This window comes from Tetrao urogallus (assembly GCF_951394365.1).
Source record: "Tetrao urogallus genome assembly, chromosome: 19".
Classification (NCBI taxonomy): Eukaryota; Metazoa; Chordata; class Aves; order Galliformes; family Phasianidae; genus Tetrao; species Tetrao urogallus.
The window spans coordinates 7,989,453-8,272,483 of NC_136832.1; the positions used below are offsets into that span (position 1 = coordinate 7,989,453).

The 283,031-nt window shown below is 48.6% G+C and overlaps 13 protein-coding genes across 13 annotated transcripts in view; 11 read left to right on the forward strand and 2 right to left on the reverse strand.

Moving 5' to 3' along the window:
- Positions 1–1,141: 1,141 nt before the first annotated feature.
- On the forward strand, positions 1,142–23,619 carry SEC16A (SEC16 homolog A, endoplasmic reticulum export factor; the record flags this gene model as incomplete). The annotated part of the gene is made up of 31 exons (XM_079544821.1): positions 1,142–4,906; positions 5,384–5,529; positions 7,580–7,665; positions 8,459–8,594; positions 9,106–9,304; positions 10,340–10,517; positions 11,177–11,319; positions 11,520–11,581; positions 11,792–11,930; positions 12,172–12,414; positions 12,693–12,790; positions 13,260–13,341; positions 13,531–13,648; positions 13,882–13,993; positions 14,264–14,369; positions 14,598–14,738; positions 14,848–14,961; positions 15,574–15,778; positions 16,500–16,748; positions 17,156–17,244; positions 18,188–18,235; positions 18,417–18,575; positions 19,169–19,246; positions 19,408–19,464; positions 19,758–19,869; positions 20,180–20,317; positions 20,891–20,991; positions 21,396–21,470; positions 22,164–22,223; positions 23,078–23,152; positions 23,551–23,619. 31 exons carry the CDS (start codon positions 1,142–1,144, stop codon positions 23,617–23,619), a joined length of 7,383 nt encoding a protein of 2,460 aa, XP_079400947.1.
- Positions 23,620–26,522: 2,903 nt separating this feature from the next.
- Positions 26,523–33,418, forward strand: INPP5E (inositol polyphosphate-5-phosphatase E; the record flags this gene model as incomplete). Its single annotated transcript, XM_079544774.1, has 10 exons — positions 26,523–27,370; positions 28,296–28,419; positions 29,109–29,206; positions 29,832–29,956; positions 30,111–30,230; positions 30,613–30,720; positions 30,996–31,157; positions 31,824–31,939; positions 32,372–32,508; positions 33,286–33,418. 10 exons carry the CDS (start codon positions 26,523–26,525, stop codon positions 33,416–33,418), a joined length of 1,971 nt encoding a protein of 656 aa, XP_079400900.1.
- A 2,943-nt stretch (positions 33,419–36,361) lies between these two features.
- PMPCA (peptidase, mitochondrial processing subunit alpha) lies at positions 36,362–40,936 on the reverse strand (the record flags this gene model as incomplete). Its single annotated transcript, XM_079544901.1, has 13 exons — positions 36,362–36,531; positions 36,856–37,000; positions 37,324–37,386; positions 37,642–37,732; positions 38,194–38,312; positions 38,584–38,676; positions 38,855–39,118; positions 39,480–39,580; positions 39,738–39,832; positions 40,100–40,182; positions 40,443–40,522; positions 40,601–40,803; positions 40,884–40,936. The coding sequence occupies 13 exons, from the start codon at positions 40,934–40,936 to the stop codon at positions 36,362–36,364; spliced, it is 1,560 nt and encodes a 519-aa protein (XP_079401027.1).
- A 139-nt stretch (positions 40,937–41,075) lies between these two features.
- Positions 41,076–43,379, forward strand: ENTR1 (endosome associated trafficking regulator 1; the record flags this gene model as incomplete). The annotated part of the gene is made up of 6 exons (XM_079544712.1): positions 41,076–41,399; positions 41,611–41,684; positions 42,517–42,628; positions 42,752–42,814; positions 42,926–43,065; positions 43,286–43,379. 6 exons carry the CDS (start codon positions 41,076–41,078, stop codon positions 43,377–43,379), a joined length of 807 nt encoding a protein of 268 aa, XP_079400838.1.
- A 482-nt stretch (positions 43,380–43,861) lies between these two features.
- Positions 43,862–59,284, forward strand: SNAPC4 (small nuclear RNA activating complex polypeptide 4; the record flags this gene model as incomplete). Its single annotated transcript, XM_079544599.1, has 22 exons — positions 43,862–44,006; positions 45,321–45,361; positions 45,872–46,030; positions 46,559–46,684; positions 47,119–47,197; positions 47,744–47,825; positions 48,695–48,799; positions 49,412–49,484; positions 49,801–49,965; positions 50,185–50,332; positions 51,054–51,160; positions 51,429–51,523; positions 52,236–52,330; positions 53,532–53,617; positions 54,142–54,534; positions 54,994–55,083; positions 55,285–55,525; positions 55,632–55,702; positions 56,008–56,082; positions 56,332–56,359; positions 56,782–58,802; positions 59,156–59,284. 22 exons carry the CDS (start codon positions 43,862–43,864, stop codon positions 59,282–59,284), a joined length of 4,554 nt encoding a protein of 1,517 aa, XP_079400725.1.
- A 2,905-nt stretch (positions 59,285–62,189) lies between these two features.
- Positions 62,190–68,234, forward strand: CARD9 (caspase recruitment domain family member 9; the record flags this gene model as incomplete). The annotated part of the gene is made up of 11 exons (XM_079544713.1): positions 62,190–62,373; positions 62,509–62,646; positions 62,763–63,088; positions 63,525–63,704; positions 63,891–64,083; positions 64,334–64,452; positions 64,565–64,756; positions 65,266–65,307; positions 65,895–65,940; positions 67,231–67,301; positions 67,971–68,234. 11 exons carry the CDS (start codon positions 62,190–62,192, stop codon positions 68,232–68,234), a joined length of 1,755 nt encoding a protein of 584 aa, XP_079400839.1.
- Positions 68,235–69,327: 1,093 nt separating this feature from the next.
- Positions 69,328–70,335, forward strand: DNLZ (DNL-type zinc finger; the record flags this gene model as incomplete). The annotated part of the gene is made up of 3 exons (XM_079544566.1): positions 69,328–69,483; positions 69,574–69,713; positions 70,164–70,335. The coding sequence occupies 3 exons, from the start codon at positions 69,328–69,330 to the stop codon at positions 70,333–70,335; spliced, it is 468 nt and encodes a 155-aa protein (XP_079400692.1).
- A 6,689-nt stretch (positions 70,336–77,024) lies between these two features.
- GPSM1 (G protein signaling modulator 1) lies at positions 77,025–125,256 on the reverse strand (the record flags this gene model as incomplete). Its single annotated transcript, XM_079544595.1, has 14 exons — positions 77,025–77,213; positions 77,373–77,581; positions 79,054–79,213; positions 91,677–91,856; positions 93,588–93,658; positions 103,238–103,364; positions 105,916–106,024; positions 107,131–107,286; positions 107,505–107,620; positions 108,267–108,390; positions 109,264–109,406; positions 109,690–109,825; positions 110,262–110,483; positions 125,198–125,256. 14 exons carry the CDS (start codon positions 125,254–125,256, stop codon positions 77,025–77,027), a joined length of 2,001 nt encoding a protein of 666 aa, XP_079400721.1.
- Positions 125,257–136,902: 11,646 nt separating this feature from the next.
- On the forward strand, positions 136,903–169,392 carry CCDC187 (coiled-coil domain containing 187; the record flags this gene model as incomplete). The annotated part of the gene is made up of 27 exons (XM_079544714.1): positions 136,903–136,921; positions 137,621–137,664; positions 138,431–138,524; positions 138,964–139,033; positions 139,592–140,118; positions 144,262–144,390; positions 145,051–145,454; positions 145,822–145,913; positions 146,425–147,104; positions 147,489–147,588; positions 150,576–150,677; positions 151,124–151,284; positions 156,361–156,467; positions 156,889–156,999; positions 157,287–157,371; positions 157,844–157,980; positions 158,069–158,256; positions 158,741–158,828; positions 159,052–159,218; positions 161,764–161,948; positions 162,449–162,574; positions 163,403–163,405; positions 163,819–166,658; positions 167,298–167,633; positions 168,286–168,429; positions 168,834–168,959; positions 169,237–169,392. 27 exons carry the CDS (start codon positions 136,903–136,905, stop codon positions 169,390–169,392), a joined length of 7,221 nt encoding a protein of 2,406 aa, XP_079400840.1.
- A 3,099-nt stretch (positions 169,393–172,491) lies between these two features.
- QSOX2 (quiescin sulfhydryl oxidase 2) lies at positions 172,492–191,933 on the forward strand (the record flags this gene model as incomplete). Its single annotated transcript, XM_079544807.1, has 12 exons — positions 172,492–172,723; positions 176,401–176,501; positions 176,788–176,836; positions 177,805–177,910; positions 178,112–178,202; positions 179,687–179,832; positions 180,724–180,867; positions 182,785–182,914; positions 185,099–185,221; positions 186,220–186,370; positions 189,166–189,354; positions 191,383–191,933. 12 exons carry the CDS (start codon positions 172,492–172,494, stop codon positions 191,931–191,933), a joined length of 2,013 nt encoding a protein of 670 aa, XP_079400933.1.
- A 4,945-nt stretch (positions 191,934–196,878) lies between these two features.
- On the forward strand, positions 196,879–202,525 carry LHX3 (LIM homeobox 3; the record flags this gene model as incomplete). The annotated part of the gene is made up of 6 exons (XM_079544852.1): positions 196,879–196,948; positions 199,367–199,538; positions 199,710–199,912; positions 200,066–200,217; positions 200,304–200,475; positions 202,107–202,525. The coding sequence occupies 6 exons, from the start codon at positions 196,879–196,881 to the stop codon at positions 202,523–202,525; spliced, it is 1,188 nt and encodes a 395-aa protein (XP_079400978.1).
- Positions 202,526–244,297: 41,772 nt separating this feature from the next.
- On the forward strand, positions 244,298–244,717 carry TMEM250 (transmembrane protein 250; the record flags this gene model as incomplete). The annotated part of the gene is made up of 1 exon (XM_079544543.1): positions 244,298–244,717. One exon carries the CDS (start codon positions 244,298–244,300, stop codon positions 244,715–244,717), a length of 420 nt encoding a protein of 139 aa, XP_079400669.1.
- Positions 244,718–281,695: 36,978 nt separating this feature from the next.
- The window catches only part of NACC2 (NACC family member 2), a gene marked incomplete at both ends in the record, with an annotated part of 9,240 nt that continues 7,904 nt past the window's right edge, over positions 281,696–283,031 (forward strand). Inside the window, one exon of the mRNA XM_079544773.1 lies at positions 281,696–282,560. Coding sequence (XP_079400899.1) covers positions 281,696–282,560 — 865 coding nt within the window. The remainder of the gene's footprint in view (positions 282,561–283,031) is intronic.

The following is a 283,031-nucleotide window of genomic DNA, read 5'->3' on the forward strand; positions in this document are numbered from 1 at the left end:
GTAGGAGAGGTGTTCCGCAGGGGAAGCTGTGCTGACTCTGATACAGTCTGTACAAATTGTGCTGTCTGTACGGCATGCTTTTTTTCGTAATAAGTTTTCATTATATATCTACGGAATGCATGTAGATAAGCAGCATTCACTCCACTGTCTTTTTGTTAAACCAGAATTATTATTATTTTGCATTTAAACTTTTCTACTGCTGTTAAAATTACACAAGTGTGACTTTTCGATACGAGTTCCTAACCAGCCATCCCTGGAGGTGCCAAGGCTGGGCTGGATGGGGCCCTGGGCTGCCTGATCTCTGGGGAGCAGCTAGCTTGTGGCAGGGGCTGGCTGAGCTTTAAGGTCCCTCCCCACCCAAACCATTCTGTGAAGTTCTTGCTGGCAGAGCCAGAGTGCCTCTGTACCTGTCCTGCAGTGTGACTGTCGCTCTGTGGCGCTGTGCCGAAGTCCTGCTGAGGTGAAAGTGAGAGCATCGATTAATCAGTAGGTGTGGGTGGGAGTGGATTGCGTTTAATGTTTTTAAATGCAGTTCTGCTATTGTGCAGCAGCGTTCATCTATGTGAGAGAATATTTCTGATGAACGCAGTTTTCTTTCTCAACAGCTACTGCTGTCCTGAATGATATTTTATTTATTTAAACAAAAATGGGACACGTGTTCAAGTGAGGAACCTTCGATGAGCTCCTTCTTGAGTGCTTCTCATCTAACCTGTAAAGAGATCTGTTCAGTTGAGCAATAATGCAGCAGAGATTAGGAAGCATTGTTTCTAACAGTAACATTTTCTCAATGCATTTGAATTACGTTCAGCATACCATGGTGCTTGCAGATGCTGTTGCGTTCTGACTGTTGCTTCCTTTTGCCTTTTCAGTGTTTGGTGTTTCACTCAGCGTTAAGCTTCATTAAAACGGTGCTTGGATTTAGAATTACAATGCTGGGTGTGAATTTCTTATATGTTCTAGAGAGCAGAGACATCTTTTGTTTGTTTTGTTTCTAAGGTAGAAGTTGCTGAAGTGGGACATATATTGCAGGAAAGGAAAATGACTTGTCGTGTTTTTGTCCTAACAGAGTGCAAGAAGGAATTTGTCTCCAGCATCCACTACTTGTTTTTCATCTGGCATCTGACCCTGCTGGAAGGCCACCATGCAGCAGCCTCCGCAGACTGTTCCAGCAGGAGCAGCAGCTCCACCTCCTGCAGGCATTGCTCGGAACACGTACTGGAGAAGCACATCGCTCAGTAAACGAGCAAATGCAACAGCTGCCCCGGTGCAGCCTGTGACAGACCCTTTTGCCTTTGGCAGACAGACTCCGCAGGGTTTTACTGCCCCTTTAGATAATCCATCCAAGGGCAACGCACTGGTTATGCAAAGTTCTTCCCCAGCGGCGTTTCCGCAGCCAGCCGTTGTGCATGCTTCGCCAGCTCACGTAGGGGACAATCCTCATGGACTGCATCCGTCACTGCCAGCTTCTGTATCTCAACCAGGAGCAAACAGCAGTACGTTTTCTAATGTTCCACTTCCTGCTCCATCCCCAGGATACGTTACAAACAGCACTGCAGATGTGCATCCAAATGCGGATCTCGGACTCCATGGGTCTGCAGTACCGTCGCATTATAATGCAGGAACAGCACTTGAGAATTCTTTCATTGTGCATCCTGGAATGGTGTCTATGTCAAACAAGCCTGGAGGTAGGCAAGATGTTAGCAGAGATCCGAGTGACATTTCTTCTGGACCCCCTGCAACAGCTCTCTTCCCTCCAGCTCCTCAGCAGCCCGTGTCTCAGTGGAGACCTGTTCAAGGTAACCTGCAGTCTCCTGTTCGAAATTTTGTGCCCTATTCTGAACCACATTCTCAGACTGACATTCATAACGTTTCCCAGTCTTCTGTTAGCACTTCTCATCCTCCTCCGCAGACTAATTTACAGCGTGGTCCTGTGCATCAAGGAGTTCCACAGAATGCTGTGCAAGCGCCTTTAGCTGTTGGTTGTGAAAAAAATGGGAAAAATGGCTCTGCAAATAGTGGTCATCACATGAACAGCTTCCAGCCTGGAAATGTCTTTAGACAGAACACAGAAATGACAAATGCTTGGTTAAATCAATCTTACCAGGAGCAGTTTTACCCACAGCCACCGTTGCAAGACTCCAGCTCTGTCATTCCTACAGCTCAGGAAAATAACCTCCAAAAACAGCCTCCAGGTATGTCTGAAGCATCAAATAGACCTATTCCCACAGACCAAGACTCAGGAACCCTTTCCATGTTTTTCAAAGGGGATGAGGCAGAAAATGAAGAAATACTTTCATCTGAAAAAAATTACATGGTTGAGAAACCTGAGTTTGCTTGTCAACCACATTCATCGCCCTTGTATCACCAGCCAGGGCATCCTCAGCGGGCTCCAGCTAACGTTCTCTCTCAGGCTCAGATGGGTACAGGTTCAGCCAATGAGATGATACAAAAAGGAATGGATGTCCAGTATTTTCCTAAAATTCTAAGTCAGCAGGAGGCACAGGCTGCTAAGCAATCAATGTTTGTTAGTGATGGCAAAGCAAGTGTGGGTGATGCACCTGGGAATGGTGGGTCACAGTATGAAAACGTGGAGAACCTGGAGTGCATACAGAACCAAGAAGTGCTGCCAAGCGAGCCGCGTAACATGAATGCTTCGTCCCCTTCCTCTCATCCTGATCTGTACAGATATGGGTCCTTACCGGGTCAGGTGCTTCCGAAGAACGCTGTTGTGAGCCATGCTGAAGGAGGACCAAATCTGGAGGCACCTGATTCGTTAGCTCATCCTGTACGACCAGATAGTGTGTCTTCAAACTATAGCAACATCAGCCATAGGAGCGCTTCTAGCTCAGCAAGGCCTCAAGAGCAGATTGGTACATTTATTCAGCAAGAAAGCGGGAAGCCCGATGAGGAATCTTCTGCTTGCTTCTTTAAACAGATAGACTCTTCTCCTCTGGGAGATGATTCAAGTGAGATCAATCCAAACAAGAGCTACCACGGTAACCTGTCCCAGCCTCCAACTCCGAGTCCTCCTAAGCCCACAGGAGTATTTCAGACGAGTGCAAATAGTTCTTTTGAGCCCGTGAGGTCCCATGGAGTTGGTATAAAACCTGCAGAGATTGACCAAGCAAAAATGGTGGTTGAATTAAGGGAGAACCACCCGAACCAGAAGAACACCAAGAAGGGTACGGCTATGCCTGCTGCATCACCTGGCAATCTTGAACAGCCACCAGATAATCTGGAAACTATTTTCATGCCTCAGGTATACCCTCTGCCTCTTGCAGTCACTGGTGAAGCTGGAAATACGTTGCACTCTGGACCTGTTACGGAAAACATGCAGTCTTTGTCTGAGAGAAGGTCCTCCACAAGGGCTCAGGGAGCAATTAAGAAGTGTGATAGCCCAGCAACAACTCTGTGGGCTCACAATGAGTTACCTAATTTTGGGGGAAATGTTCTTCTAGCTCCTGCTGCTCCTGCAGTTTATGTACCTGCCAAACAAACTGTAGAAGTAATTCAGCCACCAGAAGAAGGCCTGTCTAATCAGCAGCCAACCAAACCAGGGAGTATTGCTGTGCAGCCTTCCCAAGATGGAAATATATCATCTGAAAATCTTGAGAATCCTCCCAAATTGGGAGAAGAAGAGGCGCTTCAGTCTCAGGCAAGTTCTGGTTATGCAAGTTTGTTGTCTTCTCCACCTACAGAGTCTTTGCAAAATCAGCCTATCCTAATTGCTCAGCCTAATCAAAGTTATAACTTGGCTCAGCCAATTAATTTTTCTATTTCTCTATCTAATCAGCTAAGCAGCAATGAGAACAGTCAGCCAATGAAGGATTCCAGGGCTGGGGACAAGCCTTCAGTTGGTCCCCAAACATCACATGCTGGTGGAATCATCTCTGGGGAAAATGCACTGTTGCCTGTGATGCAAGTTGGATCTCTGTTAGCTAATGCTCCTCCAAATAGTAATCTATTAAAACATAATTTATTACAAAGCCCTGTTAATTCCTCTGATATCGCTTCTAATCAGCCTGCAAACTTGCTCGTGAAAGCACCATCTAATTTAGCTCCTGAAGGGCAAAAGAATGTTAATTTTGAAGGTTTTGCTCCTGAATTTGCTAGCAAGTCAGGGGCTTATTCATCCATCTCTCCTGGGATGAATCTTCCCAGTGGAAACACAAGTGCATTGCTTCCACCTGTTAATTCTGTAGTACAGACCAAAAATTCTGTAAATCGTTCAAATAGCAAAGAAGAAGCTGCTGGAGTGCTTGATTTTCCAGTGTCACGGACGTTGGAGAAAAGCAGTGCAAGTAATTCCGTGCAAGTGCATAATCAGTTGCTTTCTGGTGGTCCTGTGCATCCTCAACAGCCAGCTGGCAGTGCTGGTCAAGCTGGTCCCGAGGTGCGTGACAAACAACATTTCTATCAACAGGTGACAAAAGATGTACAGCATCAGGCTGTGCCAGACAGAGCTGTACAGGGAGCATTGCCATCCCAACCACAAATGCAGGCAGCTCAGATGCCGGCGTCTTCTGGGCAGTCCTCAGCTTCTTCAAACTACCAGGCTGCAGCAGGGCCGAGAGGCACGCAGACGTCCCAGCAGTGTGAGAACCAGGAGCCCAGGAACCAAGAGGCAAGTTCAGCACAGCTGCCCAGCCCCGATAAGCAGCCGGGCTCTGGACAGCCCTCAGCTGCTGTGGCTCCCACAGCTCCTGCCACCACCGGTCAGCCAGCGCTGCCAAGTGCACAGCAAGACCTGCAGCGTCCTCCCCTGCCTCAGACTCCTCAGGATGCCTTCGGTCCACCTCAGAACCCTTATTACTACTACAGGCATCCTTACGATGCTTACCAGCCTCCGTATCCACCACCTTACCCTCCTCCAGATCCCAGAGCAGCAGCTCATCTGTATTACCTGGTAATTTTTCATTTTCTCCTTTCTTCCCCCCTTGATATCAGTCATTTTTATCTTTGAATTACAAGTTTTAATAGTTATATAGGTGTAAACATTCCGTATGGCATTCGTGTCAAGATTTAACTACAGGCAAAATGTAATTGCAGTAATAACTTAAACTATGAAGGTACTTACAAGTTAAAGCAATTGCTAATATTAATTGTAGTTGGCAGAGATGTTCAGATATTGCTCTCATCTGCTGCCTCAGTTATTGGCAGTTTTGCAGCATCACAGTGGTAGAAGTAATGTTTCTTTCTTAAGTTTTGGATATGAATGGACTTGGATATACCTTGCCATGAGGAATACCAAAATCTATCCTGTAGACTACTGGTCTGCATCTCTTTGTCTTGTCACGGCTGGGGTGTTTGTGGCAATTTGCTTATGAAGGTTTATTCTTGAAGCTGGGAGGCCTCTTACCTTACCTGTCAATGTCTCTTCTAGGAGGATAGCTATGGACAGTATGACCCACGGTACAGGTACTACGACAGCAGCAGCACTGCTTATATGGAGCCTGGCAGTTACCGGTATTCTGAGCCTGAACGTCCTAGCTCCAGAGCTAGTCACTGCTCTGATAGGCCCTCTTCTAGGTATGCAATCCCTAAACTGAATGAAGGTCTGGTATGTTCTAAAGCACTGAGTGTAATTGTGCCTCAGAGTTTTACAGCGTAAGTTGCGGCGAGGAAGTTCAAAAACTCCTTCTGCGTTGCCGTAGGGAAGTAGGGTATCAAATGCCACGTCTGAAAAGGCACTGATAGGATTCCAGCTGTCTTTTCTGTTGCTGAGGCTCACTGCTCCTTTCATCCAGCTCTCTAGCTGGTTGTTAGCTTTCCTGCCAGGCAGAAAGTCACTGCAGCAGACTTAGTGCTGAAGTTAGCTCTGTGCACTTGTGCTGTGAAAGAGCAGCGTGTGTAGCTCATGGGTTTGTTAATCAGTGCCAGTTTTTTTTCTTGCTGGCACTTAGAGTGGTTCTCTGGTTCTGTTCATAAATGGCACTTTGGCAAACTTGTGTGGGCTTTGCTTGATAGGCAGAGCAGCACGTGTGGCTCAGTGAGACAGGGATGAATCCAGTGGAAATGTACCTGGTGTTGTGTCAAGTGAATTTGTGTGATTGTTTCAGCTTTGTGAACAAGCTTTTAGTGGAGGTCAGGCATGAAAAAAATGGGAGCTGTAATCTGGTTAGTTGTATGAAATAAGAAATTTCAGAGAGAAGCAGTGTTTAAATGCTGCTTGCAATTACTACATAAAAAGCAGAAATGAAATCCCTAGTATTTCTCAGAAAGCAGCAAATCACCTGCCAGGGATTGCTGGGTCTTGATCATTATTGCACAGGTGATTTGTGTGAATTTCCAATTCATGATGAAATATTACTGCTGTATTGTCTAGTGAGTAAGTTGCAGCTTTCCAAGAGACCCCCAGAGAACACATTCTGGAAATGATGTAGTATCAGTAGTATTTGTTGTTCTTGGTGGATCTCTCATGGGGCAGATCTCAAATTGAAAGCAAAATTCTACTTACTGTAAGATTGTAGAATGCTTTGGCTCTGAGGAATAGAAAATAAAAAGAGAAAAGGCAGAACCACGTGTGCTAACTTCTACTGTTGTCTGAAGTGAATCTCAGTGCATTGTGACCTCTCGCAATGAGATAACATCTAGTAGCACTGAGGTCAACTCCTGCTGATTTGTGCTCTTCTTGGGTATTATTTTTAAGAGGTTAAAATCTTCATGGGGGCTTTGGACAGATCAAATCCTGCTGTCTGTCAGTGTTGGTGTGATGTGATGTGGATGTAGGCTGTAGCATAGCACTGCAGGACAGCAGCACAAAGTGTCCATGTCACACAAGGGTTGTGTCTGAGAATTTCCTGCAGTGTATCAGTGATGCATTGATTTCCATAACAAATTGGTGAAGCAGATTCTTAAATTCAGTTTGGTGAGGTTAAGGGAGCAGCATCTTTCTGAGGGGGGGCTGAGAAGACGGGTTGGGTGGATAAACCTGATCTGATAAGATCAAAACTCCTCTGCAAAGATCTGTGCTGTGCTAGCAAGATTCCCACTGGTTTTTCTGGTGAGGACTTGTTTGGCCACTTGAGAGCTTGCACTGTGCTATGAATGGAGTGTAGGAGAAGAGTGTGAAAGTTCCTGTCGTTGCACACTGTTTTCAGATCCCTTTCCTTCCTGTGCAAAGATGTATCTATGTGTACATAGGAGTCTTTGTGAATGTGTACACATGTGAATGTTTAGATCCACACAAACATGTCTTCATGCACGTGCTTCTGTACATGAATGCGTGTGTGCATGTGTACAAACACACCTGTACACACTGCATTCTGTCTTTTCATCTGACATTGCTCTGCTGGCTTTGTTTCAAGAACTGTGGGGTAGTGTCTCAAAAATGGCATACGGTAAAAGCTTTTAATGGCCACACTTTTCATTTTCCATCAGAAGTGGTGTGACTTACTGATGGTAACTACAGCATTTGTACTTGCATATCAGTGATCTGTTTTGTGTTTTTAGTCAGGTTCTTGTGGTTTTTGTCTTCGTTTGCTCAACCAGCAGTTCTGTAGTTCTTTGTATCTTCTGATGACTTCAGAAGGATTTGAGGAGGAGTAATGACATCTGATGCCTGTGCTCTTTCTTTCAGACAAGGATATCCTGAAGATTATTATGCAAAATCTGGTTGGGCTGATTATTATCCAGGCTATTACCCGAGCACTTATGATTATGGAGGTAAGGTGTCAACATGAGCTCTATTTTTCCATAGAGAGAAATTTGTGGAGAAAATGAATTTCAAGATTGGAGAATTATTGTTGGTTTTGTTTCTTGTCATCACAAAAAGAAGCTGATATCCTTTCCACAATCAGAATAGCTACACTTGTTAGAAGTTGATCTTTGGGCCTGCTTTAGTACTTTAACACCATGCTATCTTTCCTGTACTTCTTTTATTCAGCAGAAGCATTAATAGAAAACAAAGATTTTTCTTCCATCTCAGACTTATCTTTGCCTTGTCATTAAGAAGGCATTCTGTGCTAAGTGTAAAACTGTTTTACTTCAGTGCTTTGCAGACCTGCCATTTGCTGGCACACATCTTTGGTGTTTAACCTGCAGGCAGCGTTCTAGAAAAAACTTAGGTGAAGTGTGAACAGAAATTGAAGTTGGTTTTGTCCATGGTTACCTGGACGCTCACAGGGCCCTTGTGGTGTTGGTGTTCTGAAGGCAATCGCTTATATGGTGCCAGTGAGGATTATAAGCAACATCTGTCCATATGCTGAGGCTCACTGAAGGCTGGTAGCAAATATTCTGTTCCTATTTGCTGTGATGTTATCATGCCGTGGTTAAGTTTGAAAGTTGTTAAAAAAGATCTGTCTGGTGGTAAGCACTGTCCTCTCAAGAATACCTAGCTAACTGTAATAACCAAATCTTTCTGTTTCTGTCCAAATCAGCATGTAATTAAGGAGAAGGGAAAGAGAAGCTGTAGGTAGTGACTTCCAGTATCTAAACCATTTCTTTTCATCTTCCAAAGATCCGAGTCGTTGGGAACGTTACTCATCAGCCTATGACCCCAGATACAGAGATCCTAGAAGTTATGACCAGAGGTATTTGTATGATGGTGAACACAACCCTTACCAGAAGAGAGAAGCATACCCATACAGCAACAGGTCTGTCCATTCAATCTGTGCTCTTTCCAGAGCTAGGGCAGAGAAGGGCCTAGGTGCTAATTATTTGGAGAGCTACCATTTATGTATGAATAAAGGCTCACAGTGTAATGTTATGCATCTCACAGTTATTCTTGTTAGTTTTGCTTTAACATAAATAAATTAGGAACAACTGTCAATATCAGCCTCAAGGATTTAAGGCAAATATGGTTTGTGTTTTTTTTTTTTTCCCAGATAAGCATTCTTTGTTTGCCTAAAACAGCCTTGGAACATGACATTGGTCTTGATTTTGAGTATTCTAGATGAAGTTCTTTAAGCAGTCTCAGTTTGCTTACTGTAATAAATACCTGAATCTAGGAAGTAGTCTAAAAGTCCTTCTGAAGTTAGGTACGGTTTCCTTCTTGAGAGGTGTACAGCAGAGTCACTTTCCTCTGGGTATGGTTGGGTATGTTTATTTTTGTTGTTCTTAGACACGTTGTTGTTCTTAGACGTTATTTTGGTTGCTGTTCTTTAGACATGACCGATATGAGGATCGTTGGAGATACGATCCTCGTTTTACTGGAAGCTTTGATGATGAAACTGAGCCTCCCAGAGATCCTTATGGTGACGAGTTCGACAGGCGCAGCGTTCACAGTGAGCATTCAGGTCACAGCCTGAGGAGCTCCCACAGCGTGCACAGTCACCGGAGCAGCTTCAGCTCTCGTTCCCAACAGGTGAGTTTCAAAGGGTCACGTCAATACTTGGCTCTTTCAGCTTTGCTGGGTCTTTCTCTTAGGAGTGGGTAAGAAGTTAGAGAGAAGTAAATCTTTATTATTTTTTTTTTTTAATCTTGGAAGGATTGCGCTCTGGAAGTTAAGGCTGTGCTGTGATACAGTCGTGAACTTGGTGTTTAGCACAGGTGTCAGGAGATCTTTAACCAAAAGTGTACTCAGCTGTGCAAGTTGCCATGCATGCGTTGCTTTGTGAGAACTTTGCCCTCACTGTGCTTGGCTGTAGTTGATAATGCCTGCCTTTGTGTTATGTCACATTTCTCATAGCAAGCATGGGATCTGTTAAAAGTCTAACCCAGCATTTGTATCGTACTATCTTGGCTTTAAAATCAAAACCAAATCTAGCTGATCTACCTATGCTATAAATACAAATACCTGAAAAAGAGAAGGAATACTCAGGACGTTGTAGTAGAGTCTTTACTAGCAGATCATGTGTTGCATCGTGTTTCCTGTAAGTGTTAGGTTGTTCTCCTGTCTGAATTCCAATGGTTTCAATAGTAGTGGAAGTGGTGTTGGTGGTCATCTAGGCATTAATCTTCAGGCACTGAGTGCCATTTAGATACCCATCACATTTAATCAGGTGAGATTTTCTGTCAAAGATTCACGTTGATTCTGATCCGTAGTTGTTGATCCAGCAACAGCTGAGCCTGGAAGCAAAGCCACAATGGTACTGCTGACACAAACACCTCGATGTTCTGTGGGGAGTGAACTGAACATACTTGAACGTGAACAGATAGTGGTAAAAACACTGAGGCAGGGAGAACACTAGCAGATGCTGTCTTCTATAGCCTATTGCACCAGGTGACTTGCAGGGTAGTGTTACCAAATGAAGTGATGTGGTAAAACTGTTCTAAGAGCCTTCTGAAGAACTGAAGTGGGTGGTGGGTGGGAGGGATGCTTGCTGTCTGGACCCACGCTTGCAGGATTGCTTGCTTTGTGTAACTTTGCTGCTAACAGCCACTAATATCATCTATTTAGAGCCAGCTGTATAGAAGTAACCACGATTTAACGGCTAATGTGTATGAAACTGCTGCACAGGCAGTGCCACTGCACACAGATTACCCGTATGGTGGATATGCTCCTAACTTTGATGGACAACAGCCTTTTACAGATTATGGCTACCCGACTGAAACTGGATGGTCAGCTGTAGATCAAGGTATTGGCACCATTGGGGAGGGAGGGAGGGGACTACGAGGCTGCCTGCTGGTGGTGGTTTGTGCTTTTGTTTGTGGTTGTAGTGTATGATACCATTTTCCTACATCTGTTGAGTCAGTCAGCAGGAAAGTACTGCAGCCTGCTGTGTGTGTACGTGAGCAGAACTGGTCTGTTCTTAGCATAACTAGTTTTCATGGGAGGGCAGTAGTTAGATGGCAGTGTTTAGATGGTGATTAAATCTTTCTTACATCTGTAAACATTGTTTAGATACGTTTTTGAACTTCACTGCTTGTGCTTTCAAGAGGTGATTAAGATTTAAGTTAAACTTCAGATTTATCCACAATTTTATTATTATTTTTTTTTAATCATTTCTCTGGAAGAGGTTTTCCATAGTAGCCTCAGGTGCATCATTGGCTCTTTGAAGATGTCATGCATTTGTACAGAGATCTCACAGACACAACTGAGACAGATCCTGAGTTGAAACAATAAGTGAATCTTAGAGTTCTTTAATTCTTCAATTTTCGGAAGATCTTCAGAAATTGGATGGAGCCAATTCATTTATTTTAATGTTTAGTCAAGTTGAATTTGGTTTTGTTTTTTTACTTCAATTGCAGGTCAGATCATCAGCTTTTCTTATTTTATCTTTTCTCCCTCCTTCAGTGCCCTTAAGGCCCTTAACGCCTGAGAAATTTTCGGTGCCTCATCTGTGTGCCAGGTTTGGCCCTGGGGGCTTCTTAATAAAAGTGCTGCCAAACCTGCCTTCAGAAGGACAGCCAGCCCTGGTTGAAATACACAGCATGGAGGTAATGCTTTAAAGAAAAACATAGGCAGTGAAATATTGACCTTTCTTTTTGTCGGGGTGGTTGGGAAGGGAACTGTGATCTTCAGATTGTTTTTATTATATAGCAGTGCATGTTATCTTTCTGTATTTATCTGTTGTGTTTGATCTGTAGCTGTAAGTGGTAACTTTTAACAAGTCTCATGGTTTGTGTTTGTGTTTTAGACTATGATGCAACATTCTCCAGAGCAAGAAGAAATGAGAGCCTTTCCTGGTCCTCTTGCTAAGTATGTCCTAACAGACCTCAAAAAAACTTCCTCACTTTTTAGATTCCATTTCCTCATCTAATATTTTATTGTCCTACAATTATAAGTTGCAGGGTTTAAATTAACTCAAAATATTTCTTGTTTTTCACTTGTAAGAAACACTTAATTTGTTCCTGATACTAGTCACAATAGTGACATGAATGTTTTACTTGTTTCATTTTTTTTTTCCAGAGATGACACCCATAAAGTGGATGTTATCAATTTTGCACAAAATAAAGCTACACAATGTTTTAAAAACGAAAATTTAATTGACAAAGAATCTGCAAGTCTGCTTTGGGACTTCATTGTACTGCTGTGCAGGCAGAATGGGGTATGTCTTACTGCTCAAGTTCTTATCTAGCCTAAAATACTTCGTGCATGAAGGTGGTATTTATATAAAAGATGGTACTTATACATAGTCACCTATTCTGGAACAGCTGATAGATTGGGGGCAGGTAAAATGCTCATTTGTGCTCAGAGGTTCTGAATTGCTTGCTGAATTGATGAGCAAAACAAAGGCAGTGTTGAAATAACAGTTGTTCTTGTTTGTTTCCCCCTGCCACACACAATAGACTGTTGTGGGAACAGACCTGGCTGAACTTCTGCTCCGAGACCATAAAACAGTATGGCTTCCTGGGAAGTCCCCTAATGAAGCAAATTTAATTGATTTCACTAATGAGGCTTTGGAACAAGTAGAGGAGGAATCTGGTGAAGCCCAGCTCTCCTTTCTCACTGATAGTCTTATAACCACAATTGATAGTCTTGAGAAAGAAACAGAGAGGTTCAGAGAGCTGCTGCTTTATGGACGTAAGAAGGTGAGTGTCCATGCTGTTATTCCAAATGCTATGTGAATGTTTTATTTTTCAAAAATCTGAAAGCTCTCAGTGCATACTATTTTTGCAGCTTGCAGTGCATGCAATAATTCATGATGCTGCAGTGTACTGATGGGAAAATGTTCTGCAGTTCATAAAGTTAAATTCTGGTGTGAGCATGTGGCCCAAGGAAATGTCAGAATACTACAGTAAAATGATTGCTGATTATCTGAGCTAAATAGTAAGCTACCACCAGGAAACTAATCTGTGTATTAACTTAGGATGCTTTGGAGTCAGCCATGAAGCATGGCTTATGGGGTCACGCTCTGCTACTTGCCAGCAAGATGGACAACAGAACACATGCAAGAGTGATGACCAGGTACAGCTTTGCTTGTTGTTTGTTAGTATGGTATGGTTACCTGTGCTGACAACGAGAGATCTGGTGCTTCAGAAATCTTGATGTTAAAATCACGAGTTAGCCATTTAGCTTGTGCAAGATTTATGCTTTAGTTTTATTTGTGTATTCAGTTGATGCATGTAATCTGTTACTTTCACTTGTCTGAGGTCTGGAGGCTGTAAAATTAAATTTGAGAAGTTAATTGAAGGGATATTTTAACCCTATCATCCATGGGCATGGAATTGATATATGTCATATTGGCAGGTCCAAGCAATTAATAATGGTTTTCTCTTAGTTGTTGTCCTTTGGGCAATTGCTTATTCAGTGTAGGATTTTCAAACAGCACTTCCTTTTCTTACACTAAGCAAGATGCACAGTGACCGAATGTTCAGTGCAGTTTAACTCCTTACCCAGTGTTTATTTCTTGTTTTTCTGTATAATGTCTCTCTAGGTTTGCCAACAGTCTCCCAATTAATGACCCTCTGCAGACTGTTTACCAGCTCATGTCTGGAAGGATGCCAGCTGCATCCACGGTAAGGTTCCAGTGTGAGCTGCAATTGAGTCTGAAAGAGATACTGTTATTAATGTTATTAATCATTGCAGTGAACCTTCCATGTGCTTGCTCTAGGTCAGGTAAATTCTCTTAGTCCCTTTTAGGTTTGAACACTTAAACGTGCAGAGTTCCTGCCACTGATTTCTGTAATTAATTCTTCTAATTTTAGTGCTGTGGAGATGAGAAATGGGGAGACTGGAGGCCACATCTAGCAATGGTGTTATCCAACTTGACTAATAACGTGGACTTGGAATCCAGGACCATTGCTACCATGGGAGACACTCTTGGTAACTCTTTAAGAATTAAATGAGGATGACTGAAAAAAAAGCCTTTGGAAAAAAATTAATTACTCAGCTTTTTTTTTTTTTTTTCCTTTTAACAAACAATTGCTTTGTAAAATGTCAAGTGTGACAGTTCTGTATGGGCTTGTCTGTATTGTGAAGCTATTTGAATACAAAGGCAATTCAATGTGTGTCATCAAGACATAATATTTTGAGTTCTATTGCTTATTTTTCTGCAGCTTCTAAAGGCCTGCTGGATGCTGCTCACTTTTGTTACCTTATGGCCCAAGTTGGTTTTGGAGTTTACACGAGGAAGACAACAAAGCTTGTCCTAATTGGATCAAATCACAGGTTTGGATTTCCCTTCTTAAAACAAACTTCTCTGATGCCAAGCAGAAAGGTTTGTGCCTAAAGAGTTGCACTGTGCCCCTCATCATCATCACTTGCAACAGCTGGCTTTGAGAACTGCCTGATGCCCTGTTGCTGTTTGAGGAGCTGAAGTTACTTGCCCTGTGTCTGATGGAGCCATATTTCTGGCTGTATGTCTAATAGACAGATCTGTGTCATTGATAACATATTCTTCAAGTGAAGTAATGTTTTTCTTCTCCCATTCCGCAACAGCTTGCCATTTTTGAAGTTTGCCACCAATGAAGCTATTCAAAGAACGGAAGCCTATGAATATGCACAGTCACTGGGAACCCAGCCTGGCTGCTTGCCCAATTTCCAGGTGAAGACCTGTTCAATCCCTTGTTTTCTCAGACTTTTGTGATGTGTTAATCTCTCATACGTGCTTCATTCAACATACAAAATATTTGCTCTCTCTTGCAATGTGAAATATTCACAAATGAGAGTGCAAGATGGCTTTTCCCTGTCCCATCAATCAGTGTGCTTTTTTTCCCTGTGATGCTTCCAAGAATGTTCTGACCACTTGGTTTATTTTGCTTGCTTTCTGTAGGTTTTCAAATTCATCTATGCTTGCCGCCTAGCTGAAATGGGACTTGCTGCTCAGGCTTTCCACTATTGTGAAGTGATTTCCAGAACTGTCCTTAAAGATCCGCAGTACTATTCACCTGTACTTATTGGCCAGCTAATCCAGGTAACACAGGGAAGATCTGCACGTTAGTAGCTTTGTATTGTAGGTGATAAGCTGTGGGTGAAGTTACCTTTTGTTGGCTGGTTAGCTTTACGGCGCTTCCTTTTTCTAGATGTCATCGCAGCTGCGCCTGTTTGATCCCCAGATAAAAGAGAAACCTGACCAGGAATCCTTTGTTGAACCTTCATGGTTAGTAAGGCTTCGACACGTGGATGGACAGATCAAGGTACTTCAAGAACATGAAATATTCCCTTCTAAGGATTAATGTGAAACCAATTTTAAGTTACTTTGTTTGTGTTGACAGCTACAAAAACTTGATGTTTGTGTGTGATGACCTCGTGAAATACTATGTTGTAAAAGACAAGTATTATAACTGAAACCAAGAGGATTTAATATACTTTGGTGCCTTAAGATTTAGTACTGACTACCTTAAAAGGTAGTAATGTTACATAAAACAGACTTTTTTAGTACTGTAATGCAAGGACAATTGCAAAGTTCATTAGATTGGTTAAAAAAACAACAAAGCAAACATGAACAAAGGTGTTTATTGTGGATTAGTATAGCTAAATTTAAACCAAGTGGAAGACAGTTATGTCAAGAGACCCACTAGCAGTATGAAAATTGACCTAATTAACTGTGCTTCTGTTAGATACAAAAACCTAAGTGTTTTGGTTGAACTTGATTTACAAGTGGATGACAGCTATGTTTTTTTGACTAAACGGTTAAAAGCAACAGTTACACTGTTTTTACTCTTAAGATTTCCTTTGCTGTATGTTCCCTTGATTACGAACTCAACATCAGGTAGAATTAATAAGATCTTATTTTTGTGTGTGTGCAGGAAGGTGCAATAGCTTACAGCACAGACAGATCCACGCCACAGCAGTACCCGTGCAGCACACCAAGCTCTGAATTGGACCATCCCAGTCAATATGATGGAGCAGGAGTTGGCCACGACGTGGGCCCAGGTGCTGAAAATGCCTTGTTAGCATCTTTGTTGCCCAACATGGCTCAGCAGATGCAAAGCGTGCAGCTGATGCCTTCAGGTTAGTTCTTACATCCCTCTGCACGACAAAGAGCGAAATAGATATTTTGGGTTTCTAATATGAGGAACTGAGAAGGACAGTGGAAACAGTGGGACTTCAGTTCTGCATTGTGTGATCTTATTCACGGTTGAAAGGTTCTGTTTAGTTGTAATCCCTCTATTCAGCACTCGTGAGGCCGCACCTCGAGTACTGTGTCCAGTTTTTGGCCCCTCACTGCAAGAAAGATATTGAGGCCCTGGAACTTGTTCAAAGGAGGGCAACAAAGCTGGTGAGGGGTCTGGAACACAGGGCTGATGAGGAGAGGCTGAAGGAGCTGGGAATGTTCAGCCTGGAGAAGAGGAGGCTCAGGGGAGACCTCATTGCTCTCTATAACTTCCTGAAGGGAGGTTGTAGTGAGCTGGGGGTCGGCCTCTGCTCTCGTGTCATCAGTGATAGGAGCAGAGGGAATGGCTTCAAGCTACGGCAGGGGAGATTCAGGCTGGACATGAGGAAGTATTACTGTTCAGAAAGGGTGGTCAGGCACTGGAATGGATGCCAGGGAGGTGGTGGAGTCACCGAGCCTGGGGGTGTTCAAGGAAAGGCTGGATGTTGTGTTGAGGGACATGGTTTAGTGGGAGCTATTGGGAATAGGTGAACGGTTGGACTGGATGATCTCTTAGGTCTTTTCCAACCTTTGTGATTCTATGATTCTATGATAATCCTTGACTTTTTTGTGCCTTAGCTCCTCAGGCTATACTTGATGGGTCAGCTGCTGGGATTCCACCTAGTGACCAGGATGCTGTCCAAAGTGTCCCTTTCTATCCCGTGGCCTCTCAGCCTATTGGGCCAGGACCTGGCTTTGCACCTCCAGGGTTTTCAAATCAGTATGGAGCTGAGCCATCACCACTGTATTTAGGGTCAACGCTGCCACCAGGAGGGCCACCACAAGAAACTGAACCACAAGAAGAGGAGCAGATGAACCTGGAAACAGGTCTGGAATCTTTGTGAATACCTCCCTTTTTTTTTTCTAGGGGGAATGAAATATTGTAGGGTTTAATGCGGAGCATCTCAACGTTTATAAAATAGTAAGAGAGGTCTTGGGTAATTGAGTTAAAAAAGATAATGTAAAGTTACAGAAATATGTGTGGGAAGCTTTAGTATTCATCCTGCTTGTTGGACTTACCTTAAAAGGAAGGTTGGAATCAGCAAATTGCAATTGAGGCATGATGCAGAAAATTGCCTGTTTTATGGAACTGCTGAGTGCAGTGCAGCTGGCTGTTCTGTTTGTAAGGTCTGGAACTTGGAGCATCAGGTCTTCTGTCCTGGTCATCAGCTTCTAAGGATCTTGTTAAACTCTCCACCCCCTCCCCTAGCTAACAGTCTAATTTTGCTTTTAAGGAATGCAGAGAATTGCCTCAGAGTCTCCTTCACGAAACTCTTTCCCTGAACAGAGAGAGGAAGATTTCTACAACAGAATGGCTAGAATGGTATTTTTATTTTATACATTTCTAGCAAAAGTCAGCTGCATTACATGTCTTTGCTAACACAAGGTACTGGGGATTTGTCTTGCACTTCATCTAGATTTTGAAGCTTTTTCTCCTTTGCTCTTAGTTCTTGATTCTTTATTCACTGAAGGGAACGAATATGGTACTCTCAGCCATTTAACTGGATGAGAGTGCCATGCTGTTATCTGAAGAGTTTAGTGTTGGCTTTTTCTGGCCTGTCTTCCCCTGCTACCTCCAAAGCGATTCTTCAAGAACTTGAAGCGTACAAGTGAGACAACCAGTCACAGTTCTGTGAATGAGCTCCAAAAGCACTGTGGTGACCAGCATTTAATCATGACTGGAAATATGCCCAGTGTTTATCAAAATTCCAAACACCTTTTTTACACGAATAGTATTTTTACTGCTTACATGTTTCTGAAGCTGATATTTCCTTGGAAGCTATTTTAGTTTCTTGTTGGAATGAATTAATATAAGCATTTTTAATAGGGATGCATTAATCAACTGATAAAGGTTGTGGAGGATCCTTAGCTATACTTATAAAAGAAATTGGTGTGGTTTTCTTTCGTTTGTTTCTCTTTTAGAGAGTTACTGTATGTAGGGGTTGAAAGTGAGGAAGTTGGGGATGGAAGCACATCAATCACTGTCTGGTGCAGCAGTTCTGTATCTTGCCTCTTGTGGGCTGATTGTCTGCACAGCAGTGACGTGATCTAGCTTTTCAGTGCACTAGCTATATGGCAGTGTAATGACTTGGTCAGACTTCAGCTCTTTTTCTGTGCCTCCTGCATTGCAGAAGGCATAGAAATATCCAAATAACTGGCTTGAACGTATTGAATGCTGTGGGAATTTGTAATGAGAAGTGCATGTTGTACCAGCAGATACTGAGCTGCTTGCTTATTAAGCATGTCCTGGCTTTGTATCTAACCAGGCACCAGAACGAAGATCCAGATCTGCATCTCAGTCTTCAGCATATGTGGTATGCCACAATCAGGGTGTTTGTTCTGCTGATTTCATAACCTTATGTGTATATGCTTTTTACTGATGTATTTATAACCTATTACTAACTTTTCAAACAAAAAAATTTGTGTAGCAAGCTGGACTATTCTGTTCACTCCAGCAGGAACAACTTTGTGCTCTCCTGTATATTTATAATACAGGGCTATGGACAAAGATCCCGGACAACTTCAGAGTCCTCTGCTCATTCTGTGGGACGAGAGAGATCTAACTCTGCAGCAAAGCAGCCACCTCCTTCTCCACCTGTTCCTGTAGGGAAGGAGACTAAGAAAGAAGTGAAAAAAGAGCCAGCATCTAGAAAGGTACACTTGATAAGGAAGGTGGTAGGAGGAGATTCTTGGAATACGTGGTCAGTCTCAGGCCAGGGCACTGATTGCAGAGCACCTGAGTAAAATGCCTCATGGTGTTTTTTGTCTTGACTATTGCAACCTCTAGATGTTACCATGTGCCCATGTTGTAATTTGTGCTACTGCTGCCTACCTTTACAAGCACTTCTGCTTGCACTACTAGCTGCTTGCTTTCATTGGGAATGAATTCAAAGCAACTTCCCTTTATTTATAAACAAACAAAACCCGTTTCTTTCATCCAGCCCTTAGCACCACAATGGATTCACTTCTGTGTTCTCAGTATTTGTTTGTTTTTTCCATCTTATACCCATCCTTTTTTCCTGTTTTCTCAGATTGCTATTTAGGAGCATTAGTTGTCATCTGTGGCCGATCACCTCTGAATTCCTTTTTCCCTATAGCTAGTTTAGCTGAGGACATCTTTCCTTTATTATTTTTTTCAAGTTAGAGTTGAAGTCCCTAACAGAAAATGAGTTACCAGATGAAATTGTCTTTTAAATTCCCTGTAAAGACAGTGCTGGGAGAACTGAATAGGTGTGCTTGTATTTTAGACTGGTGCAAACTGGTTTCGCTGGCTGATGGGAAAAGGAAAGAATGAAGCTCACCTTCCAGACGACAAGAACAAATCAGTAAGGCCTTTAAACCACAAAGCTTTTGTGAATTGTAGGCTGTTCAAAATGGCTTCCTGGGTGTCAGGAAGAAAAAAGTGAAGAAGCGTGCATGAAACTTAAAATTATGTTTATTTCAGCTTAGTTTGAAGGCCTAATCTTTGACTGTGATTTCCTTGCAGATTGTTTGGGATGAAAAGAAGCAACGTTGGGTTAATTTGGATGAGCCAGAAGAAGAGGTAAAAACCTGAACTGTTTGCTTCTCCAAGCTGACAGCTGGCTTACAGTTTTCTTTCACCTATTATTGGGTTTTATGAGCAGCATTTTACTGAATTTGGGTTAAAATGTGCCACATCTTGAAGCTCATAAACAGGTTACGTGTTTGTATAGTCTACCTACTTAGAAAACCATTTGTATCCTCAGATGCTTGTATGGATCCAGAAATGACAGCTGAGCTTAGGAGGGGGTTTATAGTAAACTTAGTTATGATGTGGTTAAGGGTTTTTTTTTTTTTTCCTTGTTCTCCCTGCAGAGTAAGCCTCCACCACCACCTCCAACAGGATTTCCTAAAGTTCCTCAGGCTGCTCCATCTGGGCCTGGAGGCCCACCCAGTGCCCCTGTCAACATGTTCTCTAGAAGAGCAGGTAACTGGCACTTTTATGGTTGAAGTATGGAAGACTTCAGACTTTGTATTGTATAAAATATGAAGATAAGACTCTTGCTCCCAAACACCTCCAGAAAAGACAGCTGGCAACTCAGTGATGTTGTGCAGCTCTTGTGCCTAGCTTCTGCCTTGTGATTGCTGTCACAGTAGCCCTGTGGCTTGGAGATTGTTTGTATCCCTGCAGTATTATTTGCTGATTCTGAAAGACAGTTTAACCAGCAGGCAGTTGAAAACAGGCACAGGGATGAATTGCACAAGGCTTATTTCTGTTATTTCTGAATTTCTCTTAGCAGGAAGCAGAGCCCGTTACGTTGATGTTCTGAATCCAGGTGGAACCAAGGCAGGCGGTGCTGTTCCTGCACCATCAGACCTATTTGCACCTCTGGCACCAATGCCAATTCCTGCCAATGTATTTGTTCCAAACGCAGGTATGTCGTGAGTGGATAATTTGCCAATGTGTCTTAAGTAGCCTCTGAACATTTGATAGAGAAATTGGAAGTGGAGTTGAGCACTTTTAAAGGAAGGTTGATCTGGGATTGCTGTGAAACAAATTAGCAGGGCCTGTCTCTGTACCCTGCCATCAGAGGTGGTCTTTTATTTGCTTTGAGTTTACCAAAAGGCATCAAAACAAAGTAGGATTTTCTGTGCCTTTTTAAGCTTTTTTTAGAGCCATCATAATAGGAAAATGTGAATAGTATAGTGTTCCTGTTCTGCTAAACATAGTGCTCTCATTATTTATGATCTTTTTTCTAATTTCCTACATACTCTGCTGCACCAGGGCTGTTTCTATGAGTTGCGTGCATCTCCTGCTTGTAGGCTTGTAACAAAACTGAGGCATCTAAAAAATACTAATGCTACACTCTTTAAATTACCTCTTTTTTTTTCTGGTAGGAGATTGGTGTTGTAGGAATTCAGTTCTGCTTATGACGCTGCTGCTTCTCTTTCTATGAAGTCAAGCACCCTGAGCTGGTGTGTTTGGCTAAATCTCATTCACTTTATAGTTCCAGGGGACCCTCAGCCAGTGGAAGGCAGTGGTGCAGCAGAGCAAACACCAGCTGCAAACCAAATCAACCCAGACCCATCTGCAGCTGTTGATCAAGAGGTGAGTTAGGTTGAATTGCATGTGCAGGATATTCTAACTTTGTGTAAATAATTCATGGTTCCAATAGAAGCTTCCTAGCTGCAGAATAAATAAAGCATGTTGTTGTTATATGCAAACATTTGCTACATTTAGTTAAGGAATTGGATGAGGGAAGTGAAAGTGGAGGTAGGGAGTGCATGAAGACCTGCATCTCCTAACTTGGCAGAGCTGCAAGGTTGGTGTGTGCAGTGTGTCAGGACATGGACCAGGAATGCAGGAAGTAGCCATGTACTGCAGGTTCCTTCTGACTCAATGGATTGCAATGCTGCTTTGCTTGGATGGGATTGTTACAGTAAAAGTGTGAAATAGGATTGTGATCAGTTAGAGGAATGAAGATTAACAAATAGTGCATTGTTTTTCTTTAGTATTTAAACCCTGCAGTGGTTCCACCTGGATCTGGGCTTCCTGTTTCCAACCCTGATGGCTTCCAACCAGGCGAGGTAAGACTTGATCAATGTAATTAGCTACTGACCTGTGCATTTCAACAGTAGTGGTCTTACAGGGCTGTCTAAAGCAGCAGTTGAATGGAATAGTAGATAATCTCACGTAGATTCCATTTACCTATAGAAGGTTGGACCTGAAATCTTGGTCTCTTCCAACCCGGGCTGTTCTATGATTATGTGGTTGATTCAGTGGCTGGTGACCAGCCAAGCTGAAACCATACGGCTGCTTCCAAAATGGTACAACAGACTCTTAGGTGCACAGGAGAAGTTCAGCCTCTGTGTTTCTGTAGTGTGATCTGTTCTATAAGTAAACTTCTGAGTACCTTTTCAGAGTGAAATAGCAGTAGCACTTGAGGATGTCTGCTTGCCTTCGTGCATGCCTATAATTTCACTAATATTAAATGTGAGAGACAGATGAGAATAGATAGCTGTGTGCCAGGCAGAGTACCCTTACCTTTATTCCTACTAAATGTTTCCTATAACCGTGTAATTTTGTGCTTTAAGAAGTCCATTTGATTTAAACTAACTTCTGGCTTTACATTTTTAATTTTTTTAACGTGAAGTTGGTTTAACCTTTGGCAGAGTGAGACTTTTTATAATTGAGTAAAACAACTGAAAGCTTGGGGCAGTGACATGCATGACTTTTTTATTTGTGTTTTTTTGTATTTGTGTGTTCTTGCTGTTTTGTAGCTTTCGCGCTCTAGTTCAATGAGTTCATTATCACGTGAAGTAAGCCAGCATTTTAATCAGGTACATGTGGCTGGCTATTCTCATTTATGTCAACATATTTACTTTTCCCCTCTTTATTTTGCATTTGCTCATGTACTAATGCTGCTTCTAGCCATTTTTCCCTCTCGTTTCACTGAAATAACAGTCAGTGTCAAAGCGACTAACGATGCGGTGTTCCTTTTAACACTCTTGTGTTAATGAGAATGCACGTAACCTGGGCATGCTTCTTGTTCACCTTCCTAAGAGAATCACTTAATAATGTTCACCAGCTCTTTCCTGGGATACCAACGTAGTCAATCAGTTAATAACAGCAAAACACCACCTCCCTAAATGACCCATGCGAGCAAATCCTTCTCATTCTGTGACTGAGTGTCTCAGGTTGGTAGTGATACCATTCCCTTTTCGTCTACAAAAGCCCCTGTAGGAATTAAATGAATGCTTCCTCTCTGCTGTAAGTTTCAGTCCTGTGGGCTCGCTGTAAAAGGAATGACACAAAGTCTTTCTGATACTTCTTAGTAAAGCAAAACTTGGCGTAAAGCGTTTGTTCTGGGGCAAGTCTTAGGTCTACTAACAAAGCAGGAGGTACTAACTCAGTGAAGTTGCACTGGTGCCTTGTTCTGGTTTGCATGCTGTGGATTCTCAGAGCTGTTTACAGTGGATGCATGTGACATTGTTTTGCCTATTCCTACATCAAGCAAACAACATTAAAGATACACGAGCTGTACCAGCACTTGTTGCAGTTGTTACAATATGCTGCTCCGTTCGTATTGTTGGCATTATTACTGTGAATATTTGCTCTGTGTGACTAAGCAAACCAAGTATGAGAGGCAGTGAAGCTCTGCAGTTTTCTAATTTCAGTCTCATCTCCTCTCTAGCCTGCCCCTGCGCCACCTTCGGGGGAGCCATCAGCAGGAGCAGTACAGTTCTACAATCCTTCTCAATTTGCACAAGTGAGTAAAGGCCTTCTTGCTACTTCAGAATGTTGAACAAAACCATAGGCTTGTTAGTCCTTCGAGTTCTAACAAATAAATGCTGCTTGAGCAAATCAACTGTGCTGGGCAAATCAACTTCTTGCTTAGTAAAGGTAGACGCGGACTGAGGTCACTTAAAACGACTTGGTGTGGCCTTAAATATCAGTACAAATTCCATCATCTTTTGGATAGCTTTTTTTTTTTTTTTTTTTTACTGTTTAATCTGGGCTGCTGCATGTAGGATGTGGACACAGACCAGTCTAGCTCCCTTAAAATAACAATTCTGGGATCAAAGCTTTACTGACAGCATCTGCATTTTGTCTCCAGTACGGCGTATTTTACACAATATTGGTTTTATTCACATCATGTTTTTTCAGTCTCCTGCAGTCACTGGAAGTTCAAGGCCAGGAAGAATTGGGCAGAGGAAGTATCCGACATTGAAGTAGTTTGGTTGGCTTTGTTTGGAGTTCTCATTCACCTCCTGGATATATGAAGAACTGCTCAATCCTACGGCACGTATCAGAGCAGCTGCAGGTGACATGACAGTAATTGAATGATGGATGATTTTTTTTTCCATGGGTCTCCCAGCTTGCACCTCATCTACATAAATCATTACCAAACGTGGAATATATGTAACTCTTCCTTTTAAAGAACTGGCTAGAAATAGCTTCGCTGTGATAAAGAATAGACACGAGAGAGGGAATAGTTGTCTGTTACAAAAACTATTCGTAAATTGCACAGGCAATTTATTCTTTAAAATTACTTTAAACCTTCTAGTGGGACTTTTGGAGATGCAGTTTCAGGGATTCTTTTAATTTCTGAAGGATGCTCCCCTCCCCGTGGGGGAGAACACGTCCACATTGTAACATGGCACTGTGGCCTTAAGAGGACCATGCAATTGTAATGCTTAGAAAACAGGACTTGGTTTATCAGTGTGTGAAATTCAAGTTGCTCATTGGGGAAATGCCTCATGCTAGTTTGTTTTCTGAGGGGGGGGAGGGGGCCACAGCTCATCCAAATAAATTGACCTATATCAAATGAAAACTGTGACTGTAATCTAATACTAATTTGATTTGGATCTTATCTAGTATGTATGTAGTTTGTGGTTTAGACTACTTGTAAAGCAAACTGTATAGTCTGAAAGAAGCTCTCTGTATAATAGCTGATGCTGTACTATTTGATGGTGTTACTGAAGTGCAATACGGTTACTTGCTTTCTCTCAAACTTCTGGCACTGCATCATTGAGGTGGTAACAGCTGGGAAGCTCGCTTTCTCTTCCTCTTCAATGCCAGAATCAGCGTAGTACTGTTCTTGAATTTCCATTACTAAAATAACCAAGGTCTTAAGTAGCTTACAGCTGAGTTTCAGATGTACTAAATGTAGGTGGGTTAGACCTCTGCCGCTGGACTTCACAATCCTTAGGTCTAATGTAGGAAACCTCAACCTATGATATGCAACTTTCGTATCGACTGAAGAATCTGAATCATCTGCAAAGAGAGAAATAAACCTTTAAATATTTATTAAATCCTTAGGCCATATTTTATTTAGAATTTGCCACCAAACTGTTTGGTTTTTGTTTTGTTTTGTTTTTTTTTCTACTTGAATCTCTGCCCAGGAGTAGAAGCGATGTGAATGTGGAATTGCCTGTGTTGGTCCCTGGTTGTTTTCCTGTTCGTGAGATCTCGATAGCCTTACATCCGTTCCAAAGGGGCTATGCAAAACGCTGGTGGGGGGAGCTGCAAACCTTTGCGTGGTGGGCCGGGCGCAGCGTGGTGACTTTTCTATGGCTGAAGCCTCTGGGCTCCCTCTAGCTTTCTCCTTGCAGTAGAGACTGCCAGACCTCTTAATTCAAGAAGGCTTCCTTTGAGCTGGGAGCGGCTATCTTTCCTAAGTGTAAGATTTGACACTGTAAATTCTGAAATAAAATATTTTGCGCTCTGGAGCACTTTCACATTTCGCTCCTCCCTGTGGTTCTTGCTTCAGTCCTCCAGCCGCGAGGGGGCGCTGCAGCGCCGTGCAGCGGGCGGGGCGGGGCGGGCTCGGAGCTACCGCCGCCGTTGCTAGGGCCGGGCCGCGGGGCTGCCGTTCCGCCGGGCCTCGAGCAGCGGCTCCGGAGGGAGCGGGGCGGGGCGGCGGCGGGCCCGCCTGGCAGTGCCGGGGCCCGGGCCTCGCTCGGCTGTGAGTGGAGACAGCGAGAGGATTGCCCCGCGCGGCGGCGAACCCGGCGAGGGAGCGCGGGCCGCGTTCCTGTCAGCGGTGAGCGGGGCGGGCCGGGCCGTGCGGGCCGCGCTGCGTGCGGGATGGGACGGGACGGGACGGGCTGCGTGCGGGGCGGCCGGTCCTGCCGTGCTCCTTCCGGGGTGTCCGTGCAGGTTTCCAAAGGTGTCTCTGCCGATCCATCCCTTCCTGAAGGCGGCTCGCCTCGAACCCGGCGCTGTGTCCCTAAAAGTGGGGGGATGCTTTCTGAGTTTTGGATGTCAGGGGGAAATTCTTCACACAGAGAGCGGTGAGGTGCTGGAACAGCTGCCGGGAGAGGCTGTGGATGCCCCGTCCGTCCCTGGAGGTGTTCGAGGCCAGGTTGGATGGGGCCCTGGGCTGCTATGAAACGTGAAGGTTGGTGGCCCTGCTGTGGTGGGGGGGTTGGAGATCCGTGATCCTTGAGGTCCCTTCCAACCAGGCCATTCTGTGATTCTGTGAGGTTCAGCAGCGGCTCCTGGGGTCGGTGCAGGAGGAATGGCGGCTGTGAGCTCCCTGCTGGTTGCTCCTTGCTCAGAGGCCGCTGGAAATTTCCTGGCCTGTGGCGCTGGCTGGAGGCTGAGCGCCGTGACTCACAGCAGGGCTTTGCAAGAACGTTACGAGAACTGGCAGGGATGGATGGGCAGCTTTCATTTGCCGTCGTGCTGCTGGGGCACGCAGCTCTTTTCTTAAGGAAATAAGTTTGAAGTGACGCTGAATATGCATGAGAGGGCATGTGGGAGGCCAGGACAGCGTCCTGCTCTTGTAAAAATTAGGATAATGTTGGTGCAAGGTCACGTTAAGGTTTGAATTGTTCTATAACGTGGGCCTGCAGGGAGCTTGACTTCCTGAGTACAGAGTTTGCAGCTCAGGAAGCTCTCATTCCTACGTGTTTCTTTTAGGAAAATTCATGTGTTTTACTCCTTGAAATTTGCAGACAATGCAGCTGTCCGCACACGCACCTTCCCTTTGTTCTCAACCAAAGACTGAACTGTCTCCAGGCTCCACATCTTTCTGGTTAAAGATTTGTTAGACACGGAGTAAGTGAAGGAAAAAAAGCTATGCTGTGAGGAAGTGCGTGTGGAGCAGCCCAGAGCTGTAACCCAGGAGGAGAATGAGTTCTCTCAATGGATTTTCACAGCACTCAGGGACGTGCGTTACACAGAAGGCAGAAGGTGGAGCAGTACAGGACCTGCAAGCTAAAAAAGCGGGCAAAGCAGCAAAGAAGGAACCCAGCGGCAACGGCGCCCTGACCTTTGAGTCTCCTCCAGGTGTGGATGCCTTCCTGAATGAAACCTTAAAGCTTCTACCGGACGAACTCAAAGCTAACGTGAAAATTAAATCAATTACCCCAAGGCCTCCGAGGAAACCCCGGCTGGAGCGTGCTGCATCTTTGGATGAGAAGAACTGGAAGAGGTGGAGGAGGTTTAGAACTAGTCAGGAAAGTCTGACCGATCCCAACGAGACGAGTTCCTCCAATGGTTCTCTGCAGGAAGCAGCCCTCACCTCTCCCGTCAGGGGTAGAGGAACCCCCTGTTGTGAACCGAGCTCCTTGCACAGTTCACCAGATGCCTCAGAAGAAAGTCCCGTGGGGAAAAGCAAAGGAAGCACTTCTGACCTGGGGAAACGAGCCTCCGAGATCTCCAGTGCCTTCGGCGGGCTTCTGCGTGGGAAAGCCTTTGTGGGCAGCAAACCCCGGCTGTCCCAGATAACTCCAGCTCGACCTCTGCCGCCCATGGAGCTCAACGTGGCCTCTCATACGCTGAGGACAGCTAATAAGATTGACCCAGATTTAATGGATTATCGACATTATTCTCAGAACAAGTTTGGGAGGGTAAGCAACAGCTTGAGTGACACCGGGCTGCATGGCAACGGGGTGCTCTACGATAATTGCTCCACAGACTCCATGAAATCTACGTTCAGCCTGCTCACTCCCATTCGTTCCAAGGATGTCCGAAGCAGGTACGTCCCCCAGCTGCTGGTGGCAAAGTGTGCTGTGTGCGGTAGGTGCCAGCTGCCTTGTGGAATCCCGATGGTCAGAGGCAGAGAACTTGTGACTGGTCGGTAGATCACCGAAGGTCTCTGTTGTTTAACTTACTGAGGAGGCTGGAAACAGTTTGTAGGTGGAAATACTGCTACAGATACTGGTACAAATACTCTGTCTTCTGCTTTGTGTGGTGTTTTTGTGTGTAAAAGATTTACTGTTGGTTTTCTTGTAAAGTTTAAGTAAGCTGTTTTGAAAGCTAAGGAGCAGTAGCTGTGCATGCTAACAGCTGGGAATTTTTCCACTCTGCCTCAGATTTTGCAGGATTCTTTTGAGGAATAATCTCAAGTCTCAGTACAGCCCTTTGTCCTACTGGGGCCCTGACCTCTTACTCAAGTTGGTTGTCTTCATAGTTAAGCTTAGATCATTGATTGAGGGGGAACTGATTTTGCGTGTGAAGGCGTGCAATCCTCATTCTGCAAAGACCTCCCAGCGCACAGCATAAACACTCTGATGTGGCACAGGTTGGGAAGCGTGCTGAAAGGCAAAGGACATCAAGTACTGAGCTAAAAATGGTGTGCTGTAGGTACACAGTGCTCTGCAGGACCTCAGGGGATAAATCTGATCAATGATCCAAGGAGTGGGTGGCAGTAATGAAAGGGAAAGTAGTTCTGCTTTGAGTTGTTTTGTGTTTCCCTGCACGTCTACTGCTTCTTATCTTTGGGCTTCTAAAAACTGCAGACGTTCTGGTAAACTCTAAGGTAGCAGAATAGTGTATAAAGACATTGTTTTCTTGAGCTGAAGTTTTATTCTTTATTAACTCAAGGTTTGAGTGGTAGAAATCTGTATTCCAGTCACAATGCTGTTTTCTTAGACACTCCTTTGTGGGTCTTCTGTTCACAGAAGCTATTTGGAAGGCAGCCTTCTGGCAAGTGGTGCCTTACTGGGAGCAGAAGAACTCAGCAGATATTTCCCTGATCGGAATATTGGAATTTTTGTGGCCACCTGGAACATGCAAGGCCAGAAGGTATGTGCACACAATTCTCCAGCATGCTTTTGGCAGCAGTAGAATTACCCTGTATTTATCCCAGGGAGCGGGGTGATGGTTTCTTCTTTTCACGACCGCGTTCCTAATCAATCTGATTCGTTGTCTTAGCCAAATGGCAGGGCCTTCCATGATACTCAGCTTAGAGATAAAGCCTCAGTGCTGGAGTTCCTCAGGTACTTGGTGTGGAAACAGCAAGAAGCTTCCTAGCACTTCTCTGGCTTTATGGCAGCTCCTTGACTCTCTATTGCTGGTAGGGTCACGTGAAGAGAGAGGACTGATTGCTCAGTACTTAGAGAATATCCCTGAAGAGTATCATCTGCATCTTTACTTAGCATAGGACTTCATAGTGGATTCAGATAGATGGTGGAGAAGCTGTGCTTGGAAGAACACCATCAGCCCCTGCGGTGTGCAGTAAAAAGCCTGTGAGCTTGGTGAAGAAGTACATCCTGGGAAATGAGAAATGTCACCTTATCAGCCTGTGTTGCTGCAGTAAGCAACTGTGGAGTGCTGGATGCTGCTGGGGTGACAGCACTTGAAATCTACCTTTGGAAGGAGTATTCTTAGTGGTATCCTGTTTTAGAAGCATAGGTTGTTTGTACAGCTTGTAGCTTTATCTGCACTTCTCCTTTTGTAGTAAATCTTCTTATAATTTATTTTGTTAATAACAGGAACTTCCAGAGAATCTGGATGACTTCTTGTTGCCAACAGATCCTGACTATGCCCAGGACATGTATGTCATTGGGGTTCAAGAAGGCTGTCCAGACAGGTAGCAAAAACAATGTAATGAACCATCCTTTTTTCTTGTTAACTAGTCGCTTTGTTTTTAATTAGTCTGGCAATAATCATATTCTTCACAAACCACCTTGTAATGTCTGTGAATTGTATTGCCTGAGCACCATGGGAAATGGTGTGAGAGGAGAATGTCACAAAGATCTATAAAGATCCATACAGGATGTGGCCCATTAGCAGGGCAGCTAACACAACTCCTGTTCAGTAAGAGTGTAATCTGAGCCAGGTGTAGCTGAGCTCACTGACCATTAGTGTTAGCAATTCTGTGCTCATTAGTACAACATCAATCCGAAATTGACTGTGTGAGGCTGACTAGGAGGTCACAGCCCCATGGCAGTCCCTGTTTTTGTTGTTGTTGGCTTTTTTTAGATCACTCTTCCATTGAGAATTGTATTGCCTTGGATTTGAGAGCTCTAAGTCACCAACATGCAGACCCTGCTCCATGGTCGTGGTTTAGACTGAGCAGCCTTTGTTGCACTATTGCTTTGGCAGCAGAGGTCTTGCTTATCCTTCATCAGAGGGACAGCTCTGCTTCCACAGTGCTGGTTGTCTTTCCTGGTTATTGTCTCCTGTGCTGATCCAGCTGTTGTTCTCTCCTGCAGAAGAGAGTGGGAGATCCGCCTCCAAGAGACTCTGGGCCCCCACTACGTCATGCTGTACTCTGCTGCACACGGAGTGCTCTACATGTCGGTCTTCATTCGAAGGGACCTGATCTGGTTCTGCTCAGGTGTGTGATCCAGTATGAGCTGGAGAATGGGGAGGTGAAAGGCCTGCTGCTACCAGGTGTCTTGTCCTTTTCTCCGGGGCTGTTCCTCTCCTCCCTTCCATACCCGTTGCCTCTGAAGCTTTTCTCTAACAGCAGCTTTCCTTTCTCCTTCCAGAAGTGGAATATGCCACAGTGACAACTCGAATCGTATCTCAGATCAAAACCAAAGGAGCTCTGGGAATCTGCTTCACCTTTTTTGGGACCTCCTTTCTCTTCATTACCTCCCATTTCACATGTGAGACACGTATGGTTTTGTTAGAAGTGTCCTGATTGAGGAAGGAGGGGTTGATTTACAAAAGAAAGAAGGCTGCAGGGGGGCAAAAGAGCGGGACAGACTGAAGTCAAAGCTCAGCACTGCTGAGCTGAAGAGGGGAAGGAGGGGAATATGTGTGGTAGCAACTTGAAAAGAAGCTGCTTAGAAAACAAAAATGAGTTCTGTGCATTTGTTTCCCTTTTTCCACTTCCTGCCATTATTTGTAAGTCTGCGTGCTCCCTGGGGCAGTGTTCCTTTTTACAGGAATGTCTGATTCCCATTGAAAAGCTCTTGTTATCATCAAAAAAATAGAGCTGAATGAAAATGATGCATCCTTGCCAGTAGTGGGATTTCTGTATTTCAGCTGGAGACAGTAAGGTGAATGAGAGGAAGCTGGACTACAACAAAACCATTCAAGCACTTACCCTTCCTAAGGTCGTTCCAGACACAAACCCGTATCGATCCAGTTCTGGTAAGTGTGAAACATTCTTCTGTGTGAGCCCATGTGAGCAGGGGTTGTGCAGAATGAAGGGAGTGCACAAAGGAAGAGAAATGGGATGGGTTTTTTTGGATTAGTTGATGTAAAAAGGGGCTGCGTGTCTTTCTCTGTGAGGATGGCTCTTATTCGCACAGTTTCCTTTTTATTTTTCAGTTGAATCGTAATTTGGGGGATGTTTGAGAGAAAAGGTTGAAATGGAGGAGCCATTTGTTTCCTTTTGTACTGATGCCTCTGCCTTGAATCTGCAGGTGATGTTACAACTCGGTTTGATGAAGTATTCTGGTTTGGTGACTTCAACTTCCGACTAAATAAGGACCGTGAAACTGTGGATTCCATCTTGAGCCAGAATCCAGAAACAGGCGTCTCCAAACTGCTGGCCTATGACCAGCTTACCAGCGAAATGGGTAGAGGCAAGTAGCAGCTGTCCTCCCCAGCCTGCAGGAACAAAGGTTCCTACGTACAAAAATGATTACTGCCAACTCCCTATTTTATGAAGATACCCCCTGCTTTTTCTTGTGAAGATCACTAGAAAGGGAACTCAGCAGTTGTTGAATCTAGTGGGAGTCTGTCAAAGAGAATTCAGCATTTTGAATCACAGAATCACAGAGTTAACATAAAGGACTTACAAGATTCTTCTTGGGGGGTTGGACTCGATGATTTCTGGAGGTCCCTTCCAACCCCTACAATTCTGTGATTCTGCATTTTGCTGTGTACTATCATATATTGTGCCAAGCTGCTTGTTGCTCTGTTTCATCCGACTCCTCTGTAAAATGGACCTAATTCTCTCACAGCACCAAGGGCATTTAGGTTGAACAGACAGCAAACACAAAGCATTGTGAGCTTTTAATGGAAGGGGAAGCACATGCACCAAGTGTTGTTTGTTTAAATAGGCACAGACTAGCTATTCATCATCATTTCACATAAGAACCTGAACTTCCTACATTTCCAGAGCCTAGTCTTCCCTAGTCGTGTATGTACACGGTTGCATTAGTTCAACAGTGTTGAATAAGTGCAGAATGAGTGCCAGTGTGCTGGAAGGGGTTTGTTGTTTACATTGCTCTTCCCCTCCCATACAGGGTCTATTTTCAAGGGATTCCAGGAGGCTGACATTCACTTCCGTCCTTCCTACAAGTTTGACATAGGCAAGGACAGCTATGACACCACTTCCAAGCAGAGGACTCCTTCCTACACGGTAAGATTGGATTGCAGAGCAGCACTCTTGGAAGGGCTGCTGAGGCATCTTCCTGTCTCCGAAGGGGATTCTCACCTGCATTAAAAAGCTGCCTTGAATATGTCCCCTCCTGTAGTAGGTCTGCATGACATACAGCCGTGCTGAAATTTGTCAAGGATAGCAGGGCACATGGAACTCAGAAGTAAGGATTGTTGAACGCGTGAGAGTTTGTCACAGACTGCCTGTCTTACTTTTTCCTGCCTCACATCATGTTACAGTGCATTATCTGTGCTCAGAACTGGACACAAAAGTGCTGTTGGGATCAGACAAATTCTTCATGACTGCATCCCTGTCCAAGAATTTCTCTCAGTAGAGTCTAATCAATGAAGGGGTGCTTCTCTCCAGCACAGACATGCAAAGGGAGTTACTGTGAGTTTCCTCTCTGTCTCCCAGGATCGAGTAGTGTTCCGCAGTCGGTACAGAGATGACATCCAAGCTGTTAAATACTCATCTTGTCCTGTGATCAAAACCTCAGACCACCGTCCTGTGTTTGCTTTGTTCCGTGTGAAAGTGAGGCCTGGCAGGGACAAGTAAGTACCTGTGGTGCTGCTCTGTTCAGCTGTACGTGTGTGCAGTGATCCTGAGGATGTGCTGCTCCCTTTCAGCATTTGTCACGCTGGGAGAATCCCTGAAATAAGAGTGAATTCCCTGCACTTCCTTGTGTTTCTTTTTTAGCCTATATTTGTTGCCAGTGGTCAGAGCAGTAATGGTGCTTAAGCCTTGCAGCTGACATCAGAAATCCTGGCTGCCGGGTCTCTTAATCCTCCTGAGGGAGATTAATGGAGCCTGTTGCAGTTGGCTGAGTCTGTGTTCTACCTGAGAATGCAGCTCTCTGGTTTGCCTGTAAGCATGGGCACATTTCATCCTCTGTTTCTCTTTCCCTGTTCTGGGATTGGTGCTGTTTGTCCCAGTGGTGGCTGTGTTCCAACATAGCTGCATGCATATGAATTGTAGATTCTCCAAATTTCTTACTATTCCACTGTCAGCTCTGTGCCAGTGTAACTCCTCAGAAAATGCAGTAAAGTCACCGAAATTTAGCGTGCCACTTTCTTGTAAGCCTGCTGAGGGAGTTTGAAACCCAGGTATTTAGATAAGGATGATTTCTTGGAGCACTCGATCAATTAGAATTGGGATTTGGATGGGGGGGGGGCTTAAAAAAAAAGAAGGTTAAAAAAAAAAAATCTGGGGGGGCTTAAAAAAAAAGAAGGTTAAAAAAAAAAAATCTGGCCCTTTGTTTTATGAATTAGTTGTTAAATGCTGGGCAAACAGGAATACATCTGTGCCCTAATCTTGTTTCTGTATTGCAGTATTCCACTTGCTGCGGGGCAGTTTGACAGAGAACTCTACTTAATTGGAATAAAGAGGCGGATTACAAGGGAACTTCAGAATCGACGACAGCAAAAGGACCAAAAATCCAGCAGCATATGTAGCATTTCCTGAGCTAAGAACTCTGCAACGCTTGTGTTAGAGGTGCCTGGAAAGAGGATTTCAAGCCACGGCAACATCTGCAGGGAATTGTCTGCTTTAGCACCTCTGGCAGTTGCTGGGGCCTGTGAAGAATGTCTTAAACCTCACCCTGGATTCATTTGCATGAGGTAATCCATACAGCTCAAATGCTTTTGCTGAAGCAAAAAGAGTTGGTTATTTAGGGCATCCATTCCAACAGACGCAATATTTTTGACCGTACTGTCTTTGGGAAGACCAGATGCAGGCTGTCTCTTCTAAGGGGACTCCATACAGGGTCCACATCTCTTGGAACTGGCATGGTTGGGGGCAAGGGACCTAAGAAAAACCTGCAGGAGGGTGAAAATGTTGGTTTGTCTGTTTGATTTGGTCAGGTTACCCCTCGTATGTTGTGGGTTTGGGTTTTTATTCCTTACCTGTAGCCAAATGTGCAGTATTCTGTAAAATGCTGAATGGGGACCACTTAGGGAACAGGTCAGTTTTGTCTATGGATGGTTACTCCTGAGTTGGGCTTTTTTGGACCTCTGCAGCAGGATCTGTATGAGCGTACAGTCGTACATTGGAGGTGTACAAACATTGCCTTTCAATGATTATTCTGTAGGCCTTTTTTGTTAGTGGGGAGGTGTGTAAATCTCTCCCACCATGCATTTGTCCGTTGGGATTGCTGGAAGCACCCCCTACTTCAGATCACTCCCCCCTTTCTGCAGCAGGACGCTCAAGTTGGAAACAATCGTCTAAATGCAGCTACTGGGTGATGTTCCACCAAAGCGATTGAGATGTTGAATGGGGACTGAGGAAGGAAGCAGGGAAACTGCAGCAAGTCAGATCATTGCCATTCTGTTACCTCTGATGACAGTTAAATTCCCTTTGTTTTCATTTTCCCAATTCAGTGAACTGTGAATAACTTGCTGTTTGTGATGTGTTGTTCCCCTAGAGATAAACACACACATGAACTGGTGTGGCACTGGTGAAAGGTGAAGTACAGCTAATATTTATAGGCACAGATTGGCTGGGCTATTCATCACCTCAGTACATAACACCATGCAAACAATTTGGAAGTGCTGCTAACTATGCAACCTGTCCAAGACAGGGCTTCTGTTCTGCGGTACAAACATCATGGCACTGAGCTGGCTGTAGCCACCAGCTATTCGGATTTCCTTTCTTTTTAAAGGAATAAAAATAAATTCATATGGTACCATAAATGAGAGCCAGTCTTATTGCAGGGCTGTCAGAACTCCAGCCGTTTGTGATGCCTGCTGGGTGACCTCAGCCATTCTTCTTCAGCTAAAAAGTGAGACAGGCTCCTTTGCTATTACTTGCACTGAACAAATGAAGGGCATTTCAGCTGCCAGCTCAGGAAAGGTAGTGCTTAACTGCTCCATCTCAGAACTCTTGCTACTTGCTTCAGTCATTTAGAGATATCTTTATTGCCTTTAAAAACACGCACAGCAATCGAATGACTTCCATTCTGTGAGTTCTGTAAGAAGCAATGTAACGTGTTTTGTTCCACTTATGTAAGGTATGGTGATAAAGCAGATCGTAGCTGCCTCGTGGCATGCTGCTCCCCACCTGATTGCTCCTTACTACACACAACAAGCCATGACATGCTGCCATGCAGCTGTCTCCACTTCTAAGTCCATACAGCAAGGCATTATTCAAACCAAGGTGCTTTCTCAGCTCTTCTGGGTCCCCATTTTTTCCATATGTTAAACATCTGCCTTTTTTTCTTTTCTTTCTGGAACACGATGGCAGTCCCATGTCTGCCACTTTCAGTATCACCAGCTTTCTAAACATTGTCATTTCATGGAATTTAACTGCTTCCTGAGCTCCACGCCAGTGTAAGGCTGACAGATCTGCCTTCTTTTGTGCCGGGCCTGAAATTAATCTGACTGACACTCTGAAGAAAGGTAGGGTACAAGTTTAAAGTGCAACTCCTTCAAATATTGGTTTGGGAGTAAGAAAAACTTTTATTCTTTAGCATAATTCACTTTCAAATGAGAATCTACCTACTTTCCCTTGGGTTCTAGCATAATTATTAAGTTATTCCCAGACATATGAATTCTAAGAGTATTACAGATGGTAAATTACAGCAGTAAAATAATCCACAATGCTCGGACCAGAACCTGGATTTCAGATTCTGTTTTGCATGGCTATCAACCAATACTTTCCCAAGTCACTTTGACCAAATACTTGTTCACCATGGTGATAGCTGGAATATTCTCTGAAGAGAGAGTATGAAAATATTCTCTTGAGCAGCATTTTCAGCAGTCTTCCTCTACCCATACAGGTCTCACAGGATGTCTCACTGGAGTACAACATGTCAAACTGAACTGTAATCTAAAGCAAATTCATTAAAACAAGTGGGGTGAGCATCCTTGTGAAGGAAAGCTATTAATTAGAGGAACACACCTCTAATTATTAGCCTGAAGCCTTTTGTTTCGTTTCATCCCATCTGGCCTGCTGCCAGGTGTCTGCAGGGGCAGGCAGGCCTCTGCCTTCCCCAGCGCACACAGCGGGGCCTCTGATGTCACATCCACACTGCTGCTGCTGAAAAGGCTGCTCCTGCAATATGGCTTAGAGGTAACACACAGCAGTGACTTCTCAGGTACGTGCTTTCGCTTGCAGTGATGGATGTTTGGGGTTGCTATGCTCTCCCCAGTACCAAGAGAAGGCTGTATACACCCATCTTCTCTCGAGGATCAGAATACTCACCCTGAGCCAGGGTGGGCCTGTAAATCCACCGAGCTCTTTGTAGCCCAATGTTGTGAAGCAGCTTTGCTCAGCTGTAACGTCACTGTGTTTGCACAGCATGCCTGGAAAGATCTGGGAGGGAGTGGAGCTGTCTAGCAGTATTACAAATGCACGGGAACAAAATGAAAGCAGCAGCAAGTCTCTCAGATACGTTCAGGAAGCGCTGCTTTATCGAAAGAGCCGGTAGAGCCGGGGGAGCCGGCCGTCCTTACTGGAAAGGGCTTCTTGGATGTGTTCGTAGGTGGGCAGATCTGTCAAGTCACCCAGTGCAGCCACAGCTGGTTTCTTATGGAGCATCTTAGTGACCACTCTCTTGATGTCAGAGGATTTCACCTTACCTGCAGTGAAAAAAAAAAGCCAGAGCTGTAACAGCCACATTCTGAACAGCACAAACCAGCTTTATCGTGGTACCAACTCAGACCCCATGGTGCTCAGAAAACCAAATCATCACTAGCCATAGACCTTCTCTACCACGACTCAGCTTTCTCCCTTCTTCTAGCAAAGAATACTCGCTTGCAAGCAACTGAGAAGATCAGTTTGAAATCTGTCTTTAATTCCTCATACTAGAGCACTTCATCTATGCTATCAATATACATATTTAAGTTGCCACCCCCGGGTTGTACCCACAAATCCATCCAGGGAAGGAAAACTGGTTTACTCACTGATCAGTGCACAAAGCTCGTGAGGCAGTTTCCTGGTGTTCGTTGCCAGCACTTGCCTTCCCACATCTTCAAAGATTACTGGTCTAGATTCAAGGTTCATCATGAGCATAGACTTGAGTTGTGTTTTTGCTCTCTCAAGTTCCACCTGTAAATGAGCAGCAAATACAAACATCTTCTAAAATAACTGGCCACTGCTCTCTAAAACAAGCTAGCAACATCCTCTGGAAAACACAAGTGGTTGGATTAGTGCCATATTCCAGCCCAAACAGCCTTTCTTTTGCTCTACAAAGATTGGAGAGCTGTGGAGCACTTCGGAGTTGTGCAAGACCTTCCTCTTTTGTGAGCATGCTGCTGAAATGAAGACATTCTTTCATGGAAACACATGAAATACTTCACCCCAGCAAGGCCAATACAATGCAATACTTCAGCTCAAAAACCATCTCACAGCCTGCAAGTTATGTTGCTGACCTCTCCTATCGCTCCTGCCATTAGAATGAATTCTCTTGTGATGATTTCCACCATCTCTCGGACCTAAGAAAAACAGGTATTTGAAACAAAATTACAACAGTGATTAACATTCTGTTAAGACAGTATAACATGCTCAACATTGAATTTAATTTCAGAAGAGTGCTCTGTTGGATTCCAGTAGCTTTGCAATATTACAAGTTTATAGATATCTGCTACCACATTATCATCAAGTACAAAAATCCAATCCTATCCCTGTTTGGTAATCAGTGATGCAATGACTGTTTAAGGACACCTGCCCTTGAGTACAGGACTGAATACCTGTTTGGGATCTGCACTGGCATGTATGCACAGGAGACCTGTGTCCTCGTAACTGTGGTGGTAAGAAGTTGCATTATACATCCAGTGGTGCCTGTGATGCACAAACAGAACGTTAAAGTTTAGACAATAGAATATAAATATCAAATTAAAAAAACCACGGGCAGTGATTCCCCTCCTAACTCATTTTCAGGCTTCTCAGTAGTACCAGAAGCATTGGTCAGTGCCCGCAGCTGACAGTTCTTCCTTCTTACCCTCTGAATCCTTGAGACTAAACAGAAAACAATGGGACAGTACTCCTAGCACCTACAGCCAACTCTGTGCATATTCCCTGCCTGAAGGAATGGATCGGGCTAATGGAAGAAGAAAGGATTCTGGCTCACTTCTGACCCTTCACCCTTTCAAAATGCTCGCTAACAAGCAGATCAGTCTCACGTATTTCCAGCAGAATAAGCTGATGTAAAACCTAGGAGTGCTGGCCTTTCACAGGACGAGGCCTTCCACGACAGCCTGCTGTAGAAGACTGTTTCTGCAATCCATTTAGCAAACACAAACCTGTTGAGCACATTGAGATACAGTCGGGTGAACATGCCCTTGCCAGGCCCTCCAGCTGAAAAAGAGCCACCGCCTCCCATCATCATATTTAATACTGCAAAGGGAATGAAGTCTTCCTCCTGAAAATCAGGAAGAAATTCGGTCACTGAACAGCAGAGACCCAGCAGAGCTCTCAAGGATCAGGGATGAGTAAAGAGAAAAAGAATTCAAAACATGGCACAAGAGGAACGGGAAGATCAGTGCCTTTATCAACTGGTGAGTGAAAAAGCTCTTTCTACATACAGGTTCCATCAGCAGCAAGAGTGCCAGTGCTCACATATTGAGACATAGTAGCTTGAGGTTCTGCAAGTACAGGGCAACCAATACACAGTATCTTAGGTTGATACTTACTAAAAAGGAGCAGCTTTCTAACCCAATCATGATGTGGGTAAGCTCTGGGATTGGAGTGGGGCCCAGGCTCACATCTGACATGTCTTTTTCGACCTGTGTGAAAAGCAGACAAACCATTAGGATTGATTTTCACATCTGTTTTATCCAGCTTGCAAAATTCCTATTAATCAACTCATCAACCAGGTTAGGGCAGATCCCACAGCCAGTTTGGGATCATATTCAAATCAGCAACTCTAACAGAAACGAAAAGGCCGTTCCACCTTCCTTTTACCTTGACAATGCCTCCCGTGTACTGAGCCACAGACCTGTCCACCTCCTTGGTCTGTGCACTACCCCACACTGGCTCCACTCCAAGCAGATATTTCTTTGCACACTCCACCAACTGCTCGTGCTCAATTCCCACCCCTGCCAGCACCATCCTGTCCGGCGTGTAGTAATTGCTCAGGTATGAGTGCAGGACTTTCTGATCAATTTTGTCAGTGTTTTCCACTGGGCAGAACCTCTTCAGTCCAACTGTATTTTCTCTGTAGGCTGCCTAAAAGGAAATAGATACACTGAAGTAGCAAATATTAGTTCACCCCCTCAATCTACACCTTTTGGTTGAGACTTGGGAGAAAGGACAGACTGAGCACTGTTTCAGTAACGTTAGCATAAATCAGCATCTCAACAAAGCTAATGTATGGTCACTAAACTATGAACTCAGATTAAAATCTTTCCTGTATCAAATACAGAGCAGAGGCAGCAAAATTCTCCCTCGTACCACTGAGATCCGAGTAACAGAAAAATCTGTTTTCAAAAGTCTGAAATTAACCCTGCACTCAGGGGAAACTGAGGGAGGGGATGCAGCGTGTCTCACACAGCGCGCTGCACACAGCACAGGCTTCTCAGTGTTTTACCGCGTGGATCATTTCTGTGAGGAGAGGCTCTGGATCAGGTCTCATATTCAAGTCCTCGAGCTCAAACCGCACAGCCATTCGAGTCATCTCAATTTCTTCATCTGTAATAAGAGAGAAAGTGACAGATGACAGCCGCCAGGCGAGATCCTCATGTGCTGAAGGAGAACTCTCAAGCTTCTTGGTGAGCACGATCCAATGGAGAATTCTCCAGTCGTGCTTTGGGATTCCTGTTCTGAGGCAGATATTACGTTCCCAAACCTGATAACCTGGGCTGCAGGGCTACGTCAGCCAGCAAGTTGACCACCGTGTCCAAGCCTTTGGCATCAGCAGAAACAGCATACATGATGGTGTCCCTGCAAGGCAAGCAGAGGGTGCTGCTCTGAGAATCACATTCGCTCAGTAACGGTGCTTTAGGGCATCACGGCTACAGATGCTTGCCCATAACTCAATAAATGCTTTGAAAAGGCAACTCTATTGGCTTTTATTATCCCGCCAGTTCACTTTTGGGATTTCTTAGCAGATGCCACAAGCAGGATTCTGCTGCTCAGAAGAATAACGCAACTTCTACTGTCACAGTGACTGTCAGTCACCTCAAAGAGAACAGAGGAAATCCCTCGTACCTTGAAGCCTGGCAGTCACAGATGCCTCCGTGCTTTTCTAAGGTGAGAAGAATTTCATCTTTGCTGCTAAACTGCGCTGTGGACTAAGAATGAAGATCGTCAGTGTCACAAAGCAGCAGAGTGACAACAATTTATAACCCTTCCCTGCAGCCCAGAACGGGCACCTCCTGCTCCAGCACAGCACCGCAGCCTCCCTTTTAAGTTCTGTAAGTCAAACCGTTCCCTAAATTCAGAGATGGGAGCACCGCAGGCTTCAGAGAGCGCCGGGATCCATTCGTACAGACCGACCTCACTCCGCCGCCGTCCCCAGCCCTGCACACAGCGCGGACCCCGCGCTACTCACGGAGAACGCCAGCTTCTCCAGGAAGTGCGCGATGCCGCTCAGGTACTTCGCTTCGTGCCGCGATCCGGAGTTGATGAGGACTGGCGGCAGAAAGCACGAGATCAGCGCGCCGCCGGCCCAGCCTGAGGCTCGGCGCCCCGCCCGCTCCCAGCACTCACGGCCCACGGTGCAGAACTGCCCGAATTTGTTCTGAGAGGCGACGCGCAGCCCGTTCTCCAGCACCGTCACCCGCGTCTCGAAGCGCTCCCGGCCCTCGGCCGCCGCGAACACGGCTTTGGGCACGCCGGGCAGCGGGCACGTCAGCGACACGTTGGGGTAGGAACCGCCTCCGCTGTAGCTCCGGGCGGCCGCCAGCCCGCACCTACGAGACATCCGCAGCCGCCGTTAGGGGAGGGGCCGCCGTTACCGAGAATAACGAGCTCCTCCCCCGCCGAGGCTCACCGCCGGACCGGGCCCCACGCTCCGCGCCTCAGCCACGCCGCGGCGGCCGCCATCTTGCCGTGCCCCCGAGTCTCGCTTCCGGCCGGCGCCGGGTCACGTGAGCGCCGCGCGGCGTGCGGTCGGGAAAGGGGCGGGTCGGTCTGCCCGGATTGGCGGAGCGCCGCGGGGGGGCGGGGCGAGGAGCGCCGAGCGATGGCGGCGGCGGAGCCTCCCGCGGCCGAGCCCAACCCGTTCTCCTTCCGTGAGTTCGTGCGGAGCAAAGCCCGGAGCGCCGAGGAGCCCGTCCAACTCAGCCCCCGCTCCGCTTCCCCTCCTCGGGCGGCTCTGCCCGGCCCCCTTCTCGGCTCCTTGCCACTGCCCGGCCCGGCGCCTCCCGCCGAGGCGGAGGAGGACGGAGATGAGGCGGGGTGGAGCGGCAGTTACCGGCCTGCGGCTGCCGAGCGAGAGCACCGCGCTGTGAGCCGCCGTGAGGGCGGCGGGGCGGGCGCTGCTCCGAGAGAGCGCTGCTACGAGGAGGTGAGCGGGGACGGACGGATGGGAAGCTGCTGCGCTGGGATGCGGCGCTGTGGGAGGGAAAGGCTGCCCCCAAACCGGGCCGTTGAACAAAGCTGCTCGGCAGCAGATGTAATTCTGCCCTCTCGTGTCTCGCGGTCCCGCCCTCGGGGTGTTTGGGGGCCGTTAAACCGCTCCTCGCCTCTAAGAAGGATTTATTTCTTTTCTCTTTTAGCTGAAAGCAGAGAATGCCGCGTTGAGGAGGAGGATCCGTGAGCTGCAGGAGATCTCTGGAACTCAAGCAGACGTGTGAGTGAGGCACAGCGTGGGGAAGGAGTAAATGAATTGTCTTAGGGTGCCCCCTGGAAAGAGAGAAAAGCTTCCTAGAAGTGAACTCTGTTCTGTTTGTTAAAAAGCTTTACCACAGAATCACAGAAGCCAAGGTTGGGAAAGACCTACAAGATCATCCAGCCCACCCATCACCAATAGCTCTCACCCAACGTGTCCCTCAACACAACATGCAAACGTTCCTTGAACACCTCCAGGGTCACTGAATCCACCAGCTCCCTGGGCAGCCCATTCCAGGGGGCTCTTCCAGAGAAGGATGTGATTCTGATTTATCAGATCCATTTTTCTTATGCACGGTGAGGTAAAGTTTTGTGCGTGCATTTAGGCTTCACACAGCTTAAGTTGTGAAAGTAATGGCAAGATTCCACAGGGGGCAATTTCTCTCCTTTAAAGCAAGAAGAGCATTTTAATTTTGGCAGGTGATTAACTCAGTGTTGGGAGACATTAACATCCTGAGGTTGAACAACTGACTGATCCATGGTAGTGATTTCTCTTTGCTGTGCTGCTCCTCGCCATGAGGCAGCTGCTGCTCCCATGGTGATGGGGTGACTGTTACAGAATGCTCCACACTGACTGTGAACACACACGTTTTCTGTACAGTTATGCTGTGTTCAGCTGTTTCTATTGGTGCTGGTGGATGACGAATGCAGAAATCCCTTGAGCTGCAGCCTATAAAGGCAGTTCTGTGAGATGCCTTACTTTTTTGTTATGTGAAGAACAGAGTTTCTCAGTTCTTCCCCTGGAATTTTCATGTGGTTATTTTACCAAATGCTATTTTCTATCTTATTTTAAGGCTGAGGAAGCTTGAAAGAAAGCTCGAGGAAAACAAAATTAAAGAAGAGAAGGAAGCTCAGGACTTGGAAGCAATGGTGCAGCACGTGGAACAGAATCTCCAGCTGATGACTGTAAGTGCTGCCACCCCCATCTCATAGCATTCAGAGCAAAGGTGCTACAACACAAACCAAATCACTTCCAGTGATACCAGCGAGCCTTCCAACATCTCACACTCATCCTCCTTTCTCTTTCAGAAACGGGCTATAAAGGCAGAAAACACCGCTACAAAACTGAAACAGGAGAATGCATTACTTCAGGTACAAAGCAATAATGTTCTAAAGGCCTCCACTGGCTGCTGCTGCACCTCACTCAGTGCTGTGAGTTCTGTGTTATATTTTTGTTATCAAGGGTTTTATTTCCCTTCCAAGGTTCAGCTGAAGAATTACAAGATGGAGAATGAAGCTCTGAGGTCGGGGCAGTCGGCAAGCCTGGCTGTGGTGAGGCAAAACGCAGACACAGCCTTACAGAACCTTCTGACTGTTATCACAAACTCTCGATCTTCAATAAAGTAAGTTGTTTCCAAGCGCTCTGCTAGCTCTATCTCAGGTGCTAAATGCTGACAGCAGCCAGAGAATAAGCATCCCCACTAGGGGGAGTGAAACTTGGGTTCTTTATTATGCACTGCAGGTCAGTCCCTGTTCTCGCTTAGTTGCAATGTGTTTTCTTCCAGAAAACAGTGCCTGTGTGCTTTATCCTCTCCAGTCTAACGCTGTGTTTCTCTCACCCAGGCAGCTGGTCTCTGGAGCAGAATCACTGCAGCTCGTCGCCGATCTCCTTAAATCCATAGACAGAATTTCTGAGGTGTCTGAAGATGGACAATGAAACCAACCAGGGACTCAGAGCTCAGCGCAGAACTCCTTACTGAGCGCTGCTGCAGCAGCAGCTCCTCCATCCCTGCGGATGGCTGAGGTTGGAGCCGACACGGGGCGGGACCGATCCCACAAAGGGCAGCGCTCAGCCAACAGCGAGCGGGACCGCAGCGCCCTGCCCTGCTCCGGAGGGCGCCAACAGGGCTGGCAGGAAGGCCCGGCCTCGCCCCGGGAACGGGCTGCCGCGCTGCTCGCAGGAACGGCTCGGTGCGGCCGCAGGGCCGGGCGCTGCCCGCCGTGTAACGGAGCGATTAAAGGCGGAGGCGACTCGCGGGTCGCGGTCTTGGCGAAGCTGTGCTCCTATTGGCCGTCTCATGTCACGTGCTCTGGGCTCAGCTGACCGATGCGCCCCGCGGCGATTGGTCGACGGGCGGAGGGGGGCGGTGCCGCGGCGGCACGGTTCGCGTCGTGCCCTGGGGCTGCGGCGGTGCCGCCATGTCCCGGCGGAACGGCCCGGCCGGGGCCGAGCTGAACGCGGAGCGGGAGAAAATCCGCCGCGAGATCGAGGAGCTGGAGCGCAGCCTGCGGCTCGACGTGACCGGCGGAGATGTGGCCGTGTCGGACTCCAGCCTCAGCTCGGGTACTCGGGGCGCGGCCCTCCTTGCGGGCCCGGCGGGGGGGCGGGGCTCCATTGGCCCCTTCGGCGCCTCGCGTCGGCGGGCGCTGCTCCTCTGTAGGGCTTGAGCCCGGTGTTGCCGCAGGGCTGCTCGCAGGGCGTGGTTTACACCGAGCTGAGCGGTGCGGTTGACGCGGTAGAAGGAAGGGAGGCCGTTCAGAGGGACCTCGGCGGGCTGGAAAGGTGGGCCGGGTGAACCTGATAAGGTTCAGCACGGCGAAGTGCAGAGTTTTGCACTTGGGCCGGAGGAATCCCAGGCACCCATACAGACTGGAAGGAGCGGTCCTTGAGAGCAGCCCTGTGGAGAAGGACCTGCGGGTCCTGATGGATGAGAAGCTGAACGTGAGCCAGCAGTGTGCGCTTGTAGCTCAGAAGGCAAATGGTGTCCTGGGCTCCATCAGAAGAGGGGTGGCAGCAGGGACAGGGAAGTGATCGTCCCCCTCTACTCTGCTCTTGTGAGGCCCCATCTGCAGCACTGCATCCAGGTCTGGAACCTCCAGTACAAAAAAGACAGAGCTGTTGGAGCTGTTGGGTCCAGAGGAGCCACAAAGATGAGCAGGGGGCTGCAGCACCTTCCCTACGAAGCCATGCTGAGGGAGCTGGGCTTGTTTAGCCTGGAGCAAAGAAGGCTGTGGGGTGACCTCATGGCAGCCTTCAGTAGCTAAAGGGAGCCTACAAACAGGAGGGGAATCAACTCTTTGAAAGGGTTGATAACAGCATGACAAAGGGAAATGGTTTTAAGTTGAGGGAGAGGAGGTTTAGGTTGGATGTCAGGGAGAAGATCTTTACAGAGAGAGTGGTGAGGTGCTGGAACAGCTGCCCAGAGAGGCTGTGGATGCCCCGTCCGTCCCTGGAGGTGTTCAGAACCGGGTTGGGTGGGACCCTGGGCAGCCTGGTGTGGTATTAAATGTGGAGGTTGGTGGTCCTGCATGTGGCAGGGGGGTTGGAGATTCCTGATCCTTGAGGTCCCTTCCCACCCTGGCCATTCTGTGATTCTGTTTGCTCAGATACTCACTTGGCTGTGCGCTCAGCGCCGCCAGACCGAGGTGCAGCTCTTTTGTTATCTGGAGCTGTTTTACTTTAAAATGAAAACCAAGAGTGTGTCTGGTGTAAAACTGAACGTTCTTACTCGGCAGTAACAGCAGTACCCAAAACCCCTCGCAGCTGTGTGTGAGATGCCCTGCGGTGCTTTGCTCTGCGTCTTTCAATTGGAAAGTCCTCGGTTTGAAGCTTTCTCTTCGCTGCCATTGATGTCTTTGTATTTTTGTGCTCCAACAGACGATGCTGAAGGTGACAGCTCGGATGTCCAAGCAGAAATGGTAACTGTTTAAGCAAATCTTTGTGTTTGCCTGGTGAAGGGAGCGGGAGGAAAGGGGAAATCTCACATCATTCTCAGGAATTTTGGGGCAGCTGTCTTGTCTCCACCACTGATGTGGAGAATTGCTTCAGTAGGACTAATAAAGTAGAAATCTGAAGGGATAGTCCTGAGCTGTGTACTTAGCAAGCAAGAGGACTCCAATGTAAATGTAAGTGTTCTGCAGTTTACTTGCAGCCCTGCAGCTGCTGGCACCAGAATGGGTTTCACCAGGGCTGGCAGTCAGATGTGGTGTCAGACAGCAGGCTGAGCTGACGGGCAGGAAGGGAGCTGGGCAGGGCTGGTAGCTGTAACCGCCTTTGGGAGCACTCAGAGCAGCTGTCAGGAAGGGAGATCTGTGCTTCCAGCTCTCCTGGAAATCACTTTTCAACACAATGCCAGTTCTTGCTTTTAAAAGCAAGCATTCCCTCTCCTGTACCCTTAATCCCTAAAGTGGAGTTTTGTTTTCCTCAAGGAAGTGGGAAGAGAAGAGGACAGTAGCGACGATGATCTTGAAAGCAGTCTGCTGGAAGATCCAGAAACGTGTCTGCAGATGAATTACGTGTATCAGGAAGTTATCCAGGAAAAGATTGAGGAAGTAGAGCTTCTGATTGCACAAAACAAAGAGCAGCAGGTGAGCAAAACAGATGTGGAACAATCCTGTGCTTTTCAGAGTTACCTTTTGCTTTCATCCTTTGCCTGTCAACCACAGTGAAACATTCTTAATGTACAAAGTGCAGGGATCAGCTGCAGCAGTAATGGCCCTTAGCTGTGTGCTGGTGTAGCATTGGTCTTGCTTGTGTGGGAACCAGGATACAGAGGTTCATGTGTCAGTTCAAACCAGTGTCACCTGAATGCTGGCCTTGGAAGGGCTTATTTTCATGCAGTTTCCATCATTTCCTATCACCAGAATTGCTGTCACTGAGTGTACAATAGCTTGTGCTTTAGCTTATTGTAGCAAGTCGGTGTGTGGGAGTATTTATGTTTTTGCATTTCTCATCTCCATTGTACTACACAAATGTGTGAGGTTCCAAACCTTACCTTTCATACATGCACTGATGTGCAGTTTGGTGCAGCCAATGGTTTGAATGACTCATCTGCTGTTTCCTGAAATTAGGCAGTTCACAGGAGGTGCTGACATTGTTTCATTCTTCTGTTGCAGAAGGAAATCTTGTGGGAGCTCGATGGCAGAAAAACAGCGAGGACAGGAGATGGTAGAAATTTACCATCAAACATATTTCTGGGCCATTTTATGAAGCCATACTTTAAGGACAAGACAACAGGAATAGTAAGTAAATAGGACTGGCTTACATATTGATTTTTTTCCAGTGATACATTGAATTGTAACTGCACTATGGCTGTGTTCCATTCTAACTGTGGGTGTCACTCCTGAGTTTGCAGTCTCTTATTTTCTTTCCTCACACGTTGCTTGCTTACCCTCTTTTGGAAGCACTTGTCCAACCTCAGTCTGGCTGTGACACCTGAGAGTTCTGAACAGGGGCAGATTCCAACATTCTTTTTATTTTCAGCTTAATTTTGATCATGCTTCTTCATCTCCACAATCCAGTTCCACTTCGTTTAAAGCTCTTGCTGTCTTTGTTTTCTGATGTGAAGGTGACTGAGCAGTTCTAGTTGAGTTATCAGTCTTTTTGGTGGCAGCTCATGATGGAGTCCTAGGGAGAATAAACAAGTTTTCCATGTATCCATTCTCATCTTTATTAGGGCCCTCCTTCCAATGAAGATGCCAAGGAAAAGGCAGCTCAGGGCATAAAATCCTTTGAACAACTGCTGTCAACAAAATGTAAGTAGCTGTATGCGATGCTCAGTGTTCTACAGGAAATATAATGTATATAACCATCCATTTCCCCCATGTCTGTATTCAAACATCAATACTTACAGTACTGCATACTGGAATTCACAGGAAGAGTACTTCAGAGTAAATGGGAATGTATGCATTTATTCACTGAAGGATTCATGACTTCCTTCCTTCTTTCATTCGCGTTTGTTTTGATGCATCATTCCACATCTCTGAATCCTCCAAAACCAGGTGGGGTTGTGCAAGGGGAGTCCCCAGGTGAGAGGAGAGCTGCTTAGAGCTCCAGGGAGTTACGTGCACCTGTGGTGGTTTCATTGAGGTTTCTTTGGAGGTAGAACTGAGCAGAGGCTGCAGGCTGCACAGCTCAGGCACAACATCAGTGGTTCGGGTGGGCAGCAGAATCCATTTACCTGGTTTCTTATAGGCCCTCTGCAGGACAAAGTTGTGTAGGTAATGGTAAAGATGTGGAGAATGCTCTGGCAGTGGTTTTGCACTGATGACTGAATGCTTGATTATTTTTGTTTTGCCCAGGGAAAAGCAAAGAGAAGGTGTTACTGCAGAAGTCAGTTGTGAGTGACCGCTTGCAGCGCCTGCTACAGCCCAAGCTACTGAAGTACGTAGTGTGCAGACTTGTGAGAGCATGGCAGCTGAAGGGAGGAGGGAAAACAAGTGGAGCTTCCATCTTCCTGCAGCGAGTTCCCGTGTTAATTGACTGCAATGTCAGTAAGGTTACAAAGCACAGCACGGGTGCTTTAGAATCGTAGAATGGCTCTGCTTGGAAATGACCTTCCTTTGTCACTGTTGGGCCTGGGAGACCTGTTTAGTGTCCCCAAGTCCCCTGTCCTGTGGGCAGCAGTGCAGGCAGTGACTGTTGCAGGCAGCAGCGTTTCCATTCTTTATTGACATCTCTATCTTGTGTGTGTGATGTTGAAGGGCAGGGCTTTAATCTTCTGACTGTAAGCAAGAGGTTACAGCCTTCAGGTTGCACTGCAAAGGCTTGGTGATTATTTTGCAGATAACCAACAAGGGAAGAGGTTTTGTATTGAAGATGCTGTGGCATTTTGTAGCCCTCTGTTTCCTCCTGCTCACACAATGGTGTAACTTCAAGCAGCCTCGGGGCTTGAAGCTGAAACTGTGCCATGTTGCAGTGAGTCATAGCAGCGTGTCCTTGGGGAGATGTATGTGCCTGTAACTGGTGCACACTTAATTTGTTGCTGTTGCAGCTATGGCTGAATCTCTCTGTAAATACCAAAATGATTAATCTGAGAGCTGTTCTGGGTCAGCTGTTGGCACTGAAGCAGCAAAATAGGATGAGTTTGGTACGTGGGAGAACCTGGAAGAACAGTCTTGCTTACTGTGGGAAATAAGCTGAAGGAAAGAAGGGTGCTTGTGGGGAAGCCTCTTTTGCCACGTGTCTTCTGCTGCCATCGACCTTCTTCCCATGTAGTCTTATTAAGTAATGTTGAAAATGTCTTTGAACAGGTTGAGTTATTCGAATCAGAAACTGGAAAATGTCAAGACTGAAATGGAGAAACAGATCTTGGAAAAGCAAATCAAAGAAGTGGAACGGGAAATAGAGGCGATTAAGTGAGAAATCTTCTTTATAAGTTCTTGATGAAAATGCAAAAGGGTTTTGGGAGGCTGACTTCTGTAGTGCCCTCCTTTCTTGGGCGCTTCTGGTTGTGGCATTTGGAAAAGATTTTGTGCAAGCCAACACAAATAAAGCCATGAGGTGCTGTTGGGCTTTACAGAGCTCATATCCGCAGCTGTTTGCTCAGAGTCCTGCTTTGTGCATTCATATGCAAATGCACCTAATGGCCAGGATAGAGATACTGGTGGAAATGGTTCTTGCTTCAGCAGGAGGGGTGCTCTGAACGCCTTACTAATTCTGAGCTTTTGTCTGTTAACACATCTGGAGTAATCTGCTCTGATATTGCATTGAGCTGTTCCCCTTGCTAAACAACATCACCTTGCAGGGGGCTGTTTTCCAGCAGTACACTCATTATATTCAAGTAAAATTAGTAAGTCCAGAAAGGAAGAAATCTTGTTTGTGAGTGAAGTTATTGATGTTAAAGCTTTGAAGTAGTAAAGTTTTGGTGGGAGCAGGTGAGAAGAATATGATGAAGAAAGATCAGGCTGAGAAAGTGACTGTTTAATTAACTGTTTAATGTGGAGGTTTCTTTCTATCTTCTGCTCTAGCCAACTTCCAGAAGGTGACTTGTTAGGAGACAGGTTTGATGAGCACGACTGGGAGAAGATTTCAAACATTCATGTGAGTTGGGACATGAGCTGTTGTCTTACTTCTCACATCAGGCCCCTTTCTCATGAGAATTACCTGACCTGCTGTCATTTCCATCCACTGATCCCCTCATGCCCTTCTTTAAGTTGACTGTCGTGTGATCTCAATATGGTAAGCATGTAGGCACTTACAGTTTGATGTCACTGTTTAAATCTGATGGTTTGATTTTGAAAAATCAGCACTAAGACATGCATGGAACACAAACTGTACTGCATGAAGCTGGGACAAACATCTGGGCAGAAACGAACGCTGACACAAGACAAAGTAGATTTGTCTCTCTCTGTTTTAGTTTGATGGACGGCGCAGCTCAGAAGAACTGAAGAAGTTTTGGCAAAACTGGGAGCATCCAAGCATCAACAAAAATGAATGGACAGAGGAGGAAACGGAGAGGCTGAAGGATATTGCTGCTAAACACGGTTACTTGGACTGGCAGACTGTAGCCCAGGAACTGGGGGTGAGTAGTTCTGAGGTCAGAAACGTGAGCTGGAAAGTCAGGTAACTCTGATGGTGCCTCTTAAAAGTGTTGGAAAGCAGTCAATAGTAATTCATTGTTAGTTCATGCTTTTGTGAGGAGTATTCATGAACGGTACAAAAACAAATGGAACTTTGCCCTCTTGCTTTTTTCCTCCCGAATGTCCAGCTATCTAAGCAGCTGTGTTTTCTTTCCATGAAGACAAACAGGACGGCTTTTCAGTGCTTGCAGAAATACCAAGCCTACAACAAAGACTTGAAAAGGAAAGAATGGACCAGAGATGAAGATAAGATGCTTTTAGAGCTTGTTCAAGAGATGAGAGTGGGAAGCCACATCCCTTACAAGAAAAGTAAGCAACCTGCAAAGGAAATTGTTTTCCATTCACATATGATGGTTTCTTGATTTCCTGGGTTACATGTATTAATACTTCTGCATGCTGGAGCACCTGGCCTGCTCTGCTTGAAGGAGTTACTGGTGTTTTATCTGCTGTGAGTGTTTCCATTTCCACGGTGGTTCTGTGCTTTATACCTAGATGAGATGCAGCAGTGCTATGGCCCAGTAGGTGTCAGTGTGTCAGTATGTGTGTGAGGTACAGCAGTGCTGTGGTCCAGAATCATAGAGTCACGAGGTTGGAAAGGACCTACAGGATCATTTAGGATGATCATCAGGGTGCGTGTGCACACATTACTGTGCCTATACTGGTTTCTAGAAGAGCTCTCTGTGGGATTACAGTGTGAGCAGTGAGGACTGAAGGTTAAAGTAGTAACAAAGTGTTTTCTGGAGTCCTAAATCCCAGCCTTTGTGTGACAACATCTGCTGCCTTGAATTTGTTGGGTGTGTGTTAGAGCTGAAACGTGTCTCTGTGAGTCCTGTTGCAGTATGAATTGTTGGGGTGCTGTGTGTCTGTGTTGGTAGTGCCATTGTAAATGGTAGCAGTTCGTGTGTGCTGTGCTCTTTCAGTTCTCGTTGTGACAATCTACTGTTTGTTTGAAAAGGTGACAGTCCCAAATGTTAATAAGTGAAGAAATATTGCTTGCAGCAGAGGATAAAATACACCTTTCCATTTCTAGTTGCCTATTACATGGAAGGAAGAGATTCTGCCCAGCTGATTTATCGATGGACAAAGAGTGTGGATCCCAGCTTGAAGAAAGGGCCCTGGACACCAGAGGAGGATGCTGTGAGTTCTGCTCTCTAATTCCCTAGAATGATGTGTGTGGAAGGTTAGATTTGCAGCATTGCATGGTTATGTGCACGTGAGCTTTAATGTTGCACAAAGGAATGTAGAATGCTCTGAGGTCAGTTTACAGGTTGGGAGGTCTTAACTCCCAAAAACCTTTGAGCCGAGACTTATAATTCTGTGGAAACATGCAGCTGCTTCTGTTTCAGGCTGGTTAGAAGCATTACTGACCAGGAGTTGTAACTCTTCCTTTCTATGATTGGCACAGATGCTGTTGGCTGCAGTTGAGAAGTATGGAGAGCGTGACTGGTATAAAATTCGGACAGAAGTACCAGGGAGGAGTGATGCTCAGTGCAGTGACAGGTGAGAACAGCATGGAACAGCTGTGCCTTCAGGCCTGTTGTCCAGAGCCAAGTGCAGCTCATTTTACAAACGTTTGCTTTGCTTACAACTCTTGAAGACTGTTGTGAACGTGGTTATGGTCTGAATACAGTCTTCACCGGTCCCTAAAGGTGAGCACAGCCTTTGTGGTGCTTTGTTGCCTCTGTAGTTAGAGAAGGTCGAGCTGATATTGGAGTCCAGCAGGGAGAAAGATGCTCTGTTGCCTGTGGCACATCATTCCCTTGGTGTAGCTGCTGGTGGTGTCGCAGAAGTTGGAGGGGCTGTTGTCCAAAGCACAGCAAAGGGATCCTGAAGTGTGAGTGCATGTAGGGAGAAAAGGTGGTCACTCATGTATGGGCTGCACAAACAGCCTGGTCAGTCACTTCCTGCAGCTGACATCAGTGTTGTAGAGGTGCTGAGCCATCTTCAGCATTGAATCCAGCTTCAGGAGACCAAGTGCAGTGTGTTCTGATGTCAGCAATCCATTTTACTGCGGCTTATTATAGGTTTTTAACCACGTAGTCTGATATTAGTGAGATCAAAGAGGTGGCAACTGTGCTGTGTTACAGCAGTATTGATGGGTGCCTTAGAGAAAGGAAAGATCTGGTTGTGTTCAGCCTCAGAGCATGGAGCACTGATCAGAACCGTGTGAATGAAGTGAAACATTCCTTGCTTAAATGGTTTTTATTTGAAGGTACTTAAAAGCATTGCACCGTGATGTAAAGAAAGGCAAATGGAGTTTAAAGGAAGAAGAGCAACTGATTGATCTGGTGCAGAAGCACGGCCTGGGTGAGTGTTCCTGTGGCTTAATTTCTAGCTCAGAAAAGTATTATTTACCAATTTCTTATATGAGAGTCTTCCTCTCTTGTTTTTAGCGGTGGCAGGCTCTGTTTCCAGCTGATGGTTTTGAGCCTCCTCACACAGAGCAGCCTGTTCCTGGAAGCTCACTTGTTAATGAGTTGTGTAGCAAAGGGCTGCATAGCTGTGCTTGTCACGGCTCCACAGAGCTCACAGTCTGTGGAAGAGTTCTCTTACTTTCTCCAATGCTATTTTTCAGCATTAGGCTTTAACCTTTCAGCCTCCATCTGAGCATGCTGTTACTGCTGTGAGGACGGAGGGATGTGATGCTGCCAGGGTTTTGGTCCCTGGTGCCTCTTCGTTTTAGTTTCTGATGTTGGCTGAGTGTATGATGGAGCAAAGTCCAAAGAAATCTTTGAAAAATCAAAGACAAGGATCAGGATTTCACCATCCATTTATAATGCATTTCCCTGTATGAGTCAGTTACTGTGTGCATGGTGTTCTGCCCTGAAAAGGAAATCTCCTTTCCCATTCCCTGCTCTTTTACACTCTGGTTGTCACAGCACTCCTCTCTGTGTATGATGAGCTTATCAGGGTGGGTGAACCTGCTGGATCTTCTTAGGTGCAATCTAAAGCAAGGCAGACACCTTCCCAGTCTCACTAACAGCTCTAAAATAGCAGAAGGCTCGTTAGGTTATGAACTGCTCCCAGCCTTTTTAGGGATGACGCTCTCTTATGTAAATGTCACACTTGCACTGCCTCCATCAGGCTGTACTGCCTCTGCTTACAGGTTGTGGTGCTACTGAAGCACAGAACTCTTGTCAAGTGCTTTCATGAACATATGTATGTATCAGTTTTACTGTGTTTCAGTCAAATATATTTATTTCCTGAAGTGAGATGTCTTGGATTCCATGCAAACATACAGCGCTGCAACTTGGTGCTGGTCTGAGGAAGTCTCACACTGTTATTGAAGGAGGTGCAACGTTTCTCTGAGTAACATCAAGGGGGCTTCATGTGATTTGAACATCTTTTAAAAGATAATGAAAGCAGCCCTCTGCTCCAACAGATAAATAAACCCATGTAACAACCCTCGTTTTAATCTGAGTGCTGACATCTGACTGGTTTTGTGAAAGAGAAATGCTGTTCCTTCAGTTTGCTGCATCGATAGCTGTGCTCTCCTCTTCCTTTTCAGGTCACTGGAGTAAAATAGCTGCTGAGCTGCCACATCGGACTCGCTCGCAGTGCCTGAGCAAATGGAAGATCATGATTGGGTCGAAGGTACTGTGCAGAGCCCTCCTGTGTCACAGCCCCATCTCTTTAGATAAGATTCTCTAACCTGAAAGTGAAATCCTATGAAATCAGTGCCACAATTGCCCTCCGTTTTGCGTGGTGTTTTGTCGTGGATGTTTGTGGTCTAATTAGTACTGTGCTAAAGCAGCCTTTTTTGTCCTGGAGGAATGAAGTGTTATATATTTGTATGTTATATAATTTCCTCATTGCCTTGAAAGGCCCTTAAGGATGTTATACAAGCACATGCTTATGTTTTCCTGTATGTACCTCTTGAGCTGCCAGTTGTGGTACAAGCTACTCCATAAATTCTGGCTGCTTAAGACCACCTTAAAAGCACTGTGGTTGTTCCATTGGTGAAGCACGAGCAGGTGCTGCTGCACCATCCATTCTGAAACCACTTTTCACTGGTAGAATACTGCCCCACAAGATTCTTTAACTTACTGGTCTGAGAGATTTGCAGGTCAAGGGTGAGTGCTGCCTGAAGCTTATCTGTGCTCTTTTTGGCTAAAAAGAAACGGTCCAGGTCAGTGAAACGTCAGCATAGAGAGGAGAGCTCCAGCTGTTCAGAGAGCAGCAGTGAAGATGTAGAACTGGACTTATCAGACACTTCTGAGGAGGAGAAGACGAGTAAGGAGGAATGCACCTTTCCCAGCATTGATCTGTGGATCCCAACACAGGCAGATGTGCTGGAGTCGTGCCAAGGAAGGCACCAAAATTCATCTCCTTTCTCTTTTGGGAGTGCTAATGCAAGGACCAGCAGCAGTAAAATTCCACATGCAAGGTGTGAAGGAGGTGAGGAAGGAGTTACTAATAAAGCAACAGAACTGAGCACCATCCTGAGGGGGTTGGCACGGCCCCATTCCACGGACATCACTGTGAAGAATCCCATAGAAGAGATTAACAAGGTGAGTCCTGGGTTTCTCGATCTGTTTTGGATGGAATTCGAGCTTAGACTAGGAACTGCCAGGAGGAGCATTTGCTGCAGTAAAGAGAGCAATTGATGAGATGAGTAGATGATGATTTTTCACACCTGTTAGCTGCTTTCTCACTGTACCACTGTGGGGTGCTGTTGGAAATGGAGCTGTGTGAATAAACAGGAATTGCTGGCACTGCCCCTCCCCGCCACGTAATACCTAGAAAATAACTCTTCTACCCACAGTGTCACTGACACACAACTGTTTTCATATCTTCATAAAGCAGGATTGGCTGCTGAAATAAATGCCCTTACTCCAATGGCCAGGGTGTGTGGATAATCCCAGTAACAGGACTGTTGAGAGCTTTTGCACCCTCTGAGAATAGCATCAGCACCAGTAACTTTCTGTGGTGTGCTTTTCCTTACACCTTCCCTTGTGATTTCTTTTAAGGCTTCCAGGTGTGGGAAGCAAGTGCTGCGGGTTACCCTGGAGGATGTGAGAAGAGTGCTGAGAGAAAACACGTGCTTCCAGAGGAGACTTGTAAGCACCTCGTTTGTCTCACCTGCTTTTGTGGTATGGGCACAAACTATATTTAGTGGAAAGCAAACATGGAATCATGAATCTTATTTTACTGTTGTTCCGAGAGGAAAAGATCACAGGGCAATTATGAAAATAAATAGGGACTAACTTTGTTAGAACCCTCCTCATTGGAGCTCTAATTATGTGTTCGCTCACGCGCAGCAATCGAAGCTCACAATGTCTGCTGCTGCTTTGACAAAGACGTCTGGGGTTGGTGCATCTGCTGCTGAGAAGCACAGGGGGCTGTGGAACACGGTGGGGAAAACTCGTTGTCAAGAGAGAGCACGATGGAGGAAAATGAACCTTGACAGGAAGCTCCTCATGGCCGTGACACCTTGGGTGGGCGACGTGCTGCTGCCTTGCACCTTGCGAACTGGGAAGATGGCTTTTGATCAAACAAAAGGTAGTGCTAACCCATCAGAGATGGTGCTCCTTTATGTCCCTGTTTTCTGGCACCTTACAAGTGAATATTCAGCTGATTTTTTTTGATGGTGGGCCTTTTTTTCTAGCTTATTCTATTCAACAGAAGCTCAAGTCGGTCAGTCTCTCCAGCACTCCTCTGTTCACACTTTTCATTCAGGTAGGTTTTTCTGTCTTAATAGCATTATCTGCTTTACAGGAGTGATAATCTTCATACTTGATGCTTAAAAACAATTATAAATCTTTCACTTGAATTAATCTAATTACTAGATTAATCTGTTCTCTTGGCTTGCATGTTATATTTAGTAAACCCTGCATCCATCCTAATGCTGTCACAGTTTTCTGCGAGTGTGAATGTGTACCAGAGTCTTTCATGTGAAGCCTCTCCCATCCGCCTTGTCGTGTTGCTGGCTCTACCAACATTCCTTTTCTGAACCAACTTGTAACAAAATGCTGATCTTGCAGCTCTTTCGGATTGACACCAATGGCTGCATGAAGATCATTCGGGAGAGAAGGGCTGATGCAGTCAGGCCTCAGCAGGTACTGTGCACCAACTATTTCTAAGCTTTTCCCTGCAGTCTTGTCTAAAACAGAGGCTTTTCAGTGAGTGTGGTGAGTTGGTATCGTCTGTGTGTTACCAGTTAGTTTGAAGCAGAGTAAAGTGCTGCCTGTGTGGCCATTTACATAGGAGGCTGACAGATGATGCTTTGATTGACATCTGTGCTGTTTTAATGATCTTTATATGTCTCAAGTATAATTTAATTTATTTATTTATTATTTTTTTTGCAGGCTTCCCAAAACTCGGAGTCTTCTTCAGGTACCTCTCAGAGCATTTGGTTTTATGATGCACAGGAACTTTCACTTAGTTCATCACCACTGTGTTAATAACCAGTGGAACTGAAGGAGAGCTTTGAAACGAAACGCACTGCCTTGCTCCTTTCTCGTAGCTCTTGGCTCTTTCAGTTGTTGGCTTAATGCATTCATTTTGGTAAGGACTGGCGAAAATACTGAAGGGCTGTGGGCATGGTGTCAGCGTGCCTGCCTGATGGTCTGTAGGCTGTCACTGTTAGACTTCTCTCAAGCATGTACTCACAACAATACAGTGTTGTAAGAATTGCCAGTCAGGAGTTTTCCTACTTCCTATGCAGGGTAATTGACATCTAATAGCTACAAAATAGCATCTAAAGTCTTTCTTCCTTTCTGAAGACTTGTTTTTCTTCCCCCTTATTCACCTTATAGGCGATGCATCGCAGCCTGCTCCCAAGAGGCAGACAGCTCCTCCAGTTGTCCCATCTCTTCCAGCTCCTCTAGCCCAAGCTCAAAGGCAGAAGCCTAAAACTGTCTCAGAATTGCTGAGAGAGAAGCGGCAGATGGAGAAGCAGCTAAAAGAGAAAGCTGTGCAGACAAAAGTATTTGTTGCCCCGCAGGTGATGCTTTCAGGGCCTTTGATAATCCAGCACCCACCACAGCAAATGATTCCTTCTGCACAAGTGGAGAGCAAACCTGGAGCAGTTGGCTCTACAGCCAGCCACGTACAACGTGTGCCAGCTGCCCCGCCAGCGTTCACTTCTGTTGCTGGTTCTGCTTTTACCCCTGTCGTGCTTGAAAACCATTCTCCATCAGTGTCAAAAGCTGGGGAGAGCCCTCATTCCTCACAAGAGACAAAAGTACAATCTAGTAAGGAACTAAACGAGCAAGCTCCACAAAATACCCCTGAAGGAGGAGTTTTTCCAAGCCTGAATCCAGGTGCAGCAGGAAATGCCCCAGATCAGGGAGGGTGCAGCGGTCAGGTCCTAGCTGGTAGCTCAGCTCCAGTAGTGTTGCAAAATCAAGCTTTTGTGCCACATCGAGTTACAGTGGTGCCTTTTGGCATAGAGTCTGGCAACAGCAAACTGTCTCTTCCCACACCTGTTACCTATGAACTGAATCGTCCTGGGCCAGTCAATCTATTGCCTGCTCTTATAGCTCCACAGCCTGGCTCCCGTTTGACACCTGACAGCGTGCTGCCTCTCACATGGATTGTAACGCAGCAGGCTTTGCTCTCCAGTGCTGTGCAGGCTGTTGTGGGTGTTCCCCAAGGTCTGCAAGCTGCTATTGTGAGGAGTCAAAGTCAGGCAAGTGTGACATCCAGTGGCAATGTCTGTGGTTTAGGAGCGCCTCCTGCATCCTCTGGAGTAAATATGCCTCAGCCAAGCCATGCAGAGACAAAAACAAATCCCCAGTTAGCTTCAGGGAGCCCAGCAGGAAAGACAGCTGGTGTAAGCCATTCTGCAAGTGTCTTCCCCGTGAGCTCGGCCAGTCCTGCGTGCAGCATATCTGGCATTTCTTCTGCTACATCTGCACATTCAGACAGTTCCTCTAAGGCTGTTGATCCTTCTGCAGCTCAGAATGCTCTTCCAGGTGGTGCACCAACCCCACATGCTCAGCTGCTGCCCCAGATGCAGCCACCTGCAAGCACTCAGGGGTCTGATTCGCACTGTGTGACAGGTGCTGTTAGCTTGGGAGAAAACCAGGACTCATCTACAAATGGATCATCTTCCAACTCGAATGTCCTTAACAAAGGGGTTGTGCTCCAGCCAGGAGCTTCAATTCCTCATGACAGTGTTGCAGGAACTTCTGAAGGCTCAGCTGAGCAGGCATTGAAGTACAGACCTATTGCCTCCAAACCGCCCCCTGCACAGGCTGCGAGTGCTCCACCCCAGCCAACCACTTCTAGTGCTGAAAAGACTCTTCTGGACTATAGCCTGATTTCCTTTGAAGATGAGGAGCTGGTGAAGGAATGGCTGAGTGGGAAGCAAGGTGTCCAGGTACCACCACTGCAAACCAGGTTGCCTTATTTCCCACCTTTTTTGTGCAACTTAAAAACTCTTTCAAAGCTACTTCTGCAAAAGGCAGCTCTGGAAAAACAAGCAGCACGTCTTCTGTCCCCTGATGGCAGTCAGACTGAGGGTGAGGTTGACTTGAATGCTATCACGGAACTGGTGCATGAGAAACTCGGTGATGACCCTGCTTTTCTCCTGCTGAAAGCCCGCTTTCTAGCAGCCTTTACGCTCCCTGCTGTACTAGCAACTCTGCCTCCTCCAAAAGTGGCAACAACTCTGTCAGCCAGCAGGAGGGAATATGGAGAGAGTGATGAAGAGGAGTGGCAGAGCGAGGAGGAGGCGTCTGAGGATGAGAGCGGTGGGGATGAATTGGATGCACGGTCGGATGGAGCAGGTGGTGATGAGCCTGGAGACCGAGATGCTGATTTTCCAGATAAGGTAAAGGAAAGCTGCAGTCTCACTTGTGGGAGACACAGCCTCTCTAGCAAAGAGTTGTGTCCAGGCAAAGAGAAACCACATCAGGTGTGTTCTGGCTGGAGAGCAGTGACAGAATCATACTCTGTAGGAAGAAGTGCTGGTGTTGGCTGAAAATTGTATGTGTTTGGGATGTTTTGTTTGCTAGGATTGTGGTAATACAGTGTTGTGTCCCGTGCTTAATTTTGAGTGTAAATGGAGTATTGTTCTAAATCTTGCCGTGCTAACTAAAATAAAAGATGGCTGAAAGGGTTTTCTTGCAAATCCTCCTAGGTTTTGTGCTGCCGTGCAAATAGTCTGTTCCCCTTGTGTTGCAGGGCATGGAAACCGAAGAGATTGCTGCACAGTCCATCGTGGGCACCTGCACTGATGGGACTGCCAGCGTTCCTCAAATCAGGAGAAGTTTGCGCATCAGGAAAAGGTTCAGGAAAAGGAGGAGGCTGTGAGGAGGTAACGTCAGCAGCTGTTCTGTGAACCTTGCGTTTTTAGAGAGAGAACCTGAAATGCTTTTGCCTGTGGTGCAGCCCAAAGAATGAATCATGACCATAGGAGAAGCTTGAAATGGTTTTGACTTCTGTTCCCTTAGGGCACAGAGTCTGCACTCGCCCTGTTAGTCATACATTAAGAGTAACGCAGGTTGAGGAGGAGGGGAAGTTGGTGTTTACATTATAAAATTACCTATAAAGCTATGAGATTTAAGGATTTGGCAGCCTTTCAGACCCTGCTGCTGCCTATTAGCATTATAGCTAGCTGGTTTAATGAAGCCCTGGATGGTTTCCTTTCTGTGTGTAACTGTGCAGCTTCTGAGGTGTACAAGTGCAGGATCTCAATGTGTTGAGGCCTGTAGAGAAATGGACCAAGTGAGTGTGACTGCCATTTGATTTGCTTGCTTGCTGAATTAGATTCTGTTTTTATTTTGTTTTCTCCTTTAAAACTGATCTTAGAAACTCAAAAATGTTTGCTTCCCTATTTAAAAGTCCTGCAGCTAAGAGCTGTTTGTGCTGTGTTACAGGAGCCACTTGAAGGAGGTCTGCCCTGCAGCAGGAGATGCTCTTTGCACTGCTCACTTCTCACACTTGCAACAAGCTGACCAGGCAGAGCTGAGGGGCAGAGGGAAACATCCAGGCTGGTTTCCCCACCACCAAAAAACAAGTCTGCTCATTTAGACAAGCTGCAAGTAATGAAACAAAACTGCTGGAGGGGTGTTTTTTAGGCACAGAGCAATTCTGTTCTCTTTCAGCCTAGCATTTGCCACGAGTGCTGCGGGGTAACAATTGTTGGGGACCTGGGGAAGCCAGCACTGATGGTTATTTCCTTGCTGTGCTCCCCCCTGTTTATGTGAATGTTTATCTGTGTTCAGAATATGTGGTTCATTGAATGTTTTTTTTAATGCTGTAATGATGTTTTGTTTGACAGCTGACTGAATGCTGCTCAGTAAGAAGCAGGTTAATATTTTATCAAATGAGTCTCGAGTACTGGTTGAAATACAGATGTTTATTTTTCTCATTTATTTGTGCCTTCTGTGTTTTTGTGGTAAATATTGCTTGTAGCAATATGTGGATGAGTGTGATTGCTAATGAGAGAAACGAAGCTTGCAGGCTACATGAAAGCAAGCCAGAGAGAATGCGGAGAATGAATATGCAGGCAGCTACAAAGGCAGAACTGAACAGGTTTGATTCTTCCCTAATTCTTCCACAGCCTTCCCATACAGCCATCAGCAAATCACAATAAAAGCTCGTTTCCTCATTCACAAAACAGCAGTTTGTCTTACAGAGAGGTGTAGGGCTAGCTGAGTCAAAGCTGGTAAAAATCAGTGGGAAGGTGCTGTAGGAAGCTTCACCCCCACTGCATTGCCCAGCCTCCCCAAGTCACAGCAGTACATTCAGTGTGCAATTCTGTGAGGCCCCTTTAGGCAGAGCTGCAAAAGAGGGGCAGTGGGACATAAAAATCACTCTAATTGGGTACTAAGCAATTAGTGGGGCAGGAAGAAGTACCTTGACATGGCTTTCCTCTTGCAGTGTGCTCTGTCTTCCACAAACTGCTACAGCTAATGCTCGTTTCCAAGAAGTGCACACAGCAGAAGCTCTGCCCGCTGTTCTGTGTGCCATTCACTGCAGGGCTGCTGCTGCCGGGTGCTGGTGGTACGTGTGATCTGTGCTGGCTTTGTGCTCTGAAGTAAGCTGGACGGATCTGTCCCTGGTTGTTTTTTTTATTTTTCACTCTTGGTCTACACAAAGAAGCTTTCCTGACTGTAGCTTGTAGCAGTGGTAAAGATTGAGCATCCAAGGCACAGTGAGTGTAAGAGAAGCAATGCTGGTGATTTGCAGCGTCATCGGCTTTCATCCTCCTCCCCCATCATCCCTTCTGACTTCCTTTTTTCTTCTTTCTCTTATTTCAGAGGGTAGCTGAGTAGTTTCCTCTTTTTTCACAGATTGGTTCCTGGAATGACCTGTATAAAGGAAAGCTGCAGCCCAGGCAGGTTTCTGCAGAGGCAGAGCAGACAGACCAGGAGAAGAGCAGTGAAGGCCGTTGTCTGCAGAGGCCCAGGTTGGTCCATGTAATGCAGAATGATTTATCTTGATCAGATTTTTTATTGTTACAGTTCTGAGGGGAGGGTGTGCTTCTCATCAACAGGGGAATGCTTTTCTGCTCGTGATCTGTTGGGGCTGCTTTGATGTCAGGCAGAGTGAGGTGGGCTTTTTGGGTTTTTTTCTCCATAATAATTACTGACCTGTTAGTCTTGTGTCAGTCCTGTTCCATGAAGGAGCAGAGAAATGAGTGCTTGGAGAGGTGCAGTAAGATCTGTGTGCAATCTCAGCCCCTGCGTAGTCAGAACTCTTCCCCTTCTGCTCCCAGTCCTACAAACCAACTGAAAACATGAATGCTGAGGTTGCTGGCAGATGCTGGAAATGACACAGCTACTGCAGCCAGTTTGTACCTGTGACGTGAGCATAGTAATTAATGAGCAGGATTTCAGGAGGTGCTCAGTGTGGAATTGTCTTGTCACATAGGGGTAAAGAGGTACAAATAATGCCAGTTTCTTATTTGAATTGATAAAACTGACTTCAGATAGAAGTCTAGACACAGAAATGTTGGGTTTTGTTTACCTGCCTGTTTCCTACCTGTGGAGGCGCAGTAGCTGAAGCTGTGCTGAGGCTGTACAGATGAGATCTTGAGGTGGCCGTGAGTGGCAGCAGAACTCATGGAATTAAATTCAAGACTGTGTACTTGATTTCAACACCACCACCCACACTTTCCCCCGAGGCTTAGAGTCTGCTTTTTTTTCTGGTTTCCTGTCTTCATTTTTTAAGGAAGGGCGAAGCAGCTCACTGGCACTTCTCGCTCACCGCCATGCTGGAAGAAGATAACGATGAGACATGTTGGAATAGCCTGGAAAACTTTCGGGTGAAGCTGATCTCTGTGATAGATCCTTCCCGTATAACACCTTATCTTCGCCAGTGCCAGGTGATAAACCATGATGATGAGGAACAGGTTCTCAATGACCCCAGCCTGGTCATGCGCAAACGCAAAGCAGGTGGGTGAAACGCAGCCTTGGCTCTTCCAGCTCAGACCACAGAAACACCATTTGGGGAGATTGGGGCAATTCTTTGCTCTGATAGAAATGGGTAAAGAGAGGAATAAATTAATGGAACCGTTGCTGTTGTTTCAGGTGTTCTTTTGGACATTCTTCAGCGAACAGGGCGCAAGGGCTTTGAGGCTTTCATGGAGAGCCTCGAGCTTTATTATCCACAGCTGTATAAGAAAATAACTGGGAAGGAGCCAAGCAGGGTTTTCTCTTTGATTATAGGTAATGTTTGAGTTCTGAAATGAAACTTTTTAGTGATACGTGGGTGGAAATCTGGTGTGTGTGTGTTTGTGGGAGCAGACAGGGCAGCGGTTTACTGATACTTGTCCACCCAACAGACACAGCTGGGGAATCTGGCCTGAGCCAGCTCCTGATGAACGAGATTACAAAGCTGCAGAGAACGGTGCAGGAGGAGCGGCAGAAGGCCCAGGAGCTCACCGTGTGGCTGCACACCAAAGAGAACATGATCAGAGAGATGTGGGTGAGGGACAGCCTGCTCCGCAAGCACCAAGAGCGGGTGCAGAAGATGAAGGAGGAGAGGGACAGTCTGAGCAGGGAGCTGCGGAAGTGCAAGGATGAGAACTACAGCCTGGCAATGAGCTACGCCAGACAGAGCGAGGAGAAGAGCAGCGCCCTCATGAAGAACAGGGACCTGCTGCTAGAGGTGAGTGACCCCGTTCTTAAGCTTCCTTCTTTACTTGATCCCTGAGGGGCTGAGCTGTGTGTCAGATGTGTCTGGGGTGGCGTGGCCTAGTCTGTTACGAGGTTTTGTGCATATTCCTTGGCAGGTGGTATGTTGTAGTGGTCCCTGGCTCAGCCCTGTAGGCCCATGTATTACAAGCTGTGCTCTGAAGAGTTAAGTCTTCCCCTCGTTTGAGACTGGGCCCTCTCACAGGGGCAGTGTAGAACCAGCATGTTGTACCCATTTAGCACAAAGGCAAGTCTCAGCTCCCCAGAACACCAAGCTTCCTGAGGAAGATAGAATTGGGGAAAAGCTTGCACTGTGCTTGTCTGAGGAATGGGGAACTCTGCCACGAGAGAACTGCTTTTGCAACCAGACTTTTGTGTCTGTTACTGATGAGCTCTGAACTGCCTTGTAGATTGATAGCTTGAGGCATAGCCTCATGAAGGCTGAGGACGACTGCAAACTAGAGCGTAAGCACTCGATGAAACTGAAGCATGCCATAGAGCAACGTCCGAGCCACGAAGTGATGTGGGAGATCCAGCAGGAGAAGGAGTTGCTTTTGGCCAAGAATCAGGAGCTGGAGAACACTCTCCAGGTTGGTGAGGTGACTGGGTGAGGAATCTTCAGAAATGATTAATTATTTTTTTGCAGCCAGCACAGCAATGGGGCTGTGCTGAATATTTGGTGGGTCGGCTATGGGCTTGTTCTCCCAAGTCGTACAGAGAGCACGTCGGACTTTGGAGTTTGATGGCTGCTGTATCTCACGTTCTTTTTTGTCCAGCAGGTTGCCAGGGAGCAGAATTTGGAGAAGAAGCTCTCTTGTGAGACTGTGCAGAAAGATACAGCCAGCCAGATACCAGAGCGCCGGGACCTGCTGAACACCATTTACCACCTTCGCAAGGAGCTGCGCCAAGCCGAGGTGCTCCGAGACAAAGTGTGTGGTGCAGTACGAATCCCTGCTGGGGGTCAGCGGGGTGAGATGGGCAGATAAAGGCTGCAGGGTGATGGGAGCTTTTATCATGATTGGCAGCTCAGGTACACGTAAATGTGACGTGTCAGTAGGCTTCTTAGTCATACTGCCTGGTCTTCTGGTTGGCTTTGCTCCAAAAGGGCAGTCTGAGTTTCGTGTTGCAGGGAAGTCTGGCTGTAGCAATCTGTGGTATAGAGCAGAAGTGGTGAGATTCTAGCTTAGAATCCCACAGGCCATGTCTCAACAGTGTGCAGAGGAAAAAGAGATACTTGAACTACAGTGCACGTCTCTGAGGAAGGACTCCCAGATGTATAAAAGACGGATGGAAGCTGTCTTACAGCAGATGGAGGAAGTGGCCTCAGAAAGAGACCAGGTGATAAAACGTTCCTTTAGAAGCTGCTGCTAATCCCTGGCTTGCTGCTTGAAGCAGACAGATATCATAACCCTGAATGTGGTGTTGTGTGATGTGTTGCCTCTTACACCAGGCACTGCTGACCAGGGAACAGTTCTACGCACAGTACTCCAAGAACCTGATGGAGAGGGACGCCTATCGGAAGCAGATTCGGGAGCTGGGGGAGCGATGCGATGAGCTGCAGCTGCAGCTCTTCCAAAAGGAGAGTCAGCTACTGGCTACTGAAGCCAAGCTGAAAAGGCTGCAACTGGAGCTACCTGCACTGGTATGCCTGTGGGGGTTGTCATGTGTATGATGAGTTGAAAAGTTGAGTCTAGGACCCAACTAAAACTGTTTTGAGACCTTGAGACCTAACCAGTCTGATTTCAGCAAGCAGTGGCCACCTGCTTGGGTAACCATTCCTGTGCACGTACTGTTTAGAAAAAAGGAAGACACGGTGGTTTTTATGAGCTCACCCTGGTTTGCTGAGGCCTTACATGTTTGGAGTGCTTCTGGAGGTCGTTGGCATTGGCAGCTACTCACAAGTGAACTCCAGAGCCTGCACAAGCCGTTTGGGTGAAACAGGAGCAGGGTATGAGAGTTCATGGAATTAAATTAGACGTCTGAGGACTTTTACTTAGTGTGGCATCTTATGTACTTTCTCCAAATGGTCAGATGAGTGTAGGAGGAAGGAAGTCCACGTTGCCATTTTCTGGATCTTCTGGTCTCCTGTATATTCCAATGCTGTCATTTACTTGCTCATGAGGAATGACGAACTTAATGGTTTTATTTCAGACTTCTGACCTGGATGACACCTCCTCCAGAGATTCCCAGGATGTGAGTAGGGTGCCTTGTTTACATTTTATTTTCTCCTGGGATGGTTTGCAATTCCTCAGTTGTCTTAATGCCCAAAGTAACAGCACTCTGCTCTCTGGGGTCAGGCTTATGGCAGTGGCATCAAGTCCAAAGGTAGCAAAGCAGGCTAATGGCTAAAGGCAGCTTCTTCTTGTGTCCTGAGACTTCTAAGCACCTGGGGATGCACCTGTGATAAGATTTATTGAGTCCAAGCAGACCAGAAGATTCAAATCATTTTGTGTTGCTTCTAATGTCTCCCTGAGAGGACAGGCAAAAATGAGTATTATCTTGTGTAGTAAAGGGTGTTGGTTTTTTTCCAATTCAGTTCAAACCTGATTGTGGTAGATATTGTCATGTCATCTAGAGACAAAATGTTTGAGGCTGTAGTCATGGAGGATAAGTCTGTGTGTGGATATGCAGCTTCAAGTTCAGAATGTTTCCTATTTTGCTTACAGCAAGATACAGTGGGGAAAGGTTGGCTATGTACCTTCCTGCATTTGTTCCTAGCTACTATTTGAGAAAGAATAAGGAGTGCTTCTCATGATCTTGATCTGTTTGTGTCCCAATAGCTCACTCTTCATGGTCGTCTAGATGAAGATACGCACCTGCCTAAAAGTAAGGCTTTTGTTGGGGAGAACATCCAGTACAGCTCTTGATGGGGTTGCCCAGAGGGACAGGAGTAGGAATGCTTTTTATGTTAGTGCAGAAGAGGTACCCTGACTGATGAGGACTCAGTTTGTGAGTGATGCTGCTCAGCAGGGCATGCTTGGCACCTCCTTGAGATGACTCAGAATAGGTGCATGTAAATCTAGGCTTCTGGAACCCCGAGGCATTCTGCTATCCTTCTCACCTACAAAAAAGGAGATCGTGTTCCCGGCATCTGGGAACAGTGAATGCTTGTGCAGCTTTTTGGAGGGAAAAATCTCCACGTGTTATTTACTTTGTGGTCAAAAGATGACTTTTTTCAGTCATCTGCCTTCTGAATTTGTCTGGCAAAAATCACCCGGGTACACAATGCCTTTGAGAAACAGCTCCTGTTGTGTTTGTGGCTGAGCTGAGAATGGAACAAGCCTCCTTCCACTCCAGCTGAACCATGTGTCCTTCTGCAGAGACATTTATTTCTTCTCTTTTACGTTGCAGGCTATTTTCACAAAAGCAGAACCACATAATTAATACTGTCACTGGTTCTGCAGCCCCAATGGAAACGATTCAGCAGTGCAGAGAATAAACAGGGTCCTTCAAAACTTGACATTTGCTTTCGAAACGTTGCAAAATGAAGGAAAGGAAGGTCCTCTCCTGAAAGATTTAAATGATCATTCAATGAGATGGCAGATTTTTCACAGGAGCTACCACATTGAAACAGAAAGCCTTTTCTTGCTCTACTTCACTCAAATCAAAATTGCACACCACGTTGTCTGATCACTGCATTAGGAGTTTTGCTACAATACGACCTGTTGAGTATCTTGATATGCACATCTTAGCTGCTGGGGAGCAGGGACAAATTGTGATTAATGTTTAGTGTGGTTTGTTTTTTTTTTTTTTATTGTTCTGTCCATTATTATTCTTTTAGTGATGTTAGACAGAGGTGCTGCTCTGCACTGGTTCATTTTGCTCCTCCACAAGCAGAAATTAGACAGATGGTGTCTCTGGTGATCCTGTGGGGAATTCCATCACCCTAAGCAAGACTCAGAGGTCAAGTAAAATGAGCCAGGTCTTGTGCAGTGATCACGAGATTGAATACTGAATGTTTTGAGGCCTGGGTTCAGCTTGCTGTTGATGCTGTGTACTGTTGGGCAGCTCTTACACTGTACAGCTATTACTGTTAGGTGAGCTGGTGGAAGGAGAAGTTACTTCAACATGGCAACTATGATTGAAACTGTGATTTGCTTTTTTATTCTCCTTTAGAAGACTGCTGTGAAGAACAAAACCAGCAATTCAGCATTCGAGAAAGCAATCTGCCTGCAGAATCACCCTCTGTAAGAGCCCACAGCGATTCTCTTTAGTCAGACTGGGGTCTGTAACTTTTCATGTTCTTGTTGATGATGGATTTACCAGGAATGAGGGACACAGAGGCAGCTGCTGCTTTTCCAGAAAGCATTTTGTGCAAGAGGATGAACTCTGAACAGCAGAGCACTCATCTGCTGGGTATTTCTCAACTTTGCTTAGAAATTTCTAATTATTTCTGGCCTTTTTCTCTGGATGTGGACGTTTTTCAGTTTGTCTGCAAGTACCACTGTTGATACAGGAAACAGAATTTCAAATTTATAACTGAAAGAGAATAGTAAGCATGGTAAAACTGTGTTTGCATCCTGGACACAAGAGCAGACAGCCCAGGAATGAGCGCGCTGCACTGCAGGCCCAAGCAGATAGAAAAGCTGGCTCTACACACTGGAGTACTTCCCAAACAATGGGCTGTGGTAGCAACCAGCTCTTCTTTGTCATTTTAAGGCACAAGTTTCCATTTTCTCCCCTTCTTTTCCAAGTGAAATGATTCGGGGCACAAACAAATCCAAGAGGGGCTCAGCAGGTAGAGCACCTCAGCCTTAAAAGAGGTCATCTTTACGCAGCAGCTGTGCCCAACGTGATAAAAATATCGATCCAAGCTTCAGCGCGACCTCGTTCATCTCTTTGCCTTTTTTTTCCAGTTGGAGGAGTGCAGCTCAGCCCACGAGGAGCTGTCGGAGAAGGAGCGGAGGAGGATGAAGGACTGCTTTGAGCGGTACCGCAGGTCGGGCCCCATCCCACCCCATCCCACGGCTCTCCCCTCCCACACTTGGTTCCCTCAGGGCTCAGTTTCACACAGTCCCATTTCCAGGAAGCGTGCCCTGCGCAGGGTGCCTGGCAGCCGCCCTGAGGCCGACTGGGAGCCCAGCACAGGCAGCGACAACACGGACACTGAGGGCAGCTAGGGGCCGGCTGAGGCTCCGGTTTGCATCTGGACAGCATTTCGGATCCCTCAATAAACAGCACGGTGTTTGGTGATTAATGGTTCTATGTCCAGATGGAGGCTGGTAATGAGCGGCGTCCCCCAGGGCTCTGTCTTGGAACTGATGCTCTTTAACATGACATCAATGACAGAATTGAGTGCACCCTCAGCGAGTTGGCTGATGACACCACGCTGAGTGGTGCGGTTCACATGGTAGAAGGAAGGGATGCCATTCACAGAGACCTCAAGAGCCCTGAAAGGTGGACCTGGGTGAACCTGATGAGGTTCAACACAGCAAAGTGCAAGGTTTTGCACTTGGGCCAGAGGAATCCCAGGCACCCATACAGACTGGAAGGAGCGGTCCTTGAGAGCAGCCCTGTGGAGAAGGACCTGCTCTTCCTGATGGATGAGAAGCTGAACGTGAGCCAGCAGTGTGTGCTTGTAGCTCAGAAGGCAAATGGTGTCCTGGGCTCCATCAGAAGAGGGGTGGCAGCAGGGGCAGGGAGGTGGTTGTCCCTCTCTGCTCTTGGGTGTACAGAGTCCAGGTGTGGAGGGCCACAAAGATGATGAGGGGGCTGCAGCACCTCCCCTACGAAGCCATGCTGAGGAGCTGGGCTTGTTTAGCCTGGAACAAAGAAGGCTGTGGGGTGACCTCATGGCAGCCTTCAGTAGCTAAAAGGAGCCTACAACGAGGAGGGGGGGGATGAGCTCTTTGATAAGGTAGGTAACAGCAGGACAAGAAGAAATGGCTTTAAGTTGAGGGCGGTCAGATTGAGGTTGGATGTTGGGGAAGTTCTTTGCTCTGAGAGTGCTGGGAACAGCTGCCCAGAGAGGCTGTGGATGCCCCGTCCATCCCTGGAGGTGTTCAAGGCCAGGTTGGATGGGGAACGGGGCAGCCTGGTCTGATATTAAGTGTGAGGATTGGAGATTCATGATCCTTGTGGACCCTTCCCACCCGGGCCATTCTGTGATTCTGTGTTTAAAGTACTGCCGTTAACGTACGGACGCGGAAGGCGGTCTCTGTAGGAGCGACCGCGCCGCCTCAGCGCCGCCCCTTCTGCGCCTGCGCGGTCGCCATGTTGCGCCGCTTTTGGCGGGCGGCCGCTCGCGCCGCGCTCAGCGCCTCAGCGCCTCCACGGCACCGTCCGGCACCGCGCCATGCGTGCACCGCGCCGCCGGACAGCGTGGGGCGGCTGCAGGCATCGCACTACCGCCTGGTGTACACCTGCAAGGTGCGGGGTTGGGGCGGCGGGCGGGAGGGGGAGCGGCCCCGCGGATCGGTGCCGCGCTGCTGACGGGAGCCGCCGCTCTGCGCTTCGCAGGTTTGTCGGCGCCGCTCGGCGCAGAACATTTCCCGCCTGGCCTACAGCCGCGGCGTCGTCATCGTCACGTGTCCCGGCTGCCACAGCCATCACGTGATCGCCGACAACCTGGGCTGGTTCTCCGACCTGCAGGGCAAGAGGTGCGGGCGGGGCGGGGCTGCGTGCCACGCGGCTCCTCACGGCGTCGCGCCGCGGAGCAGGCTGGGATGCGGGCTGGGAGGCGGGCATCGCGCGCGCCGCTGCGTGTGCTGCTCGGTGCTCCCTCAGGCTCCGTTCGGTCGCTGCTGGGTTCCCCCACCTGTGAGCATCTCAGAGATGCTGTCAGCTCGTTGAACCTCGTTGGTTTCTCACTCCCTTTAAAAACGAGGTTTGCAGTAATTGCTGAATTATTGATCCTAAGGGGTAAGAACAGCCCTAGGAGGTTTGGATAGTTCTGTCTGCTTCCCAGACGGCTTATAGAAGGATTTCTTGTCGGTACTCGTGTGTCAGCTCACTGTGTGATGTTAATGACCGAGAGCAAAGCCCCGCACCAGGCTCTTCCCTCTGGCCTTTGCTGTAGCATCACTGTTGGCTCTCACATTGCTGTTAAGGAATATCGAGGAGATCCTGGCAGCCAAAGGGGAGAAGGTGAGGCGTGTGCTTGCTGAGGAAGCCCTGGAGCTGCTTCCAGAAGACGTGGCAGATGCTGGCCCTCAGAGCCGTCCTACAGAGGGAGAAAGTGGGGACCCCCCCCCAGAGACTGACAGCAAGGAACGGACGTGACGAGTGGGATTGGTGCCATTGTGCTGATGGCAAGAGAGACTTTCATGTTTCCTCCTTGATTTCAGTGGACTGTGCTTAGAATAAATGTGTCTCCTCTCTCTGTCGTGTTTTTGGTTGGTGTAGTTTTGCCTTTGCCCAAGCTAATAATGACAGAGTTGGGCTCTGGATATTTTTCCTGGCACTTTTGCTGTTGTTAAAGCAGTTGTAGGTGCTTCAGAGGCATTGGGAAGCTTGCTTTGTTCTCAGGTGAGAATGGAGCAAATAATTTCTGACCGTGTGCTTTGGCTCAAGCAGGTGTAGCACTAACTGGAGGTTCTAGCAGTGTCCTCTGGCCTTGTCCAGGTGTTGCACAGCAGCAGCTGATTGCAGTGCTCCTGGAGCTGTGTCACATGGCAGCTGAGCAGAAGAGGCAATTGGGACCACCTGAGGACATGGCCCTGACCACAGGTGAGTTTGCAAAGCCCAATGAGCCTGCAGGAGCATTGGACTGCTCATACTGCACTCACTTCAGTGCTGCCTTTTTCTTTCCTGTGGTATCTTCCAGAGTTAAGGTTCTGTGCCCCACATGTCGTGGGGTTGAAGGTCTTTATTTGGGCTTACACCACTTCTGCTCTGCCCCATGGCTGCCCCTGCTCGGAAATTCCTCGTGGGGTGGTGATGCTGTGAGCAGCCCTGTGGTTGGGGTTATGCAACTTCCTTACTGGTGAGGGGGAGGATGGGCGTGAAGGAACAATTAGTATTTGTAAAGCACGTTGGAGATAAGTGGAGCACCTAGAAATGTGTCTTATTTGACAGACATTGAGGTGCTTATTAATGCCACTGCTGCATGTTAAGATCAGCTAGAAGAGAAAATAATAACTTAATAAATGAAAAATGTAGGTGTTTACCCGAGTGCTCTGTGCTGGTAGTGATGAATCAGGCAGTAAGGTGATCATACTGCAGTTTCTTTGGGCTCCTTTTGCTTGCATAATTTTTATGGGTTTGAGGTTTGTTAACTTCTTAGTACAACAAAGTATCTGCTTTCTTGTGTTTTTAAACTCGGTATCAGAGAGTAATTGAGGTTGCAGAAACCCTACCACCATGCTTAAAGGAGGTTCAATTTGGTAAGGACATTCAGGGTCTTGGCTTGAGTTTCTCTGAGGATGGAAGCCCCATAGCCTCTTTAGGTCTGGTATTTGACCTATCCTATGATATAAGAATAAAATAAGTCCCAGTACCTAACAGAAATTTCCTATGTTTCATCCTGTGCACATTACCTTCTTTCTAAACACTGGATTTATGAAGAGAGCCTTCTCTATTATCACTCTTCCATTAAAGAGCAATAAAAATTCCTTTCCAAAGCTGAGCAAACCCAGTTCTTTCAGTCAAGCATGCTGCTCATGGATTCATCATTCAAGTAGTCAGTGAGTGCATTGCATGCATTAGCGAGTGTAGCTCATTCATCTGAAGTGTTCTACATATGTTGCATTATTAGTATGGGTCAGAGTGACAAGGAAACAATCACATTTCTCTGGTGATAGATTAAGTTCAGTGTGATGAGACAGCATTGAAGGGCATCCATCAGCTGGGTTTTGTGTGTGTTCACATCCTCATGAAACACGGTTCTCTCTGAGCCAATTAGAGGGGGGAGCAATCCATGTATTTATGAAGAAATAGGAGTGGAACGTTGCGGTGTGCTCACCCTGTTGTGAGCTGCTGGCTCCTGTTAGCTCTGCTGGAAAAGTGGTTCTGGTGTTGTACCTGAAAACAGCACTGTGCTGCCGTTGCTCACATGGCTTTGATGGGGTGGAATGGAGCTGCTGTTACAGGATCTGCATTGTCTTGGAAACAGTTCGTTTATAACCTAACTTTTGTAATAGTGTTTTCCTTACCTTTCTGTGCCCCTGGCTACACACAGGCTGTTCTAGCTTCTGCTCTCACAGTAGGAATTGTAGCTAAATGTCTTTGCAGTATTTCTGGTCCCTGGAGCTCGGTGCTGCTCACCCATGGGCACCTGTCTGTGAGTTCTGAGGATGGGGAGAGGCTGCTTTACTGCTGCTCCTGCTGCTGGACGCAGCTCTGAAGGCTTAGGCCAGCAGCTTGGGCAGAGCACGAAGCAGCAGGCTGCACAGAGAGGGTGATTCTATAGGGCAGAGTCCTGGAATAGGACACAGGAAGCTCAGAGTGCTGTGAAACAGCTGCAGCAGGCAGGGTGCAGCCCATGGGACTCCTCAGAACCAAATACAGACTGTGCTGTGCAACAGGACAGGAAGCTGGTGCTTTTAAAGACATTCTGGGACCTTCAGCTGGAAGGGGAGAGGGTTGAACATCTCTGATGGGCTTTGATAACAAAACAGGAGGGTTCGTTGCTAATGGCTTGCATTTAAAAGAATGTCGTGCTTTATTTTGAAGAAGTTTGGGGTTTTTTAATCTCTTTTTTTTTCTTTCTGAAAAAGGGGAGGCATATCGTTCTGGAAGAAGGGAAAAAGCCTGCTGGAGCTGCGGTGTGATGGGGACCAGCGATGCCCAAGCCTGGAGCAGCAGAGCACGGTGAGTGACGGTGCACTGATGGGTGCCTGAGGCAGAGGAGTGATTTTGAGGCAGACAGAGCAGCATTCACAGGATGCACTGCTGCCATAAACCTTTGCTGTGTTCCTTGAAGCATTTCACTGCGGCTGATGAGAGCTGCATTCTTTTCCTCCATCCTATCCTGCAGGAGCTTTGCTGTGAAATAGGAAATACTTTGCCTCTGGCTTTCTGCCTCTCCTGCTTTATTACATTCAAATTCCAGAGTTCATCCAGCTGCTGGGGGACACTGAGGGGTTGCAGCTGTTGGCTGCAGCAGATGCTGGTGTTCTTATGGTCCGCCCAGCAGTGGTGCAGGAGCATTTGGTAGAGTGCGTAGAAATGGGAGCCCTATGGGGAGAGGCAGTGAGTGTGTGTGCAAGGGAGCTGGGGGGGCTGTGAAGTGTGCTGCTTCCACGGGGTCTCACGTAATGCAGCCCTGCTGCAGTGGGGGCAGAGAGGTGGAGCAAGGTGAGAGCCCTCTGCCCAGCCCCTGCAGGTGTGTGGCTGATACCTCTGTGCATGTCCCTGGGCTGTGATCTTCAGTGCTGCAGATCCTGAGCTTGTCGCTGCAAAACCATGCAGGAGTTAACCCTCACTGTGTCCTGGCCTATCAGCAGCTGGGGAGATTGCTGTGGAGAGCCTCTGGAAGCTGGCTGGCTCCAGACTGGAATTCACAGTGCTGGGCTGCTAAGAGCCAGCAGCTCCCTCCCCGTGGGCTGCGTGCCCTTCCAGCCTGCTGGAGATCATGGCTGGGACAGGAGCAGCACGAGGCTCAGGAGAGGGTTGAGGTAAGTGCTGAGACTCAGACCTGATGTGACTTGGCAGATGAGTTTGCAATGCACAAACTCCCACCAGGCACACATTCAGCACGAGCTCTCAAGTGTCTCTCAGGATGCTTAGAAAGTGAGGTAGGAAGGAGCAGTATTTTGTGTTTCTGATGTTTTTTATAGATTTCCTCCCCATGACAGCCCTGCACTGGGGCCAGCACCCTGCTCTGTATTTCACAGCTGCTGCAGCAGCTGCCCTTTGCAATCCAAGGCCAAGTTAGCCCCAGCAATCCCTCCTTTATCCGATGGGTGCCAGCAGTGAGCTGCTCCCTCCACAAAATCAAGATCTTCTTGTTCTCTGCACGCTGTGACTGCTATTGGCGGATGCTGTGTTGTTCTCTTTTACAGGAGAACACATAGTCCCTTCTGCAGCTGCTCAGGACAGTGAGACAGCAGGTGAGATAGGCTCTCATCACTTAGTTATAGGAATCATCACCTGTTTAGATTCCTGAGAATCTAAATCTCAAAATTTGGCATAGTTGGGGGCACAGTTCCGTCCTTAAGTCACACACAAAGCCTTTGGCAGTACAGAGTTTCATGTGTCTGGGTAGGGAGAAGCTTAAGAATGCCTGATGAGAGCAAGCTGGTGGTTCTTTGTTTAGCTTTGACTGGGACTGGCAGTAGCCTACACAAGGTAACCAGGCATAGGAAGACCAACTGGGACTTGGCTTTATTCTCACAAGCCTCAGGATCCAAAATCTGCTGCTCTCTGGCTCCCTCTCTAGCAAAGTCTAATGGCCTGCTCACTCCTGCTGTGTTGGAATGAGCTTGCACTGCTGCCTGCTGCTTTTTGAGTATCTTCACTAAGGGCTTACGGCAGGGCATTGAGCAGAAATTCCTGCCCTTTTCTTCCAGCTGCCACCAGGGAAACAAGATCTGTTTTTTGAGGCAGGTACCAAAGCACCTAGCCTGAGAGGAAGGGTTCATCCCTATACCTAGAGGAGGGCTTGAGCTCACTGGGAGAAGCAAATCCTTGACAATCACAGGCTGCTCTGAATGCCCTGTTGTTCCTGTACTCTTGAGTTTTGACTGGTGTTTAGGGGTAGGGAGTGCTCAGGGCTTTGGAACTTTCTCTGCAGCAGCTGAAGGGAGTTAAGGCAGACAGAGCTGTGTGCTGGTAAGGTAAAGGGATAGGTATGTGCACATATGCACCCTTTTCTTAACACATACATGTGGTAACAGCTGCCCCAAGAACACACCCTGTACCCCTTTTCCCATCCCCAAGAGCCACCATCAGCTCTGCTGCCAGCAAAGCAGGAGAGGTGGCCAAAAAATAAGGAAAATGAGTTTTTGCCACTGAAGCTTAGACACAAATATTTATTAAGCACAATCCTCCCTTACCCATGAGCTGCATTTGTTTCTAATATATTAATTCATTTGGCAGATTATTTTTTTTTTTTTTTTTTAGAAAAAAGTACCTGTGGGGTGGAAATCCCCCATTAAAATGACATTAGCAAATGCACATGTAAAAAATAAATAAGCTCATACATTCAAGTATATGGCAAATAATTAACACCTCTGAAAGCTTAATGGTCAGATTCCAGTTCACCACCTGGCTGAGAGCTGCCCAGGGCCAAGCCTGGAGCTGGTCAAGTTGTCCTCATCTCCAATGTTGTCCTCTTTACAGGTACAAGCTAGGTGGGTATATATGTGGCTGTGCACATTCTCCTGCCTGATCTCAGCTGTCTGACCTGTCCCAGGAAGGAGGCAGAGGCTCAGCCCAGCACTCTGGGCAGCAGGTGAGTGCTCCCTGGCAGCAGCTGAAATGCAGCCACCCCTCCCATGGTCAGTATAGGCAGGTTAAATGCCTGGTGAGCAGCATCACTGGTCTGAAGATCTTACTGCTGGTAGGAAATGTCTCTGTCAAATGCATTTTGATTAGAAAGTGCTGATTTGTTCCCTATAGGAAACATCTGCTTTGGCAGAACTCATTACTGGAGTTTCTCAAGTCCAGGATAGCCTCTCTGGTCAAGCATTCCACCTCCTGAAGTTCGATCTCTGCTGCCCTTCTTCTCTGGGCTTGCATTTCCAACTTTACCAAAAGGGATGAAAGTAAATGTAGACCCTTGCATTTGCATACAGGGTGAAACTGTGACTTCCCAGTAACAATCCCAACCTGAAGCTGTCACCAAGGCTCCATTTCTTGCTAGTGTGAGACGAGACAGTGTGCAGAATAAGGGCTGCCTTGCTGAGAGCAGGTCTGCTGGGGCACAGAGCAGCACAGCACTGGTTTCTTTCAGGAGAAACGAGGGGAGTGCTACTGTCCTCCACTGCCAGCTGCAGGGGATAGTTCTGCTTGCTCTCCTGACAAGCCACGGCCAGAAAACATTGCTGGCTTACAAAGCAGGTGAGTGCCAGATGCAGGTTTCTGCCTTAGGCACACTGGACAGTCCCGTGTGAGGCTTGTGGCTCAGCTGCACCAGAAACAATGAGTTCAGCTAAGTTTGATTTCTGTGCTGAATAGATGGGCAGAAGACTTTCTTCCTTCTTTCCAAAGTACCAGCTCTGGTCTTGTGGCTGCAATGCAGGCTGCATAGCTGGCACTTACCTTTCAGGCTTTGTCCCATGCTTGTTCTCTGGAGGTCTCCAGATCCCACTAAAGGTAAAAGTGGGAGAGCCCCAGCTCCTGCTTGGGAGCTTCTGGCACAAATCTGTACAGGAGCAGCTGAGGAAGCAGAGGGGACAGCATACAGCTCTCACTGCAGAGTTCATTGCAACCCCAGAACAAACTTCAAAGCATGGGGGACCGTAGCTGCAGCCAGGGGTGGGGTGAGCTTTAAAAGGTCCTTTGCAGCTTCTGATTTGGGCCCATTTCCTTCTGCAGAAAGAACAAAACTGATGAAGATGTTCCAGGAAAGGATCCAGAACAACTTGTGTCGTCTCATGACGCAGATGTGACTGCAAAATGGAAAAGGTGCTCTTCCCTTCCCCTATTAAAAGTATTTTAGAAATAAAGAAGATCGAGACTGCATTTCAGTACCTGCTCCTCCTTCAGCTTCCAGTGTGAGTTCCTGGAGCTTTAGGTGACAAGCAGAGGGGCTGCCAAGGTGGTCTTCCCTTGAGCTTGGCACAGAAGCCAACACCCTTGGCTGTTACAGAAGCCACATCTCCTAAAAAAACCCTTGTTTAAAAACAGTCCCTTCCTGTGAACAAGTGCAGTGCAGTTGAGGTGCAGATCCTGGAAGAAGTCTGGTGGTGCAGGAGCACTCCGGTTTGAAACCACCTACACTTAAGTTCTTTTTGAAAAACAAAACAAACAAAAAAAAACCCAAACAAATGAAACTAAAACAAACCCCCCAGATTTAACCCCAGTTCTTAGCTGGAACCAGGCCTTTGCTGCTCCTCTTCTGCCTCCTCTTGTGCTGAGGCCAGATCTACCCTCTGCTCATCCATGCGTTTGGCCTGGACCCGCTGGATGAGGCTGAAGAAATCCTCATCTGGCATGGTGGGACCACGGGGGATGGAGTCTGGTGGTGCACAGCGCTGGTCGTCTATCCTGGAGGACTACAGGGGAAGAACAGGGGTTGGGGCTGCATGCTGACAGCCTGCAGGTGGGCAGCTGCTGCCCACAGCCCCCAGCCAGCCTGGTGAGAGCAGGGGGGCACTGCTTGTTGATGGTGAAGAAAGTAGCCCGCCCCTCCTTCCCGCTCAGCCCTGCTGTACCTGACACTTCATCAGCATGTTGAAGAACTCATCCCCTGGCTCCTGGGCGTCCCCCTCCATGCACAGGTGCCCCAGGTTGTTGTGTGTTATCCGGAGGCCTGGCAGGTTGCCCACGTTGGCACGCTGGTCATCCAGCCGTCTGCTCTGCGAGCTGGCAATGAGATCGAAGAACTCCTCTGTCTGCGGGGATGCCATCAGGGAGGAGTGTGCTGGGAGGGGGAGAGGAGCACACCAGGGTCACATCTCTGCTTACCACAGAGGCCCAGTTCTCACCAAAACGCTGTTCAACCAACTGACTTAAGCCCCTGTTTAAGAAGCCTCCCAGGGCTGAGCTGGGTAGGACACCAGCTTCTGTGACCAGCGCCATTCCCTTCCACCCTGCGTGGTAAGCAGGAACAATCCCACTGCCAACAAGGCAAGCAAGCAAAAACCTACCATCAAAGCAGGGATCAAAGCCCACGGCCCAGTCGTGCAACCACTCACACCCTTTCTGGATGCCAGTGTTGGGGCACAGCCCTACCTGCAGGTACATGGCAGCCACCTCCCAAAAACCTGCAGTCTGCATCTGCTGCATTGCCTAGCACGTAGGGTAAGGCACAGATTTTGGCTGGATGCTGCTGCCACTTTGATTTCCACCATGGTGCAGACACCAGCAGTTGCAAGTGACTGTACAGTTCCTGTGCACTGCTTACTGGGCACTGCAGAGGTCCCAAAGGTGTAACTGCAGGCAGGTAATGTGCAAAGTCAAGGCCTGGCTAAGCCACACAGCAGAGCAATGCCCCCAACCAGGGCAGCACACAATGCATGAGTTCTGCTGGCACCTCACAGCTGCTGGGCAGCAAAACACTCACAGAACAGGAACTGCACTTGGGATGGGGACAAGCAAATGGAGCTGTAAGAAATCCAGCCTGGTAGGCATTGCCTCCAGGAGCACAAAGCACTTGAGGTTGTCCCAAGATTCTGACACTGCTGCTCCAATGGCCCCAGCTCTTGGAGTTGTAGGAATGCACAGTAACTGCAGCACTGACGCCCTTCAGCTCACAAAGAAACTTCAAGCAACGTGTCCAAAAAGCTCAGAGACCAAGTGATGGATGAACAGAAAGTATGCCTACTTGAACGCTCTTAATAAAGCTTCATGCTCATAAGGTACACAGCTGTTCCAGCCAAATGCACTTCTGCATCAGAAACACATCTTGAAAAAGTGATGTTCACTTCCACCTTATTTTTAGCACAGAAGAAACCGCTCACCTGGGAGCGACCCGCATCCCTGCGAGCAACAGAGGGACCTGCACACCCTGTTTGCTTTAATCAAAGCACCTCACCACGCTGTCATAAAAAAGACACAAACCCAGAGCGCAAACACAGCCCTGGCCTGCCTTTCCCATCCTATTTGTCAGATGGTTTCCTCCATTTATCCGTGTTCTTCCTACGAGCGAAGCTCTCTGCCTGCGCACCCAGAGCTTCCTCTTGTTTATCCATCCTGCTGCCCTTCTCCATCCTTACGCAACACCTATCATCACAGCATCCAACAGCTGTACAAAACCCAGAACTTTTTCCACTGTGCTCACGCTCAGAACACCCAGCAGCATCTTCCCCTCCTGCCAGAGCCCACCCAGTCCATCGCACAGCAACACCACACAGCCAGCCATGCCACGGGACCTATCAACACCTCCATGCTTACGTATCCGTTCTTCCAGGGCTGGGACTGGTGTGGCTGCTGCCTCCGCAGCCTCTGACGGGCATTCCTCCAGCGGGCAGCGCTGATCGTCCATCCGGTTGCTCTGGAACTTGCTCAGCAGGTCAAAGAAGCATTCCTCATCCGAAGGGGTCCGGTTGATCTTCTGCAAAGACAATAAAACAGTCAGCACTCCCCAACCGCCTCTCACCGCGTAGCCTTGGCGATGCTTCCACCCTGCCCTGCCCAGAGCTGGACTCCACGCTATGCCCGTCCTTCTCCATGCGCTGCACCTGCCCAGGGTCACTGCCTCTTAAACTCTGTGCTCCTAGCTCAGAAACAGCCTCTCCTTTTCCTCTTTCCTCACCACCCACTGGTCTGGACGATCCAAAGAAAACCAACCTCTGAGAAGAGGCCATGAACAGAGTGGTGGGGAGTGGAAGGGGTGCCCCCCTGCAGTGCTGCCATGTGCCAGGCTCAGGCACACTGAGCACCCCTCTTTCCTGAGCTGCTAAATGTAACCTCTGCACATCACAGCCCCCACTTCCTTCCGACGTGCCATAGCACCCTGCTTGCTCCAGCCATCACCAGGCTGCAAATGCCACAAAATTACAGTTCTTCAGGAAAATGGTTCTTGCATGAGAGCCCCAAATAAGAACCTTGCACCAGACAGTGATATATTTAAGTTGTGTTGCTGAAGATTTAGCACTCACAGCAGCCTCTAGTTGCTGTGCCATACCGGAGATGGGCAGGGTGCTGCGCCAGGAGGGTGAGCCCAGGTCCTGCGCTCCCTGCTGCACAGCAGAGCTCTGCAGAGGGCCTTTGGTGAGGGTGTGCAGTGCTGATCCCAGCACAGGGCTGCTCCCTGGGCATGCAGAATGCTACCAGGGAGCCCTGTGCTGGGGAGAGCTGAGGGTTGACAGGGTTAAAGCTGTGAGCCAAAGTCAGTAAACGAAGGAAAACAATTTTCCTGTATGCTAAGCAAAGCAGATGAGATGCACTCAGCTTCTATTTAGGGCAGCGTCAAAATTAGCAGCGGGCCATAGAGGAACATTGGCAATGTGGGAGCAGAGAGGGGAGGGAGAATCCCCTCTTACCTCCTCCCAGGTGCTGACCCACAAATGGAGCAGCAGCACGGACGGACCCTCTGCACCATCAGCCTCTGAAACCACAACCTGAACGAGCTTCAGCCAAGGATGAACAGCTTCTACCACAGCCCTGCCATGCTGGCTCACATGACCCACACTTGAAGGTGGAAGAGGAAGCCTGCTCATTCACACCACAGCTCCCTGGGGTGGCACAGAGTCAGTGGGGGCAGTGGCACAACCCATGGAGGAGTTCCACCTCATAGGGAACGCAACAGACAGAGCTCAACAGGGAGACCACGTTCCCCACAGCACATCCCACAAGGGGTCCATTTACAGTATCAGGACCTTTGCTCCAAACGCACCCAAGAGAGGGAAGGATGCTCTGCCTGGCACCCCCTCAGAGCCCCACACCTCTCTAATTAAAACACCCCAGTGTGACACTGCACAGAGCCCTGCCTTCTGCCAGCCCTGAGGAAGGAGCTGTGCAGGCAGATGGACGGGCTGTGCCCTGGGGTGCACCGTCTGCTGCCGAGCTGTGGCTTCCTGAGAGCCTGGGCATCCCTGAACGGCACCGAGCACCAGTCCTACAACAGCACAACCACCACCACAGTGTTGCCACAGGCCCCAGCCCCACAGCTCACCCCACACCCTGTACAAAGCCTCAGCTCCCTACCCACAGAAAGGCCATGTACACAGCACTGCAGTTTTGCTCCTGTTCTCTACAAGAGAGCAGAGCAGCCAGCAGCCTGGCTAACGACAGCCTGGCAGCCCCACTTGCTTACCTGAAACACACCTCCCTCCCTGGAAGGCAGCAGGGATGCTGTGTGCTGGTGCAAGCAGCAGGCTGTTCAGCCTGCCAGGTGGGATCCAGGATGTGTCAAACACAGCTGCAGTGCTGGGAACACAGGGAGCAACAGTACCAGCACTGGGCTGCCCTGAGCTCCTCAACCTGCAGGTTATTACTGCCTGGTGAAGCACAGGTGCGTGCTCACCAGTGCTAAATAGAACCTCTCAGCCTCAGCCCAGCTCTGTCCCCTGGGCACAAAGCAGCCGTAGGGGCCAAACCCCACTGCTCTGCCAGACTGGCTTCTCCTCTGTGTCCCCATGCAGCAGGGCCAGGGGATAACACAGCAGGTTTCAGTGCTACTCCCACAGCCATTCCTTGGAGAGCGCTTCCTCAGCAACCTGTCCAGCAACAGTTCCTCCTCATCCCATTTTAGTGATTAGACAACGCAGAGATGAAGGGATTCACCGAGTGGCAGAGAAGGGACAGGACTCTGCACCCCATTCCCAGAGCTGACCTTTTGACTGCAGACACTTCCCAGACAAACTGTGCTCTGGACCCAGCAGATATTCGCCCCGACACATCTGTGCCCGTGTGTCATCTCCTATCTGTCTCTCCCCTACCAACCAGATGCATCCCAAGCACTTACCCACTCTCTTTTCAGGCAGCTGACCCAAAATCACCGAGCAGGAGCAGCACCACTTCACGCAATACACACAGCACTGCCATCTGCTCCATCACCCCAGCACCCCATGGAGGAGCCAACAGCAGTGCTGCTGTGCACCCCAAAGCCTGGCATTAGGTCCAACCTCATTGCTCCAGCTGCGCAGGGTGGGCACCTGAAGGGGTGCTGGGATGAGCATCCAGAAGGCAAAGGAGTGGTAGGAGGAGGAGGCAGGAGGAAACCCAGGTTGGATGCCTCAGTTTGATGCAGAGGCGAAGCACCCTCCGCCTCTGCTCCCAGCACAGCAGCGGGGCTGCTCCAGTCCCAGCAGTTGGCTGCTGCCTTGGCTGCTCGTTGGCTCAGAGCTGTCAAACTCGCACAGCCTGTGCCCAGGGCAGCGCTCCACCCACCCCGAAGAGCTCCCCCAGCACCATTCCTGCAAGGCATCCACACGGCACCAGTTGCTTCGCAGGTTGCTGCACCCGCTTCCCAGGGAGTAGCACGGACATTGGTAACACAAAGTTCAAAATGAATCCAGCAGCCAACTTTAAAAGCAGCCTCACTTTTCCAGCATCCACAAGCTCTATCCAAGCCACGACCCGAGGAAACCCCCCTTCTGTCTCTATACGCATCCTCCCCACGCTCTAGAAACAAAAAAGCAGAGCCCACAGAAAGCCGCGCTGCGCTCACCGACCTGGGCAGCCGCTCTCCCAGCTCCGCTCGCAGGCGGCTCTGTTTGCCGTGCGCTCCCCAGCGGCTCCGCTCAGCACCGGAGCACAGATTTACACAGAGCAGAGGACCGCCAGCCCCGGCATGAAGCCCCAGCCCCACCGCCGTGCCGTTCTCCCCCCGCAGCCGCATCCCCGCTCTCGCTTCGCCCTCACCTCGCTGCCACGATCCCGGCGCTGTTCGCCGATGCTCTCCGACGCAGCGCGGAGCTATGTGAATATTTAGCTTTCCCTCCACCTCCTCGCCTCCCACCCGCCGCGCACACTTCGCCTTAAAAATAGATCGGGATCGATTTTGCCGAACGACATCTGCAAAAGCGCTCAGCTCCGCGGGCAGCGGACGCACCGTGCGCGCCTGCAGGCACGATCTGATGGCTCAGATTTAAAGCACTGAAATACCCAGGGACCCGAGTCGGCTCCCGAGAGCCCTCCTGCTCCACGTGCTGTCAGGGATGCGATTTTTTTTTGGCCCTGCTGCAGAAGATACACAGCCACGAATTGAATCTGAATTTAAACGCAGCCCTGGTTAACAGAGGGAACGTTGTGATCGTAATGAGATTCTAAGCACAGAAGGGATGGGAATACCGTGCAACAGCCCGGGGACAGGTTTTACATTTGTGAAATGCAAACAAACGTGGGTTTGGACTGTGGGATGGGTCACCAGGAAGAGAAACAGCAACAAAACAGTGCAGTGCCCCATCAGCTCTCCATCCACGCTGCCCTCTGACCCTCCTGCCCACCTTTTTTGCAGAAGTGGGGAATGTCATTACGCTGAACTAAAACAGGTTTTCCATCACCCTGCACAGCCTAGGCTTCAGGACAGAGCAGGCAAAAACCAATTAGTGTATGGGTCTGGTGCCATGGGCTGTGGAAGAGAGAAGATTGGGAATCTGTCTAAAGTGAAGCTGCTGCCTGCAGAGCTCACTACTAAGCTACCACTCTGTTCATGATTTAATTGTAAGTAATGCTGCAGCAAATGAAGAAAGAAGGGGGCAGGGATGAGAAATGGGCCACTGCCATGCTCCGTGCAGGACACTGCTGCACACCAGCACAGGCACTGCCACACCTCTTGTGAGCTGCACATCTGCACCATGGTTGTTGCCTCTGCACCACTGTGCTGAGCTGAGGGGATGCTTTAGGGCAGAGAGAAGTGGGGTTGTGAGCCACAGCTGAGCCCCTGCCCTGTATCTGAAGAGCCAAAGATGGAGACAGCCCCATCAGAGCACATGGAGCAGGCACAGAGGGTGACATGCAGAAGATGGGGCTGGCCCAGCCTGGGCACTGGATGCAGTGAAGGAGAGCAAGCAGAGCATCCCTGACCTGCAGAGTCACCACCTGAACCCCCCCCTGCACCCCCTGTGTGCCCTGGCCTCTGTGGTCCCACCAGCCCCGTACACACACACTGCAAACACAGACATGCCCAACCCTTTTCCCTTCCAGTATGAAATTATCACCCTTCCTTGGACTGTTTTCAAAGATTTTTTTTTTTTTTTTTCCCCTTTAAACAACTCGCCCACTCATCCCTATAAACGCCGGTGCTAAAAGCTGGTTCTGTTGTTAGGATTGCAAATAGCTCGGGCTTTATTGTTTCAAACAAAATCAAAATAGCTCACCCACACTCCCTCCTTCCCTAATGCCTCAACTGCTGACCTGCTGGGAGCGTGCCCTGCTGCTGTACATGGTGCAAACCCACACCTTGAGAGCAGCAGCTCAGCACAGCCCCATCTCTGCCTTCCCTTGGAGCGCAGTGCCCATGGCAGTGTCCCCAACACCTCTGCTGCTCACCATGCCAGCATGCTCAGATGCAGCCACTTTGTGCCATGGCCTCATTAATCCCAGGGTTACATTTCCTCCCTCTGCTGGACACAGCCCTGGTGCATGCAGACAGTCCTACAACAACGCTCTGCAGTTAAGGCCGTGAGTTTTCCCTGTAGGTTTTGACCACTCTTACAGTACCAGGTTGGGTTCCCGTTACCACCGAGGCCCAGATTCAGCCCTCACATTTTTAACTACAACCCAAGGACGCAAATCAGAAGCACTGTCACTCCAGATCAGCCCCTTCAGGCTGGGTAGGGGGATGGCCAACTCCAGAGGATCAATTAACCACCAGGAGCAGTCCAAGCCTCCTTGCCCCAAGCCATCAGGGCCATGGGCTGATGCCAGAGATCAGTGAGTTCTCAACATGTGATCAGCAGAGCTTTCCCCACACAGCCAAGCAGCAAAGCCAAGCAGAGCTCATTGCAGCAACACACACTCCATTGCTTTAAATGATATAACCCACGTTCCCGACTCAGGAAGGCAGAAGTAAGGTTACCAAACAGTGCTCACACCCACAGTGCACACCTCACCTCCTACAAACGCCCCTCGCCGCAGCAAACGCCTGACTCCTAATTATTATTTACACATATCCAGCAGTGCCTGAAGGCCTCCTCCAACATCAAGGGCTCTCACCATGCACGGAGCCCACGGAACATGAAATCCCAGCCCCACTGCAGGCAGGGTGAGTCCTGGGGTGGCTCCGTGGCTTTGCAGCACATCCCAATAAGCAAATCCATAGGGAGCGCTGCAGAGACCTGCTCCCCCACCCCAGTGCAGGATGCACAGATACCATGAGCTGGGGTGGGCAGGTGAGGGTCATGAGGACCCTTGGGGTCCCCCCTCCAATTGTACGTGGGGCCCTGCTCCAGGCTCACTCCCTGCAGGAGCAAACTGCAGCCTTCTGGGGCTGCACGTGGAATGGGATGAAGCCAGGTGTGCTGGAAAAAGAAAAAAAAAAACACACATTGTTTGGCCTTTTTTAGATTAATTGGTGTTAATTGCCTCGGGGAGGTTTGAAAATAGCACTGCTAATGGGAAACATGGATGAAGGTGAGCAGAGCCTCGTGACTGCCACATTAACCCCAGACTGGGGCTACTGGGGCTGCCCAGCTGGCAGCTCACATTGGGGCACACACAGGCAAAACCCCATAGCAGCCACTCTCAGCTCTGTGTGAGGGCACAGAGCCCCAGGGAACAGCATCCAGACCTCCCTGCTCTCCTCTTTGCAGTCTGCAAAGCACATCCACAGCCTCACTGCTTCTTGCGCTCCCACCTGCCTCAACCAACAATATTTGTGCATGACAAGCAAACCAAATCCCCCCTGACTGGAGGTGCCTCTGTGTCATCCGCTGTCGCTGCCCAGTGATCTCAGGGTTACATTGATTTACACCCAAACAGAACCCAGACTCTGACGTTTTAAGCTCTTTTGGCACATGCAGTTGATTTCACGCAAGGAGGTGAAACTGCAGACGCACCAAGTGCCCCGGGCACAGCACAGCCCCCAGGAATGAGAGAGGAGTTCCAGATTCAGAGAGAAGTCAAACATTCCGAGTTTTATGGCTCTGTGTCTGGCTGCAATTCGTTCCTCTTTGTCAGTATTGTTCTGTTTAAAGTGACAGTTTCTAGGAAATGCTCAGCTCATCGTCCCTCTCCCTGCCCTGTACCGCTCACTCAGGGCTGACAATTTGCTGGGAGAAAAGGCTGCACAAGGAGCAAAGCAGACCTCAATTACAGCTTCAAAGTGCCAGTAACTGACAACCCGGTTAGGGTGAGCCAGGGGAAAAAGAAATGTGTTTCAGGAGCTGGGTCAGCCAGCTCCAGCATGGCCAGGCTGCAGAGCTCCTGTCCTCACCTCCAGTAAATGGCTGTGGTGGGACCTGGGACAACAATTTCAGGTTACTTCCCTCTGGTTGGAGTCTCTTTTCCAGTGTTTTCAGCTCCAAGGCCACACTCCAGCTACAGCTGGGATACAAGGGCTCAGATATGCCTTCTTTCAGTCCCCAGCACTTGTGCCAAGACACTGAGAAGCATCCAGGCCTGGGGTCCACAGTGTGACCTCTGCACAGCTGAGGGCTTGCACAGCCCTCCTGCACTTGGGTGTGCTCTCCTCTCTGCTCACAAGCACAGGCTTGCTTCAAATCCACAAACCCACCTCCAAAACCTGCCCTTCTGCACGGGAGGCAGAGGCAAGGTAAGGTCCCGTGCAGAGGCAAGGTAAGGAAAAACATTACAGCCATGCACCCCACAGCACTGCCTGCCCCAAGGAGCAGCCCAGCCCCGCTGCATTCCCCAGGCACAGCAAAGGGCTGCAGAGTTGCCAGTCCTACCCAGCCTCCCTCGTGCTCACGTGGTCTCATTGGATAATTACAGAGAAAAGCAAGGCAATTCCCAATTTTAGTGCCATTATAAAACAGAGAGGGGGAATTCATTACCTGGCAGCTGTTAATATTTAAGGAAGAAGCTGATAATTTACCACTGAGGCAACGAGTGCAGCAGAGGCAGCGCATGCCAGAAAACACTGCTGCCTCCCCCCTCCGCCCCATGCAGTTCCTCTGCAGTGATTCTCTACCTCCCCACTCATTTCCCTGCATAAAGTCCCAGCGAGGAGCAGCACCTCAGGACTCTGCATTGGAAAACACACACTGTTCCAGCTCTGCTGTCCCTGCTGCAGCCCTTGATGTAGGAAGGCACTTTGGGCTCATGTGTGCAACCATGCCACGAAAGGAGCCAAAAAGAAGGGCCTCAGTGCTTAACAAAGAGTCTCAGACAGACATGTGGTCAGAAGGGTTGGATGCATGTTTTAAGATGATGCAACCAGTTTGCTGCTGCTTCTCAGAGCAGCCTGCATCCTGGAATTCTCTCAATGTCCACCAGGCCACAGCCCTGCAGACACATCTCCAAGGTCTGCACCCACACCAAGTGCTTCTGGACATCTCACTAAGCAAAGAGGAAAGAACAGCCTGATGGTGACACAGCTTGGTAGGCTCCAGCAGGACTGACTCCAGCACAGCAGTCTTGGAGTGCCACAGGAACAGCCTTACCCATCACAGCAGCCACCCACCCCTCCAGCTCCAGCTTTCTTGGAGCATGTTCACACCAGAAAGTCCGACCAGCCATAATGGCATAATTATACCACGCAGCTAAACAAAAGGCTGGGAGATAAAGGAGGGCGTGCGTTGGCATGGAGGGAGTTCACACATCAATCAGATCATTACATCATCTTAAAAGAGAGGGAAGATGCAGAAAGCCACAGAGCAGCCAAGCATAGGGCATCCACATCAAGCTCTGGATGGACAGCATAGGGACTGAGCTTTCATGGGCCACACAGAGGATCAACCCACCAGGACATCAGAGAGAGAGACAACAACATGGAAGAACTCTGGCACCCCACCTGCAGGGGTGTCAACTACAACATTCTCCCTTCTTTTATGGTCGCTTCCCACTGTAAGCACAAAGCAGGTCTTATAAAAGCATTTGTCCCAGGGAATGTTTGGAGATACAGCACGCTGTGCGTGTGTTCTGTGTCTAAACACATCAGCCCATCCCTGCAAGTCCTCATTGCATACAGCTCCTCTATCATGAACTACAAATGGTCCCCACAAGGGCTGGGGTGGTTTAGGAGCCAGGAAGGGCTCCTGGAACTGATGCTCTCCACTGGGGAGATTGGGGTCCAGATGAGCAGCACCATTTCTGAACCACTGACCCCCCCAAGGAGGGTAGTGGGTGAGGGGTGGTCCTTTCCTCTGTGCTTTTTCCCAGCAGCCCAGTAAGCACCGTGCAGCCCCTAAAGCCAGGCTCACACAGTCCCACAGATCCCAGTGCCTTCAGCTCAGTGCTGCCCTCAGAAGCCATGCCCAGCAGTAGGACAAATCCCCAGGCAGATTTTTTCAAGAATACAGAGCATTTTTGTTCCCCCGGCCCTCTCCTGCCTTCTCAGAGATGTTGCTTTCTCAGACAGGGGAGTGAAGGACACAACCACACCAACCTGTGCTCACCTGATGCTTCTGAAGCATTAGAAGTCCCCTCCATGGGGCAGCCCTCTGCAAAATGCAGTTGCTGCCAGTCCTCTAGGAGCCTGTGCATTAGGACCTTCTCCCCCAAGGAGGAAAGGGTTACATTATGACCGAGCCTTTGATGTCTGCAAGCTTCACATGGTGCAAAACCCCCTGCTTTGATGTTGTTTTAAACACAGCAAAACCCAACAGAAAATCTCAGGCCTGGCCACCCAGCTATAGGCACAAGGACCGAGCCCTGATACACAGACTGCTGCTACAACAGGGGGAAAACACGACCACATGTGGCTCACCCCACAGCTGCTCCCACACCACAGCCTGCAGTGACCCACAGCTCTGGGCATCCCATCAGATCCCACACCAGCCCCAATGCAGACAGGCAAGCAGGACCCTTGCGTCGTGTCCCAGTGATGAAGCCCCTCTGTGCCCAAGACCCTCCCACCCCCAACAGAAAGCTGTGAGCCCACAGAGGGGCCTCCATCCACATCCTACCTTACGCAGAGCCTGAGCCATGGCTTCTCCCACCCATCCCAGCATCGCCACAGCTTTGCCAACAGACTGAGCCCTGTTCCCAGAGCCCGGCAGCGCTGCCAGCAGGGCCAGGCTCCTCTCCATCCCCAGTGCCTCACCTCCCCTTCCACTTTTCCCTGCCTCCTCCCATGGGGAGTTTCCCAGCAGTTCAGTAATTAGCATCATCATCACTGATGCTAATAACAACACCACAGCTCTGCCATCCAAAGCTCAAACAACTTTACAGCCACCATCACGCCTCTGTAAGCTCCTGGGGTTGGCAGGGGAGCAGCAGTGCCTCTCCCCAGGTGGGGAGGAGACGGTGAACAGACATAGAGAGACCTGTTCAGGGCCTGGGAGGTTTGTTCTGAGCTCGTGTCTTCTGAGTGCAGGTATGGTGACATCCCATACACTCACCCAGATCAGCCATTGGGGCACACTGCTAATGAAGTACTTGCTGTTAACGGATGGATTAAAGATTTTTTGCTTTGAGCATTCGCAAGATGAGGAATAGGAGGGGGCTGCGGTCTGAACAGCCTGACCAAAGCCAGCTCTGTGGGAGGGAGAGCAAGAGAAAGGGTCTGAGCTGGGCTCTGGCCTCTCTTTGCTCTTGGGTGGGGTTTGCTACATCTCATTTAAAAAGGCACAGATGGAAACAGAGCTTTTCAACAAAGCCCACCCACACTCCCATCCAACAGAGCAATGGGACAAAAGCCAAATGCAAGATGTTGACTTGAAAGGTTCGGAGGTCTGGGCTTCACTACAAAGCCAGGCTGGCATCACTGTCAGCTGGGAGCACGGAAACCAGACAGGATTCACCTGAAGTAACCCGGAGCACACTGCACAGCCACTGCCCGGGCAGCAGAGCCCTTCGTGTAGGGCACTGTGTGTGTGGCAGGGCAGGGTCTGAGGCACAAGCTGTGTCCCAGTGGGGCTCTGCACATCAAAGCCTTTGTAGGGCTGGGCACATAGCACAGACACGGTGCTGGTGAGTCCAAAACCCAAACACCCAAAGTGAGGTGAAGACCTCCAGCAGCAGGCTCAGCCCTGCAGTCTGGTCTCCAGGGCTGTGCACAGGCATGGATGCAGCATTCTTCCCTCCCTCATCCCCATGCAGAGCTCCTGGATGTCCAAAGGTATTTCAAAAGCTTTTAGGAAAAAGGTTGTGCACACCTCCACCTTCCTTCGGTACAGCTACCTCTGAGAACAAGCCCCATCTAACACATCACACTTATTATGGGACACAGGCTACAGTCTGTTAGCTACCAAGACGGGCATTCTCCAAAACATAAGACAGACAGTTGCCCTTCTCCTCAAGCCAAGTGCATGGCTGAGTGCATCATCTATTCTCTCCTGGGACAAAATGGGTATGTTTAGTGTCTGTGACTGTGAGGAGGGAGATGCTCTGTTTCCCTGCTACTCTGCCTGTCTCAAGTTCACTCTCTCTGTTGTTTACCCACCAGGTGCACCAGGAATGCTTAGGGGCTGAACTTAAAATGAACTCTCCCACAAATCCAGAGTGAGCAGGTAGAGTCAAGGCACTACAAAGCCTGGGCACCTCGGTGAGCCTTTCCCTGCCTCCTCACCATTCAATAAACCCCTGCATGTACAGTGACAACTTACTGGTGGCTGGCAGCATCCCAGGGGCCCTTCCCACACACTGAGCCCTGTGTGCTCACACACACTTCAGGAACACTCTTTGCCTTACTCTTGCTGGAGCACAGCTTTTGTTTGTTTTCTGGCTGAGTGTCCGAGTTAAAAATACAAGGCTATTTCTGGCAGAAGCGGGCTGGTTTTTTTTCTGCCTTTGTATTCCCTCGGATGCCCCCATGCTGCTGTCTCCTTTCTGGCTGATGAGCTCTGTTTTCCTTCCCAACGATCATGTTTGCACCGGTGAGCAGCAGGAAATGCTTTTCCTATTAGGCCATTTCCACCGACACCATTGGGAATGAAACAGCAGCTCAGAGAAGTCTAAAAGAAACAATTGTTGTAGAAATCCTGTCTGCAGCGGTCAGACAACGGAACAGAAAACCAGGACTGTCTGTGGCCAGAAGGGGATGTGCATGGCTACGCAGATCAGGATGTGTTCTACCTGCAGCCTGCAGTATGGGAGCAAGGAACCACGTTCAAATATCCCCTTTCTACAGGCAGGCTTCATCCCAAGCTCTGAAGCTCAGACCCTTTCTTACCTAACATAAAAAATATTGTATTGTGTTCTTTTCTTAAGCACCAAGGAAAAACAGGTGTCTGTCTCCTGGCTTGGATTGATTCCACCTGGATTCAAGTGAGTGATCACAGAACTGCATACACTGAGGCTGTAATGCACCACTAAAGCAGGAGCACCCATGCTATCAGGAAGTTGCGTGTTACAACACACCCCAGCAGCAGCAAGCTGAGGATTCGGGGCTTCTCGCCAAGTCTGAACATCTCTGAGCCTCCTCCCAGGTCTTAGAAATGTGCCATGGTTTGTGGGTGCAATTCCCATCTTCAAAACTGAGAACGAAACCAACGCAGCTGCAGGAAACCTCCCCAGTGCATCATGTTTGCCAGTGTCACAGCATGAGCATCAACTCAACCAGAACACAGCAGCCCAACAAACAACTCAGTTGTTTGGGCTAAAGACATCAAAAAAAGACACAGTAAGAGCTTTCCAGAGGACTCAGATGCCCATCAGCTTTGGGGAACCAAGCACAGCCTGAGTCAGAGATGCTCAGCACCAACCAAGGAACGCACCACACACCCATAACCCGTAAATCACCAACATCATGGCCAGCTCCTGCCCTTTTGCAAGCACGCTTCATCTGATTTCCTTCCAGAGAGAAGCTCCTAGGCAAGGATTTGCCATCATCTCATCCCAATAACCGACTTATTAAAGCACGCTCTGCACACTGAGCACGTAGGCTCTGCTTCCCATCCAACAGCCACACCACTACCCTTCCCCCAGAGCTTGGAAAGGAGGAAGGAACGATGATATCCTAAGAAGCTCCCAGATGAGCACTAGAGGAGAAAACCACTTCTTCCTACCGACTGTGGCACTTGCACTCGGACCTGGCTGCTATCCAGGGGCGATGCGCACAGCCCTTGGGGCCTCCTCTCCAAACCCAGTTGGTGCTCTCGGTATTTCTTCGACCTCACAGGTAAAGACAAGAACTCTTTTCCCGAGATCTTCAGGTCTCCCACGTGATGGCTGTCCCCGTTCTGGTCCTTGGGAAAGCAAGAAATAGTTCTTGTACAAATTGCTTGTATTCGAGACCTGCTGCCTTAAGATTCAGAGTACAGCAGATGCACAGAAAAAAGAAGTTAATGTGGCTTTTAGGCTGCGTGAGCTGATATATTTTGTGTATCGTTACAGAGGATGATTTTAACAAGTGGCAGGGAAGCATCACCCAAACAACACACAATTGTCAACTCCTCTACTCTTCTCTCTCTAGAGGTGAGAGAGAAGGAGCATCCCCTCAAAAAGAAACAAAAAACAGGGATGGGGGGGGTAAGGGCATGGCTGGCTTATTTACAGACACAGGAAGCGATGGCTGAAAGGTGCCTCCACCAGGAGGGCTGACCCTACCCCAGCAGCTCAGCAGGAAAGGCAGGAGCCCCATCCAGCCCCTTCACCAAGCCCCGTGTTACAGCAGTGCATGGGGACTGCAGGGGGACACAACAACTGCAGCAGGTGGCTACAGGCAGTCCCCTGCTCCCTCACTGCTCTCCTCCTTTGCTCTCTTCAATGCCTGCACAGGAGTTTTCCACCCCTTACAGTACAAACAGGAATAGTGAGAATGAATAAGTTTCAATTCTTTAGATGTTATCAGCAGGACCGACTGCAGCCTGGCTGGTGTCCACACCTCAAAAAGCAGGCAGTTAAGTGGCAGCACAGAAGCTGCTTTGCTGCTGTGGGTAGAGGCTTCAAACTGCTTCTTTCGTGCCAAAAGGATGGATGACTCAATTACAGCATGTAAGCACCTTCGGGGTGAAAGCCAGTGTGTGATAAAGAATTTTTAGTCTGGTGGAAAGAAGAATAAATAAAGACTGACAGCTGGGAGCCAAAAGCAAAGATCAAAACTAGGAGCAGGGCCGGTGATAGCAGGGCACGCTGCTGCCCACTGGACTCCAGGGTCCTGTGCCCCAACCACAGCTCCTATTTGCTCCCGCCAGAACCCCTGAAGCTCACCCATCCCTCCGCCTTGAAGGAGGCTCAGCTGTTACAGCATTAGCAGCGAACCAGCAAACCACACATCAGCAAAACTAAGCACTGGGTTGGGACGTGCAGCCGAGCATCCTGCTGGCACTGCTGTCCCCGTGATGCTCTCCAGCCCAAAGGCCCAGCACAGAGCCCACCCAGACCCCTCCCCTAAGGTGAGCTTGATGAAGCCCTACAGCAAACCAACAGCCGCCCCTGGGCAGACCAGCAATTCTGTGCAGGATTTTCTGAGGGATGTAAATAAGCCCCATAGGTGGGAAGGCTCAGTGCCTGCAGCTGTCTGTAGCAGCAGCCTTTGCCCTGGGGAGAGATGGAGTGCTGCTCTGCTCAGATCTGACATTTCCAGCAGTGCACTGGAGCAGAAGTCTTCAGAGCCTCTTGAAACAAAACCCTCCACCTCCTGCAAGGCACAGCTCCCACTTCGGACCTCTTCTTCCTCCCCGCACTGAGCAAAGCACTCTGCTGGGTTAAAAACCACACTGAGATGTGCCACCAGCCACTAAAGGGGCTAAACCACTCCCCTTATCCTCTTTGATAGAGAACTTTAAAAAAAAAAAAAAAGTTCAGAATAGCCTTTTTCAGCTTTCAGTTAAATGTCTCTCCTCCAAGCTCTCTAGAAACCCTCTTTGGTTAATCCCACTGACTCCAATGACACCAATTGCGTCCTTCCCTCAGTGAGCCACCACAGATTGCTACCCACACTCAGTCCCCAGGGCCAGGCAGGCTGCTTTGCTTACCTTTTCAGAAGGGAACTTCAGGAGGTCTAAGCTGTCCATGCTGTTCCTTTGGACTCTCTTGGGCCTGGCTCCTGCAAAACAACACACTTTTGCATCAGGAGGTGTCAGAGCAGGACAGCCCCTCCGCTCCCATTGCTGCAAAGTCAGACAGATGGGATGCTGCAGCTGCACTCTGTCCTTGAGGTTCAGATGTGTTTTCTCTCTGTTGTTTTGAATCTTTTTTAAAGTGCTATCACAGCACAGTCAGCAACAGCCAGAGCTGCACAAACCAGCAGCAGGGCCGCACCGTGACCATGGGTCTCATCTCTGGAATTTCAGAGTTGCTGCCCCCATCTCAAGCATGAGAAGCCAGGGGGCTGGCATTGAGAAAAATGATAACAAAAACATAACATGTGGGATTGTTGCTTTATCTTCTTTTTTTTTTAGCTTAAAGAACATGTCTGGGATGCAGCTCAGAGCCTCTCTATAGTCACAAGGGCTAGAAAACTAAGCAAAAGAGCAAACTTTCACGGCTTTCATGGGTCTAGCATCAAGAAGATGGAAACTTTGCCTTCAGAGGTCATAAAATTTGAAAGCACATGTGATATGTTGTATTTCATATAAGCTGAAGGTTTTATTTAGCTGAGAGCCAGGCAATGCCCCACATCAGCAAAGCCAAGCAAGGCAGAAAGAGACTCGAGGTCCCATGACAACAACTCCCAAGCTTGGGGGGATGTCCTGCAGGAGGATGAGGAGTGCATGTGAGTTGAAAGCCATCCTCGTGCAGAGCCCTGAGAACGGAAACCACCGAGCTGCAAGCAGTTCCTGCAGCAGCAAACTCATCGAGCACGAGGGTCCCTCGGTTTCCCACCAGCATCTAAACAGCACTGCTGCTTATCCCACAGCCTTGCCTGCCCTCATTAAAGAGCACAGATCTTACCGGTTTTATTTTAGCCCTTGGCTTATGTTAACTAAGCTGCCTTAACTAAGCTACCACATCTTTGCTGGCTGCCTGTGGGCACCAGCACGACGGAGGGGTCTCCTCCCACATCGCCAGGAGAGCAAAGTAAGATAAATCAGATGGCACACGTGGGTTTGGCAGCGATGCCCAAGAGGTGAGCTCGGCACCTGGAAGCCAGCGTACGTCACAGCAGCTTCTAATGACTGCTTCCAGGAAAGCCCTGAAGAAGCAGCGTGTGCCTGATTAGATAAACACACGTCACTTCTAACGGCCTGAAGAGTTGTTAATTACACACCTCTGTCCTCAGGTGCTTTGGTGCATTCACAACAGCATTAAACCACGGGCCAGCGACCATCAATCTCTGATCTGAGAAAACTTGCCTTCCTCCTTTGTTAATTAAATATATGTAGTCAGATTGCCCCAGCAATTAGGGCACACAAAACAATTAATCTTTTCCAGCTATTTTGGTGATGTTCCTCTGCTAGCTCACAGACCTCGCACTCAGGTGAGCCAAGAGAGGACCTACAAACCCAACTCCAAGCATTCCAACACAGCTATCTGCCTCCAGAGCAAAACACAACCAGCTACAAGGCCAAGAGGGGCCCCAAATGCACCCAGTTCCATTCTCCCAATCACTCCAGAGTCCACACATGCCCATCTTCCAGCAGAGCAGAGAGATACTCACAAGCACACTGCAACAGGAGTCCCATCAGCTCGCTGTCCCCAGGCAGGATGGTCCCCCAGACAGCTCCAGACTGTGTGTGCTGCCCCAAGCTCCTCCAAAGTCCCTTTTCCCAGCAGCAAGCACAGCCCTAATGCCATACAGACATCCCCATCCTCCTCCTCCTCCCCAGCACCAACCGACAGTGGTGGAGGCAGCAGACTGAGCAGCTGAAAACCCGTGTCTGTTCCTCTGTAAGCTTTTCTCTTCTCTCTCCAGTATTTATTGGCATGTTTACCAAGCCAACTGCAGAGTAACCAAAAACCTCAGGGGCATTTCTAAATGCTCTCTCTGTCTTTAAGGTTTGCTGAGGTCTCTAATAAGAGCGAGCTGAAACCTTCTTGTGAACATCAGCTGAGCACAGCTGCTGACTGCCTGCATTCATGGCTTGTTTTCCTGCAGCTCCTCAGATGTTGTCCTTCTCAGCACTCAGGGGGTGTTGTTGCTTTTTAAAATTTTACCCCCCCTCCCAAAACTCCCCCCCCCCCCCCCCCCGTATGAACTCAACATTGAAGCAAGGAGGGTTGTTTTCTTTAAATGTTTGGTTTTTGCTCTTGCAGTTTGGTTCCTGGGGTGCTCAACGGTTTCCACATTCCTCTGTTTTAAAACTGGAAGCAGCCCCTCCCCACCTAGGAGGGAGAAATGAATCCCAGGGAAAGCTGACAGGAAGACAGCAATGGGGAGTAAGTGAGACATCCTTGCTTCTCCTGGCTCCCGCATCCCTCATCTCAAGTTACTCCCTGCTTTTCTGTCCTTGGAACACTAACCCAATTTATGCACCTCCAGACACTTCTCTCTCACACCCATGCTCTGCAGAGATACAGAGACCTCCATCCTTGTGCTACCTATGATGACACAGACAGCATGCTTTATTCCCAACCTTTTTTCTCAGCCAGAAGTTGGGCAGTGCACAGCCCTTGCTGTCCTTGTGCTGTTCAGGCTGAATGATGTAGGGCAACTCTGCTTCTCACCTTTAGGGAAAAGATCACACCAGCCTCTTCTGCAAAAGCCTCTGATAGCACCTGCTCAGCACATCACTGTGTGGGGTTCCAGTCCCTGCTGGGCAATGAGGCACTGGGACCAGCTGTGTTCCTCCCAGAAGACACACTCACACAGCAAGAATTCTCTCTCAGTACCTTGCTACCATACAAGATGTAGCCGCAGAGAACTCAAGGAAGTGTTTTATCACAGAACAGCCATGGACTACGCCACGCAGATCTGCAGTAGGGTAAAACTGGGCAGGCAGAGGGGGCAGTTCTGATCCTGCATCCTGCTGGCACTCTTGGGATCTCAGCATTGACAAGATCGAGCACAGCATGTGCAGCAGCAGCTCAGGGAGCCCTGCCAGGAGCTCTCATCAAGTTGACATGTGCTATGAGGACTCCTAGGAGGAGGACTTCTCCATAGACAGAGCAAGCTCCCAAGCACAGAGCACCCGACAGTTCTATTTGCAGGCCTGGAACAAGCTGTCTCCCTCTGGGTGGCTGTACCTGAATTAAAGCTGACAGTGAACTCCACAGAAAACTGCTGGGGAAAGGTTACATGGCCAACACTGCTCCTGTCCTCCCTCCAGCTCTCACGGCTGAGCAGCACACGCAGCAGCTCAGGGGCAGCAGTTACCCCACAGAGCACAAATCTCAGCACAAGCACTTGAAAAGGCCATTTCTCTCTACACTCAAATCAACTGAAATACCAACTTGTCTTCTGGACCAGACCGTTGCCCTCTCACATTTGCACAGACCCCAGCATTTCAGATCCTTGGTTCTGGCAGACAGCTCCAAATATTGTTAAATCTGATTCAATTAGAGCAGCCGAGCAGTCGGCTGGGGAGAAAGACAGCTCTGTCAACCCCAGCCACAACTACAGAGATACAACCCAGCAATCTCAATGGGCACAGAGCATCTCAAATCTCACACTGCTGACACCTAATCAGGACATCTCCGCTGAGCTAGTGCTCCATTATTACAGCCAGTGCTCTTCAGAGAGGAAAGGAGGAGGATAAAAAACCACAGCAGCAAGGAAAATAATAGAATCCAGCAAAACAGGCGTCTCATTTAAGGCTTTAATTAGTCTTCAAACACATAATGGGTTCTGGCACTATAAATCCACTCGACCTCTATTAGTGCCAGCACTTGCATGATAAATGATAAATGCTGGCATTTGTTTTCCCAGTTGATGTTACTGGGATAGAGCAATGCTTTCTTCTAAATAGAGAAAGCAAATAGTATCAGTTATTTATGATGACTGAGCCATAAAAATGCTGGCACTGAGCTTTTGTGTGTCCATCTATGGGAAGGAGCATCTGCTCATCCAGCCACCTACTGGATTGGAAAGGACCAGGAAAATCCCAACATTTCTGGCCTCTACTATGGCTGAAGACACGGTGAGATGGCTAAAACAACCTTTCTCTCCCTGCCAACTACGTGAAAGCTCCGTGGTTCAGACAAAAGCTATTGAACTATGAAAAGCTTGGAAGAGAAAGGACACAAAAAGGACAAAGCCAACCCACAGCTAAGGGCCAGGGAGAGCAGCAGGAAGGTCACTTCCAGCACATTGTCACATCAAACTTCCTCAGAAATGCTTTGCACCCACACAAGGTCCTGCATTCTCAGCCTTCTGTAGCAAAGCTGGAAGCCAAAGGACAGGAACAAAACCTCTTCTGCTGGGAAGATTGGGCTCCGGTGTTTGCTCTGCAGTGCTGTATTCATTGGCACACAGACCAGCACGCAGCTGAGCAAATATCAACCCTCCAGACAAGATCCTGAGCACTACAAAAACCTTCTCCAGAATAACAGTTTTACAGTGGCTTCCCCCCCCTTCCACCCCTCCCCCCCCCCCCGAAGGCAAAACCATCCCATCATAAAAATGCATATGTACAAACAATAGGCATGAACAAGAAGTTACTTTTGAATCAGGATTCTCATCTGCCTGGTTTGGCAGAAGACGTTTTACGTACTTGGCACCCAAAGCTTACATCCTCCAGGATCCCACCTGACAACTGAACCCTGCACGGCAGCAGCACTGCACATCTACGTTGCACCCAGGAGCTCCACAGAGTGCAGTCAGGTTGGGCACAGCCAGCACAGCTCAGGAGAGCTGCAGGCTCTGGGTAGAAGGTGATCCTACCTCTCACAGCCTTACAAACTCTTACTGACTGCTGTCACATTGATCACATCTTTGAGTCCAGCTCCCCCCCTTACACCCATCCATAATCGTTATCCTCTAGGTGAGGCTGGAATGGGAATTTCTGCAAAGAAAGCATTGGCAATTCAGGCCCAATAATGAAGCATCTGCCTGTATATGCAGGATACAGAACACACAGCGCACCTAATGACACAGCACCCAACAAAGTCAAATACAAGCCTTGGGAAAGCTTAGAGCTGTGCCAGGGGTGGCCTCGTGTGACCATGGCCTCCCCCAGGCAAGGCTTCATAGATTAAACATTGTGGGGACAAGAGGATTTTCTAGGAGATAAACTGAACCCAGTAGAGCAAGCTGGGAGGGGGCATAGAACCTTGGGGCCAATTCAAGACCAGCCAGGATAGGCTTGGCAAGAACACCTGGTTTTTCTTCTATGAGCAAAACTTTCTCTGCCAGCATGTAGCAGAGCCTCATGTCCTCTGATCTTCTGTTGCCAGCTCACACTGAACAAGCAGGGATCAGAAAGGAACCGAGTGAGCTAGAAAGTGACATGCATTAGCACAGGCAACACCTCCAGCAGCCAAACAAACCCAATTACAACAGCTGTGTCCTACAGGGCAAAAGAATGATACATAGTGAAGATACACAGTGGTCAAAGGCCACAAAATCCTACAGAAAAAGGAGCAATATCCTTCATCCCTCCCCTCCTGTTTGATCTCATGCATCAGCCACCAGCCTGCAGGGCTTTCCATCTCCTGGAACACATTCAGCCACACAGGAATTTACATTTCTGAGCTCTGGTTGTCCCTACAAGCTCCCAGGTCTCTGTGCTAAGCAAAACTCTGCTGCCTGAGGGGCCAAAGGCTCTGTCCTTGCCCTGACCAGTGAAGTGCTAAAGCAGACCACAGTCAAGCATGCAAAGACATTTAAAAGATGAGAAGTAATTCTAGTTGGGTGAGGAAGAACTTGTTTGGTTCTACTTGCAGCACTGCAAACAGGAGCATCTCGATGCTAAAGGTAACACTGCACTATTAGACAAAATTCTCATAACCATAGCTATTTCCTATGTGTTGGCTACCGAAGACAACTGCCTGGGGAACTGTGCTGCTGAAAGCAGGGCTGGAACAGCAGCCAGAGGGGATGTCAGGTTCCCAGCTTCCATCTGGGCTGCTGGAAGGAGTTAACTGCTCCTATGAAGTCGCTTTCCCACAACAAGAGGTCCCTTGATTTAATGGGTGGCTTTGCCAAGGGCCACGTTGTACCTTTTCTGCCAAAGGAATCAAGCACAGGCTCCTTCCCTGCTCCTCCTTCCCTGGCACCAACATGAAACATGCACCTGAGTTCCATTAGCACAACATCCTTTCCTCCAGGCCTGAAGCATTTCCTCTGCTCTGAGCTGAGAAGCTTGAGCTTAACACCAAAGCTGCACTTCACACTGACACTGGGAAGGAGGCTCATGTACAAAGCAAAATGAGAGAACTAAACACTGCTCAAACTTTGGGAAGAATATTTTTTTAAGCCCCATGAAGTCAATGCTGACTTTGATGAATGAAGACTGCTGGGACAGTCTGAGTTGAGCGCTAAATAAATTGATTCAATTCCAAATGACTCAGAGGTTCATCACCCCCCATCAGTGCTGCTGGAGTGATTTAGCAGCTGTAACAGCAGAGGTTACTCAGAGAAATTAGAAAAGACTCATCACAAAGATAATGCAGGGGCAGCCTTCAGATGCCTTGAGTCTCCATCCAAGAGCTCCCTTCCCTGATCAGGCAGCACTCTTGTTGTCCCTTCTCCCTTAAACATCTCCCCCAGGGACCAGTGCAGCACCCAGAGCCCTCTGGACACCATCCTGCAGTTGCCTTGGTGGGAGTGAGCATCCACACCCTGGAGCAGACCAAGCACAGACCTGAGCTCATCACCAGAGCAGCTAGCTCTCTGAGCACAAAACAAACATCTTCCAGGCCACCCTGCATTCTGCTTCAGAGGGCCACAGCTGGCTGTCCCCCAGCACAGTGCCTGACAGCACAACATAAAGGGAAGGCTGTGGCACAGCATCCCAGCCTGAGGCACAGGAGAACAGTGCTGCCTCCTTCCTGCTCTGCACCAGCACAAGGCTGGGCTAACCAACCCATCCCAGCAGCCCTAAATGCTGCTTAGATACTTCAAAGATATTTAAAGCAAACAAGCAAACAAACAAACAAGACTGGGGAAACATAAAAGCAGATTTTTTTTTTCCTATCCCCAATTTATCTGAGGGTTCAAAGATTCCTGTGAAGAAGCTCAAAAATCGCACTGAGGATGAAAAGATTCACATTCAGAGCCACACAGATCTGGTCGCTGCCCAGGAAAGAGATGGTTTGTGCCACCCAGGGATGAGCAGAGCCCATCACAGAACCCCTCCTGAAACCCAAGTGCAACCCAGCCTTACGCCCACCTTTCTTTCAGCAGGGGATGTGCAGAGCAGGGGAAGCCTGGCTCACAGCAGGGCCCTTCCCTGCCCTCAGAGCTCACTGAGCACAGCTGGACAACAGCAGCAGCTGCATACTGCAAACAGCACAGAAACCATGCCAGGAACTCTGAAAGCAGCTACATGCCAACACCTCCTGGAACACCCGCATCCTCCCACCCACACCAGCTGCCAGCAGAGGTGTTGCTCAGTGTCTCCTAGCACTGCAGCTGCCATGAGATGACAGCTGATGCTGACACACTGCTGAGCATGGAGGGAAAATGGTCCAGAGTTAGTTTTCCCTTCAGAACAGCACTGAGAACCCTCCTGCACTCACTGCCTGGCCAGGTCTGCTGTCACCCCTTCTGCAGCAGCAAGTCCCTTCCCTACAGCCAGCAGACAGCCTGCAGCAGGTGCCAGCCTCCAGAGCAGGGAGCTGCCAAGGAACACTGCCAGGTCATGTTCAGTGCAATGCACACAGGTGGCACTGCCAGCAGGATGCCCGAGGAAGGGGTTGGGTGGAGGGCTCCTGGTTCACCAGGCACAGCTCATGCCCTTCAGAGCAGCAGCGTATGGGGCAGAGCAGGCAGCCAACCCCACAGGGCACCTCCCAGCACCAGGCAGCACTTCTCACTCTTCATACTGGCCTTGACCTCTAACAACAAACATCCCCCACAGACACAGCAAGTTCCCTTCTCTGCAACAGCAAAATCCTATCAGGACTCAATTCTTTACTTGCAGTATGTGAAAGAGGGCAAGAGCATTTCTCAGGGCCACATATTTGGCATTTAGAGAAGCAGAGACAACCCCTGTTTGCTTGCTACTCCCCAGCTCCATCCATTTGTTGCTCTAAGCTCTGCGTGTTTGCATTTCTTCACAAGGTCAGTGCTTTCACAAGACTTTAGTAGCACTGTCCCACTTCCCTGGTCTCCAGCTTTGTCTTCTGACATCCAATTGCTCTCAGAGCATTAATTAAAATCACAAAGAGCTCAGCAAGGAGCCAGAAAATACCAAACACTCCTTTCTCCCCCCATGCCCTCAGTGAAGGGCAGACACAAGGCTTGGAAGCAATCAACCCATGATGGACATGGCAACCCGATGGTTTGGCTCAGGGCTTCTCAGCTGCACAGATTTCCCCAGAACTGAGATTTGCTGTGAAACTTTATCCTACCTGTTTGATGGTATTTGTGCACTTTACAGCATGCCTGCCCTACCCAACCAACTTAGCATCCTTATGAATATGCAGTCATGCTATAGACTTAAGCTGTGAAAATAACAGGAAGGAAAAAAACAAAAATCAGGCTCTCCTTTCTGCAACACCAAAAGACAGAGATTGCTCAGAAGCCAACCTGAAGCTTGGCTCCACCTCACCTGGGCTGGAGCACACAGCTTTCCCTACCTCTGACTCCAGCCTTGCACTGCTGGGCATGCTCCCTTGCAGCTCCATTTCTCAGGAAAAGCTTTAGCACTGACGTAGCAGCTACACCTTCAAGATCAATACACAGAGCAAACACTCGCAGGCAGCATCCCATCACCTTCCCTGAGCCAGCTCTCCCACCAGGAAAAAGAACACATTGCCTCAGAAAGCAACTGCACTAACAAGGTCATATTTAATCAGCCTGCACCTCCCAGGATGCGACTTCATTTGTCTGAAATAATAAACCTGTCCACAGCTACAGAGCAACCAGCTTTCATGCCAGGCACATCCAGACACCTATGGTGGCAGCTGCAGGACAGACAGAAGGTCCCCAAGCTGGAGATGTGTCAGGCTGACAGTGAGGACTCATCCACACTGGGCAGCAGGACAGCCCAGAGCAGTAAATGGAACCATTTTGTGTGCCATCAAGTCCTGTAGCTTCCAGCTTCAGCCTCCCCATAGGTGGGAGCAGCACCCAGCATAGCGATGCTCACAACCTGCCTTCAGCTCCTGCTGTAGTCTGATTCCTTAGGTGCTAATCAGGATGACAGCAGCCAAAAATCCCTGCCAGTCACCTTTTGAAAGCTTGTTCTATCAGTCACATCAGCTAAAAGGGTGCTCTACAAGAGACAAAAGCTGGCTTGCTGCTTGGCATGTGGAAGTTCATTCCCAATGCAGATTAATTCCGTTAACTCGCTCTGTGCCCAATTTGGGGTGGATCCTTCCCTGTCCTCACAGCTTATGGCAAGCACAGTGCAGGAGGAGGGAATAAGATGCTGCCCACAGGCCTTGGTCAGAGCAAGGATTTCACACCATCCATATGCAATAATGAATGATTCTGCTGAGAAACAACATGCTCTTCACTCTCTTCTTCCTGCAAACATACTGCAGACTCTTTCCTGGTGTTCATATTTCCCTTTATGTCACGCACTTGCACACATCCCCAGCTCCCCATTCCCACACCTCACATGGCCCAGATGCTCACCTTGTGCCTCATAGCCAGAGTAAGGACAAGCCATGCCCACATCCTCATCACCAGGGCCCAAGCCGAGGGCTGTCCTGAGCTGGGCCATGTTCACCTGTGCTGTCAGCTCTCCAGTCCGGTCCCCAATCTGTGGGTGAAACCAACCAGGCATTGGTTAAAAGGCAGCATGCTGTAAGCCAGCAGCCCCTAGCAGAGTGCTGCCTGACCCACACCACAGCAAACAAAGAGAGGCATCCTGGAGCACCATCCCGGCCAACTTTTCAACCCCAGACACTCAGGGGTTGGGTGTCCACTGAGGTGTTACAGAACCCCTCCACTCAGAGCCCTGTAGATGTGAATCCAGGAGGGACCCAACCCACACAGAGCTCCAGGACATGGATGTGTTCACGCAGTGCCACGCTGCTTGTGCCCTTCTGAATTGACTGAGCATGCTTCACCTGCTGGGATGGAGAGAGGGAAAAACCTGAGATTCCCATTCTACTCCTGGCTTAGAGCTAAAATGGAGACAAAATTCCCATCTCTTAGCAGCATGAGGAGCTGATGTTGGATATTCAGGAATAGCTCTTTCCAGTGGCTCTTGCTACTTAATGGAGACGCACAGGACAAGCAGCTGAGCGTGCCTCAAAGGTTAACCAGGCATGAAAATGACTGTGCTGCGTATCACCAGCCAACACAGAGAGGTCACTCAGAAGCAGCTGCTAATCTTTAGAGAAACAGCTGCCTCTGTTACAGAGAGCCCTTAGCTGCTCCCTTGGAGAAGCCTGAGTCCCCATTAAATGCCTTGCAACGGCTCTTTTGTGGTCCTCTGAGATAGACTGCAGCATGAATCGTCCTAGAACAGAACCATAAATCCCCACATTATTTATGACAAAGCCCTGAGCGCCAGTAAAGGGAGGCAGATCAAATAGCTTATCATCAGGCATAAATCCCCTGCCAATTACAAGAGATTTGCTGTTGACATCATCTCCAGAGAAATTACCACGTCCTGGTTAGGTCACACAGTCCTTGATGCTCTATTAAGTACTTCCCTGATTTCCACTCACTCCAAATTCTCTCCAGGGCCCCATCACTGTCAGGGCAGATAACAGTCTGGGCAGCTGCCCCACATGCCATAGCAGAGGCTCTCTGCCCTCAGCTTGGCTGCCTTTGCTCCCCCATCATCCCCACCACACACAGGTGCAAGGAAGGCACTGCTGAGCAGCACTTGAGAGCCTCCAGGACTTACAGACAGTACCTTCCCTCCCTCCAGAAGGAATTCTGCACAACCTCAGATCACCTTGCAGCAGCCTATGTGGTTGTTCAGAACAGATTTCAAATGTCACCATCAGATGGATGTCAGGGCAGGAGAGGGAAATGGTGACAGGAAATGGGCTTTAAATATTAGTGAGCAGAGGTATAATCTGAATAAGCTTCTCTATGGGCAAAGTGCTGATGCTCACCACAGCAGCACAAGCGTCTAACTTGGCTCTCAAGGCAAAATTAATCAGCTTTACAAGAGCATCACTCACTGCTAGAAGCTAATGCAGACCCTCCCCACAAACAGACATGGCCTCTGCACTACTCCATAATTATAGCTGGAGGAGGGGGGGTTACTGCCACCTGCCATGAGTAACCTATTCCTGACATGCTGCTATCACAGCCATTACACCAGGATGAGAGCATCACCACCAGCCCTCCTACCCTCTCAGGACCCCTATTCCCTTCCTCCCTCCCACCACCCCCTGCCGGGCACACAGCCTCCACTGCCTGTCCTGGCAGGCTGGAGCTGGAAAAGCTCATTTGTCCTAAGACGTTCAGGGCCAAAGAACAGTATTTCTCCTGCAGGTCTGATAAGTATAATTAAGTACTTGATTAGGTTGGTATGTCAGCCCTACCCCACCATTCAGCCAATCTCACAGACAGGAGAGCACATAGAGCACTTACATACAGCAATTTCAATTAGTGCTCCAAAAGGTCAATTTCTTCATCTGGAGAACACTAAAGAGGCTGCAGCTGACTTCCACATAACACACTGGAAAGCAAACAATGCCTTCTTGTACATCTGAACCTGTGCAGAAAGGCTCCTGCAAGCACTTTCTGGTTTTGTACCAGGAAAGCTGCAGCCAGGCAGGCACTTCAGTGGAAGTCAGCTGCGTGCCAGAGTACGGCATTGGTGCAGGGTTAGCATAAGGCTGCACTAATCCTGCATTAGCAATCAGTTGTATTTGCACAACACTCGAGTTCACCATGTGGAGCTGGCACCCCCCACATGCTGCAGCCACTGGAGGGATGCAGGCATCACTTGGCCAGGTAGGAATCCACTAGGAAAGCAGAACACAGCTGCAACCACAGGGTGCCTGGCAGTCAGGATCTCACAACTTGCTGCTCAGGCCAGAGGTCCTACCAGCAGGCTGGGTGTGCAGGCTGGAGAGCTGCTCCCCAGGTCCTTCCTTGCTTAGGAGGATCAGGTGAGAGCAGGGAGTGGCAGATGTACCAGCACTAACAAGGCAGAAGCCTGGGAGCCTCCTATGACAAGAATATTTTCCAGCCAAGCTCTGCAGGCAGCACTGAAGCAGTAGACAGACAGGAAATTTACAGGAGCCCTAGCTAGAAAAGTACTCCAAAATCAGTTTAGATAGGAAAAAAGTCTTCCCACTAGAGAGGACTGGTTCCCTCTGACCTGAGCTACCTTCTCTTACCTCTTGGGAGATTTCAAGATGCTTCCTTGCAAAGTGCAAAGCTTGTTCATGGCTCCCCAGGGAGACGTAGGCATTTCCGAGACTCCAGCAGGCCCTTCCCTCTCCCACCCTGCAAGACAGGAAGCTGTTGACCACAGAAATCCTGGGCAGAGCCCAGCCCAGCACAGCAACCCTTTCACAGCTTCTTCAGGGGCACCTTGAGCCAGCTCTGCTTTCACCCACAGAATATCCTCCTAAAAAACTGAAACACTGTGCAGCTTAATCCCTTACACTAAAGGCAGTGAGGTCAGAGGATAAGCAATGGTTTCAGAAATGAGGCTGTACCCATAGCAGCCAAAAGCTAGGTGGTGTAGCAAGGACCCAGAACAGCTTGACGTCACACATGAGCATCAATCAGAGCAGAAGTGAGAGCTCCCATCTGCTCTGCACGGATTCCTCTCTAGGGATACACAAGGCATCAACAGGACAGCTATCATCCAGCAAGGGGGAAAACACCGCAGGGATGCAGTGTCCCCCTGCTGGATACCAGCACGTCTCTGGGAAGCCCCTCACCCTGCCCACAGGTGCCTTTGTTTCCAGCACCTGCTTGCACCAACATGCACAGCCCAACTGCTCAGCACAGCCTGCTCAGCTCTGCCAACGTGCAGATGTGGGGGGTGAAGGAATAAAAAAAGCACATGGGGGCGCAGGGGGAGGTTCAGCGTGACTGCAACTCCCTCCTCAGAGGTTGGGGCGGGTTGATCAGCATTTAAACATTTTTCTTGTCACCCAGTTCAATGCCTTCTGCTCACGGGGCGTGTTCCCAGAAATGAAGGAGCCCACAGGATGCACCCCCACAGCATGATTCACCCTTGGGTGGGATTAGATCTTCCCCGAGCAGATATTGCCCTGACGGTACTCCCATTTGTGTGTCTCTGCTCCATCTAGTGGAGGACACCCAGCTTCCCAGAGCTGCTGGCAGCGATGCTGAACAAGAAGGCACAGCCGTAAGGACACGATCTCTGGGTTTCAGTGGGATAAAGGTCTCATTCACATCATTTTTACTCCTCTGACAAACAATAGGACCAAAGATCACATCCTGAGAGACTGCTAAAGACCTTCAGTATTACGCATTGCTACTCCTCATCTCCAGCAGTGCACAGCAATAGATGACCAAGACAGGACAGTGCTCAGAGCCCAAAAACAGAGAAGCCACCCCTGGAGGCATTCCCTTACCTGTCTCCCAGCTCCTGAGCTATCACCAAGTGTTTTAGATGGTATTCAATTGCTTTCTCATAGTCTTGAAGCAGTGTGTATGTGTTTCCAAGACTGTAGCATGCCTGGGCTTCTACTGCTTGGTCTTTGAGTTGTCTGGAGAGTTGGAGTGTCTTCCTGGATGGGTGGAGACAAGAGAGCTGGTCATTGCAAGGCAGCAGAACATCCACATGTACACGGCATTGGAGCTGGAAGGTGGTGGCACTGCTTGCTGCTGCCAGGCACCACACAGGCAGTTGGCCACCAAGTCCCATCATCTCCCCTTAGGCCTATGAATCCACTGGGGTTTTGCAGGGAACATCTGCCCCAAGTCTGCCTCAATTCCTGGCACTTACTTGTAGTATTCAGCAGAGATGTCAAATCTCCCAAGGAAGATGTGTGCATTGCCCAGGTTGCTGTATGCTCTCCTCTCGGCTGCTTTGTCCCCAAACTCCTTGGCAATAGCCAGGCGCTGCAGCAGACACAGATCAGTGAGTACAGCTGGCACTACCAGGCTTGTGTTACACAGCAACCCTGCTGGGAGATTAGCTTCTTTTGTTTTGCAACATTTCACACCCAGAAATGCAGTGGTGCATGTGCATATCAGGGCTGCATCCAGAGCAGCTCTGGCAGGGTCCGACTGCCCAACATGCTCAGCACCCTTTGCTTTGAAAGAAGCAGTGTCAGCTCTCAACATGAAACTTCTAATTGCATTTGAATTGGGGCAGGGATTGTCTCCTCTCACCCCTCCTAAAAGCTTCACAGAAAGTAGCTGTGCTCTACAAACAACAATTATTCCTGATCAACAGCTCTTTCAGCGGCTTAATTAAATTCATGGCTTGCATTTATTAAAATATAGACTGGCACAAATTAAGCACAGAAAAGCCCTTCGTAGGCCCAGCTGCAAATTGCCCTTAGAAATCTCCTTGGTTTCCAAGCCAACAGCACCCTTCCCTTGCGCTGCTCATCAGGTGCTGATGAGAAATGCAGAAAGGCAGCACTGCACATCAGGGCAGGGGCTGACACACATGGGGGTCCGTGCCCCCCAGGGCTGAGCAGAAACCCTGCTCCCTATCAGCCCTCCCAGCCCCCAGGATGATCCCCATGTGCTTTCCCACCTCCTTGTGGAAGGCAATGGCTTCGCTGAAGTTGCCCAGCAAGTACTGCGTGTTGCCAAGGTTGCCATAAGCACGGCCCTGTGCAGCCCTGTCCCCCAGCTCCTTCACCAGGGACAGGTTCCTCCTGCAAGGAAGCAGAGCAATATTTGTCCTCCTGCAGCCACCCCACAGCACAAGGGTTGCTATGAGCATCAGAGAAGAGATATTACCCCCAACAGGGCAGGAATGAACCTGGGGATAAGGGAAGATCCATATTGCCTTGTTATGGTTCTTCCCAGCACACACAGCTCCTGGCTGGCACAAATCTAATCACTGTCTGTGCAACATGCATCACTCACTGGGGAAGGGCCAGTGAGCCATACATCAGCACTAACACATCCTCAGATAGGAGACAACCAATGCAAGATCTTGGTGTTCTCTTCATATAAAAAGGCTGTTTAAAGAACACCTGTGTTATTGAAACAAAGCTGAGATAGTAGGAGAAAACCACTGGCCTAAAAGCAAGTCGGACAATAACCTTCCTGTGCTGGACATCAGAGTGAACTTTACAACTGCTTATGAAAGAGAAGGATGCTACAGCAGCATGAACTACAGATCCCTTAAAAGGGAAACGTGGCTTCAAAGGAAAAGCCTCATCCTTTGGGAGAAGCAACTCTGTGGCCACAGCAAGAAGTGCACAGGGATCCATTCCCACCAAGGCCAGCAGAGAGCAGCAGGGGCTGCAGGAGCTCTCCTCCCAGGCTGAGGAGCTGACTATTGAACTTTAGTGCATGCAAAGCCAAGCTGCAAAGGCTTTTACTGAGGCAGTAGTAGGAAAAGTATTAGCTTGAGCTCTATAAAAGCATGCAGCCCTTCCCTCGCCTTCCTTAGGATGAATTCATTAGTGTACCTTGGCACCTCACAGCTAGAGGAATATTCTTACTTGGTAACAGCATTTTATCAGTGACTGATGCCAGTTCCCTGCAGCACAGAGGGGTGTCCACACTTAAATACTCACTCATAGTATTCTGAAGCTTTCTGTAGCGTCTCCTTGACTTCCTGAGGCAGGTAGCCCGGGTCCTGGGCCATGTTCCAAGACAAATGCTTTCCCTTGGCGTGGTAAACATTTCCTATGTTATAGAGTGCTCTGGCTTCACCTATCTAAAAGGAAGAAGAGCAAGGTGCAGCAAGGCATTACTCTCCCCATTCCAACATGGCCTTTTCCTCCATCGCTGGGCAAAGTTGCTCAGCCAAAACCAGGGAGCCCACCTTCTCCTTTACCACCCTCACTGCCATGCCAGCTTTTCCTATCAGATGCAGTCAGAAGGAAGTCTGACATCCCAGCTCCTGCCACGGCTCACCTCCACCACGTCGGCATCTGCTTGAAAGTGAATTAATTTTCAAGATAGGAAGTGTTTCCTGCTGGATGCTATGAAGCAGTTACCTTGTCTCCTTGCTCCTGAGAAATGTCCAGGTGTCTCTGGCAACAAACAACAGCTTCATCAAACTGCCCAAGTATTTTCAATGTATTCCCAAGGTTGCCGCTTGCCTTGGCTTCTCCAATGCGGTCCCCAATGGTCCTACAAACGACCCAAAGAAGGGAAAAGTTTTATAGAGCTGATAGTCATTTTATTCACCAGCTGTTGTGGGCAAAACTCAAGTTACAGCAAGCAAAGTTGTAGCAAACACCACATGGTGTCCTCATGACGCAGTGTTCTGATGACACTCTTGTTCACTGTTCTACTTAGTTGGAGAGTTCTAATGACCTCAGGTGTGCTTCCCATGACTGCCTGGGGAGGGAGAAATCAGGCACTGCCCTGCTCTTGCTCCAGCCGCCCTCCTCCATATCCCTTCCTCTGCCTCCTGAGTTCTTTACACAACAGTGAATTCCACACCTCAGAGCTAGCTTGGATTCTCCTTTCTAAAGCAGATTCCCTCAGGCTGTTAGGCTCAGATGCCACAGAAATTTCCTTTGCTCAAATTCTGATTAGGATGAAGAATGGCCAACATGCTTACCTGGCCAGTGTGAGGTCATGCTTATGGTACTCCAGGGCCTTGGAGTACTCCTTCAGGTAGAAATAGGCATTGCCCAGCTGGCTGTAGATGGCACTGAGAGTCTTCAGGTCCTCTGTCCCCACCTGCACGGCTGCTTCGAAGAAGGCTGCCCCAGCTTTGAAGTCCCCTGCCTTACACAGACGCTCTCCTTCCAGGGCCAGCTCCAGGCACGATGCTTCCATTCTGCCAAAAGCAAGATACTCACCTTCAGAGATTTTAGACCCAGTGTGCCCATGTCACCATGTGGTATTAAAAAGCCAACTCAGCTCACTGCATCAAGAAAAACTCCTGCATGTGAGACAGAAGCACCCAGAGCTACAAACTGCACCTGTGAGCAGCCACAAGCAGCCCTTGAGTTCATGGTAGGAAGCAGGACAAGGAACTCGTGCCACCCAGCACCCGCATTGCGTGCTGGCATCCTGAGCATAGCATGGCATCTGCTCTTCTTCCAGGGGGTGCCAAAGCCTCACACCCAGGCTGCTTGTGTCTATGCTGCTTCCTCAGGGGAACAGAGAGGGCAGCCAAAGCCCAACATCTCCTCACTGGATACCAGAGCAACACTGGGCTGCACAGAACTCCCTGGCTGAGCAGCAGGGCTGCTTTCCATTAGCTCTGCCTGTCACTTTTTCCACAGGCACTCTGCATGTCAGCCTCCAGGAGAGCTGCTCTCCCTCCTGTTTCTCAACACCTTTGGCAGCAGTGCAAGCTGGGCTGCGAGCACAGAGGAGCAAAGCTGCTGCCACTGACTCAAGGGAAGGGAATGCCCTCCTCCCCACTGAGTCCTACATCACAGCCATTCCCAGGAGCTCAGAGCAGCCTCACACCCACCAGAACAGGGCACACTTATGAGAGCTTATGTTTGAAAACTCAGCCCCTGCACAAGGGGGGGATGAATGCAGCGTGTTCCTGCATCTCTGCTCAGAGCCTTCTCTTTGCTCTTTTTGGCTTTTTTCCTTTCTGCTTCATGTATTTTAAAAACCCAAAGCCACATAGGTCAAAGGCAGACATCCGCTCCGAAAAATTACAGCTCACTCATCCTGAGTCAGAAAAGCAAGAGTCAGACTAAAGATGATAAACACTCAAAGGAGGTTTTAGTTCTATTCTCAGTAAAACAGTGCTGCAGGGGGCTTGGCTGTGCTACGCAGATTGAGAACACACTCACTCACATGGGTGGCCACAGCCCCACTGCTGCCCCCTATACAGGCACATGTGGAGCACTGGGAGATGCCTCCCCCAAAAATCACCCTCACGACACATCCAGGCCCAGCCCTGCAACCTCCCCCATCTCACTGCTCTTTGGCCCCCAAAGCCACCAAATAACAGCAGGGAGAAAGGAGCTGTTTCACAACCCCTGAGAGCTCCCACCTCAACCCAGAGAGCTCCTCCACAGCCCCCACCCAAGGGGCTATTTTGCATGTGCAGGAAGGCTCCTTGCAGTGCCAGTACATCTTTGCTCCATGCCTGAATCCCTGTTTGATACAGGAAAAAGGAAAATGTTTGACTGTTGGTACTAAAAATGTTTAACTCCTCTCCACAGATCATTGAGCCAAGCCACAAGAAAATTAGTAAGAATGAGCTTCTGCTGCAGTGTGTTGAGTTCAAGGGGCCCATTGCAGGATCATGGCAAGCTGTGTGGTTTGCAGATAACTAGAGCAGGCATCTGGTGCCCCTGTCTGGCATTGACAGGCATCTGCCAACAGTCCCTAAGAAGGTTGGGGACTGGAGAGAGAAAAAGAGCACCTAAGTGAGCAAAAATAAATTCAGGCAACTTAGCAGAGAAGAAACTTGAAAGAACTCAAAACGGGGGGGATGGAGCCACTGTCACAGAAACTGAGTTCCAGCTGGGAGGCTGCAGACAGAAACACACTCTGCATTATTTCATTTCACATTTCAACAACCAAAGCTCATCCCGCTAACCAGGCTCTCTTTAGCAGCCTGAGTTCACCCGACACAGAGTCTAAGAACTGAGCTGGAGAACAGCTTGCCTAATTCATGGCATTGCAGTCATGGACTGACCACAACTGTTGTGCGATCTGAACAGTGATGGTTCCCCACCCTGCAATAGCAGAGCCCAGATGAGTATTCCAAGGGCAGCATCCTCCTCAGCCTCCATTTGCAGGTGGAAGCATTGCCAGAAGCACTGGCACAGCATGCTTCAGCTCTGCCCTGGCACACACACACACACACACACCTGTGCACACTCACACTCCCCAGGAGCTTTCCTGGTGCTTGGGCACACAGCAGTGACACAGCCCTCCAGTGCACGCAGCCTAATGGAAATCTGTTTGCCCTTGAACAGGCTGCTCAGCAGCATATCTGCCTTATCTAATTAGCATCACTGCTCAGTTCGGGACCTCAGCACACCAGGGAGGGAGGGGAGACCGTTCCACGCTCAGCCAAGCCTCTGCTGCCATGTGAAGGGACAGGAGCTGAAGACAGCAATGCTAAACAGAAGCACAACCCACTCCTGCAACTCGCCTGCCCTTCCCACAGCCAGGGCTAATTCCAGGAAGCAACACAGCATGTAATTCAGTCACCACAGGCTTTAAAAGCATTCAGAAACACAACACAAAGAGCACAGGAAGCAACTAAATGTTCAGCAACAAACAGCCTCACACACCCCACTGCTACATGCCCAGCAGCTTCCATTGGCCAAAGCTGAACTGTGAGAAACAAGGAGGCGGATTTCAGCAGACGAGGGGCATCTGCCATTCAAGTGAGCCAATCTGAACCAGCCTTGAATAAACTGAGTCAGACAGACAAATGGGAGCCCCGTTTCTTCCCACAAAGCCCCTGAGCCCCTTCCTACCTCTTCTTCTGCAGCTTGCGCATTTTCTGGACGTAAACCCAGAGCTCCAAACCCACGGGCAGGAGGAGGGAACAAGGCTGAGGACCACCAGGCACAGTCCTGCAGACAGCTCTCACTGCAGAGCTCACCAGGGGGAGCTGGGGTTTGGAAGATGTTGATGGCATCTTCCAATTCACACAACCCGCACTGCACTCCAGTTTTCACTCCATCCACTTGGGCAGTGTTACCAGCAAGCTGCTGGAGTCCAGAGCTTCACTAATGCTTCACTTCTTCCCTCTCCTGTATGCTGTCATCAGGAGAGGGGAAAAGAAGTGCTGCTTGTGCTTTGAAAGACCTAGAGAAAGTAAAATCCTCTTCCCTCTAAGTAGAACATCCTTTGTCATCTGCTGGTTTCACGTGTAAGAGAGGTGAGTCCACAGCTAAAATCCAGAAACAAAAGACTCCTGGCTCATTCACATGTTCAGCGCTGCCCAAAGAAGAAGGGCTCTGGATGAACCCAAGAGACGATCAGATCCAAGGCAAGCACTCATCTCCTTTCAGAATTGGTTTCTTCCCACTGCACCTTGCCTCTGTGACTGCATCAGCTGCCCCTGCCCATTTCACTGCTGCAGCCAGAGCTGCTGGTGCTGCATATCTCTTCTTGTCAGGAGAGGAGCTCAGAACTGCTCCAGAACAGAAGACATCTCCAGGCAGAATCACACAGCAGCTCAACGGTCTCTGAAGAGGCCTCGTCCGTCAGCTCCAGGAATGGAACGAGAAGCTTCCAGAGGCTGGGACCAAGCAGAAGGCAGATCCCATACACACACACCTGCCCCGTTAGTTGGCCTCCTAAACATCCCTGTGTGAGAAGGCACAGCCCTCTATACCCTCACCCTGTGCTGACACCCAGGCAGAGTGCCTGGGCTCAATTCTACCTCAGCAAGCACCTACTGCTCATCCTTAATTCCAGAAAAGAAGATTCACTCCTTCCTGAGCCAGCAAATTGCTGCTGAGAAGCTGAAGGTGTCGGGCCATATGGTGTGGTTCAGAGGTGACTCTGCAGAACACGAGCTGCTTTTCTTCCTTCCACAGCTAAGACGTCAAAGCCTGTAAATGCAATTCCAGTGCATGCAGCCTCTTTGCTAATAGCACAGTATGGGGAAGAAAAACAGAAGGACGATGGAGTCCAAAGGAGCAGCCTTGCCCCTGCCCTAAGTGCAAACCACATGCAGAGATCTGCACCTTCTTCCAGACAGTCAGGACTTCCAAGTGGCAGAAAACATCCCAAATCACAGGCATTCAGGAGAGCCTGGTGGCCTTCCCAGCTCACAGCAAGAGCACAAGCACAGCAAAATGATTTTCCCTGAATGCATGGAGTTGACTGAGCATGTCAAATCCAGACAAGTCAGGATAGGGTTTTAAAGACCCCTGCTGTAATGTAGGAATCAGAACACCACTGTGTGTATTGGGGAGGGTCCCAGCAACAGCTCCCAGTGGGAGCACCAAGCAGGTCCTGTCGCTGCTCTGCATGTGAGCTATGCACACAGCCACAGGGCTGCAGCCAGGGCAGCTCTGGGAGCACTTGGCTCCTTATGCAAGAGATACCTCACATGGGGCGATGCAGGCATTTAAGAAACAACAGCAAAAAGACCACATTTATCAGAAGCAATCGGAGGCCAAGCATAAAGCAGTTTGGCCACAGATGAGCTCTGCAATCTGCACTGTATTCTATTGGGAGACACACAAATGAAACAGCACCACGCACTGCTCAGCCCCATCACTGCAACAACAGGAGCGTGCATCACTGCTGGCACACAGCAGGCAGAAGGAACCCCTTCCCTCTGCCTTAACTTCTGCTCAGGAGGATGGCTGTAATCTGAAGGCAGGAAGAGCTGAGAAGAACAGGAAGGGCTGATATTGCCGTTAACAACAAGATCTCACAGGGTCATCCATCACTGTCAGACAGCAGCTAATGACAGCACAGCACAGACTGTCTTTTGGCTGCCTGGCAAGGTACTGAAAGAACAGAGAGCAAAAGATGTTCCTTCACAGGGGGTGCGCAGGCAAGGCACGAGGATTCATAGAGCAACACCTTCAGCACAGAGAAGGCAGCGAAGGGCCCAGGAATGCTGAGAACACTGCCAGGCAAGAAGCAAAGCAGAACAGCACCAGGTGCTACTGGTGCCATTAACACTTATCGCCTTTGCTGTCAAAACAGCTCTATCTCTAGGATTTCTGTGATGATCCATGTCCTCATATGGGGGAACACTACTCTTGGAGCTACACTGCAGCACCCCAACCACCCGCTCTTCCCAAATCTTCGCTTTTCCCTTGCCAAACACTGCATGGCTAACTCCTACTTGTCCTCTCCCTGCTCACTCACAGAACAGCACAGACCCACGCTACCTGTGGCAGAAGCAGGCAGCCTGAGGCACACAAGAAGCTATTTTCACTGCGGTCTCGATAAAGGGAATCCAAAGGGGAAAACAACAAGGTGTTCTGGAAGCTGCTGGGGCCACGTGCTGGCTCCTCTTCCACTCACTGATGGTAGCATCCGTGCTCAACAGTACTCATTTCAGTTAATTGCCACCTACTGTTAGCTGCAAAGTACTTACAAGGAATTCAATTCCACTGCATATTTGCCAATAAATACCAAATGACAGCGAGGAAGACAGCTGTATTTAGCTGCATTCACTCTCTGATTAGTAGAGCTGAATAAAACACCATTTCAACTCTTAGTGGCTCCAACAAGCCGCGTCATCATCAGCAATTTGAATCCACCCCCCTCAATGTCTGCTCGGAAACCCAAGGCACCCAGTGCTCCCTGCTGCAAGCACCTCCCAGCCTCAGCAGTGCCCATCCAACAGCAAACCCATGAGGATGGGCAGGAGAGAAGAATGCAAGGTCCAGAGCCCAAGGCTCAATGCAGCAGAGTGAGGGATTCGCAGGAGGTGACTACATGGAATCACCCAGCACAGCACCTCCTGCAGCAGGAGCAGAATGAAGTGCAATTGTGCCTATTGCTTGTTAGAGATTTCACTTCCCAGGTGCCATGCAACAAGTTTAAACTATGGTACTCCAAAATTACTCAAACATTAAAAGGATCATGATGGGATCTAATTAACTGGCAGCACTGGAGATGGCTCAGTTGGGATTAAGGTGCAAATGTGAATTTCTGTTGATCCTGGTTAACTCTTTCACTCTCTACCCATGCTCAACACACTTAGATGTAAAAACTTCACAGTGACTAAGAGAATTCATGATGAAGGAGGTTCCAATTTGGACATCAGCCCACCAAGAAACATTCTGACTCCCAAACTGAACAGATCCGTGGAAAGGTACAGATCAAGCAAAGTGTCTTGGAAGAGGGACAGTGCAGGAGAGCTCCCTCTCAGGAAAAGCCCTGCTGCAACAGGATGTGCAGTGTGGTCACTGTGTGTATCAGACCAGCTCACTGCTCTGAGCACAACCAGGAAATCTTCCTGAGCTCCCCACAACTTGCAGCTCTCTTGCACAGCGCTGATGCCATCAATGAAATTAATCCATCACGCAGCAACAAAACAACACTCAGGGGATGATTTCTCCAGAAGCAGAGCGCTATTTCCTTCAGTCACTTCCAGAAACCAGAGGGCAACAGAGGACGTGCAGTCTGAATGGCTTTTCATTATAACATTGCTTTGGCAGTTGGGTCAGCGCTTCCTCTCACTGCGATTTAAATCAGCACGCTGCCCCTGCTACAAAACACAGAGTTCCAATTACAGCATACATCAAAACCAGCTATGTTTACAAGCAGTTGACTCACCAGCAGCGATACAATGAGGACAGCTGACCCGCTTACTCTGTTCTTCCTGTGCTGCTCAGCTTCTTTCACCCACTGACACACAAGGCTGCGTTCACACCAAGTTTGGCACTGAAAATGGCTTCTCCTTCCTCTCAGCTGCCAGCTGCTCCTGCCTTGGAGCACAGACCCAGGAAAACCACCGCAAAGTGAAGAGATGCTGCCAAGTGCCAGCAAGGACAGGGGTCACCACGTGGCTAACCCCTGCCTGCAGCCCACAGCCCCCACATACAGGCAGCCTCAGCCTGCCTACACCTGCCCAGCTCCAACAGCTGCCTCTTTCCTGCCCACAGACCCATGTGAATGGAGCATCGTGGTGCAGGTAATGATAGCAAAGTTCACAGTGTGCTTCTTCCACTGAATCCTCAGCAACCTACAGCCAACTGGTTCTGTTCCCTTCCTGTCTCTCCTGCTCCTCTCAGCCCCCTACCAAGCACTGTGCACCAGGAGAGGCCTTTGGGATCCTTCTGAAAGCATCCCTTGAGTCACCAGGCAGCAAGCCAGGGGAGCAATCAGAGCTCACCCAGATACCTCTGAAGCACCAGCACTTCCATTGGAAGGAGTTTAATGTGTCCTTAATGGTAGGAACAGCACAGACTCAGCCACCCTCCGTAGGACCCACCAAAAACAATCAGCAACTGAGTGTGGTGCATCCAAAGAGGCAGCAACCCCAACACTGCTGCTCCCCATGTCTGTTTCACAGCCACAGGGCACCTCCTGGGTTTCCTAAACACAACATCCACATGTCTGAAAAGAAAGCAGTTCCCCTGAGAGCTCCACCAGGGAGCCCCACAGCCCCCACCAACATCCCTAAACAGCTTATGCAGCCTCCCTGTACAAACCCAGACTCAGCAGAACCACAGCAAAAGTGCTTTTGGGTTCTTGGTGACATTATGGAAATCCCCACATGCACCATCAGCTTTAATCTGCATGCTCATAAGGCAAAGTATGGCAGCACTCCCAGCCAGCCAGGCCTCACAGCAGCACAGCTCACATGCAAGGTGAGAATTACGCTCTGCTTTGGCAACCTGAGCAGAACAGACCCAGTGTCTAGCACTGTGCATTGGTGTCTGTTGGCTCTGTGGGATAACCTGGAGCTCCAGCACTCTGCAAGCTGCTGTTCGTCCTTCCAGAGCATCGTTCAGCATCGCTCTCTGCTGCATTCCCCAGAATTTTTAGCACTTCTGTCCTAACATATCTTCACAGACAGCATCTGCCCTGGAAACACTTGGCAGCACTGCAATGAACAGCTGTATGGAACAAGAGCTTGGAGGCAAATCCCTGCTCATGGCCAGACACTGCATTGCATGAGATTCTGCTCCAACCAGCCAGTACCAATGCCAACCCAATAACCCCGTGTTAAAGCATGCAGGCACATAATGCTGGGAGTTTGCTTCACAGATCAAAGCGTGGCTCATCTTTGCAGCTGGGGTATAGACCCTGGTACTGCTCTTCTATAGCAGGGATTTGTATAAACACATTGTTTCTTGGATATGGCAAGCCCATTAGTAATTTCCCTAATAATTTCCTCCTCACTATCACAAAACAATCGCACACCTTGCCCAAGGCAGCAAGATGGGATGCTGCTTTGGGTTCAGCACAGCCAGAACCCCAGGCAAGGCGCTGCCAGCAGCTGGAGAATCCAAATTAGAGGAACAGTGTTTTGAAAGGTCAATTACCAGTGATGTTCTTCAGAGAAACAGCAGCTGATCTTCTTACTGTGCTGTTTTGCTGTGCACCTCTCCTACAGCCATGCCTGCTGGGAGGGAGGCAGAATCCCATTTCAGTAGGAAAGCGTCCCCTTTCCAAACCAACCTTCCTAAAGCTGTGCTCCTCATCCCTTTAACATTCAATTCCATTTTATCCCTCTCTCCCATATTTCTTCCCTGCTGCTGCACATCACAGTGCATGGCAAGCATCTGCTACCATGCACATAGAAAGGAAGAAGCCATAGGTTGAATATTCTACCATTTATTACCTGCATGATAGAAGAACACAGCTGAGGAGCAGGCAGCAGAGACCCCTCCACAGACCCATTTTGGGTTAAGCCTTTGTTTGCAACCTGCCAGGTATTGCAATGACTCTGTGCAGCACACAGTCTGCTCTGTAGCACTGAGGAACTCACTGCTCTTCTCTGCCTTTATGCTGCTGAAGAGGGGAGGAAATAACACCAGGGTTACACACACGTCCAAAACAAGGGAGCTCATTTTATACTGGCTCCTCAATAATGCATGCTCTCAGCAAAATCTGCTCCTGCAGAGATGTCTTCATCTGGCAGAGAGACGAAGACAAGGCACAGCAGCAGGCAGTGCAAAGAAATGCACCCCAGGAGCACAGGTAGAGTGACAGGATGACAGAGGGGTGACAAGAGCTTCTCACCTCACTGCATCAGGGGCACATGTAGGAACACCACCAGGTCCGAGCAGCTTCCAGGAGCCTTCAGGAGCAGCCACGGCCTCCAGCACACATGGTTTTACTCAGTAATATTTCCAATTTTAAATTCCAATCCCATTTCGAGCTGTTACTTTTCTCTCCCATGCAGGCAAGTGTGTGTATGTGCATATTTACATCTCCTGTCACTGTGCCATGTTCGCCTCAGGCAACCAGCAAAGGGAGAGCTGGCAGCCCTGGTGGATGACTCAGTTGTCTGGAGCTGAGGCTGCACACACTCACTGCCCTTCCCAAAGCTGCAGAAGCACAGCTCCACACGAGGGCAGGACATCAGGGCTCGGTGTCACAGCTGAGGACAATTTCCCACCCAAGGACATAATTATGGAAGGAAGCACACATTCTGCAGCAGTGCACACAAAAGGGATGGGTGCAGATGACACAACAGCCACTGTTTCTCCAGCAGAGACAAAAATCAGTCTCCAATCACCCACCTCCTCACGCTTGCCCTGGATCACAGCCCTGATGGAAGCAGTCAGTATGAACACTGGCCAAGGGTTGCAGCCTTAAAATCCTGGGCATGTTACTGTGAGCTCATATGGTTTATTATTTAGATCAGAGCAAGAGCTCGGGCACCCAGAGGGACAAACAGGCCAGGAAATGCCACAAGGCTCACATGGCCTCTCACAGTTCCAGGACATCCATCTGCACTTTAAGATGTGCAATTTCCAATTCATTTGCCATGAGAAGCCAACCCAAGGACTGCCCTAAGCACACTGCTCCTCCCTGAATCCAGGAGCACCTATTTGCCAGAAAAGAGAGAAATACACTTGAAGAGATTTTCATCTGTTTAGTCAGTGAGGGTTGTATTTCTGCCTTCAAACTGCAGAAGGGTTGGCCATAAACAAGGCAGGTCTGATGGTATCCACATCTTGCAGCAAGACACGGCCCCCAGTGCCATTTGCACAGTACAACTCCCACAGAAAATAGCTGCTTTGGAAGGGGTTGAATGCTGGTACAGCATCAGCTGTGATAACTTCACAAGAGCTCAGCAGAAACTGGGTCCTCCCTAAAGTGTTGAGGACACAATTTCCCTCCATCTCCCACAGCAGCCAAGAGACACTCCATCAGCCAGGGCCACCAGACCCCACCCTGCTGCTCCTTCCCTGCATCACAGCCCATAGGGTGCAGCACTCCCAGCACATTTGCTAGGCAATCTTGCAGGCAGGCAGAGCCTGGTGTTTAGTGCTCCAGGCACACAACCTCCCGTCCCCCCTCCACGTTAAGCAGAACAGCAGCCCCATTGTCACACTGCACAGCACAAGGCTGCATTGCACAGCTTGCTCAGACACCAACCCAGTGCTTCCAACCCACAATTAACCCCACTGATGTGGGTGAGGAAGCACTGGAGGGGAGGAGTGAGAGTCAGGACACTCAGCTCCCAGCTTTGCCACCCTCATTCTCTTTCACCCTGAAGGATGTGCAGATTCTCACCCTTGCAAACAGCAGCCGAACTTCCTAGGAAGGCTGCAATGAAATGCTCATGTTTGTTAAGCACTGCAGAAGCCTGGGACGAATGCAGTCCCCCAGAGCCCACTCACTCCCGTACAGCAGCAGCACAGGACACTGACCACTACTATAGAACAAACCACAGATGACAGTAATTAACAGATAGTCCCAGAGAGATGAACATTAATTGGCATTTCCCAGCTCTCCTCAGGCACAAATGGATACTCACAGACGAGGCTGTTCTTTGTGTTCCCAGCACTGCAGCATGGATCACAGGAGAGCTGCTGGGCACCAAGCAGGGGCAGCCCTGTGGTCAGCAAAGCACAAACACACAGCACTCACCTGCCCCAGCTGTGAGCCACAGCTTCCCTTTGGGAGCACAGCACCACAGCTCCCTGTACTGGCACAAGACTCAGAAACCCCACAGCCAAGTCCATCCCACTGCCCTGAATCTGCTGCAATCCAACCCCACTGCAAGAGAAATCCCTTTGCAGGCTGACCAGGGCACATGGCACAAGCAAGGCTGCAAATGAACAAACTGCCCCAGCTCCCCTTGTGGCTCAACAGCAGAACTCTGTATGGCTGGAGGCAATGTTTGCTCCCACAGGAGCAGCCTGTGTGTGCAGCACTGCACATCTCCCATGGGCACAGCACAGCCAGCCCTCGCAGCAGCTCAGGGAGCAAACTGTGCACATCCACTGACAGCACTGCATTTCATCCATACATTTTTAAAAGCAGTTTCCAAGTAAGAACATCTGCTCTCGTGTGCAGCCAGGGCTCAACGTGAAATGGCTCCTATATGGAGTTATGTTATTTGTATGAATGTAGGCTTAAAAAAATGGGGAAATGCCTATTTCCTTTATCTTTCCCCTTCAGCACTCAGAGCTGATGCATCAGCCCCAAACCCCCGGAGGGATACAAGGGGTAGAGAGGAGCAGGAAGGGAGATGAGACCGTCAGCTGTCAGACATTCCAGCAGCTCTTGCAGCTGCACAGACATCCCAGCAGAGGAAACTTCTTGAGCTGCATCCTTCCTACTCTTAGCAGGGGGAGGCCTATGGCTGCACTGCCCATCATTCCTGGACAAAGTGCTCTCACTGGAGGAAAACTGGGAGTAGAAGACTAAGCTATGGATTTCCACCCTGAAGGTGATGGTCAGATAGCAGCACTGCCTTCCAAGTAGCTAATTCAGGGTTTGTGCAACTGCTCCAACACCTGTGGCCTTGCAGAGGGGTCTTATCATTTTCTCCAAAATACGTAAAAGCTATCAGGTACCAATGAGATACTTCAGCACTTCCCATCCCCAGGTTTCCATGAGGCAGGGAGCAGCCAGGCACACGTGGGATGGGGACATGACACAGCCTTGGGGTTTGGGTACCCACTTTGGGGCTCAATGCCTCAACAAAGCTGCTCTAAGATCTCACCCCACTCCTGGGGGTGAGCCAAGGCTGCAGCTGCTGCCAGGCCTTGCTGCCCTGCCACTCCACCCCAGGACAAGCCAGCTAAGCACAAGGCAGAGCTACAACTTTGCTCATTTAATAGTGCCCTTGAAACTGCATCGTAATGATAATTGTTCACTTCCTTCCCTTAAGTGGTTGCACAACATGGCTGGGCATTGTTAGAGCAGCTGCAGTGCCTTTCCCTGTTCCCTTACCCACAGCAGCACTGGGGGGGTGGGGGTACCTGCCAGGCTGAGTGTTTGTTACATACAGGTTCACTGCATTTGACAACAGGCAGAGCTGCCTCTGGATGCCAGCATCCTTCCTGCAAGATCCCACCTGCTTATTTTGCAGGAAGGAAAGAAGATCCCACACACATCACTTTGTTGCTGAGCCTGCTCTGAAAATCAGCTCATTGGGGAACATTTAACTAAAAGTATCCTAAAAGAGAAAGAAGCTCAGCAAGTGGGAAAGCTTTCCCACTTAATATGTATCAATAGCCGGGGACCCAGCAGCCCTACTTTGTGGCCAGGTCCTGCAGCCCACACAGGAGGCATTTTTGTTTCAGTGCTTCGGTTGGTGTGTTTTTGTCGCAGGGATGTTGCTTGGAGCTGGTCAGTGGCACACGGGAGGGGGGAACAAAGTACAGCAAAGAAGCAGCTTGGAGATAAAACGGTTCCTAAAGCAAAACAGCATCAAGAGTTAAATAAGAAATCCCTCCACCCAAAGGAACTTGCTGCCAAGGGCTTCTGGCTGTGTAAGACCCGAGTTCAAACTTGTTCTTCAGGAAAGCAGAATGCAAGTTGGGACATTACTAAAGTGCAAAAAAATACAGAACAGAAAAAACACCTCAGCCACACCAGAACAAAACTTGTATATGCATTTTCTATTCTCTGGTGGCAGAGAGCTGGATCTGCTGGAGAGCGGAGGGCAGCAGGGCTGGGAAGCCAGAATACAAGGAGACAAGGCCTGAGATGTGCCTGCATGTGTTCCAGGGGTAGCACGAACAGCACGTAGCTGCAGCACACTGACAGTGCTGTTTTATGCTACATCAGGAGCAAACCCAACATCTGGGATGTTCCCATTGCTGGCCTTGAGAAAGGGAATGCAAGCTGAGCTGTGGAGCCAGCTCCCATCTCCTTCTCCTGAGTACTTCCATCTCCAGCTGCCCCAAGACAACACCTGCCCAACTCACAGCAGCACATAGAGGCCAGAATAAAAGGAAGATCACACCATGCTGCATGGACAGAAGGCACATCCTCCTCCCAGAGCTCACACACGTAGCACCAGAAGGAGCTCCCCTCCCTGAGCCCCACAAGCTGAGTGGCAGCAGAATCAATAGGATGCCCAAGGTCCTGCAGGAGCACACATTAAACCCCAGCCACAACTCCCTGCCCAAGGCTGGGGCAGCAATGACCCCCCCTGCAGCAGAGAATGAACTTTCTGCTCAGATCCAATTCGGGATGACAGCACCACTCACAAACAGTGAAGCTACCAGTTGCTCAGTGCCCCCAAGCAGACATCAACAAAACACCACCACGTGTCAAGCTATCACATGGGTTTTTTTACTCAGGTCACCCATTATGCAGCACAACTATTTCAGAAATGTTATCCTGCTCTTTTTGGGGGGGTCATCTTCTGAGACTGACTGCATAGGCTGACAAAAGAAAACCAGCATTTCCAATGCTGCCATTTCTGACACCTGTGACTGCAGGGCCTGCAGGCAGTCGTGCAGCAGTGCCTCCAATTGTAACTTTAAGAAAGCCCACTTTCTTATTGCTTTCTTTTACGTGAACAGAACACAGCCTTCCTGCCAACACTACAGAAGAACAAACTTCACAAAGTTTTCACAACTTTACACATTCCAGCACCCAGAAAACAATGGGAATATTTGATGCAATTCTTTAGACACCTGTGCAAAATGAACAGGAGCCATTCCAGAGCAAAGTCCATCCCACAGGTGAAATTCTTCCCCCCAATTTGCCTTGCAAACTCAAGCTTACCCTGTTGTAACCCCCTCCCCTCCACATCAGGAAACCAACAATCTTTCCACCTCTGAGAACATCATCTTCTCCAGAAGGATCCCTGGTGCTCTGGAAGAGCACTCTAATTGCCCACTGCACATTCAGGTCAGGTACAGTTGTAGTGACATTAATGAGTGAGATGGAGACTGTTTACAACACAATCAAGAGAAGTTAGTAAACACTGCAGAAACCAACAGTTGTGCTGAAAATTACTGCAAAGCAAGGAAAAGAGCTGACGACATGCTGGCATGCTGCATGCAGCCCAAGAGATCTTCCCTCCCCCCTGTATCCAGATATTGTATTGCCCCCACTTCTGACTACTAGAGGAGAAACAAAACACAGTGAGGACAAGCAGGGTAAGTGATGTTGCAGGCAATGCTGGGAGGCCTCCAACCGACCCCCATTCAGACTTTTTGATTTTTGAACCGGATGAAAAGAACAGGCAACATACGGCCTTTGCACGAGCAGCAGACAGCCCGGAGCTGTGTGAATTCAGGCAGCACCCAAAGTGCTGGAAGCCAAATCCCCGTAGCGTAACCGAGAGCCTGCAGTGCAAACGCCCACCGCGGGCACGGTCTGAGCATCGCTGCCCTTAGCGCAGAGCACGGCGCGTCTGTGCCATGGGGACCCGCAGCCCCAGCCCCCACCACGCCCCACACCGAGCGACCCCCACACCCCAAAGCGGCTTTTCTCCCTCAAGTCTCTCGCTCTGTTCCTCCTCAAACATGCAACAGCTTCCCGCAGCCGGGGCTCCTTCCCCTCCCTCACCCAGCGCCCTGGAACACCCACTGCCGCCTTCCCGTCCTCCCCCCATCTCCGCTCCGGTCCCTGCGGCCGCGGAGCTCCGGGCGGGGGCTGAAGGCTGCCGGGGCCACGCTCCCTTCCCCGAACCCCGCACCCCGCCCCGCTCACCTCGAATAGAGCCGGCGGGCGGCAGAGCCCGGGCTGTCCCCTCCGGGCGCACCCGCCATGGGCGCCGGCCCCGCCGAGCCGCAGCCCGGCACCGGGCACCGGAGTATGGCAGCAGCGGGAAGTGATGCGCCGAGCCAAGAAACTCGCGGGCAGGCCCCTCCTCCGGCTGATGTCAGCCCGCGGCGAGCAGCGGCTCGGCCGCCTCCTCCCCTTCCTCCGGCCCGCGGGCTCCGCGCTGCCCCGGGAGCGGAGCGAGCAGCGCAGCGTGCGGGGCTGCCCTCCGCTAACGGGTGCGGTGCCCGGGGGCGCAACCAGCCCAGCTCGGTGGGCAGAGCGCTGCTGAAGATCTACCCCGTGTGCAGCCACTTAATTCCTTAATGAGGTGAGTCTGGGCTTGCTCAGCTTAAGAGCTTTTGCCCTGTAAGTGCCCACACCTGGAGGTCGTTAGGCTGAGAAGCAGCACCTGGGGGTGGTTGGGCTGAGCCCCACACTGAAGCCAGCAGGCAGGACAGGCACAGCTGCCTTCTCTCAGTGAGCCTTCAGCTGGTGCTGCCCTGTGCTGCTGATGGCAGAAATCTGGGAGCAACAGTTGTGGAGCAAGGAGCTGGATTCATCTGCAGCAGCTCTGTCCTGCTGAACGATGGAGCCTTTGCTGGTTACGGTCACTCAGGTGCCTGGAGAAGGATGCAGGTCACCTTCAAACACTGCATCCAGCTTCCTCTTTTTTGAGGCCTGCAATGCTCCCATAAAACTTAGTGAGTGGATCACTCAGCAGGAGCCAGCTTGCAAATTAGTGCTGCTTATCCAGCAACACCAAATTAAATATCATTATCATTGTGGACTCCCCAAAGAAGTGCAGGCACACATTATGGCTTTGGCTGCTCCCAGTTGCTTATTGTCCATTCCCAGCAGCCCCACCACCAGCCCTGTGGTCAGAGGAAAGCCAGAGCCACATCCTGAGTGCTGGGGTTCCTCCCCAGGGACCTGCACAAAAGCCCCTCTGAGAGCACACAAAGATTCTGCTTGGGGCACAACGCGATCAATAACACCCTGCTAGCAAACCACAAGAGTTAATTGATAGGGCATTTAAATCCAAAACAATCCTCGTAAACAAGCCTGCATCTGCCTCAATTTTGAGATGGTCTTCACTCTGCAGACCAACCAGAGCAGTGGGGGTTGCAAGCATCCTGCTGAGAGTGCTCTCCTCACTCAGGGAGGTGCACAGCTGTCCTGATGCACACCTTTCCCCACAGCAAAAAGGGAGCAAGCAGCTAAAATACACCTTGCTGGAGGGACCACAGGCAAACCTACCGGCCAGGCTGGGGTTCTGTGCCACACACCAGTTCTTACCCAGGGTTATGGTTTCTCTGAGGAGAACACGCAGCTGCTCACGAGCCCATGAACATGAACAGCCCTGTGAGACTTTGGTATTTCACAGAATCATAGAATGGCCTGGGTTGAAAAGGACCACCATGATCATCTAGTTTCAACCCCTCTGCTATGTGCAGGGTCGCCAACCACCAGGCCAAGCTGCCCAGAAAATTTGGGCAGCACCAGAGGGGTGTTTGTGCCTCCCCACGTGCCTCTCTTCCAGCAAAGAGTACCAATGCAAAAGATGAAAACCAAAGGCAGCTGTTGTTGCCTCTGGCTGCAGTGCAGGAGACAGGGGGTGCTTTGTTGCACGGCCTCAGCGCTGCTCAGTCAGTGGCTGTGGGCAGATGGAGCAATTGCCCTTGTGAGAAACAATGCTGGAGAGGGGAGAGAAAGAAAGGAGGGTGGAGGTCAGCTTGCAGTTTGGGCTGCAGCCAGATGTACCGTATTCTGCAGAGCTCTGAGCAAACACGCACATGTTAATGGCACAGGAATCACTGGGGCAGATTCCACAGCCTGGGTCAGGATGGAGGTCAGGCTGAGATGAGCATAAGGGTCCCCTTTGGCCTCAGCATTCATGGCTTTGTGATGGATAATTCATCATCTGACGCACTCTGCTTCTTTTTCTTCTAGTAGGAGCAGCAAACGGGTCACCATAGGCTTGAATTCATTTGATGAAACAAATCAATCACTTTGCTGTGGGTTGGGTTTGGTTAACCAGATGTGGCCTTGCCAAGAAGCTCACTGTGGGTTCTTGGGCCTAAGGCACAACACGGCTTACCTGTGTGCAGATAGAAGGAAAGCCCAGTGCTTTAAAAATACCTGTAATTCATCTGGTGAATGGCATCCTCATGGCATCATGTGTTGGGAATGACACATGTGACCTATAAGAAAAAGGTGAAGGAAATGGGTTTGTTCAGTCTGGATGAGATGGAGAGGAAGCAAAGTGATGATATTTAAACATAAAACAGAGCTTCTGCAAACAGCAGCAAAAAGGAGGAACAGATCCTGGGGAAGATCATTAATATCCAAAGCTATACCAGTACTGAGGAGCTCTAACTTCTGTTCTGCTGCTTGGCAGGGACAGCCATGCCACAGAAAGCAGAGGGAATGGCAGCGGGATGGCACTGAGCAGAGCATATATGATCACTAGGAACATCCCCCCACTGCCTTGATGTCTTCATCACTCGCTCAGCCAGCCTTCCTCCGAGGCTCTCACATCGCCGTTAATTAGCTGGCAGCTTTCCTGCGGCTCAGGAAGCAGCTTGCTGGTGGCCTCTGCTGGGGTTTATGTGCAAGAAGTGATTCAGACTCCCAACACAGACAGACCCGAGCTGAAGTCACTGCTGAACTGGTGCAATCTCATCGCCAACTCTTGTTAGCAACAGCTGTAATTAAATGCCATCACCTCACAATGCCTTCAATCCTTTTTAATTCAGGCAGGTACGTCCTGGGAGCGCTTTGCTGTTACTCAGCTTTTTCCAGAAAAAGTTTGTCATTTTCTCAGTTCCTTTAAAGGCTGCCTCTAAAGAAGAGCAGGCTGTGCTCTCTGTTTCTCACACCCTTTTTTGGGATGGCTCCTTGTGGAGGAAGCACAGGTGATCACAGACTATGGGCATTTTCTGCCTCTTTCCCCATGGCCAGTCTGTTAACACCTAAATCCACTTCAACAGGTTTGGCAGCAAGGCAGCAGTTCTGAAAATGTAGGGTCTCAATGAGAAAAGCACTGGGAGCAAAGAGACCCAATCATCCCAAACAAGAGGAGGGGCATCAATGACTCAAAAGTTAATAAGCAGCACCTTTAATACCACTGTACCCCACATGGTGCCCTTCTGTGAGCAGGCTCCTAATGCAAGCAGAATTTAGGGAGAGGTGAGAGAGGGAAATTTGTAATTACCAGGATTCCATTAAGAACAGCACTCGTATCTGCAGCACCAGGTGGACGTGGGGCTGGAAGCTGAGGGGTTGTGCAATGCTGGGCAGTTCCAGTGCAGCATCGTCCCTGGTGCTGCTGTGTGCAATGGAATTAATGGGATTAATGGAAACACCTGCCCAGCTATCCCTCTGGGGGGAGAGAAAAGAAATAATAGCTGACCTGGGAAAGAGTTCTGGTTTTTAAGGGTCTTTGTACTCCTTTCTTCCTCTGAATCTGATCTTGAGGCAACAGAAGCCGAACAACAGCAGCAGGAGGCTTTTCTTGGAGGCATTGGATCAGAGGTGCATGGCTTGGGCTCGTAACCCAGGGCTCCTACTGCCATCAGCTGGTGGTCACAGTGATCCAAAGGAATTGTCTTATCAATTCCAATTGCCAGTTTCCAGTTGTCAACAGGCAAATAGTTTCTCCTGCTGGAATGCTGGGAAGTAATTCCAAATCAGAAGTAATCTTTTGTTCTGCTTGAAAGCCAAGGGGATTACACATAGTTTCACATGAGAGCTTTCTTTCCTTTTTGCATGATAACAGTTGGCAGTGGCATCGAATGCGAGTGTGTTTGGGTTTGTTTTTAAAACACATTGTCAATATTTGTGCTTCAGTTGCATTGCTTGGCCAAACTTCCAAACCTTCTCATGTAACTGACAGCGCTTCTTTCTGCTTAAGCAGCCAATGAGTGAGAACAAGGGGTGGAAGCAGAGGAAGGGGGTGGCTCCCAATGCTGTGTCACCAACCACTGCAGCCCCCGAGCAGCTCCAACGGCAGGAAGCACGCTGTGCTCAGAGCTGAAGCCACAGCCTGAATGCTGCTGTTAAAGAAAGAATTTGTTGGAGTAATAATTCCCATTTTAGGAATGATAGCACAGCATGCTCTCTGCACCAGTGATGCTGATTTCTGTGCAAATAACAGAGCAAGAGAGAGGTTTCAAAGGCCTGAAAGGAGGCTAAAAGTGAACTGAAGTATTCTAGAAGAGCAACAGAGATGACCCACGTATGGAAACGTGCAATCACCAAGGTTGGAAAAGCCTTCCCCAGCCATCCATCCACTGCCAGTATTTCCCCACTAAACCTCTTAGTCTGATACTGACACCATAGGATCACAGAATCATTAAGGTTGGAAAAGACCTCTGAGGTCATTGAGTCCAACCATCCACCTACCACCATTATTTTTGCCCACTGTTAGGCTGATACTGATCCATTCAGACAGGAACAGGTTGCCCAAGGTTGTGAATGCCCCATCCCTGCAGACATTCAAGGCCAGGCTGGATGTGGCTTTGGGCAGCCTGGTCTGCTGGTTGGTGACCCTGCACACAGCAGGAGGGTTGAAATGAGATGATCATTGTGGTCTTTTTCAACCCAGTCCATTCTATGATACGATAGAGGACACAGTGGGAAGGGCCATGGAACATCAATCCATCGCTCCACGGAACTGCTCATCAAGCAAGCAAGAAGGGTTATGAATTCAGTTCAGAAAGGTAATTTGGCTGAAATAATAAACGTAGACTTCTGCAAGGAAGTTGACTTAATCTTGCATGACATTCTGTTAAAAATAGTGCTTAACAAAATCAATGTAGCTTGTATTAAATGGATGGAACATTGGGTAGCATGCATCCAAAAGTAAATATCTAGTGGAGGGATCTCTGGTGTGTCCTAAAAGATTTATGCTCAGTGTGACGTTAGCCGGTGCTTGTGTCAATTAGCTGGAGAAATTCTGAATGACAATAAGAACCAATGGGAGAGATGGCAGTGGTTTGCTCTGTAGTGGGGGACACTTTGGAGCACGCAGCCATGCATCTCCACACGGACAGCTCAGATGGAGAAAGACAAGAATTCATGTGCTAACATGAAGGAGCAGTCAGAAGGCTCTCGGTATTGGGAATGCCACTACAGACTAGCAATAAGGTATAATGCTGGAATGTAGGTAATTAAGCAACAAAACATTATTAGGAACCTAGTGCATTCTCCATTAGCTGGTATCTGAACAAGAGTTCAGATATGCTGCAGTGTGGACACGAGTTCTGGGTCTGATGCAGCATTCGCTGGGTGAGAGCATTTTCTTCATGTCAGGTTGTAATTGGACAGCCTGGCTCTTCATCTGTAAAGTCTCTCTTTTTATCTGACATATCAGTTAGTTCTACCTATTGATATCTGATATTTTTTCCCAGGCTGGCAAATCTCAGCCCTGCGGCTGAACGCTGCTCGTGTTTTTATTGTGGCTTGCACTGAAGTATTGATCACACAGTGTGATTAGCAGCCTGCGTGGCCTAAGGGACCGAACGAATACCAATGTCTGTTCAAGCTGTCCACTGAGACCAAACATGTGTGTCCTCTGCGGGGTGCAGCCTGAGGGCTGTGGTGGCTGCCAGGAAAGGAGCAGAGCAGTGGTTCTGAGTGAGGGAATGGGAGTGGTGGAGAGCAGTGCCAGCCCTTTCCTTATCTGTGCTCAGAGAAGCAATGGGAGCCAAGGCAGTGGTGTTGCTCCTTGGGACGGCTGTCCATCTCCTGGCTGCTGCTTTTGGCTTTCACACAAGAGCTGCTAAAAGGTGTTGTCATAGAAACACGCACATCACATCCAGGAGCTCTTCCAGTCCAAGCTACATGCAGGACAGCATATTTCACCTGCATGAGGTTTGGTCTCTAGAAACACATCACCTTTCTACCAGGCAGCACAGTGAGACAAGTCCAGGTGTTCCCACCAACCCCCTGCACAGTGATGGTGCTCCTTGGTCTCACTGGCTCAGCAGAACAAATCCATCCAGGAGTTCAGCGTTGGTTCATTCTCTCGGTGAAGGCAATCAGAGAATCATAAAGGTTGGAAAACACCTCCAAGATCACCAAGTCTAAACCTCAGCCCATCACCAATGGCAACATGCCCACTAACTTTGCTGCTAACAGTAATCCCTTGGGGTCAGCTTGTCCACCTGCACAAAGAGATCTATTACTGTAACATAGCTGCATCAGCAGTGAATTTAGCCTTCAAATATGCCATGTTTGTTTTCCATTGGAGATGAGTATGCAGCTAGTATCTATTTTTCCTTGCACTTATCTCTGTATAGATTAGTCTTACCAATAATAACGCTGTATTTTTGTTGATTTACATTATTTACCAAAGAGAGAGGACAAAAAATGCCCTAACACCGATCACAGTCACAAAGGATGTTGGGTTAAAGGACTGTGCCAACCCCAGGGATAGCAGCAATGAAGCAGTGGCAAATCTGAGAGCAACCTGGCTTGGCAAAGCAAAAGGCAGTCTGTTATGTTAGCTTATCCCACTGCTCACTTCCCTGCTGGCAATATTTTGGATTGCCATTTAGCAGTAAACCAAACGTAATGAAAGGGAAATCTGGTGAATTTATGAGCAGAGTCAGTGACCTCAGGGGTTGTAATAAATGGGATATATAAAGCTCTTCTGCTTTCTCAGCTTCCTGCACTCCACTGTCGTGGGATCCCAATGGCAGATGAGCTGTGCTGCACGGCAGCAGCTGTACAACAGGGACATGGAAAGCACTGGAGAGAGGAAATCCTGCAAAAGGGAAACAGGAGCTCTGGTTGGCAGTGCCTGCTGTGTGGGCAGCACTCTCACAAAGACTCAGGCAGTGACAAATGTGGGACAGGAGGACCCAGATGCCAGCTTTGTGTTTTGCTTGGACCGTTGGGGTTTTCAACACGAAGCATCTCCCGAAGGAGGAAGCTGAAATCTTGCTGCTGCTGGTGGCTCTTCGATGCTTTGCTGAAAGGCTGAAGCAGAACAAAGTAACTTTAGAACAAAAAGTGGAGCTCAGTGAGGCACAGTTACAGAGCATACAGCCTTGGTACGTTATGTTTAATCCACAAATAGACCCGGCTGCATACTGAACTGCGTACTTAAATCCAATCACCCTGAACCCAGTGAGTCAGAAGATTAGGAATGTCATCACTGGAGTTGGTAATAAGGCACATTGCTTACATCTGTGCAGTTCTGTAGCAGCTGGATAGCCCAACAGCCCCAGCTGGCTCCAGGTGAGTTGTGTTTCACCATTGCCCTCCGGTGGGAGCAGGACCAGAAGGTGAGCAGTGTCTGATTCAGAGACACAGGTCTGCAGCATCCTTGCACCAATTGCTCCTCTTCACTGCACAGAGAATACATGCCTGCTCCCTGCTTGCCAGGATCAGCCCCCGCCCCAAACCACGAGAATCTCTGCATCAGCTTCTGTGGGTTTTTCTAACTTCGTAATCCTGCAATTCTCCCCTACCACCCATCCTTCATTTTTCCTTTTACAGTGCATGGAGACAACGATGTGCAGAGAAATGTGCCAATTTACCTGCGGATGGCTGACTTAAACTGCGTGCTCCCAGCCCGGTGGTGTAAATCCTCCCCTGCAGCTGAGGAGCTCCATTTACTATAGCTGGTTTCCAGGGCAATCGTGTGCTCTCCCACATTCCGCTGCACAGTGCAGGCAGCCTTCCCACCCTCTGCTTCTGATTCCATTCACATCTCCTAAGGATAGAAGAAAAAATAGTCCACGAATACCTATTTCTACCTCAGAACACTTTTCACTGATAACTGCATTATATATATATATATTTTTATATAATCACATCAAGAGCACCTGCCCCTTTCTGGGCATCATTTGACATGCAACATAAAACCCAGATTTTCTGAAGATACAGTTCTTGGCTGACATGTTTTATACTTATTATTTCAGGGCATCAGTAGGAAAACACAAGGTTGACGTTCCCTTGTGTTTCTGGCTGTAATCACTGCAAAGAAAGTCAGAGTCTCTATTGCAGCGCATCCCTCTCCAGGCTTGTCCCCAGGCTTGTCCCCAGGCAGCCCCATGGTGACCTTCCACTGCATCTGGCACTTCACTGCACAGCACTCAGTGCTCAATGCGTGGCACAGACCATGGGAATCCAATCTGCTTATTGCTAACAGGATGAGAAACAGAACGAGCTGCGAGGGTTGGAGGAGGTGGTTCAGTGGCATCAGCAGAAATTCTGCAGCCAGGTTTGGGCTCATCCCCACATATCTCTGAGCACTGAGCATGAATGCTGCTATTCCACAGCATCACCTGCTGAAGAAGCAAGGTGTGCCTTATCTCAGGAGCCAGTGTGGCATCATCGGAGGGGCAGCCCGCTTATCTCAGTCTTGTTTTCCTGCTGGTTTGAGAAATAACACCTTCACAAATGACTTCAGTATGCAGTAATAAGGCCTGAGTTCTTTGCAGCTTCAAATCAGACCCCTATCCATTAAGTGTCTGTATCTACGTCCCTTTTAAATCCAGCCACTGTTTTGTCATGGATTTCAATGGGTGCAGCCCATAGCTGTCAGATTCAGGATGGTGCACAGTTTTTTCATCAGCTGCCTCTTCCCACCATATGCTTACTGCAACATTCATGTCACATCAGCTTGCAATCGAAGCCCACATTTGTGCCGTGATTGTTTGCTAACTGAGAATGTCAGTGAGAAGTGGCTGACAGTACAGCTCTTCAGTCAGGCGCCAGGAAAAAAGAAAAGAGGTTCAGTTTTCTTTCCTCTTCTCTGGATGAAGTTATGGGACCTGTGGGGTGTATTTGGTAGACAGATCTGTATCTGTGTGATATGCAGCAGTTTCAAACCACGGAGACTTGGGAGGAATTTCTGGTTTTGGTTCACAGAAATGCTCACTTCCTGAATTCTGCTTGTGGGTTATTGGTTTATATATTTCCTGAACGGTGACAGTGCGTGTCAGTGTACCTGTCGAGAGCAGGCATGAGCTGTGATGGGGAAAATGCAGAGACTGCCGTCTGTGGGATAACACCATGCAGGAGGAATTCAGCATCTCTCTTGGTAGGTTCCTACTGACATGAAATGTCCCCGTATCCCATCCTGCAAAACCCTCCCCTGACCTCTGGAGGAGTCCCTCCAGACTCACGATAGTCCACTGCAACTGGTGGTGACAGTCTGAGAGCACCTGCAAGAGAAGTTTGGTGTCTGAGGGCTGATGCTTCATAAATGCCACATGAGAGAAAACGCAGGGCCTGATTCTGCCTTCGCTGCATGTGACAGCAGCTGTGCAATCCTCAGGACAGAGCCATAGAGGACTGATTCATCTTGCTCATACACACCTGGGATACAAACCCAAGAAGTTCTGCTCCTCTCCACCTGGGCTCCCACTTGGCTCCTGCCCCAGAGTTTCACACTCTGCAGAAGTGGGATTTGGCCCAAGGGTAAATAGGTTTCGGTTCCTCAGCTCTCAGCAGATTTGTGGTCTGACACTCCAAGATGTGCAGCTCAACACGCCGGCAATCTGTCTTCTCCTGGCTCCTGTCAGCTCCAACAGCTTGCTGAGAAGAAGCAGTGCCAGCAGCGATGCCAGCCTGACCTGAGCAAACTCAGACACAGGACTGCACGGCACAGTGCCTGTGCTGCTGCCCCACATAGGGCCCCCAGCCCGAGTAGATCCAGGGCTTTCCTATTTACTGCCAGCTTCCCCGCTTCCCAAACCTCTGCTGAAAGCTGCCCTCCTGCTGCCAAGGTTTCACATTGCTGTTCTCCCTGCACACATGTACTCAGCAGGACGGCTGCCCATGGACCCTGCAATTACAGCTCTTATCGGCGCACCCGAGTAGCTGTGGCTCCCTGTTGGACAAGCTCTGCATTCCTAGCACTGCAACCTCTAATCAGGCCAAAACATTGGTTTGGAACGGCTCAAAGTGGGAGCTTTGTGACTCCAGTCTGCAGCTCAGGAATTCCTTGTTTGGTTAGACTTGAAAAGCTGAAATGCCGGTAATATCTGAGCACAGACTGCAGTGACATTCATTACATAAGCAGCTGAAGTCTGCTTCTTCAAGAGAACTTCTCTAGAGACCACAGGGATCCACGCAGATGAAAGGATGTGGTGTCAGTATCTTGCCTCGCCATCTGAGCACTTTCCAGTAATAGCGAACCCTCACAAAACGACATTGCTGCTTCAAGCAAATCTGCACGATTATAAAGCACGGGCATTGAGGACATTACCCAGAAACAAGAGTTGCATTCAATACAAACCAACATGCTGATGGAACAGAACATTACCGTGCTTTGCTCTGCAGTGAGGTGGGACCCAAAGATACGACTTCTTTCCTCAGAGTACTGATGGAAACTCAACCCCTGACAGCAGCAATTGATGGTTACTGCTGTAGAGGAACAAGAAACGATTTTACCCTCCTTTGCTTGTCTTTATTATCACATCCGTGTGCCCTCCATCACTGCACCAACAGCACGTAGATCCAGGAGCTGCCCATTGTCAGCTTATGGGAGAGGATAACTGTGGGAAGGAAATCCCCAGCTTGGAGAAATAAGAATCACACAGGAAACAAATGTCTATGGATCATCTGAGGAGCAGCACTGAGTCAGCAGCCTCGTCTTAGCTGTTATAACCTGATTGTAGTGATTTGGGGTGTAACCATGGAACTGTGACTATGGGGCACGCAGCTGCAGGACCCCCTCCACATAACCTAAATGTCAACAGCAGCACACAGCATATTGCCAACAGAGGAGAGATGTGAGGGTGGTCACAGCCATCTGCAGCCACAGCCATGGTGGGGCTCAGGCAGCGAGGGACACTGCTGCCCATCTGAAAGATGCTGTGCATAAAGGCCGAGTACAGAAGGGAGAGCAGAGTGATCACTGCAGGAGCAAAGGGCGTTCCTGCTGCCACCCGCTCCGGGTTGGCTTTGCTCAGGTGTCAGCGCTGCTCTCCTGGGTTGTCCTGGCCTAACCCCCCCCCCCAACAGCATCCCTACGCTGAGCTCTTCGTCCCCTTTCTGCGGTCGGAGTTTGCCCTCTGCTGCTTGCTGCACGAACTGAAACGTGAGGAGCGAGCAGCGCCGACCGCAACGCTTGCCCTCGGATTCCAAGCGCTGCAACTTAACAACAGTGACACTAAAGAAGCAGTCGCACCCGCAGCCCGACCTTATCCGTCACAGAGCCCTGGGGAGCCCGCAGGGCTGTGTCAAGAAAGCTGCTGGCTTCTTTCCACAAATTTGCCTGCTGAAATCAGTTCTGGGCTCCTCTCGTTGCTGTTTGTTTTCCCCATCGTTCCCAGCCGTCTCTCCGCCGCTGTGGCCGTGAGCCCAGAGCCCAAAGAAAGGTGCGGCGGTGGCGGCGGGGTGCGGGGCTCCTGAGCACGGCCCTGTGCCTCCCAGAGCTCGTGGGCAGGGCAGGCAGGCCTGGCACCGCTGTCAGAGCAGGGTCTGGTGCCGGGGAGCTGCCCGCGTGTGGTTCAGCTCCGGGAAGCAGCCGAGGATGGGATGTTTGGTGCTGAGCTCTTTCTCGCAGCTCTCTTTGGAAGCGGCTGCGGGGATTTGGTGCTGCAGAGCAGCTCCAGCTCTTCCACAGATCCCAGTCTGATGTGCTCCTCTAGGTGCATTTCTACAGCTCCTAAGGGGACGGTGTTCCGTGCATGGATGAGGCTACAAAAGGTAAGTGTTAAGCAGGATGAGTGAAAATACACACGGGTGTAATGAAGACCTCAAAGGAAAGCAATGACTTTTTGGGCAATTATTGCAGGCGTGGATCTCAAGGAAGCAGGACTGTAGCACAGCTGAGGGATGGACGGCAGCTCTGCATCCGGAGGCTCCATTCCTCTGGCTGGTACGTGGGTAATGTGCTTCTGCTTTCCTCTCTGCAGTCATCGTCACAGTCTTGGATAACTTTATTTCATACCAAGGATTTCTTGCTTATTGAAAGGTTTTCTTTTAATCTGCATGTCTGGACACACAAGGGAGCAATGCTTTGCAGTTTGCAAGCATTGGACGGTTGTAAATCTGTGCTTCTAGCTCTTGGAACAACGTGCAGCTCCCCATTTCCTGCTGCTTTCTACCAGTGAGAGCTGCTCTGGGAGTTTCCTCAGCTCAAAGACAAGAACTACCAGCAAAAATCAATGGGGGCTTTGCTGAACAAGGTCTAGCATGGCTTCAAGAGCATCAGCTCCGACAGCACTCAGCACACACTGAAAACATGACATACAGACACAGCCAACACAGTGCTCCAGGAGCAGTTCAGCAGTTCAGCCCCCAGCTCTGCGATCCGCTCAGAGCTGAGCACACGGTAAAGTTGTCTGTAGTGAAGACAGATGCAAAGGGATGCTAAAAAATGTGTTTTATCTCTTGTTTCCACAGATGTGACCCAGGCTTGGAACAGTCTTCAGAAAGCCAAAGCAGTGGTACGTGTGGGGCAGGGAACGTTAGCTGTCACACGTAGTGCTCTGCCACATCCCTGTGCATCTCCTCTGCAGGGTTCTCTCCTAGAGTAATTGAAAGCAGTGCAAATGTGCTGTTTGGTTTGTTGCTTTGCAATGAGTGCACAACCTCTTCCATCACCCACTGTGTGACTGGAAGGGGATAAGGAGCAAAGCAAGGCATCTTACCAAACTTCCCAGAGCTCTTTCACAGGGATGGCAAGCACAAAGAAAGGTTTGCCTTGCTTATGGTGCAGCCCTGAGCAGAGCAACAGCTGATACCCGCTGAGCTGCGACATCCTCTGAGTTCTCCCTGTCCTACTGTCCTCTCAGTAAGGAACACCATAACATTTCCATCGGGTGCAACCAGCTGCAGTCATGGAGTGGATGAGCAGATAGCATTATCCCAGCACAGTGCAGACTGATGCTGGGATTGTGCTGTTGAATTCACTGTTAGCAGCAGTGACTCGGAGCTTAAGCTGCTTTTTAAAATCATCTCTGGTGAAGCTGTGAGGCAGCCATACAGGCAGAGTGCAGATAATGGAGAGAAAGGTGATTTCACCTCTTACCTTCCCCATGGGTCGCATTCTTTCCAACTGCAGGAAGCACCACCTGGAACGTGCTCAGGCATGCCAGAGCTTACCAGTAACCAGGAGCTGCAAAATTAATCAGAGGATTGTATGCCAGCAAAAGGCTCCCGTGAACAAAAACATATGCTTCCTTTCAAAAGAGAAAATCTGTCTTTTCACAGCTACAAAGGATCGAAAACAAATTTTGTCATCGGACGCGGAGCTGTGCCAACTCGCAGGCAGCCAGGGGGAAGCTTTGGCTTGGAGAAAGCTTTGGTGAGTTCTGAGTTACTGGGAGAGTGGAGAGCATTGGTGCTGGAGGAAGGGATCGTGGCTGAGGGAAGGGTGCCTTCTCTGCTGTCTGCTAGAGCTGCATAGGGCATGAGCAGCCCCACTTTGCTGGGCAAACGATGCAGTGCTGCTGCCCACCAGCTGCAGCAAAGCAAAAGCTGCTTGTGCTTTGTCTCCAAGGCTTTTTCCTGTTGACAAAATAAGACAAAAAAGCAGGCAGTTTACCCAAATTCCACAAGACTCTTAAAAACTCAATGATGGGCTGATCCACTCTGAGCTTGGCTGGGGCTTGTGGGTTTTCACATGGATCCTTTTTCTTCCTTTGAAGCTGTTTGAGTGAGAGAAGGTGTCCAAAGGGAGAAGCCTCCCAGGAAAGTGAACTGTTTCAATTTCCTAATATTGACATAACTTTGTTACACTGTAGATGGAGAGAGAAATAGAGATGAAACAGCTCTGAAGGAGAAAAAGAGCAGTGAGGTTCCTGTATCCTGCAGGTGAGTGACCTCAGTGCGCAGCACCTGGGGATGGGATGACAGAGGCACACAGAAATGGGTTTAAAATTCCAGGGTGCAGGACTTGTTTAGCACCTTACAATTTATTATTAAAGAAATAAAAATGTCACCAGATCATCCACCTCCAGAAATGCTGAGCACTCCGCCAGTGGAAGCAGCCCTTCCATCAGCTCCCTGCATTAGTCTGTCTGCCTTTGTCCCTGCAAGCTCATAGCAGCTTGTCAGACCACAGTTCCCTTTGCACTTCCCAATTTTATCTTTATTTGCCAAATTTCTGGTAGCAGACAAAATGCTGCTCCTATGAACAAACCAACAACACCAGCACAGTGTGTTCTGGGAGCTCAACTACCACCCATGTAATAATGCCCCGCGTTTAGACGCTGCGTTAAGGGTCATGGTTTAGTGGGGAGATATCACTGGTAGGTGGATGGTTGGACTTGGTGATCCTGTGATTCTGTGTGATTCTGTGTGATTCTGTGCCTGTTCAGGCTTGTTCTTTTCTTTAAGAAAGAGTAACTGTGCCTCTCTGTCCCCTGCCAGGTCCCAGCCCAGCTTCCATGGGAGTCGTGCTGCCAGCCCCAGCCCACCCATGGCCCCGCTGTCCCCTGGGGGATGCCCACCTACAGCACCAGCCAGGATGGGGGCTGCAGATGGGTCACAGCTCATTGCGCAGAGCCTGAGGGAAGATTTTGGAGAGTGGGCAGATGCAGGAGGTCATGAGGTACAGAAGGGAAAACATCGCTGCTCCCCTCATCGCACGCATTGCCCCCTGGCAGGGAGCAGTCAGATCTCAGCCCCCGTGTCTGTGGCTGTCCTGCTCCCTGTGCACTACCTGCCATCAGCCAGGAGCCTCAGCGACCAGAAGCTGGAGGAGCTGCAGAGAAAATCATCCTGGAAGAAGTTAGAGCAGCTCAGGAGGAAAATCCAGGAGCAGAAGAGAAACCAGCAAGCAGCTTCTCAGGAGCAGAAGTGCCTGATTGCATCCTATGCTCGAGAGCTGCTTCAGGACAGACCCCTGAAGAGAAAGGTGTGCAGGATGCCTGCCCCTTCTGCTCCGTGTCCCAGAGGTCAGTGGCACAAGGCACCGGGCAGCACAGCCTTTGCAGCAAAGCTCTGCAGGAGAAGCTGAGTGAGCATGGTGGGGATGGGTTGGTGGTGGGACTTAAAGGGCTTAGAGCTCTTTTCCAACCTTTGATGATTCTCAGACCGTGGAAGGCTGTGCTCCCATCCTAACTGGTTGCATGGAGCTTCCCATCTCCCATGCCTTTTTGCCAGGCAGAAAGCACAACATGAGTGGCATAAGCACATGGGAAATAATAGCACAGCAGTGCGGAGAGGCATCACAGGTACTTAAGGCAGGAATCGTGTAGCTCAGAGGCATTACTGAGGATTTAGTAGTTCATTCAGTGGAACTAGCGTGGATCTAAAAGCAGATATAATTAAAATTTTAATCCTGCTTTGCTGCTAAGTTTGGGCCTGATGTACCACTCACCTGCAGCTGTCTCATTGGGTTAGTGTGAGTGTAGCTCTCAGGGTGCTGTGTGGAGAGATGGGATCCAGCATGGTCCTGTGAGGAGTCCATCCCATTGCACACAGAATCACAGAATTGTAGGGGTTGGAAGGGACCTCTAGAGATCATCGAGACCAACCCCCCTGCCAAAGCAGGTAACACCCACTCAGCAAGCTTCAGGCAGTGGGATTACTGAGGCTCTGCCGGACTAGGGAAGAGGAGCTGAGAAGCTATCCATAATAAATCTTATTGCTGTAATAGCATTAGTGTTAATTCATTGGGCGCTGCCATCCCTGTCACACACCACCAGCTTCCAGGGGTGTTTCCCTCAGATCTGTTCCATCACACTTTTCCTGGTGATGGATGGGAGCATTCAGCAGAGCTCACTTCTGCGAGCACAGCCTCGTGCTGTGCTGCCTCCCAGCTGATACAGGCAGTGCTTTGAGCCCTGCTCAGCCTCTGGCGGGTGCTCAGCAGGAAGGCAGATTTGTTTTGTTTTCAACCAAATCCCTGAATGTAACTGTCAGAGAACTACCAGGGGAGTGTTAAACATATCCAACCTTTTACTGACTTCTAATTTAAGCTTCACATGAATTCTTGTCTCCATTTTTACCTCTTGGTTGTAGACCAAAGAAAGAGTGGCTCAGCGCGGGGGACTCAAACACAGAGCCAGAAGCAGCCCTTGCCTTTGCCCAGGTCCTCTTCTCCAGGGAGAGCAGCAATAGGTGAAGGTAAGAATGAAATTCATGGGAGATAACACAGATTGATGGAGCAGAGATAACAACACCTGCATGCACACCTGCCAAAATCTGGATCTGGTTATTAAAATGATGCCAAATCCTGGGAGCCGCAGCCAAGGAACGGAGCCTGGTTAAATAAAGCAAGAAAGAAAGAAGAGGGAACAGACAGAAGTGAGCATTTGTCCAAGGAGGCAGAAGGTGATCAGAGGCAGCACAGGGATGCAGGGCTTTGTTTGTGGGTTGGATGCAGGTGAAGCATGCTGAGGCCCTGGGGGGTCATGCAGGGCTGCCTGCTGCCCCGTTCTGTCATTGGCTTTTGGGTAAGGTTTGGCAGTCACTGCCACGTGCCTCCCCCAGGCTCTCTGTTGGTCTCACCGATGCTCACAGGTGTCATCTAAGAACAGTCTTAGTGACCTTCAAGCGTCTGTCACACCATTGCCTGTGGCAGCTGAATTCCAGGCCTGCCAGGATTAAAAATAACCAGAAATAGAAAATAAGCTTCATGTCCTTGGTGGGAAGAACAGTCTGTCAGCCACTGAGCTCCCAGCTGAACTCAGAGTGTCTCTAAAAGGCACATTCTGCAGCACAGGGGCTGGGAGAACACAGGGAATGCAGCCTTCCTACAACAGCAGCAGGAGTGAGGTTCCCACGTGCTCCTTCGTGGAGCTTTGAAGGGAGTTCCCTTGCTTTGAAGGGTGTTTCCAACGCAGATCTGAACTATCGGAGCGATGCTCCCTCCTTAGTGCCATCATTCTGCAGCAGGAATGGCTGCATTCCAACTGGGTGGGCAAACAGTGGAAGCGCCGCGGGTGCTGCTCAAAGTGGACAAATGTATAACTGCTGGCAAACAGGAGGCCAAAAAATCCAAGTTATCCCATGCCATGCAGATGAAATGACGAGTACGGCTGCATCATGCACTCTGCTGCCACAGCCCTACTTAAAATGCATGAAATATATAATAATTTCCTCCTCCCTCCTTTTTCTTTTTTTTTGTTTTAATGGATTGTTTGAAAAATGGCTCGGTCTTCCTCTGAGAGTGGGTCATAATAAGGCCGTGCCACATGAAACATTCATCATTGTAACTGCCAGTGTCACGGTGCCTTTATTGGCTATTAGTTTCTGTCAGTGGAAGAGCTGAGGCAGAGCGACGGGAGATGAATGAGGGGTCGGAGGTCAGAGCCAAAGTACTCTGGAATTTGATGAATTATAAATTTGCTGTAGTTAACAAAAAATTAAGTCACAGCAGCTATAAAATATTCATCTGTTCGTAGGTAGGGAAAAAAAAAAAAGCCAACACTGGGGAATATTTAAATCAAAAGGTTTCCTTCTGTAAGTGATTTCATCAGCAAGTCGGACTGTTCTCAAACTTCGGTGTGAGTTTTTGTGAAATGCTGCATAGATAAAGAAGATCTCCGAGGAAGCAGGCTGTGGGGCAGTGCAGGTTGTTAATTGCAACGTGTGTTGTTAGAGCTACAGATGCATTTGTCTGTGGCATTTGGAGGAAGTGGGCAACTTGATTGAACTGTGCATGTGCGGCTGTTTGTGAGGGTGGATGGTGACAGGACAAGGGGAATGGTTTTAAAGTGGGACAGGGGAGGTTTAGGTTGGATATGAGGAGGAAGTTTTTCCCCCAGAGGGTGGTGAGGCACTGGCACAGGTTGCCCAAGGAGGCTGTGGATGCCCCCATCCCTGCAGGCATTCAAGGCCAGGCTGGATGTGGCTCTGGGCAGCCTGGGCTGCTGGTTGGTGACCCTGCACACAGCAGGGGGTTGAAATGAGATGATCACTGCAGTCCTTTTCAATCCAGGCCATTCTGTGATTCTATGTCCCTGTTCATTGCAGGGGAGTGGGATTTTTAAAGATCCCTTCCAACTCTGAGGATTCTATGATTCTATGAACCATGATGATGTAACAAATAAACGCCTCTCCTGCATTTTAACACTGCTGAACAAGAAAGTAAAGTAATACAGTGAGGTGTTTCTTTAAAAATGCAAGCTCTTTAAAAACTCCGAGCCCATCAGATTCTGTCAGTTCCCCCCATGCTTTGTGCCTTCAGAACTTCACAGATCTGCTGGGTAATCCCCCTAGGAGGCTCCATGCATTTGTAGGAAATGCCTCCAGCCCTGCAGAAGGGATGGCAAACATCATCCCTGTGCCTCGGGCTGCACTCCCAGGCTGCAGAGCTGAGGTGAGCTCCAGTGGGAACCTGCTGTGCCCACAGCACCGAGCCCAGCGCTGTCGCTGCAGCCATGTGCCCAGCTGGCAGCTGCAGGGAAGGACAGCCCTGCTAAGCAGTCAGCCTCCAAGAGTGCCTCCTGTCTGAGAAATGGCTCTCAGAGGTGCTCTGCTCTGACAGCTAGAGACATGGATGTGTGCGTCCAGGAAAGCAGACTCAGTCAATTGATTTTATGGCTCCTGCTGAGCACTGTTCCGCAGCTTTGAACTGAGGCTGGTAACTGTTTCAGTGTAAAATCTTTCCTTTGCAAAGAAGCTTGAATATTTTTGCAGGGTAGAATTTGCAGGGGGAGGGAGCTTCCATGCAGATATCAAATAACTTTCCATTTAGTCCCTTTCTGCTTGAGGAGCATTTGCAATAAATACATAATTATGGCAGTGCGAGTGTTGGCGTGCTGTGAATGCAATCTGAAATTATGAAGTAAAACGGTGATAAATGTTGCCTATTATGTGACACCACCTATTAGGCAAGAATAATTTGTTTGTGCTGCTTGCTGCATCATTTATTTTTGCATTATATATACATGGTCCCTTGTCCCGTATCATTCATTGATTCTCCACGCTGCATCCTGCTGATTCTCACCAGTTTAAAAACAAATCTGTTTGCTCCAGTGATTTTGATGTAATTACAGAGAATTCCAGCTCTCAGGTCCACCAGAATCCCAGCAGGCTACCTGCAGCCACCAGCACAGAAGGATGCTCCCTAACGCTCATGTCTGTTTCAGGTTCAAAGCTCTCTGGTGCTTCTGCATGGAGGGAAGGGCAGATGTTAGCCAGGAAGCTGCTTGGTCCACCGCCTGCATTTCCGAAGCTGAGAAGCAGAGCTGAAGAGCAGAGCACTGGAAATGCCTATGGTACAGTTGTCCTCTCTGCTACACTGCTTGTTTCTGGCACACAAACAAAAATGTGGTTGGCCGTTTGTGGAATGAATGGCTTCAAGGTCTTTCTAAGCAAGTGTAAGAGGTTTAAGAGAGAGTTTCATTGCCCTTGTATGTTACATTCTATACACAGTCCAAGGGCCACTAGCTACATCATTTGTACAGTTGGACACTGCCAAAATTAGCAGAGATTTGTCTTCTCTCTGCAGCACTGAGGATTTTACAGCAGTCCTCAGCCCCGTGGTAGGAGATGTGCTGTGAGATGCACACAGATACAGGAGCTGTCTCACCACCAAAGGAATAACACCACTGCTCTTTCCAAATCTTCCACAGGGCCCAACACTGCAGTGTCAGCAATGGAGAACAGCTCCAGAGAAAATAGAAAAGAACCAGTGGGGAAAAGCCCTGAAATCCAAAGCTGTGCAGCTCCTCACCACGGCCCTGCTGGAAGGACCAGCAGTGCACCAACCAAAGGTGCAAAGCAAACACTCAGGAGCCTCCATTTACAGAGCCAGTGCCACGATGTCCACAGGCAGAGCAGGCTCCTGGGAGATACCACGAAAGGAAAGGTTCTGCAGCAGCACCATCTGCCTTCACCTGGACCTCAGGACGTGACTCCCTCTGCCTTTAGTGCAGGAAAGAGAAGGGCTGCATCAATAACAGCTGGAGCCAAGACCAACAGCTCTGGAAGCTGCGGGAAAAGCACATCTCCTCAGAGGTGGACCCCTGTGCAGAAAGGGTCTGAGAAAGAAAACCTGAAACAGCCTCCAAAGAGGAGGGTAAACCTTAGAAAACCTCACCCCTACAGCCGTGATGTCGTTCAGGAGTTTATGTGTCAGAAGAATGAAGAGAGAAAGAAAAAAATGCTGGAAGAGAAGAAGTCTGTAATGCAGGCGGTGGAAATGAGGAATAAGAGACTGCAAGAAGTATACAGGAAACAGAGAGAAGCTCTTGGAAAGAGAAAGTGCTCTGAGCAGACGTGCGAGCTCATCAGGGGAGCAGCTGCTGCCAAAGGAAGTCCTCAGCGCGCACTTGAGCAAGTAAGTCATGGAGGAGGGCTGGATTGAAAGCCCTTCAGTCCTGATCACTGCAGCACCTTGCAGGAGGTGAAGCACTTCATGCACGTGATTTGAAGTGTTAGGGAGGTAAAATTTTATCTGGAAAAACAGAGCAATTAACTTTTAATTCTGGCAAGAGCTGTTGTGCTCATTAGCAAGGCTGGAACCCGTGACTTTGGGGTCAAAAGCCTGGAAATCTCTATTGCTGCAGTAAAAGGAGCAGGTTTGTTGTTTGACTTGTGTGCTTTTCTGGTTAAATGAACCTATTATTAAGTGGAACAAAAGCCAACCACTGCTCTTGTGTTGCCTAGCTATGTAGTGCTTACAGGAATGGTCACTCTCATTTCAGGAACAAACCAGTGGTGAAACCCTGAAGCACAGTTTCACGGCCTGGGTGGAAAAAGCATCCCCTACTGCAGTGCATCGAGATCCCAGGGACAGGTACTCAGCACTGACTGCACTCCAGAAAGCATTCCCACCAAGCTCTGTGTACTTTCCATAGTGTTGTGCTGCAAACTATAAAACCAGAGCAATGGACGAGTCCCCTGTCGTATCTCACCTCTCCCTCACTGCTCCAAATCCAAAGTGGTCACAGAGCTCTGTGTGCTCAGCTTTATCAGCAGTGTTTGAGCAATGCACAGCCCACTTCTGTCATCCTGAAGTGCTTCTGGGCACCAGGGCTCTGCAGACTCAGGATAACATTGCAGTCTGCTCTTATGCTCTTACATTGCTATTCCTTGTCAGCCCCAGGCAGGACTCCAACTCGTCCCCTATTCGTCAGCACTTTGTGCTCTGCTCTCAATCTGTCATTTGACAAATGTATCTATAGACAAATTTGTCTCTTTTTCTTTTTTGAAGCTGGGGATACTGCTTAGTGCAAAAAGCTGATGTTTCTATTCGGGTTTTGGGGGGATTTTGATTTATTTTTTCTGACATTTTTCTATTTAAACAGGAATCAGCTTCTAGAAACTGTTCAATCACTTACAAACACAGAGGCATTACCTTCTGCAACACTACTGACATCTGAATCCTGGCTTCCCAGTCCTCTGAAATGTCAGGACTTGAGGGACTGCTCCCCCCCAGCTCCAGATACTCCTCCTCTGAGCTTTTCTCCTCCTCAGAAAGATACAAAACCAGACTACTCAACTTCTGGCCTTTCTCCATATAGAAATAAATGGGAAAATCAATGGGACCGAGTGAAAGCCATACACAACCTATCCAAGGAGCTCGCAGAAAAGATTGAGATGGCAACTAAGAGGCTGAGTGCAACAAGCAGTGGTAAAGATTCTGCTGGTAAAATATCAGCAGGGATAAACTGGGACCTCTGCAATGAATCTTCCATCCCTGAGCCAGAGGCACCCAAAGATGAGCAGGACGGGACAATGACTGCACAGATGCTGCTGGGAGCCCCAGGCCTTGATGAGTTACATGTGCCATCAGACAGGGGATGTGACGGACCAGGCAGGATTAGCCTTGTGGATGGCACTGAGGGAACAGCAGACCTGGACAGAGAGAAGAAAACAGCTTCTTTGTCTGGTGGGAGTGCTGTGAGCAAAGAGTGGCCGTGGATCACCCACAGGATAAGGCAGAGACATCCCAGTGCTGGGGAGAGCTTGAGCGGCACGTTGGAAGGTAAATAATGTCAGTAAGATGAGACAGGGAGACTCTTGGTACCATAGCCCAGGGCTTTCCTAGCTGTGAATCTTCATCATAGTGTTGTGTCTTGGACCCCTGGGACCCCTGGGAGGTGGGTCTTCATAGCTTCTCCTGTATGGCCATCTTGTTATATTATCTGGTTTTGCCACTGATTTTGGGCACGTCACTTCGTCTCCTGGTGCCTGGCTTTCCCAGCACTAAGAACTGGAAGCCTAACTCATGTGCTTAGAAATCGGTGGATAAGAAAAGCTATATGGAAGTGCTCCCACATAAACGGGCAGAGAATTGATGCCAAAGCGTAGACATTTCATTTCGACAAAGAGCATGTTTATTAAATGCTTTCATTTGTCTTTTTAAAAGGTTTTCCAGTGAATAAAGGCTCCGAAGTGGACATGAGCCTATTGCATGAAAAGCCAATATCCAGCCCAGCCTTTCCATCTCACGGATTCCTTGCTAGAAGGTAAACAAATTTGGATGTATTATTCTCTGCTAAATGCACCACGCGCACGCACAGCTAAAATGAATGGCACCAATTCAGCCTGGAGCCAGACTGCTCCTTCCTCCTCACCCAGAGAATTGCCAAGTAGGCAGATTTTGACACAACAACAAGATATACTGAAAGAGGGACCCACCTATTTTTAGAGGGCTGGAAGATTGATAGGAAGGTTTCAGTCTCCTAGAGATGGATTTCCCCTACACAAGTTTTCCCCCTGATGCAGGCTCCCAGCTGTGCAGCAGTGTTGGGCACCAGATTTCACCTTGTGTGCTTACCTGCCTCTCTATGACACTGAAGGTGAAGCTGCCAGAAGTGCAGCAGTGCAGGACTTGAGGCTTGCATCTCCTGGCAGCACAGACCAGGCTCTGCCAGCACTGCAGGAGCTCCATCAGCACTGTGCTCCTGAATTATTACAGCCAGCAAAGCTGGCTGAGCTCAGCAGAGCCCCTACCTCAACCAACTGGTACATCAGCACAGAGGAACACCTCAGAAAGATCCCTGTGATGCTATAAAACGCCTCTGGAGAGCTGATGCAGAGGGTGATGCTTGAAGTAGGTTAACTACGTTCTGTCTGTTTTGCACTGTCTCAAAACATCAGAGCCCTAGAGAGCACACAGAGCGCACAGCACAGTTCTGCTCTGTTTCTGAGTAATAACAAAGGATTTGTAACAGAAACGTTTCTGAAAAGCAACACGTAGATCTCACCTCCCTCCACAGCCTGGTAAAAACCTCCCTCTTTCACCATATGGCATTGACAGAATAATAAATTGATTATCTTTACGCGTACCTAGTTAAATCTGCACTGATCTCCTTCTTGCAGGGGATTAAAGACTGATTTAATCAACTGAATACTATAAAGTCATTTACAGTAATTGTTTTCCCTCACTTTGCTCCAAAAGTGGGCGAAACAATCTGGTTGCAGCAGCTCCACAGCCTGTGTGTGTGTGCAGCAACACCTCCTCACAGGCGCCCGATTTCCTCAAGCAGAGCTCGAGGCAGAGCACAGCAATTATGGAAAATGTGTTTCAAAGCAGGAAGTTTGGAGGAAGGACTGCATGGACTCGGGCTATTTTTAGTCACCCAACGTTAATTCAATGGTTAGTGTAAATGGCAGTAGACAGAGAACGCTTTGCTGAGATGTATTAGGTATTTTTAGGTAGGGAAGTGCTGTGTGTGTGGCTGCTCCAGGTGGGATGTCCCTGGTTGCAGGGATGCATTAGCTCATAGGGATCGCTATCCACAGGTCAGACCGTGCCCTGTCCTGCTGATAGAGAATGGCAGAGACCCAGCAGGGCCACGCAGCCCCTGCAGAGAGGTCTCCCTTTGAGAATAAATCCTCCAAACCCTCAGAGATTAAATATGACCTGGACAGGCATTACCCAAAAGGACATCTGTGCAGCAGACCGGCCTCTGCGTCCCCATCTTCCCATTGGGAGAGGAGGAGGAGGTGCTGTGCTGGGGGGATGGCCCAGCTCTGCCCAGCACCCTGCAGGTGGGACTGAGCCAACTGCAGCAGTCCGTGGCTGGGTCTGAACCCCTCTGTATGACGATGTGAGGTTCTGGGGAGAGGAGCAGTGGGACACCAGCAGGTGACTCACAGTGCTCCTCGCTCAGCTGGTGTTTCCTTAACCACTGGTAAATCCGTGTGTGTACATCACCAGCGTAGCCAAGGGCAAGGTTAGAAACGTGATGGTAACAGCAGTTGAGTTGGATCTGAGTTGTGCTGCTGCTAGCTGCCATATTGCTGTGTGCCTGCCATTGGTTGGCATGCATATTCCCTTCAAGAGTTCATTTAAACAAAGCCACCTGCTCAAAACTGTTTGCCAGCCTCATTCACGAATACAAAACATCCAGCATTACAAAATCACCGCTCCTGAACATGACCTTACCATGGCTGCTTACAACAGCACGGTTTTGTGTTTACATGTTTCATTAGAGCTGTGAAAACAGCGATTCATATTCATGCGAGCAGTCCCACAGGTGCATCTTTCCATAAGAAATGCTCCCATTTCATGCACGGCTGCTCTGCAGTCTGCAGAGGCGGCTGACGGAGATTTGTTGCTGATGCAAATGACTCACTGATGGGAATTCTCCAAACCGCCACGAAATGCTGATGCGATTTCATCCTTATTTGGATTCGGTTGCCTATCGGAGTGGCTCTCTGTTTCTTTCCACATCTCCGGGGAGTCAAACAGATCATAGCACTTTTGCTGTACGTTCATTTAATGAAGTGCCCTGGGCAGCCTTATGGCCCAAGGCAGAGCAGGCAGGGAGCAGGTGGAGGTGCTGTGTCCTGGGGCTGCCAGGTGCCGGCTCCTCCTGCATTGCTTTGGGTGGTGTTGATCCAAAGAACCTCGCCTGGCAACTGGGGTGATTTAGGGATGATTTATGCCCTCTGCAGAGCTGGTTGTGTTTAGAGGAGAGGGACTGTTGGTTGTGCGGTGTCTTCTCGTACAAAGTGTTGACTCCCAGTGATGTTCACAGCCTTCCCAAACAGAAGCAGACATTTATCAACAGCCAAAGGAAAAAGTGGCATTGACTGAAAAGCTAACGCAACAAAGAGGCAGAAACGCTACTCAGCGTTTTGCCCAACCAATGCTAGAACTGCTTTGTAAGAAATCCCTTTTGCCCCTTTTCTTTCTCCCCACCCCCCTCTGCTCCCAGTGCTTGAAGACCACATCCAAGGCGCGCTAGCGGAGGCTGCGCTAATCGTTTCAGCTGTTTCTGGGTCATGACAAACAAAGAAAAGCTTATTAACAAGAAAAATGAAATGAGATTTCCCTAAGCTGATTGCTGATTAAAAAAAAAAATAAAATTCCACAATCATTTTTTTCTGTATCAAAAAGAAAACATCTGTCATCATTCTGATGTGTCCCCCACCTGCATTTCAAGCTGGGGCTGGATCAATAAATGCCCATTTTCACACCTTTGCTCCTTCCTCATCTTTTCAGTTCAGCTCAGACAGTTATGGATAAAAACAAAGTCAGGCAGTTACCTGAGAGTGTGGTCAGGACAACCGTGCTGAAATATGGAAATACACTGACAGATCTCAGGTGGGCCATGGCCATGCTCAGCACGGTCCCAGGCAGACTGGAACTGAGATCATTACGTTGGGTTTCTAAAGAGATTTTGGAAACGTCTGCCAAGTTTCAGAGCCGGACTGTGCAACCAGGTGCCAACAATGGCATGTGATGTACAGTGCAACCCTAATAAATAAAGCTTAGGAACAGCAAAGTTGGTTTTGAAAAAGGCATCTCTTGCAGAGCAGTCCCAGAGCAGGCAATGAGCGTTCCTGGCTTTCCTGACAATACTGAGGTGCAAGAAGGGCAGCTGTGTACATGGGCAGCCGTGACTTTTCTGTGGGTCTTTTGTTTCTGTTTAACAAAATGAGGGAAATGGGAGTTTTGCTAAAATGAAATAAACCGTTCTTGAGTTCAGCAGATGCTTATACCCGTGCCTGACCTCAAAAACTCTCTCAGTAACTGTTACCTCCACACAGCCTGCAGACAGACCCTGCAGCTCAGAGGTGTGGGGCAGTTCCAGCGCTGCAGGATCGAGGGGCAGCTGCCCAACGCCATCCCTGCATGGAGAGCCTGAGGACAGCAGGCAGCCGCACACTGCAGCCCTGCAGAGCTCGAGGCAGCACTGAGCAGCACTGCGGTAAGGGGATGCTTCCATGGGGTGGGTGTGTGGTTATTCTGTGCCTCCCCCCCCTGCTGCCTGTGCTACTGGGAGAGAATCAGCAGCTAGCATTACCCCCCAAATGTCACGTCCAATTTCACTGATACACTCTGCTAAAGATGCAACAGGAGTGCTTTGGCTTTTTCTTCAGTGCTTCACTGTCTCACAGAGGTGAACTCAGCAGAATGTCACCTCGATGATGGTGGCAGCCACAGACTGCCCTGATGGAACAAACCTCCCTCAGATCTGAGCCATCTCCATCCCCTTGTGGCTGCATCTGAAGGATGCTTTGCAATTAACGCCCCATGATTAATACATTGGGTAAGCGTGGGGTGTTATCCGCCTTGTGCAGCACAGAGCACTCACAGGGGGTGACAAAGGATGCAGGCTGGATGAGGCTCAAGCCAAGGGAAGGCCAAGGGAAGGCTGGGTGCAAAGTGCCACTTCTGCTCACAGCAGATATTTGCATAGAAACAAGGGGAAGTTTGTTGCTGAAAGGGTTAAGCAGCAAACAGCAGCACGCAGGCCTGCTCTGGCTGGAGAGATCGCTGCTTGCTTGCAACAAACAGCAGCAGATGGTGCATTGTTTTAAGGGCTTTTCTGAGACAAAAGAACAAGATCAGATAACCTTTCCTCAAAGAGGGTACTTACAAAAAGCCTTTGCTCTTATTAAGGATTCTTCATTGTTTTCCCCACAACATTTTATAAGTAATATTGGATTTTGAGATTGGTGGGGAAGCCAGCATTGTTTGCTGCGCTTCTCTCCGGTTCCCGGGGGACCACACGGGTTCCTCTCAGGGTTGGACAGAAGTCCATTGTCCAAAGTGTTTACCATCAACGAAAGACATTGTATTTATTTACTATTAATATGGAAAGGCCCGGTTCTGGAAGCTATGGCAGACAGACAGCCCTCTGCCCGCTGCTGCCCCTGCACAATGGGAGCAGCTGCCTGCTGCCTGCGCCAGGAGACACCTCCACCTTCCCTGGGTGTCCATAGGAGCTGACAGTGAGCTCAGCCCAAGCTCTGACCACGAGCCCACAGCCCCACAACAGCCGTGTTGCTGCAGATGAGGCACACAACTGTCATCCTGCACACAATGTCCTCCTGAAATATGGGTCACCGGTGGATCTGTTCCCCACTCGTATCTGGAAAAGGGCATTCAGACGCAGGGCTGCATTGTCTGCTGTCATGCATGGCACAGCAGTTGCTTCTGTTCTCTTTCACAGGACACAGAAGTTGCCGTGCACACGCAGCGTAATGATGTGTAATTATAGAGCCAGGGCAAAGTATAAATATTTACACGTAGAAGGCACAGGCATCACCTAGCTACTAATTGCTGTGCCAAAGAAATTACTTCTTCTCTGTTGTAAACACGTTCGGCAAAAGGACAACTGGCATTTTCACATATAATAGAATACACGAAACTGATGTTCACAAGCTATTTGTAACTGCTCACTGCTTGAGTGGAGATAGTGAGCCTGTCCTGAGCTCTTGAATTTTGTTTTTGAACACAACCAATGTGAAACCCAGAACTGTAAATGCCATCTGCACATGGACTGCGAGTGGGAAAGCCCACTTCAGTATGCCAGGCCCTCATTTCTTCCTGTTATGTATCCGAGAGACAAGATGTAAGCTGAGAATTGCCATTAAACAAGTCTTTTGTGAGTGCTTCATCTTCCACACAGCTACTGATTGAGAGCTGTGGCATTGGGAACCCAATGGAATGCTGCCCATCGTTCTTAAAATGCATAATCTTAACCTGGATCACAAAAGGTGTATGTTCATCTCTACGATGTATCCGCTTAGCTGCTGATCCAGTGCTGTCTCACATCACTAGAGGGAGCTGCCTTCTTGTTTGTGGGAGAGGGAGGCACGATGAAGTTAACGCCATCAGCACAGAAGTGCAGCAGCCAATGGTCCTCCGACTGATGGCTCAGAGATAAGAGAGCTCTTCGTGTTTTGCCACAAAATAGGCACCGCTTTTTGTAGTTCACAAAGCTTGGGTGAGCTCCACCTGTAAAGTCACCTGTAAAACGTTGCCACAAAGCATGTGGATACGTGTATTTCTTGCTCTGTGGGTCCAGTGTTGCTTTGCCACACAGAGCGGGGCTTTGTTACCCATGCTGGGCATGCAATAGGCTGAGGGAATTTAATATAACAGATAAGACACAGAAGGAACATTTCACAGAAAGTCAGTGTGCTGGTTAGGTCCAGGTGCAGGCCCATCTCTTGCTAGCCTGTGGCAAGAGCTGCTGACTTGCTGTGTGTGAGATGTCACACAGGGATGGGTCAATAGCAGGGTGACGTATGGCCATGTGCTGCAACATCTGGCTGGAAGCTGAACTCTGGCCAACCCCATGCACCAGAGGATTTAAATATAAGCACAAAACGTGCAGAGGACAGGAGTGGCACCGGCCACATTAATCCCTTAGTCCAGCAAGCAGCTACCCCTCAGTGACAAGTGGCATGCCAGACATAGTTATAGAAGAGAGAAGAAACTGCAGATGTGGAAATACAGATTCTCCAAGGTACTCAAGGATGCAGATGAGGGCATTGATTTTCCTGGGTAAATAAGTGTAGCTCTCAAGATTAGAGTCTCTTACTTAGGGATTGCTCTTGGCTCGGGTCTTGTTAAAGGAAGGACGAACAGCTGTCCTACTTGGTGCTGCATGTCTCAGTTTGATCTGGAGTCTGCAAACCTTTGTATCTCTGCTCACCTGTCATCACTACAACTCAGTTCCTGCACACCAACAAAGTGTTGAAACGCCTGGCTGGGATTTCACCCACCCCATGCCTGAAGAGCTCATCAAATAATAGGTCAGTGCAGTGATGACTGAGAGAGAGAAAGACTGCCTTGCCTTGGGCAGCAAGTGGTCTCTTAGTGCTGGGTCTGTGTCTCCATTACAGGAGACCTTTCTGTACCACTGTCACCCCACCTCCATTGACATCCAGGGAACGATGCAGTAAAAGTTGTGCTTCCATCTGAAGCAGCATGGAAGTAGTTTGGTAATCACTGCTTTGGACTGATTGCTGACACGGGCAGAAAGAGGAAAAGCTGTCCTTGAGTAGCGCAGCAGTAAGTGCTTCTGCCTAGCTTCAAGTGATTAGAAAAATGAGACTTTTAGCCCAGCTTTTTTAATTACATGTCACAGAGATTCTACAGGGCTTTGCTGAGATTCTGCAGGTGCAGCGGAAATTGATTTAATAAATAGCTTTTTTTTTTTTAAAGACAGAGTGTATGTACATTGAAGCTATCTGGATATGCAGTAAAATGCCATTCATCATACGTGAATTCCAGCCAGATGGTATTTTCCTTAACGCAGGATGTTGTAACACAATGAATGCATCTGGCAACAGCCTCTGTTAGGAAAATGATGTCCAAGAGGAGTGAAAACATCTCAGAAAAAAACTTTGTGTTCACCTTGAGATCAATCCTGGTGGTCAATCTCTGAATGGAACACCAATAACATCATTCATGAGGCACAAATGGAAAATACTTCCCAGTTGTAAACAGTGCCCTAATAGATTCCCATCGTTCACACGTTGGTATTGAAATCTACTCAGACAAGTTAGCACCAATAGATCTGCTCCATACCTTCCCTTTATTTATTTGGTTTGCTGTGACATCATCTTATTTCTCTGCGCTGAAGAGGCCACCCTCACGTTGAGCTTTGGTAGCTGTGAGCATTGGATAATCTGAGTCAGACCCCCAGAGTGGGAAGCGTGAGGTAAAACCAACAGTTGTTGAAAGCAAAGCTCCTGTAGGCCGTGTGATGGCTGAACCATTCTGTGTGATTTTGCCTTTTCAAACAACCACCCAGAACTGGGAGATTCACATAAGCAAAACTGAACCCTGCGTGTTGTGGGTTTACCCTGGGATGTGGGGTCATTTGGATTGAGGCAATCTGAACGTGGATACAGATTATATCTGATGTTACCAAGTCAAACCTATTTCTATTTATGACCCACACTTCATTTATGACTCTGGTTGCTGTGACAGTGGCACAGCTCAGAGTAAACACTCAACCTGTTTGCATAAGCTTAGCAATTCATCTGAGAAGCCTAAGGCAGTCAAGAATATATCACTGGTAAACATTACATCACCTATACTGTAAAAGGCAGATGAGAGAGTCACAATAAGGAAGTAGCAGGGAAACAGGCGCACCTGGAACAAGGGTTGTTTTCCCCACATAGAAGCAAAGGCTTTTCTCCCCCGTGACAAAACAGAGACATCAAGGCTGCAGCCCTGCACAGAGACAGGATGGAGGGCACATGTGATGCTGTTAGGGCTCCCCTAGAGATCACCAGGTTGGGAAGCTTTTCTTCTTTTGTAACCAGTGGATCTGATTCTGTTCACGCAGTGAAGGAGCAGAGTGACAAAAACACACCCTCTGGACTTCAGACCAGAGAACAGTTGGAGCTCCTCAGTCCTGCTTCCTGGCACAACCCCCCCCGAATCCTACCCCCTTCCCTCTCCCCACTGCTTGCAGGACTGCCTGCTAACAGATTTCTTGACAGGATGGAGGTAGGGACGATTTCCTTCTTAAATACATGCAGAAAAGCTGGTCTGAGAATAAAGGCAGATGTGAGATTTAGGAGTCTTCCAATTATAGGTCCAGGAAGGATTCAAAAGGAAAACGCAGGTACAAAAATGTATGTATCACCCTCTCGCTTTCAACAGCCCTGTTTATGTCCGTGTGTTACAACTTCAGAATGCTTTGAGAAGCACAGCCAGGCCTGAAACGCAGCAGAGCTGGGAGTTGGACGCCTTGGGACCCTGCTGAAAATATCCTGACTGCTCACAAGGTGTTGTGTGCCCAGCTGGGACCCAGCAAGCCACCCCTCCTGGCAAATCCCTAAATCCCCATGGACTTTGACAGCATAGGAATGCATTTTCAGGGTAGCATCCCACTGGAATCCGAAACAATCTCCTTCTGCTGCCTCCCTCTCCTAAATTCTGATACTTTCTTCTGCTGGCACCTATTAAATACAGCATGGATTCTTTTTATTTTTTTCAGTTAAAATATGGTGACTGTTAACATTCACTTCGTAAGTTTCTGCAGGTGAGGCAGACCCTAGCTGTGCACAACTGAAAGAGAAACACAGGAACCATCTGCACAACTTAAAACTAACTTCCCTCCTGCTGGCTCACAAACTGAAGGTACAGTAAGCAATCCAGACAAAAAGCAATTTCAGTGCTGCTATCAGAGGTTAAAAAATAAAATGAAATAAAAATTGCTGGCTAGCCAAGGACACAGGTGTGTTCAGGCCATAATTGGCATCAGCTGGTTCTGCAGCAGGTTTATAAAATCCATGTGGCTGCAAGGGAGAGCTGCAAAGCTTTATTTACTGTTTGTTAATGCTATATTAGTGCAGGTGGCTACGAATGCCTTGTTTTGTGCTAGCTGAGGCAAAGGGAAGTGTTTGAGCTGCCTTCCAGAGGGTATGCAGGATACAGCAGGGGTTGGTGGCACAGTACCTGTGCTGCTCTCTCAGGGTTTGCTGCCCTTTGGCACCCAGCTCTGAGGAGCCATGTGACTCAGTTAAAAATACCATATGCAGTGTGTCATTTCCTACCATAGGCATATCAGCTCCAGCAGAAGCAGTGGCTGGCAGTGCTGAGTGAGAAAGCCAAGCTAGAGCTTCAGGAAAGCCAGAGGTCTTTGAGTGACCTGCTTCAGAACGATTTAAAGGTGAGTGATTCCAGTTCCTGTGCTGCTGCTTCTGGATTGAGCCAAGCATCCTCTGTGCTATTTTTTTTTCCCCTATGTTTTATACACCCTAAGGATGAGTGATGCTCCCTGCCCTCCGTACCCAGTTACTTCACTGTCAGTAGTACCCATCTCATCGGTCCTTGAGCTCACAAGGAATAACTGTTAAAATAAACATATCTGTACCCAACAGGGTAAGGGGAGAAGGACTGAAAGTTCTGCCTTCCAAATAGATCGCTCACATCTATGGACCATTTCTGTTTCTGCAGCTGCGCAGCACTTCTAAGGGCAGCGATTCCCCTGTGCTGAAGCTGGACCATGCAGAGCAAACATGGGCAGGACAGCAGTCTGCAGGTGACAGCACAGCTGGCAGGTATGGGACACAGTGTGCAGTGCAGCCTGCAGCGGTGCCATCAGATGCCTCCTCTGAGGGTTTTTCAAAGAAAGATGGGGATTTAAATTTTCTCTCTAATTGCAACAAGAAAAAAATGTCCTTCCTCTCGTACCTTCAGTAATGAAGAGATGCGTTCCCTGAAACAATTTCCATTGAATGTGGAGAGAGATCAGAGCCCGGTGGACTCCAAAGCTGTGGGACAAAGGAAATCTCTGGGAGGAAGGAGTTCATTTGGCTCAGCCCTTCATGAAGGTGAGCTCTGAGTTAAAGGATTTGGTGGCACAGTGTAAACAGTGGTGCTTTCTAGCATGGCTCACGATATACTGTAAAATTCAAGAGTTGGAACCATTAATCACAAATTTCAGTCATTTCTCTGTTTCTCTATTTGTTAGATATTCTATTTATGATGACTTGAAACCTTCCCATCCTCAGGATCTCTGCCAGCAGAGGACAGGGAGCCATTGCATGGCCACCAAGGGCTGAACCTGCTGTCAGCTCCAACAGAGCTGCCCCACGGGGATCCCTGCACAGCAGATGTCTCCAGGGACAGCAGTGACCAGGACAGCCAGGTAACATCAGCTCTGCTTCCACCCTACTGGGCTTGGATCTTGTTGTATTTTCGGTCCCTGTGTGAAACTCGCTCTGCTCTGTCCCCAGTGGAGTGATGCTGGCCGGCACTATGGACGTTCCAGCTCCTTCTGCTGCTTCAGCCTGGCCATGGCAGAGCAGTGCCTGAGGGGAGAGGAGCTGCGTGCCCACCACCAGGCCGCCCTCCTGGAGCTGCGCAGGGGAGCTGTGCGGGATAAAGCCAGAGCTGAGCTGGCCTGGCTGGGCCACCAGAGGCGGTGAGGGAAGCTGGGCAGGTGGACCTGCCCTGGGGAGGGTTCTGTGATGGAGGGGTGCAGCTTTTGCTCTGTCAGAATGCTTCCTCCTTTAGGGGAAAGAGAGCAAATATAAAACCCAATTTGTATGGAGTGTGTGCTGGTAAAAAAGCAGGAGAGGACCTGCTGGTTTTCTTCTCTTCAGAGCACGGCAGAAGGGGCAGCTGCAGCATCCCAGCAGTGTGAGGTGTCCCTTCCTCTGACCCTCAGGGTGGTCTGGTCTCCTCGTGTGGGTCGGCCTTCCGTGGTGATGTGCCCTCACAGCCCAGCAGGACCTTCTGCAGCGCCTGCCATGGCTACTGCAGCTCCACAGCTCTTTGGAGAGAAGCTTTGCTCCTGTGCATTATAGCTGCTTTCCCCCACTCTTCCCCCTCCCCCTCGAAACTATTGCATTCATGGCATTAAATTATCCACCTGACTATGGTACCTGTCCTTCTCTGGTTCTCAGCTGTCTGGAACTCCTGCAAGACACCAAGGGAGCCTCTGCCACGGCTGAGAAGCAGCGCAGAGTCCTAACAGAGCTGAAACAAGAGCAGGTAATGCTGCAAGAGCATCTGGGGCTCATTGCATCCCCCCCTGCTTCATGCAGCACTGGGAGGTGGTTGGAGCAAGATTTTGTATCCCGTTTTTGTATTTTTAAAGGGAAAAGTTTACTGGTGTTATTTCATGTGCACTGTTCCGTTTGTTTCCTACCTTCTGGTGTTTTTTAAAATTTATTCTTAGCTCTCTCCTACTGTTTTCTTTCTCTGCTTTATGCAGGTAGAAATACAGCACCTGCAAAATATCTACAGGGCGGCCCATCAAGAGAGGAAACTCTTAATAAAGCAACAAAGAGAAATCTTAATGATACAGCAATCAACAGCGAAACTCCGGGAAGAACTGCATCATCTAACTGGGAAGAAAAAGGTTATCAAGTCACTTAATGAGTGATAGCTTTTAATTGTGTGGGTGCAGGTCGTGCTAGGCTTGGACTTGTGTGCTGGACATCTGCTTATTCTCTTAATAAACAGGTGTTCTTCGTTATTAGAATTGAATCTAGGGTAAAGATTCTCATAAAAGCTGGATCTGAACAGGACTTCAGCATCTCAGACCATTCAATTTTTACATGAGATTGTTTCCATTAAACTAATTCTTAGCCTGTTGATTACTTTTGCAGTCCTAATGAGGCTGTTAGTAGAAGTCTCAATGCTTTTTTTGGTTGTTTATGTGGATAGATAATAACAAAGTCAGAGCTGGCACTGCAGCTAATACCCAGGTGAAAACTTACGCAGTCCTTTTCCTTTCAGCTTACCAGGAGCCCAGCAACCGAAGAAGTAATTAAACCAAAGATGAGACAGATTTCTAATGCTATGTTAGGTTCCCCCTTGGCAGAATCTTCAGGGCCTGATGCATGTGGGGATAAACAGAATTATGTCCAGCTAAAGAACAAACAAAACAGAAAATATGATGGGTAAGTAAAACCCATTCCGCAGTGATAGCTGAAGACAAAAACCAATCCGGTGGGGAAGGCAGGAGCAGTTATAGCCCAGATAATTGTGTGAGGTTTAAATGCTCCCAAGAGGGCGTTTTATAATGATAAGTTTTGAAAACCTCCGTGGTCAAGCAGTTGATGCATCAATATCCCTGCTTAACATTCTGACCGATATTGCCTCATCGATTATTTCGTGTGTCCTCTGTTTGTTCAGTCTGCCATCTCGTATCTAAAATGGTAAGCTCACTGGGGCAAGTACCAGCTTATTGCCAGGTATATGAGCAGTTCCAAGTAAATTGAGGTATAGATCCATATCTGGAGATATATAAAGGTTACATACTACTTGCTAAACTCTTCAAGTAGAATACGTTTACCAGCGTATGCCATTTCCCTAGGATTATCTGTATTATGAACTGTTAAGCAGTTCTGTGGGACTGAAGCCCATCTCTGTAATGTTAGGAACAACTGTAGTTTTGACAGCAGACCTATGCCAGTCAATTTCCATAGCATTAATAACCTGGATATTTTTTAATGATGCCATACAATGTCTGATGATAACGCACATTGTCATGATGACTTCTAACTACAAGCTCAGAGCACTTTGCAACTATATATTAATTAAACTTCAAAATACCCAGGTGAAGTGAGTAGAAACGTATTGATTTAATTGGTGAAAATCACTCCTTTGTCATCCACTCTAAGGTTATGTATCACTTAACCCCTCAGAGCAGGTTTGTCTTTCGCTTGGGATTTAACTACAGAAGGCTTTTGTGCTACATGGGGCTTCATGTTATGCATAAACTGATGCTTAGAAGTGTCAGTAAAATACCCACAGTCACGTGCAATGTGGGAGTTCAGGGAGAACTGTTTTGAGAAAGCACTGACCTCCCATTGCCCACATGCCATCACCCCAACACCCCCATTTGCTTTGCCCTGAGCAGGAGGTGCTGAGCAGTGCAGGTGAGGACTCGCAGTGTTCGTGCTGCTCAGTGTGGCTGTTGTCCAAATGGTTCAGGTGAACAAATGTCCAGTTTGCTTCAGGAGAAGCGACTGAAGACAACAGGAGAAGCTCCCTCATGTGGTGTTCCCCAGACCCTGTGCAGACTGGCCACTACACTGCCCACAGGGAAAGGCTTTCAAATAAATCCCGTCATGGAATTGATCCATAACTCATGGTGTTATTGATTACAAGTCACAGAGATCTTTAAAAGGTTTCTTGGCTGTGCTTTTGCTTCTTATTACTGACAAGCCTGCTCATAGGAGAGCAGCATTAGCATAAGTCTGGGGCAGACGGGGCCTGGTGGATCTCAATGCACCCAAACTCTGTCTGCTGCATTACTGTGTATGGATCTGTTTCCCATATAAGTGTGGAGTGGTAATGATGCCGTTCACCCCCCGTGCAGGTATGTTAATATTTCATCCTGACCAGGAAGATCAAGTTAATAAGCAGGGCTGTCAGGGAATGGAAGGGATTGGGAAATGCTATTTAAAAAATAAAGTGAAGTAATAAATAAATTGCTAACCTGCAGAAAAAGCTGCTGGTTTGGGGTTTCAACAGTAGATGTGAAATACAAGAAACAAGGAACATGGAGCTTATAGTTATGAATTCTTGTAAGCAGACAAGTATTTGGCTGAGGATTGAGAATGAATCTGCCAAATTGGGATACTTGGTTTCATGTCCTTAAATACTTTGTAGTCATGGGGTTGGTTTTGTGGGGGTTTTTTTGTTTGTTTGTTTGCATTTTCAGAGCTGATGACTTATTTTCTAATCTTCTGTTCTAGTATGCCTGTATAAAATACAGTCCTGTGAGTGGAAGGGAGAGAGAGAAATAACCGGCTTTTATAAGCATGTGCGTGCAAGCACCTGCTACTAGTATAGGTACCAGCATGGGCTACCAGAAACTCTTACTTCATGTCTTCATTGACTTTGCAGATGCATGTTGTGACTTGGGAACACAAAGAAACTCCCAGTCATGAATTCCTTGTCTGACTGTTTTCAGCTTTTCTACCAAGAATAAGAAAGCACTGCTACAGTACCAGCAACAGACAGAGGAGCCATTGAGTTTGCAGCAGTCCCTGGGAGCACGAGGTCCTGATGTGTTTGGAACAGTGGCCAAGAAAGCGTGTGATGCTACCAGTCAAACCACAGGCATGGTCTTAGTGATCAAACATGCCACAAACGCAGGTACACAATTCAAAAAGGACTTCTGTAGCCAACTGTGAACACCTAGTCAAATTAAATTACTGGAGGTGAGAGTTGAAACCTCAGCAGTGCTCTGGAGCAGTTCAAATGATCTTTTAGAAGAGGACTGTAAAGCTGAGTAGCCTATGGGAGAGAACTTGTGATGCTTATCTATTCCTTGTTTGTCTGCAATGTGGGATTTGGTACGAGGATCTGTTCAGGATTAGCAAGAAGAAAGTGTAACAAGCTGTAAGTGGTCTTGTTGGGGTGGCGTTTGTGCATAGGAAGAGAGACTGCATAGAAACTTCTGGAAGTGAGAATTACAGTTTCTGCTCCATAACTGGAAGATAAATAAGGGGGTGGTTGGATGAATAAGGTCAGTGCCCCTTCAGCTTCTGTTGGGGTGACAAGGAGTAGGAGCAAAATAAAAACAGGGAAACAATCAGTTTAGGGTGGAAGGCTTTCGCATCTTCCTTCTGTGCTGAGTAATCTGTACATTTCAGGTAATGACACCTCATTCTTACAAGATCAAGAGAATGACCCTGTGACAGTGGAGAAAGCACCCAGGGAGCAGAGAAATGGCAGGACTTGTAGAGAAGAACAGGACCCGTGTGGTCCATTTCAGGCACGTGCCAAGCTTATGGTTTTTCTTACCTGTTTTTTATCTTTGCATAAAATTTTCAAGGGAGGAAATGCACAGTATTGTCTGTCATGGAGATATCACACTTGGAACTCAGCTTGTACATAATGAAGTTGACACTGCGTTGAAGTTGTTGTGCTGTATTGCCTTAAGCCTGGAGAAATTTCAATGGCAATTCACCGGCATTCTTCAGTTTTCTTGTTTATTCAGTGCTTTTTATTTTTTTTTATCATTGCCTCTTCAGGCTGGGACAAGGAAGAAAGATCTTTCTCTTGATGGCCAAGACAGTGAAAAAAGGTCAGCACTGATGTCAAGTGAATCTACAGTAATGGAAACTCATTTAAGGAAAGAAAGTTCATTAGCTGAGCTAAGGTACCGTCCCTGTCAAGATCAAGACCTCCTGTCCTACCTTCTGCTGCTTATTCATGTGTCAAATGTTGCCTTGCTTGAGCTTGGTGCTCATAGTTGGTTCTGTTCTTTGAACATCTAATTCTTTTTGAGTCAACTGAATGAATGTTGAAATCAACTTCAGAAAATGTATCTACAGAGTGCTTTGGTCTTAATAGAGAGCATCTGAAGTTACAGTTGAGAACAAGGTGCCGTGTTCAGCATTGTGCTGTGTATGGGTAGCAGATACACCTAGAAAAACATAATGTAATGCACCAACATTTTTGAGCGCTTCTGAGTGCTGTGCACTTCATGATTTCAGTTTTAATCCAATTACAATGCTGTATTTTCAGGGTTAGCCCAGATTCTGAAAGAGAATCGCAGATCATGCGTGTAGCTGAAAAAGCACCTTCCGAAATCCTTTTTTCAGAAGGTAAGTGCCTTTTCCCCATAGGGCTTCTGTGGTTATTTATCATAATCTCAGTAATAGCTCTTCCTGGAGAACTCTCTGTCCATAGAGAATAATGGTCTACTTGTATCAGGCAGTGAAGTTCCTCTTGGGGCTGAAATAATAGAGATCTTAATGAAAACTTTGCCTTTGACTCTTCTGATCGACTACCTTGGCACTATTGTATTTGCTTGTTTGCTACAACACTCATTTCTTCATCTTTATTTGATAAGCCTGACTTGTTTTTATGATATCCAAATACTTTCCAACTTGATAGTGAATTTAATGCTGCAGACTTTTCAAATGCAATTTACTGCTGAGTATCCAATAGATTTGAATCCAGTTACCTCTCAGCAACTTCTACAAAATAAAAACATTTTCTTGAATTTGTTCTTTAGATGTTCCACATGAAGTGGAAACGTCTGCCCCTTCTGAGATCCACCAGGAGGATGGCAGCCAGTCTCTGAAGCCTTTGGGCCATAATTCTCGAGAAACTTCTGCTGAAGAACTACAGAGGAAAGCTTTTTCTGAAGGATTAGGTCCCACTGAATCATTGTGCGAGTCAAACAGCTTCTCTCCAAGCTCTGAAAGTGCCAGATCTGACTGTTCTCTCCCAGATTTTCAGAAAGTGTCTGCAGTTTGGATTGATGTTTCAGAATGCTCTATTTCAGATGTTGAATTAGAGGTGCAATGTGGAAAGGACGCTGATGTCACTATTCCAGAAGAATTAGTCTATGATGCTTCTCCTAATGTTCCGAAAGAGGCACCGATAGCAATAAATTCTGGGAGGAAAGCATTACAAAGTGACAAACACAATGAATTTGAAATGTCCAAGGATGACAGCAGCACAGAGATTTCATCATGCTCTCAGAACTTCCAGAAATGCCCTGGAGAGGCTTCAGCTCATGGGTGCACTGGTCATTTGCTTTCTTTCCTTTCAGCAGGCAAAGCAAATACCTCCAAAACAACACCACTGGATTCCTCTCAGTTTGGTAAACCCACTGAGGGAATGGATAAGCCATACTTGGAAGCCTCAGGGAACTCAAAAAATGCAGCTGCCAGCTCTTTGTGCAGTGATGGCATTTACCTCCTTCAGAACTACGAGCAGCACGCTCCTGATTCTATCACTAACAAATCAAAGAGGAATGACGGAATTAGCAGCTTATTAGGGGATCAAAGTCTTCTGCTGATGGATTCTTTGAAACCTTCAGATGTGGCTGATAACCAATTTAGTAGTATTGTCTCTTTTCCACCTGACAAAGATATTGCAAATGGCAAATCAGTAGCGTGTTCACTGTCCAGAAATGCAACAGTGCAAAATGATCATGCACAGCTTTTGAATGAGAAAAGCATATCTGGAGAACTCGATCAGATTGTATCTCTGCCCTTGTCCACACAGGGAATTTCTGGGGAAGTCCATACAGAAACCACCTCCATTGGGTCTTTGCAGAGGTTGGCCCCAGGAACTCATAAGAACTCAAAAACTGACAGGCAAGCCACAAAGGAACTGGGGAATGGACAGTTTTCTTCCTCAAAAAAGCAACTGTTTCACTCTGAGAACTCTTTCAGAAGTGAAGATTATACAATTTTTATTAGTGATGAGGGCCTTCCTCTGGCTGATGAGGCTACCTTGTCAGAAATACTGTCTCCTGTTGATGAAGTGTTGTCCTATGCAAGTGCTGACTTGCCATCCTCTAATAAAAAGGATTTGCCATTTCCAAGGGAAGATCTCCCTCCTCCCCCTTTGGGTGTAGATACAATGAAAAATGATGATTCTAGCTTCAGTACAGATGATTTCCCATCTCCACCAGAACAAATGACAGCCCCAGAGACTGGACAGTGTATGAATGAAGATGTATCCCTGAAAATGGATGCTTTTCCCCCATTACCTGATGACGCTGTGTCTGAAGAATATCCCTCGTTCAATCGAGAGCCAGTTGATATCTTTTCAACTCAGGAAGGTAACCTCTCAGAACAGTATTTAGTTGAAGATATTTCCTGTGCAAAGGAGCACTTGTCAGAATACCAGGAAGGAGAACAGGAGATGCCTTCACAGTCTTTGGAGCTTCTGCCTGTGTCAGATCCTATTTCTTCTAGTCAGGCCAGTAAAAATCCTGCTTCCATGATGAAACAATGCAAAACATACGTAACGCTGCCATTAGCTGGGGAGGATAGTGATGACCCATTGTCAGCATTTGAAATTGGAGACAGAGTATTAGTAAAGCAGACCCAACCTGGAACCCTGATGTTCAAAGGACAGACTCGCTTTGATAGCGGCCACTGGGCTGGTGTCGCACTGGACAAAGCTGAAGGTGATCATGCTGGAACTTACAAAGGGGTGAAGTATTTTGAATGTGCACAGCACTGTGGTGTCTTTGTCAGACCTGGTGAGATTTCACACCTGTTGGAGGACAACAAAAATGGTTCCAGTTCCACTGGGGATGAAGACTCAGACTCTTTCTATGATGATGAATCCTTCAGAAGAGACTGCAGATACCCTGAAGTTGGTGAGCAGGGTGCAGGGGTAACAGAGCAGAAAGCTGAAGATACAAAAAGTCCAGGAGGATCAGAAGTGTCAGAAAAGAATTCTAGGCTGTATGTTGCCTTGCAGTGTGGAAGAAGTCAAACACTTCCACATTCTGACCACTGTAAATGTGATGAATGTCATCGTCAAAACAATTTAATGTGCTGGGGATCAGATAAAGAAAAAACAGATTTGATACAAATAAAACAAGGGGTGCTCGCAGGTGTGCCTCCAAAGGAAAGTGAGGCTAGCCATGCGGATGGCATGAACACAAACAAAAATGTTTGTTGCTTGGTAGAGGATCAGAAAAGAAATAAACTCACTGATGATATCACAGCTGAACTCAGTAAGAAACTTCTATTTGATGCGTTGATTGCATTCTCTGAAACAGCTCAACACAAATACAAAGGTGCCTTTGAAGAAAATGTGGCGAGTTATATCAAAGGCCTAAAACAAGGGGACAGTCAGAAACAATTTCTTATCAAAGAAAATGCACTTGCTAGCTTAACTGAGCAATCAGCAAAGGTTGCTGATCTTTTACTGCATGATTTCAATATGCTTAGCATTCATGGTTGTCACACGATAGCAGAAAGAATTGTGGCTAAATTTGTAGGGGATGCAGTTAAGGAATATAAGAAGATTAAAAGAAAACAAGGAGTAAAAACAGACAAGAGGTTTCCTTCATCTTCAGAGACTTCTCCAACTACTTTGCCTGTAAGTACACTCAGAAAAGTTTGTCACCTTAAGTGTTGGATCTGAAATTGGGTCTATGCTGTAAGCATTTCTGTTGCCCAGTTGTTTTTCCATCAAAATTGCATTGTGTCGACATATGGAGCTGAACTACTAAACCATCATTTAAAGAACTTTGCAGCTGGTGGATGACATGTGTGCAGTGTTCTCTCAATTCTCCTTCAGCCTACTGGGGAGCCTGGAACTCCAATGAAACGGCACTTTTGATGCCTGCTGCTTCCATTTCCAGCCTGTTCATTTTTCGCTTCCAAAGTAGTTCATGGGGAAGCACTATAAAAGAAAGCTTTAAAAAACAATTGAGACTTGGTTTGAAGAGTGGGTAGGAAAAGCAATCCCAAATCAGAACAAAAAATGTAGAAATAGCAAAAACTTTCATAGAATTCAAATAGGTAAATCTAATTCTGAATTCTAGTAAATACAATTAAAATGCATATTTCTTTCTGATGCGTCAGTAAGCCTTTATTTGAGCCCCTGAGTGAGAGCATATGATTCCTGATTTCTAAGTGTAGCCCTAAATCACTTGCTAATGATTTCAATACCTCTAAAAAACAGTGGAAAAATATGGGGTACATCACCTTGTTTTTCTTTCTCTCCCCACTGAAGTTCCTTTTAAAAATCCTCGACGCTGGTGTTTTTGGAAGCTCTAAAGACTTTGATCAGCCTAACTCTAATGAACGCGCTCTGGAAAGGCAAACACAAAAGCAATACTTGTTGGATCACTGGCACTCAGCTCCTTGGAAGAAAACTGTAGAGGTTCCCCTTGTGGTACCACACTACACTTCATATGTAAAGAACTTGTCTGCATATGCTGTAGAAGAATTATGGACTCCAGAAAACATTTATTCGAATTTCACAAGAACCAGTGTGCCAAAGCAGGCTGAGTGTAATGACTTCCCAGGGAGTGATTTGGAAACAGAAAGCAAAAGGATGTATAATCAGGTATTTTTTCTAAGTGTTTGGTTGTCGTTTGATGTTTTTTTTTTTTAGTGTTCTGTAGGATGAATTGCAGTAGCTGGTACCTACTGTTATGCCTGCTGCTGATATTGAATAAAGCAGAGGAACGCTGACAAAGCTATTGCAAAATATTGCTTCTGTTAATGAACTGCAAAATAATTCTTCTAGGATAGGCATCCTTGCTGTGATACGAGCCCTTTGCTACAGCTCTTCTGTTAAGACCCTGGGTAAGATTTGGGTCTGTCAGGACAAAACAAACTGTCTGGAAAGCTACAATCTAGAGTCCAAGTGCACTGCCTCTGAGTTTGGACAGATCTTCATGGAATTACTGAATTTTGTGGACCTCTGTCTGCATGGGAGATTTGAGTCCCACCAGGGCCTTGTGCATAACCTGTACTTAGTGAATGATCACACATTACTGCCTGAGACCTGCTGCTGTACAGGCTGACGTACTCGTTAGGTGACGATCATCACAACAGCTAGAGGAAAATGTGTGATGTAAGCTATGATCACAAATTCTGCACTGAGACGCAAGGCCCTGCTGTCAGCAGCCTGGTATCTTTTGTCAAACACTAAGAGAACTTTGGAAAGAGCATCATGTGGTACTCAGTTTGGTTCTGTGTTTTTGATGTTGCAGGTTATATTCGATTTGACTCACGAGCTTCTACGTGCGGAGTATCAAGTGACTGCACATCCAAAAACATTTCCGTGGTTGAAAGAAAACTTGAGATCTTGCTGTTGTAGGTGTCGCTGCAGAAGCACAGATGTCGATGAGGTTAAGGTAAATTCTGGAAATGTAAATTGTAGAACAATGAGAGTAAAGGGAGCAGGCACTGCAGTGACACAGTGGTAAAGTTGGAAGGGTTGGGGCAGTGCAACTGAGATATCTCAGTAAATACAGACTGTCCCAGTATTCCAAGTGCAGAGGGCTTTCAAGAGGAACGACAGGCTTCTGAATGTCCATGGTTACGGTAATCTTGGGTGCTACCCCTGAAGTGATCTCACATTGAAAATGTGTTCTTTGGTCGGTATCAATCAGCTGCTTCTAAACCAGCCCCCTAAAATGTGGGGCATTTCTAGATTTGATGCTGGATCTCCACACTGGCCCTTTTCACACATTTCCAATGCTTCACAATGATAGATCTCTCATGAGAACAATTCTTTTCACCCTTTCTTATTTTTTAGACATTTGTTCAGGGGGAAATGATTAAAATAATGAACCTGGAAAGGAATGACTTAGAAGGGAAAAGAAAATTCCTTAATATGACTAAGTATGGAAACTGTGAGAGAGACAGAGTGGATCTCATCCTGGTAAGCAGACCTCTCAACAAAGACCTGTTTACTTTCTCTACACTGAAACCAGAAATGCTCACGTTGTTTCATCGTGTTTACTTAAAGTAACTCTGGAACTTGCAGGGGTCATGGGCATCCTTTTCACTGCACCTGCAATAATTATTCAGTATTTTAATTTCTTATGACTGTTTGAAGTGAATATTGCATACGTAAAATCATTAGGTTAGGCTCCTTGGTGCCTCCCAGAACTGACCATGCTCTCGCAGTAAACATTCATATCTGTGTTATATTTTAGATTCAGGAGCTCCACAAAGAAGAATCTCAGTGGACTTACTACGGTGATGATGAATTAACTGTGAAGATGAGCGTGACTGAAGACATATTTGACAGCTTGATCCTTGATACAGTCAGAGTTCTCAACAAGATTTATTTGAGAAAAGCCAGTGATTAGAAGTTTGCCCTCACGGTGGAGTTTTAATCCCTGACTTCTAAGGCAAGAGATGCACGATTAATAATCTTAACTTTGAGCTTTACCCAACACAGGTGTGGCCTAAGTTACATGTTCATATTTACAATGAAAGGATGCAAGTAACAAAAATGCTACCTGAAACTTTCTTCTTCAGTTTTGAACTTTGGAAACGCTGATTAAGCTCAGTACTCTAAGAAGAGTGGTTTTACACATGATTTAAGTAGTGACAATTTTATTCTTCTGTTTGTTTGGTTGTTTTTTTTTATCAAGATAGCACTTTATTCACCTATGCATTTTAAGAGCTCCTTGTGGGTTTAAAATTGTATAGGAGTCTATGATTATACAGACAGGGTTCAAAAGCAATTTATGTGTAAATGATCTTATTCTTCATTATCACACTCTGGTTGTGAATGATGATGGATGAATCACATTTTAAGAAAAATGTTCAGGAAATCAATGCTGTCTGTCTTCAGAAAATCAGGGCGCAGATGGAATTAAATCTTACAGAACGTAAATCGTTGTTGATCTCTTGGAATAAACTCTTCTAATGGGAACAAGTCTAAAACTTCTCCTGAGGGGCTCTGCACCATTACAGAGGTGATGGTGCACCAGTTTTTACATCCTGTGTTTGTATTTAAAATCATATTTACAGACTAATGAAATGCACTTTGTTTGTTTTCAAGCACTGATGGTTTAGCTGTTTTCATACTGAATTGCTTTCTGAATAAACAAAATAAATCGAATGTATCTCATTCTTATTTTTACAGACATTCTACTTGATGTCAGATTTTGTAGTATACGCTGCTACTCTCCTTAGCGAACGGGAGTAGTTCTGTTGTTTTGCAAATAGCTCTTAGGACACTTCAAAGCACAGTAATGGCAGCTGCCTTGTGAAAAGAAAAGGATTATTTCTGTCCCAAGCACGTTAACTTCTGTATTTACCCTGTAAACTATCTTTATGTTCCCTGGGGTACATTTTCCTAAAAGTCTGCTACAACTTCATTCCAAACCAACCGCCTGATACAGCCTGCAGTACTTGGTGATGATAAAGAGTTGGCCACAGCACCCCTTAATTAGTCGTGGCTCTCTGGCTGGGCTTTCGACTTTCCTGCTTTGCAATCCTAGGGCTGATGGCGCTGCTGAGATGCAGCACTAAATGAGCTCTTCCTTCCTGGGTGAGAATTTCCCCAGCCCCCCCGTCCTCCTGACCCTTATCCTCATTGATTAATTAATCCAGTAATCCAGATAAGTTATTTGTTCTAAGATTAGTGTTTTCTTCTTGTCAGCTTATTATTAGAATTTAATTCAATGGTGGCTTTTTTTTTTTTTCCCCCTGGACTCACAGGCAAATTATTGGATACAATGACAAATCTATATATTGAAGCACTACAGTTTTCCAGTTTATTTTCACTATAGTTTTGCAGCAGCAGCAGGATCACTTGTTGTGTGTTGGGAATGAAAGCTATTAAAAAATATCATCTATATATGTGAATGAATAGATGAAGAACTTGTTTAATTTCAGACAGCTATGTGTTACACGGGAGAAAGATAACAGTTATGTTTGCAATTAGGTTTGTGAGTGAAGCCTGAACCCTTGCAAGATAGCTATATACAGAAGGACATAGCCATAAAGTAACTACTGCTGATGAGAATAAAAAGTGTACACACAGAACATGTCAGACATATTTAATATCCCCTGCCATTATCTGTTCCAAGCCTTAGATTCTGGCACCCAGATATATTGACCTGTTCAGTCAGTGGCAAGACTTCAATATCAAGATGACTCTACTTCAAGGTCTAATATTTTGTTTGCCTTGGTTTTGATCAATATTAACCTCCCGGGTCAATAAATCTCGATACTAGCCTCAAGAGGAGTCATTATCTTTCATAGAAAATGATTATTTCTCAGTTAAACCCCACATTTAATTTTCCCGTAATCCATCTCTTTCATCTTTGCACTTTTAGCAGTTCTTCTGAACAAAATGTGCTCTGAAATACCTGAAGATTTTAAAATCCTAATTAGCACCTACAAGAAGGTTTTCCTTTTATATCATTGGATTGCACTGCTGTAACCACCTCCTGTTACTGCTTGGAGACAAAAAGCTCCAATAGAGCGTGGTGCAAGTAAAGCAATGACTCAGGGCAGTGCACATGGATGGAAGGATGTGACTGAACTTCAGATGGTGATGGCAAAAAACAGAGAAGTGGGCAAAAATAGGGAAATGTGGCAGAGTCTGCTGGTTCTCATATGATTTGCAGTCTGTGGGATTCCTGCACAGTCAGCCACAGAATGGCCTGGGTTGGAAAGGACCTCAAAGATCATCTCGTTTCAACCCGATTCTGAAAGCATCAAAACAAAACTGCAAACAAAGCATGCTCTGTTCCTGAGTTTCAGAAGCATCATCTTTAAGCTTGCAGTCAAGTTGCCAAGGTTGAACAGATGAGAAATGGAATAGCTCTCAGATGAAGCTACCCATGGAAAGCATGAGCATTCTTAGTCTTCCACTACAACCCATCCATTCCCATTCTGAAGTGGAAACGTTCTGCTGCCCAATAACACCAGACACCCACTTGCATTTGCTGATATGGCCAACATCCACACACCCCAAAATCCACTTTTTCAATGCAAGTCTTTCTGAAGACTTAGACCACACTTTATTGGTCCTTCAGGGGTTACAGCAGTACAGTGCACATCATCGGAACTGCAGATAAGTAAGAGAACAAGGACCTGAAGCCATTAAGAATTATCATGATTGCCTACAAAGATATCACACCGCTGCAGCCAGCCTGCCGTAACGATCCTAGCCTACATTTTAACCCCTGAAATTGCACCGGAGCGCCTGAAACGCGAGGATTTGGATCAATTTCTTTTCGTCTTCGGTCCTTAAGTGATCACAAGGAGCAGTTGCAAGCACTGCCAGCCACAACCCGCTTTCGGGCACTCTAAGCCTCCCCCCCCGGTGCCCGCAGGCAGGCGGGCTGAGCGCCGCGCTCTCCGCTAGGCCGCGTCCCCGCGCCCGGCCGTTGTTATGGCACCGCCCCGCGCCGCGCCGCCCCGCCCCGAGCGCCCGGCGTCCCAACATGGCGGCGGGCGGCGGCGGGCCGCTGGTTTTGCTGGCGCTGCTGGCGGCGGGGGTGGCGGCGCGGCTGTACCGGGCCGGGGAGGATCCGCTGAGCGTGTTGGCGGCCGGCACGGTGCGGCGAGCGCTGCTCAACTCCTCGGCCGCCTGGGTGGTGCAGTTCTACAGCTCGTCCTGCGGACACTGCATCGCCTTCGCCCCCACCTGGCGAGCCCTGGCGGGGGACGTCAAAGGTGAGGGGGCCCGGCCCGGGGTCTGCCCGCGGACCGCCGTTGCGAGGCCAGGCTGCCGGGGTCTCCGCCGGTGTGGGCCGCGGGGCCTGGGCTGGGCTGCGGGGCCTCCGCACGTGGGGCGCTGCGGGGCCGTGGGCGCTGCCCGGACCGCGTCCTGCTTGGGAGCTGAGCTGTGAGCGGCTGTGGGGAGCAGCGGTGAGCCTCCAGGTTGAATGACTTTGGAGAGCCGAGCACCGAAATGCCGCCGTGTGTGTGATGGATGGGCTGTGCGGCCCTTCCGACCCGCAGCCTTCCTCGGTTGTCCAGGTGGCACTGCAGGCTGATGCACCTAGATGCCTTCCGACTGTCAGCTCTCTGAGATCTTCATCCTCTGGTTGCTTGAAAGGAATCATCCCGTTCTGAGCAGAAAGCACGTGAATACTGCAGTGCTGGAGATGCCGCGTGTGTTTGGTGTTGGATCGTGCAAAACCAACAGAGCAGGAGTGGGTTGGAAGGGAAAAAAGAATGGCCAGGTGATAATGCAAAGAGGGACACACATTTTTGTGGTTATCACACCGTTCTTTTAAATGGGTCGTTGGCCTCTGTGCCTCAACAGAGGGATGCTCACACTGCTGCATCTCAATCAGCTCGTGGGTTTATTGGCACGTGCTGCAGTGTTCTGCTCTGTTTGTAGAGCTGATGCAAGGAACCTGCAGGGCTTGGAGGTGTTTGGAGGTGTGGTGGGGAGCTGAACTGAGACAGAATCTTGGGAGAAATTGCTCTTAACGTGGGTGTGTTAAAGGCTTGCAAACTCTACTGTGTTTTTTTACCCAAGAGATGATACCACGGCGGAGGCAGCAGTTCTGGTGCATGGATGTGGTTTCTATTTGAGGCAGTGAGGAGCTCTGGCTTCTCTGGCAGCCTTGGATGTGAGAAGCAATGATGATGAACACACAGCGTAGATCAGTGTTAGATATGCTTTTAGATGTGGTTTTAGAGGCACAGAAATGGACCTGCCCAGAGTAAGGCCCTGGGTGTTTGTCATGTGCTGGACCGAGCAGAAACTCAAAGAGCAAAAAACAGAGCAGTACTGGTTTCATAGCTTTTCAGGCACTTGTTATTTTCATGGCTTTTCTTGTTTGTATAAGCTGCAGCTCTTTTTTTTGTTTCTTTACATAAGCTTGCATAACATTTTCACCTTGTAATTGGATTGCCTTGTGGCCAAAATAGTATTAGACCTTTTTTTAAAGATGTGAAAGAGCCAGGAGGTGTGTGAGCATTGCAATGGAGATCAGGAAGAGCTGAAAGTGAGCAGAGCTCTTCTCAAAATAAAATGTTTGTTTTTACTGCAGCGGTGTGATATCTTTGTAGGCAATCATGATAATTCTTAATGGCTTCAGGTCCTTGTTCTCTTACTTATCTGCAGTTCCGATGATGTGCACTGTACTGCTGTAACCCCTGAAGGACCAATAAAGTGTGGTCTAAGTCTTCAGAAAGACTTGCATTGAAAAAGTGGATTTTGGGGTTTGTGGATGTTGGCCATATCAGCAAATGCAAGTGGGTGCCTGGTGTTATTGGGCAGCAGAACGTTTCCATTTCAGAATGGGAACGGATGGGTTGTAGTGGAAGACTAAGAATGCTCATGCTTTCCATGGGTAGCTTCATCTGAGAGCTATTCCATTTCTCATCTGTTCAACCTTGGCAACTTGACTGCAAGCTTAAAGATGATGCTTCTGAAACTCAGGAACAGAGCATGCTTTGTTTGCAGTTTTCGTTTTGATGCTTTCTCTCAGAATAGGTGTAGAGTTGTCACTGCTGCATCCCTAACCACACATTTAGCTGTATTACAGTTCACTTCTGGTAACTTAAAAGGTGGTTGAATGTACCCACCAGAATGTCTGTGGGCTGTAATTACACGTAGTGGTTTTCTGTGCGGAAGTGACAAACTCGTAGAGATCCCACATACAACCCTTGAATTATATGCAGAAATAATCCACTTCTCTGCACAGTTGTCCCAAATCCAGCAACATTTTCCTTCCAGAAATTGTTCTGGGGAACTACAGAAACGTTGCTGTTACGTTGGAAGCAGCCTAGATGTGCAATGATAGTGCTATTTAAAAGTGCTGTTTAAAAATCAGCAGTGTTTTCTTTGAAACAAATCTACACTGTGTTGCCAATATAGGCCGTGTGCTGCAGCAGTTTTCACGTCTCTTAGAAACAAGGAGCTCCTCACTAAGCAGAAGCAAATGCTGAGCAGCACACCCCCAGCTGGTGCTCTTTAACCCAAGTGTTTAGCCAGAGATGCATTTTCATTGTTATAAGTGAGCGATTTGCATTGGCTTCATAGTGCTCCTATTCATGGTGTGGAGGAGGATATGAAGGCAGGTGGAAAAAGGAGGAGTGGTGAAAGTTGGATGGGTTGGATACCCAGAAGCCAAACTTTTGTTGTTGTTTGTTTTGCATTTAGTTTGATAAAATGGACTGTTGTATCTTTTGTGTTGGTGTGAATGTGTGTCCATCTGCTCCAGGATGCTTGTAGTTACTGCTGTGCCTTTTGGGCTGTTGGCATGTTCTGAAATTTCCACTCAGCTGCCCCATCCTCCTTCAAAGACAAGGAAAGGTCAAGCTAAATTTCAGCAGCAGCCAGGCATCCAATCAGATCTTGAACTTGATGAAGCTTTCGGGCTCTTTGCTATAAAAGCAAATTTAATTTTAGTGCTTATTTTATATTTTATTGATCCTTGGGAGTTACGGTGCGTCTTCAAATTCTGCCCACAGCTGTTTTGATTCAGCTCAGCCGTAAAAAGTAACTGCATAAGGAGTCTCTTGGAGCAGTTCTTCCTTAAAGTGATTGCTGCAGCAGAGCAGGGCTGGCGAAAGGAGAAGGAAAAAGCTATGAATGAATTGAAAGCTTTTATTGAAGTTATGTAGGTGCATTTATGGAAATACTTCAACTCTTGTGGTTACTCCTATGAAACATTTATAAAGGAAATTAGGAAATTTAGTGATGTGGGGACCCAACTCTGTAGCACTCCAGTTAAAACTCGGGTATTTTAGAAGCATATCCTGAGCGTGCCTGAGGAGCACTAAAAAGTAAAGACAGCTTTCAGTGGGCAAAATGTAAGCGTTGGGCTGAATGCAGATCTGGAGGCCTCTGAGGACGTTGTGAGCTCAGTAAGCAGTGAGCCTGTGTGAGAATTAGCTGTGATGCCTGGTGCAGCAAATGTGGCACTTGGTGATTGTCAGCCACGTGGATGAGAAACTATTGGATTTGTTTTGTTCATTTGAATATGCTCCACGTGTTCAGTTTATGGGCTTAGCTGACTGCGGAACTGATTTGGTACCTTCTGTTGGGTTGGACCCTATTTCATCTTCTTGGACTCGATTAGAAAAAAATCTGCAGTCCTATCATTGTCACATTGTATGTTGAGATTGTTCTTATTTAGATGTCTTGGGAATACTGCTGCAGCTTCAAACAAACAGAAGCCCAACCAGCCAGGGAGCTTTTAGATGTTCAACGACCTTCATTCATCTTGAGGGTGGAAATGGCCTGTGAACAAGGGCCAACCTAAGGCTTGGTTTCTGTGCTACTGGAATCTGTCAGAGTTGTGGAGTTGATTTCCTTGGGAACCAGGCCAGTCTGCAGCTGGGATCTGAGGTCGCTTCTGCTGAAAATGGAAATATATTTTTGTTTTCAGACTGGGAGTCTGCAATTAGAATTGGTGTGCTGGATTGCGGGGAAGAAGAGAACTATGAGACGTGTAAGGAGTATGGGATCCACTTCTATCCAACTGTAAGGGTACGTGCCATGATGTGTTTATTGCCTTAGGTAGATGATGTGTGTTGTATGATAACTAAAACTTACAAATCAACCTATGTGCAGAGAGTATTTACTAGAAATTCTGATGCTCTAGCCAGGGCTTTGGAGCTATAAGCTAGGAGTAAAAACTATTTCGTGAATGGAAAGATAGAAATGTTTTGTAATACAGCTGTAAAAACTAAAAACGACTGTGTGAAACCAGAGCTTCTGTCTTTAAAAGTGACTTTTTAAAATCAGTAATACTTTTCTTTTTCTTCCCCTGTAGTTCTTCAGAGCATTTACAAAGCAGTTTACGACTGGAGAAAATTACAAAGGTAGGAATATCCTGCTGTAAGTGTGAGTTGCCCTCATTTGGAGGGGGGTGGAAGTCCCAGAGGACAAAACCAGCCCACATCTCTGCAGCCTGAGATGCAGTTTGCTCAGTCGTGGCTCTGGTGCCTTTTGAACTGTCAGTCAGTTTCCAGGCATCCTGAATTTCATTGGGGAACCCCCACTCAGATGTTGACTAACTGAAAGCAGGCTTATCCCCTGTGTTTGACAGGATCACAGCTTGAGGTGGTTTGTGTGGGGACAAAAGTAATGTTGTCTTTTCTAATGGATTACCATTTAAAAGGCCAAAGGTCAGAAGAAGGACCACCTGCACCATTAACCCTTTGTGTAGAATTAGACTGTAGCTGTACCTGTTACTTCTGGTATTTGTGAGAGCTCCTGCGTTTTGATTTATTCCTTTTAAAGCTGATAAAATGATCTCACAGGTCAGTTATTCCTTTATGTTATGTGGCTTTGTAAGGTCACCTGTCACATTTGGTATGAGTGCCACACGTCTGCAGTTTTTAATCCATCATGAATATCCTTATCAAAAAAAGGCTACTAGAATCTGCAACTGCTGTGGAAACAAACACACATTTGGAATGAAGCGTTGTTTTGAGAGAGAACCAGCAAGGCAGGCAGATAGATTTGTAAATATATATTTACAAATCTATTTGTATATAGATTTATAAAATATCAAGATATCTATATTGATATTTTGTAAATTTTGGGATGGGTTGATAGTTCTTAAGTTCTCATTCCAACCTTAAATTGCAATCTTACAATTAAATCCTTGGTACCTGTTCGTCAGACAGAAAACAGTGCCTCTTTTTCCCAGTCTGAATGTGAAACAAAAAACAAAAATGCTGCAGGAAAGGATGAGAATGTGTGAAAACCTGCACCTGAAGTGTTTGCCACAGCTGTGTGTCAGTTGTCTGAAGCACTGCATGTTTTTGTGCCTTGGACTCAGCAGGAGCAGATCGTGAGCTGCAAACAGTTCGCCAGGTGATGGTTGACTTCTTGCAGAACCATTCTCAGGAGTCAAGACCTCCTGCTTGCCCACCATTGGATCCAGTTTCGTAAGTGCCTTGTTTAAAGTGCAGCTAATGTACGTCTGCTGTGTTAATTAAACATAATATAGGTAGTTTTATTAAAGATAAAGTAAGCTTTTTATTGTTGTTGTTATCAATACTACTATGAGATAGTAAAAGGCAGTTCTGTTGATTTACAGTGAGCTTATTGCATTCTCCTGTGCTAAAAGCTTTATCTTTTCATAAAAGGTCCAGTGAAGTTACTTCTCTCTTCGACAAGAAAACCCCTCATTACACTGCTGTTGTGGTTGAAAGTAATAACTCCTACATTGGCCGAGAGGTAAAGCATGATTTGTGACATCGTGAGTATGAAAGGGTGTAATTATGAAACAGCTGAGTTTTATGTTGGTCGAGCAAGAGAACTTGTGATTCTAGGACTGGATTGAAGCATCCTTCAAAGTCAGGTCGTGTTTTTTGAGATATCATAAAGTCAGGTGGTTACATAAGGCTGTTGTATTTAATTATGCAGAAGAACTTGCTTACAGCTGTATGCCATGTTATGTTAACTTCTTCTGTTCCCACTTGAGAGGAAGATTAATTTAGCTGTTTCATTGTTAGCACAATTCTTTTGTTTCAAGAGCAGGAAAATCCCAACAAAAACATTGTCAGATGTTTTGTGACTGCTAGAGAAACATTCATAATATTAGTGGTTCTAATTTAAATGATAGCATGCGATTGTTTCCACTCTGAGCCACTGAGGAAGTGAAAGTCTTTGATCTTTCCTTCCCCCCCAATAAAATATTTGATTTGGCTTCATTTCACCACTTAACAAGCCTGCTGTTCGCCTAGAGCTGTTACTTTTCTCTTGCTGCCAAGATCTGGAATAAGTAAAGTAAATAAAGTGCACAATTATCTAGGTATAATCTGTGCAGAAACATCCTGTGTCTGTGAAATGTTTCTAATTAGATTTGATGCCAAGATGACTGAGTTGTACAAGAGGAGGAGGGTGTGCTGCCAAAAACAAGAATCACTTTGAGAGGCAGACTGCTTCCAGACATTTGGTTTCTGGAAGCTGCTGTTTTGGTCCTTGTAGGCAGTACCAAAAAGGAGGTGATGATTATCAAGTTCTCTAGCATTTTGTCACTGATTTTAACACTGTTTCCCCTCTGCAGGGAAAGCAGATTGTCATCTGAGTAAGAAGAATAGAATCTGCTTTCAGAAGGCTAAATATTTGCTAATGTTGTAGAGAATTCTGTATTTATGAAGCAGCTTGATAAAATAGAAACAACATTACTTTCAGTTTTTCAGCGTTAGACAGTATAGACAAACCTAATAGAAGTCACAACAGCTGAAGAAATGAAGTCCGTGCTTTTATTACTGATTAAAAGAGGGGTCTTTTAAATTACAAGTTGGAAAATGAAGTGAAACATAATAAAGATAATATGCACCCAGGAAGGAAAAATGTAGTGGAAACTTACCTTGCACATGTAGCACAAAACATATCTGCTGTTGCTTATGGAATATTCCCTGCTCTATTTTGAGGTTTGAGGACATTTCCTCATTCATTCTCCTGTTTTCTTCAGATGTTATTCTGATATTTTTCTTTTCCAGTCTAGAACAAAGAAAGAATTGAAGGTAGGAGTAAATAACTTGCAGAGTAAATCTTCATCTGATGTTATTGGTGTCCACAGGATGCTCACAGATGCACTTTCTTGGTGAACAGTTTAAGGGTTGATGCACTTTGCTTACTTACCTGTCTTGTCCTGCAAGACTGGATATGCCACCAGCAATGTATTTAATTTGTGTTTCCTTTTTGTTACTCAGGTTATCTTGGATTTGATCCAGTATGAAAACATTGTTGTAAAGAGAGCAGTGAATTTTGATAAGTCTTTCCTGGAGAAACTTGGGATTACCTCAGTCCCTTCGTGCTACCTGATGCATCCTAATGGGTCACACGGGTTGGTTAACAGGTGAGCACTTGAAGTGAGAACATAGGGGGATTCACCCAAGCTATAGCAACTGTTTTTTATAGCTTCCTTTTATACAAAGTAAGTTATTTTATAGTCATTTTTGCACATGTATGATGACATTGTGTCTTAGTGTGTACTCAGTGCACTGTGTTTGAGAATTGTCTGTCTTGAGCACTCTTCAGCTGTTATTAATTGTATTCAGTGGTCTCATTATACAGTTTGCTCTTTATGAATGCTTATAATACGTAGAGATGGATTATGCCAGTAGAAAGAGTTAGTATGAAAGAGTCCTGTGGCCTCATAACCTCATAACCCTTGGCTTGCTGCACTGCACTGACAAGATTATTTACTGTAAAACTTTCTTTGTAGTAGCCACTTTTGTAGTGCTTCTGTCTGGGAATAGGTGGCTGCTGGTTATTTGGAGTTGCATATGCTGATAGCTGTGTGCTGTTCCTAATGAAGCATTTAATATTGTTATATATATATCTTTTTTAATAAGTGACTTGATATTAGCTTGCTTGCCATTATTGCCTACTTACAGTCTTTGTGCCTGTTGCTGTGATGTATCTGAAAGGAAAACACTTTGGAATGAAAATGAAAAAAATTAGCAATGCATCCAAGGTCTGTCAAGCTTGCTTCTAAGTCAGAATACTTCTCCATGTGGACACTGCCTGTGTAATCAAGCTGATATTTTGATGAACGTGATGTTTTTAATTCATGTGGAATTTCGACTACTAATTGCATTTATTTTTGTTACTATTCCTAAAATCATCACCATTTATCAAAATAGAAGCGGAGAACAAAGTGAGTGTGATAAATATGCTGGTTTGCTTTGGATGTTTTATTAATCCAAGATGAAAAATAATCTGAATTTTGTCAATTTGCACCCAGTCTGAAGCCCCTGCGGTCGGTCTTTTCTTCATATCTGAAGTCGCTGCCAGGTGTAAGAAGGAAACTTCTTGCACCACTTGAGCTGCCTGCTAAAGGAAACAAGGAGGAGAGCGCAGAGATGAAGCCGTGGAAGGAATTTGATAAGTAGGCAATTCTGATTTTCAGATCAATGCTTGATTATTAAAATTCACATGCGGTTTCTTTTTGCCACGTAGGAGGCTGCCCTGTCATTGTAAAGTTCTGGTGCAGATGAAAATGGTATTTCTGTCTATCCCATCTGATGTAGCTTCATTTGAATAGGTTGATTGGACTTTCTGATCTTCATTCTTCTGCAGAATAAAGTTTAAGGCATTTATGCTTATTGCTGGAGAAATTACAGCACCAAAGCTGGAAGCAGTGCTTCAGCTGTTGCTTCAGCTTGATCTGTTTCTCAGTATGTTGAGATGGCACTGAATTAGTTCATTTCCAGCACCAAGGTTACAGCTTCTGCCAAATGCAGGTAACGTTTCTGTGTTTGTGAGCAGTGTTTCAATCAATTCCCTGAAAAAATAAGCAGTAAAGCAACGAGCTGTAGCACATTTCTGTAGAAAATGATTATCTTTGTGTGTATTGGAAAGTAAGCAGTGCCCACTAAAAATGCTCAAAAATGCAAATGCAGTTGAAAATGCTGAAGTCTCTGTGAAAGATGTTTGCCAAACCAAATCTGATGAGGTTTATCTTTACCCTCTTTTCCCCATTCTCTGTTTGAGAGAAGGATGCAAAGGCTTTGCAGAGAGATAATCCCTCAGCATCTTTAGATGGAAAAGATACAGGACTGAGTGCTTTCATTTTGTACTTATTTTCCTTTTTTGGAGACTATTAGTGTCATCTTCTTTCAATGACTATTGTAAAATACTGTACATAAAGCATTGTATTATTAAAACAGCTTAGTTAAATGTAGCTGCTTCCCAGCAAGCCAAAATCTTGTTGATATGAATCTCCAGTCCAAGTATCTTCCAAATGGGCTTTTTCTGGGAGACCCTTATGCACATGTATGGATCTATGTTCAAGAAACTTGAAGCCAGCAGAGTTTTTCTTTTTTTTTTCCTCTCAATTTAAGTGAGTACATTATTAACTGAGGAGATATGTCAAAGTAAGTTTGTAGTTTGAGTTGTTAAAAATGTAGATTATCTTGCATTTTAATATATGTTAATTCGTGCATGTGATTTTAGAGGTGGAGGCAGCTGAATGATTGTTTTTGTTTGGTTTGGAAACCATGATCTTGTTGAGCTCTTACAAAAGAATACTGTGTGAACTTCTGTTTGTTCAGTTACATGCATGATGCAGTGTGAAGGTTGGACTCTGAGAACATTGAAAGATAGGATGTTTTACCTGATGGATTCTATCTGAAGTAGCTCTTGTTGTAAAGACATTTAGTTGTGGGAATGTTAAAATATTTAATTTGCTTTAGTTGTTTTACTTGTACCTGTCATAAGGTGTGTAAGAGCAGCTGTGAATAAAATTGTTTGCACAGGACTCTGTATCCAAGGAGCCTGCAGCAATACTGCTGCATCTGGCAGAGGATTGCTAGGTTCAGTCCTTTCCAATAATGATTTTTGCCAGTCTTGCTTGCACCTCTGCTCTGTGCATCATCTCTGTATGTTAAGCAGGAGTCTCCCTTTTCTGGTAGCATGTAATTTTACTGTTTGTGTCAGATTCTGGAGAGAAGCTGTAATTTCTACTTCCTTGCTGACAGTGGTTTGTGACTTCATTGCGAGGTGCAGCTGGCTGGGAAACAAAAAGCTGAAGTGTGGTCTTGCTTCACATGTCTGAGCTCAGAGCTGAGTGATACAGAACTTGTTCAGGAGGTGCAGTGGGTCTCAATGAACTTTACACCACTCCCAGCACCTGAAGCAACTGCTGTATTCCCTGTGCCTGCTGCAGCCTATGCTGCAATCACTGTGGAGTGGCAAATGTAGAGGCTTTAATGGCACCTACTATATATCAATTTTACCTTCGTGACTGATGAGAAAATGAGTGAAAGAGCCCTGTCACGATGTTATTTATGTGTGTGTGTTTCAGATCGAAGTTGTACATGGCTGACCTTGAATCTGGATTGCATTACCTGTTCCGGGTGGAGCTTGCTACACACAGGATGCTTGAGGGAGCTGAGCTGAAGACCTTCAAGGATTTTGTTACCATTTCTGCCAAGGTGTGTGCTTCCACTCCTTGATTATTTTAAGGAGAAAAAAAATGACTGTAACATAAAATTTATTGTGCTGTAAGCTTCTCGAAATGCCTTTCAGAATGTATTTAAGTGTGTGCTTTCCCAATAGCTTAAAAACAGTTTTGTGAATTTCTTTAAATGTTGTTTTTGAGTTACTTTGTGCCGTTCTGATATCCTTAAAGAGCTGAAAGGCATTTTAATTTCATCTTAGACAGATCAAATTTGAATAAAGGCTAAGCAGCCTGCAGCATATTGAATGAATGCTCTTAATACAGTCCATTTATCAGATCTTTGGGGTAAATAGCTATTTTAACTCAGTAAGTAAAAGTATTCTTTTCACTGTTTAATTTTGGATTGTGCATGCTTGACAAGTAGTGTTCTATTTAGAAATTTCTAACTTCAGTCTGAATCTTGAATCTTGAGGTTGAGTATTCCAGAAATGAAGATGCAGGCACTTCTCCTGTAATACCAGCAACACGTGCCATCTAACTTGGAAAAAAAATGAAATTGCACCTTGTCACATCAGCATTGTGAAACAGGCAGACTCTAGATGTACTTACTGACTGCTAACACTTGGCTTTATTTAAAATACCTTAACCAGTTCCTGTTTAAGGGAATAACAGGGGCTGTATGATCTGTTCCCAGCTATCTGGGTGTATCAGTCGGTTTCTTGCCCCCCTGCGGCCATCAGAGGTCAGAAATCTCTAGCTGGCCTCATTTCTTTAAGAAAGTGTGGTGGTAATCTTTCCATCATATTATCCCTAAAACATCCTCTGTTCTTCCTGATGGCTCCTGGCCAGCTTATGTCATTTGCTTCCCTGGCTATTAGTGCGTAAGTGGGGAATGCTGTTGCACGCTCATCTCCAGATTGCCATTGTACGTGGGGACTCCTGTCCTTCATTTGCATTCTTTTGTTTTGAACAGCTTTTCTCTTGGTTCTCACTCCCAATTCCCACTTACTGACATGTGCACTGCTTGCATTTGAGGCAGTCAGAATGCTGAGTTTGCAGTGCTGGTACTGTCATTACGTGCATCGTCCTGCAGGCTCACGCACTGGATTTCAAAGTTAAACCCTGTCTCTTGCTTTCCTTTTTAACAAAGTTCCCAGCATTCAATCCATAACAACAGCTTTGTAAATCAGGACTTCCAGCACTTTTTTTCCTATCTTCCAGTTTAACAGCATTTAAAATGATGCTCAATTCTAAACCCAGAGGTCTGATCTCTGCCCCCCTACTAGGGAAATCTTCATTATTGTAGAATTAGATTTTACTTTTTTCTTCCATGAAATGTATCTACCAGAGACACTCTGCTACTATTATTTTTTTTAGATAGTAACATATGGTATTTTGGGATTCCTACAGGATTATAGATGCTGGCTGTAGTACAGAAGTAAGCTGTTTTAGTTGTATAGTTGGACAGTGGCTGTGAAGGGACTTGTATTGCAGAGCATCTCCTGACATCTATTAAATACATGGGATGTGTTTAAGACAGCAGGTACAGGGGCTTTGTTTCTCCTTCCTCTGGAAGGGTGCTTAGAAAATGTTGTGTACTCAATTCCATAGTAAATACAACAATCAGTCAAGCATTTCTAGTGTATAATAATGATATGACCCCTGACTTACAGCTCCTTGTGCTTGTCTGACAGAGCTCGACTGCTTTAACTTGCAAGTTACTGTAATCACCATTTGCAAACCACTTTGGGAATCACACGTATGAAAAGGAAAGTTATTTTTCTAGGTAACTGCCATCATCAACCAGAATAAAAATACTATAAGAACCATTGCTGTGGTTTATATTCAAAGAGTGAGAAAGGATTTCAGCCTTTCTTAGGTCTTATGCTCCTCGAGCTGTGTGCTTAGCTGAATTACCTTCACAGAAAATTCTGTGTCATCTGCCCAAGGTTGTTCTGCTTGAGATTGAGCATCTTCGTGCTGGTTAACATTTTACAAATGCAGTGTGTTAAATTTTGTGAGTTACTGTGAGATAACTGATAAACTGCTTTACTGACAAACAGAACAAGCACACAACAAAAGAAAATCTTGTCTATTAAACTGAGCTAATGCATTTCAGAGATGAGAAAACACATTTAGGTAAACATCAAACTGTCATGCTGCTGCTGGAAGTTGTGCTTTAAAATATTATATTCTTTTTTCTTTTTAATATCCTCAGCTTTTTCCTGGCCGTCAGCCTGTGGTGAAGTTGTTAGAGACCCTGCAGGAGTGGCTGGTGAGCCTTCCATTAGACAAAATCCCTTATGATGCTATTCTAGATCTGGTCAACAACAAAATGCGGGTAAGCTGTTACCAGTTTCCAGTGTAAAATACAGCATTAGTAAAGGATAAGATTCTGTATAAATCTAAGGCATCACTGACTGATGGTCCCTCAGCCGTAATGGAGTTATAAGAAGGTTAAAATGAAAATAAAGTGAAATCATTGCAAAAAAAAAAATCCATATGAAGAAATTGGAATGAGAGAATTGCAGCAGACAATCCTGGCGTGGTTTTATCAGCAAGCATTGCTGCCTTCCTTAATGTCAGCTTCAAACCATGGGAGAGCGGAGATGTTAGAATTGGCTTTATTTGCTATGCCTGCTATCAGCAGAATTCTCTTAAGTTCAGAGTGTAAAAGGTGGGAAATTTGCCCGTTGAAGGGTAAATTATTCTTCGTTATTCCTACTTAATTTCCTGACTTCGGTCGTTGCCAGGAATCCCATCTCGGTTTGGTAATGAAAAGCACTGTGATGGAGCTGTCTTTGCACAGAAGTTAATGTGAGTCTTTCTCCCCATGAAGTGGGATTGCTGTCTGGGATTTGGAAAGCAGACGTGTGTGTTTTAGGAATCAGAGATGAATCATTGGAAAGAAATCCCATGCAAGATTTTCATTTGCAGTAGTAGTTTTAAGAAGAAATAAACATTAATTTTACATCTGATCCTCTTAAGATGTTACTGCTGTAAATTCCATAGATGTTGCTGAGTGATGCACAATTTTTATTGTGCCCACGGAAGCTGTAACACAGCTTACAGCAGCGTGTGTGTCTTGTTTTCATACTGTGCTGAAAAAAAAAGTCTCTGGAAGTTAAGCTGCTTAAGGTATCCTGGCAGACTAATCAGGCATCCCTGATGTGCATCTTGGCAGGTTTAACATCACTGGCTGTTACTGCATGTCATGTAATGTGTTTGCAAGACGGGTGAGTTTAGCAATGGGCTTTGGAGAGAAATAGCATGTCTACAAATGTTGAAGCTAATCTCGGTCCCAGGGCTGCATGTATCTGAAACATGTATTCTTTTCAGATTTCTGGGATATTTCTCACTAAGAGAATGGAGTGGGTTGGCTGTCAGGGCAGCAGGCCGGAGCTCAGAGGCTATACTTGCTCCCTTTGGAAGCTGTTTCATACCCTAACTGTGCAAGCTGCGCTGCGACCGACAGCTTTGATAAATACGGGTAAGTAGCAGTTATGTGAGGGTCTGGAAGGCAAAAACACACAGCTGATCTGCTAGGCAACAAAATAGGTAATGGATTCAAGCTATCTTTTTCCTGTTAATTCTTGGCTAATACATTCATGGGCAGTGTCTTTCCAGGCTCAGTTTGCAGGCTGTTGCCAGCAGGGGTCAGAGCGTAGCTTCCCTGCGGTGGGAAGGCTTTAAAAGAAAGTGTGTCAGTTTGTCCTTGCTTAGAACCGTGGTAAATGGAGAAGGAAAGTACGTGACCCTGGGGAAGTGAGCAGTAAGACAGGAAGGAGGGGGAGAATTTCAAAGGAAGAAATTCTGAACCACCTGAAAAAGGAGGAAGCCTGTTGAGGCTGTGAGGTCGCGCTGTTTATTTGAGAAGAATGAGATGAAACCACGGGGTTTGGCAGCAATAAAAGCTGGACAGCCATTAGCCAGTCCCCTTCTGTAATGAAATTCTGTATTGCTGAAATTTAAAGACAGATCTGTTTTCAGCTGAGTCCCCATTAATTGTTGCAGTGCGAGGCATTCACTCCTTTGCAAACGCTTGGTAAAATCCCTTGTTTTTAGACTTGCAGTATCTTTGAAAGAGTGTTAGTGTTCTGATGTTGGTTCCTATTTAAGAAATGTTCTGCATAGGTAGATGGAAAGAAAATTGATGCTGAAATATTGCTCTTCATCTGATTTTGTTCTTGTCAGGGCAGTGCATTGTTTGCTTATTGTTCCATTTCGTTTTTGTTTTTTAATTTCAGGCTTTTAATGTTTTCTGCAAAGAATTCTAGATAGAGTGCTACCAGCCCATGGTAACAGTAGTTTGCAGTTTTCCAGTTGTCAATTATACATTAAATACAAATATAGTTCAAATCCTGGATACATTTATCTGTCCAGCATAGTTTGCAGTCGCAGTGAAAAACTCAATTCATAATGTTGAATGCCCTGCAAATAGGCATACTTTGAGTAGCTAATCTCATCATGCTGTAGGGCTTTTTCCTCTCATTTTGCCTTGTTTTGTTTGTTATTTGTGGGACAATAGGCTGAATCCCTTTGTTGTGCTGCATGCTGTAGTAGCTGTGCAGCAGCATCGTGCAGGAGTTGAATGGCTTTTTTTTTTGCCCCTTTTCTGGGGCAAAGTGCTGGAACTGAATCGAATTGAAAAGCATTCTGAATATCTAGGTGTACAACATCACAGCTGGCATTGCTCCCATCTTCCAAGCTGTAGTCAGTCTGAAGTTAAAAATACACTGCAGAACCTGAGAACTCTTCGGCACACTTTACCCCTCGATTTAAATCGGGGCAGATATGTGATGATCACTTCTTATGGCAAAAGAATTGGGTCAGTCTGAGACTGTCGGATTATGTCTTGGGAGGTTTTCCTCTCCTTATTGCTTGTTTAAATCCCATCTACTAAAAAGCATGATGTACTCCCTAATCCTTCCCACCACAGGTAGGGTTTTATGGTTCTTGTCCACTTTAAAGATTAGGGTTACCCTGAATTGCTGTAGTTTGGGAGGAAAGAGAAAAGGAGGATTACACGATGATACATGGCAGATGTTAATAGAAGATTCATCGCTGGGCTGATAAAAGAAAAACAAACAAAATGAGCCATTTTGCAATTGTTTGTTTCCTTTTTAAACCAGCCGGATTTTTCTTGATAGTTTCCACTCCTTGCAGAGTCTGGCAGCAGCCAGCATAAACTTACCATGATTTTCTTGATTGAATGTTTTTATTGCTTTAAATTTGACGTGTTTTAATGTGGAGCTGTGTCACTTGAAGCTGCAATGAGATGAACATCGGGGACCCCAAAGGAGCTCTGAGCACAGAATTGTTCACTTCAGAAGGCAGATAAAAATCGCTGCAGAAATCTCATCCTGGGCATCCTTCGTTTGTATGGAGGAGTTCTCAATGAATGGGATCTGTTGGTGTGGATAAGACTTGCTTGTGGATTTTTAACTCCATATCTGAATCTTTTAATCCGTTGCTAAATTTGAAAGCCCTCTCTAGAAAATGAATTTTGAAGGAGACTTCAAGAATGTAACATTACACAGGAGAACAGCTACAGTTAAATTTGTTCTGCATGAAGAGATTGTTTGCTAGTAGTTATTTCTTACTGATTTTATTCCTAAATTCGTAGTCAGTTTATGTGATGAAACTCTTTTGTCTGAAATTCATTTCAACTTTCCAGAACACTTTTTAGCCTTTCTTGTAAGATGGTAATTCAATCTGCTGTAATCTCCTCGCTTTTATTTATACGTGCCTATTCAATCACAGATATGGAACGTCTGAGCAGAGATTGTTTGCTTTTCATTGGCTTTAATAACATCTCTGCTCTGAGTGAAGGTGTGCTGTGGAGCCTCCATGCGTCTCTTCCACAGGCAGCAGGCAAATACTCTGGCAGTTTTGAATAGGTTTTGCTAAGGATTTTTTTTCTGAGCATGGACATAGAGCACATGTGCTCCCAGCCTCTGTTTTTCACTGCCAGAACGGGACAGAAGCTCTGGAACTCTTTACCACGAAATCTGCAAGCCCTGTGCTGTGGGTTCCTCCCAGGTGAGGCACTGCATCGTGAGCTGTTTAATTTGGCAAGCATTTGGTTTTGGTGCTGATGACTACACGTGTGCTAGTCAATGGGAAAGGGGGCAGGTTCTGTGCCTCTGGAGGTGTTCTTATCCATGGGATGAGAAGAGAACAAGGTTTCCCTTCTTTGGTTCGCTGCCAGGTGTGTTATGCAGAGCACACACTGAAGCTGTGTTTGTCCCAATGGTGCTGAATGCATCTCACCTGCCTTTCTAGGTCTCGAAGACAATCCCAGAATAGTGCTTGAGGTCATGCAGAGATACGTCCATCACTTCTTTGGATGCAAGGCTTGTGCTCAGCACTTTGAGGAGATGGCGAAGGAATCCATGGACTCGGTGCAAACCTGGGACAGGGCTGTTCTCTGGCTCTGGGAGAAACACAATGTAGTCAATAGCAGACTTGCAGGTAAGAAGGAAAACACACACAGGGTAGCTGTGCTGAAAGGCTCTGGCATTTTATACAGTGTAGTTTGTCTTGGAACAAACAGGCGTGCAGGCAGTGCTTTGTGACATGGGTTCAAACCAACAGCAGCTGTTGTCTCAGCTTAATGTCCCCTATGAAATACTGGCTTAAGACCAGCTCCGTAATTCTATTGGTGTGCAAGGTTAACAGCCTTAAGGGTGTTTGTATGCACAGCAAGACTTACAGCATCTCAGTCAGCTTTAACTCTAAAGACCAGCCTGGTAGCTTTTTCTTGACTGAGGAATATCCACACTTGATACACACTCCAGTAGAACAGTTTATCTCTTATGACACGCAGTGAAAAAGCTTCTCGGAGGTAATGCTCCTTCTGAGATGTCACCTGTTGCTTGATGAGATGCTTTTCCAAAAGGAGCAATGCAGTTCAGCTACTTAGTGGATAAAAATAATTAATTTTCTTTCCGTTACAATCGAAGCAGATGTTAAAACTCATCTTCATTTTGTTCTGGAAAGAAAGATGCTTTAGTGGAGAGGGTGATAATTGAAGAGGAGGCTTTCTCAGGATAAAAGAGCCTGAACTACTACCAGATCAACAACCAAATAAAACAGAATTGCCATATGAGGAATATCTGTTTTCCCCCACTGCCTCGATTGCTGTGTTTTCAGTTGGACTAAAAATACAGCTAAAATACTGGGTTGTATTTAATCTGTTCTGTTATGGGGATATCAAATAGCTAAAGCACTAAAGAAAATTGGTTTCTCTTTGCACTTAATCCTCGCCTCCTGTTATGGATCTGTGTAATGTAGCATTAGTTACAATTTAAATATGCTGCACTGTGTTTATATCGTGGTTAGGCTGAATTCCCAAGATTTATGAAGAATTAAATACTGTTGTGAGTAGAAGCAGTTGGTTTCCTTTCTGCAAGAAGAAGCCTATGAGGAGGTATTGCAAAAACTCATCCCTGAATGTTTGCTACTGTTGCCAGACTGAACACAGGGAGTCACATCCTGCTGGCGTGGAGTTCCTACAGTGGAGCAATGTGCTGCTTTAGAGCATTCAGCCACTGGGAAACCCACGTGGATATTGATTGAAATGATGCAGCAGCTGGCTGAAACACTGTTAGTCAGAAGTGTAACTGGAATGAAGAACAGTGTCAAACAGTGCATTTTAAGTTTGCTAAAATTTCTCTTTGGGACAGCAACTTCTTGTAATCCCTAAAAGCTGCAGCTGTATTTCTGGCAACATAGATAGCTTTCATGAGAAACAATGTTTGAGTGGTCAATGAAAGCACCTTGGCACAGACCTCAGGAGTGGTTTATGAGGTTGCTGTCTGTAGCTCTGCCCTACTCAATTCCTGATACAAAATGTGTGCATTCTTTTTGGCAGGGGAACACAAGGTGCAGTAAGTTTTCTGTTGCTAATCTTAACGTGAGTTGTCTTTCTTCTGTTTTCTCTGGTGAAACAAAGTGATTACAGAGTGATTTTTATTGTAAGACATCTGAAAGGCAGACCTGTGCTCTGCCATTTGAATAGCAGAGACAAATATTTGTAACAGCTTACTGCAGACCAGGCTGGAAGATTAAAGAGCATCCAGTGCAAAAGAGCATTTGTTTCAAAGCATGACTGCAGTTAACCCTGAAAGGCCCAGCTGGTGATGTTCTCATGCCTTCCAGCACCACAGCACTTGTGGATCCTGTTGTATTGGAATTTGAATGCTGCATCTTTTAGTGAGAGAAGAGGAAAATAACTGATAGTGTTTGTGCCTTAGAGGAGGAAGCAGTGCTTTGGGACAGAGCAAGCACCCGTCAGGGAAGTCACAGACGGCTTAATTTGTGATTGCCTTCGGTTTAATACAAACATTACTGTGCTGTGGTGGGTTTTTTGGTGTTTGTTTGTTTTCCAGCCTCCCTATTTATAAGTGAAATAGGCACTGCCGTTTCTGCTGAGGTGTCTGACAGTTCAGCTGCCTCACTCATTCATTCCTGATGTATTTTTGTCCTTCTCTCAAACAGGTGATCTGACAGAAGACCCAAAATTTCCCAAAGTTCAGTGGCCAACTCCAGACCTCTGTCCTGCGTGTCACGAGGAAGTGAAAGGGTTACACAGCTGGAACGAGGCCCAAGTTCTGCAGTTCATGAAGCATCACTACGGCAGTGGAAATATTCTTAATAAATACGCTGAGAGCCAGGCTGACCCCAGTGATACTGAACTAAAAGATGCAAGGGAGGAGAAAGACAAAAGCCTGCAGGAGAAACCAGGTGGAAATAGAGAAAACGTGGTCGTGAACCAAGAACTCATAAGAGATTCAGAGTCTAAGCTGTTCAATAAGCTCACAGGGAACCACGGACCTGTCAGAGACAGCAGTAAGGGTGCATTTGAGGCCGTTCACCATCAGGAGAGCAGGCAGTCTGTCATTTTCTTAGGGATTGGATTTTCCAACATAGACATGAGTCTGTGTGTCGTCCTGTATGTGGCATCATCCTTATTTCTGATGATCATGTACTTTTTTTTCCGAATGAGATCTAAAAGGTGGAAGGTGAAGTACTATCGCCCGTCTGTGTAACAGCTCACGGTGGAGCCAGGTTGTTTCTGTTGGACGTGGCTGTTCAGTACCAGATAGGACTTTAATATTAATGATCAGGGATTTTATATGCAGTATTCCTTGTTTTAAAACCCTTTCTCCCCAAGTCATTTCACAAGTGTTCTAGCTTAATGTAAGGCGCCTGCTGTAAGAACCCCAGCCTTTCTCTCTGAGGCACACGGTGCTGTCACAAAATACCCAGTGAGGGAAGTGTTGCGTTTTTCAGTGAGGATTTTTCCCTGGCTTACATCATTTACTCACTTGCAGAGTAAGCATGACTTTATGCAATCAGCATTGGTACCAGTGTAGGTTATGAGGTCTGCTTTAAATCGATTCTAAGCCTCTGTGACTTTCTCAAGTATTGCTCACACTGCATACATAGAGTAGAAAGCATCTTCAAGCACTTCTTCCATTCCCTCGTGTTGCAGCCAAGGATGTGTGTGCCTCTGCAAGGACAGGAGGCCTGGGCTGGTGTGCATCTCTGCAAGCAGCCTGATTGTGTTTGCTGATGCCATCATCCGTTTAATGGAGTTCAGGTGTAAGCAACAACCGACTCAGACCCGACGCTTTGTGTGCACCACTGTTGGCTGTATTAACAGAGCATTCGATGGCTCATTTGTGAGCTGGAGGAGCAGCTCAGTACTGAATGTGGTCTTAGCCAAGTGCCAATTCTGGTGGACTGCAGGGAAGAGAAACACCATTTGTAGTGAAGGAAACTGAGGCTGTTTGCATCAGCGTGCCAGAGCAGATGCTCAGGTGTAGAAATACTACATTCCTTAAATGCTGAATGTCTCCGTTGTGTCACAGTCATTGCTCTTCTGGAAGTCAGCAGAAATGCTTTGTTTGGTATGGGAATGTCCAGTGATGGGAATGTCACCTGCTGGTGTGAGCTCTGTGCAGGCTCAGAAGCAGCCAGCTTGTGTTGGTGATGTGCTGAGAGCTCTGCTGTGTGGGTCAGGGAGGGTTTTAACTGTAGGTGGGTCCAAGAGCTCTTCCATTGCATGTGGCAGCAGTGGAGAGAATGACCAATGGCTCTGCAGATCTGACAGGGATCCTGGCTGGCAGCTATTAGAAGGAGGCATGAAAACAGTTATAAAATTACCATTCAGAATAGGAGTTCCTTTCTGATCTGTGAGGATAATTCATGTTCTGGGTAGTGAAGTTTATAATCCTATCCAATGTAATTGAGCGTGTTCTAGTTATCCATTACCTAATCTTTAGTTAATCCTAATAGGTTTTGGCCTCAATGTTTTCTCGTGGCAGTGAGTTCTACAGATTAATTATGTTATATAAAAAGGGTTTTCCTTTCAATTCTGCATTTCCAACTTGTAATTTAATTGAATGTTCAGTAGCTCTTCTGTTACACGAGGGGTGAGCAGTCCCTGGCCGATTCATTCTGTTATTTGTACTGCGTCTGTCAGCCTCTTTCCATTGCACATCCCAGCATCGAAAGCTTCAAGCTCAGCACGAAAACTCAGCAAAGATGTTTTTTCATCACTAAATGGGTTTCTTTACAAAATGGATTTTTTTTTTCAGACAGCTTTTTCTGCAGCTTCAAACTCCAGTAATGGAATTGAGGCGGATGAACGGTTCCTTCAAGTGTCAAAACAACCTACAGATAAGGTAACAACCCCGTGTCGTTGTTGTAAACACGTCAGGAAAAGCTCTCCATTCACATGGTGCTGTTACTCTGTGCACATAAGGCTTGTTTTACCTGCAGCCCTGCACAGCCATCTGTGTGCTGTGAACTCTGTGCCTGCAGCTGAGCACCTTCCCTGGCCGTGCTCTGTGTTGGAGAGCTCTGGTGCAAGGAGCCCTTGTGGGTTTCTTTTCTTTAGGAATTTGTAGGAGTCCCTATGATTGTAGTGCCTGGATTTGAACATGAAAACAACTTGTAAGCAGGTAGAAGGGTGGCTGACCTGTGGTGGCTGATCTGTGCCACCGTGCTGTGAGCTGGCATCTTGTGAGAGCTCCCAGGGGAAGCTGAGCTGGTGGGAAAGCCCAGACCTGTGAAGCTTAAGCTTGAAAATTGGTTCACTTCTGACTGACGGATCTGGGGAGATCCTGGTATCAGCCAATCAAAACTGTTTTTTGCTTCTCAGAACAAACCAACCAAAAAACTGAACTACATCCAGAGGAACAGCAAAAGGCAGCACAGGGCTCTGGGAGATGTGGCAGTTTCCCTGGGACTGCTGGGCTTCCTGCTACCAGCAGTGTTTTGAAGCAGAAGAACAGTCATCACTGCTTTAAGCTTCCTTTGTGCTTTACAGACCCCAGTTGGTTTGACTCTTGATTGTATTTTCATCTCCAAAGGAAAACGAAAGGCTTCGAAGGTTTGTAGAGGCGATTCTGCCATCAGAACAGCAGCAAATGTGCTGCTGGAATAAGGTTGCTTTGGTACATACCAGTAACTTCCGTGACAAAATGACCAGACACGTGGAACTGCAGTGGTGTTCTTTGTTTCTTAGCATAGAAGCACGACACGAAGGTGTGGGTTTGTGCTGATGCTCCCATGGTGTTAGCAGTAAGCTGGCGCAGGTTTTCACTTGAACTGCTTTTACTGCCCTCATCTGGAAAGGTTTTCTTGACTTTGGACTCAGTTGTGCCAACCTTGGTTTACTTGTTCTTATTTGGTATCTTTGTCGTGACGGATGTCATCCCCTCGTGCCCTTTGGTTGTATGCATGTTGTACATCTGCTGGGAGATGCGTGGTGCTGCCGCTGTGCTGGCAGGTGTCACACAGCATCTCCTTGCAGTGCTTTGCAGTCCCCTTCCTCCTGGGACTTCTGTTTCTGTGCCGTGCACCAACTTTCTGCGATGCCATTCCCATCTGTGGCTCCCACCATCCTTGGAGCAGCCGTTTCCCGTCAGGATTTCTGGGCCTTGGTAATTCGTGGAGCCTTCTTTGCTCTTCAGATGTTTGTGAAGAGGAAATACTGGACCTGCGTAGAGAGAAAAGGAGAAGGTTGAGTGCTGAAGAGCCCCGCTGGCATCCTTTGTGATGCCTCTGGTTTACGATTCCCAGCACTGTTATCCGTCCTGCTGCTGCTCAGAGCTGACTGCGATCTATGAGTGGAACCAAAGCTTTGGGGTGTGTTTTCTCCATCTGTGCACTGCGTATCAGATGTTGGGGACATTGGATGTAACAGCTCCGTTATTTAAATGTTTTATTTATTTAGATTCAGTAATTGATGTTTTCGTGTCTGTTCTGTCAGGGGTGTTTTTAAACTCCAGGAAGGAAAAGTGAATATTTTGTACTGAACTGTAAGCTGATGTGCTTGTTAAAAATACAAACATTTGGGCAAAGTGGTGCAGCTGAAGTTTTTAATCTGTGTTTTCGGGATCTTTTTAGTTGAATTCCAGTGCAGGCACAGCTTGTATAAACATCCATTTCAAATCATACCCGTTGTTTTCTGTAGGTAATGAATTTGGAAAATCTTACTCCATTTTTTTTCCCACTGTTACAGCCCAAATACCGTGAGGAGAAATGCAGACGTTCACCTCTGGGGCTGGGTAGGGATGACCCACCCTCACTGTCTGAAGTTAATGGGCGTGCTGCCTTGTTTCACATGGGTGCTGAAGGTTACCTGGCTGAGACTTGGGCTGCCGCCCTGCCCAGCTGCTCCCGGGGAGCGGCTGCCGCGCAGCGCCCGCAAGCACGCAGGCTTTTAAACTGCTTCCTTAGAGGATCAGACATGAAATCCACTTAGAAACCCAAGCTTAAGAGAGGCTGCGTGGGTCACTGCCTGCCCCAGGAGCTGCCCGTGGCCCTGGGGACAGCCGAAGTGTTCCGGTGCTGGGGGCGCTGCTGTAACCCCGTGCGAGGAGCTCCATCCCTCTCCCTGTGCCATCGCCCTGCAGCTCAGAGCCGTCCCTGGGCTGGGATCCATCCTCACCCACCCATCCACTGGCCGTGGCACCCAGCAGAGCTCGGTGTTGCTGTGAGGCTGAGCCCGGTGGGCAGGTGAAAGTCGTCGTGCCGCCCTCCGCCAGGAACATATGTGTGTTTGGAGGCTCCTGCCCCTAAGCTGCTTTTATTAATTTGTAATCCCCTGCGAGCAGGAGGTAAAGGGATTCGGGGGATTAGTGGTCTCACAGTAACAACCACAATTATCAGCTCCGGCTGCTGGGACAAGCGGTGTGCATGCAGTTATGGGGCTGTACACCATGGGACGTGGACAGACAGACAGAATGTGCACACACACAACACCTGCACACACAGGAGTTAGCAGAATGCAGCACAGACACACAGATGCAGATGCACACCCAAAGCACACAGGCTGACGTGGACGCATGCACTGCATACAACTGCATGTATCCACAGCTGCACTCACAGCCACGTAGCTCAGCCCCACTGTGCACATCCCCACACTCCTATGTGCGCCCCTTGCACACTCTCGGACGCTCAATTAACACAATTAACCTCTGCCAGCTTCAGGGCACTGATTGCCGTGGGTCAGATACTCTCCCCGCTACTTCTTCACGCTCATTAACTAATTAACGGAGAGTGACGGCTCCCCGCTCCCCACGGGCAGCGTCGGTGGCCCCGCGCCGCTGGAACGAACGCAATCGGAGCTGTGGGGGCCGGACCTCCATCCGACGGCGCTTCCCCTGACCTCCGCCCGCAGCGCGGTGCCCCCGCGGGATCTTCATGGGGCCCCGGGGCACGCGTGGGACGTGGGGAACGATCCTTACCCCCCTCGCCCTTGCGCTTTTGTGATGCTAAATCGTCCCTCGGTGAACCGCGGCCCAGCTGCGGCCCGGCCCGACGGCTCGGTGCCGCCCCCGGCCCGCCCTCCCGCCGGCCCCGCTCCGCCCCGGGCGCGGTCCGGCCCCGCGCCGCTCCCCGCCGCTCCCCGCAGCCCTCCGCCACTCCTCCGCAGCCACCCGCGCATCTCGGACATCCCGTGCACCCGGCGCGTCCGCGATGCTGCTGGAGAGGGTCCGCGCCGGCTCGGAGAAGGCAGCGGAGCTCTGCCCCTTCCCGCGGAGCCCAGGTGAGAGGGCGCAGAGCCCCGCGTCCCCTCGCGGAGACACCGCCGATGGGTCCGGGTGCCCCGTGGCATCGCGCTCGGGGTCGGCCGAGGGAAGGTCGAGCGGCCCGACGGCCTGTGACTCCTTTCACCCCCGTCCGACGTGTCCCGATCCCGGCTGCGCCCTGTGCCTGCTCCCGGTGCCCGTTTCGGTCCGTCCGTGCCGTCTGTGTAGCCAGAAACTCTCCGCCTCTGCCGAGCGGGAAACGCAGCGTCTGTGCCGGGCTGAGCGCACGGCCCGGACCCGGAGGGCTCTGCTCGGCCCCGCGGAGCTGCGAATTCTGTCCCGTGACGGCTGCAGCTCCGCGCACAACGACGGCGGGGCGAGATGAGGAGCTGCTGCCCGGGGTCGGACACCCCCTGAGCGACCCCCGTTGGCTCCGACCCTTTCCGTTCCCACTCTGGAAAATCTCCCCGTAATTCCTCTTTTTAATTTTTAATTTTTTTTTTTTTTCCCCCAATTTAACGAATGGCGAAAATGCCGGCGCTGACGATGCGGGCGAGAACCGTCGGTGCGCGGGTTTTAAACGAAAACGAGGAGGGGACGAGGCGGAGAGGGACGGGGTCGCGGTGCCGGAGCTGCCGGAGCTCCCCGCCGTCGGTCCGCTGCCCTCGTTCCGTTCCGAGCCCCGCGTGTCTCTGCACCTCTCCCCGGCTTCTCTCCGCGCTGTGCTCACTGCGGGAATTGCGCGGTTGACCCCCAGCGTCGGGAGGTGGTTCCTCTTAGCGGCGGGGAGGGAACCGAAACAGCCCGGAGCGAATTCACGGCGGGAGGAACGAGACAAAAACGCCGAGTCCCCGCAGGACGCGACGCCCGCAAAAAGCCCTGCGGCCCGGGGAAGAGAGGGGCACCGGGAGGCAGTGCGGGGCGCTGCGGGCTGAGTTCGTCGTGCTTTTATTATTGAGTAATTGTTTTCATTTTTGTTTTCACTTTCGTTTTCTTTTTCGTTTTTTGTTTTTTTTTTTTTTGTTTGTTTTGTTTTGTTTTTTAATCCTTTGGTCAATCCCTTTTCTCAGCAGCGCACAACGAATTCCGGGCACCGACCGCCGTTTTCCCCCCCGTTTCGGTCCTCCCCCGATGCGGCCCCAGGGCCCAGCACGGCCCCCGCCATCCCCCAGCCCCGTCGGGGCGGCCCCGCCCGGATTTCGTTTCCGGGCACCGCGGTACCGTCTCCCTCCCGCAGAGCGCAGCCGAGAAGGGGATTAAATACAGCGCAGTACGGAGCTGCGGGCGGGAACGGCCGACGGCTGCAAATCACCATCCGGGGGGGGTTCGATCCCGGGGCGGCAGCGGGATAACGGAGAGCTGAGGGCGCGGGGAGGGTCGTTGGAGGGAGCGCCCCGTTGAGTCCCCGGAGCGGTGCGTCCCGCCTGAGCGAGCGGAGCGCGATGCAGCGTAAGAGCCGCCGGCCCCTTCCAGCCCCGTGTCTGCCTCCGGGCCGCGATGCCGGTGCCGCTGCTCGGCTGTCCGGCAGCTCGGGGTCGGCTGTCGCCGTTGCCGTTATCGCTACCGCTGCGGGTGTCGTTTGTTCGGACGCCGATAAGAGTAGAGCAGACGATTATAGCGATAACGGCATCACCTGAACCTCTTCTTCTACCCACAGCCGTACATCTCTGTATGTCTCCACACGGTTACCTTTGCATACAGATACCCATATGTCTGTTGTTTATCTGTATCCACGCAGCTGTGTCTGTATATTTCTTTATCTGTATCTGTGCTGATAAATCCGTATTTCTGTGTCTCTGCATCTACATTTCTATCTCTCTCTCTGTACCTGCCAATATCTGTGTATTTATGTCCATATATCTGTAGGTTTTCTCTTTCTAACCTACTCACCTTTTCATTTTTCTCTCTCTCTGTTTCTATATCTTTGTATCGTCTCTTTCCAGAGATCACTTCTTCTGATACCTGCAGGGTGACAGAACACTCCTGCTGTGTTTTGTTTTCAGTAGAATTTTCATTATTTTGGGCAGTTTGTTCGCCCCCTTCCCAGGCCAGGCTGCCCCGCCGTTATTCACTGGTGAATATTTGAAGTGTCGGAAAAGCGAAAAGGGATGGAATAACTATGAGAGGTGGTGCGGGCGGCTCAGCTGGGGCTGAAGTCCATTCCCAACGTCTCCGTTTGTGTTTTCCTGGGATGTGAGCGGTTCGGGGGGTTGGGGAGGGGGGTGTCTCTGCGCTCCGTGCTGCGGGGAGAGGCTCTCACAACACCGCACCAACAAATTTGAATGAAAAAGAATGTTTTCCACGCCGTTCCCGGGGCCAGCCACGGGGTTTCAGACGGGGGCAGCTCCGGGAATGCCGGGCCGGGGGGGATCGGGCGGCGGTGGGTGGCAGTGGGACCGTCAGAGCGGCAGCTGATGGGGGGCTGCTTCCCGCAGAGATCCCGCTGTGTGCCGGCTGCAATCAACACATCGTGGACAGGTTCATCCTCAAGGTCCTGGACCGGCACTGGCACAGCAAGTGCTTGAAATGTTCCGACTGCCAGACACAGCTGGCCGAGAAGTGCTTCAGCCGCGGGGACGGCGTGTACTGCAAGGAGGATTTCTTCAAGTGCGTGGGTCGGGGGGCGGCGGAGGGGAACGGGGGGCGGAGGGGAAGGGGGGCGTTCAGCACCGCGGACAGCGGCTCCGTCCCGGGGTTCAGCACCGCGGACAGCGGCAGCTCTCGGCTCGGCCCGCGGGATCCCCGCGCTCAGCGGCCGCCGCCTGTCGCCCCATCCAGGCGCTTCGGGACGAAGTGTGCCGCCTGCCAGCAGGGCATCCCCCCGACCCAGGTGGTGCGCCGGGCCCAGGACTTCGTGTACCACCTGCACTGCTTCGCCTGCATCGTCTGCAAGCGGCAGCTGGCCACCGGAGACGAGTTCTACCTGATGGAGGACAGCAGGCTGGTGTGCAAGGCTGACTACGAGACGGCCAAGCAGAGAGGTACCGCGTGCCCTTCGCCCCCGCGGAAGAGAGAGGCGGCTCCGGGCCGCTCTGCCCTCGGGGCTCCACTCGTACTTAGGGTTGGGCAAGAGGGAGGGCGGGGGTCCCGGGTCCCCACGGGGAGCTCCGAGCTAACCCTCAGCGTGCCGGCAGAGGCCGAGTCCACGGCCAAGAGGCCCCGCACCACCATCACGGCCAAGCAGCTGGAGACCCTCAAAAACGCCTACAACAACTCGCCCAAGCCGGCGCGGCACGTCCGGGAGCAGCTCTCGTCGGAGACGGGGTTGGACATGCGGGTGGTGCAGGTGAGACTGCGCGGTTCCCACCCCGGGAGGCGGCTGGGGTCGGGTCGGCCCCGCGCACAGCGAGCTGCCCCGTGCTCTGCTCGCAGGTCTGGTTCCAGAACCGCAGGGCCAAGGAGAAGCGATTGAAGAAGGACGCGGGGAGGCAGCGCTGGGGGCAGTACTTCAGGAACATGAAGCGGTCCCGGGGGAGCTCCAAGTCCGACAAGGACAGCATCCAGGAGGAGGGGCCCGACAGCGACGCCGAGGTCTCCTTCACAGGTCGGTGCCCGGCGGGGCTGTGCCGAACGCTGCCTGCTGAGCCGCGGCCCGGGCAGGGCTCGCTTCACCCCATCGGGGCCACATTAATAATTTTTAGCTGTAATATAATGAGGGAAAACAAGCGCGGGAGGAGGAAGGCGGACTGGAGGGATCGCCCTGGCAGAGCCGGAGCCGCTTCGGCCGGGGACAGCCGTGAGCTGAGAAATGGTACGGGAAAACCCCGTGATCCCAGACGGAGCAGGGAGAGTTCTCTGGGCAGCGCTGGGCTGTTGGAGCAGCCCCTGCATGCAGCCTTCTCAAGGGACTGTTAGAAACACAAAACTCAGAATTCAGAATTACTGCGCTGAACTATGAGAGGCGCATATGTCCCTCTCAGTTTGGCTGCTGTTTTTGCATTACCCCATTTAAAATCGTTTTATTTGCGTAGTTCCTGGTTAAATACTTCCCAGTCTTGTGGAAGCCGTTACCTCCCTGCTGTAAAAAAGGAATTTGCTTCGTGTTGGAAGATTTCTGCGTTACAGGGTCCCGTTTTTGGGGCAGCCACCTCTGCAGGTAAACCCCGGAGCTCACAGCTCTGTGCTCCTCAGCCCGGCGGCCGCTCGTTGCCGGCCCTGCGCTGGGGTGGCTGCACAGGAACGGCAGCGCCAAACCATCCCCACTGACAGCACCTGCACTGCATCCCCGCGGGGCTCAGCTGTGTGGGCACGGACATCGTTTGCAGGGGCACGGGAGAGAAGCTGAAATGCAAAGCTGTGCCGAAGTTGAAATGGAAAACTGTGCCGACAAAGACACCGCGATGCACGGATGTTTATACGCACCCAGCTTCGTGTTTCTGCTCTCTCCCGTGTTCCTAAAAACTGTTTGATTTTCCAGCCTGTGTGTACACACACACTGTGCCTCGGTGTCATTAATTATGGATGTGCTATAAATAATAACTAAAATTGTTGAACAATTATCGATAGTTGGGTGCCAAGGCAGATTTGTATCCAAGGCAACAGAACGGCTCTCACTGTCCATAAAGCCCCAAACGAAAGCAAGCAATTTTTGCTGGCAATTTACAAAATATTTTCATTTTTCAGAAATGTTTTTAAGCCTTCCGTCTCCTGATTGCAATCCTGAGAAAACAAACGCTGCTGAGATTTAATACGTTTTCTTCTGAGCAATGCACAGTTTTTCATGGATTGAATGCTTGGGTAGTTCCTAAAAATGAGACTGAAATTCAAAGTAAACCTCAAAGCCAAATAGAAATGAGAGACCGAAAAAAAAAAAAAAAAAGGGTAGAAAGAACTTGAACTCACGTTCCTCTTTAAAGGATTATTTTAAAACCACAGTCTTATATTTTAATGTGTGCTTTTCATGCCTGTGTTTCAGATCCAAAATGTATTACACGTTTGTAGTCAGAAAAAATAATCCCATGGCTTTCTTTGGAGACTCATCAGCAAGGGCAGGAATAATAAGGAATGATAAGGAATAATAAGGAATGATAAGGAATAATAAGGAATACAAGTATCGAGTGCATGGCTGCTCAGTTCCCACCCATCCATTTGTACCCAGGGCTCTCAGGAGCTCCTGTCTGTGCTGCCGGCCGCGGCCATCGCCCTCCCAGTAAATGCACTCCGCTTCCCTTTCAGATGAGCCCTCCATGTCCGAGATGAGCCACTCCAATGGGATTTACAGCAATCTCAGCGAGGCGTCCCCGGCCCTGGGGAGGCAGGCTGGGACAAATGGGGGCTTCGCTCTGGATCACAGCGGCATCCCAGCTCAGGACCAGTACCACGACCTGCGATCCAACAGCCCCTACGGGATTCCCCAGTCACCGGCTTCGTTGCAAGCTCTGCCAGGCCACCAGCCCTTAATCTCCAGCTTGGTTTACCCCGACAGCAGTTTGGGCATCATGGGACAAGGTGGACAGGGGGTGCCCCAGTCCATGCGGGTCCTGGCCGGGAATGGGCCCAGCTCCGACCTCTCCACCGGCAGCAGTGGGGGATACCCGGATTTCCCCGCCAGCCCGGCCTCCTGGCTGGATGAAGTCGACCACGCTCAGTTTTGATAGAGGATCCGCCGCCGTGCAGTGGGAAGGGAAAGGACTCATTGCTGTCAAACGTCATCTGCCCATGGGGAAAGAAGGAGGGACGTGCTGAGTGCAGGACGGCACGGCTGCCTGCAGAGCGTGGATGTGCTTGCGGAGGGCGAGCAGGTGGTGGGTCTGCGGTGGACGGTGGGCAAAGGGAGACGTGGCACAGCGGTGAGCGTGAGGAGCGTCCCACGAACCTGGGCGTCGTGTCCTTACTGAACACCGACAGTTGCGCTTTACAGATTTGATAGGACGTATTTTGCTTTCTGCTGTCAGTTCATTCTCCAAAGCGAGGACTTCTTCCATCACCCACCCGCACCGAAAACCTTCTGAAGAGAAAATAAAGTCCTCATCCGCGGTGCAAGGTGTGACCGTGTCTGTATTTCTGTAGGAGAAATGTTAATAGTGGATCACTTCAGAACCCCATGGTAGCGAACATCTCTGTTCTTCCAGCAGATTTTTGAGGCGGTACGTTCTGCTTTCTTCTGAATTTACCTTCACTCTTCTAAATCCAGACGCTCTTTCGTATGCCAATCACTCACCATCGACCCTTTTCCTTTGTAAAGTGAAGACCACCCGTTGATTCCGCTTCGCATCTTTTTGATTTGTAGGCTGCTAGTTTCATTCCTCCATATAAGCGTTGAACCATGAATAGATGTATTTATTCCCAAATAACTCCACCTTCATCACGATGGCGAGAGGTGGTTTTCCTGGCCCTGGAACACCGGCGGCTCAGAGCCGTGAATCTTTTGCTGTTCTTTAAGATCCCTTTGCAGCCGTTTTCCGCAGTGGCTCCGCTCCCCCCACTGTTGCCAAACGCCCTCTGGGTCTCTCTGTGGTCGCATCGCTGGCTCCAGCTGTGCTTTGCAGTGAGCGCTCGCCTTCCCAGCAGCTCTTCTCTGTTGGAGGCATTTGTGCATCTCTGCAGAGCGCGAGCGGACGGTGAGGAAAGGCAAAGCAATGTGTGTATCGTTACCTGTACAAATGATGGAATTATCTGTAGATGATGTGACTGTCCCGTGTCTTTTATTTATATTCTCGCATTCTCTCTGATGATCGAATACTCCAAGGCTGCAAATAAATTTGTCAGCTGAACTTTAAATTGTCTTTTGCTAAATTCACATCGAACACATCTATATAAATAAATGCAATACCTGAAAATAAAAGTAAAAGCTCTCTAAACTTGAAGTCTTGATTCACAAAAGCACCAAAGCGCGCTCTCCTCTCTCAGCACAGCTGCAATACAACTGATGTAAAAATGATCTGAGAGGCAGAAACAGAACTGGGAGCTTTGGGGCTGCAGCGCTTGGGAGATCCGAGCAGAGCTGCTCAGTGCATGCCCAGCCCTTGGTTGTGGTCAGGCTGGTTTTAATGGCTCGTTGTTATCTTCCAGCATTCATTGCACAGGTGGAAATGTGTAAGGCAGGGGCAGATTTGTCCCAGGTTGCAGCATCACGAGGTCCCCAAGCAGCTGAATTTCAGCTCATTGTGCCAAACCCGTGTGCCTCAGCTCCTGGGGCGTTTCAGGTGTTGGGAGCAGTGCCTCCCATGGCCCGTTGGGCTCCAGTAGGGTCTGGGCCCAGGAGCTTCTCCCCTTCCTGCGCCAGAACTGAGTAACAGGCAGACAACTGTTGCTGCTGACTCGCAGTGCCACCGTGGGGCCACAGCTCATTGAAACTCATGGATTAATTAGAAAATGGAGGAGCTTTGGAAATCAGAAGACAACACCTCACCCACACAGAGAAGAGTTCTTATTTTCAAGAACTCTTTGCTTTCTGTTCCATTGCTCCATGGTTCAGAGACAGGCCTTCCAACCCGGGCTGGTTGTTTCACAGCAGTACATTTTGGCCGTTATTCATAATTAATTCCTATTAAGAGTGATTTTTGAAAGAAGGAAATGAGAACAAAGGCAGAAAAGGAGTTTAGGGGAACGGTGCTACTATAGGACCACTGTCTGGAAGCAGACCCAAGTGTTTGGTAGATTTTGCTCGTAGTTTCCCTCACAGCAAATGCAGAGCTGAGCTGCTGCTCCCCGTGCATGTCTGCATTGAGGAAGGGAAGCGATGCAAACTCTGCCCATTGCTTTGTGCAGTGCTGTGCTGGCAGGACGGCGGTGCTCTGGCACCTGCTGTATCTCAGCTGTGCATCTCCGGGCTGAGACTCAGAGATCCCATTAACAGAAATGCTTTCTTCTCGTTAAAAAGAAAACCAATTTGGAAGGAGGAAATAAAACCAACAGCACGAATGGAGTGACAGCTCATAAAACCCGACTGGAATTAGGAAGAGTGGCTCGCATCGCTCACTTTGCAGGTGAGCTCCATCAGCTCTGCTGATCAGTGTGAGTGCATTGAGGAGGAGCGGTTTGTGTGCTGGCGGGGAGGAAAATCTAATGCATGACTTTTTGGTTTTGAATGGCAGATCCACCTTTGATGAGTCCTTGTGTCCCAAACCCATGCTCCCTACAGGTGCAGGAAGCGCTCAGACCTGCAGGATTTACACCCCGAAACAACATTACAGCACAAATGGCTTTGTTAAAAGCTGACAGGAAAACCAAGCGAGCACAAATACGCTGGGAAAAAATAAGCAAAGATGTTTAAATTATTATCAGCTTTTTCTTTCTGACATCTTTATTATCTCTCCATGCAGAAGTGCATTTTGTGCTGAGCCTCACATACGGGTGTGTGCGCCTGCAGGGCTGCAGGGCACGGGGAGGTGTTGATTTGGGGTGCAGAAGGGCACAGTGCTTTTGTGCACAGCATTTTGCAGCCTGGTGGTGGAAAATAATTCGACACCCAAACACACGAGGCTTCTGGGTTTAAATGGACTTCTGCACGACAGAGCACAACAGCTTTTGTACCTTCTTTCTCTTTCCATTTTGAATGATGAGTTGGGTCACTTCCAACTGAGGGGCAGAGGGGGAGCAGCCCCATAGGTCTTCGGTGCTGTGGGGATGGACAGCGTGGGGCTTCCCCACACAGTGTGTGTGCTGGGTGTGAAGTGCTGGGATTTTTGCTCTGAGCCCAGGGAAAGCGTGGCAGAACGCAGACACACGGCTCCCTCTTAATCCTGACCAACCAGGGAGACTTTCTGACACTTATGCACCATCCATCCCTCGGGCGGCGGTGGCAGAGCTGGGAGCAGCGATCACTGAGCTCTGACTCAGCTGTGACACACTGGTGTCCATAAAGACTCTGTGGTTGAGCACTCAGCTCCGGCTGCCAGCAGCTCCAGACCTTCCTGATTTTTTTCCCACTGCGGTGTGAGCGTCTCTGTCCCCCCAGGGATGCTGCAGGCGCTGCTATCCCTGCCTGGCTGCACGCCGTCCCGCTGCTGCTCAGCTCCTGCCTTCCTCCCGTTCCTCTGTTGGAGCTTGTGAAAAGTCCCCAAGTCAGCTGGAGGCAAGTAAATCATTCCTGACAGCTACATCTCTACAGGGCAGTTAGAATTAATGTAACAATTTGGCATTTAATGAAGCAACAACACGCCGGGCTGTAGAGAATAGCCGGGACCTGCTGCAGTCACATTAGCATCCCTTGGGGACCCAACGATCTGACACCATCAGACGCCGGCTGCTGGGCTGAGCATGCGGCCCCGGCTGGGACACAGCCAGCACAGCTCCATCCCCATCACTGCATCCTTGTGCCTGGGAGGGGCGCAGAGAAAGGACAGAGCCCAGGGACACGCAGGGAGTGACGGGGACCCTCGTGGGAGGGATGAGTGTCGTTGGGGTGCTCATCCCCGAGGGCTGAACTGATGCTGGCGGTGCAAAAAATATCTTCAGAAACGTGTGGGAAAAGTAGGAAAAATAATTCAGCTTTGGGTGAGTTGGTGGGGAGAAGGACTGGCAGAGCAGCACATTTTGCAAAGGGAACCCAGCTGGATCAGGTGTGCTGCACCAGAAGGCTCTGATTTGCACAGAGCTGCAGGTACTCCAGCTGTCTCCAGGATGAGTCCTTTGAACAACAGTGCACGAGGGAGGGAGGGCAGCAAATGCAAATAGCTCTGGGGCCAATCTCCTCTTTCCCATGTATATACATATGCTCTCAAAGCACCACAGTTTGCAGCAGCTTGGATGCTCCGAAACAAATCATGCATTGCATATTATTCTTCTTCTTGCTCTTCAACCAAAGCATGGCACATAAGTGCATCCCCTCACTCACAGACCATCCGTGCTGCTTCCCCTCTGCAGGGTGGGCTGGTGCTGGTACAGACCCACACCTCACTGCGTTGTGCTGCAGAGCCTCACGGCCGTCGGCTTTAAGAGCTTGACAGGTTTATAAAGTGCTGAGTGTCCCATAGGGACAGAGGCACTGTTTGCAGAGGAGATGAAGCGTGCCGTATCCAGCTGGCCTAACAAGGCAGCGGGAAATCTAAATTAATTCAGGAATGCCTTCTGTTTGGCTGGAGGAGGATGCTGCTCTCAATCAATGGAAATGACACACTGAGAGAATGCTCACCAGCAGTGCCAGGCTCCGTTCTGCAGATCAGGGGCACAGAGGCACAAGGCAGCCCACGTCCTGCTCAGGGTGTGTGGCTTATTGCCACCTGGGAGGGCTGAGAAGGAGGGAACAGCCTCAACCAGAGCACCTGTGCTCCCAGGAGGGGTCTGAGGGAGTATTTACTGGCTCCTGCTATAGGGCTGCAGGCTCTCTTTTTCTAGGGCTGTGTCCTTGCTGCTCCCAGGTACTCTTCCTGTTCCCCTAGGCTCACCCTTGGCTGTCTTGGACTCAGGGCTGAGCTCTCTGCTGTGCTGCAGGTCAGTGCTGTGGGGCTGGTTTGGGTTTGTCCCAAATCCTTGGGATAGGGCTGATGTCACCTCCAAAGCTCAGTGCTTGGGCTCCCTCAGAGGCTGCCCTGGTGTTTGTGTGGGCCAGGGATTGAACTGCACGTGGCCTTTGTCTGTGGGGATGTATAAAGGGGATGGATGGGGCTGAGTTCCAACATGCAACTTTTCTTAACTGAAACCCAACCAACTGAAGCTCGGGTGACCCCAGGGCTGGTGGTAGGGCAGCAGCTGTTGAGTTTATCATCTACAATTGGCCCAATATTTAATGCGGCCAGCTCCTTCTCTGTTCCTTGCTGCTCAGCCTTCTCCGTTTTGTTTTCTGCATGTAACCTCCTCGCTGCGTTCTGTTCCTGCCATGAACTTCAAAATTAATTTTCCTGGCCTACCCTGATCATTCCAGCTGAAGCATCCCCTCGTCGTGTTCTTGCTGGGACTTGGCTCTGGGGAGTGAGGGCATTTTGATGAAGCTGAGCAATATGGCAAAATTAAAACTTACTCTGGTTTTAATTTGTACTAATCATACACTCAGAAATAAAGAATTGGTCCCCCAAGTGTTTTTCTGGACTGGAGGACCAAGCTCATTTATTTGCACAGATTAATATGCTGCATGCTAATTGTGGGATGCCAATATTAGCAGTGCTGCAGCACCAGAGCCAGCATTGCCATAGTGAGGTGGTCTGGAGAGGCAGCAGTAGCCCAGATGCATTGAAACAGATCAGTGCAGGGTTTTGTTGATAGATCTGCCAGCAGGAAAATCATAATTTCCAGGGAAAATAATCCCTTATGTTCGTTGAAGCATCTCATTAACACAGAGGAGCACTAATTGGATACACTGTGATCAGATGGGGTATTTCTATCACCCTTCCGTGCAGAAGGCAGAGGCCAGGTGTGAGTGCTGCTGCATCCCTGCGTGCTCGTGGGGCTTTGTGGCACTGCAGTCGTGCTGAGGCTGCATTGCCCTGCAGGCACAGCACAGCTGGAAGGCGATAGCTCCTGTGCTGCACGCTTCTCACCATGAATATTGCATGGAGGCAAGCAGAGATCACATTGCAGTGCCTCCACGGGGCCGTGCTTCCTCTGCTGAGGAAGAGGGGCAGGAAGGTGTCTGGGGCACAGTGGTCATGAGATCCTGACGGATGAGGATGGCTGTGCCTGTCCAGTGCTACCTGTGCTACCTGTGTGCCACCGTGCCTCTGTGCAGCATCACTTAGAAAGGTTCCTCTGCTGCAGGTGTTACACGGCCACGGTTCTGCGTGTGTGAGAGTGCTCTAAGCACAGCGTGCTGTGGTACCACGTGTGATGCTCGTGCCCCAGCAGGGGCTGGCAGGGGTGCGTGCTTCAGCTGCAAAGCAAAGCTGGGGTTTTTTTCTCAGCTCTCCCAGACAAACCTGCAGTGCAACGGTGATTGAAAGCCTGGGGGTCAAATCCAGCACCGAGAAGCGGGGCTGAAAGCACGCGTGCGGTTGATGCGGGAAGGTGCTGAGATGTGCTGCAGGCTGCATTAGCGGTGTTTTGGGGAGCTGTGTCACTTATCAGCCATCAGCGCCGCGCTAACGAGGAGCCGCGCTCTGAAGTCACCTCTCCTTCATTAATTAAGGCTGTTTTTGCACGAGGCAGGGAAGAGGAATTGAGGAAGGGCTCTCGATGCTGTTACGCTTTCCATAGATGGTTCAGAGGATCCATTACGGCCCGTGAAAGCCCTGTCAACATTTTTCCAAGGAAGAATGAAAATGTAAATAACTTTAAAATGATTCAATGTCACCGTGGTATGGAAAAAGGTCACGCTGCTGGCGACCATTTATCTTTGTGCCCATTTAAAGAGCTTTTTTCCTATTACATTTTTTGAAATTAATGTTTTTAAACATTACCCAAAGTAATGTTAACAATCATGGGGTTTATGGGATTGATCGCTCTGCGGGCTGGGATTTAGATTGGAAAAGATTTGTTTTAGGCTGTTGTTGTTGGGAGGTGGCTAACAGACTTTGTGATTTACTGCTTACAAAAAGGTTGGGGTGATTTAACAAAAAGGCAAAAACAGCTCTTGAGCTCCCAAGTAAATACAAGGGGAGACTGATCCCTGGGAGGGAGTTTGGGTTGATGGAAGCAGAGCTGTGTGTGTCAGTGGGACGGTGCATCAGAGCAAGGTGAGCCCACACGGATGGGCTGTTTGTCTGCAGTTCTCCTGCTGGGAGGAAGATGAGCTGGACCCCAAGTTTGGCTTATTGAAGGCTTTCTGCTCTTCTGCACAGGAAGAATTTCAGCAGCACTGAACTGTTTGGGGACAGGGAAAAATAGCTGTGCTCTTAATAGAAACACTTGGCCTGCAGAGATGTGCTTGCATTTTTCACCTCTGTTGCCCCTGCTACATCAAGTGTGAGGGAGCAGGGGATGCCACAGCTGGTGCTTTGCATGTAATTTTCACCCTCTTGTTAATGACCTTGCAGGGATTAGCATGGCCTTCTCCATATGCCAGTAGATTATGTCTGTTGGCAGCTGCTACTACTGGAGCAAAATGGGATAGTTTTCATTAGGAGTGCTTGACACTGGGTTGCCCTGGGTGTCGTCAATCCTAAACTGTCAGTGCCTTTGAATAAAGCAGCGTGCAGATGTGATTTATTAGGTGTGCTGCTGCTTTGCTGAAAATGTGGCGTTTTGGAGTCAGCAAGGTCTTGCAGGAGAAGTGTGAGGGGGATCTTCTTGCTCCTCCTCACCCACCCTGCCCATGGGCACTGTGGGGCTCTCTGCTGGTGCTGGGTGGAAAATCTGCCCTGAAATAAGTGAGCAATGTGGGGACTTGCATTGAATGACCCCCTTGTGCTGTGCTGTGCGATGTGGTTACTCACTAGCAAACACCCGTGTGCTTGTTTAGTGGGTGAAATGATGCAATTAATGACTGTGTGACTGAATTAATGACAGTGACTGAACTCACAAGTGTGTTCTGGACCAGCATTTCTATCCAACTTGAATGGGAGCACAGGAAGCAAACTCTTCCTCCCTCTGTGTTGAAGCAGGACCTGACTTTGAAATGATTTATTTTGAAAGTTCATAAAATATTCAGGTTGGTTCCCCCAAATCTCACACCAAAATTCCTGCAGTCAGCTGTCAGTGCTGCTCTGTCCTGTAGGGCGTATCCTGAGCATGAAGAATATATGGAGGTCCGAGGGGGACACAGATCATTGGAGATGGGCATGCAGGGCACCAGGGCTGGGGCAAAGCCCTCACCCAGCTGTGGGATGGATGTGGGGATGCTGCAGAGGCTTCCCTGCTCCCTTTGCCCTGGGGGGAACCAGACTCTCCGTGTTCTACAAGGTTATTAATCCTCTGTTTATCCTGTTTTAGAATAAGCAGTTTAAAGGAGGCAGCCAAAGATGATAGGCCACAAATCCATGTCATTCTTTTGATTTGTAACAGCAAAGCCAAACCCTCCCTGCTGCGGAGCGTGTGCGTGTGGTCCCACAGGCTGCAGTGGTGACCCAGGCTGCCCTAGCCACAAAGACCCACAGCTCCTATGGGACGTTGTGGGGAGCCTGCAGGCAGTGAGCTCAGAGCTGTGTTGAGGGCAGCCCTGCCTGGTGCTGCTGTGCTTTTGTTGAGACGTGGCAAGGAGCAGCTGCTGAGAGTCCTGGAGCTCTGTGCTTTGCTTGGCTTCAATGCATTTCCTCCTGAGAGCAACCCTGCAGCCCAACTCCTTGCTGCCTCTTTGCAATAACCACCAACTAATTATTTAAAGCCTGCCAGATGAGGATTAACAGCCATGTAATACACTAGGTATGATTTATCTTCAATAAATATGTCCCTTATAATCAATGGGTAATTATTTCACATGCAATAGTTCTGATTAAATATAAATTAATAGTGCACGTGGGAGATTGGATTTAAAAGTGGTAAAATAATGCAAAGTGAGTTTTGCTTATTGCTGATTGCAATACAAAAGGTGGTGTTGGTAACAAAGCTAGAACATCCCCCCCCAAAAATTCAAACTGATTTATTGGCCCATTGCAAACAATCGTTGTATGGGCAAAGCTCCCATTCCCTGGGCTGGTCTTTGTGCAAGCCCCTGTGGGCTCGTGCCCTGCTCTGAGGGGGTTCTGCTTGGAGGAAGGGTGCAGGCAGGGGATGATAAATGAGGAGGAGGGGGGAAAGGAGGAAGAATAGAGGATGTGAAAAGAAGTGCTCGATCTCCGGCTGCGGCAGTGTGAGTCCCCAGATGGGGCTGACTTCTGTATTCAGGAGAAGGAATAAAGCATCACCCTTAGCAGTTGGGGGCAGGAGCAGCAATGCCAGCCCTTAGGGGAGGAACAAGATGGGTGGGTAAACAACGATGGCTCTGGGAAGCCCAGGAGGTTACAGCAGCATCTTTCTGATAGATAAAAACAGGATGGTGATGGGTAAAACAAAAAGTAAAAGTCACTATTTCCTTCTCATTACTGCACACATGTAACTATCTGGTAATGATGGTAAGGAGGATGGGAACAAGCAGGCAGCTATGGTGTTTGTCAGCTGTGAATTCCATACACTTCTGCTTTTTCTGTTCTGTGCCTGTATGCTTGGGCTGCTGGGATGGTTCTGAACTGGCGTGGGGTGACAGAACTCTCAGTCCATGTCTGAGATGTGACCTCACAAAAACAAGCAGAGATGCTCTCAGTACCGGCTTCTCCCTTGCTGCAGGTCCCACAGAGCTGTAAGGGCCCAAGAGTCTGCTCCCCTGCCTGTGGCACATGGGAGCACGGAGAGGATGGAGGATTTCTCTCTGCCTGATGTCCTGTAGGCTCAGGTGCATCCATGTGTGCTTCTGCAGCAAGTAGGCTGCGCCTGAGGGAACAGGAGGTGCAATGAGGTGCTGCTGCTTGCCCATGGGGCTGCTCTGCTCCTTTCAGGCAGGAAGGCTTGTCTGCTTTCTCCTCCAAAAACTGAGTGAGGAAGATGGGAACTGCTGTATGAGTGTAAGGAATTGTAAGCCTGCTTTCTTAGAGCAAGGGTATAAACTTCTGTTGAATCTCTTCCTGAAAGATCATTGGGATTTCCAGCAAAAGGTGACACTGAGGGGACTGAGGGATGCAGGACTTAATGAAGTAACTTCTGTTACGCCACTCACTTTCTGTTTTTTCATTGAACGAGGTCTTCTACTGGTTGAAATGAAGAGATGCATGAATCTCCTGGTATTTGCAGTAGGAACATTAATGGCAATGGTAGGAAAGCCCTGGATTTTGTCCCCACTTTTGTGGATGATGCTCCACACGCTCCTGTCCCAGAAGTTAGGACGTGGTATTGGTATTCACCAGTTAAAATTCAAAGGTGCACAGTTGCTGGAGCTGGGTTTTATCAGAAATGAAAACTCTTTGGTAGTGTAGGGAACACCAGAGCTTCCCAACCTGGGGCACAACCCAGCCAAGGCAACGGTGGTGCATGCAGGCGCAGGGGGCTTGCTTTCAGGCACTGATCGACTGCAGTGCCCTCTGGATTCAGATTAGCCACAGGCACCCTGAGGTTTGGGTATCTCCATGTGAGAGCAGAGCTGGGGCTGCTTCTTGAAGCAGCGAAGGACCTGAAGGCAGCAGCGATGCCTGATTCTTGACTGGATGTTTTTAATGAGCTGCGAGCCCGTGACCAGGAGACACTAAAAAGCAATTGCATTAAATCACGATCTGCATTTGACTTTATGGATTGTTTATGGGATCTTTCTTTTATTAATTCTTTATCCTTTAATATTATAGAGGATTTGCATCCACAATAAATAATGCAAAGTTAAATTACATCCTCTTTGGCTTAAAATTTTAATATTCCTATTGCCCATCTCCATAAAGAAATTGTATCTGAGGTCGTTGCATATGTACAGCTGCAGTCATAACCCTAATGGAATTACTATTCAAGCACAGGCAAGATTAGTATGAATGCCAAGAAACTACCCGTCTGTCAGGGGAAAAGGTAAAAGTTCAGAGTTCAGCTTGCATCCAAATTATTTATCTCCCTAATAACTTAATAGATTGAATATATTACTTGTCAGTGACCTTGATGTACAACAATAAAGACCCCTTGGTTGTGTCAGAAAATATATGAGACTATAATAAGTAGTACTTATGTAGTGGAATAAAAACATATTCCTTATGGTAATGAAGTCTCTCTGCACAAGGACACAGCAAGGACACAAAGCCACGTCAACACAAACACTGGGATGCCTTTGGCTGGGGGCAGGCGGTGGCTTCCCTCCTAAAGCTGGCTGAGGAGGCGCCGATGGAGGATGCTGTGCCCTGCAGAGGAGTGCAGTGGTTCCTCCCTATGCCTGCACTCCCTCCTTCTCCAATCGGTTCCCCTTGACTCCATGCCAAGCTTAGGGCTGTCTCCATTCTGGATCTCCCAGGCATATAAAAAGAATCCTATAAATTAGAGTTTAGGATCAAAGGTAATGCTGCAAATAGGCGTGTTGTAAACATGCCTAAAAATAGGAAGGTAATTTCCCTGAGTGCCATGGTCTCCAGCAGTGTAACACAGTGTCTCTATTTCTTTCTATTTCTATGTCTATTTTTCAAGGCTTTACATTATCTAAAGAGGAAAACAAAAAGCCCTCAAAGGATATTGTTCTTTAATAAGGCTTATGATTATGGATTTTTTTTTTCTGCCTCAGCCAGCGCAGAATCACCACCAATATACTGAAATGGAATGACTCTCTCCTCCTTAATAGGTCATTTTAATCATATATTTAAAGTTCTGTTGGGTGGACGAGGAGGGTGGGAGGGAAGATGTAGGGAAAGAGGAGCTCATTCTGACCACCTGATGGTTTCCACCCGATTCCCCACGTGTGCCCATCCCTATGGCTGGGGCTGGCTTGGCACTGCTGGCTGTGGGCTTTGTGGAAGCTCTGCTTGCCCACACCTGAACGCCAGTCTTGGAAAGCACTGAGGCACCCCAGCAGGTCTGAGGTCCCAGAGGTGCCAAATCCTCCTTCATGGGCAGTGCTGAGCCTCCTGCTCCCCCAACACAGCACCCATTGAAGCCAATGGAGCTGACACCTGTGCTGCTGCACTCCCATTCCCCAGGCGCTTTTCCCAGCAGCCTCACGTTTTTGATTGTATTTATGGCCACTTAATCTGTGCTAGCAGCCAGGATCAAATATATCTCCAAGTATTGATCAGCTTTAGGCTGATAGAAGTTCAAGCTCATGAGGTCTCGGTCTTTGACCCTCAAATAGGATATGAATCTCAATCCAATAGACTGATATTCACACACAGTCGCTGCCCAGGGTTGCAGGCTGCAAGGGAAAAATCAATGAAGAGTGCTAATGATTCACAATTTATAGAGCAGCTGCCATTTTAATATTAGAATAAATGTTATATTGCAAAGGGATGGGAACATAGGTGGTGGCACGGAAAATATTTCTTTGGAGCCTTTTCTGTGGGAAAATGATGTGCACAGAATTTTATGAAGTATAATTTATTGGCCTCATTTAGACTTATAATTTAGAACTCCTTATGAAAAAGGTATTAACTAGAGTGCAGTGGTAAGGAAACGGCAAGGACAGAGCAGGCTGGCTTAGAGTGCTTTGAGCACTGGGGAGGAAAGGGAAGCAATGTTGTAAGACGTGGGAGCAGGGTGGAGAGTTCTCCTTCTGCTTAAACAGCCCTGCAGCATCTGGGAACCAAGAGGACCCATCCTGTGAGCTGTGGCTCTTGTGAGCACGCTTGTGAATGGGGAAAAAAGTGATATGTTGAACGTGCTGTTGAGGCATATGGGGTGCATGAAGGTGAAACCGTGGATTGTGTCAGAGCGGGGCGGTAGGGCAGAAAACTCTGCTGAGCCGGTGTGTGAGGGCTGGAGAGGATTGCTGGGACCAAAAAGGAAGACAGACTTCCAATGAAGGCAGCCTAGGAGCTGCCATGATGTGTGCCGTCCATATACACAGGTTTTATTTTATCCTCCAATAATTTATTTCTATTTGCCATGAATTACAGTTTCCTCTGCGGAGGATTCTTTACAGTAGCTCATGGGGACAGGTGATCTCCAGCCAGAGGTGGCAGAGGTGCGGGACTGACGGGGGAGCTGCCAAGAAAAAGCAGACTTTCAGTTCTGCCCTTTTGCCTTTTCCCTGCCTGTGGTACCCAGGCAGCACAGCTGTGAGGCTTGCAGGGGGGAGCAAGAGGCAGGAAATGAGATGTAAGGAACTGAGAACATCTCCAGAGAGCAGCGTGCCCATGTTGGCATGGGAGACAACCCTGCTGGGCAAGAAGAGGTTTTGATAAGAGAAGCCCACACCTTTCCTTCCAAAATCCGGTCTTTTTCCTCTTAATTCCTGTATGTGGTAAATATTCACCTGTAAGCCCAGACCAAGGGACCCTATTTCAGTGATAATAATGGATTTCTCTGCACGGATGCAAATGGCAAAAGGGTTTCAGTGCAAAGAGCCCTTTAGAACAGACAAGAAGAGATGGAAATCCGAGATCAGAAACGCAATTTATGGCATCTGTTTCGGCCATCCCTGTATTTATTTTTTATAGAAGTAAAAAGAACTTTAATAATTCATCCGCCTGAGAGCTCATAACTCTCTGGCCTGCATAGAATATCTTTCATATATCTCATAACCCAGAGCCTATTGACAAACCGTATGAAAAATAACAGCCCTTTCACTTGCAAAAGCAAAATCCAATTTATTGATTGTGATGGCCTAAATAATGGCATTTCTATTAACCAAAAGGTATTGCCCAAACAGGTTAGAGTTTGCTTAACTCAGGGTATGAGATGTCCCATGCATGCAGTCATAAAACCAAAACGTGCTCAATCCTTTTCCTTCCTTGGTTATGCTGTCACTGTGACCAAACTGTTTTACAAAAAACTTGTGGCAGGTGCTTGATGAAATTTAGCATGAGACCTTTTTATTTTACTTTTGGAGGGTGGCAGGGGAAAGAGCTGATTCTATTTCGTACACAGTGTAGGTATGCAGCCGGTGCATCAAGTTAGATGCTCTGAATGTACAGATTAGAGCTGCAGGGCGCTGCCATCAGCCTCAGGAGCCAGCTGGATGTGCCTGGCAGCGCCCTTATGTTTCCTCCCACGTGTTCCAAGATGATGAGTTTGTGTCACCTGCTCCTCTGTGGTTCCAGGGAGGGAGACAGAGGGCTCTGGTGTCTGCAGCACGCTCCGAAGTGGCACTGATGACAGAGCAGTGAAAGGAAGAGCCTGTTGTTGTGCTTCTCCTAGGGTGACAGGCACAGGTTAGCACACAGATCTAACCCTACAGGTATCTGAAGCTCAGGGTGTGTTTGCATTACGTTTTGCTTTCTCCTCACTTTGACAGATTTCTCCTGTTTTTTTTTCCCACCCCTAATTGGGCAACACAGACTATTACAGCCTCAAGTACTGAAACCACTCGCCTATCAATTCTGCCTATTGCAAAATGATGTTGTCCAATCCTGGTCTTGCATTCCTTCCATTATTTAATTCACAAATGTTTAAATAGGAGCCTAAGAGATCCCAACTGTGTCTTTTTACATAATGAAATTACAAGGAGTCATATGTTGCTACCATCCATAATCTTATTGCCCACTTTACATAAAATTCAGATTGGGTGGCTCTGCATGCATGCATATTTTACATTTTCAACTTTATTAAAGAAATGAATAGAGTGCTGGAAAGGCTGCTTTCTCTACAGTCAATTCAGATGCTGGGGTCCATAAATCTGAAAGCCTATGATTTGTTGTTCTTCACCCACAATAAATCCAGCCTTTCTTGATGGAAGGGTTGGCTCCATTTGTTGCAGTTTAGGTCACAGTGTTTGGATAAAGATGCAGCTGGACTTGCCGGGAAGAGAGTTTGGGCTGGGTTCAGTGAGGCAGAATACCTTCATTTTTTCCAGCTACAGGAGCTGGAATCCACAGCCATTCTGTGACACAGGTTTTCAACTCGGAGATTTGAGCAGAGATGATGAATTTCTGCTGAGGAATGATTGCATTTTAGAGGCACTCGATGCGTTTCTTGGAGTGAGTCTGCATGGATGAAGCAGTGCTTTACCCAGCATGGATTCCCCACCTGAAACACCCTTCCCAAAGGCTCAAGGCCTTGGCCAAGTGTTTCCCAGCCGTGGCTGTGAGATGGCAAAGCTGCTTTGTGTCCCAGTTCTGGCTAGAGAATTAGCACTTTACTTGTCAGGTAGCCATGGCCTGCTAGGTGCTGAGGGACCTGGTGGTACTGTTAACAGCACACACACAAAGGAAAATGGGAAACTCGAGCTGGGAAATGCTTGTTAACTTCTTGCATCCCCAGCACCAAGGGAAGGCTGCTCTGCCCTCAGCAAAGCAGCAGACCTCCAGCACCCACATGAAGCACCTGGCAAACTCTCCCAAACACCAGCCTGAACTTGAGGCGAATTGCTTTTGCAGAATAGCGATTATAATTCCTGCTGTAGATCCAGATTTTGACAAGAAAATCTCATATTTTAAACACAGGATTAAAAAAATTTATTACTACAGTGGGGATTAAGTTGTAAAGCCTCAGAATGTAAGTCTGCAAAGTAGGAAACACAGAAAAATCAAGTGAAATCTATTGTTCAAAATAACTCAGGCTTAACCCTTTGCCACCTGGTGCAGACCCCGATTGCAGTTGGAACAGCCCTGTTAACATCATCCTCAGGTCTCTTGTAACATTTCACTAAGGCAGGTAGGGGATATGGAATTTCTTCCTGTTGTTTGTCAAATCCCTCCATTTCCAGACTTGGCTGCACCTTCATGCTCAGAAATAACAGTGGCATTGAATAGCATCCGAATGGGAAACTCGAGCCAGCCGGTCTTGTTTGTGGCATCAACTCGTCTGATTGCTCTGCAGTTCATTTCCGTTCATTTTAAGAGGAAAGTCTCCTTATTAAGAACTGCATTGTGAAAGTGCAGTAAATGTAATCATTCCCCAGCTGAGTTTTCACGCCTTTGTACTGAACTCCAAGGCAAAGCCCCAGTGCCATGGGAGCCAGCAGATGCCTGCCTTCCTTCTATAGCAAGCCATGATTTTATCTGATGTGTTTGGTTTTGAACCTGCAGCCCACAAGTGTGACCTTAGGGTGAGGCAGAGGGCTGAGCCGAAAAGCACGGGTTGTTTCCCAGATGTGTGCTGCCCAACAACCTCTTTGCCACCATTAGGATAACAATTCTGTACTGCCACAAGGAAGTTTAGTTCACCCGTGGCTGGAAGGTGGTGTGAAGCCCTCAGCTGAAAGCTGGATGGAAACGGAAATGATAATGGTGATTCTTTCAGGATTATTTGAATGCAGAAATTAGAGGCTGCCACCTCACAGCTCCAGCAGGTGGGCACACAGGAGACACTGCTGTCACCTCTCTCTAATTTCCCCCCTGATGTCACCATCCAGAACAGTGAGATATGAGAGCAGCAAACTTCATCACAGGCAAAGCTGCAGCTGGAATAGGCACCGAGAGCCTAACAGGAATCAGATCCTATTTGGGGATGAATAGAGATACTGCTTTCTGTTTACCGTGTCTCTTCTCTCCCCATGCTCACGCACTTGATGAACTGCATTTTGCCCAGAAGCACCACATAGCAGCAGCTGCTGGGCCCTGGATGCTGTGGAATTCAGAGCCTGATGCTGTGATATATTACGTGAAACTCTATCAAACCAACGGCCCAGTGTTCTTAGGATTCAGCTGTTCTCAACCAATATTGCTTTTCTAAACAGATAATGAACATCTAGCGCCCAATTAGCTGTCTGCTCCTCCAAATACTGTTTGGGAAGCTAATAAAATCACGGGCACAGTCATGAATATCATACATCTGAAATCCTTATTCTCAGTTCTTCCGCACAGTGAGAACTGTGGTGAGTTCTGTGTGATTAATTCCAAATGTTCATTCCTTTCCCATACAGGCTTTTGGCTCGTTAGGATGGGCAGTGAAACGGTTGATAAATGTAAGCCCTCAGAGATTCCCCTGCTTTTCTAAGGGAGGTAAATCTATCTCATCATAGGTTAATTATCAGCTATTTTCACACCGCTAGAACATTCTTAAAAAGCAAATCGATATCTAATAAATGATTTGTGTGTATCCAATAATTAAAACCCTAATGCACAGCACTCCCCTTTTTTACCATGCTAGAGCAGTCACAAGATGCTATTTCTTTCTGGTGGTATCAGCAGCACGATCCTTTCCTGTAACCCATGAGCCTTGCATAGGGAATTAAAAGTGTACATGAGATTTAAACCTTCTCTGTGCTGAGGAGTGGTAACAATTGCTGGCACACTGAATGAATACAGAGCTACTTTGCTTACTGGCACTATCAGTTATGTCTTTGCTTGGAGAAATGGGAGCATGAAGAGATTTGGCCTTCAGTATAAAGAGAAAGCTGAGGATAGAGGAGTAGAGGTCATTCTGGGGCCAGAGAAATGTAAAGTTTTTCTTTCCAAGTAATTTTAGCCTTCTTTTGATATGGTTCTTAATTAACCAGCAAGCTTGTCTTTTCCTTTCCAATTAAATATATTGACAGTGCATTCCAACTTGGCTGGTAATCTGCTGTTTTTCTCCTTGGTGTAATCAATACAGAGATGTCACAAAGCTACAGGTGGCATTAAGAAGAACTTTTCTTTTTTTCCACATAATTAATTGTCTCTGTGTCTCCATTCCATTCTATAACCAGTGTAACAGAATAGCCTGCATTATGGGAGGGTGGGCCCCACTTGTGAGCACCAGGCTTCCTTGGTCAAAGCAGAGCTGAAGAGAAGTCCTTCAGCTCGAAAAGCAATCTTTATTACATGGTATTTCAGATGGGCTGTTAAGAGAAATGCAAAATCCTCCATCCTTTCCCACCCTGCAGCTTTTGCACTAATGAAATGTCTCCTCAGATCTTCAAAGGCGATGCTAAGTGTGTGGACAGGGCCTGGCAGTTCAAGTCAAGGGATGCATCAAAGGAGAAGGAGGTAGGGAAGACAGCAGCAGCTCTGTCCCAAGATCAGAGAATCCGAATGCGGTGAGGAGCCCAGGTTTGCAAGTTAGGCATGCAGCAGGTAGATGTAATTTAAGCTCAGTGCCCTCAATCAGAGTCTTACCAGCACCTCATTTCTGTGTGCTCTGCTAAGCCCAATTGCCCCAGAGGAAGGCCTGCCACGCAGTGTCAGAGCCCATTGCGAGGGGGACACGCGCTGCAGTCCTCGTAATTAGTTTCAGAGCCTCCATTACTCAGAGGAGCTCCGCAATTCCGGGAGAGGGACTTTGTGTGTGTGCACAGCATGGTTATGGGACTGCGGCATCCTCCGTGCTGCACCCAGCTGCAGGCTCACACGGCGTCCTGTGCTTCTCCAAGAGGCCTACAGAGCTCGTGGCAGCTTCATGGGGGTGAGGTGGGGCTGAGGTGAACGGCAGAGGATGGCTGGGGTGGCTCTTCTGGATGAGGGATTTGGCTTTGCTTGCAGCTTGCTCCAGCAGACCGAGCAGCGGTGGCTCTGGGTGACACCGCTGGAGGTGAAGCCCAGCTTAGCTGGAGCTGAAGGATCACTGGGGAAAAAAACATCCAAATGCAGGCAAATCAACCTTTTACAAGGGCAGACCGTGACAGGGCAAGGGGAATGGTTTAAAACCAAAGGAAAGGAGGTTCGGAGGAGATGTCAGGGGGAAGTTTTTTGCTGAGAGGGCTGAGGTGTCGTAACGTGTCACCTAAAGGGGCTGGGGATGCTCCATCCGTGCCTGGCAGTGCTTGAGGGCGGGTTGGACGGAGCCCTGTGTGCAAACCGCCTGTGAGGGTCGGAACCTGGTGACCCTCGGGGTCCCTTCTGTGGCTCCTGGTGTGCGGGGTGACCGGGTGCTGCGAGGTGAAGGCACAGCCCGCTGGGTCTGGGTTCGTGCCGTGGAGCCGTTCGGTTGCATTCGGCTCCAGCAGCGCTCGCTGGTCAATAAGAGATGAACGCTGCAGACGGCGCTGCTCCGCTGCCACAAATCGCACCGCGCTCTTATCATCTAACGGCAGGCGGGCATCGCCTGGGTAAAAAGCTCGGGGATTTGGCACGGCAGAAGGACAGAACAAAAGCTGACAGAGAAAGGAGTTTTCTCTTAATGAACTTCCTCCTCCGCCCGCGCTTTCGCCGTTGCCGACGAGGCTTTGTGAGCGACGAACCCAGAGCGCGGGGCGCCCAACGGCTCTAACGGCCCTAACGGTGGCGGAGCGTGCCGCGGGCTTTGGCGCCCCCTGCCGGCCGAGCGCTGCTCCGCCCCACCGCTGAGCGCCGGACCTCGGGCTGCTGGAACCAAATCGTCGCTTAAGTGCAAATCAATCCTCGGCCATTTATCACGGCGTTCATCCGTCTGCTCGGTCCGAGGTGGGAAAAAATAAAAATAAAAAATAAAAATAAAAAATAAAGAAATCGATCGGCTCGCTGTCGCTGGGGACCGATCGGGGAGAGCTTGGAGACCGACATCTGCTGCATCAGGGCAAGCGCTGAAATTTATCATCGGGGAGAAAAATTGCCGCTCGTCCAGAGGAGGCTGGGGAAATTATGGGGAAGGGACGGCGGCTGTGGGGGACTGCAGGCCTTGGAGCTGCTGGGAGCAGAGGTCACCTGCGGGAAGCCAGGCGGTGCAGCCATTCCGAGGAATGGGTCCCATTTCCAAATGCAGGTGTAATGATGGAGGTGCCTTTTTCTGTAGAATACATGGGTTGTCTTTCTCGGACTGCTGTAAGTGCTGTCGGGGATGTCCAGCAATGCAGGCAGTTTATGTGGTGTGCTCAAAAGCACAGCACCGTGTGACAGAACCTGGGGACACCTGCAGCCAGCCCCAGCCCAGCTGCATGGTCAGCCCAGTGCATCACAGCAGCACCCTGCAGCACAGAACGGCCACTGATGGCTGCGGGTCAGTGCCAGCATTGTCCTGCAGACACTTTGTGTGTGTGAGTGAGTTTTCCTCTCTAGGCACCGTCAGAAAGAAGAGAGGAACAGCCAGAAAAGAAGGGCTGGTGGAGGTGGCCATGTCTGTGTCACAAGTCTTGCCTTAGAAGCCCAGCAAATGACCTCCAGTCGTGTGGGAAGGAAATTGGGTAAATGCTGAGACCTGTGAGAAATGAAGTGAGCTCAGAAAGATGTGTGAGCTCAAAGGCAGCACTTGGAGCTGTAAAGAAGTCAGCACAGAAAGGGGGTTAATTTCCTCAGGCCTTCGATATCTCAATATCAAATCATAAGCACAAGCTAAGAGCTGGGGAAGTAAAATGGCCAAGTGGTTACTGGCTTAAAGAAGTGAGCACAGTACTTGTATGTGTATGTATCTATCTCAGTAAATGTTCACAGCTGTAATCTCTCAGTGTTTCAACACAAACTGAATTGAAAGCTATCATGTGTTTTTTCCCTTGCCAGAGTCATAATTAGTTAAGAGCAGTTTTCTTGCAGAAAGGAAATCTATGTCTAATCAGGCTTTGGTTTGTCACTGTGTTGTGGTTTTTTGGTGATGTCAGCAATCTGACTGTAGTTGAGAGAGGCAGCTGAACGTATTTGGAACTTTTCAGAAGCCATCCTATTTCAAATGAAGAAGGTCCTGCTACCTCCTGCTGTCATTCAGATGCTATTAATCTTTGATCTGTGCAGTTATTGGGATCAATGGGATGAAGGGGGGTCGCGTGGGTCTCCTTTACCTCCAGCAACTTTTATTAGAATGCAGGAAAACAGAGAGAAGAAATAACCCCCTGTTGGGGGTGGTGATGGCGGGGTGCTTTCCTTGTCAAATCTGGTGAAATATCACTCAGAATCAGGGTGGTTGGTCTTGGTTCCCAGATTAAGGAATTAAAGATCAACTGAAGTCTTCTCAAGTATTTAAGAAATGAACCATCTGTATAAGAATCTAGGACAGATTACACTTAACCTTATTCTCAAGCGAGAGATTAAGATGAGAACAGCTACTGTAATTAAGATGCTGCAGATGCTGTTCACTAAATATGCAGCACAGGAGATCCCAGGCTCTCGTACTGAGAGAGAGCAAAAAATTACACAAGGCCTCTTCAGAAAGAGTCCTTGGAACGGAGATGGGAGGAGGTTTCCTTCAGCTTTTTTGTTCATTTGGTTTTGTATTCGAAGGTTACAGCAATAAAAGGATTGTCCTGAAACCCTTCTGGAAAGTAACTAATCAAGAGTCAGTATGAAATATTGAAGGTTGTGTATAGAATCTGCCTTGCATTTTGCTGGACTGAAGGATTCCTTGCTGATGCTTGCAAGATGTCCTGGTTTCCACAGAGCTGCAGCGTCTCAGGTTGGGAGCAGACAAATATTGCTGATTCAGGGATTTGTCATAGATGCACAGGAAAGTCGTTTTCTATGTGACCTTTTTATCTGGCAGCTCAGGAAAGATTTTTGGCTACCGTGACTCCTGGGTATAAGGTAAAATACCACAGCATCAATCTAACTGGCCTTGAGAAAACTGCAGCAGCACTCCGGCTCCCATTGGGAAGCCCAGGCCTGGAACAGAGCATTTTCAAGCAGTCATCCGTTAATCTTGTCATCATGCATCAGCCTCATACCTCTCACACAGCAGGTTTCCAAATTGTATTGATGAGAGAGAACTGAACCCCCAGCAGCGTGGGCTCCTAACGAAGCAGGAAGAAATAAAACAAACCCAAGGCTTTAAGAATTCATTTAACCACTATTGGCGCCGAGGTTTCTCTGTTAGCAATGATGATTTCCTTTCCCCGTTGAGAGGATTTCTCAACAGAAAAAGCACTGGGTGTTCCTTGCAGAAATTGAAGTTATTTGTCACAATGTGGGTGAAATTCAGAGGCATCCACTGCACACTCCTGAAATTGATGTGGGAAATGACCACGGGCTCATGGTCGTTCCGGTGAAGCTATCCACTCAGCTCTTCCACAACAGGAGAGCTTTTCTTCATTATCACACCTGGTCAGCTTGCACATTGACTGGAAGTGAATATTTTCCTCATCCTTTCCCTGTCTGACAGCAGCTGTTGCTCTTTTAGGCTAACCCAGCACCCTGCAATAGAGCTGCCCCCACACCTGGTTCTCCCCGCTGCCTTTATGCCCAGCCTGGAGCTCTGCAGCCCTGCTGTGCTGCTCAGTGTTTGCCCATCCAGGCAGTGCCCTGTGCTGCACCAAGCAGCCCCAATTCTTCTGCTTCATTATTCCCAATGTCTCACCTGAAAGCATGGGGGAAACATCTTCAGAATATTATCTGAGCTTAATAGAAAGCAACATGTTTGAAACTGCTCCAGAAATGAGTTGTGCATTATTTAAAAAGGGAAGAGCATTATTACCTTCTTGCCTATCAGATATTTTTTTTCCCCAGGATGGCAGGGAGTTGCTTAAAATGAAAAATTGATCGCAGCAAACAGCTAAAAACTGGTTTGCATAAGTCACAGTTATTATTCAGATATTACAGTGCAAGGCAGTGAGACCTGTGAATACTCGCATGGAAGCATTTAAATATAAAGCTGAGTACTTCCAGCCCCAAACAATCCCTGCAGCCTGCCAACAAGCAAGAATCTTACTGGAATACACATAAATCATCGTGTTTCTGACAAATCCTGAAGAAGCAGGGGGAGGGGGGAACAGAATCCCTTGCTAATTCTCCTAGGCTGCTGTTTATTGAAATTAGGCAGCAAGGATAAACTATAGCTGGATCAATAATTATCTGTCTAATATAATCAAGTGCCTCCGATGAGAGCCTGCCGTTAAGCACAACTTCCTGCCAAAGGCCCGGACAGTGCTTGGTGCAGTGAGCTGTCTGGAGATTCAGATGTCAGAAGGCCAAGTGAGACGTGTCCTGCTGGGTGCTGCACTGCTGCAGGGAGCTCTGGTCAGCCCCAGGCTGCTCACTTTGTGCTCTATGGATGCGCTGTGGGAGGCAGGGGGGCTCGTGGCTGTGAATCACCTTGGCTCTGCCATGGGCGTGGAGTTGGGCTGATGCACGGACAGGAACCCCCTCACATAAAGGCTGTGATGTTTATTTTGTTGTCTGTCCTGCAGTTCTTCCGTTCTCCTTCATTCATCAAGGAGTTCTTCATATTTCTCTGATTTTTAAGCTTCCCACTGGAAGCTTCACATCTGAGAGTTACGCTGACAGACAGCCCAGTTAAGCTGGGAATGAGCCATTTCCACAACTTTCTTTTGTTTCCACAGCTACAGAACATTACAGGGTTGTAGGTGTTACTGATAGCTGCACATTGCAGCAGGGATGTGTCCTACTCTGCTCTGTGCTTCTGTGAGCATCGCTGCAGGATGCATCAGTGCCATGAAGAACAGATCCAAGTGCACACGTGTGTAAGTTCACTGCGGTGCTCGTGCTTGGGCTGTGCCAGCGCTGCCAACAGCAGCAGACATGGATCATGTTGTGATACTGCTGGGTGCCTCGTTGAAATGGAATTCACAAGACCCTCCCAGCAGCCCACAGGTACATCTGATCCTAGAGCCACTTCATGTGCATCATGTGTGTCTTAAATATCTTCTCTGTAAGATAAAATCCTTCTATGATGTCACCAGAGCATTTGTAAGCTTTCTTTTATCGTTTAGCTTTAGTTGACCTGCTCCATATTGCCAGAGCTGTTGTTAGTTCTTGTTAGATACCTGCTGGTTAAAAGAGAAATGAAAATGCTGTTTATTCTAGAGGGAGAAAAATAAGCCTTGATGTCTGCAACAGAACAGAAGTGTGGCTACCCAGATACAAAGGAAGCAGCTTCAAAACTGCTGTAATTCTTTGATCTGATATGAGTAAGTGTGAAGTCAAACCTGCACATGAATATTTCCAGGGCTGAGCCCCTCTCCAAATATCCTCCCCAGCGAATGCAGTGGTTGAGGCCATGAATAAAAGATCTCCACTGGGCTCAGTGCTCTGCCCAGGCTCAGTTCATTTCTACTTGCTGATTATTGCTCACTGAATGTAAAGTCTGTAGAAATCTAACTAATTGGTGACCACGTTCTGGTGGCTGCACCCTGTGGAGGATCGATTGCTGGAGCTCAGGGTTTGTGTGTTCCTGCAGCAGGATGCTGAGCTGCTGAGCTGCTGCCTGTCCATTCCACACTTCTCTGGAGCCGAAGATTTCTGACAAGAGATTTCCAGGCACTGGGAGGTCGCAGCTATTTCTCTATGTATTTTCTTCTTAGTGTGTTGAACTCAGAGAAAAAACTCTTGTAATTATTGCCAGAACATTTCTCATGACTAGCAATAAAATGGGTAGTTGATTAAATTAAAAAAAAAGAAAAAGTGAGATCAGGAGAAGTTCCATTTCTGAAAGCAAGTGCTGAACAGTGTTTAACAGCTGTCCTTATGTGCTGTTCAGCAGCCCCTAAGCCAGGGAGGCGAGATGCCCTTCTGACCAGAGAGCAGGAGCAGCAAATAAAAGCTTGCTTTTGGCTTCAGCTGGCCCTGCCATCGCAGAGCTGATCCCAAGCGTGGTATTTCCCAATGCCTCGGTCTCCCTGTCCCCACGTGGGGTTGGTGCCACAGCCAGCTCACTGTTCAGAGATGCAAAGCGCTGCGACTTGAAGGGAATTAGCAAAAATCACCCTGCTGCTGTTCTGCCCCACAGTTCTGTACCTGCAGGCAGGCTCCGGTAGCCAGGAAATATTCAGAAAATGAGCGTGTGTGAAACACCTGCATGCACCAGCTGGCTGCAGGGCTCTGTGGGATCACAGCTGGAGATCCTTGTGCTTGACATGTAGGCACTCGTGTTCCATGATGTGCTTGACTTTTCTTTCTATGGTTGGTGGAGTGCTTCCTCTTGCAGGGATGCAACATCTCCTCTGGAGTAAGTGACAAAGAGGGGTGAGGGCTTTATAGCTGCAAGCATCACCTGGTGTTTGTCAGCATGGCTAATCCCTCGCCTGTTTCATCACCGATTCTCCCAGCTGAGCAACAAGACCTGCAAGGAACCAACTTAAAAAATATATATATAATAATGCCTGAAACTAAAGGAAATCAAAAGCAAATTATTTCCCAGATTATAGCCCTCCAGAGCTGCTGAGATATTGCCTATTTTTCACAGCAGACAAAAACATTTTCCTGGGGATCAATTTAGCTTCCAGAAGTCGGCTCCTTTCAACCCATAATCCATCATATTTCCCCATTTGCAATCTCTCTGTGTCTGAGTGTTTTAAGTTTCCTATGAATTATTTTATAAAGAGTATAAAGAGGCCTTTCTTTCTGCTGAAATGAGGGAGTTGCCTTGCTGCCCTATCAGGTCAGATACCATTAGACTGTTGTACAAGGGGGCCCTGCCATCCATACCTCCATATTGGCAACTACCTTAGTAGGCTCATCTGTCAAAGAGATCCAGTAATCAATCACTGCGGTGATCAATATGCAGCTTATGCATTCATCATTCCTTTGAGGAGACTATTAGGATGAAGTTGTCAGTGAAACAGGAACAAAGGGAGAAATATACTGAGATGGCTGAGGGGTGCGGATGTGCGCTGGGGCAAGAAGAGGAGCTTAAAGAGAGGAAATACAGCCCTGCTGAAAAAAAGGGAAGGAATTTTGCACCTTGAGGGAAGGAGAAGTTTGTGACAGATTTATCTGGGTGCCCGTGAGCACAGTGCAGGAGGTGACTCATCTTTCAAGAGACGGAGCAGCGTAAAAATTTCCAGATCTCTTGATTGGTGTGTCAGCATGATTTGTGGCTGCTCTGCCAAGGTAAATGGGTACGGCGAGGAGCCGGGCACCGGCAAACCGAGCAGCAGCACGGGGTGGGACTGCTTAGGGATGAAGCCATGGGAAGCACGCTGAGGCAGGGAGCGGACTACTTATTTATTGCCTTGATCTCATGCCTTTATTCCATTTAATCTGAACCCGGGAATTATTGCAAACATCCATGATCACTTCTGCCCAGAAAAACACAGCGGGGTCCCTCCTGGTCGTGCAGCACAGCACCTGGAGGCAGTGCTGATGAGCACAAGCTCCCTGCCTGGGGCAGTGCCAGCCGGCTGTGCTCCCTGCAAGAGGAGCGGGGAGAAGGGCGTCCATCACCTGGTGACGGAAGGACAGACAGATACCGTGGGTGCAGGGAGGCAGTTGCTTACTGCCATCACCCTGCTGATGCCCAGGCCTTTGTGCCTCGGGCACTGGGCCAGATGGGTTTCTGCCACGGGAGGAGTGGGGCTGGTACCCAGCTCTGTAAGTGCAGTGGAGTTACAGGGAAAGAGTTAATTCAGCTGGGCCCTCGGAAAGTTGCGGGCTCACTTCTGATTATTCCCCTGTCCGGATGGCAGAGCCATTATTTAGTCGCTGTAATAATTTACATTAATTGGATGTAATGCATAACAAATTTATGAGACTGAGGCTAGGCTCAGCTTTTGCATGAAACTCATCATTATGATGTGCTGACCAAGCACCGTGGGCAAAGCAACAGAAACTGCGAGTACATTCTCCTTGTATCCCTGCCACCCTCCTGATGCCCACGGGAGCCCCTTGCTGATTCCTGTGGCTCTGCTGCCCTGTTAGGAGGCCAACTTCAGTCCCATCAGCTGAACCAATGGCCCAGACGGTGTCCTGCAAGGCAGCAACGGAGATCTCCCTTCCTTCCTACTCCCAACATCATTTTCCCCTCCTGTGGGAGGTACAGCTCACAGCATTGGGAAAGGGGATACGGCTGTATGTGCCATGAGTTGCCTCCTTTTTGGTTGCATGTTGAACTGAAAGAGAAAAAAGCCTGGAGATTTCTTCAGCAGAGCAGGAGGGCTGAGCCAGGTCCCTGTAACCAGTGGGGCCAGGAGGCTCTGACCAGGTCAGCAAGGCTTTGGAAACAAAGAGGGAACAGCCAGCAGCATGATCCGTGGTGCTAATTAGTTTGACCCCCTTAAAGCAACACCAGTGACCTCTGAGCACCGACTCCTTCCTCTGTGATCCAATAAAAGTCGAAGGAATGAATTTTGTTTAGCATGTGGCCCCAGGGTATTTACCTCTTCACTAATTTGTAAGGAACCTCGGAAAACACAGAATCCTTCCATTAACCTTCGTGTCCTTACTTTACAAGGTGTGGTTTCCCTCTCTGATACAATGACCATTCGTAAACACAGCATCACTCCCCCACTGTTGCCCAGTTTGCCCACCCAGGAAAGCTCCTTCTGAAGCCATCAACTGATTTTTTTCATGGGAATAGAGAATTACCCCAAGGCTGAGACCAGCTGGTTCCATTCTGGGTGCTCCTTTCCCCTATCCTGACTGCAGGGCACCAGAAAATGAGGAATGGATCTGACACTCCATGATGGTCCAACCAGCGACCACGAGTCTCAGGTCCTTCTCTCCTGTCAGCCACTTCCAGGGTTCCATGCATCTTTGTCCTTCGTGCCAATAATTTATTATGGAATTAAGTGTATTGCATAGGAATCGTGCCAGTAATGCTTTGCCAGTACGTGTACAACACTTTGTTAATTAAAAGTATTAGGCAATATAGACTCCATTGTTGGAAATTAATCAGTTTAATCACAAAGAGGATTGAATATCGTAGTTAAAATAATAGCTTTTATCAAACACCAGGGTGGGCGCCCAGCATGAGACACATTTCCTCTCTACGAAGTAAATCACTTCATGTTCTCCCTCCCCAGCACAGTGTGTGGCACTCAGAAGGTGGAGACCGGGGGGGGGAGGGAAGGGAAAAGGGACCAAATTTGGGGTTTGCCACCTTCAGCCCACTCCAACCCTCCAGGAGTGGCTTTTGATGGCAGAAGCCCCGAGCGCAGGCTGGAGGCTCATGGGTTTCTGAGCATCGTCTGCTGCAGTAAAACCAGGCCTTAAGGGGGCAGGGTGTTGAAAACATCCCTCACCCACACTGTTGTGGTGGGCTGCTGTCCCCCAGCCCCATTTCCCTCCTTTGTCTGTCCTTCTCTTCACCCAGTAATCGTGGCCTGAGACCTTTATATTGGGAATAGTGGGATTTTTTTTCACTCTAAGACGAAAAGATCAATTTGCTCTCTTCATTTAAAAAAAAAAAATAATGATTTATTCTTCTTTTATTTCCCTCTCATAAATCAACCCCGGCCAAGGCTGCAGGAGGGCAGGCTCTGGAAAGAATAAAACGCTGAAGCTTGGGGATGTAAATAAAAACTGCATCCCAAACAGTTTCCAGGCATCCTCTGGAGCCAAAATTTCATCTCAAAGAAAAATAAGGGGATGGCATGGGTTCAAGGCAGCAATAAGCTCCCAAGCTGAGGCATTGCGTTGCCTACATGAGGAGTCAGCATCGGACCCGCTGGTGCTGGGTTGCCTTTGGAAGCCCACCTTGCTGGGGCTGTGAAGTCTATTTCCCTTGTTTGTTTGGGGGATTTACTCCTTTCTCCTGGGTAGGAGCGGAGCGCAGGGGGACTGGAGGGGGTTTAATCCCCAAGACAAGAGGAAACCTTCAAAAAGGTTAATTGCTGGGCTTTGCATTTTGTCGAGTGCAGCTGCTCAGGTTACAGCAGCAATGCCATCTGCTCGGCGCTGCGCTGCCCTGCATAATTCACCAGCTTGGCGTGTTGGTGTTCCGGGAGCCATTCACGAGGAAGTCACCTTTAGGCAGAGCTCAGGTGACGGTTACCCGACACTCCCTGGCTGACTTCTGCTCCCCTGTCCTTTTGCCCTCGTGGTTCCTATCCCCGAGAGGGAGGGCAGGATGTTTCTGGGTGGTCTGTCCTCAGCATCCCCCTGCAATGTCCCCAGCATCCCCCTGCAATGCCCCCAGCCCCAGCCCCTGCTCAAGCATCCCCTCCTCTCTGCAGCCCTGGCTCAGGGTTGGGTGCTGCTCCCTGCCCAGCATTCTCCCTGCCCTGTGCATGGAGGTGAAGCTGCAGCTCTTGATCCCATCCACAGGCATTGCCTTTTTCTTCCCATCTTAGAAACTCAACCCAATTCGAAATTCTCTTTTGCTTTTTCATTGCCCTCAAACCCACGCAGGACTTCGTGTCCTACCGCCCTACCCAAGAAGCTTCTCAGGGCCCTGGTCTGCCAACCTCACACAGGTAACTGAAGCACTTCAGCTGCACAATATGGGGGGGATCTTTTCCTACCACTCTGCACCCAGACCTTTTGTGGGGTGAGGCATTTCCATGAGGATTCTTAACCTGATATTGAGGCAGTCTCCTCTGCCAGCACAGCCATCTCCTCGTCTCCTGCGTGTAACCCGAGTTCTCACCCCTGTTTTAATAGCAACCTCTGCATGAATATTTAACCAAGGACCTCAGCACAGAGCTCCAGCTAACATGTGGCAAACAGATTTCCAGGACAATAGACCCTGCTAAAGTGATGGTGCATAAAGAAACCTGGGAGGAAAGGGAAGGGTCAGCCTGGAGAGATCGGGCAGTTAGCACACAGCTGCCCCGTGCAGCCTGGGGAGGAGAAAAGGATCCAGGGCTGCGGCAAAGGCACAGCAGGAATGGGAGCACAGGAGAGCTCGAGCAGCCAAAATCTGCTTGGTCTGAAACTGTGCTTGGGGTGGTTTAAACAACATCCCTGCAAGGAGAGGGGTCCATCAGTGCTCAGTGGTAGCCTGGTAGTTTTCCTGCTTACTGCTTAGTTCTTGTATAGAGAGAAATAGAGAATAATTGGTTTTTATTCATTTTCTTCAATACAGTTCTGGTTATTTGCAGACATCTGCTGCATGCAGTTTCTCAGTACATTTTACAGAGGTAAGTCTGTGGTTCTGGGGTTCATCAATCATGAAATTGAGGATTAATTTCAGATTTAATTAGAGATTAATTTGGCAATTTCCATTCACCAACAAAGTGAAAACCAACGGCGCTGTAAATAGAAAAAGTATTTTTGCTTTATTGAGTGGCATGAGTATTAAAAATAATCTCTGCTGCTTTCTTTAGCCAAAAAGAGGCTCTGACCCCCAGTCCCCAAGGACTCGTTAATGATAAAGGGCCCAGATTAACAAATTAAATGAAATTACTTCGACCCAAGCGAGGACAACAGGTTAATTTTTGCATTAACCATGGCCGTGCTCATGCCTGAGCTGCTCTCCTGTCTCGTGCCCAGGGGGACAGCAAGAGGTGAAGGTCTCCACCAGTCCGTGCTGCTGAAATATTGGTTATCTCCCTGAGCTTCCCCTGCAAGAAGGATGAGCAGATTTACAGGGCCCCTGAACCGAAGCACCATTTGCACAGAATAATTTCCTTTTCAATTCCTGCACATCCATGCCCTGGGACTGGCCAGGCTCCTCCTCTTGCACAAAACTGAAGAGAGGGGCCACGAAATCCTTCAGGAAAATGCACGAGGCTTTGCAGCAACCTCAGCAACGAGGACATGACTGCAGAGGAGAGGAAGCAGGGGCTCTGCCTGCAGTGCTCAGAGTGGCACAGCCATCCCATGGGACAGAGGGGCACAGGTTGCTCCCCTGTGCTCCTCGCTGCTGCTCAGCTCTGCAATGCATCGACGTTCATCAGGTGAACACGCTATCGCTTTGCATATTAATAATATCTGATTACATTTGTTCTTAAGAGTGGTATCAAGTTGAGGCAAGGAGGATTAATGGCACCTTAGTAATATTTACATATTTACATTATTAAAAAGCAATACATCTTTCAGACAGCCCCACGCATGGTGTAGAATTGCAGATGCTGCTCCTCCACCCGACGCAGCCCCGGTGGGTCCCGTCCTGTCTCTACATCCCAGCCTCATGCTCAGCAGGCACCAGAGGACCCCAGCACAGCCCCTGCATGTCTGAGCCATGGTCCCAGGGCAGAGCTTGTCTCCCTGACACCTATGAGCCAACAGTGCCCCAAGCAGCCATAGAGGGACACAGAGGGGACAAAGGGGATGGACACTGCGTTGGGTCCCTGCCCAGAGACCAAAGCATGGAGCAAAGGGTTCTCCCACATTGCATCCCCAGGGAAAGGCTTCACAACTCAGCCAAAGGCTCCCAGTCACCTCCAGCTTCCTAAACTTAATTAAAGCTGCCAGCATCTAATTAAACCACTTAATTAAGGGCCACATTGTCAGTAGGTAAAGATGGAACAGACTTAATTATTTAACACAATGACAAGAGAGAAAAAACCCACCTGAAATCCATGACATGTCCCAGGTAGGCTGAGCAGCCCCGGGGCTGTGGGCACAGCGTACCCTGGGGTATCCCATGGGCACAGTGCCACCCACCATGGCCACGTGTGCCCCTGCTCTGTCAGGTGCCACCACCATCCACCACTGCCACGTATCCCCTTACATTGCCAAGCAACCCCCAGCACTGCCGTGCCACCACGCAGTGCCACCAGGATGCAGACAGGCTATAGGACCTATTTCAAATTTCTTCAGAACAGGAAAGATTCAACACGAGGGGGCTGCATCCTGACCCCAAATCAATGCATGTGGGGCAGGCTGTACCCCAACCCTTGTGTGAAGCATTCCCTGCCCCTGGGCAGCGCCTGCATCCCCCCCCCCAGCAGCTGCTTTGTGTGGTTTCAATCTTCCTTCTGCTGTCCCTGCTCAATGCCCCCTCTCGGGTGATGTCACCCAGGTGACTCTGGGGCTGGCACTCTGCTGGGGAGATTGATGGCAGCATCTCATCGATAAATCCATACAGACCTGAACCCTGTGATAAACGTGCAGGAGGTAAAGGCAACGGTTAATATCTTCAAAATAGGCCCCAGAGCCTTTGAGTGCAGCCAGGGAGGGAAGCACCAGTGACCCTTGTTAATCTTTTTATTGGCTCAGGAGCTATTGGCACCTTTCGCTGGCCAGAAATTTGCAAGCCTTCAGGGAGCAATGATTTCACAGTCGGGGGCTCTGAGAAAGAGAAAAGAAATCCCTATGCTCCTAAAATGGGCCCATTCTTGCAGATGAAAATTGACATTTTTGTTTGAACTTCACGACCCCCAGTAATCACAGTAATGGCTGGGAGCTGGGCACGGCCAGGACGGATGGGCCGGTATGGATTGCTGGAAATGGGCCGGGAAGTGGGAATGGTGGGGGCTGCTGGCAGCCTGCTCAGCACTCTGGGGTGCTTCTGACCTGATCTGTGGGGTCACATCTGAATTAGGTTTGATCTCAGTCACTGGCAAAGGCCTTGGGATGGTGGCTGCTGGGTGCTCCCATCCACCCATCCATGCATCCACCCATCCATGCATCCACCCATCCATGCATCCACCCATCCATGCATCCACCCATCCATGCATCCACCCATCCATGCATCCACTCATGTTAATCTCTCACCCTTCCTTTCCAAGTGTGCTGCCCAGGTGTGCAGCAATGCCACATTTGGGGAAGGCAGAGGGAGGGCAGTTGCCTTGCCCAGCTGATGCCCGTTACATGAATGGGGGTGGGTGAGAGCAGCAGCTGGGAAAAGTGATGCAGAGCTTACAAAAGCAGCTCTGAGGGGGGACTGCACTGTGCTTCTTGGTTTTTAGGGTGCTAAGAAGGGATCAATGAGGTCTCCCTGAGCAAGGTGGTGTAGACTAGAGCAGAGAAAGTGATGCTGTCCCTACTAAAAAGAGGGGAAATGTCTGAGACATCCTGCACAAATGCTGGGATGGAAGTCACAGAGGATGGCAGCACTATTGTTACCACCTGCGCTGTGCAACCAGGGCCAGGAATCAGCTGTAAGTAAGAATGCAAAATGGTCTTTTTACTTTTTAAATACCTCATTTACTTGGTTAATATTCCATGTTATTTCAGGCTGCTTTCTTTGTGCATCTGCTACCCAAGCCCATACAGATGTTTTAGGATCCTTTAATCCTGACAAAGGACTTAGCGTTAAGGAAAAATGGGTTACATAAAGATCCTTATCTCCTTAAGAAACAAAGCATGTTTGGGGCATATTGTGTACAAAACAAGACTAAAATAGAGGCAGAGCATCCTGGGGCCACTTACCAGATGTGCAAGCTGGGTGACCTGGCTCTTGTCTGCCCCTGCTCCCTTTTTGGGTGATGGCATCCCCTGCTATGGGGTTTGGCTCAGGCTGCTGTTTTCTCCCACCCCGTCTGCCTCCCTGCTTCCCAGCGTTCAGTTTTCCATCCCATGCAATTGATGAAGTTCTCACATTCGTGTGCCTCTCGTGATTGATCCAGGCCACGTAAATTACCAAAAGAAGTTGCAATCCTCTGGGGTCTGAGGCAGAATATCAAAAGAGCATGGGCTCATGCTGCTTTAATTAAAACTTAGTTTAATTAAAAACCTTGAGAGCTTTATTAGACTCGGTAATTGATTTAATTTTCTTCTGGATTCTATTACAACACACTTCCAGCGTGCTGGCTTTGGGATCCTGGCTGCAGGACCATCCTCCATCCTGGACAGCCCCAGCATCCCCTGGCCCTGGGCTGCAGGGAGGTGCTGGGGCATTTCTGCCCAGGACATGGGGAATCAAACAGCGGGGGGGGGAAAAAGAAATAACTGAGAAAGAAATGGCACCAGGTGATTGTCTGTTCTATATTTATTTCATAACATCCAGAATTAATAAGATACAGGAGTTAAAGGAACCATGGCAACTGAATGCAGAGAGGGCTGTCCTTGTAAATAAATGAATTCATAAATAACTCACAAGTGCTGATATAAAAAGTCATGGGAATCTAATGCAATGTTAATGCAATTCATGCCTTCCCTTTTTTTTGCAAGCTGTATTATAATACAAGGTGCACCATGCTCTGCTCTGCGCTACAAGTGCCATTCTTAAGATAATAGAAGTTGCTAATTGTACCAGGAGCTGGGCTGTGATTGATGAGGGCTTCGGGGTTTTGTCTCTGCCACGTTCTCATTGGCAAAACGTTGCACTGTGAAGTTGAGGGCTGCTCTGCCTGTGATGAACTTGGGGAAGCTGGGGAGAACGGAGGTGAATCTTGGGTCCCTTCTCAGCCCCACAGAGCTGGCAGCAGCCTTGGGCAGTGCTGCCTCCTGGCAGTGGCTGCTGATGGGGTCGCTTGGCTTGCTGGTGCCAACTTTGAAAAAAGCCAGGCTGAGAAATGGTTGAATGTGCCCATGGAGTGGGAGTTACTGTTGCATTTTTTTGGAAGCAATGCTGACAGCTCTTATTTCTGTGCTCTCTGCGTTGATAAAATGATTTTCCCTTTGGAGGTAGGTGCAACTTGTCATGGAGATCCACGTGTCCCCGGTCTGGGGGTAAATGTAAGGAGAGAGGCAGTGCTCTGACCTACAGAGAAATCTGCCTTAGACCACTGCAGTGGTTTCTGTGTTTGAAATGACGCTGCTTTTAAAGGTGGGTTTGTTTGAAGGTGGCCTGATAAATCCTTTACTACTCTTCTCTCAATCTTTTTTTTATTATTATTCGTAAGGCTGATGCTGTGTAACGATTCTGGAAAGCCCTTTTCTCCTTCACTGCACGCAGCCCAAACAGAAGCCGCGTCCAACAGATTCCTGCAAGGCACAGAGCTCCAGGAGCTTCTCCCACCCACCAGCAAGGCGCTGCTCCGCACTGAGCACACATTTTCCCTGGGACGGACGGTACCGAATCCTCAGAGGACACAAAGTTGGTCCCGATCCCTGGGGTCAGAGGGAGGGAGAGGCGCTCGGAGCCGCCGCAACGCCGGGCCAGCAGCTCCGCCTGGCGGGGCGCGACCGCAGCGCAGTGCCAAACCCTGGGACAGAGGGGAAGCGGGGTGAGATGCGAGCTGGAGGCTTAACCTGCTGGTGTGAGGAATGCAGTGAGGGAAAGAGGAAAGAAAGAAAGGAAAAATTGCATCGATGCCTTCCACGCACCCCAATGCAAAGGAGGAATTCTGACACAGCGAACCCCTTGGTGCTGAGGGCGATGCTGTGGTGGCTTCGGGCACTGAGTGATGCTCTGTAACTGGGCAGAAGAAATGGTGGCAAAGCTGCTTTTTGTGAATCTCAGGAAAATGAACGCCGTCTCTAAACTCAGCACTGAACTGATGTGCAGTGGATGGCGCCACTGATTCCCAGAGGAGGGCTGAGGGTGTGGGGGGAGCTGGGGAAACACAACTTGGGCAAGTGGAGTCTGTCCCTGCTCTCTCCATCTCTCTCCACCTGTCCCACATGCCTGCTCTTTCCCAGAAGTGAACAGGACGCAGTAAGGACACTTCTCCATGAGAGCTTTATGCGTGCTGGGCTGTTTCTGACATCAGCCAGCTCAGAGCTACCCGGGGCAATGCAGCAACAAGCGCTGGCAGGAGTCCTGTCCACACAAAGCAGCTAGCTCCATTTTCATTTGTTTTACAGACGGCTTCTCCCCCTCCACGTGTGAGCAGCTGGCTCCTGCTGTGACTCCAGCATCTCACACAACCACTGCTTCATCTCCTGAGGCGCAGGGCAGCGCTCCATCCCTCTGCTCACAGCACTGCTGCAGCTCAAAGAGCCCCGCGAGCTGAGGCGGGCGCCTCACAGCCCTGCTGATTTGCAGGGAGAGCTGCAGGGCCTTGGAGCTGACACAGAACCACTGCAGGAGTGGGAATTAGTTCTGCTTTCTGCTACATGGAATTTGATTTGATTAGTCTAATCTATTCCATTATTATTTACCACATGCAAATCTCTTCAACCTGATTAAAGCTGACATTTAAGCTAAGAGATGAGAACTGGAAAGGAGTAATAAGGAAAAATTATTTCACAAGCTTTTGCAGCGTAGATTTGTTGGGTAAATCGATTACATTTAAAATTTAAGGTTGAGACTTGATCCTAAATCTCCTTCAAGGAAAAGGAAAGGATTGATTCCTCAATTTGTTACATTTTAGTTTTACAGAGTGCTTCAGCAAAGCCCACAGGAGTTTGTACAGGTGCTGCTGGTTTGGAATGGTGATTTTAGATATGAGTGGTAAGCAGCAATGAATGCTAGCTTACGAAATCACATCAACACGTTTATTGTCTTTAGGATCTGGAATTATGGCTCTAAGACCTTCCTAAGGCTATGGAGTTGCTGTGCAAGCAGTTGTTTCTGGGTTGCTGAAGGAAAATTGTGAGCTGTATACTGGATTCATTTTCAGCACACCCAGGTTAGTATCCACTTAATTTCTGCTGCTGACCAGATGGCATCAGAGCTATACTTCTATACAGCACCACCTCTGTTTCAAATAAAAGGTGACAAAAATGATAAGCTGTCCTCTGTGAGGTATATTTTGCAGAGAAGGGGGGAAGAGGGAGAGAAAGAGCAAAGCAATAAGTTTATTCCTGCAGCCACCATATGAACGTTGTTATGTTTTGTGAAGCAGATGTAGAAAGGTAATGGACCAGATAAGGATTTTGGGATTTGACTTTTGGAGATCCAGGTACTTCACAGGGTTGAATACTTCACAGCCTTCTTCACGTCAACCTGTAAAAGAACCCCTCCATAAAACCTTGCTTATGCTTGCAAAAATCAAATGTTTAGCCCTCCACAAGTAATAGTACTGAAAGCTTTTCCTAGACAGAGGTCAGATGCATTTTATTGTAAGAGCAGCTCCATTCTAAGTGCAAAAGGACAGAGCTGAAGGACACCTTAGCATGACCAGGCTGTTACTGCAGCTCCAAGAGTGCATTGGAGCTGAAGAGCAGGACAGGAAGCTGCAGCTGCGTTCAGAGCTAAAGAGAGCTAAAGGTCTCATTCACAAACTGAGCAAAAAAGGTGGAGCCAATGCCTGCACTGAAATGCTTCACTTCTAAACTCATCCCAGATTGGAAGGAGAATGATTCCATGGGCGAACACTACTTTGTTCAGAATAGAGCCATCCGTGAGACGTGTTTTCACTTTTTACTGGCAAAAAAAAAAAAAAAAAAAAAAAAAATCCACCCCAGAAAAATGGGAGCAGGACATTTGCGTTACAAAATGACTGTGACAACTCAGCTGCTACGACATCTTGCCCCCAGCCCAGCAAGCACTTCCTGCATTCCTGTCTCAGCACACGCTGCATTGGCGGCTCTTCATGCGCAGCACCACGGCAATTTATCACTACCCGCTCTCCAAATTATTCTAGTGTTGATTAAATTAGTAAATGCAATCACAATCTGAAGCAAGTTAATTGAGAGAATTTATTTGGTCCTGACAGCTTTATGCATGTTTGATTAAGTATTATAAGGTTTGTTTTTGATTTTGCATAATTTAACTTTAAATCCTGAGCTGGGAAAGGGGGGGGAGCATCAACTATTAATGACCAAAATAAACTCCTTTAGGATGCATATATTTGTGATTTATTTCTAAACACAATACCTTCCAGATTTTTGTTGTTCTTTTGCCAAAGTGACAAATATGTTTAAAGGAATGTTTTGAGCAGTTTGGTTCACGCTGTAAATCTCGTGAAATGTGTACAATTCATTAAAAGTTTTGAAAGAAGTACAAGTTAGCATTTATATTGCAACAAGTGACATATAAATGTGTATGTTTGTCTTTGGAGCGTGCCATAAAATATATCAGCAGCAGCTAGCCACTGTGACTGGTACTAATGGCCCGCTCTCGGTGCTGATGATAAGTTTCACCACAAATCTTCAATGCTGTCAACACCAAACTGTTCAATCAACAGGAATATGAGTTGTGTCTTTAGTAAAATTAGCACGGGAAAGAAATACAACCCAGAGCCCTGCTGGAGTGCTGGGGGCGGGTTCTCTTTGGGCGGAAGCACAGACTTTTACCTCTTCGAATGTCAAAGCTTCAATTCATGCCTGCCCCAAGGACTGCGTATTTTTTATGAAGATGTATTCATTTAAGCAGGTCAACGTATTTCAGGCTGAAAACTGAGTACTGCTGCCTTGCTTTTTGTCATCCTGACCTAAGAAATGAAAAGGGGTGGTCTTGGCACTGACGCTGAGGAGTCACCCCCCCCCCCCCGTGCACACATGCTGGGGTTGTGCTGTGCAGGTGTTTGAGTGCTGCTGAAGGCCATGGAAGGCTTTGTCTACCTGGGGGGATTTCTGCAGGATACCAGGGCCCCCTCTTTGCAGTACTTGCATTCAGCAGCATCCCCATCTTTCTCCGAGCCGGTGAGACCAAAGTACCCTCATAATGCTGTTTCTTGGGCTGTAATTCCCATCTTTGGCTCCCTGTTACAGGCAACAGTAGAGGAAAATAAATGAGACGTGGCTCTCACGCTAATCTCAGTCACCAAACAGATGTTCCCATTTCATGCTATTGGGAAAACGCATCGGCTTCGCACCTCCCCTTCTCCCTCCCACCAGAAAGTACGTGGGAGAGCAGAAAGGGCAATTTGTTAGGATGTAATTCTCCCTTGATGTTCATCCCCTGCCTCCGGGCCCCTCATTGTGTTTGCAGAACAAAAATGCTCTGGGGGAGCAAGGGGAGCACATTGCAGACGGTTGGCGTGCAAGGAGGGATTTGGCCGGGTGCCTTCAACCGCCTGAGCCATGCAGCATGTCTTATTATTGGCAGATGGCTTGAGTTATGATTATTTAATGTTTTTCCACTGTGGTAATGCCTAGAGAGCAAGCGGGGCAAGGGGCCAATAAAAAAAAGTTTTGTATTCTTTCCATTACAGAAAGTAATCCCTAATTAAATCTAAGAGGAAACAGCAGGGAGAACATTTCTGTCTCATTGTGTTGGTTCTTAAATGGGCTCCTCCTGTTTGTGTTCAAGGAACTTTTGGTGTCTTTTCGGCCACCCAGAAGCCCTCGTTGTGGTGCACGTCGCACGCTGGGATCTCACACGTGACCACAAAGCCTCACTCTGGGCCCTGAAAGGTGACTCTGAGAAACCTCGTCCCCGTTCTGCAACCCGTGTTGCAGGTTATTTATTATCACCGATTCACAATCCCCAGATTTCCCTACCGCGGCTGTTCCTGCACCTCGTGGACTCAGCCCAGCCCAGAGCCGGGTAAGCCGCGATATGCGAGCGGCTCCGGGCCGAGCCGCCCTGCGGAGCACCGCCCGGTGAGCGCTGAAGGCCGGATTCACCTTCAGAAGCGGCTTTTGTCACTTCGCCTCGCTCAGCAACGCGGGCCCGCCGCCTCCGAGCGGCTCCACGAGGCGCCATCGGCCCTACGGACGGCAGAACAGGAACGGCAGCTCCGTACCGACGCGGGCAGCCAAATCCGCCGCGCTCTCCCCGCCCCGAGGCCTGGCGGTGCCGCCCAGCGCCCCGAAGCCACCCCACCCCCCCACCACCCCACGCGCGTTGCCCGAGCGACGCGGCGCCCTCCCGCTTCCGGCGGCCGTGGCGCGGTGTGATGACGCCATCTCCGCGCGCCGCCCCGGCCGCTCCCTTCCCGCCGCCGCCGCCACCGGCCGAAACCGGAGCGCCGCCGCTCCCTGCACATGCGCGGTGCGGCGCCCGCCCGTAGGCCCGGGCCTTCCTTCAGCCCGGGCCCGGGACGCCAGGCTTCGGCGGCCGCCGCCCGACGAAAGACCATGGGCAGGACGGTGAGCGCGGGGCGGTGCCCCGGGGCGGGGGGAGGCGGCGGGCAGGGCCTCATTCCGCCGCTGCGGCCGCTGCCTTCCGCCGGGGCCTCGCCGCGCTCTGAGGGCGGGCCGGGGGCCGAAGGAGGCCCGAGCGGCGGCCCGCGCCCCGGTGCGGCGGGCTCGGGGCTCGGAGCGCGGCCCCTTCCCGAGCGGTGCGGGCTGGGTGCGATGGAGGAGGAGTTTGGGTTTCTCCTCCTTCTGGCGCTCCTCGGTCGGCGCTCACCTTTATTTGTCATTGGCCCTCACCTTGCTGGGAGCCCTCGGAGGGAGGCGGGCTGAAGCTGAAGCCCACCGGCCGGCGGCGCTTCGGCATCCCGCGTTGTCGGGATGGCGGCAGCACGGCTGGGGCCGAGGTAGCTGCGTGCCCGGCCTCGCAGCGCTGTGCCTTCCAGCAGGCCCTGGAGATGGTGCCGAGCTGTGTGGATGCATCGCTTCCACGTAGATTGGGCCTGCTTCTATGTATTCTGCTTCTGTATGCTGGCAGTGTATGTGCACTGTGTTGTTTCATACTGGAGCAGCTTCCGTGACAAAGGAAGTGACAGACCTGAGCTCGTTACCTGTAATTCTGCCCTCATTCTCCCATCCCTGCCTGTGCTTCTGGCTCTGCATACAATTAGGTGATTTTTTCAGCATGTATCAGCGAGCTGTGCTGCGTAAATTACTGAGCATGTGAGCCTTCTTAAAATCTTGATGGGTTTAAACATATCTGGGGAGAAGCCTTGTAGTTCTGAACTTCCTAACACTTAAAATGAGCACACTGAAAACTAATCTCTCCTTTTATCTTTTAGATCAATTCATGTGTAGAATGTTGTGAGTCTGAAGCACCTTAGCGATTTCTTTTACTCTTCCTAGGAGGCCAGATGCCACAGGAGAACTTCACTCTTTTGTTACAAGAATTAAGTGGCACCCAGAAACGGCAGCGAACTTCCGACCTTCTGCTGGGTGGATGACAGCATCATTTACAATGTAACGTTCCTGAAAGTTTCTTGTTTGTGCAACACCCCTCTGCTTTTGGCTGCGATAGTGTTGGTATTTGGTATTTATCTGAGGACAACAACCTGACAGAGTTTGTTTATGTGGTGGGCACGGTAAATGAGAGTGAGTTGCTGCTGTTCAGAAGGCCTGAGTTGCTGCAGCTGAGCTGTTTGAGGTCTCCTACATTCACCTGTTGAAGGTTTTATCAGAGATAACCAAAACTCCTCTTTTAAGACAGAAACCAGACATGGAGTTGGCATGCTGTTAACCCCAGAGCAAACTGTTGCTTATGCAAGTGAGGTTTGTTCTCTGTTACACAGGTGTGGTCTCGCTGAGAGCTGTTGTTGTGTTTGTGCTGTTCAGTTGCATGCTCCAGGCACAAAAAACCTGTTGTTTTTTGAAGCAGTGTCAGATTAGCATCTATCCACTTCATGTGCCTTGCAAAATACCTTCTAGTAACACACTTCTGAGCTATTTAGCGTTCCCTTTTTACAGGCAGGAAATTATGGCAGAGAGGCACTTGAAACTACAAGAATATCTTTGATATTTGAGAACAGACCTCAATTTCCAAAATTCTTTGTTCATACATTGACTCACTTTCCTCTTTATCAGTGCAATTCATATAGAGCCAACAGATTTCTGCAACAAAGGGAAAGGAATTGGAACCTGGGGCCAGTAAAAATTACTGAAGTAACTTCTAAGTTACTCTGATTTTAATTTTAACAGTCATAGGATCTCACGTTCAGCAAGAATCTGAATGCCTGGGCGTGTGAGCAGGCTGGGAAGTCCCTGTTGTTTTCAGCATGATCTGATGCATGTATTGTTATTTCATAATTCCCGGAATTTGGCACACCGTGAGCCTGGGGTGAAGCAGAGAGCAGCTAATGGGCTGCTGCTCATCACTCTGATAACAGCAGTGTGCGAAGGATGTTGAGATTATAAATCCTAAACACTCCACGAGATTGAGATATTTATCTCTGCAGGTCACAAAAGGAGAAATAAACTGTTTGCTATCTTTGAAATGCTGCCTTGCCATTGGATGCAATGACAGCGAGACCACAGGGCTCATCCAAGCAGGGGGAGGTACATCCTGTGGGGTGTGAAAAACATGATTGCTTCATTGTTCTTGTGAGACCTTCCATTAATTTCAGTTTATTTGGTGAAGCTTTGCCAGGTTCTGGCATGAGCAGAGATGTGTGATCAGCACTGTGCCTGTGCTGTAAAATTCACTTGAAAAAGTGTTTGGAGATAGATTTGTAAAGGCAAAACAGCTGCAAAGATCCAAACACATGCATTAATATGACTTTTGCATGGGTGGACTGTTGGGGGGCTGCTGTTTGATTAAGAAAGGCTTGTGAATTAGCCACCATAATCCCTGAATGAAGCTTTCCTCCTTCCTTTAGCAGCACTGTGAAACTTGTAACCAGTTGAAACTTGCGCTGCCGCTCGGATGCTACTGGTTGCATTGCTTCTGGGGATCTGACTTGGTGATGGTGGAAACGATTGTATTTCTGCACGTTGGCCTGGGTAAACTGCAGGCAGAGTTGTACCTGACTGCCAGGCTGGGGAGTGCCAGCCCTGCTGCGTGCCCTCCTGCTGGGGCTGCTTCAACGCTGTCTTCCTTCTCTGCCTTCCTGCAGGTCTCTTCCATCCTGGCGATTCAGCAAGCCCTTAGCGTTCCCAGGCTGCCGGGGCCGTTCCGTGTTAATGGCTGACGTTTGATATGTGCCCTGTAAGTCCTGCACTGGGACTCGGTGACCGGTGGGGTGCCTGATGCCTGTAATCCCCATCCCCCGCCGGGTCCGTTCGTTCCACGGCCCCCACACGACCTGCCTGCACTCAGCCTGCGGCCCGGTGCGGACCACGCACCTGGTGCGTACCAAGTACAACAACTTTGACATCTATCTCAAATCCCGATGGATGTACGGATTCATTCGTTTCCTGCTGTACTTCAGCTGCAGCCTGTTTACCTCCATCCTCTGGGTGGCACTCTCTATCTTGTTTTGCCTTCAGTACCTTGGCATCCGGATCTTTCTGCGTTTCCAGTACAAACTCTCCATCATCCTCCTCTTACTGGGGCGAAGGCGAGTGGACTTCAGCCTCATGAATGAACTGCTCATCTATGGAATTCATGTGACCATGCTGCTAGTGGGGGGGCTGGGATGGTGCTTCATGGTATTTGTGGATATGTAAATAAAAACAAGCGCATGTGGGCTAAGAAGGTGACTTTTCTTCCACCCCGAATTTGTCAATATCCTCTTTTCTTTTTTTTTATATAAATTAATTTATTTATCAGTGCTACTTCTTATTGATAAATTAATGTACTTGTCTCTGGAATTTGTATTATTTTTTTTTTGTAAGGGTTAAGGTGCCATCTTGATGATCAAAGTGCAACACTTGATTGGGTGTTCATTCTTTGCATAGTGCGAGTTAATATCCATTTCTTTTAGTCCATAGGAGCCTGCCTTGCTGCTGTTCCTGTATTCCTGTAGGCATGGGAAAGGCAGTGCATTTTCTGGAGCACAGGATCTAGAAAATCTCGTGCCCACACTCTGAGGAAAAAAGTCCTTACCCTTTTTCTGAAAACATTCCTTCGTATCTCGGGCATGTAATATGTATTCTACCAGACCAGTGCTGTCCTTTCTCTATGTAGTTTGCATTTTGCGTATTCCCAGCTAAGAATATGGGGCCAAATTCAACAGACTGTTGTGCTTTTGGTTTTGTTGTCTTTTTTTTTCTTAATACTATTTTTTAGATTAACGCAAGGCTTGCATTCAACCCACTTGTATCATGTTGTCCACTTTAATGTGATTATATGGCTTTGAATGGTTTTGTCCTTTTCAGGCAATTAATGCCAAGTAATTGAGTCCTACCCCAGCAGAACAAATCCATTGGAGTGATGGGAGCAGTGTTCAGTGTCATGAAAATGTCTTGAAATTCCCAGTCATAGCAAAATTGTTATCATTTTGCAGTGATTATGGAAACCCATTGTGGTGGTTTAGATGTTGGTGTTTGGTCCCACTCTTCCCTGAGTTGCTTGGTTCCAGTTTTCTCATGGATGCACTTCTGTCCTATGGACAGCGATGAGAGGAGGCTGTCTGACCTGGGAGAGCTTGAGGGCGCAGTCTGAAGGGCAGTGGTTGTTCTGCACAGTTACAGACAGCTTTCTCTCCTATCCTTGCTGCAGTGTGAGTGGTGTCACTGGACAACTTTCCTCACAGCTGAAGAAGAGAATTAAGCGCTAAGCTTGGTGTCACTGGTCCTGATCTGAGATTTTTGGATCGTTCCTTTGCAGGCAGTTAAGCAGACCAGATCTTGGCCTAAGTTTTATTTTGATCCTTTTCCCTTTCTCCCCTGAAATCGCTGGAGTCAATTGCAATGAAATAAGCAAGACTGGAAATACGTGGCCATTCCCCGATTGTCTTTAGTTTGAGATGCGAGTGGATTGAGGGCAAAATCAGTGAGCACAGAGGAGAGAACACTTAGTGCTTCAGCCTGTATTTGTGTGCATGTTGAAGCCTTTCTCTCACATACTCTGATTTGTAGCTTTACAGATGCAAAATAGGAAAGCTTCTGTCTGAAGTTGAAGCAAAACCAGAAATTATCTCATTATCAACCATTACAGTACTGGTGTAATATAATGCAAACTGGACACATAGAGCTGAATAAATGATGGACAATGGTGGTTGTGGACTTTAGATTAGCCTTGTGGGAACCAAAGGCTGTTTCTGCAAGAAAGTCTTGGCATCATGAATGCCACAAACTGCAGTTTCTGGAAGTTTTCTCGTAACTGTGGAGCTCCCCAGAGCTCTGTTCTGGGAGCATACTGTGGTCCACAGGGCCTTGATGTCCTGCAGGTCCCAGCCTGCCTGCAGGTAGGGGCAGTTCCCAGTAATTCCCAGCCCAGTACAGCTGGGGTGCTACAGCTCAGGCTGTATGGACTGTGCAACTTTATGCTGGAGAATTTCTGCAGGAAACGTGAGCTGCAGCTGCCAGCAAGCAGCCTGATGTGTGCTAAGAGGCACCCAGCAGCCCCCTGGTGCCAGCTGTCCTGTGTAGATGGAGCAGCACAGGCTGCAGGTGTGGTGGTAGGACCTTGTTCTACTTTGAGTGACTTGAGTGGGTGAAGGGGGGATTTGTGCTGCAATGCTCCTCACCCAGCCTGTTCTGGCTGCTGCCTGCTCCTGCAGCAGTGTCCAACCAACAGGCTCTGTTGTACCCCAGTGCCTTGTTGTGCAGCCTGCCCATCTGCCCTCTGCCTTCAGTTTCTACAGAACACACGAAGGAAAAAGTAGGTATCCTCATCAACTCACCACAAAGCAGTGTTTGCCAAGTCTGCAGGTGTTTGCCAAGAGAGCTTGGGGATAGGTTGCTTACAAGACAGAGGATTCCCCATTCTTCCTTTACAAGCACAGCCTAACGTATAGTCAGATAGCCCTGAATCATGAGTGCGATTGCCCACAAAAATGTACAACTTGAAGATTAAATAACTGAGGAGACCTCGGAGGCAATGTGAAGTTGGAAGTGCTCTCAGTCTTGGCTGTTAGCAGCGGTCGGACACCAAGCAGTGCTCGGGCAGTTGGATGCTCTTGGCCTGGTGGGGGAAATGAGGTCCCTTTGAAGTCATGCTGGCAAGGAAGAGGAATTAATTTTCAAATGATTTGTTTTACGATGCAATAATTTGAACATTTTAGATCTCTGTGAGTGGAGCAGCATTTGGCACCTTTACTGCACTTCTTCAGAGCATTTTCCAACTAGAGCTAATTAAACCTCACAGCATCCCCAGGAGATCGCAGAATAAGTAAGATCTTGGTAATGATTCAGAATTTAAATTTGGTGTTTTTGAGGGTGTTTTTTTTTAAGCTTTCAGGACTGCATTGCCAAAATATATTTTCTGAAGCAGCTGAGATTCCCTGAATTGCTTACCAGCACAAACTGCAGCAGGGCAGGAGGAGTGCTAAGCACGTGCAAATAACAGTAAGCAGCAGTCAGAGATGTGGCTGCTGGCAATGCTGGGTCATTGCTATGGAGTATCATTTTTTTATATTTATTTAATTATTTTTAATTGTTATTTTATTTTCCCCATTTCTTTTCACTGAAAAACTTGGCATTTTTAATAAGGGGGGCAGGAACAACTTGCTGGAATACAACAAAGAAGAAAACAGGGGCAGGAGATGGGCTTTCTGTTTTTCAAGAGCCCAACAAGTGGCCAATACTGTCACTTGCCAGAAACATCCTGTGAAGTGGGGACCTGCAAACTGTGCCCCACTGGGAGCCTTTATGTTTGGGAATTTCTCTGCTCTTTCCAAAAGTCGATGCTGGAAGGGATAGATCCGGCTCTGAAGTACATTGTCTTCCTGTCTTGCTGTCTGGCTGTAACTTTAAAATGTTCTGAAATATTCCTTTTGGCATTCCTTCACACTGATTCCATCCTGGACAATGAGAGCAGCTAGTTTGTTCCCTTTCGTGTGGTTGGGTTTGTTTTCTTGTTTGGGCTTTAAATGTTGCTAAAAACGGGGTTAAGAGTAATGAGGAAAAAACCTGGAAGCATGGATTTGGGGGAGCGTGTCCCCCAGACACGTGCCAGCTCTGCCCTGCTCTTTGCAGCCCCCCAGGCACCCCTGCCCACCCAGAGCCACCAGGTGCCAGCTGTCCATCTGCACTGTGTGGGCTGGTAGTGGTTTGCAGTGGCAAGGTGGCTTGACCTGTTAGCCATTGAAGTGCTGGAGTTTCACCTCGTTAACTCTTCAGAACTTGCCAACAGCTGGTGTTTGGGGTGCTGCTAAATCCCGTGTGAAATGTGCCACCCACATTAAACGTATCTTTTTTATAACATGTTGATGCATCGATTGTTTACGAAGAAAAAGCGGCAGCTCAGTCCTGTGATGCTGGTACCATTCTGATGTGGGGGCAGCCCGGCTCCTCCTCTCTCAAAAAGGCACTGAGCTTTTGCCTTAAGGCCTTGCCCAGCTAACAGCTCGCTGTGATTCCTCCCAGGGCTCTCATTCGTTGCTGGTGTTGCTTCTTTCCCTCTGGGGGTGTAGGAGACAGCATCTATTACCAGGCACAGAGAGCAGCGTGGCACGTTTACTTCCAGGAATGGTTTGTCTGTTCTGGAGGCTCTAGCACACGCAGATAGCACGCTGTTCTGGGGAAGAGTTGCTGGAAAATATGAAGCCTTGTTAACTTTCCATGATTGTATTTAGCCAAACAAGGTTTCCATAGCTCCTGGACGGCTCTGCTGCCTGGGAAAAAAAAAAAAAACAACACAAAAAAACCCCTCTCATTTCTTCACCTGCCAACTCTCTGCGCTAATTTTGTCTTCCTGCTTCAAAGCACTCATCGTGCCCAGAAAATGTCACTTCAAAGCAAAGTTCTGTCCACTAATGAGTCGGTGAAAAGTGTTTGGTTTAAGATGCTGGGCAGTTCTCATGCTGTGCTGAGTGCTGCTCTGAGCTGAGGGTCCTCAGGGCCTCTTCCCCACATCCCCCGTTGCGCTGCAGGAGACTGCAGTGCTGTGGGATGGAGCTGTGGGGCTGCAGTAAATCGGCCCCCAATGCCTGCAAGGGCCAACGCTCCCTCACGTGGAAAATGCCGTGTGTAACACCGAGAGACAAATAGCAAAGTCCTCAGCTGGTTCCTCTGTGAAGACAAAATCGGCCTCCCCTTGGCCCTGCTGAGAGTTCTGCCTGAGTAAGGACGTCGGGATTATGCATGCTAATTAAATGAACCACCCATCCCTCTGCATCCTGCTCTCCGCTGGGAATCCCCCTCTGAGTAACTTGCTCCCCCTGAGGAAAGGAGCTGCATGAAAAAATCTCCCAGATGGTGAATCCGTTAGAGAAAATCACAATCTGTTTGGGGCTGTTTCAAACAAAAAAGAGCACCGGAGACGCGGAGGAATAAATTTGCTGTTGCAAAACCATTTGCTCAGTAATGGGGAGAATTTAGATGGGCAAAGATATTTTTTTTTTCCAGAGGAGTGTTATCTCCTTTTGCCTCCAAAACTGAGCAACAGTTTACAGCATAAATTGCAGTGTTGCATATCAGGAAAGCTGCCACTGCTTTGCTGCAGCCCTGGACCCACTCGTGCCTGTTCTCTGCAGGAAGGAGCTCAAGGGAAGGAGCAGCACTTGGTCACATTCCAGGGTGTTGGTAGGGCCCAGGGCACAGAGCTCTGTTCTGTCCCTGCCTGGAAGCATTTCACTTGAAATCTAAATTTCATAGAATGCTCCACGCCAAGAAAAATTCTTCCAAGGTTTTCTTTTCTTCTCTTTTTTTTTCTTTTCTTTTTCTTTTGTGTGTGTGTGTGTAAACTTCAGATGAAAGCTGCCTAATACTTTCTTGGAAATGTGTTTGCTTACAGTTGTGAGCAACACAGGCACTGTTACTTCCTTCTCCTCTGTGTGAAGCTGGCTGGAGGCAGGCATAGAGCGTGGCGTTGTGCAACGTGTCGGGGCAAGGGGAGCAGCCTGCATGGTTGCACAGGCACCATTGTAGAGGTGAGACCTTAGCAAAACCCATGGAAATTCCTGGCTTAAGCTAGGTGCAGCTTAGGGGAGATTCACGTGTCTTCAGGATTTGGGGAGCTTGCTGAGCTTCTAGCGCTGAGGGTCCGGCAGTTCTCCTGTGCTGCAGCCCTTCCTAACAAACCAAGCTGGTGGCACTGATTTGCCAACACATTCCCCATTTATTGTTCACCAGAGCATCAATTGTGACAAATAAACAGAAGAAGGCAGCATTTCGCTGAGAGCATTCAATGTACTGCTTAAGAACTGTACTAAGAGAGTGTGAAGTCTGTGAAGGCTGCAGAGCAGCCATGGCAGCGCTGGGGGGCTGCTGCCCAGGGCTGAGCACAGCCAGGCAACGCTCAGCACTGCACCCCTGAAGTGGGGTTGTCCCAAAGCAGGGCTGTGCATCGCTCTGCAATAGCAGGGCTCTGTTTCCACAGAGATTGTTTAAATGATGCCTATGTTCACACATTGTGAACGCCTTCAGAAAGGGATGAATGCTTGGTTTTGAGAAAACAGGATAATTTTTATGATCGGTAACAACTTGTTAGCAGTGTGCTACAATGAGGGCAAACAAATTTCACGCTTCAAGGCCCGTAACTGCTTCTCAGAGAGGGCAGGGAGGGACAGATGCTGCTTTTTTCCTTCTTTGGGAATGCTGGGCATGCACAAAAGAGCTATAGGGTTTGTGGTGCCTTCCTCAAGAGCGTGGAGCATCAGCTAGGAGCTGAACCAAAACCTGTAACCTGATTATGGCTCTGGATAAACACTGGTTCTGCTGGAGGCAGTGCTTCTAGCAAGGTCAGAATTTCACTTTGTGTTCTTCTCCAACAAAACTCTTCTTGGGGAAATAAATAAAACATTTGAAAGCGATGCCCCTAAGGTCAAATTGCAATGCACATTCATACCGAAGATGTACACCGACTTGAGAAGATGTACACCGACGAGAGTTAGTGTGTGGCACAAGAAATATGAGGTCAAATCCTTGAGTCCCTCATTTCCAGCTGCTGCTGCAGGATTTTCCCAGCCTGGCTTTGAGCAGCAGGTTTGGGCTAGCAGCGGGAGGAGGGGGTTGCTTGTTGTGTGTGAAAGCTGAGCACAAGGGCTCACATGCTGATCTGTGCATGCTGCACTTCCTTGGTGGGCTCCCTGTGCCCCACATCCCTGGGCTGAGCTCTTAGGATCCCAGTGTTGTGGGTCCGTGGGGCCCTGTGAGGGCTGGCAGCAGAGAGCTCAGCGCTGCCGCCCGCGACCTTGAGCATCTTCTGCATCCTCCCAGCACATGATTCGGGGGAGAAGGCAGGGGCGGGGGAGGTGGCACAGCACCGAAACGTTTGTTCAGCAGTTGCTGCAAAAAGAAAACTTGCTTCAATCTGCTGAGATGCCAACTGAATTTTGTTTTGTTTTGGTATTTTGGAGGCGAGCCAGCAGCAGGATGTTGTGAAGTCTTCAGCAGCTACTGCCTGCTTGTTCCATACCAAGCATAACTTTGTATATATTTTTATCGGCAAACTCAGTCCCACGCGTTGTGATGTGCAAACAAGGGCCCTGGCTGCAGGGCTGCAATCCAGAGAGCTGGGGAGAACTGAGCCATTTTCCTTGGCTGCTCTCTTAGCTCACATTCTGCAGAGATGGCCTGCAAAGGTACCTTTCCTCCCTGCCAGCTACTGAGAGGAATAGCAAGTGGTTGGTTTGATTGGAGAGGGGAGAAAAAACAAGTTCAGCACCGCTGGGGTCCCGGCTGCTCCTCCTCAATCCAGGGGGGGATTTCAGCACAGATGTAGCTGCAGTGCTGGAAAGGTTGCAGCGAATTTCGGGTATTGCTTTTTTCCATCTCACGTGGGGATGAGGCGTTTGTGCTGTGTCAGCAGAAGGGGCTGTTCTCTGCCTTGCACAACAGAGAGCCGCCGGGTATAAATAGCCTTCATGCCTGTCACCTCGGCGACTTTGATGGCGATGCCCTGATTTAAGCCTCTCTTCCAGGAGATGCTTTAGGTGTGTGCCATCCCCACGGGACCAGACGTGTATTTAAATGCATGGCTGTGGGCTCTGGGCAGCCATGTGCCACGTCTGTGCCGTAGCGCTTTGCTGGGCTGGGACCAGTGTGAGCTGAGCCTGCTGCGTGTCTCTGAGCACTACAACTGTTGCCTTCACAGAGCATCAGCACTCGGAGCAGGGACACTACTGAAGAGTGTCTGACAAATATATGTATGTGTGGGGACCGCTGCCTGCGACTCATGACATGGCGAGGCGTCTCGAACACGACAGGGCTCTGCAGAGGAGCTGTGGCATGGGGACACAGGAACTCAGAGTTCCCTGCTTTCTCCATTCTTTGACTCTTGCTTCCTCACTGGGGAGCTCTGGAGGCAGCAGCTCGCTGCCATCACTTGCAGCCCCACCACCACCCTCGATCAGGAAGCGTTGTCCATATATATAACGTAATAGCAATCATTCCATGGCTCAGTCATTGGAGGCACGGGTGCAGAACCCCAGGGCTGAAAGCATCCCCATGGAGTTGCCCAGTCAGACCTTGGCTTCACCCCGCTTGCCCTGCCTGCATCCTTTGTTCCCAAGGAAGGCCCAGAGGTGACTATGGATGCCTTTTCAAATGTTTATCGTCACATTATCCATCAGATACATATTTACAATCATTCATTAAATTAGGATGTACGTTTCATTCTTCTTTCTTGGAATATTAATGCCTACTCCTGGCTGAAATGCCATATGAATATTCATTAAAAAATCAATCAATCCCTGTGCCAGGAGTGATGTCATTTGAGCAATAACTGAAGCCGTAATCGAGCACGCGATGAAAAAAACGACAAATGCCACCAGATCTAATGTTTATTGAACTGGGTGTGGGTAAATCACAGTAGGGTTTTTCCATGCTTTCTGGGCTAAAGCTCTCTGATTCCTTTGGGGGGCTGTGGTGAATCCGTCCTGCCAGCACCCCAAGGAGCTCTGGGCTGCGGCGATGGATGAGTGGGATGTCGCGTCGCTGCCGAGCTGCTAATGAGGACCTTGTCAGAAATTAGTCTTCTGACAATGGGAAACAAAAGCTCTCAAAGCTATTGTGGGAAATGTTCTTGAAAATGGATAGCCTGAAGTCTGCTTTCCCATAGATTCAGGCTGCTGGAGCTTTCTCACTGCTTACAGCATTGCCCAGGCAGCCCCGTGGTGGCATCGCTTAGGTTGCCCTATGCACTGAGTGCTGACTGTGCCTGGGTTGGGCTCTGTGCTGAGAAAGCAACAACACTTTGGGAGTTACCATTATTACTCTGCAATTCCTCAAATAGAGATTTTCCCAACAACAGTGAAGGATCTGTGCCAATGTGTGGGCCCTGACATGGCTCCCATGATAAGATCACACTGTTTGTGTGGAAAATAGTGAGAGCTTTGGCTTGGCTTCAGCAGCAGTCGTTTTGGAAATCTTCTGTGTGCAATGCACCTGGATGGTAGGAGAGGTCATCTCTGCGATCTGCTTTGTGCCTTAGCTGCCATTTTAAAGCCCTCTATCAGCTCTGCAGAACAAATGGCGCGGAACATTTATCCTGGGGAGAAGTTGGGTTGATTGTAGCTAAGTGTATTTTCTAAGGTAGCTCTGGCATGCCAGGGAAGGGATTGTAAAGACCTCTTATAGCAGTGGTGAGTGCCTGGGACGGAGGAGAGCCGCTGCTGGGGCTCAGGGCGTTGGGGGGCTCAGCAGGCTGGGGCTGGGCAGCAGGCTGAGGGCTGCATCCTTCCACTCAGCTCAGGGAAAGTCGAGCAGCTGGGTCCCTGCGTGCAGAAGGAGTATCTGAAAGCAAAGGTATTTTAATCTTGCGGATGGTGCCAAGCCAAATTAAACACAATTTCTGAGCAGTCAAAGCAATTAACCACCAGGATCATTTACAAGAAGCAGCGCCTATCCACCAACACTTTGCATCTTCAAGATGAAAGGAGATCTTTTTTCTGAAAAATATATTTTAATGCTGCTCCTGGGAGAGGTGCCTGCAGGCTGTATGCAGCAGCCGGAGCTGCGGGGCTTCCTTCCAGCACAAGGCCCAGAAAAGCAGCACAGCAGGCATCGGCTCCTGGGATGGGAGTTAACCAAAGGGAAAATGCCTCCTGGGACGGGTGGCAGTCACCGAACCATTACAGAAGGAGTGCCTATTTAAAAAGGCCAATGCTGCATTATTTTTGTTATTGTCATCCCCTCCTCTCTCCAGAGGTCCAGAAAGGAAAGAAGCAACACCAGGGAGTTTCTGGAGCAATTCTCGCGATGGGAGCTCAAGGATTTCTGTATTTACAAACCAGCAAAGCCTTTTTACAGGCGACCTTCTACCAGCTCAGCGAGGACAATGCAAACCCTTGGAGACACTCCCATTTCTGTTTGTTTTAACTTATTCCCAATCATCTTCATGTAAAACAATGAGCGTGGCTGTAGTCATAAGAGACGCCGCTCTCACGGTGCCAACCGTGTGTCAAAGTGAGCTGCCTGTGCTGAGCCTGCCTGCCTGATGTAAGCAGCTGTGCTTAGAGCAGTCAGCAGCTATTGCAATCTGGTTGTGCCACCTCGGCTGGCTGTTGCACAAGGGCTGTCCCCATGCAGGGCAGTGTTGGAGGACGGCCCTGTGCTGGCTGTGCTGATGCCTTCAAAGCAAACCCCAGCTCCCCTGTCAGGCACATCACACTGCCATGAATGAATAGAACATGTCAGTGAGGGTTTGAGATGTATTTTGCTTTGCAGCTTGCTGACGGTGTGTTAATGCCAGCAGACTCTGTACGGCTGTAATACAGCTGTTGTGCCCTCTCTTCTCATATGAGCACCAGTTACGCTGGAGTGTCAGCTACGTGTGCCATGCAGGGAAGGTTCCTGGCAGCAGGTGATTTTCTCTCCTTTCCAGCCTGCATCGCAGTTCACAGCTCAACACAAGAACTGGTTCTGTGTATTGGTACAGGCAGATAACACTTCTGCCTCCAAACAGAATGTGTGTTCCAGCTGCAACAAGGTGTCTGAACGAGGCAGCCTTCCTGTTCTCAGAGCGCTCTGAAGGTCTAACAAAGCAGCTCTCCTGCAGAATTCCAAACTTGTGCATTACTTCCAGGGTCCCTTCCTGCTCCACTGTGCAGAGATGGCCCTGCAGCACACAGCGAGGGATGAGGACTGGACACATCGGTGGATCATTTCCTTGTGGGGTTTGCCAGGAAGCCACGTGTCCATAAAGTGCATCCACCTTCCCTGGTTTGTTCAGAGGATGGGTGTGATGTTACCTCACCGTGCCTGAGGAGTGTGGTTCAGAGGCATGCAGTCTGTGGCTCCTGGTGTGGTCCTGCCATGCCCTGCAGTTTTGCCTCTGCTGCTTTGCCACACTGCTCTCACGTAGCACATCTCCTGCACGAATGGAAGTGCTGGGTGTTTTATCAAGTGATTTTTTCAGCCCTCAAGCCGTTCTTCAATTTGAAGTGCTTGATTAAAAAAAAAAAAAAAAAGCAGCTCAGGGAAGAGAAAGAAAGAAAGAAAACATTTTCGTCAGCCTGAAATCACTTTGCAGACATTATGGAAAATGCTGCCTATTTTGTCTCCTCTGCTCTCCGAACCAATCTTTTGCATTAAATTCAGCACAGTAGTAAATAAACATGTTTTCTCAGGCCCTGCAGCTATAGCAAGCCATCAAATGGTGCTTAAGAAATGTTCCTTTCTCCATCACAGATCATGTTTGTAAAGTCCGTGGCTGAGGGGAGCAGGATGCTCTCTGGGCTGTAGGTGAGCACACGTTGCTTCCAATGGAATGCCCTGCACGCATCCCATGGCTGATGGCCCCTGCAGCCCCACTGCACCCATGGAACATGTGGAACATGCTGGAACACGATGGAACATGCTGGAGCATGGAGGAGGTGCAGGAGGGCTGACGGTCCTCAGCGAGACCATAGGGAGAGGAGCAGGGGGTGTTAACATCTTCATAAGAGCACGGTTGCTTTATGTCCAAATGCAGTTTGGGACATATTTCTCATACATCACTTCAAAAAAGAAAAAAGAAAAAAGAAAAAAGAAAAAAGAAAAAAGAAAAAAGAAAAAAGAAAAAAGAAAAAAAAAAAAAGAGATTTTATCTTTTACAGCAGAGGAAATGTGTTTGTCCTGACCTGACACTGTTTTTTAAAGTGTCGAGTGCTAATGAAATTTCTCAGCCTTGAGCAGCTCTGAGCATCCGATGCTGGTTTTTAAGATATGGGGACATTTTTCTGCAGATTTTAAGGCAGCCTCAAAATGATGAATGCGTGAGAGAAACTTCCAGATCCGAAGAAGTTCTGACACAATCGTGCATGCAAAGCAGACAGAAAGAGGCTCACACTTTCAAGGGGCTTTTGTTATCCCTTTGAAATTTATTTAGAAGACACGGGGCTAACGCTGCTCGCTTTGATCGCGCAAATAGGTTCACCGATCTCAATATTTGGGGCTTAGAGACACGAGAAAGCAAAACGAGGCTTTTTAGGCTGGGCAGTAACATTTGAAATGAAAATTCGCCCTCCTCCCCAAGTGCCGCATCGGGTAATCCCGCTTTTGTGTGTGATGCTCCACAGGTTTCTGACGGCGGGGGAATGGTGCAGAGGATCGGGAGGGACGCGGTGCCCTTCCCGCAGCTCCGAACCCCGCGGGGTCTCCTCTGGGGGGCCGGGGCAGCGCTGCGGGCTGGGGCTGGGCGAAGGTCGGGCTCGGGAGCGCGGCTCCAGGACGCGGAGCTCGGCGGGTCCCGCTGCCCCCCGTGAGCCGGAGCTGCTGCGCTGCGTTCTGTCCTTTGCTACACGCGGCAGGTTCCGCATCGCAGCGGCATTCCGCATAGCAGCTCCGTGCCACCGACACAGCGCGCTTCGAGTCTGACCGTTTCCACCTCCCTGGGTGATTTTTCTTTTTTTCTATCTATCTCCTTCCGTTTCTGCCTCTACATCAATGTTCCGAACGGACCCTTGGTAGCAGCGGGGCGCTGATGCCGCTCTCTCCCACCCAGAAGCGCCCCCCGGCCCCGCTCCGAGCTCGCAGCCGCTCCCGCGCCCGCTGCCCCCCGGCCGGGCCGCCCTGGTCCCTCCTCCTCCCCCGCCCCTCTCCTCCTCTTCCTCCCCCTCCTTCTCCACCTCCTCCTCCTCCCCCCCCCGCGGCGGGGCCGGCCCGGTGGGGCCGCCTGTCTGCGGCGCCCGGCGCTGCTGGGCGAGGTCAGGGAAAGTCCATGTGAGGAGCCGCTGGAATCACTTCCTGCTGCCGCCGCCGGGACCGCCGCCACAGCCGGCACCGCCGCTAGGCCGAGCAGCGCCGCGCCGCGCGTCCATGGGGCCGGAGCCCCGCAGGTGGGCGCCGCTGTGCCCGGGGGGCTGCGGGGTGGGAACCGGGGCTGAGAGCCGGAACCGGGGCTGCGGGGGACTCTGCGGGACGCGGCGTGCGCTAAGCCGGCTGCTCCCCCGCCCCGCGCTGCGCCCTCGGCAACGCGTCCCCCTCCGGTGTCTCCTCCCCGGTGTCCTCTCCCCATCCTTGCGGCCGGGATACGGAACCGGAGGCCTGGAGAGGGAGGGGACGAGGGGGTGGGGGTGGGGGCGGTCGGCGGGCGCACGCGGCTCCCCCGGCTGGGGGTCCGAGCCGGAGCCGTGCCCGGTGCTGGGCCGGGGGTGCGCGGCGATCTGCGGCGGGCGGTAGTTAAAGTGCGTTCGCTATGTCAAGGACTTCTCTAAACATCTTCCCTGCTGTAGGGAAAGAAAATGACAGCGGTACATTGTGTGCTCCGCCGCGCCGGGCTCGCCCATACGTATTAGCGGCAAAGTACAGAATCACTTAAAGCGAAGTCTCCATTACGTGCTGGGTCATTAATTTGAATATTCACTTGTGTGTTTCCTCCTTTCAGGAGGCATTTGTGAGATTGCGGGCGGCTTGATGTGCTCCTTGCCTGCCAAGTGTTTGCCTCGTGTCCTGCGTTATTGACGCGCTGGCACACTGCTGCACCTTCCCCGGCTGAAATATTAAACAGTAGTAGGAGCTGAAAGCAGTAAACAAAGCTGAATTCCTGCTGCCTTCCCAGGGAGTGCAGGGCTGTGTCATGGGGGCTCTCAGAGCTGTGTGCTCCCGGGGTTCCTGCAGGAGAACCCTCACCCCTCCGTCCCTGCAGATTGAAGGAAGAAAGTGAGCTGGGCGCTGCTTGTTAGCTGGATGTGTGTCACTTATGGGACAGAGCATACATAAATGTGGGCAATGCAGGTAACAGCAGTTTGATCTGCAGCAAGGAGCAGGTATGAAATAATGAGGGATCCTGACCTCCTCCTTCTCAGAGTGGATGTCCTTCCAACGTCCACTGAAGGCAGCTCTGGGCACCGCGCGTTCCTTTATTCTCCTGTAGAGGTCTTAGAATTAAGGCTCTGTGGGACTAAAATGGAGATATCTGGATGTTAAAGGGGTTTCTCAGGCTGAAATCTCTAGAAGGAAACTTCCAACGCTTGCTAAATATTTTGGCTAGGTGGAGAGAAAGCAGATTGCAATAAATGCAGAACCAGGTGCTCTGCATGTGGCATCAAGGAGCTGGAACAAGCTGCCCAGAAAGGCTGTGGATGCCCTGTCCCTGGAGGTCAAGGTTCAGGGCCAGGTTGGATGGGGCCCTGGGCAGCCTGATCGGGTATTAAATGTGGAGGTTGGTGGCCCTGCTGTGGTGGGGCTGGGTTGGAGATTCGTGATCCTTAAGGTCTCTTCCAACCTGGGCCATCCTGTTAAGGGCAGGCAGTGTGGTACAACTCACACTTCACATTCAGGTGGGCTGCAGAATGGCCCAACACAGCCTCCCTAAAATCACCACTGGGTCCGCAGCCTGGAAGGGTTTCCTTGAGCTTTGCATAGGCTGCTTAAAGTGATCCTGGCAGGAAAAATCCTCACGTGTTGGAGCCCTGCAGAGTTCCAGCGCACCCCATCAGGGCCGGCTCTGCCCTGTGCTCCCCCATGGCCGCTCCGTTTGCAGCACTGCAGAGGAATTGCTGCAGAGAAACCTCCGGACCCGGCTGTGCTCATCCGAGTCAGGATGCAAACCCTCTGGTTCTGGAATGGAAATATTTATTTTAGAGCGTCTTATTATAAAGTCAGATTTCCCTGCCAGGCCTTCGGGAGGGCCGGCGCGGGGCTGCGTGTGCTGCAGATACAGACTTTATTTGAAAGCTGCCTTTATTGACATAACAGCACTTAAATTGGTGCCCGGCGCTCGGATGCGATAGGAGCACGCTTTGTAAAGGATTGTGTGGAACCACTGGGTTGTGGATAAACATAGCAAAACAGCCCTGCGAAGCGGCGATGCGACCGTGCTGCTGCTCTGTTTGGTACAATGCCTGTGTTTAAAAATACCCGGGCCTGACAAAATGGGGTTAGGATGAGGCTTCAGCCACACGTTTGGATTTAGCCCAGGTTTTGTGAGCCGGGCAGCTTTGTAGCAGTGGGCTGGGAGGAATGGGTCCGGTGATGCTGAAGGGCAGAGAACTGAAAAGAGAGCTGTGCTGTCACTGCTTTTTTTATTTTTATTTTTTTTTTTTTCTCCTTCCCACATTTCTTTGGTTCTAGTTGCATTTTCTTTCATTTCATTCAAGCATTCAGCATGGAGGAAATTAAACTGAACGGCGAGTTCCTACAGCACCAAATGGGCACAGAGCGCTGCGTCCTGCTGCAGCCAGCACGGCTTTGCCAGCACCTGTACCCACAGCTTCACTGCCACTGGGGCTGAGCTGCTGCTCCTCGGGATGGAAACACCTCTAGGGTGTGTGTCGTGCAGGGCTTTTTTTAATCAAGTCAGTGCAGAAATTGAGAAATAGGTTAAGCATGCTGAGGAGGGTGAGGCTGCTGGTTTTCTCTACCTGACTTTATTTGTGAAGTGACAGGAATTTTGACAGCCTTTGTGTCTTTTTTAGCAAATCAAGTGTCATGCCAGGTTTGCCTGTGGATGAGATCATTTGCAAAATATGCTTCCCAGCTTGCTTCGGGCATAATTCATTGTGTCAACTGCAATTGCTCATTTGCTAGGAACTGTGATTCATTAGCGATTTTTTTTTTTAAGTTCGACTTGTTTTTTAAGCAAATGTTTGGAGGCAGAACAGAAAATTAAAAAAAAAAAAATACAAAAAAACCACACAAATAACAAAAAAAAACACCCTTTAAATCGTGCAGTGTTTCTACCCACAAATGCTGCTGTGAAGGGAAAACTTGTTAGAACGGCCCGGTCCTGGGCAGGGCCAAGCAGCCCCTGGGACCGCTCAGCTGCGCGGTGTTGCACTCATTTTTGTCATGTGATTGCTCCTAAATGGGGACAGAGGTAATAATGCTCATCCTGCGGGACTGCCTGCGCCACGTGGAGGCTTCAGGGCAGCGGGACGGACGGGCAGACAGATGGACAGATGGAGGGACGCCGGGCTGGGCTGGGCAGAACGGCACCCGGGGCTCCCAGCACTCACTGTGCTCCTGCTCTGGGTGTTTTAGAGATTTCCCCAAATCAGACTTTAAAAGCTAATACCAAAAAAAAAAATTGCATCTCGGGGACGTTTTTATGTTTCCTTTCCCGTGGATGGAGGCAAATATTTCAGTGCATTTTTTTTGCTGTAGGTGGGTGGATGGGGGAGAAATCACTGCTGCTGCTTCAGCAGCCACTAACTCCCCTCCAACACCAAACCAGCACGCGGAGGCTGCACGAATGGAAATACTTTCCAGAAGAAAATATACATATATATGTATGTATATATATTTCTAAACTTCTAAGCGATGGCAATCAGTGCTGGGCAGGAGTGGGCAGGCTGTTCTTCCCCATGCAATGGTTTGCTATGGGTGCTGCTCCCATGCTGTCAGGGTGCTCCAGGTCAGTGGGGAGGGCAGCTCATGGCTGTGTGCTCGGTGCTGAGGGGCTGCCCGCCTCCAGGTCTGTCCCTGGAGGTGTTCAAGGCCAGGTTGGATGGGGCCCTGGGCAGCCTGCTCTAGTATTAAATGGGGAGGTTGGTGGCCCTGCTTGTGACGAGGGGGTTGGAGATTTGTGATCCTTGAGGTCCCTTCCAACCCAGGCCATTCTGTATTTCTGTGGGGCACCCCTATATAGGCTTTGGGGTGAGATCTGGCTCTTCACCTCGCTGCCGACCCCGCAGCAATCCAGCTGGTACCAGGACCTATTAATCATGTGCGAAAGCAGGAGGAGGAAAATCCTCTTTCTTTGCAGCATCCAATCTGTAGCAATCAGGGCTCTTTGGGATCTATCGATCCGGGGAGCAGAGCCAGATGTTTGCCATCCCCGGGTGCCTGCAGACAGAATTTTGGTGGCCTGTCGAGGGGAGGTGCGTGCAGAGAATTGTGAGTTAAGGGCAGCAGTGCTGGTGCTTCGTCAGGCTCGTGGGCTCGGTGGCAGCACACTTGTGTGGAAAGGGTCCTGTGTGCCTGTGCCAGCGCTGGCGCGGCTCCACGAGCGCGTTCGTATCATGATATCCACTGGGGAAGCATATGGCAGCCTCGGTTATATATATTGTGTGGGGGCACATATTTTACATGCCAGTTCTCGCTGTCATAGGACAAACATTTACGCTCCGATTATATGAGGCATTAGAAAAACAAGAGCAGGGGTTGGAAATGCCATAATTCCTTGCAGGGATGTCGTAAAAGACGCTGTTTAGTGGTGATACGGCAACGGCAAAATTAAGGGGTGATAATGTTTCCATCCGTTGTGCTTTCAGGGTGCTAAGCTTTGGAGGGATTACGCTTTGAAGAGGTTTAGGATGCATAAATTCACCGCTGGCATTTCAAGGCACCCCACGTGGAAGGCAATGGCCAGGTGCTGGGGGAAGGTGAGGAGGGAGCATGTACACCATGGGAGGCAGTCAGGGGCTTTGCTCTGAGGTTGCAGGCTGTGGTGCAAAGCACCCACAGAAGGAGGCTCTTCCTGCCCTGCATCCCCCGGGGTGCTTCTCAAGTCTGCAGCAGCTGGAGCAGCCTGCATAGCAGCAAGCCTGAGCAACAAGGAGTGCTGTGGTGTTACCTTTTGTTGCTCTCATTACAAACTCAGGCCTATTGTGATTTGCTGTTGGTTATGTCGCTCTGGTTAATCTCATCCCTTCTCACGGGCTTTGGGGAGCTCCCAAGGAACAGGCTGCAAAGTACAGCTGTAGGTTTTGCGTTGTGTCTGTAGCTGCAGGGTGTCATTTGGTCGCTGCTCTGTGCAAAGAAAAGTTGTGGGGAACTTCATCTTGCTGCTCTGCAGCCACCTCCTCCTTTGTGCGTCCCCCTCCTGGCACACGGGCACAAACACATGCCTGTGCTTAATGAAACATCACCACCTGGGTTTAATTGTCTGCTGCTTAAGAATGAGTGTTGCATGGTGTTATAACTACATTTTTCCCATGTCTGAAAGCTGCTGTGGCCGCAGCACCTGAGCGTGCAAAGCAAGAGATAAAGCCAGCAAGGTGGGATGAGAGAAGAGATTCTGCTGCTGTTCTCTGAGCCCTTGGCTCCAGTACCTCACCAGGAAGAAACGAGATGAATTGCCATGTGCAAAGCACGCCTTCCTAATAAATCTGTGCATGCACTGGTAGTGCTGCCCCCGGTCTCTGCTGGAGCTCAGCCCCATGGGAGCCGTGTGCTGCACCGTGTGATGGTAGGGCGGAAATTTTGACACTTGTCTAAGTACAATTTCTACTCTTAATGCATCATTAGCACAGTTTTCTGCCTTTCATTCATCTCCCATTACAGCCCTGAGTCCCGTCTGTTAATTTTGGTGTGTTGATATTTTTGTTGTCAGCAGTTTTGTTCTTTTTTGAAGCCTATAAAACCATTAGTGCGAAAGAAGATTAAAAAGATACATTACAATTAAAATGTTAATGAAATCTGCATCATACAACTTTTGAAACCATTTAGGCATTAATCTTTTTTTGGTCTTATGTCCATTAACTCTGGCGATTCTTATTCCACACTGACCCCTGCTGAGAGAGCTGTGCTATAATTGAATTTAGAAATAGAGGGGGAAGGAAAGAAGGGAGGGGGAGAAGCAGTTTGGAAAGTAGAAGCTGGAAAGCTGGCTTTGCTCTGGGGGGTGTCCATGGAGATGAAGCTGCTGCATGTGCACAAAGGGTGCAGGAGAAGAGCAGATAACTATTTGCCATCACAGCCTCATCTTTCCTCCTTTCCTTCCTCCAAAATAGTGTTTCTGGAGATTAAGTGATTATTATTTTTTTTTTTAAATAGATTTTCAGCAGCTTACACAACATTTGGATGGGGCCCAGAGCACCCCGAGCTCCGGGGCAGGCTAAAGAGAAGGGTTGGCTAATTCACAGGCTGTGCAGCGAGTGGAACAACAGGACTTCTTGACTCATCAGACAGCTCCTAGGAACCGTGCCATGACTTCTGCAGGACTGTGGGCTGTGCGGGGCCGCTCGAGCCCTGCCAAGCCTTCAGACCATCTAGAACACTCTGTGCTGCTCAGCCCGAGCCGTGCTGGGTTTCTGGATGCCTCTTTCTGAAGGATTCTGTATGTTTTCTCCCACATCTTCCGTGGGATGCTGCAGAAGGTTGGGAGCGCCGGTCCTTCGGTGAAAATTGTGGTTCTTGGTGTGGGACGAGGGGGTATTGGCTTGGTAATGGGATGGGTGTGCTGCTTAATGAGGCAGTAATGCAGCTCTGAAGTCAGAGGATGAGCACATCCTGATGCAGGAGCTGGCGGGAGGCCGAGGGGAGTGGAGCAGCAGCCCAGCTCGTGCTTGTGCTGCCAGCAGGGACTCAGGAAAGCTAAACAGGAGTTTGGAAGCTGAGACTTCTGCAGGGCTCGGAGGGACGGTGGCAGCTCCTTGGGGCTGAGTTGGCGCTGTCTTCAGATCTGAGCTCACCGCTCACATGCAGCAAAGCCTAGATCTTCAGTGTCGTATTTGCTCTTCAAGTGGGTAAATACCAAAATGTATAATGCTGCTGGATTGTGCCAAGTGTTTAGACACAGCCTGAATTTAGAGCTTAAGAACCTGTGTCTGATCCCTGTCCCTGCCTTCCCCTCACAGCGCCCGTGGTGACATCCATGGGGATGGGTGATGTCTGTGGCTGACACGGTGTGGCCCCTTTCTCCTTGGGTTTCCTGTGCTCTCTCCCACCTCGGAGCAGTGCCGGTGTGTGCAGGCTGGGAACAAAGGCAGCACTGTTGGAAGCTCACTGTGATGATGTGTGGGCAGTCCTAGGCCCAGGAGAGGGAAAGAACAGAGCTGCCCCCCATGTCCCCCAGTGCTGGCACTGAAAGGAAGGCCTCTCTGCTCTGTGTTGCACTCCAGGCTCACAGCACTGGTGGCTCTCATCCCCAGACCACCATGCTGATTTTGGCATGTGGGCTGCTTGCAGATCCATGCAGAGGGATTCGTAGTGCTGTACTCCTGAGGGCTGCTGGGCAGCGCAGGGCAGAGCTGTGGGGAGGAGTGTGGGGTGCTCAGCTGCAGCCTCAATGTGCCTTTCAGTGTCCCAAAGCTGTGCAGTCCCTGCAGGTCCCCACTGGGAGGTCTGTACTGAGGCCAGGGCACACAGCTGCTGTGGGAGCCCGCTCTGCTCACCCAAGGGGGGTAATCTCTCTTCACTGTGCTGATACACGTCTGTGTTCACTTGCTGGGCTCTTGTTTTGTGTGTAGCAAAATAAGAAAACCAGCAAACCCTCAGTGCCTGGCATGGTGCTGGGGACACGGGCTGTGCTGGCACTGCCTGCTGCACTCCTAGAGTTGCTACGGGCAGCGCCTGGGGCTCCTTCAGGGGCACAGCAGCGTTGGCATAGCATGGCAGCTTTCAGTGCCGTGCATCCCACCTCTGGTTTCATTGCCTTGCGCTAGGCCTGTCCCAAGAACCAACTTGAACTCTGCCTCTTCCTTTTAGTTTGGGGAAGGTTAGCTGGGGTTCAAACCGCTGCGATGCGGTTGGTAAGGCTGAGCAGCATATTAAGCATTTAATACAGGAGTGCATTATCTCCCACCCACATCCCCCATCGGATGCCGGCGGAGGGAAGCGCTCCGTGCCCACATCCAGGAGCTGCTGCTGGGCACGCGGTGCGCGCAGCTCCCTCTCAGCCCCATCCTCCTTGCACCCATTGCCCCCAGCAGCACGCTCGCTGCTGGCTCTGCACGCTCTGCTGGCTGTAGCCGGGTGGCTGCCCCAGCCTGGTGGCCGTCCCCAGCCCCACGTTGGCACAGCGCGAGGAGCAGCGCGCTGATGTGCCGTGCCTAATTGTGTTACAGCTCAATTTGCGGAGCCTTGCTCTGCTCGCGCAGTACATCAGAAGCTCTTGTGAAATCTAATGTGCTGTAGCATCGGCGCAGGAAAAAGCTCTGCCTTCTGTGAAGCCAGACTGTTGCAGCGTAATTTGTTTTGTAAGATTTTGAAAGGCGGTGTTGCAATATGTAACAGTAGAATAGTGGGAAGATGGTCAGGTGGTTCTTAGGACTTCAACAGACAGATTTCATGTCTGTGTGTTTTTGCAACACCTTTCTATAAAGGGAAACATAATTTAAAATATGATTACTTAGTGTTGTAACAGTCTTCTCAAACGTTTTTGCATTATGCAGAGATCATTATCAGAGGCTGATATTAACTTGCAAAGAATATTATGCAAATCGCTCTCCTGTTCTTCTAAAAAGAAATTTCCTTCATAATGCAAAGCGTGACAAAAAAAAATCGTGCAGAAGCTTTTGGCAAAATTACATTCAGAAGATGTAACAGTTTTTCTGCTTACTAGCGCAATCCATTTGTGCCTTTCTGCTGGGTTTTCTCGACTCAAGCTGATAAAAGATGAATTTTAAAATCAGGGCTGGGCTGTTTGGGGGGGGGCCTCATACCTCCTGGGTGCAGGAATAGAGGACAGCTGTTGTGCTCAGGGTGGTGGCGACTGGCGACCCATTGCCCAGGGGTTACAGGTGGGCATCAGTCCTGCACCCAGTGGTACACAGCTCTGACCTCCCAAAATCCACATTCGTGGCTCCGTAATCAGCGCTCATTGCTGTGGCAGCCTGAGGATCCTGGGTGCTGGCACCAGGGGATGGCACTGGGATGCGTCCCGTTCTGCCCCGTGCTGCCCCAGCCCTGCCTGCTCTGTGTTCCTGAGCATCAGCACATTCCTGCAGGACATCCCAGCCCTGCTGAAGTCATGGGGAATTTACACCAACTCCATCCCTCCTCCTTTTTTTTTTTTTCTTTTTTTTTTTTTAGAAACTGATGGTATCAAAATGCTCCTCCTGATACAGAACGCAGACCCTGCTGGTGTCAGACATTCTGCTCTTACCACAGATGGATTGACCAAAATAGACCCTAATAAATATTGTAACCAGCTTCAATGACTGAAATATTCACAGGCTGCGGATAGCAGTGAGTTCAGAAGGGGGTCATTCCTTGCAGAACCCCACTTTTTGGGGACGCTTCTGGTCATTTTGAAAAACTGTGTCCTTTGTCCTCAAATGTAGGTATTTCTCAATACAAATGCGATTGAGAAAGGTCGTTCCCATTCGGAGGTAAGGATTGAATTATAGCCTTGTGAAATGGCAGAGCGAGCGTTCAGCGGCGTGCAGAACGTTCAGACTATTTTTTGCGTCTGGTTAGATAACTCAATATTTTAAAATCAAACCAAATGAGATAAATCAGCTGTGAGCTGTAGTTAGCATTCATCAGGCAACTTAGACTGGGTGCTGGGGCACCGCCTGGCTCCACTTCTAGCTGCAGGCTTTCCCCGCTGGTAACGGATGTGAATCCTTGGTGATGCTGTGCTGCAGTGCATGGGATCCGAGCAGGACGTGCTGCTGGCTGGGACAGCCCCACTGCCCCGTGCTGTGCCACGGCCCTGCTGAGCGCTGCTGCCCACATGGTGGTTATGGAGGAAGGACGGCGTGCTTTCGGAGCTGCTGTTTGCGATGGTGAATGGGAGCGGCGAGGTGTCGCGCTGTAACCGCGGCGGCAGGAAGCAGTGTGTGATTTCTGGGTTTTTCTTTCCTGGAGGTTTCCCTTTGGTGGAGGAGCTCTGCTGAGCACGTTCCTGCAAACCTCCTCCTGCTGTCCCCTTGCAAAAAACGGTATTGCTGCCAAATGCACGTCAAAGAGCATCCAGCCTTCCCTGCTCCCAGCTGGGATGGCTGCACGTGCTCGCTCAGCTCGGGGCGCAGGCTGAGGAATGATGGGAGCTGCAGGAATTTCTGCACACCCTCTGCCATCGTGCACGAGCTGGGTGTTTGTAGGGTCTGCAGGCCAACCTGGCACACCAGGCCATTTGTTTCTGCTCTCCAGCATTCACCTGGTGCTTTTAGACTGGTGTGAGAGCTGTCCATCTTCCCAAATCACAGCCATGCTGCTGTTGGCCACCAAGCAACTGCCAGGGCTGTGCCATGCCTGTATCCACAGCCATATGCCCATAGAGGGCAGAGAGAAGTTTGCTCCCCCAAACTGCAGCAGCTTGAGAATGGAACAGCACTCCTGCATACAAATGGCTGCTTTTCCTTCTCTGTGGGCAAAGGCTGTGAACGGAGGCTGGGCAGCACCCTGCCTTGTCCTGGCACTGCTGGCAGGAGAAGAGCTCCTTGGGTTGGGGTGGCACAGCCCAGCAAAAGGCAAGCAGGCTTGCAACCTTGAGGAGTCCTGTAGGTCTTAAAAGTTTTAATTAAAAACCTGGCGTGGCGGAGGGTGTTTTGTTTTAGAGGGAACATCTTCATTTCTTTTGTAAAAGAATGAAATGAAACCGTGGGTATTTTATTTTATTTCTTAATATTTCTGCGTATTTATTCTTCAACACGAAGCATTAGAAAATAATTGAGTAAAACAAAATCCACAAGGCTTCAAATTACCTCCAGCTTAATGTTTTATTTAAGAGGTTTGCTAACTGACATTCCTTATAATGAATTAGGTCACCCGGCTCTAAAGAGCGTTGCGGGTTTCCTCCTTTCCATTTCAATGTGAGCTCTTCCCGTGCGCGGCCGCTCCGTGGCTCCCCGTCCCCCCAGCGTGCAGAACCTCGCTCTAATTACTCTCAATCACACTGGTGCAAATGAATATATCCATGTTTGGAGGATTGAAACTGTGTTGTCATGGCAATCTCTGTAAGGTCATGAGAAACTCATTGATATTGTTCGTCTTCTCTCCCGGGAGACCTCGTCTACCTTGGCCGAGCGATGGGTTGGGGTGTTTTGTCTGATAACTTTAAAGCATAATTTGGGCACAATTGGGCCGAGGGGGCCCTGTGGTGAATAGCACACTTGTGTTCTGAGAGGGGAGGCTGTGGCCAGACCGGTTGGGCGCTGGGGAATACAGTTACAGCGTTTTGGCCGCAGGGCCCCATTCTGTGTGTTGCAGAATGCACAAATAATCCCATTCTGTGCCGGGCAGCTGCGAGCACTCAGGTGGCACCGGGTGCAGGACAGCAGGCTGGGCTGCCCTCACTGCATTTTGGGAAGGGGAGAATTAGAGGAGCTGGTAACGAAGTGCATTCAGGTGGGTGCGTGTGTGGGTCTGTGTGCTGGCAGCTTGCGCTGGGGGAAAGGCTCTTTGTCTGAAATTGGAGGTAAGCTGAATTAAGAAGTCATCCAAAGCGTGGTTAGCGTGTGCATGAAAGCCTTGTGTGTGCGTGCACGGCTTGCAGTGCAGGAGGGGCACAGTGCTGCAGACAGCAGGGAGAGCTCAGTGCAGGTGCATGGAGTTGGCTTCAGCGATGCGCAGGGTTGTGGGTTTGGTTTTGCATCTCTTTGCTTTAGAAAACGAACAAGAAAAAAAACCCATAAAACCTGAATTGTATCTTATGGGCAGGGAGCTTCTACAGCGTTCTGTTTTTCAATTAAGTGTTAAAATAAACTCATACACCTCTTCACTGGGGCCGTAATGCAGGCCTTGCACGTGCCTGTGCAGATGGCAGTGTGCAGGTAATCAGGTTTGAGAGCTTAAGCTCCTCACTGAAAGTCAAAGAAATAACTGCTGGCCATGGGACAAAAGCGAGCGCCTGTCTGAGGCCGTGTAGGTTGGGGGTTCAGTGCATCTGTGCTGCAGGCACTGGAAATTCAGGGCCAGGCTCAGCCCTACAGCTGACCTGTGTGATGGGCTTTGCTGTGGGTGCTTCAGCTGCTCCCGAAGGCCCAGAGATGCTATCCCCAGCTGGGGGCTGTCACTCCGATCTGCCTGCGTGGCACTGCGGGTGGCACAGCGTTCTGCAGGGCTGAAAGGTTTCACATTATAACATCGGGTAATTGCTGTAGTTAAGGAAGGGTTCCAAATGTAATTAGGAGCTGGGTTAAAAAAACGACCACGGAGCAAGTGAAATTTCAAACTAAAGACTTATCTACATTAAAAAAAGTCTGTGATTTTTAACGCTGTCCTGGACCCCAGCGTGGCTCAGCAATACCCCCACACCACGGGGCTCCCCCAGGAGCTCCCTCCGACCCGCTGGGCTCAGGATGCTGTTGCTGCATGGGGCTGCAGGGGGTATGCAGCCTTTGATGTCAGGAAAGCAATTAATTGCAATTGCTGTAACATTTGCGATGCTTCAGAAGCCTTGCGTTATTCCCCGTGTTGTTTTTGTTGGTTGGTTGCTCAATACAGGCATGTGCCACACTGCTTTGGTGACAGCAGTGCAGGGTAGCCGCATTTTTGGACAACGTTTTGTCACAATTTCTTAATTTCCTGAGTGAGCACAGGGTTCTCGGGCTCTCCTTCCTCTGCCAGAGAGACTATTTGCTCACACAAAGTTCTTCATTGTAATAGGGGAAAAAATCAATTTGATTACTTTCATGTCAGCATGCATGTCTAATGGCTCAGAAGTTATTGCAGCCATAAAATATACAGTATCATTCCTCTCTCACTCTGAGATTTGACAGGATTAATATAGTCAGCATGAAATCTTAGTCATAAAGCCGACCATAAGCGATGGTAAAATTAGCCGCTGAAATCGTCTGCTTATGGAGAGCATCTTCTGCTTTTCCTTCTGGGAGCAAACACCACAGGCTGGGTGCATGGATGGGCAGAGCAGGAGGGCTGTGCTGCTGGGGCTGAGCTCCATGGGAGGGTTCCTGGGTGCAGAGCAGTGGCACGCTCCTTTATCCTTGGGTTTGTGCAGAGCGTTGCCTTTCAGGGCTAAACTTACTTAAAAATTCCATTAAAAAATAACTTTGCTGCACACGAGTAATATTCTCTGAAACACAGCCAGAATGTAATCTTGTGTTGCGTGGGAAGCAATGGGATTGTTTCCCTCCGAGGGTCTGTGTGCCCTGTGCCCACGTGGGGTTGGGTGCAGTACAGTGCAGTACATGGCCACTGCTGGACGTGGGGGTCACAGTGGCAGCCCCCAAAGGCACCTCCTGAAAGGTGTCTGCAGGATGTAGGAAAGAGGAAAATGAGCCAAAACCCACAGAGGATCCTGCATCCCCAAGCTCTGTGTGGGGGTCCCCAGAGACCCCCAAGCGCAGCAGGACCCGAGGCAGAGCAGGTGCTGGTCCTGCTGGCTGCCTGTCCCAAGTCCCGGTGGCAGTTTGGGTCAGCAGTGCTGGAGCAGTAGCACACCAACACAGCAGGCAGAGCGATGAGGCCTGGGCACTGCTGGGCTGCAGGCTGGGTGGTGGCACTGGGAGGAAAGCACGTGGCACAGTGGGGCTCAGCAGGGTCACCAGGCGCCAGCTGGGCACCTCGTTGTTCTGTGATGCCTGCACACCCCGGAGCAGTGAGGGCAGTGGGAGGGGGGACAGCGAGGTGCTCGAGATGGAGCTGCTGCAACTCTTCCATTTTAATAATAGATTACCATTAGTATCCACCCGATATAACACGTGCCTCATTATTGCTTACTCAGAATAATTTCTCCTTACAGAACCTTGGAACTTTGTTTGCTGAGCATCAAATATGCAGCAATGCATGAATAGTTTTAAGACTCGATCCCCTCAACTCATATACTGTGCTCTTTTTTTTTTTTCTTCCCCCTCAACCGTGATTGAAGTCAAATTAACATATTTACCTCCAGAGCTCGTTAAAAAATTCAGGAGGTGGTTCAGAATCGTCTCCCATTGCTGGGTCTGATGCTGGGCTCCCTTTCTCAATAGAGCCATGCAGACCTTTGACTCTCAGCCCTGCGCTCCGCTTCCTCCCCAGCACTCAGCAACAGATGGCAGCGGTGTTACTGCCGCCGCGCTCCCCAAAGGAAGCACTTTGTTTTATTTTATTGGCTTTTTAGGACGGGGGAAAGGGAGAGGCAAGGAGAAGGAATGAGTTATAATAAATAACACGGAGCCCTGGTTGCTGTTTCACTCTGCAATAAGGAAAGGTGTCGCAGCGCCAATGGGTGCAGGCTGTGCGGTGCTGTGTGACCGTGCTTTGCCTTGGCGTATCTGCAGGTGGTAGCTGTTTCCTATAGTGAATCACTAACCTGACTTTTTCTTATATTTTTCTTGTATTTTGACATCTTCCCATGGGGGGAAAAAACCCAACAACAACAACAAAACAAAACTGTGTGTGAATGCAGATGTTTGAAACCGAACCGAGCCTGCTGCTGTATTGCTCAGAGGCTTCTTTCTCCTTCCCAGCCCAGGAGTTGTCCTGCCCCGTGCTGTGATTTATTTCTGAGGCAGCAGGGTCTCACAGAAGCCAAACTGCAGTAATCTCAGTTTCAATGCTCTGTGTCCATGGAGCCGTGCGCTCTGCCCATGGAGTGGCCTTGGCCGTGTTGGAGCCGTGGATGGGAGGTGCTACAGCAGATCTCTCTGCTCCTAAGTTAGGAAGTGATTGCTGCAGATGTTGTTCCCTGAGCAGTGGGTTAATACTTGGTGGTTAGCATGGTGTAGCAAAAAAAAAAAAAAAAAACAAACCCCAACTTATTTGTTTGAGGTTTCTGGCTAATTGCCTCGCAAGTATTGCAGAGCGTTGCGGCAGATTTCCTGGATTTTGCAATTGGGATGGTTCTGGTCTAACTGGTCAGAAAGATTTTCAAAATATAGAAAGAAATGGGGAAAAAAAAATAAAAAGTAGAGAGAAATCGCTCACCACGTTGCTGCAAAAAGCAGAAGGTGCCAAGTGCTCAGCTGTGTGGTGAGGCAGGGAGGAAGGCCAGAGGGGTCAGCCCAGCCCTGGGGCTCCATCTGAGGTGCAGCACCAAGCACCAGTGCAGGCGTTTGGCTTCCTGAATGTAGCTCTTCAATATTTTCCCAGGCAGGAAAAAACCATTTGCTTTTCATGCAAAACATATAAATCTTGGAAAAGTTCCCAAAGTTGGGTGTTTAACTGCTCAGTTTGGTGCAGTCTGTGGAAGAAGAGGGTTTATTGCCATGCATTATTTTTATTTTTCTCTTTGAAAGGAGGCTGAAGTGTTTGCGAGGCGGGTGTTTCCAGTGCTGGGGATGACCAAGAGCAAAGAGAGAGGCAGGTTTAGAAGGGACAGCTTCACCTCACCGTGACATAGGGTTGGTATGGCTGGGGGCTGCTTCTGCTTAGATCCATAGAGTCATTTGAGTTGGAAGGGACCCTTAGAGGCCATCTGGACCCACTCCCTGCAATGCACAGGGACACCCACAGCTCCACCAGGTGCTCAGAGCCCTGTACGCTGATCTCAGGTGTCTGCAGGGATGGGGAACCATCACCTCTCTGGGCGCCCCGTGCCAGTGTTTGTGTTAGGAATTGTATTGAAACCTGCCTGGTTGCTGGTTGCTCTTTTAATCTCGTTTGCTTGTTACACCTGTGCTTTGCTCCAGCTGAAGTCCCTCCCTGGGGCCTGCACAAATCTGACTGCCTCTGTCCCAGCCCCAGGCTGGGAAACTTGCTCATTGCTTCTTGCCTCACTGCTGCCTGCTGAAGGCATGGGCAGTGCCTTTGCCATAGCAGTTCTGTTTGTGTGCATGGGAGGGGGATAAGGAGGGGCAAGGAGGGACCCCCAGCCCCAACAGCACCATCCTGCAGCACTGGGACTGCCTGCAGAAGGATCCCTTCCTTGTCTCTGCATTGCTCCTTCTGCTCACCTAAGATAACTGCACAATTACACGTATACACGCATACAGGGCATAGGATTTTGTTGTTGTTTTTTTGCATAAGATGGCTATTTTTGGAGTGCCCTTATATCCTGGAAACCACGAATCTGACCATCTCCCATTCTCCCACCAGCACCTTTCCTGCTCGACCCTGAGCTGCTCCTGCATCCCAAAGGCAGGATGGCATGGATGCTGGCAGTGAGGACCTGGGGCATCCCGGTGGCACCGTCCCTGAGCCCCATCCCCACACCTGTCCCCATGCCCTGACCCAGTGCCATCTTTCCATGGTGCACTCCATGCAGGGACAGGACAGGGGGAGCAGCAGGGGGAAGTTTGGTGCTGCTATCATGTAATCCCGCCGCGAATCAAAGCAACTTTTACAAAACAAGATTCTCTCGCTGTTGCAAAAGAGCTTTGGGGAAATCTGGTTTTTGTGGTTAAGGATCTTAGTCTGATGCACAAGGAAAATTATGTGTAGCTTTTATTTGGCCCAAAGGATTCTTACAACATTATCCGTATTTCCTTTAATTTGTGGGATTTCTAGTAAATGGGCTTAAAAATAGGTCTGGGCAAAATGCCAGGGTACATATGAACAGCAAAAGGAAAGCTCTGCACGCTGAGCGGCTCACTTTCACTTCTCCCTCCATGCCAGCTGCATTAACTGGGAAAAGGGAGTAAACACTCACCTTTTGGGGTTAAATGTAATTACCTCTCTGGAATTCTTTGGAGGTAGATACTGCAGAAAAGATGCATTTGCTGGGTAATGGCACACACGCAGTGTTTGTGTTGAGCTGGCAGTACGGCAGGGGAGGGAGCAGCGCTGGTTGCTGGGCTGGCAAAGGGCTGGGAGCCCTCCAGCAATGGGGTGGTGGTGCAGGGCAGGAGTGGGGCAGAGCACAGCAGTGCTGGGTACACGCAGCATGTAGGGTGTGTGGTTCTGAGAGCCGGGAAGACCTGAGTGGGTTGGCCCCATAGGCAGCAGTGTGGGAATCACCTCCAGCATCTCCTCTGTGCACGGAGCTGGGTGTGCTGGGGAGGTCCCAGCTGGGCACTGTGACAGCTGAGCCCATCCTTCAGGCTCACCCCTTCATGGGTAAGGCTTCCCAGAGACCTGCTTTTGTTTTCCAAAGCCTGCAGTTGAGCTCACGGCTGCGGTGTTGGTGCAGGTTTGGCTGCAGGATGCTGGTGGGGACCCTGCTCCTAGAATAGAGTCATCGGCTGCACCTGCTTAAAAAGCCTTTTGGATGTTCTTGTTAAAAAATAATTGCTTTGGGGTTGATTTTCATTCTTTCTTTTTTTTTTTTTTTTTTTTTTTAATGTTTTAATGGAGAAGCAGCAAATTTAATATCTTCTGTCTTGGCTGTGTTGTGATTTACATTTGATTTTAGGCATAATTAGAAATGCAAGTAGAGCGCTTTGTGTTTTACCTCTGCTTCAACTATTTATGGCATGATATGCAAATGGAGCAAGCTATGAATATTAAAGATCAGAGCGTGTTACAAAGTACCACTGCCTTGAAGGAGTTGGTAAGGGTGCAGGCCAGGTTCCTTCTCTGCAGGTCAGTCCACGCCACCTGCTGCAGTGCCATCATCCACCTTTCAAGGTGCTCTGCAGCACCAGGAGGGAATCTTCAACGTGTCTCACGTGCCAAAATGGAGCGGCTTCCTATGACTGCGAGCCCGAGGGAAGGGATCTTGCTGTTCTCGCCGCTTAGACCTATTTACATAGCATTATTTTGGGTTTGTTGACACATCTGAAGTCGCGTGGAGAGCGGTCTTGCATTCTGGGCGGTGTGGGGCTGGGCAGTGGGGCTGTGTGGCTTCAAATGGGGCTGCGTGTGCAGCGGGACGCACTGGGGGTGCAGGGGATGGGCTGTGGGATGCAGTGTGTTGTATATGGGGAGCAGGGAATGCCCCGAGGAGCAGTGTGCTTCTCGCCTCCGAGGGATTTAAATTACAAATTTTGACAGAGAAGATTGTCAGCAGTATTCAAAACAGAGCAGGAATTCTTTTGAAATGCCGTCGAGCTGCGCTGCAGCAGTTGGGAAGTTTGGCACGTGAGAATTTGGCCCAGGAGCTGCTGCCAGGGCTTTTTGTCCTTTAAAACTCAGTTCATCTGTATGCAGCGTCCCGCACTGCCCAGCACAGCACTGGGCTCAGCATGTGAGGCTGCTGGCCTGTGGGGCCGGGGATCCTCCTCCTGTAACAGCCACAGATAGCTTTATGCTTGTGCATCAAAGAAAAGAAGGATTTGTTGGTGCTTGTGGCCACACGTAGAAAGAACAACCAATAAACCAAATAGGGATTTGAAATTGACTTGTGATCGGCTGGATTATTTATCTGTAATCATTAATTGTACGTCCTGTTGATGGGCTGACGTGTGCTCGTTGGCATTAGGCTCAGTTCCATCTGCAGCATCACATGAACATGAGCCAGCAGTGTGCCAGGGTGGCCGAGGAGCCAGCAGCATCCTGACTGGTGTCAGAAGAAGTGCAGACAGCAGGAGGTGATCGTTGCTGTGCACCTGCAGTGCTGTGTTCGGTGCTGGGCCCCTTGCTGCCAGAAACACACTGGGGCCCCAAATGTGTCCAGAGGTGGGCAGGGGCTGTGATGGGTCGGAGCACAGCGCTGTGGGGAGCGGCTGAAGGATCTGGGCTGAGTCAGTGTGGAGGAGATGGGCTTCAGGGGAGACCTCATCTATCCTACAGCTCCTGGAAGGAGGTCGTGGTGAGTTGGGGCCGGCCTCTGCTCCCAGGTGACAGCGATGGGATGAGAGGTGATGGCCCGTGGTGTGCCAGGGGAGGCTCGGGTTGGCTGTCAGGGAGCAGTGCTCCTCAGAAGGAATGGTCAGCACTGCATAGGCTGACCGGGGGTGGTGCGGTGGGTTGGGAGTGGGCTTGGGGGTCCGTGGGGGATTTTCTGACCTCTGTGATTCTATGGAAGGCTGGCATTGGCTCCGCTGTGCAAACTTCATGTGTCTGCTCAGGGGCTGTGGGTGCACGCAGTGCTGTGGGACTGCAGTGGGGTGAGGGGCTGGGACCGCCCTTCAGGCACCTCCAGTCCCGCAGAGTGCACCTTCCTTATCTGCAAGCTGATCTTTCCATTAAGGATCAAGCTCAGATGCAATTGTAGTTTCACTTTAGAGAGCACTAAAAGTTTAATGTAGAAACATTTTCCTTCGCCAGAACTTTTTGGCAGCGTCGTTCCCTGATGCTAAAATTCCTCCAGAAGCTCCGGAGCTGCAGAGACGAACTGCCCTCAAAGGGTTAATGACATCATCCCGACTGCTTTTCCTTTTTAAAGCAAGGAGACAAATCTGCAGGCGAAAGTCATTAATCGGAGGCAGAAATGGAAGCAAAGTTTCCCTCCCCTCTGCAGTTTGGTGGCGGTAGGCTGTGCAGTAATTGAAAAGTAAAGCAATGGAATTATCGGCTCCTGTCCAAACGGAGCACGACTTTTCTTTTTTTTTTTTTTACAACCTCCATTGCATCAGAACTCGGCAGTATTCCTGATGTCCTCATGTGTGTTAATGCTGACTCACAGACTAACTTGCACAAGAAAAAAAAAAAAACCCAGCAGGCAGCAGCTCCACCATACTAGGTAATGAGCTCTCGCAAGGAGCGGCGCTGCTGTGCTGTAAGCTCTTCTAATTGACCTTTTAAGATATTTACCTTATTTTAAGGCTCTCCATTCTGGCGTGGCGTGGCGGCAGGGCTGAGCCATGCATGTTAGGTGCTGCCGCTCGGCTGTTGTGTGCGAGGAGAATGCAATTCAGCATGACACTTGTCTTTCTGCTGCGTTACTGCGGGCTGCCTTGGGATGGATGCAGGAGGCGCGTGCTGCAGCAGAGGCGGAGGGGCTCCGGGTGCTTTCTGCTGCTCCTCGGGGTCACCCAGCTGCTTTGTTAGGTTGGAACAGCCCCGAATTCTGCAGGATGGTTTGATTTCCCATCCCTGCCTCTCCTTTACCCCTTTCCCTGTAGCAAGCTGCAAAAAGAAAAAAGAAAAAAAATAATAATAATTCCTTGTTGCTTTTTCTATTCTTGCATGTCCTTGCTTGAGAGCACTTTAAAGCAGCGATGGGAAAAAAAAGAAAAACAAACAACGAAGGAATGGACCGGCGGTGGCACAGCGAGGTGGGAGCCGCCCGGAGGGGTGACCCGGCGCTGCCACTCACCTTGCAGCAGCGCGGAGCTGCGGGCATTGGGAGCTGTGTGCCGCCGCTGCCACCAGCACTGCTCTGCTTCCCGTGCTGCCTTCCAGCCTGCTCTGTGCACGGTGCTCCTCGCCCAGCTGTGCGTTTTGCCTCTCTAAGCCAGCAGCCTCTCGCTGCTGCGGGGCTCGGCGCTGCTCCCCGCTCGCTGCTCTCTGCAGGGCTGTGATTGCGGTGCTGCACACAGCTGCTCCCCACCCGGCCCTCGGCTGGCAGCCCCTGCCCGGCGCAGGCACTTTGTCTGACCCGCTCCCTTCCCATCCTGTCGTTACAAGGGGGGATGCGGCCCCAGCCCTGCAGCTGCAGCCAGGCTGGCGCTGAGCATCCCCATGGGGAATCCTGGTGCTACAGCACCTCCCAGCTCCAGCCCCGCAGCCTGAAGCCCAAGGATGGCATATTCTTTACATTACTTTTTTTTTAATTTTATTTTATTTGCCCTCCCTCTTAACCTCTGCAGAAGAAAAGAGGGGTTCCTGTTACTGCCGGGCTCCCAGGGACACAGCTTCACCACTCTGTTGTGCCATGAGTGCTCTGTGGCCTATGGGGACATAAGGCAGGGACCCTTTGTAGGGCTCTTCTGCCTTTTTTAGGCTCTTTGAGCTTTTTCTGTTGGTGGTGGTGATGAAATCTCCAGATCTCATTGTAGGCTGGCTAAGGAAAAGATGATTTAAATGAATTATCTAATTATTTCTGATTACTCCCATGGGAGCTCTGATGCCAGCATCGTATTCCGGATCGATGCCTTTCTCTTTGCCATTGGTTCACCCCGACCTCTCAGGCCTCAGAGAAGAGAAATTCTTCAGGACCGAGCGATCCTGCACAGAACCTGAGAGCTCACAGCACTGCACTGAAATGTTGATGAGCTCCTTGTGACAAAGGCTGTGACTTCCCGGGACCATGCAGAGATGCACCGTTCCTCCTGGCCTGTATCAGAGCTCAGATAAGAGGCTTCCATTGGAAAACAAAGCGATGTCTTATTTTGGTTGTCGCGTACCTGGCATGATTCTTAAACACTTACGGGGTGTTCGGATGGAATCGGGTTTTGCCCGAGGTTTCGTGTTGGCAAGGAGCCACTCGCTTGTTGTTTGGTGGGAGTGGTGCTCCCAGTCAGTTTGGTGCTGTTTTGCCCCCCCAAAAAAAGGAGGAAAAAAAAGAAAAGAGGAGTTTTTGAAGTTAGACATTATCACTCGTGTTGCATCCGTGGTCTGGTCATGGTGCTGACTTGTGGCTGTTGGTTGTAGGGATGGGAGGTGCGATGGGGAACAGGTTCTGCTTGTTCTTTAGGACTGCCTTGGCCCTATTTATTTGGCTACCAATAGTCCTGCCGTAGGGAGGCGATGGAAAAGAGAAGGGAACAAAAAAACAGCGCTGGGCTCCTCTCAGAGTCATTTGGGCTTTCAAAAGCTCACTGGCCTGCAATCCTGGGTAGCGTATCCAGAAACCGGCTCGGTTTTGGTGACTTTTTGAGACGTGGTTGTTTGCAGAGCAAATTCTAAGCAACGTGAACAATTCCTGTCTATTCGACCAGTTCTGACCCCGCTATGTGGCACATGGGAACCCCATCGGTGCCTCCTGGTGCTGAGGGCACACTGGTACCCACAGCTCTGTGCTCTGAGTGCGGTGAGGACAGCCGGGTGCGCAGCAGCAGCTCGCTGCCGTTCTACAGAGCAGAACTTAACGCCCCATGCAGTCATTGGGGCAGAACTTAATGCACCAAATAGGCACCAGGGCAGGAGGTGTGGAGTCATGTGTGCAGAAATGGAGAGGGGTTGAGCGTGAGCTCTGCAGCCCGTGTCCATTCTCCCCATCCCATCCTTGTCCAAGAGTGCCATGGCCTTTAATCTCCTAATTTTTCCCTGCCTGCGACCGTCTGAGCAGGGCCATGGAAACAAATCCTAGGGCAGTAATTGGAATAAAAACGCTCTGGGTAGAGAGATAAGTAAGCAAAGTAAGGCCCCACCCTCTTTCCCAGAAAATAGCACCAAACATGCTCAATAAACGCGAAGGTAATTTAAAATCTGAATCCAGGAGACAATGTGACTAGGATTTCATTACTTAAGCAAATGGATTTGCTTTTAGTGGATTCAGCCACAGACTGAAAGAAGCTTTCCCCAAGGGGTAAACATTTTTCCTGCATTTGAAAGGCTTTCTTGTATGTTATGGGAGGGGGGGGGGAGGGTGAGAGGGAGGTGGATCGTGCCTGTGGCTGCCCATAGAGCACCTTTATTTCACACTGACCCGGGCTGTCCCTTTGGGGTGGTGGCACTGGGGTGGTGTGGGGTGCAGAGCTGCTGGGACTCGGTGTGGGATAAATGGGCTCAGGGTGCTGCCATGTGGGGTATTGGGCTGCAGGATGCTGGGGCTCGGTGTAGGGATGCTGGGGTGTGGGGTGCTGGGGGCTCAGTGTGGGGATGGTAGGGTGCTGGGGATCGGTGTGGGGATGCTGGGGTGCAGGTTGCTGCTGTGGCTCAGTGTGGGGCTCTGCTTGGGGATGCTGGCTGCAAGGTGCTGGGCTCAGTGTGGAGATGCTGGGGTACAGGATATAGGGATGCAGGTGCTGGGCACAGTGTGGGTCTTGGTGTGGGGATGCTGAGATCAATGTGGGGCTCAGTGTGGGAATGCTGGCTGTGGGATGCTGGGCTCACCGCCCCTTCCCCAGCTCGAGGAGTCACCAGCAGCAGTGCCAGCGCTGCAGACTGTTTGGAATAGTTTAAATGCTTTGACACTCTGGATGTACTAGATGGCAGGGGAGGCAGTTTACAGCGTAATTCATATGCAAAACTGCACTATAAATTTAAAACCTGTCTCAGTTGCCGTGGCACCACTAAGCATTTCATCAGCATACAGTACAGTATTTCTGCCATCTTTGTTTGCATTGCAGTGACTCATCAAAAGTCTGTCTTGTACCAACACTGAGAGCATTCCTCTGGCACTGATATTTCTCTGTTTTTAAAGCTTCGGTTTGAAACTGGCATTTACTTCAGGTCCCTAATCAAAGGGCTCTATTCATCGCAGAGAGCAGCCTGAATGTTAATCTGCATCCGGCCTATTCATTTAGATGCTATGCACTGCCGTGGAGATTTGACTTGGTAAGAGCTTGAGCTCCAGCAGATAGAAGCAAAGGGCTCCGCGCTGCTTTCCTCCCCCGAGCGCTCGGCGTCCCCGCACAGTGTGGGGTGAGAGGAGGGCAGGGGACCCCCGGACACGGCTGGAAGGTACGTGCCCTGCTGGCGGGGGGGCCGCCAACTTCCTCGCTCGGAAGGGTTTTATTGAACCGTGCAGATAGAATGAAATTGGCTCCGAGCGTTCCCTTTTCTTCCTGTTACCCCGTGGCCTTGCGGATAGGACTTTTGTTGGGTTGTTGGTTTTTTTTTTTCCCCCCAGCACTGGGAACAGAGCAGCTCTTTGTGGGTTATTTTCTTTTCGGAGCAGATTTTTTTTTTTTTTTTTTTTTTTTTCCCCCAGTCTTTCTCAGATTAACTTCAGTTTGTTTTTTTGTTTTGTTTTTTAAAGTGATGTTCTCCGGAGCTTTCAGTCCTCCTTAACCACAGTCTGTACTCAGCAGCATCGGTGGCAATTGGGATTTTCAGTTGTTTTCGATCTGCCGGACTGCTGCATGGAGCCCTGGGGGCGTGGGGGGGTCCTGGGCTCTGGCTGTGAGCTGCTGAATGCGCAGTGCTTTGCTTTGCCTTACTTGTGGTGCACAGGAGGCACTGATGCTGACCATCTCAGCTTTGCGCACCGGCTCCACGCTGCCATCACGTTTATTGAGGATGTGGGCAGCCCCGAGGTACTGCAGGTGGGGGCTGCCCTGGGCCTGGCCGGGCCCCCCACCCTGGGCTGTGCTGTGGGGTCTGCGCCCCGGCAGCACCCAGCGTGCCGCAGTGTGTGAGATAAGCGGTGTTTTGTTCGGGGCTCTGTTCTGTTGAGAAAGGGTTTAACTGTTGAAATGCTTTCTCTTTCTGGTGCAGACGGGAAGGTTGCTTTAGAAAGTGCTTTGAGATGGGAGCACTGACGGAATCCCGCCTTTATCTCGGGCAAAATGGCACTTTGCTTTCTAAATGTCTTTTCTGTAGTTTCAGCGTAGCCGGCGGTGGTGGTGGTGCTCCTTATATAACGCTGCCCAAGGTCTGCCTGCTCTCTGTGCGCTTCGCTGTGCTCTCTTCTCCCATTATGGGTTCACATTTTGCTGTATAAAGTAAACCCCCGGGGGAATAAATCAGTGGGGTTTATTTAAACAGACCGCAACTTTAAGGAAATGTTTGAGTTTTGGAACATCCCTCGCTGTCCTCCATGAGCATTGCTTAAGAGCGTCGATAAGCGATTTTATAAGGAACTGCTTTGCTGCGTTGGCTCCAACCACGGCTTGGAGCCTTCGGCGTTACCGTGTGCCTCCGAGCTGTCTGAAAACACTGTTTCTCTCTCCCTGCCTTCTCCCTTTTTCAGATGTGCCCTACTTTGGATACCCCTGCATTGAATGCCTGAGGAGCTCCGGCGGATCCTGAGCCATGTCGCAGATGTTGCACATAGAGATTCCCAACTTTGGGAACACCGTGCTGGGCTGCCTGAACGAGCAGCGCCTGCTGGGGCTGTACTGCGATGTCTCCATCGTGGTGAAGGGCCAGGCCTTCAAGGCACACCGTGCCGTGCTGGCTGCCAGCAGCCTCTACTTCCGAGACTTGTTCAGCGGGAACAGCAAAAATGCCTTTGAGCTGCCGGGGACGGTGCCCCCTGCTTGCTTCCAGCAGATCCTCTCCTTTTGCTACACCGGCAAGCTCACCATGGCGGCCAGCGAGCAGCTGGTGGTGATGTACACGGCGGGCTTCCTGCAGATCCAGCACATCGTGGAGAAGGGGACAGACTTGATGTTCAAGGTGAGCTCGCCCCACTGTGACTCTCAGACCGCCATGATCGAAGACCCCTCCTCAGAGCCGCAGAGCCCCTGCAACCAGCTGCAATCGGCCTCTGCGCCCTACGTCATGTCCCCCTCCATGCCCATCCCGCTCCTCACCCGGGTCAAGCACGAGAGCCTGGAGCTGCCGCCGGCCGCCGTGCCGGGCCTGCCTGCCAAGCGGCCCCTGGAGCCGGGCGCACGTGATGGCCCTGCAGGAGCAGGCCCTGCTGCCGGCCCGCTGAAGCTGTCGCGTGTCTCCTACTATGGGGTGCCCAACCTGGCCTCCCTCCTGCCCACCGTGCAGCAGGTGCAGTACTCGCAGGGGGAGCGCACCAGCCCCGGCGCCAGCAGCATCCCCACCACCGACAGCCCCACGTCCTACCACAACGAGGAGGATGAGGAGGACGACGAGGCGTACGACACCATGGTGGAGGAGCAGTACGGGCAGATGTACATCAAGTCCTCGGGAGGCTATTCTGGTAAGGAGCGCGCTCTGTCCTTTGGCTTTCCGCTCTCCACGAGGTTTTGCTCGGTCCTTCTGCACTGGGTTGGAGCTGGTTGGTGAGCTGGTGGCTCTGTGGCTTTGCTGGTTTGTAGACAGTCTGGCGCTGGGACATCCCGAGGGCAGTGGCCACCTCCAAATGTGTCACGTGTCCTCCGGTGCCATGGGTCACCTTCTGGGCTGTGTGAGGCGCCTTCCCCTCGTCCCAGCCTTTTGAAATATGCGATGCAGCATGCTTGTGTCCCTTCCTCCAAACGTCATCACGTAAATCATACCCACAGATGTTCAATGGGAACAGCTGTGGGAAGGAGCGCAGGAGGACTGCTGTCCACCTTCCTGCACTAACAGCCACTCCTCTGCCAGGCCTGCCTGGTGCACTGGAGTCAAGCAGGGAAAAGCACTTCGAGTCCCGCTGATACCATTTTATTGCTGTATGGAAGCAACCACA